General features: G+C 38.3%; 12 protein-coding genes and 1 long non-coding RNA gene across 22 annotated transcripts; 6 read left to right on the forward strand and 7 right to left on the reverse strand.

The window, feature by feature from the left end:
• Positions 1–1,537: 1,537 nt before the first annotated feature.
• Positions 1,538–34,205, reverse strand: poc1a (POC1 centriolar protein A). Its single transcript, XM_067505512.1, has 11 exons — positions 33,961–34,205; positions 30,065–30,149; positions 29,773–29,944; positions 29,378–29,557; positions 29,125–29,232; positions 28,719–28,834; positions 27,344–27,477; positions 24,126–24,194; positions 23,734–23,853; positions 10,626–10,904; positions 1,538–3,469 (listed from the first exon to the last, which is right to left on the reverse strand). Exons 1-11 carry the CDS (start codon positions 33,973–33,975, stop codon positions 3,359–3,361), a joined length of 1,389 nt encoding a protein of 462 aa, XP_067361613.1. The 5' UTR covers positions 33,976–34,205; the 3' UTR covers positions 1,538–3,358.
• On the forward strand, positions 30,993–32,125 carry b9d2 (B9 domain containing 2). Its single transcript, XM_067505514.1, has one exon. The coding sequence runs from the start codon at positions 31,440–31,442 to the stop codon at positions 31,965–31,967; it is 528 nt and encodes a 175-aa protein (XP_067361615.1). The 5' UTR covers positions 30,993–31,439; the 3' UTR covers positions 31,968–32,125.
• Positions 34,206–44,373: 10,168 nt separating the features above from the next.
• On the reverse strand, positions 44,374–50,133 carry alas1 (aminolevulinate, delta-, synthase 1). 2 transcript variants are annotated; one of them, XM_067505269.1, is made up of 11 exons: positions 49,957–50,133; positions 48,479–48,716; positions 48,146–48,313; positions 47,892–48,038; positions 47,365–47,584; positions 46,660–46,844; positions 46,360–46,539; positions 45,938–46,102; positions 45,131–45,399; positions 44,836–44,998; positions 44,374–44,676 (listed from the first exon to the last, which is right to left on the reverse strand). In XM_067505269.1, exons 2-11 carry the CDS (start codon positions 48,684–48,686, stop codon positions 44,516–44,518), a joined length of 1,866 nt encoding a protein of 621 aa, XP_067361370.1. In that variant the 5' UTR covers positions 48,687–48,716; positions 49,957–50,133; the 3' UTR covers positions 44,374–44,515. The 2 variants fall into 2 exon arrangements, with proteins under 2 accessions (XP_067361370.1, XP_067361369.1); XM_067505268.1 differs by having other exon boundaries at positions 48,146–48,316; positions 49,957–50,132.
• Positions 50,134–53,426: 3,293 nt separating this feature from the next.
• On the reverse strand, positions 53,427–64,013 carry LOC137127617 (protein shisa-5-like). Its single transcript, XM_067504837.1, has 5 exons — positions 63,702–64,013; positions 62,228–62,378; positions 61,412–61,551; positions 56,610–56,855; positions 53,427–55,677 (listed from the first exon to the last, which is right to left on the reverse strand). The coding sequence occupies exons 1-5, from the start codon at positions 63,766–63,768 to the stop codon at positions 55,514–55,516; spliced, it is 768 nt and encodes a 255-aa protein (XP_067360938.1). The 5' UTR covers positions 63,769–64,013; the 3' UTR covers positions 53,427–55,513.
• LOC137127618 (protein shisa-4-like) lies at positions 63,793–67,415 on the forward strand. Of its 2 annotated transcripts, none has more exons than XM_067504840.1 (5): positions 63,793–63,906; positions 65,330–65,492; positions 65,661–65,809; positions 66,277–66,426; positions 67,086–67,415. In XM_067504840.1, the coding sequence occupies exons 1-5, from the start codon at positions 63,861–63,863 to the stop codon at positions 67,250–67,252; spliced, it is 675 nt and encodes a 224-aa protein (XP_067360941.1). In that variant the 5' UTR covers positions 63,793–63,860; the 3' UTR covers positions 67,253–67,415. The 2 variants fall into 2 exon arrangements, with proteins under 2 accessions (XP_067360941.1, XP_067360940.1); XM_067504839.1 differs by lacking the exon at positions 63,793–63,906 and adding an exon at positions 64,759–64,898.
• A 3,113-nt stretch (positions 67,416–70,528) lies between these two features.
• On the forward strand, positions 70,529–99,587 carry itga7 (integrin, alpha 7). 4 transcript variants are annotated; one of them, XR_010914475.1, is made up of 26 exons: positions 70,529–71,047; positions 82,713–82,840; positions 83,127–83,206; positions 83,317–83,572; positions 84,525–84,656; positions 88,201–88,408; positions 88,820–89,016; positions 89,217–89,305; positions 89,426–89,553; positions 89,764–89,859; positions 89,988–90,049; positions 90,329–90,498; positions 90,676–90,825; positions 91,399–91,514; positions 92,141–92,327; positions 92,468–92,542; positions 92,734–92,813; positions 92,949–93,026; positions 93,202–93,304; positions 93,504–93,707; positions 94,327–94,443; positions 94,642–94,755; positions 95,618–95,716; positions 95,910–96,035; positions 96,456–96,620; positions 98,034–98,173. XR_010914475.1 is itself a non-coding variant. In XM_067505317.1 (25 exons), the coding sequence occupies exons 1-25, from the start codon at positions 70,839–70,841 to the stop codon at positions 98,187–98,189; spliced, it is 3,360 nt and encodes a 1,119-aa protein (XP_067361418.1). In that variant the 5' UTR covers positions 70,530–70,838; the 3' UTR covers positions 98,190–99,587. The 4 variants fall into 4 exon arrangements, 3 of the variants coding, with proteins under 3 accessions (XP_067361418.1, XP_067361420.1, XP_067361421.1); XM_067505317.1 differs by lacking the exon at positions 96,456–96,620 and having other exon boundaries at positions 70,530–71,047; positions 98,034–99,587; XM_067505319.1 differs by lacking the exons at positions 84,525–84,656; positions 96,456–96,620 and adding an exon at positions 85,303–85,410 and having other exon boundaries at positions 70,530–71,047; positions 98,034–99,587.
• A 2,117-nt stretch (positions 99,588–101,704) lies between these two features.
• Positions 101,705–103,933, forward strand: npffl (neuropeptide FF-amide peptide precursor like). Its single transcript, XM_067504997.1, has 3 exons — positions 101,705–102,020; positions 102,791–102,906; positions 103,470–103,933. Exons 1-3 carry the CDS (start codon positions 101,712–101,714, stop codon positions 103,588–103,590), a joined length of 546 nt encoding a protein of 181 aa, XP_067361098.1. The 5' UTR covers positions 101,705–101,711; the 3' UTR covers positions 103,591–103,933.
• A 5,858-nt stretch (positions 103,934–109,791) lies between these two features.
• Positions 109,792–119,015, reverse strand: LOC137127324 (uncharacterized). The gene is made up of 3 exons (XR_010914411.1): positions 117,454–119,015; positions 112,585–112,714; positions 109,792–109,928 (listed from the first exon to the last, which is right to left on the reverse strand). It is a non-coding gene; the product is annotated as an uncharacterized lncRNA (long non-coding RNA).
• Positions 109,801–130,751, forward strand: LOC137127323 (protein phosphatase 1 regulatory subunit 1A-like). Its single transcript, XM_067504170.1, has 7 exons — positions 109,801–109,936; positions 119,027–119,087; positions 123,907–123,944; positions 124,112–124,175; positions 125,454–125,636; positions 128,860–128,985; positions 129,659–130,751. The coding sequence occupies exons 1-7, from the start codon at positions 109,856–109,858 to the stop codon at positions 129,736–129,738; spliced, it is 633 nt and encodes a 210-aa protein (XP_067360271.1). The 5' UTR covers positions 109,801–109,855; the 3' UTR covers positions 129,739–130,751.
• A 3,236-nt stretch (positions 130,752–133,987) lies between these two features.
• On the reverse strand, positions 133,988–149,951 carry LOC137127322 (dual specificity calcium/calmodulin-dependent 3',5'-cyclic nucleotide phosphodiesterase 1B-like). 4 transcript variants are annotated; one of them, XM_067504168.1, is made up of 14 exons: positions 149,746–149,950; positions 147,614–147,727; positions 145,735–145,917; positions 145,280–145,346; positions 145,026–145,142; positions 144,515–144,655; positions 142,993–143,093; positions 141,702–141,827; positions 140,281–140,382; positions 139,985–140,105; positions 136,704–136,785; positions 136,180–136,297; positions 135,084–135,217; positions 133,988–134,589 (listed from the first exon to the last, which is right to left on the reverse strand). In XM_067504168.1, exons 1-14 carry the CDS (start codon positions 149,796–149,798, stop codon positions 134,492–134,494), a joined length of 1,557 nt encoding a protein of 518 aa, XP_067360269.1. In that variant the 5' UTR covers positions 149,799–149,950; the 3' UTR covers positions 133,988–134,491. The 4 variants fall into 4 exon arrangements, 2 of the variants coding, with proteins under 2 accessions (XP_067360269.1, XP_067360268.1); XM_067504167.1 differs by having other exon boundaries at positions 135,084–135,220; positions 149,746–149,949; XR_010914409.1 differs by lacking the exon at positions 133,988–134,589 and having other exon boundaries at positions 135,084–135,220; positions 136,704–136,777; positions 149,746–149,951.
• A 5,963-nt stretch (positions 149,952–155,914) lies between these two features.
• nckap1l (NCK associated protein 1 like) lies at positions 155,915–176,645 on the reverse strand. Its single transcript, XM_067504166.1, has 31 exons — positions 176,460–176,645; positions 175,286–175,396; positions 174,587–174,679; positions 174,009–174,065; positions 171,955–172,097; positions 171,217–171,307; positions 170,395–170,532; positions 170,026–170,074; positions 169,569–169,725; positions 168,886–168,942; positions 168,655–168,751; positions 168,289–168,398; positions 168,039–168,171; positions 167,743–167,824; positions 167,609–167,667; positions 167,356–167,501; positions 167,116–167,248; positions 166,791–166,910; positions 166,288–166,427; positions 165,517–165,648; positions 164,304–164,522; positions 163,911–164,041; positions 162,658–162,755; positions 161,827–161,920; positions 160,532–160,614; positions 159,864–159,944; positions 158,822–158,915; positions 158,607–158,723; positions 157,861–157,970; positions 157,327–157,416; positions 155,915–156,573 (listed from the first exon to the last, which is right to left on the reverse strand). The coding sequence occupies exons 1-31, from the start codon at positions 176,547–176,549 to the stop codon at positions 156,457–156,459; spliced, it is 3,372 nt and encodes a 1,123-aa protein (XP_067360267.1). The 5' UTR covers positions 176,550–176,645; the 3' UTR covers positions 155,915–156,456.
• Positions 176,646–215,069: 38,424 nt separating this feature from the next.
• On the forward strand, positions 215,070–255,524 carry col2a1b (collagen, type II, alpha 1b). Of its 2 annotated transcripts, XM_067503523.1 has the most exons (54): positions 215,070–215,394; positions 218,464–218,673; positions 219,999–220,015; positions 220,416–220,448; positions 221,394–221,426; positions 221,578–221,631; positions 222,899–223,000; positions 223,812–223,889; positions 225,857–225,901; positions 227,049–227,102; positions 228,599–228,652; positions 229,486–229,539; positions 229,863–229,916; positions 230,293–230,346; positions 230,645–230,689; positions 230,773–230,826; positions 231,075–231,119; positions 231,246–231,299; positions 234,209–234,307; positions 234,443–234,487; positions 235,232–235,330; positions 235,507–235,560; positions 235,826–235,933; positions 236,227–236,280; positions 238,075–238,173; positions 239,283–239,336; positions 240,048–240,146; positions 240,221–240,274; positions 240,722–240,775; positions 241,345–241,398; positions 241,647–241,700; positions 241,915–241,959; positions 242,048–242,146; positions 243,859–243,966; positions 244,084–244,137; positions 244,377–244,430; positions 244,602–244,655; positions 244,965–245,018; positions 245,858–245,965; positions 246,093–246,146; positions 246,227–246,280; positions 246,927–247,088; positions 248,166–248,273; positions 250,049–250,156; positions 250,452–250,505; positions 251,270–251,377; positions 252,067–252,120; positions 252,275–252,382; positions 252,532–252,585; positions 252,702–252,809; positions 253,261–253,549; positions 253,837–254,024; positions 254,227–254,469; positions 254,671–255,524. In XM_067503523.1, the coding sequence occupies exons 1-54, from the start codon at positions 215,301–215,303 to the stop codon at positions 254,815–254,817; spliced, it is 4,476 nt and encodes a 1,491-aa protein (XP_067359624.1). In that variant the 5' UTR covers positions 215,070–215,300; the 3' UTR covers positions 254,818–255,524. The 2 variants fall into 2 exon arrangements, with proteins under 2 accessions (XP_067359624.1, XP_067359626.1); XM_067503525.1 differs by lacking the exon at positions 218,464–218,673.
• Positions 255,525–256,230: 706 nt separating this feature from the next.
• LOC137127089 (leucine-rich repeat-containing protein 3-like) lies at positions 256,231–262,900 on the reverse strand. Its single transcript, XM_067503528.1, has 2 exons — positions 262,646–262,900; positions 256,231–260,712 (listed from the first exon to the last, which is right to left on the reverse strand). Exon 2 carries the CDS (start codon positions 260,645–260,647, stop codon positions 259,790–259,792), a length of 858 nt encoding a protein of 285 aa, XP_067359629.1. The 5' UTR covers positions 260,648–260,712; positions 262,646–262,900; the 3' UTR covers positions 256,231–259,789.
• Between the last annotated feature and the right edge of the window lie 2,570 nt (positions 262,901–265,470).

Here is a 265,470-nt window from a genome sequence, read left to right on the forward strand (position 1 = left end):
TGATCCCGCTTGAGTAGCATATCCAGAAGTTTGAAGGCTTAAACCAAGATAAACTTAGTTACCTAAGTTTAACCTGGCTGCATCGGTGGACTATTCCCATTAAAATGTGGAGCATTCTTATGCAAAATCATTTTTGATGAATTAATTATTAACAGTTAATCTGCCAGTTATTTCCTCAGATAAAAATCAAGGTGACTTCTTAAAATGTTTGAGCGGTCAAAGGACTGAATGAGGCAAGAAAAGATGAAACAAAAACTATTTTATGGTTTTAAACTTATACAATGGCATATATTATCTGAACATTTTATATTACTGGACTTAAATGAGTCATGCGTTAAAGCTTGAGTCAATTGTAACTGTACTGGTTGATCGTGTTTCGTATTAATAATGCGGATCTGCAATGTAACACAAATGAAGAAAAACAAAACAGAATACGAAACCAAAAAGTACATTTCACAACTAACTAATGGTTTCAGCTTTAAACTAAGTCCAATTTACGTTTACCTTTAACCCTTAAAACAAGTTTTAAACTAAAAAAGACCTTTAAAGGTACAGTTGTAAGTGAGGACCTACCAAAACTAACTAAGGTCCTCTCAAAAATATATATAAAAGGGGTGTGTGCACACATACACACAAAACACAGAGTCAAGCTTAGCAGTTATTGAACTCGCTCTTTTAGCCCCTCCTCTCCTCCTTTAGAGCTCCTGGCAGGCCGTCTGGTTGAGGCCCATAGTAAAGGGAGCCGTTTTCTCTTGCATGAGTGTGTGTGTGCGTGTAAATGCGTGTGTGTCCGGGCCCCAGACAGGAAGGAAGAGAGTGGGCCCGGCAGCACAGCTCCAGAATTCCGGTTTTGTTTTTCTTCTTTTTCCATCGGTCCAGAGCCTGAGCTGTGTCTTAAAGAAACAGTCATTCATATTTTTTCCCCTCTTAATGACACCATACTGTTCTGACTGAGAGCTCCAAAAAAGGACCCTGTATGACTCAATACTTTAGTATGTCAACGTTTTACCAGTTTGTTAAATTTAAAAAAACTAAAATGAATGAATAGATCTTTTATGTCTCAAATGAGTCTGTTTCTTGAGAAATCACAGCGTGTGTCTAAACGCAGCCACAGGCTCATTTTCACTAAACTGTTTGAAAAGAAAAGTACTGATCCAGCATCAGTGCTCAGGTTACATAAATTACTTCAGGGGTGAAACATAAGGACTTTGGAAACAAACAGGGCAGGCGTAACAAGCTACCGCCCCCCATACTTTTGTAATAAATCCTCTCTCAAAATCTGGCGAAGAAAGTTGCAAACTATTCGCCAAGAGCGTTGGATGACACAGCTCACAGCTCATGATCTTAACATCTCTTCTGAGGACAATAAAGACAGGAAAGTCATGATTTCTCGGCTAACTGATCAGGGTCTATGAAAAAAATCAGAGCAGGAAACAGTCTCTTAGAAGTAACTTGTAATGAAATTGTTTTGGCAATGATGATGAGGACACATTTTCACTAAATACCTAAGCAAGAGGAGCTGGAATCAAGTCAGAGATAAGAGTGAAAAACATTTAATTAGGAAGGTACATAATAACTTAAATCAGTATATAAACATTTCAGACACAGGGTAGAAAGAACAAGATGCTCATCTTTCAAAATGCAAAAATTACACCCGGACATTGTTTTCTCGAACCAAATCAAAAGCTCAGTTATTCTAACGCTATGTTAGAATAACATAGTTTGACCACTGGCCACTCCAACACTGTGTTAGTCCATCTTTCAATGCTTTGTGACTTAGCCCTAAGCTCACTGTAAGTACATTTATTTTTATTGCACCTTTGTTAGAGACAGACAATGTTGTACATTAAAATGCAACAAAAGTTTAAGGAAATGGCCAAAGACATAGAATAGAGTAAAATCTTAAAATAAGATACTAAAACAGAACATATGCCTTAGAGTTAAAAACACGAATCTTTCCAAATAGATCAAACGTATGATTTTAATTTTAGAAGGGTTGTAAATATGCTGCACTAGTCAGTAATAATGAAATATTTCTACATTTTATCTTCTAATAGCAATTGTGATTCCTCAACTGAAGGTACAGTATCTATCAGTACCAAGCACAGATCTGAGACCAGTGACACAGACACAGGAAAAATGAAGCCAGAGGTGGCTGTCACAGTGACAATGACAAACTGTATTTAGTGCAGATAAATTACATCTGGATACTGGTTTATGGCAGTACGAAGATGTATATGGTATTGACCCAAAACCAATTTCATAAATTCCATGTTTATGTAATGAAGGAGCATGTGGCTCAGTGCAACAGCGTGGCTCTTTCATGTGTTTTAAGAGGTTTTGGAGACAATAATGGAGCTCTGTGGCACAGATGATTCAGCTAAATCACGGCAAAAAGATGTTACTTGTTGGGAGCAGAAATTGATATTAATTCCGGTCTTTTTATAGGATCTGTTGACAGTTTAAAAAAAAAGTTAAAAATATCACCTGCCTCAGCCCTTAAACACTGGTGTTTCAAAAAGGTTTGTTGAAAAGGTCAGAATTAAGAACACAGTGTCAGATAAGGCAAAATAAAAGTACTGTATAAATACTGTACTGCGAAAAACCTTCTTACTACTAATGGTAGAAGGAGAAAAAAAATCTAATAATTTTGTGAACAATAAACCCCTTTTGTAACAACAATAGTAGGCTGGCAAAAAAGCATTTTTCTTTCTCCAGTTAAAAAATGATTAAATTTATGTCTTGAGTGCAACTACAATAGTGATTACGCCCTATGGATATTTTGGTTGGGTTTACTGCAAACAGTTTCTCAGTCAAAAAACAACATTTTATCGATGTCATTTCATGCAGGTCTACACACACAAAAATGGAGATATAAATAAATGCATGCCGTGCATAGACAGCACGAAAGTGTCTCGCATGTGTCTACATTTGTATGTGCAGACACTGTGCACATGTGCAAGCACGCACGCACACACGCACGCACGCACACACACACACACACACACACACACAATGTCTTGAAGCAGTGTGTCCTTTGTCAGCAAAAACGGGGACTGCTGTCTCAGCACTGCTGCAGAGGAACAACTCTAAAATTCAACACCTTCACCTCTGATATCTTTTTACAATAACTACACAGTACATCAGCATTAAGGCTCAGGGTGCAGCCCAGAAATTGTTCTGGTTCAACTCCTTGCTATATACACGAGGATGCATGACTGTCTGTGTAAGAACTCACATTGCTCATACGTCATTTGTGTGATCTAACAACAACAATGTGGGTTTCTGTTTATGGTGTTGATGCGACCCCATTTCCCACACATCAAATCCTCAACCACTCCTTCGTCTGACGCCACCTTTAGGCCTCCTCTCGTCTCTGGAGATGTAGACCAATCTCCATCTGGTTCTCCAAACACTCCTTGAGTTTGTCCTCTGTCAGCGTCAGCCTCTGCTCCAAGATCGAAACCGTCTGGTTGAGGAAAGGAGAGAGGAGGGAGGATTAAGGAGAGCAAGAAGACAAAGGAAGAAGGGGGGAAGGAAGGAGATGGATAAGTGAGACAGAGCATGTTAGTGAGGGCTGTACAGCATCAGCTTGACAGTAATGACTATATAATGGCTGTGCTTGTGTGTGTGAAAGAGGCAGTTTGTGTGTGTCTGAGACAGATGTTGTGCGTGCAAGACAATCCAGCTGATTATCGTAGAGATCTGCTGCCTGAGCCGAAAACAGCAGAGTCTCTGTGTCTGGCTTGCACTCGCTCTTGTCCTCCCTCTCACACAGTTGCATAAACAAACTTACGCACAAAGAATACAAGAAAGTCACTTTCTGATACAGGACGGGCATGTGTGGGTAGTGAGATTGCACTGCGACGTACTTTTCCTCTCAGCAATCTCCATCACTGCCAGTGTCTGTGTATTTGTGATTGTAAATTTGAGCACTGTGTCATCTGAGCCCGTTTACCAGAGGTGCCTCCAGGTGTTATTTTGTTATTTTAGTCTGAATGAACACATCAGTGGGGACAGAACCGACTTTTAGACATTTTGTGTAAGTGCAGCTGCACCAGCAATGTCAGAAAAATAACTTAAGTCTTTTAGCAGGAATTGGAGTATTCAAGTGCAGACAGTCATTCATTGCTTCAACAATCAGAAGGACTGAACGGTTTGTTACACTTTTAAAATCTCACCTTCAAATTTCACCGGGAGCATAGTTTTCCTCTGTTCTCAGCAGGGCCTCATACTGTCCCCAATGGGAGCTTTTCAGAAGAGTACTGGCTTGTGGTGCTGACTTTTTCTTTTTTCTTTTGTTTTCAGAGGTTCTACAATGACTGAGTAGACTAGGATGTACTTTGAATGTACTGTCTCTTAGTTGTTTTAATTGTGTTTACTGTTATTTCCTTCACTGTAGCCTATAGACAAAGTCTACAGTTGACCTGTGTGGATTAAATTTGTGACTTTGTTTTACCTATTTAAAATTTCACTCATTTATTACGATAATGATTTCGTACATTGTTCATTAGTAATCCCAATTGAATTTCAGGCTAACACTTGTAGTAATAAAATCTAGTTATAAAATAATTTTTTTTAAATGTTGCTGCTAGTTTATAAATTACCTACTGGCCTTCAGAAAAAATACTGTACATATAAAGCTTTAAGAATATAAAACCAGTTTATTACTACAAGCAGTAGTACCTGAAATCAAAACTATGGTTGGATACTAGAAATTGTATTGAATCAACATTTTGCGCTTCATGGTAAAATGGCAGCTTATACTTAAATACTACTACTACTTAAATCCCAGTAAATACATAGTAATACTACGTATTAGTAATACGTAGTAAAACAGTAAATTGCACTTTTTCCCAGTTGGTAGTATGCTAAATCTAAATATAGCATATAGTTGGTTGATTGCGTTATAGATACGTGGTGATGTGACACAGACCAATAAAGCATGGTTGAAGGCCAAGCTCACATCTTGGAAGAGTCTGAGAAAGATATAATAGCAGATTCTTCTGGCATATGAAAATGCTGATATCTGATGTGAATCAAACATCTGTTATCTGAAACCTGACGTAACAAAAGGTAGGAAAGGACCAAATTTGTCCCACCAGTAAAAAAAAAAAAAAAACGTTCGTTTTGAATAGTGTCTCTGCACCTTTAAGTAAAGAATAATGACTTCATTTATTCTGTGATAATTTGTTTTTCCAGCCCACCTCTTACCAACTTCCTGGTGATACAGTTCTTGTATCTTTAATAAATTCATTTCCTCTATTGAGGAAGAGACTTGTCTTGACTTGTAATTATACTGTAAATATGTAGTCAACTTAATACACATGGATCTAAAGTGATGATTCACTCGGATCTCCACGACCACATAAAATACGTTTTCTACTTTAAATCTATTATTTAGTGACCAAAAAATGTGAAAATATGGTGCGGAGGTCAAAATAAATTCAATACGACTTTTTCTTGGTGATGATGACAAACAGTTCTGGGAAACTTGACAGTTCTTCCAAAGGTTGTCCATTGTTCTGGAAAGACTGAAGTGGTGACAGTTGCCTCTGCATCTCTGACACTATTGTTTACTGAGCTTATGTTGCCAGGTGACAAACGCAATCTCAGCTAGTGAGCGGCTTTGGATATTTGTTCTTGGCAACACAAATTTGCTTGAGGCAGGAACAGTCAAACTGTAAACATGTCATCCCTGAAAGATGAAGCTCTTTAGATTTGTGCCAGTGAGAAAGAGATGCTGCATGTCAGTATGTCTTGACCTGTAATTTCATGTCTCTTTTTGTGCCAGCAAGTTTAATTGTGAAATTTCTCGAAAGCAGAGAGGCGATGAGTAACTTACAAAATATTCATCAAATTTAACCAAGGTTTAGAACCAGGTTTAAAAAACCTCTTCAGTTTAACTGTGGTCATGTCTTACAACCTTTCAAGTATAAATCATTTCATACATATAACTTGATGCTTTGGTAAAATCAGTAAAGCTATTCAGTGAGTAACTCTGAATCATTATATACACAAATTATATAATAGACATCCTATTATATAATTTGTGTGAGGCTATACATTCTTGTTCTCTCTTAATGGATCTCTTTCTTTATCCCTTTCTTTAATGATCATTTGATACAATCAGGGCAGGGCTAACAATGACATACTTTACTGAAAAAAAATCTTCAACATTCATTGGGTTTATTTAGCCTATATTGTTAATTTTAAAAAAAATTATTTTCTTTCTAAAAAAAGCAACCCTGTCCTGCAAAATGTCCTGAAGTCTATTGCTTGTAGAGGATGTCACACTATGCCAAAGAAAAAAAAAAGAATTTTCCTTGGCCAAACAGATAACTCATTGAGTATAGATGGATGGAGAGCTAAAGTTATGACATCATAATCTCTCATTGTGAAATTGTGCTTTTCTTTCCTAGGGTTGGGTGGCTTGAATACACCAGCCACCTGTTTGATGTTCTCCTTGTGCCTATTATGAAAGTAAAGGAGGAACAGTTGTACCACGGACTATATATATCGGTTACCACGAAAGTAAGAGTTACAAAACTTGTGTGAAATAATGATGCCATGGTCGTTTACATTCCTTGAAAAAAAATCAGCACGGAATTCAGGTAAAACATTACATGGTTGTGACTTCCCCTTTGTTTTTGATAATCAGCCCTAAGCTCAATTTAAGTATATTTATTTTATATAGAACCTTTGTTAGAGACAGACTATGTACAATTTCAATTCTTACAGACACTACACAGCGAGGAGTAAACAATTCGCCCTCACACAATGACAATGAATGTAGAAAGTACTTTCAATATGGAACTCCCCCAAGTTTCTTAAATTTGCTGTAGGTGTGAATGAGCCCTGAAATAATCTGGTAACTCATACAGGGTGTAAATCCCCCTGTGACCCTTAACAAGATAAGAAGTTAGGGATTTACACAACAAACCAACTATGGGCTGTCAACCAGCGTTAAGCTGTCGGGGAGCATTTGTCAGCCTCGTCTTTGCGGTGTATACCGCACACTTGGTGCCAGTTGGACTCCCCATTAGTGACTTTTCAGCTGATTCAACAAGTTGAATCTAGCACAGCTCATTGGCCAGATTTGACCAAATGCAAGAGGTGGTTTTCATCTGCAGTATTTATATATATGTTGGGCTGTGTGTCACCGCCCTCTAAGATGATGAATGGGTTCATTTAAATTCTAAGACTATAAAGTTCTAACTATAAAAACTATAAAGTTTGAACTATAAACTTTAAACTTGAATGATATACCTATACTGCAAATTCTCACATTTGACTGCTTTCTGAACACATACACAGATGACATACTTAGTTGGTGTCTTTGTTACAACTAAACTATGTGTTTTTTTAAGATCCTTACTTATTGCTGGAACTAGGGGTATATGGATTAACCGCTACAGATTAGAAAATACACGCTTTACACGCTTCAAAACTACAGCTGTATTAGTTAAAAACAACAAATTCAAATTGCATTTTGTAGAAAATTGGTCTAAAAATTACATGGCTGTCAAAAACCACTGTATTTGTGTGTGTGGAGAGAGGGGACGAAAGAGAGAGAGAGAGAAAGAGAGAGAGAGAGACAGAGAGAGATACTGACTGAAAACTTCATATTTTGGTCTTTGACTGATTTGTTAGTTGTCAAAAGTATTACAAACTTAAAACGGTGTAGAAACATTTTACTAGCATTAACTTATACTTAAAGTAGCCGACTAAAACTAAAAATATTTTTGGCTTTTATTAAATGGAGTTATTTAAACTCCATTTCTAAAAGAAATTATCCACACACCATCTTTAGTGTGCATGCCAACATAATCATTTTAAATCCCAAGACACCTTGCGTCAGTAGAATGTTCTGCAAGCTGCACAGCTCCGGTAATCCACAATCTAGCTGTGTTTGGTAATAGACTACTGATGTCTGCATTGACCTCATGTTGCCACACAAACCAACACAGAGTCAGGCATGAATAATAAAAGAGATTATGAAGGAATTCAGAAAGAAAGTTCAATCCCTAATATAGTCTCATACCCCAACAGGTTTGCTACATGTCATTGAGTTGAACACCGTGTGGGAGAATGGTGTTTTCTTCTGGGTCATCCAACTAGATAACATTGCCTGTTATTTCATGCATCATGGGAGAGAAAGGGCTTGTATTTCCTCTTTCTCTCCCTCTCTCCACCTGCCTCCATTTTCTAGATCAATACTGCCCTGTTTATCTTACCAACCTGATATGGCTACTCGGTCTTCAGCTCAGCCTGCTATTGGTGTTTGTGAGTGTGGTTTCGCATGTGTCCCCAGGCAGCAGGAACATTATACTGGCCTATAGTTTTCATCTGGAGTAGAAACCAAATCTTTATCCTCCTAAAAATAGAGCAAGCTGTTATTCTTTTCTCCCCAGAACACATTATATTCTCCATTGCCTTGAGCATTACTAGCCTCTGTTACAAATCATGGCTTTGGAATGACCCACGCTACAATGGTCTAAAAGTCAAAAGGAAGACAAACTGGTGCTGATGATAGTGGCAAAGTCAATTCCATTCTGAGTTATTAAGCATGCAGTGTAATAAAGTGAATAAAGAAGGATAACAAATTACATGAGTATAGTATCTTAATTTAACCATTGGCGAAGTGATGAAAAACTAAAAACAAGAACCCCCAAAAACTGATAGACATACTAACAATGTGCAGGTGTGGAGAAACAGCAGTGCTGTGGTTGTAGACCAACAGTGTTAACATCATGTTAAAAACAACAACTAACTACATTAACCTTCATTGTATCCATCATCAGCACACATTTAGCATGACTTGAAGTATGATTTTTAAGATTTCGATTTATCTTGTCATTAATGTAACTGCTGGACAAGTAGAAATTATGTTGCAATGCTGGTATTTACAGTATAATGAAAGTGTCAAGTTGGTATATTGAGTCAATATATTTCATGGTATTATTGTAACTTAACTTACAAATCTGCTTTTCTTTTTCAATACAGCTCTGGGAAAAAGTAAATCGTAAGGCTCGGCGACTATTTTTAGAGAAATATGTCCCTTTCCCAGAGGGCTTCTTTAAAAAATACTAATAAACCACTATATCCAGTTCCTTAAAATCTGAAACACAGTGGTGAAAAGGTTGTGATTCTTCAAAGAGTGATTGGTTAGTGAGTTTCTAAAAAAACAGAACCTACACTTTAATCACAGAAGCTGGTAAAGATTTTCTGAGAAGCTGCGAGGGAACGTACGGGAACATGTTTCTTTTATTTTCTCCTAATGTTTGTTTTAGTTCCATCTATATCTCAAATACAAATATGAAATTAAGATGTTAGTTCATATCAATGTTGGACACACATACGCTACAGGGCGACCAGTAACAACTGGTTGGCTATTCTGTCCATATACTCTGGTAGTTTAGGGGATGTACAAATTAGAGCAAAACAAGTTTCAAAGGAGCAAGGTTTCTAGATTTTTTTTCTTTCCATGAACAACATTAGTGAGAAAGTTCACAGTCTTCTCCAGTAAACCACACCAGTAGTTTATTGAGGAACAGAGCTACAGCACTCACATTAGTGAAACAAACAGAGCATATCTTTATTCAAAATGTCTCAGAAATAAAAGGGAGACCGTGAAGTAAGAGTGTAAGAGCCTCTCTTAGTGTGAGAGGACATGTAAGAGCATAAGACTGTGAGACCAAAAAAAAAGGGGGTATTGGTGATGAGAACCAAGGGGAAAGACAAATGAAAAGCAGCTAACACAGCAAACTGTGGCTTTGGAAGCTTCAATCTAATGTTGAATAATTCATCATCTTCCCTCTCACTCTCCTCAACTATTAAAGTTACAAAGAGCTGCAATAGTGAAAAATAATGCTGGAAAAAAGAAAGGGAGGGGGATATAGTGCGGGGCATCTTAGCTCTTTCTAGGATCTGCCTTTGGCAGGTGCAGGTTTCACAATTACTGCAATACCTGTATCCACCGCTGATCCCACATAACATAAAAAAAAGACATAAATTAATAAAAATCAGACGTTCAGGTCTTGACTGGATATTGTTGTTTTCTGTTTTTGTTCACAGACCTATTTTTACTCCTGCAGGCTCTGGTTTGGTCTGGCTTCAAACCGTGGCTTTCACTGGCCACAAAAGCCCTCACACTGAGAGCAGAGCCGAAATAAACCCAGCCAAAATAAGCCCAGCCGCAATGTTGACGGACATGATTAATAAATTAAACAACTGTTTTTCTATCAAGATTTGATTATCAAATCCGAAGTATAGTGTTTCCGCTCCAAAACATGTTTGATCTTATAGGTTAAATATAGCTTAATAGCAGAAATATAACAGCCTCAATGTAAACGATTAAAAGAAAAAATAAATGAATGAATGCATATGAGAAGGATTAAAAATCTGAGAAATAAATTTACTATAATGCCAGTCTAATGCAGTACCAAACAGCTTGAGAGATGTTATTTCTTTCAGTTCTTTTGTTTTTTTGTGCTGCTGAAACCATCTCTGGCCCACAGGATGAAAAGTAAAGGAAGCTTTTGTTCTGAACAGTGTGAGTGGGAGGCACTGCCAAAGTACAGTGCATGGTATTAGTCATGAAAGATAACCCATCTTATACTCACCTGAGTGAGAATATCCAGTTGACCTATGATGTGTTCCAAAGTGCTGGCTAGACCAGGGGGTACATCTTCATCTGAGGCCTGGGACTGTGGCTGAACATGGTGTGATTGCTGCGGCAAACCCTGGGTCTGTGTCGGCTGGTGGGAGAAGGAACTGGTGCTAGGGTTCCTGAAGGTCTGGGAATGAGTTGCTCTACTGTGGCTGCAACTGCGACTGCTGCTCTGAGTGTGGGCAGCAGTTTGGGATTCCTGTCTGTTCGAGGGTTCTAATGGTTCAGAGGTCTGAAAACAAAAATAGCAGAGTGTGAAAACCTGTTAAAAATTCAGAAATCGTTTAATGTATTTGCAACACTGGACATGTTAGGGCATTGTCATGTTTTTATTGAATAAAAAAGAACAAAAAAACCCACCAAAAACTGCTGGGTATAGTGTAGAACATTGAACTCCAGTAAAAATCTGCAAATTCTCAGTAAAAAAAAGAAAGGTAAACTTCAAGGAGAGTGGTGTCGAGAACAGGAAAATTAAACTAAGTAAACCTTAAAATTTGCTATAAACTAATTCAAGAAACACACGCTGAGACTTTTAGAACAATCTTCAAAGTCCCCTGTAGATCTTAAAATATACAGCTATAACAGCCAAAACCTCTGAGCACTTTAAGTGAAAAACTCTAAATCAAAAATAGAAAGACTCTTAGCTGCTTACAAAAAGGGCTTCCAAAGTGTGATCTCTGCCAAAGGGGTGTTGGCAACTTCTGACTTATTTAGTAGTGAGCCTAAGGTTTTGCATACAACTGAAAAATATCTTTTAGGTTATATACTGGAATGTGTTTGACGCTACAAACTCCTGTGTGTTTTGTTTAGTAACTATAATAGTTAAAACAATGATCTAGGGGTGCTATTTGTGAATTCTTTAGAACAGATGAAGACTTTTCAAAATCTGTGGCAAATAAATATCCTTAATACTGAAAACAATTATTATTGTTCAGGTATTGTTGGACAAATGCTGAATTTAATCATCTGAATGCTGAATTTAATCATCAATGAATCACAAACTGGTCATTAAATCAAAAAAAACTGTTGATGGATGATGCAGGAACAGCTGTAATTACCCCTCCAGAAAACAGAGCTGAGACTTGTGTAGCTAACAATATTTTTTATCATTGGTTAAAAAAAAAAAAAAAAAAAAATTAAAAGCAGCAACATTGCTCAGAATGTCATCATGCTTATTGTTAAAAGCTGAGTGGGGGTAATACCACAGACATGTGTGACTCAAATGTTTTTCTGACTTTAGTGATCACATTCCAGTTTTCATCTTGACATGAACTTGACATGTTGTACCCTTCAAGTAGTTTAAACCTATTGAGAATGACTTGGAATGAATTAATTTACTTTCGGTAAAAGAACTGCTGATCTTAACTCAAAAAGGATATGTGTGTTTATTTCTTTCACACATGCTCATACAGACACATGCAAAAGCACACAAATCGCCAGTCAGTCTGCCTGTATTATGATTAATTCAATGAGACATAAACACATGCAGGTCAGTGACAACATCTCTCCATCATCATGTCTGTATGACTAAAAGCTCTGTGCGCACACATATAAGTTTCTCCTTTTTCGGTCTGCCTCTGCGGACCTGTTTGGTTGTGAAGCTTGGTGTGCGTCTGTGCACATGTGCATCTGATCCAAGACAACATCTTTTCTGCATCCCAGTAATGGACACAACTGCGTTTACTCATTATGTAGTGTCAAACTGTGTCTTGTTACTAACTGAAGACAGATAATCCGAACGGTCATCTGTAATATATACTGCCAAAATAAAATGGGAAGTCGTACACTGCATTTAAGTATTGGGCGCTAACTTTTTCTATGTATAGACTTTTGACAAAATGAAACAATGAACAAAAATAGGAAAATTGGATAAAATTTGAGACTGCATGAAAGTGAAACAAGCAAATACATACAAGAGGTTGGTTGAAGCAAGCCCAGGTCTGCAACGAGTGTATTTGAGATCCCACAGCCAGAAACAATTGTATGCTTGGGAAGGAAATGGAAAATGATGAACCTGGTGCCCGTAAACGTGCCACCAACTTGGCAGTTGGTTTAGCTTTCAATGTGATCTCTGCCTAGACCAAGCAACACGTGGGTTCTTTCTAAAACAGGGAAATTAAACTGTCCGGCCCTTCTACAAGTTTCTGGTCAAAATATGATATCATGCTGTTTACACATTTGTGTCTGTATACTGAAGGATATTGCATGTACAGTACTTGACGATAGGTATAAACTTATCACCAAATAAAACCTGTTGTGAGAGAGAAACAGAGACAGAGAGAGGGAGAGAGAGAGAATAGTAAGCTCCCCCAGGACTGGATTAAGTCTTGTTGAAAGCACAACTTATAGCTTTGTATTAGGACAGCTTATTAAGCACATGCATGCTCACGCATGCACACACTCTTGCCATTTTTTGTGTCCCCACAAGTAACTGTGTAAACATAACATGAGTAATACAAGCCCTCACTCACATACACAGGTTTTTGCCTGTAGCCCGGTGTGTCTAAGTTAATGGCCCAAAATGTTGAGTGAAAGAAACAAATAATGAGGAAAATACAAAGAAAAACAAAAAACAAAAAAACATTTAAAACAAATTATACTTTCTTTGACGTATAATGATAATTGAATTATTTTTATTATGATTAAATGTTTTGTCTTTGACAAAAAAAAAAAAAAAAAAAATGTCATTAGCTTTGAGCCAGTAAAAGTAGAGTACCACAGTGGGTCTTATTTACCATGTGTACATATCACTTTTAATGATGAAATATTATATTGCTCTGCAAACTCAGCACATCCTGGGGTGCCAACGCCTTACGTGGGGCCAGGGAAAACCCTGAAACGCAAAGCATGTATCATACAACACACAGTAACCAACCCTCCTAATTAATCACCTGAAGTGGAAAAGCCAACAGTGGAAAATTTTATGAGGCATAAATTAAAACTCTTAGTGTGACACAGACAGCCAGCAATACACACTACACATGCACACACACAGAAAGGTCCCAGAACGAAAATGAAATATTCTGAGAATAGTGTAGGGGTGAGAGGAAGTGTAAATTTAAAATGTCTCTTTCGTTTCTGTTCATTCTTGTATCAATTTCCATCTAAATAGGATGAGAAAAACTTAACAAGGACAACACAAACCCAAGTTTGAAAATAATGAGTACAACTGTATTAGAATAAAAGATTACCTAAGATGAGGACACATAAACTTTCTGATACTCCCATGATGCAGGGGCAGTGATATACTGGTGGTTATTATCCCAACTTTTTCAACAGCAAGCATCTGCCAGATGTTAAACTCCCTGATTCTATCCTCCAAAGATAACCCACACTCTGACCTATGCCTCTGTGGGCTAAAGTAGGCTATATAGGCCTAAAAGTTGGAGTTCAGTATTAATTATACCAATGGTATAATTCATGGTCATGTTGGCATCTCCCAGCAAGTGCAGCAGGCCAGACATGAGTGTTTTCATATCAGTGATGGAATTTGGTGTCTTCTCATTTGACAATATTCTGTCTCTGGGGTGGGAATTGGGTGTACCATAATATAATGAAAGGAGGCAGACACATTATTTCACTATCTGCTGACAAAAAAGATGCAAAGACTGACCCAGGTCTTAAATTAAAATAGCAAAGACCAAAAAAACAAAAAAAAACAAATCAAAACTAAACAAAACAAAACAGGGAGAAAAAGTGAGATTTCTGCTTTTATTTTAAAAAACACAAAGCAAAGAAGCCTGTGTAACTTGAGGCCTGTCTAACTTGAGGCCTGTCTAACTTGCAAAGACAGTGCACCCCACAAATTTGGGCCTGTAACAGCAGATGCCCCATCTCCCCTGAGCTTCCGCCATGTCCTCAGCACACCCAGGAGCAGCTGGTCAGCTGACCTGAGCAACCTGGAAGCGGAGTGAACATACAGCAGTTCAGAGAGGCAGCGGGAGGCAAGAGTATTTAAGGATTTAAAAACAAATAAAAGATGTTTGCAGTTTCTTGGGAAGACAACGAACACAAGACTGCTGTTAATAACACCAAGAACAGAAGGCCTCAGAGTAATGATAACCTCTTTAAAAAATTGGGGTGGAACAGCATCAGTGGGGGAACCTGAGGGCTTCAACTGTCTAACAGTCTCATATAAAAAGACAAAGTCACTGACTTAACCGGTAAAAAGTTACAGGCCACAACACAGACACTGATGGGTCAGAAGCAGGTGGTGATATGAGACCCCGAACATTATTCACCTTATTTACAAAAAACTGGTTCCTCAGGGCATTAACAACACCCATAGTGTTAAATAGAACATGAGGCTTGTGACAGCAGGAGTTAATTACAGTAAAGTAAATATCCTCTGACAAAGTGCTAGTGATGATTTTTGATGAATGAAGCCTGTCATACAAGTAAACAGTGACTTAGGCTTCTGGACTCTGCTACAGAATACAGAATTGACAAGGGAAGGTGTCTGTCACTTAACCGTTTAAAGAACGCCTTCCACTCTAGCTACTTTTTCATTAACCCTGTTATCCAACCTCACCTTGCTACTCTTTTGTCTGCCTTTTGTCTACCAGTTTATGCTTACCTTCTCTTTTAATGTCTCTTTGTCTTTAGTGTAACAAGGGTGAACAGGTGTGTGTTAATAGTCTTCAGATTTCCTATTTTCATTACTCTCTTGCTTCGGTTTCCCATCATAATCTTGTCTTGCTGGTGGCCTCTCGCTCCACTAGAGCATTAGGCTGTCTTTAACTCCACTGCTGTGTTTTCTTCAGCACTCCCTTGTCACACCTTGCACCCTTTCTTGCTTGCTATGTATCCCCTGCTGTCAAATGCATTTACATCCCACTTTCAGAACAATAGCACTTGCATTTTCATACCAGCACCTTAAAGAAGCACACACAAAACTGCAGTCTACAGTGCAATGCTCTGATATAAAATACACCCATACTTGGTGGATTGTTTCACTGCCTCCATAAGTCTTTAATCAAAGTTAAAGTTTAGTATAGTTACAGCAGCCTATTATCTCTAGTACATGAATAAAATAGTGCTGAAGGAGATAGAAGTTCACACAGCTACTGCAGTCTCTGAACCCCCTCTCTGACTCTCCAAACCACATCCTAAAGCTGAGCGGTGCAGTGGTGTGGGAGTGAGTGAGTGTGTGAATGTGTATGTGTGTGTGTGTGTTGAGCTGTGAAGAGAAGCCTGCTGCGAGTGTGCAGCTCGTCTGTCTGCACACGTGAGCAGGAGAAAGACCCAGATGTGAAGCTAGAGGAGGAAGGGGGAGGGTGTAGGATGGGAGGATGGATGGAGGGATTAGGGTGGATATGATCAGAGAGCGCTGATCTGCCTGTCAGCAGTGGCTGGCACTCATGCACATGTACACACTGACAGACACATTGATGCATCAATTTTCACACATCGAAACAGCGGCAAATTAAGATTTGCTCAGCTGTGCTGAGTAGAGAGACGACCTGACTTAAGTACACACAGTCTCAGTCATTAGCTGGAGAAACCTGATTTTAAAGCTGACCTTTTCTCAGTCTGTCACTAGCAAATATTCATAAGGCTACACCTCTAAGTACATTAAGGGATCATATCATATCAAATTACCTAATAGAAGGAAGGGAAGGTTTAAACACCAAGATCACATTACAAAAATTAAACACAGAATAGAGGCTCCTGATTCTGATGCGCTGGCATTAGTTGGCAGTTATCTCATACAAGAGATGCTTTCATGGTCTGAGATTCGCTGATCACCAAGCTAAAGTTCTACCTACAATGAAAATAAAAATGATTATTTTACAAGCATACAACATGACTAACAGTGCAGAAGTATTGACTGTGTCTTGACAAAAAAAATGCTAAAAGGCAACATTTCACAGGAGCTATAATTGCTGTTTGACTAAGTTTAAGTCCTTTAATTATCCATACTGTTATTTGTTTTTCCCTGAACGTGTTTTGTCTCATATGTAATAACATGTAATAACTTTATCCTCCATCTACTCCTGCCCACAGCCCCTTGAGTAATTTAAGAGGCTGCTTTAAAACTGCATTAGTCTGAACAAACTCTAAAAGAAAGATCATGTGATTAAATCACAATCTGATGTGATGATGATATGAAGACCTGTTGTATTTGCAATTAAATAATTTTACATTTTAGCTAAAATTGAAACTAGTCCATTATGAGATGATTAGCTTCCTAGATACAGTAGCTAGTAGTGATCTCAAGGACAACAGGTTGATTATATTGACATGTTGATCTTAGCTTAATCAGGCTGTATTGTGGTATTTAGACATAAATATGAATAGATGTTTACACAATTTGGATAATTTTGCCTCCATGCGCACTAACAATAGATTTGGAATGAAACAATCAAGAGTCATTAAGCCTAGACTGTCAGCTTCAGTTTATTGTTAAAAATATTGTATGAACTGTGTAGAAATTACACTCATTTTCTATACAAGGCCCCCCCTTTTGTGTCATTGCTCAAATAAACTGATCTGTCTTTATGATTAATGGTGTCCCACAGCTCCTTTCATGGTAGTTTGAAGAAAACAAAAGCATCATATTTATTATATAGTGTGTACTCTAATCTAAGTCAATTGTATATTTAATTTTTTGCCAGCACATTAGAGCCACTTTTCCAGTGTAGTGTATCTATTTATCTTTCTGTTTTTGCGTGGCATTTATGCTCATAAAGTCTTTCAATACTCTTTCCAAGAGAGAAGAAAATGAACACATTTAGGTGAGCTGGTAACATTTTTCTTCCCTCTGCTTCCTCTCAGGCGACTCGAGCGTGATACTTGCAGCAGTTTATGAAAGATGAAAGGCTCTGTATTAATAATAAATTATAAATGTCTAAATTATACATGAAAAGGAAAACCTAGGAAGCTGCCACTTCCAGGTGCACAATTACTTTAACTGTAACAACTGGCAGATGACAATTCATAAAAGATGATGAAAGAAATATTAATGCCAGAAACTTGAGGTCAAAGTGTTAGAGTTAGTTTCTGTACATGTTTAAACAGCTATTCCTATGGCCCCTTTTGACTTATTGTATAAATACTCAATGCGCTTTAAACATATCTATGATATTTTCTTCCCACAAACGTGTTAACATTTCTCTCAATCTGTACAAAACAGCCCAGATTTCCTTCTTTTCACCATCAGGCCATTCGTAAGCTACTCTGATTGGCTGGTGTAGCCTCCACGTTCAACCTCAGCCAATGGGAACATGGCCTAATGACTAATGTATAATTTCTTAACCGCGTAGGCAGATATGTTATGGCCATTGTTGTATAAGAAAATAGAGTATAGCAGTAGTTATACAGTGATCTGTAAAGTAGATTCTGATATTAAATGCGAAGGGGAAGAACCCTCTGTTACTCGTTGGAGAGTTTAACAGCATGTTTTAGAATGGTGGGATAATGTTTAAGGTTCCCTACAACGTAAAAGTCCATTCAAAGGCAGCTAGTTTAGCTCTAGCAAACATATTGCATTTGTTCAGCAAAGAAATAAAGAAACAGTGTTCCAAGCTGTGCTTGTTTTAAAATTCATCAGGTACTTGCTTAAAGTGTTTAAAGTGCCTGATGAATGAAAAGGTTCAATATGCTCTGTACTGCTTCATGCATGGCTGATGCGTAGCAGTGAGCTCCTTGTTGCATATCTGAATTTGGGTTTGGTGCTATGTCACAGTCGCATCGGTTTAAGAGTGATCCCGAATTTATATGACATAAAAACACAGCAGAGGTGCAGTTCACTAATTTGACAGCACAGCAGGAACTGTAATGAAAGGAAAAGATGTGGTATTACATCCTGGATATTATGGTTATAATTTCGCCCATTTTATTAACATTTGTTTTGTTTTGTTTTTAATCTAAAAAGTGTGTTTGTCTGCACTGATAAATGCTGCTTTAATCTTATTAAACTGTATACTGTTTTTGGCAGTTTCCAAAATTGCCACAAATATGAGAGCAAAACCCAGGTTTTGCTTGGCTTTTTTAATTAAAATGTATGTACCTGTTAATATACAGTAAGAAAATTCAAGTGGCTTGTATGGATCTTTAAGCACAACGTTTAACAATGTGGGCATGAATTTGATACTTTTGACTTTGACATCTCCTTTTTACCAGAAATGTTAGCTAATCTACTAAAGATTTCTGGGTGGGTTTCACCATTTTGAATTCAAAATTTGCAGCTGCCAAAAAAGAGACTACAATTATTTGGCTCATTATAGTATAAATACTACTATGAAAAAAGTTTCATCACTTAGGCATGTATCTTGTCAATACATGTTTTTTAGAAGGCTGAAAGCCAACACAAAGCAACAGTTTGCACATTTTTTTTTAAATCAAGCAGATATGAAATATTACTTTTCCATTCTATTCCACAGCTATAATTGAAAAACATATTTCCCAATGAAATGTTTCAGTGGAGTTAAAGAACAGTGGTTCTCGTAAGAAGAGAGTGCACTAATAGTCTCACTCTACATCATCCAGATGCCCATTGTTTTAAAATACCCTTTGAGGCACATCTGTAATGATCACTGTTTAGTGGTAGAGCTATTAAAATCCATTTACAATCTGTCTCCCACAGCAGAAAAAAGAGAACGAGTCAGACAGATAATCTATGGTTATATTAACAAAACTTCCTGACTCCAGTTTCCATCCACAATCCAAAGACATGCATGTTAGGTTAATTGGTGACCTAAATTGCCTGTAGGTGAGAATGGTTGTCTGTCTGTGTTTGTCTCTCTCTGTTGGCCCTGAGGTGAATTGACGACCTGTCCGCAGTATGCCCTGCCCCTCTCCCAATGACAGCCAAAATAGGCTCCAGCCTACCGCGATTCTTAACAGGATAAGTGGTTAAGATAATGAATGACTTGATGAGTATCTAAAATGTGGAGAAGTGTTGTAAAAGACTTGGTTAATCCAGACTCTGAACAGCCTGCTAGCTAGCTAGAGATATTCCCTTGCAATGGTTTTTCAGTGAGCCTCACTGTTTTAACCAATCAGAGAAGATACATTATTTATGCTTGACTGCTATGTTTTATGGCATTAATATCTTATTAATATATATATCATATTAATGGCATTAATGTTTTATGGCATTAATATCTTTTCTAATGACATAACGACTAATAACCTGAAGGTCTGGCCAGAGTGTTGCAGCTGGACAGAGAGTGGATTTTAGAGTCTCATCCAACCACTAGCTTGATACTCAAAAGTTAAACATTGCATCTTACAAAGTTTTCATGTAGCAGTGTCATTGTTGGCACATAGCTTCAACAAAAAAGAACTACAACTAAAAATATGCTTGCGATCAAGGCAGACAAAAAAAACATGACAAAACAAAGAGATAAAGTTATTATCACAATTACTGATTTATTAGTTACCTAAACTACCTTTGCTACTGGTATTTCCAATAAGTTGTGAAATCAAGACAGGATCATTTTGTGAGTCTTAACGTCTGATTTCAAAAAAATAAAGTACAGACAAGAAGTGTGTGTGTATGTGTGTGTGTTTGTGTATTTCACTTTTTCTGTGATCAAATCATAGCTCAGAACCATTGGAAATATTGGCCAATCCGGATATCTTCAAAGTAGTGTTTAAGAGCTTTAAGGTAATAATGACAGTGAGAATGTATTAGTATGCCCTTGTAGATGTAAGTAACATTGTAGCAGTCGATAAGGTTAAGAATCAAAACCTTTCCCTAAGGTTCCCTAGCCCTCCTGTGACACCTCATATGTGTGTGTTTGTGTTTGACATCTGACAAAATGTTTTAATATTTAAACATCAGGACTAACTGCACTCCTCTCCCATTTCTTTGTTCTTCTTTTAGTCAAAATGTTTCTTTGAGAATGATCATTTCTGTTGTTCTATGTGTTTTCTTTGTTCTTAGCCTAACTTAACTTAAGCTAAAACAAGGAAAGAAGGCGACAATGAATAATAATATGGGGCACTTCATCATATTAATCACAGCCTTGATTCATTTATCACAGTAGTATGATTAAATATTGAAACAATTAGTCAGTGCATTAGTCAGCACTGCAGTGATTGAGTAAATGATAAGGCATTCAAACTAATATTTGCTGGCTCCAATGTTGGTCATGTGTACATTTGCTGATTTTTTCTGTTTTATTATCCTTGTTAACTAAATTAAAAAAAAGTTTTTTTTCTTCAACTGTTAATTATGTAATTGGGTAATTTGGTTATGACACTCTTTTCACAATGTTCTTTAATCTTTTTTTCCCAACGGGATATAATATTAAGGCTTTATGTGCTACAACAGCAATTACATACAGATGCTTGTTAATAAAATCCTTCTTTCCTTCTTTTTCTGTGACTAGGTGACATATAAAAGCATAAACCACATCAGTAGGTTTTTATCTTTTCCTACATCTTCATGTAAAAGAAAAAAAAATACAACTTATAATTTTAAGGTTAATGAAACTGTTTTGTTAATTAAAAACTTGGCTCTCCTTGCAACAGGCTGTTCCATGGGGCTAAAGTGAGTCACAATCAGACACTATGTTAATAAGGTACAGTGCTTTATAGAGGGATATCTCCAGCAGACTGTGTCCTTTTCCGTAGTGAAATAACCAAAATTTAGAAAGAAATAGTATGAAATGTTATGTTTTAATACAAAAAAAAGAGCCAGTGTGTGATTTTATTTCTAATATATATTTATGTAAAATATGTGTGTAGAAAATGTCTTGCTGAAGTTTTGTTTTTGGTTTCTCCTGGCGCAGAAACTATGTGAGGATCAGTGCACTTTGAATTTCTGTAAGACTCGACATATCATTGACATGTGGCTGTCAAAGATATGCCGCAATATGACGAACAGCAATATTTTCAAGGAGGAAAATGGGTAATGCTGAATGAGGGTGATATGGTTCACTTCCATACCTGCACATTTGTACAGTTTATTTTATTTTTTTTGTCCTTCAGCTTATCCTGTGAGTTCAGGGTCACCACAGCGGATCACTGTCTGCATGTTGATTTGGCACAGTTTTTACGCTGGATGCCCTTCGTGACGCAACCCTCCCCAATTTCTACCGGGCGTGGAAAGGCACTGCACAGATGGGAAGGAGAAAGGGTTTTTGGGGCTTCCGGGGATTGAACCCCTGACCTTGTGGTCTGTGGACGACTGCCTTACCAACTGAGCCCCGGCCTCTTTGTAGAATGTCATGTTTAAATCTCTTCTATTTATTGATAATACACCAACCTGAATTCTACCAAAAGCTTGCAGGATTTGGATACATTCTGAAGGTGGCTGCAGCAAACCCGTATGCTGCATGTTTTCAGCCTTAACACATAGGTAAAGCATTTTTCTTCGACCTATACTTCTAATATATATAAATATATGATGACTCAAATACTATTATTTCTAATGGCACAATTAAAAAATTGATCAATAGTTAATATATAGCAATAACATTTTTTAAATTTTGTATAGACACAGCTGTCAGAAAGGGTGTGGTACAATCAGTGGAAGACTTTCACTACAGGAAAACAGAGATTAAACCACTTTCATGAAACAAGAGGAGATGCTGCCACAAAATGAATGTCTGGAAGGCTTCATTTCCATCTGAATACTTTAATAATAGTATAATTGACTTTGGCATTTATTGACGCACATAATATTGTCCAAAACTCTTAGTTGTCAAACTAAATAAAAACGCTATTGACCAGCACACTAGTCTAACTGTAACGACATTACATTAATGGGTTATTAAGTTGCCTTGTACTATTAAATAGACTATAACAGGACAAAAAAAACAAAACTAAATTAATAAAAAACTGCCATTTTGGAAATGCAAGAGGATGAGTAACTTAGCATAATGTGTATGCACAAGTGTAACTTAGTTACAGAAAGTTTTAGAGTTGTTTTTAATACAATTATGTACTTATGTCTACTACATAAAACTCACCCACAATACAGTAAAATGTCTTTATATTTTTAAACTCGAGGGTGTAGTCAGAAGTTAGGAACATATTAATATTATACTATAATATTATAATATAATATCTACTTCATGTGAGTGGACAGATAGGGACAGGTTCCTCCATATGAATGTTTAGATAAATAAAATGAATAAAAATGTATTTCTTGCCCGGCATGTGTGATATGCAGCTTAGGGCCATACCGAATACTTCAAAGAAAGGGTATGCATAAAGAAAATAAGCCTACTGCAATAGCATTACAAAATACTAAGCTGCGTGTGTGTGTGTGTGTGTGTGTGTGTGTCTCTTTTAGTTTGTATTTTTTAGCTGAACACATACATCAGATGTGTATACACACTTGTTTCATTTAGCTATTGGTACAACTCTAACAATATCATCATCGGTTCATTGTTACCTTGCAATCATTTTGACTATAGACATTAAGCCTCTGGCCTCAATATGGAACTCTTTGTGCTTGAGGTCAAAGTTCAACCTAGGTCATTTAAAAAACAAAACAAAAAAACACCAGAATATGGAGTGTATTGATGGCTTAGTGGTTTAGAGGTATACCTTACACCAGTCTGTGGTGTACCTTCAGTGCAGACTGGAGTACCCAGTTAAGCAGAAAATTCCAAAAGCAAACATAGCTTAAGCAGCTTCTTCATAGAGTAGCAGCAGTTCAGGTGTTCCATCTGTGTCTACATTCTCAAAGAGTTTGACTTGTAAGTCAGCTGTTTTTTAGAACCACATGCTATTACTGTAGTTCCACTTGTGGAAAACAAGAAAAAAAAAGACTTGAAGCTCATTGGTACTTCAGGTTACATTATGGGAATAAGTAAGACAGACAAAACTAATTTTGACATCAATGTAACAATGCAAACAATAAGTTTGGTAATATTGTTTCTGATGCTTTCTGTATAGTCAGAAAAAGTCTAAATACTGCATATGGACACATTTATTAACTAAGGGTAATGGTAATGTACATATTATATATAATATAAGGTTTAGGTATGTATGAAAAAACATGTTATGTCACTGGTATGTGTCGTGCATGATAAAAAAAATATCTGTGCAAAGGAAAAAGGGTGATGCATAAAATGAAGGATCAGTGGGACAGAACTTACCTGGCTGTGGTTAGCTGTAAACCTGGGTGGTGGTGCCTGTACACTGGAGGTACTTTTATGTTGTAGCCTGAGCGTGTCATCACACCCAGTGAAATCAAAGTTGCTTTTCCACACCATTACCTGCAAAGGGAATATAAATTGCTGATGGTCATAATACACACAAGCACACAAATCAAAATTCAATCATATACAAAAAAAAATTTAATTCTCTTTTACAAGCTATTAATTCATTTTAATCTTGTTTCATAATTTGTCAATATACCCTTCAGTTACTACCAATAGGAAGAAGATATTATGGGCCTCTGGCCACCAAGACACAAACAAGTTAATTATAGATGTTGTACTATATCTGGGTCACTGTCTTGGTGTAATTTAGCAAAAACTGTCATTACCTGTTCATCAGAACCTCCAGACGCAAAGTACTCTCCTGTTTCGGAAAAGGCCACAGAGGTCACTGGACCCTATAATGAGGGAAAAAGTGTGGCCTGAAAGGCTTGGCTAAAAACTCTTTGTTCATGTCAAGGTTTATGAAATGTGACCAATTTCCAATAAGCAAAATTATGCATGGTCAGTCTACACACTGAGTTACTTTTGTTTCTGCCAAGCATTATACTGTAGCCACACAACATAATTAAACAAAATACAGAGGACAAAAATACAATTGTTTCAAAATTAATATACAATGACAAGACAAGATGCAGACAGTGTGATTGACATCTATCACTCATTTTACCTAGGACACAATGTTAAATCAACAAAGGAAACAAAATTCTTCTAAAAAAGAAGCTCCTGTGTATGTGTGGCTGTGTATATGTATAGGTGTACGGGAGGTGGTGGGCGTGTGGGGCACAATCAGCAACAGAAAGCAGAAACTCAGGTGGAGTGAGGTCACACATGGTCAGAGCCAAAAAGGATGTGTTCAGAGAGAGGATGAAGGAAAGAACAGACAAAAGGAAAAAGACAGAGCCAGGCTGCTCAAAAGAAAAAGGGAGCTGTGTCCTGTGGCTGGCACCCAGACAGGCTGGTTTGGGTGAGGAATGGTTTCCCACAAGCACCTGAGAGAAGCAGACATTGTCGCTATGGCAACGCGACAGCCTGACAGACAGCATGTTCTGTGTCTGCTCTGACTAATGCCTGCTGCCAGGCTGGCACTTGCCATGGCCAGACACACACACACACACACACACACACACACACACACACACAGTGTCTGACAGGGCAATGAACCTAACTGGCACACTTTATGTACTTATGATCAGGGGTGTCAAAAGCCAGACGGGCCCCACATGGTGCTCTCCATAAAATTATGATAAAAAGAAGAAAAAAAGATTATACGCTTGTTCTGGTTTTGTACACTGTTAGTTCTATGTCATGTATTACTCAGAGCACCTATAAATACAAATGAAATACCTTTTCTCAATCTGTGCTAGGAAAATTCAATGATGTGCTCTTGTAATACCTCTAAAGTCATTTAAATAAAGTATAATAATTTTTAGACATTACAATTACATTTTAGGAGAAGAAGAAAAAGTACTAGCATCAGGTTGGTACACTATTAGCCAAAATTCACTTTATACTAACTGAGGGGATTAGAACTGAAACAATAATTTAAACAATTTGAAAGTTGATAGAAAACACAATTTTAATAATCAATCCATCATTTTTATAATGCGGCAAGCGAAATAGTGAAAACTCAAGGAACAGATAAAGGTCTGGCCAGACAGGGACTTAACCTTGCAGGACTGTTTGAAAACCCTGACTGGAACATGTTCAAACAAGTCGGTTCCTATAAAGACACTGATCTGAAGAACATACAGAGACTAAATTAGTGAATTGCTGATGCCACAAACCTCCTCTGTACATACCTCTGGATGCAATAAGGCACATACAAATTCGAGGCCACTCTTTAAATTATTGTTCTATAGCCCTTCTAATGGTCAAAACCTCTACAAATTACTTTTTATACGTGCACAGTAAAATAAAGGTTGTCCATCTCCATTATGTTGTTTTCATGCCAACTTCCTAGTTTTTAAAATCAAATAAAAACCTGACATTTTATCCCAGTATAATCAGTTTCAAAGAGTAGCACATCTAAATGTGAACACTAGCATCTAACATCTTTCTCTGACTCTTATAAAACAAAAGTATATTTATGTACTTAGCTAAATCTTGCTTAATAAAAGGTTTTGGATGACACAATAAGAGCCATTTGCCAGACAGAGGAGCAGAGAGAAAAATTAACCTAAATTAAAATGATTTTAGCCAGTAAGGTAAAGTCCTCCTGAGGCTAGGTAAACAAAACATTTGTCAGATCCAACAAAACACTTCCTCAGAGGCCCTGTGGGTTTTCACACACATTACATGAACACAAGCCACACATACACAGCAAAACATGGTATCAGACAACTAAACACATATGAACCTGCACACCCACATCAAACAGATGTGGGTCTCTCCATTCTCTAGGTGTGTGACTGGAGAGAAAATTTACACCCTGAGAGCTCCAAGCACCAGCAGATTGGTGAAGTCATCGCTGAGCCAAAAAAACAGAAAACAGAAAAAGAGATACAGATACTGTCCAGAATACAACAAATTGGAGGTGTAAGAAGGGAAGAGGGGAAAGTGTTTTTTTTCCATGGAGAAGAGTGCTGGCAAGCATCTGGAGATGTACAGATAACAGGCATATGAAATGAAAGACAGGCAACTCATACAGTGAGCTGGACCACATGTGGTACTGCAAACAAGCGTTTTCCACAACTAAGCAGGAAGCAAGTTCATTAGATTCAAACAAAACGATAAAGTCAGCGAGGCATCAGGTCAACTAGTCCAGCATAACACCAGTACATCAGACTACATCAGACAGAGGTAGAGAAGGTCAAGAAGCTAAATGAGAATGATAATTTTTTTTTTTTTGGCCTTTCGGCTTATCCCCTGAGTTCAGGGTCACCACAGCGGATCATTGTCCGCATGTTGATTTGGCACAGTTTTTACAGCGGATTCTCTTCTTGACGCAACCCTCCCCAATTTTACTGGGCTTGGACCGGCACTGCACAGCTGGGGAGGAAAGTGGGCTGTTAGGGGTTCAGTGTCTTGCCCAGAGACACTTCTCCATATAGCCAGGGCCGGGGATTGAACCACTGAATCTTAACCAACTGAGCTACAGCCGTCCCCATGTAAATGAGAATGAAAATGGCAGTGGCAAAACTAAAACATTTCAATATCGTGCAGGAATAAAGAAAAAGACTGCTAAATTTGGAGGAAAAGGATGGGACAGAAGCAGAGAGGAGGAGGAAGAGTAGTAGAGGATCTTGAGCAACAGATTCCAACAACTCTGAGATGAGTCATCATGAGTGGGCTGCCTGCTCGCCTGGCAAGTACTAAAATACATCATGTACAAAAAAAGGCAATATATGCACACACTCACATACACACTTCAGAAAATCAAACATGCACAAAAGAAAAGTCAAACACACTGTCCATACCAAACCCTCCACACACAAACTTCGAAACAGCAGAGGAGACCATAGACATGACCTATCATGATCAACATTGAGTAAACTGCACAGTTAGAGCTGTAGGATGTCTAAACAGTATTCCTGTTTGTGTGTACCTGGTGTCCATGCAGTGTGTAGAGTAGCTTGCCCTCTACAAGGTCCAGTATCTTGACTGTGGAATCACCAGATGCCGTGATGAGGAAATTACCATTCGGATGGAAAGACAAGCTGTTCACAACACCACTGTGGACTGAAAAACATCCACACACAAGCAAACACACACACACACACACACACACACACACACACACACACACACACACAATGTATTTCAAACTTCAAAATGTCAAAAATGTTCAAAAGTGGTAAGCCTTTATAAGGCTTACTGTATATACTGTAGAGTCACTAGATATTAATATGCTAAAAGCAATGGTTATGACAGTAACAATGATTAAAACAAGTGCAACAATTATGATCAAAGAATCTGCAAATTATTTTCTTCATTAATCCTTCAGCCTATAATCACACCGCATCACTGAGAAAAATGTCCATCAGGATTACAATAGCACAGTTGATTACATACAGTGTAGCAACCTACAGCAAGGTATCATAACTTCATCAGACTTAAAATTATCCTACAGAGTGGGGAATGGCGTTCTTGATGGAGACAAAATGAGGACAACGGTATTCGACAAGCAGTGAGGTCCCTCTGCTGGCTGCATCATGCTATGACACATACAGATGACTATATAGTGCCAACTGACAACAAGAGGGACATTGGCTTAAGGAAGAACAATTTAAATGTTTTTCTAATTACAAGGCTTTATTAAACACATTTACATTTGATACTTAATAAGATGACATCACTAAGTTTTAACCACAATTTATTATATCTTAAGGTGGCTAAATTGATAATTAACCATAGTATGTAATGTGAAGTACTGTAGAGAAAAGAGAGGAAGTGAGAAGACAGGAAAAGCTTTTATCCTCACTCCTCAGACAGATCCAATTATCCATTATTAGATCTCATAACTCAAATCCATTTAAGAGAGCTGATTAGATCTCAGACTGAGTGGCAGATTGCCATAAACACATGAACAGTTGCTTTATTGAATACTCTAGAAATCTTGAATTACTACTTTAATTGTGAGTTTTAAAGTGAGAAAAGAAACTCCTTGAGATACGGGAAGTTTACGGGAACTTTTGTGGCGATGCTGCATATTCAGTATTGTAATAAAAGTCTGTAGTTTAAATATAAAACTTACAGTACTTAACAGGCCTCATGATAAGCTAAACTGAGAGCCTGGAAGCATAAAAAAAAAACTCTAGACATGATTGTCAATTATCAAAGCACATATTTTACAATTAAGTTACTAATGTTAGTAATTGTAATGTAAATTGTGGTTTTGTTTAAGCAAATGTGATCATGATCTTCAAAAGAAATTCTATAAATGAAATATTTTATCAATACTGTTTTGGGTGTGTTTTTACCCTGATAGTGTTGTAACATCTTATGAGATCGGATGTCCCACACCTTGACCGAGTTGTCAGTACTAGCTGCAGCGATGCACGTTCCACTAGGATGAAAGTCCACATGATTTGCATATCTTGGGAGAAAACAAATATAACATTTAATTAATTGAGGAAATTGTTCAAGCCATTTCAGAGAATTTATTCAATTTACACAAAATTTTTTTGATTTGGAAAAGGTTTCACACAGTTTATTTGGCAATCACAAACATTTAAGATTTTATGCGTTTAGCTAAAACTTTCAGAGGATGGGGTCCTGGTCAATTGCCTTTAGTAGGCGATTCTGTTTTATGTGCCTTAGATATGTTTATTTTTCCTACTCTGACGCACATGGACAAGCAATATTTCTTATCATTCTGATGCTTACCCAGCATGTTCATAGAAAGAATGAATACACTCTCTGCTGTTTTTATCCCACAGCTTTAGAGTCTTATCATCACTGGTCGACACAATCAAACGATCATCTGGAGAAAACCTGTAAGAATTTCATTGGAAATAGTGAATAGTGGCCAAATGCAAAGGTAAAACAAATGCATTTCCTTACAGCAAATCATATCAGACTACGGCAATTTTATGGTGTACTGTATTATATGTTGACAATGTGTATGTGTGTCTCATACTTGGCACACCGGACCCAGTTGATGTGTTGGTTTAGAGAGAACAGGAACTTTTGTCTGTGGACGGTCCACAGTTTAATGGTCTTGTCGTCAGAAGCTGTGACCAGAGTCTGTCCATCGCCAGAAAAGTTAACACTCCGCACAGTAGCAGTGTGAGCCCTGAATACTGTTGACTCAGCCTTCCTGTACACACACACACACACACCAAGACAACACTATAAGATGGCAATCATGAATAATCAGTGGGTGTTCCACAATGTGTGCCTCCGACTAGTTATACTGCTTTTATGAGTCGAACTTGTTGTCCTTTCTTATAGCGTTCTAGTAGAACACCATAATATAAGGGTATATAAGAGGATGTTATAAAAACATAAATGGGGGAACACTTCAAAACTTACATGCTGGGCACCCAGAGACGAACAGTCTTGTCTCTGGAGGCGGAGGACACCAGGTGGCCAGAGGGAGAAAACTGAACAGAAATGACAGCATCTTTGTGTCCATCAAAGCGATATGCTCGCATCTGCGGTTTCATGTTCCAGATCATCACACAGGAGTCCATGGAGCCTGTGGCTGGGGAAGAAGGGAAGACAACTGAACTAAGCACACAAATCATGCAAAACACAAAATAAAAAGGGCTATAGCAAAGACATGAAGGACATGGTGACTACAAAGAAAATAAGCAGAACTTACCAATCTGTTTCATGTTGCAGCTGAAGTCCACACTTGTCACAGTGTCCCTGTGACCCTTGAAATGTCTCTCTAAGGTTGGATCTGACTGTATGCAAAAAGAGAAGGACACCAGTGAAAACTTGGTATAAATCAATAACATTAACTCGCCTATAAGACTAATCCTAATGCTGTACATGATGACTCACAGCCGACAGGGACACTTACACAAAAGTCATTATTGATGTTACCACTGTCAACTGTGATTTGCCTAATATTCAGCTGTTAGCTTTGATTTTTAAACATCTTGTTCCAAAACTGGAGAGCATGGTGGTGGAGTGGTTAGTGCTTCCACCCCACAGTTAAAATTCAAGATTCAAGATATAAACAACTTTATTGATGCCACAGGGAAATTCTGTAGAAGGTTGCTGGTTTGTGTCCCTGCCCGGCCTTTCATGTTCTCCCCATGCTTGCGTGGGTTTCTCGGGTTTCCTCCCACAGTCCAAAGACATGCATGTTATGTTAATACGTGTGAATGATTGTCTGTCTTTGTATGTCTCTCTGTGTTGGCCCTGAGATAGACTGGTGACCTGTCCAAGGTGTAACCACCCTCTCAGCCATGAGGGCTACAATAGGCTCCACCCCCCGCGAGCTTAAACAGGATATGTGGTTACAGATAATGGATGGAAGGGTTTTCCTAAACCATGTTCATCACTATGCTACTATAACCAGTTCAATACTGTTAGAAATGACTCCAGGATTTTAAACAAATTCATGAAAAACAGCCTGCGCCTAAAATATATTTGTATCTGTTGTCCTCAAAAAATTATATTCATATTTTCTATCTCCCCAAACTTTCTAACTTTCACAATCAATGCTGTTTATTTATTTATTATTTATTTTTTTGTGAATTTAATTGTAAGCTTCAATCACTTTTCGTGAAAAAAAAGAAAAGAAGAATGGTTCTGAGGCTTGAATGAATTGGTCCTCCCTCATCATCTGTAACTGACTATGATTATTTAACATGTAGCAATGTCTACAGTATGCGACGCAGAACGAGATGACGCATAAATACAGAGCACATGTTTTCCCGGCGTTTAGCCTGTCAGGCAGAAGGTTCCACTATAAGTGACCAAAAATAATCTTCAAAAGTCGTGTTTGGTGTTATTCGAGTAGTGTCCTCATAAAAGAAAATCTAACGCTAAATTGGCAAAGGCAGAAATTCTGGTCCTATAAATGCGGGATCCTTAAGCAGCCGGACAGGAAGTTCTGCCTGCGATACCGAAGTCAGGCTACATTTTTCCAGCATACAACCCCCGTTACCAAGGAGACGTGGGGCTGTGTTGTTAGCCGTTAAAGACGGAGTGAGAGGACGGTCGGTGCCGCATGTGTTTGTGACATGGCGGAGCTGCATATTATAGGTCAGATCGTCGGGGCCAGTGGTTTCCCGCGAAACAGTTTGTTTTGCAAATGGGGAGTTCATACGGGTGGAGCATGGCGTCTTCTGTCTGGGCTGAAGGAGGGCCAGACCCAGGTGGATATCCCTCAAACCGGAGATATGGCGTACTGGAGTCACCCGATTGATCTGCACTACGCGACCAAGGGACTTCAGGGCTGGCCAAAGCTTCACCTCCAGGTGTGGCACCAGGATTCTTTTGGACGATGCCAGCTGTACGGATACGGATACTGCCATATCCCGTCTAGCCCCGGCCGTCACCGGATAAGCTGCGTAACCTGGAGGCCGATCGGTTCCTGGCAAGAGCAGTTGGCGCAAATGTTTGTCGGCGGAGGACCACAACTTCGCAGCCCCGATCTGATATACAGCGGGGCAGACAGATACAGGCTGCACACCCAAGCCATGGGGACTGTGGAGCTGGAGCTAGGCGTTATCACGAGACACTTCGACAAATATGGCGTTGAAAATTAACGCGGAAAAATGTAAAGGACTTCAGCAAATCCTTGTGAATTATACTGTGGACTGTAATGTACAGGCAAAGATACAACTTTTTGTATGTGCTTTTTTTCTAAATTGCGTCTGTTTTTATATTCAAGATATGTTAATAAACAAACAATCGTCTCCATGAAGTTGGCTCCATGTTGGTTTGAGTTTTTCCAACAGCCAGATTGATAAAATGTCAGACCCCAAAATTAAACCATCGTTCCGAAGATTAGACCATTAATCGCGTGTCGGTCTATTATTGAATACAATTAATTTAAATGTAATCGAGTTCCAGCCATTATGAAACAAAAGTGTTACATTTGTGCTGTTTCCTGAGGCAAGCATTTGTGTGAAACAGATTGCTAGAAAATGTTTGACATTTGTTGTCACATTTCTCAAATTGTTGCTTTTAATAGAACACGTGACAGTACTCTTTTTTTCTTTTGGATTTTAAACTGGGAAAAAAAAAGATATTGGAAGATGTCGCTGTAGTCTGTAAGGGGAAAAAAGCATTTTCACGATATTTCCCAGCATTTTAAAAACAAATAATTTACACGACCGATAACTTTTTCTGTATTCGGCTGTGTTTACAATGTAACATTGTTTTCACCACAACTAAAAAGACTCAATTAACAACACAATAAACGCAAAGAACTCCTGTTTAGTTTAACCTTTACTCTCCCCCCAGTACATTGTCTTTTGTGTCTTGGAGTATATAACCACTGACTTGACTGACAACCGTAAGCAAACTTTATTGTTATAAAAGCATGCAAAATGTTTTTCAGTTGCAGCTCACTATGCAAACTTGATAACATCACGGCTTAAGCTTCTGTTTTTGAAACTTTGTCAAGGTTCACAGTGCCGATTTCAAGGTGATGCACTCAGTCTTAACTTATATGATCAATATTTTTACTGGCAGCAAAATAGAAAAAACCAGCAGGTTGATGTGTATCCAGGAATTGGAAATGTTGTCCAGGGCAATTAAAAATATTCCAAGTGATGTTTATATTATAACAAATCTCACTCAGAAATACTCCTTTCAACACCATACTTGTTTTCACATGTTTTTCTTTTTGTTTCTTACACCCCCAACGTTAAGCATCAGACCTTAGGGTACCCATGAGAAAAATACAACAGCACTTAGACAATGGTTCACAGCCAACATCTGTAAGTAAGTAAAATGTATTTATATAGCACCTTTCACAAATAAAATCACAAAGTGCTTTACAAAATGTAAAAAAGAAAAATTATTACAGATAATAAAATTTAAAATATAAATTCAAACACAACTACACCAAAGATGCAACCATAAGAGCCCAGTCAGCTAAATGCTTGTCTGAAGAAGAGTGTCATCAGTTGCTTTTTAAGAATCAGCAGAATCAGCCAGACACAGAGTCAGGGGCAGTGCGGTTCACATTCTGGTAGCCACAGATTGAAAAGAAAGATCCCCCCGAGTTTCAAAATGGGTTTTAGGGACCACGAGCAGATTTTGACCTGATGACCTCAATGCTCTCGAGGAGCCATAAGGGGTCAACAGGTCAGAAATGTACTCGAGAGCGTTGGCATGAAGGGCTCTATAAGTGAGCACATATTTTTTTAAATCAATTCTAAATTTGATTGGTAACCAATGAAGAGAATATAAAACCGGTGTGATGTGTGAATTGCATGACTACATATGGTGTGTTTATTATATGAGTTGAAATAAGTTATATAGATTGCAGTCAAGACGACGTGGAAAGGTAAGTAATTCGCTGACATGACACAATGTATACAGATGCTCTTTATGAACACTTGAGTGAAGCTAAATGAGTGAAGCCACAAACAGAGTTAGGGTCATTTATGCTCAACGATAGCAACAGCAAATTTAAAAAGTAATCATCTGTTGCTACATATAGTACCATTAGCTAAGCAGTCTCTCAGATCAGTAAGACACCGACTTCAGTGCTTAAGCTCAACTAGCATGTAGCTACTCATCACTCACCGATGCAGAAGTCATCTTTCCCGATATCGCAAACAATCATCCGGTAAGAACGACGTCTTGCCTATTCTGATCGGCACAGCGGAAATATGTCTGTGCTTTTCTTCGCACTACAACGGCCGGGACAAACGACGTTTTCCTATTAGCTTACCGACCGGCTGAGCTTACAACTAGTTTAGCGTTAGCTGCTAGTTGCTAACAACAACAGAGTTCAGTTTACCCGCCACGATTGGGCGGGGAGCAACTGGTCATACGTCTTAAAGGGAAAGTTTCCTCTTAATAACGTTTCTGCCGACTCAAACCTAACTTGTAGGTTGCTAAGAAATGCAGTGCAGCAGAACAATCAAGAGTAAATCATTGATATAAAAATAATATATCCAAACAATATAGGGATTATTTCCAAAGGCCAATTTAGAGCGTAGATACGCGCCAATACCACCAGAGGTCCGCAGTGTACCACTGATTGAAAACCTATTGCCATCAGTGTGCAGTACTGTTCAAATAAATGTAGTACGAATAAGAGAGAGTAGAATTCCCTATAAAGTATTTGGGTTTTGACAGTTTTAGAACGTGGCATTTTCCGTATTTTAGTGCACCTATTAATTAAGTCTTACATGCAAAAAAGGGGTAATTGTCTTGCAGGATGAACAAGGAAGAAGGAAACAAAGTAAGTAAACTTACACCAGTTAAAAAAATAAAAAATAAAAAGTACAGCACATATGACATTTACCTTATTCGACTTTGTGATGCTGATTCATACGTTTGCACTGAATTTTAAGATGCCAGTTGCATGTTTGCTTTGATACATTGATAACTGTTAACTGTGATAACTGTTACTAGTTGCAGCTGCATATCAGACATTATTATAGATTAAACTACCATTACAAAACAATTACAACTGCCTCTACCTGAGACACATGCAATAAAATGCTGAAATGTACATATGATGCATCAATAACAGCCATTCAGTAATCAAGTGGCTACACGTTAAGCTTGAAATGTTCTAGGACACTGGGACACTTGTTTTGTTTGATTTGTAATCTGACCAAGAATAATAAAGTGGTCAAGTTTACATGACCCTCAGACTGGTCATGCAGTCTTGTGTATCATTTGCACCAGTGTACACCATGTTGTGGTCATAATAAGCTCAGTGGTTACCTGACTGAACATGAGTCGAATCAAGACATTTTAACTTTACTGTTAATTTCTTCATTTTAGAAGACATATTCTTGCATACTCCCAATAAAGATAATACAATAAGCACAGCATGTACAGGGCTATCACAATATAAATCATGTGAAACATGTAAACAAAAAGCTGCATATACAAATTATGATTAATTAATGTTAACACAAACCCTTTCGTTAACTAAATCCCCTGCTGACATTTGAATCCATATGGCTGCTTTATCATAGACGGTGATAGTACCACAAACACTGAAGTAAGTCACTTTCCCAAGCCTATTTGACCACCTGTAATTATTTTGTTTTCATTGCATGTTTCAAAACAATGTAGTTGCATTTCCACAAAAACATGTTACACGTCATCTGGTAAAATATCTACTTACAGTTTTAGGAAACTGCAGTGTTAAGGAAAATATTTGTTTTTTGTCTTGCGGGACATGTAAAGGCTTAAACATATTTACAAAACCCGCTAAACCTGTTCTAATCTGATGTCAGAAGAGGCTTTTTGTTAGACTGACACACCACATAGCTGTTTTTTACTTCCTTTTACTATGCTTACCAATTATAGTGCATGTGGAACTAACATTGTTGCACCATGAAGTTGTGTTTTTTATTGATTTAAATTCCTTCCTGAAAGACATAAAAAAAAAAGTGGTAGTTTATTTCCTCATCTGCATACCTCACACTTAGTCTAGTCTGATTATTGTGACTGACACACACCTACAGGTTTATGTTGCCTTGTCAATAACTTACATATACTAAAACACTACACACAGCACTTGCTGTAAACTACAAAATCATGTTATGGGAATAACCACTTCACTGTCACATTTCTTGATAATTGTTAAGCAATTCCAGCAGCTGATAAATAGAACGAGAAGGAAGGAGGAAGAAAGTCAAATGAATAAACCGGAATCTTTAAGCCACAAGTTATGACTCATATTTATTAGTAGAAGAAGTGCTGTAATTAACTAACAGATCCTGGCCTTTCACAGATATACACAGCATCTGTTCAATACAAAGCAGAGGCACTTTATCCAAGGCTACAGGGTTTGAAGTAGACATTCATACCTTCAGAAATATCTGAAAAATGTGTGATGTATGAAGGCTTATCAAGGAAAGTGTAGTCCCAAAAAACTAAGCCTGGTCTTGGTCCACAAACACACCCTTTCCTTCGCGGTAAGGGAAGTTGTTTGATTTTATTTGTTTTATCTGGAGCCATTTACAGTATGACTGCTGTTTAAACCAAAGGGCTCTAATCCAGCCCTCCTATACTTTGGATTTTTATTTAGTATCTAAGAACTATATTTACTGGTTATTTTTGTTAGCCATAATCTTTAAGGAATAGTAAGACTTACTATCAGACTTTACTAATGTTTTTTTGCTTTTTTAACCTATTTATGTGATAACATTTTTATATACCCAGAGTAAAAACTGTAGTATTAGTGGAAGCAGTCCATCTCTGGTTGTTTCAAGAATTCCAATGCATTTCATTAGCAGAGCAGAAAATCAGACAAAGTTAGGGTTTAATGAGCAGTTTGACAGTACATCAGACGTATTTTATTGTGAGTGTATTGTCTCAACAATTACATTTTTAAGCTTTGGCCAGCTGTGAATCCAACAAGTTCAGTTACACACAATCCGATTGACTATCCAATTAGAAAGAGCATACAAACAATTTTGCAATTGTGTGCAGACATTCCTTATCTTGGATATTGTCCCTGGACTGCTATGTACTAACACTCTATCTGAGGTGTTAAAAAAACACAAGTGAGTTTTGTATTTGACCAGTGGAGCAAGTAAAGCCTTTAGCAGTGATTGTTCTTTAGGCATTTGCAAGTTGTGGCAACTCAATAGAGGGTGTGGTGCATCACCAACTAGAAAGCCTAGTTGAGACTCAGCAAGCTTTATACAGTTTATATATTTTATGTATTTTTAAAGATTTCAATGTTTTTAATATTATGGGGGGCTGGTGGATCAGTTGTAGATCATTGAGTTAGGATGCAGAAGTGTGTGGGTTCGATCCCACCCCACCAATTGTGGCCCCTGGCCAGCAACCAAAGGCAACACTCTCAATATTTTTAATATTTCTATGAATTACAAAACTTGCAGACATGCAACACACCACTTTAATCGTGAATTCTACTCAAGATTCCTGCTGATCCCACAAGTAAATGTTGATTTCACAACAACAACTCATCCCATTCAGAAATAATTAATATTTGTTCGTCATGTGAGTTTCTCACATACTTGTCAGGGCTGAAGTATGTGATCTAAACCCTCGCACCACAGGGTCATGAGTCTGTTGGCATATAACAGAAGCAAAGAGATTGCTTTTTGAGTAAAGTAAAAGATCCACAATGTTTTATATTTTTTATGTTAACTTACAATAAACAGTTGTACATACAGCAGTTGACATGATTAGACTTCATGAACTGAGAGAACTGTATTTTGGTTTTTTGGCTTATCCCTTGAGTTCAGGTTCACCACAGATCATTTGTCTGCATCCTGATTTGGGACAATTTTTAAGCCGGATGGCCTTCCTGACGCAACCCTCTCCAATTTCTACCGTGTTTGGGACTAGCACTGCGTGACTGGGGGTGGGGATGGGCTGTTGGGGGTTCAGCGCCTTGCCCACGGACACCTCCACATGTGGTCGGGAAGACTGCCACCCAAATCTGAACTGTAAAATATGCTTCAGGTTCTCCTTTTGTCACCGCCTGAAGATCTGGTGGTGGATGTTATTCCCACACCATGGACCACTTTGTGGAGTGGTGTGGGAGCAATCACCCAGTCCTAAATGTTGCCCAGACTACCATTTATGATCTGGTGCTTGTAGACTTTAGGAGGAATAAGACCAGTTTATTAGTGGATGGATATATGTCTAATGAGTTTAATTCCAAAGAACAAAGTATTAATTTAAATCAGTAATTTTTGTAACTGGATTTTTTAGGAGGTAGAAAAATAAGGCATGTGGCAATAAAAAGCATTTAGATTCCAAGATTCTGTTCAAAAACAAACACTTTCTTAAGGTTTAAACAATGCTTATGTAATCCTCACGCAAATATTAACAAGGCCAGTTAAATAAATTTACATAACAAATTATGAAACACTGGCCAGTGACGGCAGAACCCATGGTGCAAAAGTGCTGTGTCATCCTGTTAAGGACTGCATACAGCCACAAAAAAGTACAAAACAAATTCCCAACAATTTATTTTTCTGCAAAACGTATTTGCACAATTTCACAGCCATGACAAATTATAGAAGAACTAGTCTTTCTTTAGCAGTATAATATAATTATGTTAAATTTGTTCAAACTAGTTTTTCTACAGCTGAACCTGAAAATGGCAGAGATGCTCGAAAAAGGCTGTGAAACAGCTGTGAAATAACAACGTACAGGGCATTCAGTAAGTTTTCAGAATCCCTTCGCGTTTTTATTTTGTTATTTTGCTGCCCGTGTGCGTGTTTCCTGTTTTCTTTACTAAGTAATTGTCATCTGTTTGTGTATACACACTCCTGTGCTCTGTGTGTAATATCATTAAGTGTCCTTTAGGAAAAAGATGATTCTCTCATGAGCTTTTGGTCAGTCAAGCTAGTGAGAGGGCTGTTCACTTCTTCTCTTCACAAATCCACTTTCAGTTAACATTGGCTATATAGTGATGCATATACTTTTGATATTATGTCACATATTTCCCCGTGGTGCTGAATGTTCTGGGCCATGACTGGGCACTGCCACCAATTTTTTTTTAATTATTCATTAATATAACTCTGTCTCAAATTGCCATTTGAGGAATGAATCTAGTGTTTTGCATTTACATACATTGAACTGATTTCTTTTAAATGTATTGTCCTGCTGTCATACACACACATCTGTTCATCATTCTTACAGACTATTCTATTGTCTGTAAATCTTACAGATGTCAGAGCAGCCTTGCTGCAAGCTATGGGGCTGCAACCAGCAGGCAAACATTAAGTTAGCTTCCAGGATTTGGTTACCAGTTACCACCAGCTAGTTTGAAATTAGTGATTTAATACATCAGGTTGCGCGATGAAAACACAAGAAACGATGCATTAGTAAGTAAAGGTAGATGATTAATAGACATTTAAACATTAAATGGTTAAGCAAAGAATGACGTGTAACTGCAGTTTTACCCCACCCCCCCCTTTTTTTTTTTTTGAGGGTAAAGGGTGAATGTCTTGTCCGTGTATTTGCCTAATACCCTTTTACCTGTAGGTAGGAACAAGTTGACAACACTGTGAAGAACATACTGTCAAAGGTTGTAATGCTTTCTTGCACACAATGTTATCAAGGACAGACAGAGCTTTCATTGACATCCATGTTTTCCACACACAGGAGCGGGGCCAGAGCAGTGGCACTAGCCACCCCTAAAATCTAACTGGCCATCCGAGGTACCACCCCCCTGTCAAAGTGAGAAGGTGGCAGATAATTGACCAATTCTGAGGCTAAAACAAAACATGATCATTATAAATTATTATTTAATTTGACATTTTTTTATATATTTTGTAGCATTAGAATTCTGTAGCTTTTGGGTTTTTACCTCCCCCTACTATTACATAGTAATAGTGTGTAAGCTACATATTTGGCATTTCGTATACTGAACAAACAGTTTATAAACACATTATTATTGATATATGATTCATTATATTCAAAAATATTTTTTAATTTGAGTTTAAAAGCTTTTAAATAATTTTCCTAATGCACCACTCTATGTTCATGATAGAGCTTGTTTCTTGTCTTGCTGGGATACGATGGTAGTTGTGTGACAGATTTGTTTTTATCAGTAGACCTCCAAAGAAAAAGGAAGACGGGTGTGTTGCTTAGCCTGCAGGGAGGAAAAGGAATGACTGGTCTTAATGACTGTGGCTGTTATGCTTTAATCAGCCTGTGGCGTCACACACATGCCTACTGTGTAAACACTTTACTACTTGTGTGTGCAACAGATGAAAACATACATTTCTGCATAAATACTCGGGGCACTAAAGCAAAAAGTCCAGCTGCTGTTAGTTTGCTTTCAAAATTGTCATTCTTTTCCGATTTCTTTCTAGACCTAGGACTTGTAAAGTGTCTTCTGTTCATCAAGTGAAAAGTTTGGGAAGAAAACTACAAAGATAAAGTTACCCGAAACTGATACACGCTCATTGACAAAGCCAGTGCTATTTTCTGAAGCCATGTTATCTTTGCACATCCTTGTTCCTGGTGTGTGAGAGTCTGTCTCAGGGTTTAGACTGAAGGCTGTACCACGCAGCACAGCTTCAAATAAATACAGAATATATTAGCAACCTTCACAAGAAAACTACCACATAATTTACCCTAGAGATTTCTTCTCATATAAAATAGATCACATTCCACAAAAGGACAAGAAATAAAAGTTTTCATTTTCAGTTTTGTGACTTTCAGACCACTATCTGTAACACCGTTGTCTGTGAAGGTGTTTCTAGCCACAACTATATAAAAAAACTCAAGAGGAAGAGGAATGTCCAGCTGGTAACAAGGCCGTCCTTATCATAAACCTTCACCTGCCTAATGCTCTGGAACCCATTTCTCCCAATCGTCCATGTTTCATCATATTCTTAGTGGAACTGTCAAACTAACTGGTAACACTTCTTTTATATGTCCATGATTTTTGAACAGAATCCTAATACTTGTCAGTATAGAAAGATTGAATGAGCTATAAACCCTTTTCAGGTTGTACACATCCACTTATTAAATTACAGCTGCCACTGAGTGCACAGCGGATCACCTGACATGGAAAGATGTGAAATTCTTCTACATGCAAACATATCATCCGTCTAATATGGGTGTACAATTTTCCAATTACAAATTTACTATGGATGAATGTTTACCTTTTAATTCAAGCAAATTTCTGATAAAGAAATTTTTAATTTCCATACAATTCACATATATTTCATTTCTTATCAGAAATAAGTACTTCCACTAAGTATTCAAAGAAGAACTCTGACCATAAACTGTCCATAAACCAAACCAACACAACAAAGATGTAGAGAGAATATGAAGTGAGAATAGAGATTATCACTATCAAGAAATTATCATACTCATTCAAAAGACAAAACAAATATCTGTAGGCCAGTGATAAAAGTTTTGAAATCCAGAAGTCCCCACATCACCTTAAATAAACAGAATAGTCAAAAGCATTTAATTCCCACAGCATGTGCTGCATCAGCATCAAACTTGTGGAATTTCCACCGAACTCCAGTTGAGTTTTTATTTTTGATGACTTTTAAAGATGCATGAAACCACGATGTGTTTGTCATTAACAGCTGATGTGTTGCAAGAACAGACATGTCTCTTTTGGCCTAACAGAAGTAATTGTGCAATAGCCAGGCAACACCACCTAGCTTCGGTAGACAGTGTAAATACAGAGAGAAATTATGGAGTCTTTCAGGTTTATTCAGGGCTGCATGTGTGCAACGTGAAACCAGTTACATAAAGTTACCAACTTCCATTAACTTTATTGGTGTATAATTACTGCTGCACAACAAACTCATACTTTCATCGTTTTTGTTAAAGTAATAACATAACACACTGCTTATTTTGGTAAGGTTGCACGCAATTCAAGCAGACACATGCAGCCTGTACCTTTCAGACTAGCTGGAACATTGAAACAGTCACATGGTCACATTCCTGGAGGCCTGAGGAACCTGCAGTTACCTGGTTCCTGATGGAAGCAGTAAGGCAAATAATCATCATGAGAGTCAGTCTCAAATCATGAGACTGGCTAGAATGAACACTTCTATTTAAATAACTGTAAATTTAAATGACATCTTGGGAATTCTTTGAATCATAAAAAAACAGAAATGACACTCTCAGAATGTGTATCACTTCAACTCCAGTAAAGTAGGAGCTCCATCTATTTGAAATTGTTGAAAGATGGTAGAAGACAGAGGCAATGAAAAGATCGTATTTCATTTCAGAGAATATTAATTTATAAAGATGACATTGCAATTCTAATAAGGAGTGTATTGTTTTAAAAATCCAGCTGCAATGGGCAGCTTCCTCAAAAGTTTGAAATCAACATGAATTCTGTTTTAATCCATTTTATTATTTAATATTTCACATTTAGAAAATATTTCACAATTAGCAAATATTTAGTATTGTTTTCCTCTGTGTGTGTGTGCGTGCTCATACAGTTTTTTACCAGTTAATTGCCATCTAATGTGTCTATGTGTCCTTGTGCTCTCTGTGATATGAGGAAATGACCTTTAGGAAAAAGACGATGTTCTCATGAGCTTTTAATCAGTCATGCTAGTGAGAGGGCTATTCACTTCTGCTATTTAGAAATCCACTTTCAGTTAACCATGGCTATATACTGATGCATTTCTTATTTTGATATTTTTTAATATTTATGTTTTATATAAGTCCCTGTGATGCAAAGTGCACTTCAGTGTTGTTACCAAGCTGAACCATTCAACCATTTGAGACTTTTAACCTCTGCAGCCTGTTGTAGCTTTCAGTGATCCTGCTTTTGTGTAGAGCCTGAGGGTTTGGCAGTCGTGCAGGAAGCAGTTCACAGAAGTGGTGGATAGCAATAAGAACCGGAATCTAGATTGTACATAAAAGTCAACAAATATCACAAAAGCCAGTAGAGAAAAGCATACACGGCACTTTCGGCTTCAGTGATACCAAGCGATGGAAACTGATTAACACGATTGCGTATTAGCTTTTTAACATTTCTTTGCATAACATTATGACAGCAACACAAAATACTAGACTTCTTATTACCCTTTTTAATAATCATAGATATACAGACAACACAATCATGTATAATATTTTTCAGCACATCACATGTAGTATATATTATCTAGTAAGAATGTATAAACACCCACTGTTCAACAGACTAAATCAGTTTTACTACTATTAGCTACATTTTTCAAATGGGTTGGAAAGAAAACTCCTGTAAATGTGTCTTTCCACTTATTTATTTTAGCATTTATAAAATGTGTGGGTATTTAAGACTTATGAAAAAAAAAACTATTTATTGTGCCGTTACCATAAGCAAAGATTATTTCAAACATGGTTGTGTGTGATTATTGCTTAATATGTAGATTCAGGTCACAGGCGGAAGTATGCCTTCTTACACAGAGCAGTGGCAACATCAAGTCTTGATGCAAATATTTCTCAGTTCCATTTTCAGACTGGTTCTGAGGCAACTGTAGCTTTTACAACACCTAACACCACCACTTGGGAAACAATTATTTTAATAACCTCTCTATTTGACACTCTTGCATCTTCACATGTATTCATTAGGTTTGTATTTTAAAAGAAACTTTTAATTCACATATTAAAAAAACGCATCCAAATGATGCCTTATCTGTGTGGATTGGTTTCATACACCTGCAGACCCATTCAACTGTCACTTGAACCATTTCTAAAGCACTCTGAGGCTTATTTTAAGGATGTGTTGTGACCATTGTGACCTCTTTTTTTGTAGATCTGGGTCATCTCATGTCTCATAGACATTTATGTCACCTCCATCTAAACTTACAGGACAGTGGGTTAGTAGGTCCCTGCAGGCACAAACAAGATTTTAAAATTGATAAAATTGCACAATATGCAATCTGTTCAATTTTATAGAGTAACATTATTCTAGTTGTGTGTAAGGTAATTGTATAACTCCATAACCTCCCATATGACCTAGATTAATAATATTACTGTAAATTGTGGTATTGTATAGGTCCGTCATTAAATTATAATCCCAATTTTAAAAGGATTCACAGCTGATTTGTTAAACAGTGTAGCGACATTGTAACATGTCCTACAGACACAAGTAGGTCAGTGGATCACAATAATTAGGGTTACTACCAACACAATAGATAAAGCACAAACGCCTTATCTTTAGCAGAGGCTAAAGTTAGCCTCTGTTGTTGTGACCTATTTATATAACCATCAAAAACTATTCTTTATTATTAAACTTCTCTTATTAAACGTTTTTTTCCATGTGAAGGTTTAAAATAAGGTGGTTCACAAGGTGGTCATCATTAACCCATTTTAGAAAATGTTATTATCTCATTGTGTAAGCTGAACACATTTTCTAATCTACTTTGTCAGCCTATAACTGATGTACAAAAAAAAAAAGATTTGAGTAAAAAGTTGCCCAAGTCACACATGTTCCTCTTTCTAATCACGGTTCCTTTGAAAAAATGCATAGAACTTAGAAATAAATACCAAAAAAATAAACAAACTTCAGCAGACTTCAGTCCCTTCTCATACTTTATTGGGAGTATATATAGAACATAGAACACTTTAAATATGTGTTTAAAGACTTTTCAAAGATAATTAATACATCCTATGACAGTGATAGAGGAATTGGTTAAAACAGCATAGGAGAGTAGTGTTATGCACAGGCTGAGATGAGGTGGCTAAGGCCACTGAAGTATGACTTTTCCCGCTCGCTCATCAGCTCAAAGTGCAGTGGCTGCTGGCAGAAGGTACACTCTGCTGATGAGTGGGGCCTCAGATCGAGTCCCACCTCCTTCCATGTCTGCACCAGCCTCTCTAAAGTGGGAAAACAAATAATGGTGGGGGTCAATTTAATGTATTAGAGGCAACCAGTTCAACCAATTGGAGCGATTTCATTCAAACAAAGTCAGACATTTAAGACCATGACAAGGAACAGGAATAACAAATCACATTAACAAGGCTACATCATCTTACCAACAAAGTATTTCATCATCTCAGGGGTGTGATGAGGGGTTGGAGCAATACGCAGGAGCTCTTCTCCCCTGGCAACTGTCGGGTAGTTTATGGCCTGCACGTAGATGTTGTGGCGACTCATCATGATGTCACACACTTCTGTGTTTTTCTCTGCATTTGACACCTAACATAATACAGATGGACACAAAGATTAGACTGGATTCATTAGAAGTGTGTGCTGACATTATGTAGCCGATATGCTTTATCAAAGTGTGAAATTCAGTGCCATTAGGCCAACTTTAAAAGTATGAATTACCCGGACTGGGATGATGTGGCTGGGGCAGTGCACCACAGGCAGCCCTGAGTCCATCAGCATTTGTCTGAGTAGCTTGACATTGCGCTGGTGCTTACGTCTCAGGGTGCGCCCCTCTTCCTCTTTAAGAACCTGGATCGACTGCCTGGCTCCTGCTAATAGCATTGGTGGCAGAGAGGTGGTGAAGATGAACCCAGCAGCGTATGAACGCACTGTGTCCACCAGGGCAGCCGTGCTCGCAATGTAACCGCCCACACAACCAAAGGCCTTTCCTGGAAAAAGACATGACATATAGGTAATTATAAATTATTCTTTAATTCACATTGCTGTTACAGCTGTAGGGACCTAAGTCTGTATCCCTTAAACTAAGATTTTGGTTTTAAAAAATAAAATCAGCAGTCAATGATAAAGCCTCCAATTATAATCTCATGATCTATATCTTTTTGAAATGGCAGCTTTGTGAATACAGGAGCTGTAGAGCTCTAAGAAGTAATTGTCCCCTCAGCTTGACAGCGACACACAGACACAGAGAGTAATTCAATAAGAGCGCAACAGGAGCCCATGGTCTCCTAGCAACAGGAGAGCTGCTGGAGCTTCTTTAAGCTCTCAGGCATATTGGGTGACACAGCTGAGGTCTGTTGTGAGTGTAACAAAACTGAGAACTAGGAGATTCCAACTAGCTGGGAGTTTTTTGTTTTGATGCAACAAAATACATAAATGAAGGATGCAGAAAAATATATTTATGCTGAATGAACTGACTTGCCTTTATATAATATTAATAATTTGTTTTAGCAGAGATTACATGCGAACCTAGTGTCCCTGAGATGATATCCATCTTGTGCATGACGCCATCCCGGTCACCAATGCCCCCTCCTCTAGCGCCATACAAGCCCACAGCATGGACCTCGTCCACAAAAGTAATGGCACCAAATTCATGGGCCACATCACACATCTCCTCCAGTGGACACACAGCACCTGTATTACAGGTGAAAGGCAGAAGATTAGAAAAATATAGGCCATTTGCTAGTGTAAGAAAAACAAAAACAAAATAGGTCATTATAGTGTGATCCAAAATCTACGCAGCCTAAAGTTGTTTTCTGTTACCAGCAATTCTTGCAATATATAAATACAATAAAACACACTCTAAACACGTATAAAAATCAATGTACATTCCGTTAATAAGCAGGTGTTACTGAAATAAATAAATAAAATGGTGAGCATTGAAAACTAACCATCCATGGAATGGACAGTCTCAAAGGCCACAATCTTCGGTTTGGTGGGGTCACTCTTCTGCAGCAGTTCTCGCAGATGGCCCACATCATTGTGGCGAAAAATGAATTTCTTAGCACCACTGTTCCTGATACCCTGGATCATTGAAGCATGGTTGCCCGCATCAGAGTAGATCTCACAACCTACATTAGTTTAGAAGGCAGACCAAGTGAGTGTCAATCATCAATGACAGCCACTGATTAATGACAAATTATAAATATGCATTTTAGTTGGATGTGTTGTACAGTAAATATATTGTTTACCAGGCAGCATCTTAGCCAGGGTGAAGAGGGTAGAGTCATTGGCCACAAAGCAGGAGGTAAAGAGCAGAGCAGCATCCTTCTTGTGAAGGTCAGCCAGTTCCTGTTCCAGTTCTACGTGGAATTTGCTGGTCCCAGAGATGTTCCTGGTGCCTCCTGCTCCGGACCCATGCTTTCGTAAAGTATCCCTAAAAACAGAAGACATCAAATACAAGGTTATGTTGTGTTTTTCTGAAACACCATGTCAAATATGACACACACTTTTAGGGGATTTAAAGGTTTAAGTAGAACTAAGACTATAATTTTAAACGACTAAGCCCAAGGGTTTTTAAGTATTAAATAAAAACCTGTTTGAAGGTATTACTGCTGCACAGTGAATATTAAAAATCTGGGCAAGCTCAAGCAAGCTTTAAAATAAAGGAAAACATAACACCTTCAATACATTCACATGAGATTTAGGTGTAAACTTGCCAATCAACACTCTACACAGACAAACAATAAACTGAATCACCTGTGGGTGATGACTGGGCGTGTATTAAATAATTAAATGCCTCCACCTAAATGTTCCCACAATTGGACAAAAAGTGCAGCAGAAGGACTGAAAAATAGCTCATTATATGCAAGCACATCTGAACTGAAAAGACTAAATAGAGTCTCAATGCCCCCACCCCAGCACAGTACACACAAAACAACCACTCCAATACTCACATGATGGTCTGCACAACTCTAGGGTGTCGACTCATGCCCAAGTAGTCATTGCTGCACCACACGGACACATCCCTCTTTTCCTCTAGAGAGCCTGTGAAGTCGTTGGCCATGGGGAACTCATTGGCAAGACGATTCACTGTCTTAAACACACGGTATGTGTGGTCGCTCTTCTTCTCCTCTATCTTCTTCTCAAAAAAGTCATCATAGTGGAAGCGGGACACTGGTAAGGAGAAAGAGAAGGCTTGCTTAATGTGGCTCAACACTGCTTGTACTGTGATGGATGAAGCAATTTCTAAAATGTTGAAAGTCTCAGTTTATCTTATGTTAGCAAGAAAATACACTGACAAACAAAGAAAAGGTAATAATCAAACTATGAGGGTGAAGGTTTTGCTAATATATTTCTGTCCTGGAGCAGAGGGCAGTAGTGTAATACCCCTACTATTCAAGCTTGTTTGTCAGGTTGCATCAGTACTGGTCCGTTATAGGACTGAGTCAAAGCAAAGGGGGAAAAAAAAAAAAAAACTTACTTCTTCCAGGTAAGCTGTCCTGCAGCAAGTGGGAGACCCTTTTAGGTCGCTGTTTCATGAGGGTCTTCATTAGATTAGTCTCCTCCCTTTCATTTCCCATAGTGGTAGTGGCTAAAGTTGGCTTCTTCAGCTGAGCAGGTGACACTTCTGAAAAGGGTCAAGAGAGAAAAATAATTTAATAAAATATTATCAAATTAAATGCAAAAACATGGTCTAGTCAATTGATTTAAAAACAAACAAACAAAAAAAAAAACCTTTTTGGACAGTGCGGACTTCCTCAACATCCTCTTGGTACTCATTGCCAACTTGACGAACCACACTGCTGTTTTTCTGGCCCATCTGAGCAGCCAGGAAAGGGCATTTGGAGGCCACTGCCTGGCCTGCGGGGGGCACAGGGTGACCAGCAGGCAGCTTAGGTTTCCCTTCTTGCAAGTGAAAAAAAGAAGTATTAAACTTCTGAAATATCAATATTTAAAAGCCATAAAAAATATTAGATGCAGCAATTAATTAGTCATTACATTAACTCAGATGTTTCCAACATAATAATGTAGTTACGATGCTAATTAGGATATTAAGGTCACCCTCACCTTCAGTGGCAGACAAGGTGTCCTCAGGCTTCTGGTGAGAGGAGGAGGAACAGAGGGCACGTGCCATAGATGGGGCCATAGGCTTTGAGGCCAGCTCCATCATAATGGGGCACTTCTGGGCATACACTACCAGAAGTTTTTTGGACTGCTGGAAGAAGGCCTGAGGCACACGTGCCAGAAATGGACAGCGACGCACAATTACATCCATAGTCAGCAGTGGTGATGCCTGTCCAGAGCTCTAAAGGAGACAAGTTGAACTTTGTTAGGAAGCTGTACTGTAAACAGTACAGTGTGCACAAAAGCTTCTAAACACAGAGTGCACTTAGTGGAGGTTTTTGTTTTTTGTTTTTTCATATACAATTTACTCAGTTTTATCCACTGACATGAAGCTCACTTATTTTCAATGATGTGAAAATCTAACTACTGCATTCTAGGGCGGTATTAGGTTTTTAAAGCTTAAGATTTACACAGTTCCATCACAATACCTTGCTATATTATGATAAAATGTTTTCCAGTACACGAAACTGAAAAAAGCCTTTGTAAGACTACAACTAATGATTACTGTAATTTTTGAAGTGTTACCTCCTAAATGTTTTTCCTAAGCTTGTTTGTCGGACGAAGAGCCTCAATCACAAGGTACTGTAAGGTGAAAAGCAAAGCAGCCCACGAATGAACAGCTGGGACTATGAACATGCTTTTGCTTTATGCTAGTTGAAAATAATTAAAGGTTGTCAAAACCTCGGTGGATCATTTTAAATCGATTTGAAGTAAGACTCTATCAGCCGAGTCGCGCAGCTCTACGGGTCTGTGAATATTCGTTTTTCAAAGTTTGTGTCAAACTCTTTTCGATGGAATTTACGCTCTCACTTTTTTTTAGACTGGGTAAACTGGCAATGTTTACTACACCGTCACAACATGACGGTGTAATAAACAGGTAGAGTGTATTTTTCATTGCGTAAACCCAAAACTCCCACGGATTACTTCACTTTCTGTCATACCCTTTACCCAGACAGGTCTACACATTCCTCGACAAAGCCATCATCCTTAGTAAAAAAATGGGAACAGGGTTAAGGAACATAACAATAAAGATATAAAAAAAATTATAAAGTTTATTTTCAAGATATCTGTAAAAGAGTTTTGGGCAAACCAGGCACACAGATGTCTCCACCGGTGTTTTATTGTAAATTGTATCATATCCTACAGGAAATGTATCATAATGATAAAGATACAGTATACAGCGCAACACCAGTTGTTAAATATGAAGACAGCAAGGGTCATGACTGGTCTATCGACATCGTTAACGAAAATACAATTAACACTTAAATAATCCAAAACAGTAGTTGCTTTTTGCAAATCCCCGTGTACACCAGGCAGAGTCTAAGCCCGACAGGTCATGATCTTTGCCGGTTCACCGGGTTTAATGTTAGCTTGACTGCTAAAATTAGCTAACGACTTGCAAACTTAAATAAAACACGTACCTGTTATAACCTTTAGAGGTAATAGCTTAGTCCACTTTATCGGTCTTGTAATCGCCGCTATAGCCGAAGCAAAGCTAACCTAAAGTATCACACAAACAAAACAAAAAAAAAAATCGTTTGTGAAGAAGGTGAAGGAGACGCGTTGTCGTTATCCTGCACTGAGGACGAACGAAAAGGACGTGGATGTGGCTGCGCTTTTAAGAGCATCCACCATGGCCGACCCCGAATAGAAATCTCGCGATGTTTTACATATCGCGTCACAGGCAATCTCAGTGAACCATCCTTTGAGTCGTGTGTGATTCAGTCTCTACGTGACTGGCGTATTTTTTTTGTAGGGGCAGAACAAATATGAAAAACGTACTTTAAAAATAGGTATTAGTAGTACCACAGTATAGAAATACTCAATAGTAATAGTTACTGGTAAAATTACATTTATTATGTGATCAGTAGCATGTTGCTTACTAGATAGTTTAAAATAGAGTATAAACGGTTTTACACTAACATAGTGAACTACATAGTAAATGTGTGCATTACAACATAGTTGTAATGTAATGTAATTAATAATATAAATGTGTCTTTGCTATAATCTTACAAAGGAAAATTTTAGCAAAAAAAATGTCAAAGATCTCTGTTATCTAGAGATTTGGCATGGAATAAAAATATCAACTGATTTTAAACACTTTATGTCCTGCCATGTATTTAATTCATAAAACTACTCTACAGTTAATTAGTGCATTATATTTTAATTCACATCTGCAAACAGTGACTATAACAGTATAAAATACCTCAGTCAAATACAGGTCCATCAGAATTGTTATTTAGTACAATGCTTGAATAAATATACTTAGTTACTGTCCCCACATATGCAATAATTTAAAATATTAAAATCACCTGTTTACAACTGGTCTATTATAAACAATGAATTATATGTTTGATATATCGTTGAACAGTTAACTGTATTTTAGTTGCAGTGGGTAAGGTGGGAGCTCACACATAAATGCTTAAAATATTTTGTATTTTATATTTATGATACAATATGACATTGTGATTTGTAGTGAGAACGGGAAGCAGGTCGAGGAAAATCTAGAGAGGTGGAGTTCTGCTTTGGAAAACAGAGGAATGAAGGTTAGCCGCAGAAAGACAGAATGCATGTGTGTGAATGAAAGGGACCCAGGTGGAACGGTGAGGTTACAGGGAGCAGAGGTGAAGAAGGTGCAGGACTTTAAGTACTTAGGGTCAACAGTTCAGAGCAATGGAGAGTGTGGAAAAGAGGTGAAGAGGTGAGTGCAAGCAGGTTGGAACGGGTGGATCCAAGTCTCAGGTGTGTTGTGTGATAAAAAAGATTATCACCAAGAATGAAAGGAAAGAAGGTGGTGAGACTAGCGATGTTGTTTGGCTTAGAGAGAGTGTCACTGAAGAAAAGACAGGAGGCAGAGCTGGAGGTAGCAGAGATTAAGATGTTGAGGTTCTCTCTGGGAATGATGAGGATGGATAGAGAGTACATCAGAGATACAGCTCATGTTAGATGTTTAGGAGATAAAGTCAGAGAGGCCAGATTGAGGTGGTTTGGACATATTCAGAGGACAGACTGTAAATATATTGGTGAAAGGATGTTGAGGTTGGATCTGCCAGGCAAGAAGTCTAGAGGAAGACCAAAGAGGAGATTTATGGATGTAGTGAGAGAGGACATGAAGTTAGTTGGTGTGAGAGAAGAGGATGCAGAGGACAGGGTTAGATGGAGGCACATGATTCGTTGTGGCGACCCCAGGAAGGGAACAAAGAAAAAGAAGATTTATGATACAATATAATGTGTAATTTCTAATTAATAGGCAGATCTAAATCTTCGCTATCAATGCATAGTAGCATAAAAAGGAAGTAGTCTGGTATAGTACAAATACTGTGTACTTATATACAGCATGGGAGTAAATGTAATTTCCATTACTATTTCTTTGTAGCAAGACTGTTAAAAATATACCTCATAAAGTTTTGCCAATTTGGTGAACATGCTTAATGTATGTTTACTGACATTTTAGAAGTATTGCTTTTTACATGGCATTGAAGTATTAGACCTTAAACTGATCTTAAAAGTGTTAATTGTGATACAAGGTAGTGTCTTTAAACAGAAAACAGACATGAATTACAACTTCAGCTGCGTATTTAAAAAAATAGTTTTTTTCCTGCTCACTTGTGCCCTCTTGTGTTAAAACAGAGACATTGACTCTGGAGTGATTATTGAGACTAAACTGAATATAAGTGTGTGTTCTTGAAGATAAGATGATGAAAAAACTCATTTCTAAATGTATATTTTTTTATGCGACAGCGGAAGAGCTATTGAAAACGGCAATGGAGGAATACAACGTAAATTACCGTACCTACCTATAATATGTCTCAAACATTTGAAATAAGTAAGATTAAGCATTAAGACGGAAACACATACAGTAGCTACATTACTTGATCTTTAAAATCAACTTTTGTATTATCTGAATCTATGATTCTTAATGACTTCAGATGCTGTCTTTCAGTTTCAGTCTGGGCATGCACTCAAACGATACTCTGCTGCCCCCCACTGATGTCTTTATGCTTTACCACTGTTTGGACTAAACTTTTACCAGCAAGACCTGTGGCATGTTGTCCTTTATTCTAATTTACCAGGATAGCTCACTCAGACTAAAAACTGTGAAATTCAGTGATAAAGCTGAATGAATGAATGAACAGTGATCCGAATACAGATTCATTTATTATACAATACATAGTCTGCTGTATCTGCTTAATGGTATTTTTGTTTTTTTGCCGGACAATTTTTATTTTAATCCGTTTTAGATGTGGGTATCTTTCAATTACGTCCTAAGGGAAATCTAGTAAACTGCTATTGATTATAATTGGGTGCTTTACTTTAGTATTTACATTTTGATTGGATATTTGTTATGTAGATTTGCAAACGAAACAACAACACATTGTAAACTCACAATATTTAAAGCTAGGAACAATAGAGCTAAGTCATAATGTGACTTTCAACATTATTTTGCTATTTTGCTTATTGTTGCTGATGGTAGATCATGAAAAATATTAGCTCCACAGAAAACCTCCTTGGATCAAACACCCTGTCATGCTTATTAGATATGTGCACCTAAACAGTTAAACACAGAGCAGCCCTCATCAGTCACACCTTTACCCCCCTTTCAGAACACATACATGTAAAAAGCTTGAGTGAAGCAGTGCACATTTGCTCTTTACAGCCTAAGCATTCTTAAAATAGGAGATAGTATTTTCAGCTGCTTAAAGATAGGGCTATTTGTGAAAGAAACATTACTTTTACTCTTTCAACTAATATTCAGTTTTTAATTTCCACAAATGTCCCAAATTTCAGTGATTTATTTTTCTTTAGACTTGTCGAGGATATGCAGTATATGATACCTTAAGACACAACAGCACTTTGAGTTATATCTATGATACAAATTAATTAACTAAAATTGGAGAACAGAAAATATTTTATTGAGCTATGTGTGATTTATAAACAAAATGAAAGTTATATGCACGTTAAAATAGCATCACTGACAATTATTCTTGGACGAGAGAAACAGATGGAACCAGAATAAATCTGTTTTCACGTTTTACACAATAAGTGTAAATGGCTATGATACACAAACACAAATTCTCCAATTCAAGTCATATTTCAAAATCAACACAAGTCAAAGGACGGAAATCATAGACAAAAAACAACCATACTAACAGATTTGAGACAGAAGGCAAGCCTACACTGTCACTCAAAAAATATGAAGGTGCATCTGATCTACAACTAATGCTGCAAGTCAACATAATTTGTTCTGAACATGTTAGAGTAATACAATGAATGAGAATAAATCGTCTTTACATATGTGAAAGGATTTATTCTGTACCTTGATATTTTTCAGTACACGCACAGACAAATTACTTGGTCAATGTAAGAACCTAGCACAAAGTCATATGATAACATTATTCCACTTTCATTGGCTTGCATGTTATCTTAACCAAGGAAATTCAAAAGGCAGAGACTTGAAACAGGATGGCTCAAAAGATCAAAGTGTGGTCTGTCCCATGAGCGGTGACTGTACCTCACCGAGTTCTGCTCAGTTGGAGGAAAAAGGTCACTTAATACTATTTTCAAGTAATTTCATTTAGCAGAAAGCAGAAGCAATGGCTTTATTACAAGAAAACACAAGCCTTCTTCACTCTACTCACTTATTGGTAAGACAAACAAAGTTACATTTCCCAAAACCTCTGATTTATACTGGTGCTTATAATGGCAATGCTGATAATGACAAGTAAACAAAAACAATATGATGAAAGACAATGTTGTATATGAAAATGATGCTAAAGATTCACAACACGACAGTTTGAGTAGCAACTAAAGGATCTAAAGCTGAAAGGCTTAATACAATTTTGGACGAGTTCCACTGCCAACAATAATGTCAAAAATTAAACTGAATAAAAGCAGTTTAGTAGCTACAAGTAGCAACAACACATGTACAAATACCAACAAATAAATAGAAAATGAGAATGACATGCACATTTTGGTTTAATAGAAGCAATATGGTCAAGAAGGCACAACTGTTTTTTGCATTTTGTTTGTCGTGTCATTTTAGTTGACTATGTGAATGTAAAGCAATAAATGTCCTTTGGTTAATTCAATCAGCTTCCCTTTGCATTGCAGATTAGTTGACATACACAGCTAAAAGATGTAAACCTGAGCTGAAAAAAACAAAACAAAAAAACATCACATGTAGATAAACATCTGAAAATCTAAATGTAAAGTCTATGTACAAAGTTTATTTTGTTGAATTGGCATTATGGGAGTTCCCTTTTGCTGAGTTTTAAAGAAGACCCTATTACACACTGAATAGTGGTAGTCAACTGACCTTGACATGTAGCATTTTGGACATGGTGTATTAATGAGTAACATTTCACACACTGAGCATTATGAACCTTGCTAAACACCACAAAAAAACAGTGCATAAAAAAAAGGTTAAAAGGACTTGATCGGTCTGAAGTACTGGAAGAATGCAATGAGATTATGGCCAAAAACACAAAACTCCCAAGTCCCACCCGAGTCTGACTGTGGTCACTGTAGATAAAAAAATTAAAGAAATCAGTCAGGTTGTGCCAGTGTGTAGTAGGAACAAATAGTAGGAGGGAGATACTAAAACATGTTCAGAAGGCTGAAATATGCCAAGGCAATTAGTCTACTCTGTAATCAGGCTCAGCACTTTCATGTTTTATTCACCAGGATGACTATGATGGACTCATTTAAAAATATATAAAACTATTTCACCACTATATCCATGCAATACAACCCAAGAGGTATCACCATTTTCACTTGGCAAAAGAAAAGATGCACTTCAACAGATACAAATGTGTCTTAACATTCTGATATTTAATGAACAAATATATATCAAAACACTCAGGAACAACTCTGTTCTTGATTTGGGTTGCACATTTCCATTCTACCAAGTCCCAAAGTGTTGAAGCATGTTTAAAGTGGCTATGAGTGCAACACTGTGGTCCATTATCCATACTTGGGTTACGATCCAACATAATCCGGGTTGTATGCAGGCTGGGCTAGGTAATCTGTGTGTGGGGTTGGAGCGTTGGGATGAACAACAGGCTGAATAGGGTACGGTGTCTGGCCAGGAGCGAATGCAGCCTTGCTGTAAGGCATCGGGTTGGGGGGGTAGGCAGGACCGGCTAGACACAGAAGAAAAACATGACATTATGAAAGGGCTCAAAAAGGCTCAGACTGTAACCACACTTAAGTTTTGTGTAACAAAGCAGATATAAATGAGTAGTTCCCAAAAATCCAGCAATGACTCAACTGTATACAGACAGCAGTTATCCCACCTCCACTTCCCACTGCAGCTATTCTGAAGCACCAAAATTGCATAATGTCTCCACTATAATGTGTCATTACATTTCGCGAAAGGCTGCCTTTATGAAAAAAAAAAAAACACTATGTAATTTTCAACTTTGTGTAATGACAACATTAATCCTAAAAAAACAACAACAAACAAACCTTCCCTTCTGCTCATTCCCAAGACATATGGTTTGAAAATGCAACCCTCTCACACTCTTAACAAGTAGTGTAGTTGAGTTTATAAACCTTTTTATTTAGGGCACTTAGCCAACTCTCAGAATCAGAAAAACCATGATGTTAATTACTTTGAATAATGTTTCTTTTTCAATCTGACCATAATAACCATGGACTCGAATCTAGTTTGCCATTACAAACAACTGTTCCTGTTCTTGCTCACAATGACTTACATGAGATACCTCTAGGTGCCACTGCACTGTCCGAATCTCAAAAAGATTCTAGGTGAATTTAGTAGATAATCCTGTTGTTTTTTTCTTTGAAAAAAGTGATTGTGTTATATAAGCTTACAGGCAGAAACATGTTGTTATTGGATGCAAGATGCTGCCTATTAGTGCAGCAGTTCAAGCAGCTACATGCCATTTTGATACGGTCTAATAATACTGGTAGAGTAGTGAAAAAGGAAAACTGTCCTTTGTTAGACAGCAAGCTGCTGTAGCAATCACCTTTTCTACTTATCTCTTCAAATTCACAGTAAACCAAAAAAAAAAAAAAAAAAAAACAAAAACAAAAAAACCCCCAAAACACTCACTGGCTTCCTGATACGTTGGAAGTGGACCTGGTACATATGGTTGTCCTTGGTAGGGCACTGGTGGCATGGGCTGAGCTACAGAGCTATGGGGCATGGGCTGGGTTCCATAACCTGGCTGCATAGGTGTGGCCTGGTAGGGCGGGTACTGATAGCCCAGAGGATGCACAGGTGTTGCAGTTGGTTGTCGGGGGTAATGCTGAGTAGTGCTGGTGACCACTGTGGTGTGGGTGGTGGGAGCCATCACAGCTGTAAGCAAGAAACAGGTAAACAGATGAGTAATACATTTCACATGGACTAGGCAGAAGTGTAATAATAGATTAGGGGAAAAGAGCTATGGGAAAAATTGTCCATTACTAATAAAAAAAAATGACAGCACCAAACTCCTAGTAAACAGGTTAACAAGCATTTGCACTTGATTCACACTGGGAAGTACAAAGTATTACTACGTTAAACAAAAGAGAAGTTCTGATTTCATGCAGTTAGCACAGCCTGACTGAAACCACAACTTCTGCATTAATCCTGAGAGAAAAAAATGATGAAATGTTTTCAAATAAATGGTTTTGTATCCTGAACCTTTACAATTTTAGTTTCATTAATGCCATAAAATCTTTTTAGAGAGGGTTTAGGTAATGACAAAAATATATTTAATGTTTTAAAGCCGCTACATTTAGATGTCTATTGGGGGGCCTGGTGGCTCAGTGGCAGAGCACTGGGTTGGAATACAGAAGGCTGCGGGTTTGAATGGTGGTGTGGCCCCACACAGCCATCAAAGGTGACCTTGGTTCCGGACCCAAGGCCAGACAAGATGGGAGGTTTGTGGCAGGAAGCATGTCATGCCAAATCAACATGCGGAACATCTTCCACTGTGGCAGCCCCAGATGAAACAAACTGCAAGCTGTTGATGTTATTTAGATGTCAAAGAAAAAAAAAGGGCTTTGGGTCTGTATGCATCATGTGCTAAGCTTGGTTTGGGTGCTCGGTTTTATCTTAATAGTGGAGGTTGTTCACTCAAAGCTACAATTGTGCATGCTGTTTATGTCCAAATGTTCATATGTAATAGTAAAGTACTCCGGTCTTTTTAGTAAAGAAGATATAACATTATCTATTATTAAGTATCAGGTCTGTAAGAACAATAGCATAATATCTGACTTTATGACAGACAGACTATTTTTCAGCTAAAATCTTTGTAGATTTTGGCAAAATTATAATCAACGTGTTTTAAAATGATGTTGTATTTGTGATGGATATCAGAAAAACCTCTGAAAGTCTACATTAAAGCAGGCAACTGCATATGTACCAGGATCTTTCGAGTGGTGGTAGTAGCCCAGCATTTTACACTAAAAAGTAGGTGTTTACCAATACTGACCTCTGTTTGTTCTGCAACAAAGCCAAAATTCCAAATTTGTTGTCTGCTCGAAATAAGAATGTGCAAAGCAGAACCAGTTCTAGTCTATTTTTTCCACTTTGCTTAGAAACTAAGAGTTTGGCTTAGTTGTCAGCCCTCCACACATGCTCAGTAAAAAAAGAATCACCCTGGGTGTCTATGTAACAGAGAGTTAGTCGAAGTCAAACTGAATCTAAAAATGTCATCTCTGCATATTTAAATTTGACTCAAATATGACTCAAAAGGAAAAAGTAGACACTTTTGTTTAAGAGAGTACTGTCTCTCCCTACATGCCCACTCCCACCTCTGCAACCGAGCATTAACTACACAACATTGTACACAGGTGTATGGTAGCATTGTAGTAAAGCAAATGTTAAGTGCTGTAACATTTTGAGGCAAACCCTAAAAATTTGTGCGGACTTGTAACATTTCCACTTAAGGTGTAAACCTGTAAATGCAAAAAGATAAAATAGTTACAAGATTTATCTGTGTGTTTGTGTCAATGATTCATTCTCTCACCATGTGTTTTTTCCCCTATCAGTGAGAGTCATCATGACCACTTCCTGTAAATGCTGTGGGATGGTCTTTTTCTTTTCATGTGGTAGCTGGGAAAACTATGAGTCACCCGAGGTGGAGCACTAACATTCCGGGATCTAATCCAGACATGCTACACTTCGAGTCGGGCAATCCATATTCGTACTTGTGTTTTAGTCTACCACTGCTTTATGCCAGAATTCCTTCAGGGTATGGTCAAAGCTGAAAAAGCTGGACCAAACTGACAGGAAGATTGCCACTCGATTGCCAGTTCAAATACACATACAACTCTGCTGCTTTGTTCAACAATAGGAACTTTCGTTATCAAAGGGTGAATAAAAGTGATACCTGGATTAATGACTATAGAGAAGAGAACAAGAGAAGAAATAATGAATTAACGTAATATGAAAACTAAGTAGACATAAACTGGAATTAAATCCACACGGCTGTAATGACTAGAACTGCAGATAGAGGCGATCTATCACTGACTGCACAAAGATCATTAAAAAGTTAGATGTGAAAAAATGACATCCTGTGGTTTAATTATTCTATGTGCAAACTGTTAGAATGTCTTTCCTCACCAAACTGAAAGTTTACAGCTGCAAACAGATAAAAAATACATTTCACATGGACTAGGCAATGTTTACTGACAGATTAGGGGAGGACAACTATGGGAGAAATTGTTAATTACTAATTTAAAAAAAGACAGCATCAAACTCCCTTTCACCAGGTTAACAAGCATTTGCACTACATTAAACAAAAGAGAAGTTCTGATTTCACACAGAGAAGTAATTTCCTAATTCCACAAATATACAAAAATGACATCAGAGTGCCTTAATCTGATGGAATTTAATATTTACATATAATACTCAAAGAAACGGGGAATAAAATTAATGTGTAACAAGGATATGTTTTTAGTCCAGGCATTAATAAACTTACTCTTTGGCAGATAAAAGTAACATAAACAGCCACTTGAGCACATTTACTACAACACATGGATGATTACTAGCAGATTTAAAACAGTAGTTTTACAAGAAAGACCATTTTGAGTGGTGGCTTAACTTAAAGTATAGAAATGCTCCATACATAGCAAAAGAAGATACAAAATGTTAAACACATATTTACCATTCACTGATATTGCACACTGTATTTTGCAATAACAATTTGCTCCAAACATGGTCAAGACTCAAAACTACAAGTCAACCTGCCTGATGTGATATATAAAATAAGTGTGAAGAGTTAGTTAATTACACTAGCATGGGAGATCTTTTGCTTTGTTGAGCAAGGGCAACTTAAATGCTTTTCCTCTGGTTCATCCTAGCAGAGTCTTGCATGTGCAGAAAACATTTTTATCATGTCTATGGTTCTAACTCGCAGAAAAGAAAAGGGTCCTGAAAAAAGCAGAATAAAGGAATACATGGCATGGTAGAACTACAGCAGCATTCAAGTTTGGCATAAAACAGCAAACATCTCAGTGTCACACATCCTTTGCATGTGATTGTAATTTTGGGGAACATTAGACCAAATTCTACTCGGTGTCCCAGTGATTGTTATTAGTCAGACCAAGTTATTGCAGCAATGAGGGTCATGTGGTGGGTGGACCAACACTCCCCAAATGATTCCCCTGATCTTCTGCTTTCAAAACTAGAAGGGCAAAAACTCCAACACACCGGAAACCAAGAGTTTGACAGATACTGCATGTCTACACAGGGTTTAGCTACTCTCGACAGCCAGTGAGCGTCTCAAACTGTCTAAGATGTTGGTTGCATGCATGTTGGAGCAACATGTTGTGGAGGCTGCAGAAAATGTCACAACATACCTCTCACCGTTTTTTCTATTTACCAACTGTCTGTTTAACTGCTTTACATTATCAATTGTTTTCGAACTCGGCTCTGTATACTGTATTTGTAAATTTAAAGTTTGGCCATTCTGACAATCCTAAAGAAGAATACAACAGCTATTATTACTCCTGAACGTGGGTTTATCTTAGGTTTACTACTAATGATGTGAAAATAATTAGTCAGGGTTTAGTGCACAGTTTAGTTTTAGGTAATTAAACCATATTAGGTTCACGTGAGTTTACAGGGCAGATGATAAGAAACTGGGCAGTGTCCAACACTCTGGGATAGTTCCTTATGTGCAAAAGTGGTTACTTTTGTAACTCTAGAGAAATGTTGTCACTGGTGTTTTAGTAACAGCAGAGGAAGAACTGATCTTTCAAAAACAAAAACTCAAATTCATATTTGATACATCACCCACCCCTAATTGCAATTTATAAAGAAAGTAAAACTGAGCATAAGAAATATAAATTAAATGTATTTTATGCTATTGTGGGTGATTAATCTGGCTTTGGTCAATAATTGTTGTAGATTCTATCTCTACCAGTTGTTATGTGAGTAAAAACCTTTTGCATCTTTCATCTTATATTATGTATCTTTCTGTAAAATTTAAAACTAGGTAAAACTGAAGAGCATTAAAGAGCATTAGATACTTTACAGGTTACAAAACATCATCTCAATGCTATTACCATGCCTTTTGCTTTTTTCCTAAGTGTCTGTTTATCTAAAACACCTGCCTGACCACTTTTGCGTAAACCTGCTATTGGGCAGATCCAGGATTTGATCAGTTCCCCATTTGGCTTGTAAAGTAGTAAACCACACAACCAGAGATACTGAAGAAAGAAAATATATGAGAGTAGTCAAATTTTTAGTGCCAAACTTTTCAAGAGTACCAAATCATAAAACTGGATGAAGTTCTGAACTGCGGAAACGTTAGCTGTTGCAAATATTGAGGTTGTCAACCTCTTGGCCAAAAACTGCTGCTTGTTCTGTGGGCAAAATCATCACCACAACCATTATTAAGCGATTAGTGGACGGCTACTTACGTCGTGGCTTGCGACACATCTTGTACAGACAGCAGCAGGGACAGACACAGCAGCAGATGAAGACGAGCAATGCAATTATACAGGTGACAATGCCAAAGATCAAGGGCACTGATGGGTAACGAGTGAACTCAAAAGACTCACTGAAAAAGAAACAAACAAAAAATAAAATTAGTGCTCGCCAGGAATAAATAAACAATATTGTAATTCATATAGATATAAGAAAATGTATAATATATACCCAGATAAATAGCTGAAAATGGTTGGTTTTATCAGTCAATTTAAAATGATTAATAGATCACTAGTGATATTTTTTCTAAAAAGTGTGATAGTGTTGAATACATTTTTTTAACAATTTCCTTTGTCTACATGCACCATACTAGCATTTCTGATTTAGTTGCATTACATCCCACAACATCCTGCAATTACCCACAAACACATAAAAAGCCAATGAGTTTAATGTAAAGAAGACCTGCAGATTAGCTGTTAATGCTTCATTATATGAAGCATTAACTAAAGTATATACTAAACATGTTCTATAAATCTATATTAATCTGTTGGTGGTAATGTGAAATAAGACTTCTTGTGCAAGTTGCAGCTGGTTTACTCATTGGTTCTAAGCTGGGGGTCGTGCACAGGAAGAAATTGCTTCCTGTTTTGTGACTGCATAATGGGGTGTGAGAAAGTGTCTACTGTGGTTATCCAACGACAAACTTGACAAAAAAGATTTAGAAGGGACATTTAAATCTCACACAAATGAAGTTAGAGGCAATTCACTTTATATTTTATTCTATCTAGAGAATAAAGTAAGTAGTATACCAGTTGTCTTGTTCATCCTCAGTGAGGCGCAAGACACCTGAAGTACAGCAGTATCTGTTAGTGCAAGAACCACAGCAAAACCTTCCATAGGAGCATTTCTGGGCATGGTGGTATGTGTTATATGTGTAGGCCTTACAGTCATCGTCCCAGGCTGAAACAAAGCAGAGAGAGAAAGCGGAGAAGAGCGAGACAGTTTAGCCTTGTTAACACTGGAGACAAAGCTGTAGGTGGGATTTACTTGTCAGAGATGGGTAAATAAACATGAAAGATTACTGAAACACACATATAGTTAAACCCACCTAAAAAGCCAATGCTGCTAATTTTACAAGTATATTATATAATAAATCCAACCAAGCAGAAACATTTATTTAATTTCTCACTATTTATGACATTTTATAGAAAACAAAGCCTAATTATAATCATTAATTCTAAGAATAGTTGCAGCAAATTTTTTAAATACTTTTTTCTTTTTTGTCCTTTTGGCTTATCCTGTGACTTCAGAGTTACCACAGCGGTCTAAATCCGCATGTTGATTTGGCACAGTTTTCTGACAGTTTCTTAGCCCCCCCCCCCCCCCCAGTTTCTAACAATGGAAAAATACTGATATTAGAAAACTAGACTCCACTGCTACGGAAATATATACACATTAGCCACTTTACTAGCTGAAAGTAATTCAATTTAATAACTGTTACAACAGCCCTGCAATAAATCTTCCCCTTTGTGAAGGTTATATGAGGTTCAGTTCAGTTGAAAATGTTAATTAGAGATATTGATTTAATGTAATTGTCAATTTCAAGTTGGTGTAAAATTAGGGGTGTAATACTTGTGTCTCAAATGTTGTGCCCACCATAAGAAGTCAAGTTGAATCAAGGGTACACTTCAATTGCACAATGAGCCACTGTCCAGCAGTTGTACCAAACCTCTCTGAAATGGTTTAATCAAAAACTACATTTTTTGGGGGGGGTTGCATTAATTAGTGCTTCCACTAATACGGGGGGGTTCAGAGTACGTTTTCCCGGCTGTGAATGTGAAGGAAGCACAGGTAATAATCCTGTAATAGATAAAAGGACTCTGAAGGGAAACGCTAACGTTCCATTATTTATGACGACGTTATAGCACAAACAACGTTACCGATAACGTTACCGTTCAACACACTGACAATGATTAGCTTCCTGCTAATAGAAATGTGTGGTGTGTATTGTTTGCTCGGGTACCTAATAGTGACCCAACGCAGATACTGACATTAAATTGATTCAACATTCACGAAACAAACTAATGCTAAAACTTTTTTTTTAATTAACGACAAAAACCAACAAGCTTAACGTTAGCTACTTTTGTTTGAGCCCAGTTTGTAACGCCAGCTCACGTTAACGTTACAAGTCGATGTGCGCTATATGTGAAAACACGCAGTTTATAAAACGACGACAGAGAAACGAAAGCGAGAAACTTTGGCATTCAAAGCAAGCGGACTTACCAAATACATGAGAAGACAAGACCACGAAAAAAACCAACAGCACAACACTAGGCAGGCCTGACGCCATGGTCACTTAAACAATACCGGATACAGACAGAAAAGTGGGGATCTCCTCCAGCACAGCTGGGAGGGGAAGGCGGTCTGGACTGATCTGGATGGATGTGCTGCTTGCAAAGATCGTCTATGGCTACAGCGGGCTCACACGGTTAGGGTTCCGCCCATGTTCAGCCGACTTTTCCTAAACGCTATTTTCTCACAGCTGTTTTCGCTTCGCCTTGCTCTCAGTAAAAACTTAACTTACTAATCATATTGTCCAAAGAATAACTTGCAGTAAATACATGTGTCACCGCAGCTCTTTAAAGAAAGGAAAGAAATGTACGGTCTAAGGCTACGGAAAAGCAGGGGTGCAAGGGGCGGGGTTAGAAAGTCGAATGGTAGAGAGAAACTGTTTTTGAGTAAACAATAATAAAATCATTTTTAGTAATTAGTTATCTGTTATGAATGGCTAAATTGTATATTCAATAGAGTCAAACATGCCCAAATTAATTAAATTAAATAACTCAACTTGTAAATGTATTTAACCTATATTAGTGAGAGTAACTTATATAATAGTATATATTGTTATTATATTCTGAATAGCCTACCTATGGAAAGATTTTGAGAAGATGAATAGAATAGAAGAAGAAGCTTTAGTATCATCATTGAGTACACATGCATGTTACACATACATGTTACTATATGTTCGGTCTGTTTAACTCATCCTCCCCGCAGAGCCGCCACGGGCAGGTCCCAGGGAGCTGGCTGGGATTTGATCAGGGAGACCTCTGCATCCCAGGCTGATGCTCTACATATGAGCCAATGGACACAGACATGTAAAAACTGTAAAAACTGTAAAACCTGGCAACTAGGAATATAGATACTATAAATACAATAAGGTAATGAGACATCCATGGACTTTATGTTGTTTGGATTAAGCAACAAATGCTATAATATTATTTCACAAATTATCCAGTGATACTTTGAGTCTCACATGAAATGAGGAATGTGGTTGGGTTACCTGCTGTAGGGTGGGACAGACTGGTTGAAACTATTTTCTAGTCCGAGTCACTTCCTTATCACACTGCATTATGGCAGTTATGGTTCTGAGTGTTCTGTCCACTCTTGTCTTGTGTATGGTTCTTCTCCCGGCTGTATGGGGTGAGTTTTGGTTTGGTTTTCAATAGACTATGCGGACAGGCCCGAGTGAACTTGAGAGGAACCTATAATTATATGTGTCGGCTGGATAAGTACATGTGATTTTACCTCTTAGAAGGACCATTAGCAGTGATACTTGTTCTGAGCTAGTACTCGGCAATCAGACAAAATATTAAATCCACCTGGTTATTTTAATGTTATTTTGGACAGGGGTTAAACATCAGTGCTCTGACTGGTCTGTGACTCTGCAGCCCTGAAGCAGACTGTGCTTCACCATATACACCAGAACAATAAAAAAACAGGTTGTATTTAGGTTGTGGCCGATTGGTGTAAATGTGGATATTTAACATGCACCCCCCCCAAAAAGTGCCCTAGTTAAGCTTGTTAACCATCAAATTATAATATCTTTTATTACTCTTCTCCCTGCATTTTAGGTGTTACTTATTCCTGTACTAGCTACTGGGACCACGATGATTTCTACCACGACACTAAGCAATGTGGCTCTCAGTACTGCTGTGGAAACTGCAACAAGAAATACTGCTGCAGAGAAAAAAAGTACCAACTAACTCAACAAAAACAAGAACAATGTCCTGCAAGGTGTGTTCCATTTTGGAACCTGTGTTTCTTTTACCACATTACAAAGAGTAAAAAAAACAAATGAGCATTACAGAATATATATTTTGTAACAGTGAGATCAGTAAAGGAGCAAATCAGCAATGAATGTTTGAAAATAACCTGCAACTAATTTCTCTTTCTATTCCACAGGCGTAAAGTCAGCATTGCCATAATTCTTGGAGCCATTTTCGGGTCTATTTTTGCCCTTATTCCCTGTGTGGCTCTGGTCATCTGCTGCGTAACTCCTTGCTGTTTGATCCACAGGAAGTTTCAAGAAAGACATAACCAAAGGGAACAAAGTAGGACAATTTGTTGGTTACAATTTAATTTATGCAGGGAATTATAATTCAAATTGTGTATTTTTTTTACATGTACAGTAAGAGGAAAACTCAGCATTCTAGAAAGTACACTTTTCATTGTCTTATCAACAACCACTCTCTTATCTGCTATATGAAGTTAGTGCCAGCAAATTTAGCCACATTCAATTCAGTTTGTTTAAACTGTCAGAATAAGAAGCCAAGTGGGAAAAATGTTTTGTAAATGTATAATGTTTACATTTTAAAGCAGATTAAATAAATTCGATAGAAATTGAACAGCTGGTAGGCAATTTCTTTACCTTTGGATTGTCTCAATTAAATTTTGTCCCTTGTTTCCCAAAAAATCAGACCTTTTTCTCAAAACAAAAATCTGATCTTTTGTTTCAAGTAGATGGAACTTTCCCACAGTAAACCCTATTAAACTAAACTAAGTGTCTTCATTTATCTAGATCTGATAACCATTGTGAACGTACCCCAGCGGCCACTTCCCACCTCTGGAGTTCAGGTCTCCTTCCCTGAATACCAGTGGGTACCTGTGGAGCCTGGATTTGGAGAGCCACCCCTGCCAACAGCACCACCACTTTCTTACCTGGAAGCTAGTGAGTTCCTTTATTACACCTTTAAGTTTGCTAATCAAGTCAACCTATGACTGTCTTTTAAAGCCATTAAACCTGAGGAATATAAAGACCACCTGTAAGAAGTTTGTACTGCTAAAGTTAGATTAAGGAATTAGTTATTCCTAAATATGTAGTGTGAGCTGCAAGGTTTTGAAGGATAACTAGTGCATATTTTTTTAACTCCCAACAAATCCAAAAAAATCCAATCCAATTGCTCTTACTAACTAGTTTAATGTTTAAGTCAAATAAATCAAACGTTTAGTGTTGACACCTACTAATGACCAAATGTGTTTTATTGTGTATTAAAGATTAAACTTGAACTTTAATACTCACAGTTAATATTTTCTACAACCTAAAGTGCCCTGATAATTTAGGAAATTAGTTTGTACTAAAAAGTAAAATTATCCATTTATAATGTGCCTTTAAAGGATTATTCTCCTATAATGAAAAACTTTACTAGGAAGGTACAAACACTGGACTGAGCCGAAAAAAAAGAAATTAGACAGGATAGGGACATCTTGTCAGTGGGCATGCTAACAGTAACAAAGAAAATCAAATATCCTTTACAATTATTGTTAGAGTCTAAGTTAGCAAAGCAGTTTTTGGGAACAATAAACCAAATATTTGTTTTGTCTTTTCAGCTGATCCAGCTCACTTCCCAGCTCCATTCAGTCAGGGGCATCCGATGTACCCCCTCCAACCTCCAGGACAGCCTATTGCATCATCTCCACATCTGGCCGAATATTCACAGCTACCCTGTAACCCGTCTTATGGCACACAGGCCTTTACTGGTAGTTTAGAAAATTAAAACACTTCACTGCATTTCTTATGAGAACACGTGAATAGATTGTGTTGCTATAGTGGAATGTGGTGGATGTTAAATATATATACTGTATATATATGTGTGTGTGTGGGTTTACGTGTTTACTTTTTTACTACTCTTTTTTAAATAAACTTGAGCTGCCACCAGAGGTCCTCTTTGACTTGCTTTTATTCTCTCTTTAAAAAGTTGACAGTGCTGCATGCTACACATACGCAATGAACCTATATATGTGATTTAAAGACAGTCTCATGATTAAGCACATGTATCGTTCTTGCATATAATTACGATTGAAACTGAACTTAGCTTAACCACTTAATATACAAGACATGTACAGAAGCTTACAGTCTTGTGTTATTTTTAAATGGTAAATAATTACTTATGCAGTACAATGCAAACAGACTCCACCTTCAAACTGGTTTGATGTAAACTGTGTTGTCACTCAGTTACAGTTTACCTACCACACAATTGCCATATAGATCATGCCTTGCAGAACATTTACTGGAAGTGCAGAAAGACTGCACATTTACATATGACTCTTCTGTTCTTGTTCTTAATAAAGAGGAAGGTCTCTCTTGTGTTGACTTGTTGCTGAGAGAAAATATGCAGAGGTATAAAACATTTACAGTCAGGCTGAAATCACACATAAAGGACACAGATTGACTGCACATCTGAAAAAATACCAGGTCCAGATTGAACCATTCTTTTTCATTTATTCTAATTTTTTGTAGATATTCTTCAAAACAACAGAAACTGTAACTGACCAGCTTGCTTTACAAACTCTCTTACTGCAAAAGATAAATCATAAAACAGTAACTATGCCTTATAAACCACAAGGCTCAGTTTAGCCTCCTACTTTGGTATCATACAGTTAAATAGCCAGAGAGGGCGCACTTGAATTTAATCCCATAATAAACATCACCACTCCCTCCTATAACACCACACACCACCCATGAATCAATACAGTAATACTGCTGACTTCAGCAGTCTCGGTCGCTGAGATGACAGGGGGCTAAAATGGGAAAAATGACCCTGGCTGTGCACCGGTTGCACACACTGCTTCTGCCTACAGTACATCTAAAACAAGCTCTCTCCTTGAAGTGTGGCTCAGACTGCTAATGAGCACTTGTGGGATGGCAGAGTCATGGACATTGTGACAGATAATCTTTATAGCTACCAATTACTACTGCTTTCTTCCTTACTGTATGTGCCTTTCTTCTTTTTTTTATCCTGTGCTCTATTTCTCCTTCCCACTTTGGAGTCTGGCCCAAGCTCCCATTAAGATGTTTTCAGCATTTTCTGAACACCCCATACCATTTCTATGTTCTGTCTGCTCTGTGGAATCCTCTATGGTGTGTGTTGGTATTTATATCTTACAGCAGAGCTGCCTGGCACATAGATAAAGGACAAGAGATACAGCGATACTGGATATCTGTTTGGATCAAGTTTTAGTTAATAATATCTTGGACTCAAGCCCATGAGCTGTGTGCTGCTGACAAAAACAAACTCCCCAATGTGTGGTCTCATTTTGGCCAAGATGCTCTAAAGAGATACAGACGTCCGTGCATGGAAAGACAAACATTCTTTATTTATGTGTTAATCTGTTCTGCTACATTTAATATCAGAGATAAGTGATAACAAGTTTCCAGCATTATCTATATTTTCATATTTTTACAACTTTCCATTCCTAAGTGTAAATCGGCCCACCATAAAGACATAGCAGAGTGGGCATATCTTAGATTCACTGTGCATCAGTGAATAGAGTAAATAATTACTTTTAAATGTCTTGTTGCAATCCTGCGATTTTCCTTAGTTTTAAGTGTAAAATTGCACAAAAAGTGCAACATTCTACTTGTATATGGCCTAGAGGATTTATCAGACTTGGATGATTGTCTGACTCTTTTAGTGTCATTAGCAGGTTGACTTTTTTTGGTTTCCAGTGGCGTTTCTTGACATTTGTTAGATGGATTGTCATACAGTAAAATGTAGTATGTCCTCCTGAAGATTAAATGTAATAACTTTGGTATCTTCTAACTTCTCATTGAGTGCCAGAAGGTTAAAAGTTGAAATTACTAAATGTCTGCAACATTAAAAGCATTTCAATTGGCTTCAGCTAAATTTTGTGCTTAGTGGCAATTAGCAAATGAACCCATGCTAACATGCTGTAAACATAATACCTGCTAAAAATACAACTCCAATTAAAAGAGTTGGGACAATTTGTAAAATCAATTACTAATTAGTGTATGTCTGATGCCATCATGATACTTTCACATATTTTGTCCTATCAACAGTAAGAAGACTCAGATGTCCATTGCTATTACATAAAAAAAAAGAAAAGCAGAATATGTTTATACTGGAGAACCTTGAACTTCAAATTGGTTGGGATTTCAGATGAATAATAATTGGCTCACTGGAATCTCTCAAAGCCTCCCTCTGAACTACCCGTAGCCTATTAACCCATCCAAGTAAGTTTCAAAACTAAAAAAAAAGGCTGTGTACTAAGTATTTCACCTGTTTCTGTCTCTGGTCTGCAACTGTGTGAGGTTTATTGTACAGAACAGTGGAAGTGACACACTGACAGCTGCACACAAAATGACTTAGAAATGGTTAAAACAGCACCTGTGGGTGCTGTTGCCCACCATGAAGACATAGCAGAGTGGGCATATCAGAGATGCACTATGCTTCAGTGAATAGAGTAAATAATTACTTTTAAATGTTTTGTTGGAATCCTGAGATTTTCCTAATTATGTATCTGTTACCTTTCTCTGTCTGCCTTTTACAGACGAGTTAATGGTCTGTAATAAAGTTTCCTGGGTCACTGTGCACATTTCAACCCCTTTTGTCCCCCAGATTCATTCCAGATCGCTGGCACCAGAAGTCAGATGTCACAGCTTTCAAGCTCAGCCTTTGTGTCTTTATGTTTTCTTGTACCCACAAGCTTTTTAATTTTTAAGGCTGTGCCCCTAATTTTTTCCTTTTTACACTCTTCAAATCTGCAAACACTTGCAGCAAAGCAAGGCCACAGATGGAGGCAGCCCAGACCGTGTGAACTACACAGCAGAGAGAATGGACTGTCTTTTCACCCTCTCTGTGTCTCTCTATTCAATAGCCTCCAAGTATCTTGACAACCTTGCCTGGTATTTTGGCAGCAGTCCCTTGAGTGTTGATGTCAGCTGAGAGAGGGGAGGGAGGGGGGGAGGTGGAGGGGCTGAAAGGGAGAGGGGAGGGGGAGGAGTGAGCGGGCTATTCAAGGCACTTGTCCTCTGTCTCCCTCTGAGCATAGAGGAGGGGGAGGCGCGCATACATTGAGAGAAACACACTCACACATCCGAGTAGCCGCCACATTTTCACAGTCTGCTCTTCAGACTGACAGCAGCTAACAGAGTTGAGAGCCTGCACGACTAAGCCAGGGAAGAAGAGAAAGAGGGCTGGAAACAAGGGAAGCATCCACAGAGGAGACCTCCACAGAATTTGCTCTTTTTTCTGTCTTTTAGCTCACTGGGAGCCATAAAAGGAATCTCCTGTGTACGCGTCTTGAACTGAACTTGCTCTGCCAAAGAACCTGCTCACTGCTATGGCAGCCCTGATGGGACAGAGGAACACTTTTTCCTTCTCACCTTGTTACTGGACCACCCTACTCTGGGTTTTGTCGACCCTTTTAAGCCAAGTGTGGGGCTTTAACCTGGATACTACTCACACTCTGCATAAGTTGGGGGACCGTGGCACCTTTTTTGGTTTCTCTTTAGCACTTCACCAACAGCTCACCCCTGAGCCTCAGAGCTGGTGAGTAGGTGAATGCAGCACTGAGCCTGTCCTATGTGTCCCTGTGTGATTTCTGACTTCAAATGTGTGACATGTTTTATGTGCACCTGCTTTTCAAACCAAGGTTCTCTAGAACACATATGTTCAGTTTAGGGCAGTTTGAATTTTAGCTCTATTTCTATGCTGCACCTGCTCTCAGATCTGCTAAATCACTGCAACACTGATAACTCTGAACTGGGTGTGCTGGAGTTTTAGCATGTGAGTCATGAACAGTAAGAGCTCTGAGTTAATAGAGGGTGATTTATAGTAAGTGGAGAGTGGATGTGCGTAGGCCTGCTGAATCAGCTGCCAGGCAGTGATTTCTTTAAAAGGAAGAAAAGGGTTTTTAAGTGATTTTTCAGGTCTGGTACTGAAGATCTTTTGGCTTTTACATCTTTTGGAGTTTCACATGCTTACAACCAAGATGACATGAGAGTGTCCTACAGTGTGTAGGAGCTGTGTGTCCCGCAAGTGTTCATGGAAGGGTGGTACATGGGTGTTTGCTTGTGTACAGTATGTAACTGTGTTTGCTCTCTGATCAGCTGCTTGCCAAAAACAGCTGTTTTGCTGTGTCTTCCATAAGCCCTGTTCATGTCCTGCAGAAATCATGAATAAATAATAACAACAGGTCTGGACCTAAATGTTGGAAGTGCTTACAGCATTATTATAAATAAGGGGCCATTCACCTCTCCCAAAGAGTAAAGAAAAAAAGAAAGAAATCCATTGACAGAGGTATTCAGTTTTTACATAAGTTAAAGTAGCAGTACATAAAGAAATTATATATAAAAATCCTGTATGTATGACTATTTCTGTACAATTTCACTAACATTTTGTAAACAGTAATAGCATTTTGCTGCTTGTTGTGACATTAATGGTTGGTTTAACCTCATTGTTGCTGTAGACATGCAAAAATCTATGATTCTGAATCTTCCTATCTTAAATAAAGACTTAAAAAGTAGTATTAAGTAGCATTAAATAAAAACCCACTAATACATCTACATAGCTCAAAACTGAGCTTAATTTCCACCTTTAATTATAAATCAAAATTAATAGATGGAAGTGTTATTTACTACAGGTTCCTGTTTTGGAGCTCCATATTTAACCGTTGGCTCCTCAGTTTACCCGATCTGGAGTCCTTCTGTCGCCTGTTAAGACCGGACGGGGGGTTGACATTATCATTAACACAGACAAAGACACATGGTCAGTCAGAGAAGCAGGAGAGGTATGCCACCCCTGTGAAAGTTGCTCACTGTCTAGCAGAATTCCTGGAACTTATTTTAAAACCTGACCATGAGCAAAGTGTTGTGTCAGTCTCTGCTTTGGTGTGGGGGAGCACTCAGAACCAAGGCCTGTACCATTGGGGAATAATTTGAGTTGTAGCAGTTGCAGTAAAGACATTGTCTGATGCGATGCTTCTGCTGTAAATCAGTGGAACAAATAGCAAAGCTGCCAGTACACTGTAACATAATATGTTCTTTATTGAAAGATGACTTTATGATGACTTTATCACTGTCCCATCCCCTTTTAGAAATGAAGCCAGAACCTGATGGACTATATTGTAAGATTTCCCACCATGAAGGATTTATTTCTTTAAAACTGTACTGTGACAGTGCATTTTATAGAGCGAAATGGTGGTTTTTCATTAGAAAATAAATAAAAGGTAAAAATATATTCATTTAAAGATTTATTAATTAAAATAATGAATGTCCAATCGCAACAATCTGTCTTTGGTCTTCCATCCAATGTCGAGGTTAATAATTGGCTCTGTTCAACAGCAACAGGTTATTTCCACCGTGTCTGTTGGTCGTTTGCAGCTGCTACAACAGTAAAGCTGTAGCTGAATAATGAGCTAAAATTGGACTGAAACTCACTATAAACCTCAATGCATTTGAAAATGAACTGTGGGTGTATGACTACATATGACCACCTTCACATCGTCATTACACACAGGCAGGTAAAAATCATTTATTTTTTTTAAATTCAACTTCAATATCTAACTTACTGACTTACCAGACACCAACATTCAATTTACTGTAACCTTTAATAATAATCCCTTCTTGTAAAATACCTACTAATGTTGGCAAGAAAAGAAATTAAATAAGACAACACAGAAATCATTATCTCACCCGATGACTCAATGATGATTTCATCAGCAAAGGGATGAACATTTTTTGTATGATGCTACAGCACTTTCAGTTAGATACATGTATTAAGAGTATTAATGCATTATCTAGATTGCCATACACTTCTGAACTTTCCATTAAGCTTTACAGAAGAGTATCTCTGTGTGTTACTGCAGATCAGGGAGGTTCTGATCCCTCCAGTTGTTACGTGTGCTTTTTATCTCCTGATATCTTGTTTTGAAACTAATTGTGTGAAAACTATTGAAATCAGATGCTATTGACTAATTTTCCCCCTTCAATCATCAAGTTATGGGTTACTGTCGCCTGTAGCCACAGCATGTTTTGCTCACTGTGTTTTGCCTCCTGATTCAATGGTGACCGTGATATCATCACTTTGATGTGCCAGCCTGTGCTTACTCGTGATTGTATGACACAGCCATAAAATGAAGGCGCTTAGTCATCCTGTTTTTTTTCAAAGGCAGAACTGCACAATGCCAGGGCAAAAACATAAATCTTAAATACACGTGTTTATAATGAATGTATTTGGTTCAGTTTTACAGAGTGTGAAAAACCCGACAGCTCCTTTTCAGCATGCCACCAAAGGTCAACCCATGTGACACAATGATCGTCTACTTACTGGGCTGAGGGCATGTAAGGCACATTTAGATCTGGCATCCCAGACATCTGTAAACCTTCAGTATTATCTGTCCTGATTGTTAGTTGCCCTTAACCAGAGGCCCCAAGCTGAACTTTGTCTTCCTTTGCTGTTGTTGCTGATGCCAGACAGGGGATGAGAGAAGAGGGTATTTGAGTCTGATTTACTGTATGTGCGTGTCTGCTATTTATATGACTGTGAGAAGTGTTTCCTCTAATAGTTCTAACAGGAACCCCCCCCCGTGAACTTAGTGTCTTCACCGCATGAGAAAATCAAATGTCATTTATATTGTAGTAAATCTGCCTAAACATGTGACACTTAAATACAAGGCAGCCTACCCCACAAAACCAAAATAACCTAATGATTATAATACAATAATCTATTTTGAAAAGGAATAGGTTGCAATAAAAAAAAATAAAAAATTCTAAATAACATGTCAAAGGGGATGCAGGCCCTAAACCTAACCCTTTGCAACAGTATAATTTTTATTGTTTTACTGTAAGTTTTGATACACTCCTTGACCACTTTTGTTACTTTTATCGATGAAAGAAGCGGAGGCAAAATTAACCCTAAACATACCAAAATAACAAAGCTCATTCAGCTAGAACAAATGTAATTTCATCAGCATAAGTAACAATAAGGAGTGTATAAAAAAGTTGAATTAAAATATGAATGAAAATTATATTATAATATTAAAAACAGAAAAGTTGCCAGTGTGGAAGAAATATGTCATACAGTGGAGTGATCAGTCTAGCTGATGTGTTAAATCATTTTTGGACAACTGTGGAGGATCTATGGCTTCAAACAATGACTCCACAACTACCCAAACTTGAGTAGAAATGTCTGGACCCTATTATACATGCTGCAAGTCTTTATGTCAAACATCCAGATGCTATTGACATGTCAAACACATCTTGTCCAAGATTCTCATGTCCAGCTTTCTCATACAGGCTGGACAGCTTCTGATCTTAGTCTCATGTCTTGTCATTGATTGCCGGCTCATGATTTAATGCAAACGACTTTTCTGTAATATGTTGCTTTGACAAATGTGGGGGTAGGTAATTCTGCTTCCCTGCTGTGAGGTGGGTCACAAATCCGCTGTTATTGTTTGCTGCTAAATCATTTTACCTCTAGAGACTCCTTATCTCTGTTCTCGCCCAATCCTTCTTTGGTGTTACATTTCAATTCCTGGAAATAATTTCCTTTCTGTGAACTTTTTGATTTGCAAAAGAATACATTTTATATGAGGCCATTTGCTTTCTTGCTGAGACTTAGTTAAGAAGATTTATTCCGCTCAAATGTCTGCATGCTAAAAACCACCTGCTGCCAGCATCCAGTTAGCTTGTCATAGCAGCAAAGAATGGAAACATTGAGAGTAGGCGAGTTGGTCTAGTTCCAAATGTAATAAAATCAATCTTTATCTTTAATTCTTTAAAATCGTTTTAGAACTAAAAACTTTGATCTTGTATTGGGACAAAAAAACTATGACTAAACTGAAAACTACTACTTTTGTTTTTGCTTTCATGGGCCACGCAACGTTCTCCGTACACTCCAGTCCAGAATTTTTATAATGTACATGTAGGCGTGTGTTTTAATGAGGCCCAACATCACATTCATATCACAGAGAAGAATTTCTGGGTGCTCATTTGCATTAAAATAGCCAAATAAAAGCTGCTTTTTCAACCTCAGCTTAACAGTTGAGAATGAACCTTCCCCCCTCATCCCCTGTATTCAATTCATGACTTTCCTTTTGCTGCCTCTCTCTCCTTTCAAGTTTGTCCCACAGTAACTCTTCTTGTTAAACCTCTCAGAAGCCATTCATGTGTGCCTCGTAAATTTGGCAATTTCAACCTGTTGCAGCTTATTTATATTAGATATCACAATGACCAATGGGCTCTACAGTTTCACATGCACAGTCAAACACACACACACGATTAATGCTATTTACTGCCTCCCCCTCACTCTCTGTCTATTTAGCATTCTGTCATTCCTCTATTGGACTGCCTGGGGTTTAAGGGGTTGGACAAAAGCTCGGTGGGAAGCAGCGCAGCCTGGCTGAGAGCTTTCAGAAATATTACTGTGTGGACCACGTGCTCATTAGAGGGAGAGGGATGATCTGCAGAGTCAGGAGGAAACACACAACTTAGATCTGATGGAGGTGCAGAAAAAATGCTTAGTTTGGCGGGATAGGAGGAGCGGGAACTAATTCCACATCTGCACTTCAGAGATGTTTGACTGATAAAGTCTAGAGAACCCATGGGAATATGGAACATGGTAATATTTATGTTATGTTCTTGTGTTATTAAAATGAGTTAATGGCTCCTGTGTCATAAAGGAGGTATAATTTCTGTGTTATGTGACATAAACTTCAGCTGTGTCAAAGCATTACTTTGAGTTGACTATGAATATCATATGATCTCTATGCGGGGGAGGTGCACAGGGTCTGATGGAGATGGGAGCTGTGGGGATGAATAAATCATGGCAGGCTTCCTCTTTGATTAAATGTGTGTGTGTCCATGCACAAGTGTGTGTTTGGAGGCAGTTAGGCTGACCAACGACGCAGTTTAATCAATCAGCTGATGGCAGCCCTACTGGGAGCTGATGCTGAATTGAGATCAACCATAAAAAGGGAATGGTGACAGGAAATTACAAGGGATCTGCTTTGTTTGTGTTTATTAAAAGATATTTTATTGATTGGTTGATTGTGAAGGAAAGTCTTTGGGTTCCAAATCATCAAATTACTTCATTCAAAAACACTGGATGCTTTTTGGATAATTGCTTGCTTTTTTGCCTCAGATAGTTTTTAATCTCACAGTATGTTTCTGAACTAAACTGTGGACCAGGGCATTTTGAGAAGGAGCCATAATTATAAGTACCATTATGTTTTATTTGAGGTTGAGGTTTGAACTGAAAATGCTTAAGGATTGATTTACTTTAATCAGTTGTTTAAACACACAATGAACATGATGGGACTATGTTTATGACATGATATGATATGTTTCCTCCAGGACAACACATGAAGGTCAGGTGACCTGAAATATTTGTGAGTCAGTAAATGTGTTTGTCTTTTTGTGTGATACCAAAACATATAGAGTATTGCATTTATCAAATTCAACTAAGACAGTAAAAAAAAGTCAGCCTAAATAAATTAGAGATGGAATATGAGAACAAAAATAGATACGTGTGCGATAGATCAATAGATTGATAAGTAGATAAGGGAGCGATAAAAGGAGGAGATAAAAAAGAACAGAGGAGGAACGGTGTAGGGGCTTTGTCCTCTTTACACTTTGGACCGGGGGGTGTATGCCTGGAAATGGCCGTTCAGTTTTTGATCAATAGTGAGGCAGGTGGTGAGCTTAGGGGTTGTTAAAGATGCATGTGCTGTGAGGCTGGCTCACTTTTGTCCTTTGATACAGAAAGAAACAGTGTTTGATCCGTTCTCTTTCTATTTCCAGTGCCATGTTGAAATTTTTAAATGAATATCAACCTGCCCTCATGATGTACTTGAACAAATCATTTAAGCAGGAAGTTGAGTCACATCCAGGGGCGGTGAACCACAGTATTCCAGAGGGATTTTTGCCCCAACTGGCAGCTGTTCCCGTCCTGTTCTCCTTTTCTTTATTCTTCTTAAACCAACCCATTTCTCAACTGCCTGTGTGGGAGATAATTTAGATGTGAAAAAATGTGGTGATTCTCAGCTTGTTCACCTCATTCTCAGCTGTTGTTTTTTGAAGGAACTTGGGTCAGGTGTGAAGGCAGCATTTTCTCTAGTTCTGTTTTAGTAGACTTTTCCAGTCAATGTTGATCTGTAGTTTATGCAGTTGTCATGCATTCTTCCTTTGTGTACAGTGTGTCCGTAAATGTGTGTACGTGTGTGTGTTTGTGAAAAATTATTCATGCTACTCTATTCCATCTATTACTGTCTGCATGCTTACACATGTTTTCTTTTGCAATCATGTAAGTGTGTTTGCATGTCCAGGTCAGAGGTCACTGTCTTGCCTTAGGCTACAGTGATCCTACAGAGCTCTTGTTTGTCGAGCAACAGCTTCACACTGCCGAGCTCGCCGATTGACAGATGGTAAAGGAACAGAGGAAGTCATCAAACTGAATATTGGAAATGTTTAGGGTGTATTTTTATTCAACATTTCACAAACTTTATTATCCTTGAAAAGCCCACGCCTGGAAAATTCCAAGGATGGGTTGGGTCTTAAAACGCTTGTGTCGACTGTTTCTGACTGTGACTGCTCTTTAGGGCAATTTGTGCTAAAATTAAGTGTGAAAGGGCTTCGGCCCCCTTGGGCGAACTATTTGGATTATGTGCAGTCACATTGAAGCCCTTTACAAGCTTGTGTGGCCTCTTTGTTACTTTCTGATCTGCTGCTCAATATATTGCCATTTTCTTCTTCCACATTATTATTATTATTATATTATTTTTGTCCATTTATAGTTTGCATTTTAGCCTACACTTTCAACAACATAACAGGACTAAATTCTTATAGAATTATGAATAAAATAACTTTCTGCAGATCATCTTCGTGTGTCTTGTTTGACTCTGTTGTTGCCGCTCTTTCAAAGTTTCCATCTCCCGTTTTCAGTGACACACAGGACAAAGGCAGCCTTGGGTTTCACTTAATACCAGGTGACTTTTGTGTGATTTTTTATGTGTATGAATTTTTTAGCCGAGAGAATTTACTTAGCCGCGTGCAGAGGACTGTACGAGCCTGCTGAGCCAAAAAAATAAATAGTCAAAATAGGATTAACAAGCTGACTAAGCGCAACTGACTAAAGCTCTTAACATTTAAACATCAGTCACTGAGATAAAATCGACCACAACTTGTACACAGACCAATTTTTTTCCTCCTTGTTTCGTTGATAATAGGAATAATGGTCACACTGTTTCCCAGTCCATCCCTCTCTACTGAGCCTCAATGCAGGGCAATGCCTTCTGATAGAGAGAGTGAAGGAGGTTGGGTAGGGGAGTGGTGGACAGAACTGTGGAGAGAGTGGTGGGGCCACTGCACGTGCTCCCCTCAATGAACATGTGGTGCTCCCCTCATTAGTGTGTTGCAGTGAGGGACCTTTGTGTCTGTGTTTTATTTGTGATGACTAGCTGGAAAAACAAGGAGGATTTGAGCGGAGCTGATGTAAATTACTTTTGGGGGGTTTGCAGTGGGTTGTAATAAAGTGTTATAAGCTGCCATATTTACAATTCATTATAGATGCAGACAAACCAAACACATCCCATGCTTTGTTGAATTCAGATAAATCAGGTTCAACTGTAACACCAGAATTAATTATCAGTACATAATGCTTACATTCTTTGTTTTATTATGATCCAAATTTTTGGTAATGCTAAAATTACAGTATGTTGGCAATGTCTTTGGGTCTGCTTACTGGTCAGTCCCAAACGATGGTTAAAATCTCAAACTCTACTTGATGAATTAGAAACGTTCATGCCAACACTCAGGCTACTCAGGCTTACTTCAAATGTCTAGGAAGATTATGGTGACGGAATAAATCAAATGGATTTCACAGGATTTATTAATCATATACCCCAATGCCGTAAGTCATAAAATTGCAATAACTTTAGTGATCTCTAAAGATATGCTCTAGCAGGTTTATCAAGTCACATTTTTACAATCCCCTAAGTTCTTATGTTTTAAATTTTAAATGATGAACATGGTTTCAACATTATACCTGCATAATATAAGCATATTAACATTTTTAGTGTGACTTTTTTAGAGGGGCGGCTGTAGCTTAGTTGATAAAGGCAGTTGCTTACGGACCACAGGGTGAGTGGTTCCTGGCTATATCTCGAAGTGTCCCTGGGCAAGACACTGAACCCCTAACAGCCCATTCCCCTCACCAGCTGTGCAGAGCCCAGCAGAAAATTGTGGAGGGTTGCGTCAGGAAGGGCATCTGGTGTAAAAACTGTGCCAAATCAACATGCGGACAACGATCCGCTGTGGCGACCCTGAACTCAGGGGATAAGCCGCAAGGAGAGCAGTAGTGTGACTGTTTTAGCAGAGTGATGTCAGTGCTCTTAGTACAACTTCCCAGGCCAGACTCAGTATCTTGTTTAAATCAGTTTATCAGGTTTAGAGCACCCTGATGCAGGCAGGCACTCCAGCCTGCAGCCTTATCCCCATGCAGGTGCAAAATCTAATCCTCAGCATGGTAGTGTAAATCACACACACTTCAGTCATGCTAGTGTCAGCTCTGTGGTGTCTGGTGTATTCAATCATACACCATCCCACTCAACACTCTGATATGTCCTCCAGGGTTAGTGTGCAGCAGCAACAACATACTGTACCCACATTACATGCACACACACACACACACACACAATGTGAAATGTGGGTTTCCTGAAAGATGAGCTTATATGGAGATCATGATGATATTATCTGACTCAACTCTGAACAATGAAGTAAGCTATGAAGCAGATAAAGGGCAAAAAAATCAAAGCATTACTCACTGACATTTTATCCGTGTCAAATCTGGGACATGTGTTCCTGTCTGTATCTTTGCTGTGGTCCAATATTACAGAATCAACCACTCAGTATTTTTCCTTGTAAATTAGATTTTTCCTTGATGTAGAGAATAATGTAGTAGAGTCTTTTTAGAAATGCAGCTTGACAGACCTCCCGCCATCACAAGCTGACACCTGCCCATTTATCTGCATGTGGGGTAGAGGGAGTTCGCACATTAACTCCAAACAGAAACCAGAGCCTCCTGGAATGTTGAACTGTAAGAGAAATGATATCTTATCAGTTTTCTTGTGAGATCTTTTCTCCTTTAACCTAACGCATCTTCTGTTTAACACATTTCTATTAACCTATGTTTTGGCCTGGATTTACATGTAGACCACCAGTTGTGTGTGCAATATCTCACATGATGTTTGGGGTTCTTGCCCATTAACCTGAGGAAAGTCATTCCTGAGATATGCATGGCTGCCTCTTAACAGAGGTATATGTCAGAAAAGAGAAGAGAGAAAATGAAAAGGAGTGCTATGTGGCAGTCTGGGTGATATCAATGGTAGTTTTAGGGCTTTGACAATTGTACTCGATCTCTATTTAAGCAGTGGCGTGACTTCCCAAACCAACTGGCTGCACCAGTGTTGATATAGGTGAGCCTTAATGGCGGCTTTTTTAAAAATTTCATTTTGAAAGAAGTCTTTGCTTTGATCACTCTCACAGTAGCCAAATTGAATTAAGCGTTGTTGAAGCATTGTTGAAGTCTATCTTGCAGATGTTGGTTTGCTGTAAAATTTATAAGATCTTTTAATTTTCCCTTCCTCATTCAAAATGCCATCTTTACTTCAATAATCGATTTTTCAGAACACAGTGGCGTCATGAGACTAATGGCCATTACCCTCACAGGATGAGAAAACAGATAGTGTAGTAGAGCTTTGATATTTTATTTTAGGCGTTACTGTAAATGCGTCATTAGTGCTCTGTTAGTACCAAAAAAAGTTTACAAGTTTACCTTGTGTTGAGCCAACTAAGGTATCAGGATGATGTTAGGATTATTCTTTGGGGATTTTCCCTGGGGGATTGTGTTTTAGGTGCTAAATAAATAAAATAAAGAAACAAGGGAAGTCAATCTTGTAAATGTATTGTGTACATAAGAATCATACATAAGAATGTAAGTTGTACTGACTGGCAAAAGAGTAAAGAGTCCTTACTAATACACCCAACACTCTATGTTATGACGGCTTCTCTGTGGCCACTTAGACATTCTCTGTTTTTCTCTGCACAGTCCGTGCTGTGATATCAGCTTGCTTCTCTGTATTTATAGGCAAATACGTTACTGCCACACAGATACAGTAGCTCTAATTTTAGTGTGTTCACAACAAGGTAGATATGTGGGAACTGGTGGTTACAGCTTGTTAGTAGTCACACAGCTGAGCCACGCAAACATCATTGTTATAGGTAAATCTAGTCACAGAGTAACTGGTATTGTTGTTGCACCTGATGCTAAGATTAATCTCTGACGATCCGTATGATATAATGCACTCATTTGCTCTCTCACAGGTATTCTTTCCATCATATGTCCTGCTCCTTCCTCTCGGATCTGTCTCCTCTCCCTCTTTCTCTCCATGTCTCGCCTCCATGCATTTAGTTTGCCATGGCTGACAGGGTTTGGTGGAATGTGGCCCAACGTTCGGTTTTTAAATAGCCTCCTTGCCTGAAACAGCCACTCCTAATAAGGCAGAGGGAAGTTACACTGGCCCCAAAATATCATCAACCACCTCACTGAGATTTCCCCCCCCTCCTTCGATAGTAAAGATGCAGCACACCCAGACCAAACTCATCTGTTCTGGCTCAATGTCAAGTCAAGATATCATCAAGACATGCTCAGCTGCACGTGGTTTTGGCAGGATTTGAACAGTCATTTCAAACACAACATGATTGTTAACCATAAGAAAACCATAATCTTTCTCAAACTTTAACCAAAGAGATTTGATGCCTAAACCAATCCACACACAGGACTTTGGAGCTAAACTTGGGCAGGTCACTGTACAGCTGCCGGCCACCACAAACTGTTCCTGTAGATAAATGTTGTGCTACATTCATTCAAACAATTCCCTGCATAGGAAATAACTGCATCCAGTCATTAGATCCCCCACAAACATTGCAGTTGAGTTGCATAATAATCTCCTGTCTTTTAGTAGGCAGGGCTGGGTTGTTATCACAGCAGAAATTGTTTCATCTCCAAAAATGTTTTAACTATTGTTACTACAGTGTACAGTACTGATTTACATTTTATTATTGTGCACTGACATAAACTTCCCTCTTAGCAGCTAGCAGTGCAGAATTTAAATGTTGATACGATGTTTTACATTTATATGTCAATGATGTTCTGTCAGGATCCTAGTGGGGGCTCCGCAGGCTGCAGGGAGGGGCGCACTGAGGGGCAGTCGACCAGGAGCCCTGTTCAGGTGTCCAATCACACCAGAGGAGTACGACTGTGAGAGGGTGGACATTGATGGGGAAGGTGAGCTTGTGAAAAAACTGAAAAGATTAGCTGAAAGTTAATTGCTCAGATTGGTCAGACCAGCTCAGATGTTCACATGAGCTGTAAGACTTAAATAAGACTGAGACTTACTTAATTCATAATTGACGCAACACCTTCATGAATCTGAGCAATGTCTTATAGTAGTCAATCAATTTATACCAGTTGGTATCAAACTAAAATTATAGTTTATGAAACAAAAAAAAGGCCCTGATGGTAATGAGTTTGTAATTTGGAGACCATTATGATGGCATCTTCTTCTTATCAGTGAGTCTGGAAAGAGAGAGCAAAGACAACCAGTGGCTGGGAGTTACTGTAAAGAGTCAGGGGATTGGAGGGAAGGTGGTGGTAAGTACAGACCAAATCCTGTAAGGTCATCTGGTCTTTTGCATTAAAATATTCTTTGTGAATTCCTCATGAAATCTATATTGTAACTGAAACTTGAACTCTTTCATCAGACCTGTGCTCACCTGTATGAGCTGAGACAACGTGTTAGTCAAAGTTCGGAGACTCGTGACCCCATTGGTCGCTGCTACGTCCTGAGTGAGGACCTGACAGAACGAGACGACCTGGATGGAGGGGAGTGGAAGTTCTGTGAGGGTCGGCCACAGGGACACGAGCAGTTTGGTTTCTGTCAGCAGGGAATGTCTGTCAGTTTCACCCCAGACAACAACTTCATTCTGTTTGGAGCTCCAGGAACCTACAACTGGAAAGGTGAGGTGTTTGAATGACCTCATGAAGGCTGGATCACAAAAACGAATACATAAGTGCAGCTTTGTGGGGAGAATTTTTCTTACAGTGGGTTCACAGTTTTCCAGTTTTTAGCTAATGTTTATGTACACACCCAGCGGACAGAATGCAGCTGGAGGATCTTGTACTGAAGCTATGATGTTATTTTGAAAAATATTGATTGAGATTTACATCTTATTGAATTTTCTTTGATCTATTGGAATTACATAATAATATATTATTATATTATTTCTAAGTGAAAACAGTATCAATATCTGTCTGAAAATACCTTATTAATCTGTTATTTGTATGTTTATTTAATCTGTTCATGATATAAAAAAGGCATTTCACAGTTTCAGACAATCTTTTTCAGGTAATCAGTAAGTGTTTCTGCTGATTCCTGGGAAGAAAACAAATACATGTTTGACCTAAAATGTAAAACTGTGTTTTTTGGGTACAGCAGTGAATTTTTTATATTGAATGTAAAAATGTAATTTAGAGTCCATGTAAATAGACTAATTAAACTAATACTAACAACACAATGATCATGAAGAAAAAAATTAAATTAATTTATAAAGTAACCTAGTGATTGGACACTGGACGTATGCAGAAGCAGAAGCCGAAACATGCAGTTAATCAAAGAAAGCACAGAGATAAATCTGTTACTTGATCGATTTATACTGTCACAGCCGGCAAGAGATCAATGCCTTACTGTTACTACTTATGCATTTCTCATTGTGCATCAGGGAGAGATATGGTTCTGACCCTTACTGAGTGGAAAATATCAGCACTGGGTCCTCAGTATGTATCGTACATGCTTGTAATAATTATGAATTCTGTAGCTGTTTGTGTGTGTGTAGTAACTGTGGTCCTGCTGTATGCTCGGCAACAGTGTTCTGTTGTTGCTTTGCTGTGCCTTCACCTATGTCCATTCCAGGTGAGATGCGTGTCCAGCTCCTAAACCAGACTCTACTTGACCTCGGTTTATATGATGACGGACCCTACGAGGTGGCAGATCAGAAACAACTTAATGCCCAGCTCATCCCTGTGCCCTACCACAGTTACCTGGGTAGGATTTGCCCTCTCTGCTCACCGCTGCCTGTGCACAGAAGGGAAAGAGAGGACCAGAGAAGGAGCGACACCAGGGCTCACACTGTACCCCAACATGGCTGATCAAACTGTAGGAGCTAGTAGCCACCAAACTGCCTGTACTAGGTTGAGAGAACTTGTTTTAGTGTCCCTGTATTTCCCTGCAGACTATTTCTCTGCCCAGTCTGTGTATGACTCATAAAAGACTCCACACTTTCCCATGTGAAAGTGGGTGGACAAGGCAAAACTGCATTAAGTCTTCTGCCAATATTTGGTCACTTTCCTTTTTCTCCCTGCAATAATCAACTCAACAACAGTGGCATCATCCTCAAATCATCCACCACCCTTTCTTTGGAAATGAAGCAGTAGGAAAAACTTTGAAAGGTGGTGCACATGGTCAGGGTACAGTCTCAGCCTAGGATGTTGTCTCTTTACCAGTTGTTTTGCAGGAAAAAAAGCGCTGCGGCACCACAAAGACAAAACACCACTCAGTCACAGCTTTTCTCACCTGCACCTCCCTTTTTTTCTCTCTTTTGTTCTCCTCACCATTTCACCACCCCATCACTCCCCTCCTACACTCCTCTCCCTTTCTCTGTCTATCTTTCTGTTCCTGTCTTGGGCCACAGGGCTCTTGTTTATGGGTAGCCCTGTTGAAGATGCACTGCTGTACAAAACTCTGGAGCCCTCCAGGCGGCCCACACCATTTGAGGACGTAGCTCATAATAGCTACTTAGGTTTGTAGGCGTGAGGTGTTTGTTTGGACTGGGCTGGGCTTGTAGTGGAAGTAGTCCCATTCTCTTGTCCGTCTCTGCTAATTCCACTTTGTGTCTATGAATGTAGCTTTTAGTATGTAACCTATGTATCACTATCACCTTCACTGTTATAAAGAGACAACCACCCTAACCTGACACTGTATTCTAAAAAATGTTTAATTTATATTAATTTCTTTTGTTTTTATTTTTAACTTAGTTTCTTGTTATTGTTTTTCTCTTTTTGTCCATTGTTGATTTGGAAAGATGTTGTCTCTTTCAATAGCAGCAGGGTGTTTGTTCTGTCTGTCATCTGTAGTGTGTTGACTCAGTCTGTCAGTTGCATGTGTGTCATAGGATGAAGCTTTCCAGGTGGCGGCGATTTTACTTTAAGTTTAATCGCTTTATTGGTGTTTACGGCTATGTTAATACGTATATAAGGCTACATGTGTGGTAGCATCGTGGTGTTTGCTATGTTTACTTTGTTTAGCATGTTAATATTCACTTACTGGACTAAACACAAAGACTAGCTGAGGCTGATGGGAGTTTCCTAGATATGTGGTCGACAACCAGTATCTTTGATTAAAAAAAGCAGCTAGATCACCAAAGATAATAGAATTCATCCACTGGAGAATTTGAATGTCTATACAAACCTTTATACTGTTGTTTCCAGTAGTTGTCCCCATAAAATATTTCAGTCTGGGCTGGTTGCTTTTCTGTTATTTTGAGAGGCGTCTTTATTTATCTCCTAGGATTTAGTGTCCTGGTGTAATGACCCATCATCTGCTCACCAGGACCAGTTTATTGCTATTGTAGGGTCGGAGTTATTATCTTTCACTAAGTGTGTGAATCTGCTATAAACCTCTGTATTCACATACCTCCAGCCCTGCTTACCCTCCTACTCACCATATTTAGCTGTTTCCTTAACAACACTAATTCCCATATGACCTATTAGCCTTCATCTATAACTCACATGCTTCCATTGATGCTAACCAGATGAAATACCACCCCTACGCATGCTTCCTGAAAGGACAAATGTAAATATGCATTCATTTTCCCCTCTAAACTGTAATTAAATCTCACACATGATTCCTTTATATACATGTTTGGTAACAAACATAAATTAAAAACCAAAGAGCAATGCAGATTGAAGTTTACATCTGTCAAAGCCAAATTAAAATCTATAAATTCTCTTTATTGCATGGCGTTTGGCTAAACTGAACATGATAACAAAGCCAGGGTTTATGGAAATTTATTCCTACTATCTTATTGGTAATAATCCCTGAAAAGCTTGTTGCTTGTAAAATAAATAAATAAATAGATAGATAAATGAGATGAAAAACTCATCTACTTCTACATTTTTTTTTCATATACTATAATTTATATCTCAGGTCACAACAATAATTAGCCTTCACATGACTTAATTGAACAGTTTAATTAAAGAAAACACAAATACATAATTACACTTCAAAATTTAATTTAACTCTTGCTTATACTTAAGTAGGATGAAACAGAAAAAAGTGGAAAGTGTCAAAAGAATAGCAAATCTGAAGTAAATAAATTTTTTAAAAAGTATTGGATTGAAAATAGCTCAAACATTAAAACATTAATTCTTCAGGTTCACTTAACTGCAGTTCAATTAGTCTATTTGCCTGTAATGTGAGGCAATGAGACACTTAAAACTGTTTGTTTTAACGTAGATATATGACACAAAATAAGTTGGAACATAAAGTAACACATGTATTTATACTATAACTCAAATAATTACTTGAATATGAATAAACATTGTCAATTCTAAAAAAATTGTACTGTGAGCATGCAGTATTAAAGAACTGCACATTGATTCGAACACCTTTGCCCCACTCCCCATTTAGATTTACAGTGTTGACCTTGCAGCAAGTCTGTGTGTTAAAAACTGCCCTGCTTCAAAAACAGTGGTGCGCTTGTTTTTACAGGAGCTGAAATCCAGGCTGTTCCATTCCACACCTGCCACTCTGGAGCTGCTGCTCTCTGTTTATCTCTACTGTTTCGTCTTCCTCTGCATGTTTACTCAGGAGTAGCATATGTCCTGACAGATTATTCCTCCGTTTTCAAACTCTGCATGCGTCATTTTAGATGAGTCGAGCAATTGCATGTGGTTGCGTCTTCTCAGCTAAAATGTTTGATATGATGTGATATTTTTCACAGCTTGCAAAGAAAATTTCACCACAAACACCCTCCCCCCTTCCACTTGTTCCCTCATTTGCATTTGCTTTACCGGATTTATATTCAGGCATATGCTCACATTCCTTTACACACACACACACACACACACACACACACACACACACACACACACACACACACACACACACACACACACACACACACACACACACACACACACACACACACAAAGGAGGAGATGCTTGAGGCTGATTAATGTTCACCCACTGTGGTTACAGGCTACATTCACCAAAGGTAACTGATTCAGAGAAGCAGCATCATGAATCTCACGGGACACTAGAAGAAGCCCAATACATCTCCTTCTAACCTTTTTTGCTCTTACTAGTGGACACACAACCATGCCTCCAATAGTCTTCTAATAGCAACCACAGAACACAGGACATTTACACACATCTTGAGTTTGTCATATAATCAATATTCACTTAAAGCACACATTTCATTAGTAAGATGATGAGCAGAACATGCTACACTGAGAGGAGATGAGCTTCTGCGTCAATACTAACCCTTTCCTCCTCTTCCTGGTCCCTGCCCTCCTCCTTCTCCTTCCAGGGTTTTCTGTGGACTCGGCCATGGGAATAATGAGCCTTGGGGAGCTGACCTTTGTGGCGGGTGCCCCCAGGGCCAATCACACAGGAGCTGTGGTGCTGCTGAAGAAAGACAATGGATACCGTCTGGTGCCGCAGCACATTTTCTGGGGGGAGGAACTGGCGTCTTCATTTGGGTACTCGGTAGCTACAACTGACCTTAACAAGGATGGGTGAGGAAATACTGAATGTGGAATCAGTTTAGGTTATCATCATGAAGATATATTCAGATTGTTGAAGTAGTGGACGCAGAGTTCAGAATACACTATTCTATTTAAGTAAAATCTAAAATATTACAGTAAAAGTCCTGCATTAACTATTTTGCTTAAGTAAAGCCTTAGTTTAACTACATTTCGCACAAAAGTTGAGAATTTTGAGTTGCTAAATCTGTCATAATACATCAGATTTTATAAGCTGATCATGTGTTTTATACATACAGCCTTAATCTGGGAAGGGTCTGGTAATGCAAGTTGTCAAAAATGCAATGGGGAAAACAGCATATTGTAGCAGACAAGTACAAAGCAGCATAGCATGCGCATGTGTGCATGAAAAATACAAATGCCAATTTGTGTGTCTATTTCTAGTTGGACAGACTTAATTGTAGGAGCGCCAAATTTTTTTGACCGTAAAGCCGAGATTGGCGGAGCTGTTTATGTGTACTTGAATCCTTTTGGACACTGGGATGATCAGGCTCGACCCATCCGTCTCAATGGGACCTCTGATTCCATGTTTGGGGTGACTGTCAGCAATGTAGGTGACCTGGATCAGGATGGATATGGAGGTGAGTAAATATATTTTATTACAGGTTTAATCACTGGCCAACAAAATCTGAGAGTGAATAAATGAAACTAATAAATACCTGAACACAGCGTTTAACACAGTTGTGTACTTGAGTCTATAATCAAATGTTTAAATTCTGATCAGATAAGGCTTCTCATGTTTGGACAAAGGAAACATGCTTAATTCATGTATCTGCAACAGATATTGCTGTGGGAGCACCTTTTGATGGAGATGGGAAAGTTTTCATCTACAGAGGCTCAGATGCTGGAATTGAGACAAAACCTGCTCAGGTGAGTTTTGAGGAAGGAGAAAAGAGAAAGACAAAAGATGCACACTAAAGCACTAAATGAGAGAAATTGAAGGATTATGGCACTCAGATGGTAACTTGCCATAGTTTCTCATCCCCTCAGGTGTTGGATGGTCGCGATTTTGATGTGAAGCGTTTTGGATATTCCATCTCAGGTGGTTTGGATATCGACAAAAACCATTATCCAGACATCGCAGTGGGTTCTCTCAATGATTCAGTGGTTCTCTTCAGGTGAAAAAGTCATTTCAAGACCCAAATGAGTCTATCAAAGGTCCTTTGACAGAAACACATTTCAACATTTTAGCCATGTGGCTCCAAATCAGGAATTAAATTCCATTTATAATCAGTCTTTAAAGAGACACCGAATGCAAGTGAAACCATCAAACTTTAATAAAACATTTTTTGCCATCATTTTTATATTTATGTGTTTTTGTTCTCCAGGTCTCGTCCAGTCATTCATGTGATCAGAGAAATATCTATTGACCCTCAATACATTGATCTGGAGCAATACAACTGCAAGGGCAGAGATGGAGTCTGGTAAGGAACTGAGAACATGACAAAACTACAAATCAGATATTATTTAAAATCATGTAATTTACCAAATGTTGCCATTTTTGTCTGTAAATTTCTGAATTACTGAGGTGTTTTTTCCTCACTTTTTTTAGTGTGGAGGTCAAAGCCTGCTTCACCTTCACGGCCCACCCAGAACACTACTCACCACATATTAGTAAGTCTTACCTTGGTTTTCTCTGCCATTTTCGTTCTGCTCTCTTGTGAGGCTCCATAGTGACAGGACTCATTTGAGGAATCAGTAGAAGGAAACCTTATCTGTGGGGTAACATTAGACTTTATTATTAGCTGTGTAATACTGTATTCCCTTGGATGGGGGCTTAACATATGTACCTCCCCCTGTGGCCCTTTAAGTGCTCTCTGTGTGTGTTCGGACATTTCTCTATTTCAATCCCTCTCTATATCTATGCATCATCCCTGTCTCACCCCTTTCTAGCCTTGATGGTACACTTTGAAGCTGACACGGAGCGCAGGAAGCTGGGCCTCCCGCACCGCATTAACTTCCTGGGCCGCAGTTCCCTTGAGCCGGAGTATACACAGACAGAGGAAGTGGAGCTGCATCACCAGCGGCATCCTGTGTGCACCACCGCTGTCTTCCAACTCCATGTCAGTAACGTGTGGTTGTCCACATCAGAAACATCAACTGTAGATTTTATTGTGTAGTTAAATTGTCGACTGTAGGTAGTTTTAAACAATAACAATTCTTTTATTTTACTCTGGATGGATGTAAATAACCACACCTTTTTTGACCAATAATAGTTCCTACAATCTCTTTCCATGCAGGAGAACATTCGTGACAAACTGCGCCCCATCTCACTGGTTATAACCCACACTATAAAACCTGTGCCACCACGCAGACACTTAGGTGCCAAAAAGCTGGAGAAGTTGGCGCCTGTATTGAGTATTTCTCCCTCCAACATGCTGCACTCTGAGGTCTGTAATAAAAAGGAAACATGGGTAATAATGTAGTGTGGAGATTAGTGTATAAATAAATAGTAAAGGTTTATCTAAAACTTTGGAACATTGCTATTCCTGTAACATTACAATTTTATTTGCAGGTAAAACTAAAAGCTAAATACATTATCAAATATTTTCAGCTGAATGGTCAACAATTCAGCTGAATTGTCACACTGCAGGAGTTTATACTGTTGTAAAATTAGATTTTACTGCAATAGTGTTAAATGTTTGCCTCACAATCCTCTGCTGCATACGGACACAGTGTCAGTACAAAGTAACAGGGATAAATTTGAGTCAGCATAATTTCCCAGATCCATCTGCTGATGCATTGTCCACTAGCTAGATGATTCTGTACTGAAGACTCTGTTATCTTCCTGTTAATAAACATCTTAACAGTTTTGCAAAAGCAGTAGCATGTGCATAAAGTATTAGCCAACAGTATGTGCCATTCTAACACACATACATACAATGTATATATGTACATAAGTGATGTGCTGTTACATTTACATACGCAACTTGATTTATTTCTTGTATCTCTACTCCTTTAAGGTGAACTTCCTGCGAGAAGGATGTGGCAGTGACAAAATCTGCCAGAGCAACCTGAAGCTGAGCTACCAGTTTGGCACACGACCCCTGAACTCCGACCTGTTCGCCCCTCTGCCAACGTGAGTATCTGCTGAGCACACTCCGTGTAAGCTGGTGGATTTGACACAGTTGCCTAGGAATCTAGTGTACATCCTCACACAAACAATAATGTGAGTGCAGAGGAAATAATGTGTTTTTACAGTTTATAAAAATCTATTAATCCATTATTAAAAATCATCACTTACGCAGACACGTGACTATAAATAGAGAAATGTACTTAAAGTTTAAACGTTTAAAATTACCAGTGTGACTGTTATTCTAATGATGTAGTGAAGTGAAAGCAGAATGTTACTTTTAAGTAAATATACTTAGTTACGTTCTAGTACGAGTAGTGGTTTGACAAATGGTTACTATATGATTTATTAATGGTTTTTAGCTGAGTTTTAGTTTGCCAGGTTTGTCAAACATCCAATTAGCTTTTACTTTTAATAAAGGTTACTGAGTTCCTTACTTTCTAAAATACACGAACAGGAAAGAAAAATCATACAGATTTTACAAGATCCAAACTCTTTTTTTTTACCCCTTTTTTCTACATATCTTCATGACTTACAGAACAACATTGCCTATATGGGCCTACTTCTTTGGTAAATGGTCAGCCTAAAACAATGTGAACCTTGTTTTATCCTTCTGCATTGCCCCTGTGCAGAGATGAGGATGGGGTGCAGGTGTTCTCTCTGTCAGATCAGCGGCTGGTGGTGCTGGAGATCACTGTCAGCAACATGCCCTCTGACCCCCTGAACCCTGAGGAGGATGGAGACGATGCTCATGCTGCTCAGCTGCTTATCTCGCTTCCAAGCACACTGTCCTACGCCGGCTCCAGGATCCCACCACAAGTACTAAAGAAAATCATTTGGTCTTTTAGTGAACTGACGTGAACTTGTGACCAGCAGGGTTACTTGTATCATTAATACAAACATTAAGGCTGATCTGACTTTTACTGATAGTATTTATTTTATGCCTCGACTGCCTGTAGATGAGATGTCAAGCGAACCAAAATGGTTCTCAAGTTGAATGTGAGCTGGGAAACCCTGTCAAAAGAGACTCTAAGGTAACAAAATCTTCTTTCTCATTGCTAATTTTGACTTACAGGCTTTCATGCAATATTGTTTTAAATAATATTTAAACCCATTATTAAAGTTCAAAACATTAAGAGACAGGTAAATAAAATGCCTTTTTGTTCCGTATGGTTATTCATTTTATCTCCTGTTGGAAGTAATATACAATTTTTTTATCTTTCAGTTGAAATTCTCAATCAACTTGAGCACATCAAACATCACTATTGAGACCACTGAGCTAAAAGCAGATCTCTTATTGACAACGTAAGCCCTTCACATCTTCTCTGAATAGTCCAAGCCAAAACACACTGGACTGATGTTTTATTTCATACACATCAGCTTTGATTATTTCATTTCAAATGCGTGACTTTGATCCTTTGTTCGTTGTTTTGTCTTCAGTATCAGTGAGCAGCCTGATCTGGCCCCGGTCAAGGCATTTGCTAAAGTTGTGATAGAGCTCCCTCTGTCTGTCATTGGGTGAGCGAAGTCTGTATAATCACGTCATCAATGTTTACAACCTTTGGAAAGCTGTTGTATTTTTGGGTAGTTTACAGAAATATAATAGCTAATTCATTGACTACATGAAGTTCATTTTAAACAATACTACTGCTTGTGGAAAACTGTCTGACTCACCGATCCTGGGTTTTTGCAGGTTTGCTCGCCCTCACCAGCTGTTCTTCAGTGGGACTGTGAGGGGAGAGAGTGCCATGACTAGTCTGGAGGATATCGGCAGCCCTGTGGATTTTGAGTTTGTGGTGAGGAACTAGCATGTGTGCTTTTCCCCTGTATGTGTGAACACCACAATGCTTAAATGTGTCTGACAAATTGTGACATGAGGAAATCACACATCTTGATATAGTCTGTAAATAAAGATAGGACATATTCATACTAATGCATACTAATGCTAAAAATGCAGTCCTTTCATACTGTATTTACTGTTTATTCTTCTGTTAGGTTGCTAATCCAGGCCAAGTTCTGAAGACGCTTGGCTCGGCCTTCCTGAACATCATATGGCCTTATGAGCTGGCCAATGAGAAATGGCTTTTGTACCCTGCTAGCTTGAAGTTTGAAGGTCACCCAGACACACACTGCACCCCCACAGGGGCTTTGAATCCTCTGAAGCTGCAGAGCTCCACACATGCAGAGAATCCACACAAGGTAAGCAAAACTATTTTTTCATTTACCTCAACAAATACTCTCCATGCTCTCAGTATGTTTTACTGCACTGTAAAGTTTCTAAACTGAAATAACTGACCTGGTAAGAGCTTGTTCAGGAAAACCACTGCTTTCGTAGTGAATGCTTCATTGCTTTGTTCATTGCGTGAAAATCAGGACTCTGTTCGCTGCAGCCCACCTTTAGAGGAAAATATAAGTAGGTTTAACACTAAAAATGTGAATTAACACATATTAAAATGAAAGTGGATTAATAATTAGAGTTACAGCAGAAATGACAAATAAATGCAAATTGTAGCAAATATCGCAAGACATGGTAAGTAGTATCATTAACCCTGCTACACTTTCTTTTGTCACTTAGCCCAGTTCCATAATTTATTAATTGTGAATTCTGCAAATATGATTATTAATTGTGTTTGTTATTAATGCAGGTTATTTGTGTGGACTAAATACAGTAATTCATGCTGACTCTTATTATCTATGAACAAATGCTTTTTAACCACCTGTTTACAGTTTGATGTCCACAGAGACCTTTATGCTTTTTCTTCAGTCGTCTCAAGTGACTGATTCATATGTGCCTGTATGTATGCACTGTTTCCACCAGGCTGGGAGAACACGCCGCTCCCACCCAGAGGAGAAAGGTCAGGTCATGACAAAAGGCAGCATGGGAGGAACCACTCCGGCTGTGTCAGCTTCAGAGAGACGCAAGTCGCTCAAACTGGTAAGAGGGGGAAAAAGTGAGAAGCAAAGAAGAGAGAAAGGTAGATAGGAGGACGGGTGAATCAAAGAAGAAGACTGAATATGCAGAAAATGCTGATGCACTGCTTTAGATTCTTGCTGCCTTTGCAGCTGTTTAATTTTGCTCTAGTTCAATGGAAAACAATTCCTTGAGTTATGAACTATGACTTTTTTTCCCCAGGATTGTCTCTTGGGTTCGGCACGCTGTGTTCTGTTTCAGTGTCCTCTGCAGAGCTTCTCTGGTCAGGCTGTCCTCAAGATCCACGCCAGATTGTGGAACAGCAGTTTCATAGAGGTAAACGAAAAAATGTCCTGTCTTTGTTACATCTGCACCTCACTCTTCATCACTCTTAATCTCAGCCTAAGTCCAGCTGTTACAGCTGCTGCTGCAGAATTTCTAATGCAAGTGAATTTACAGAATTATTAGGAACAGGTGTTAGGAGACTTTGATCAGAAAAGTGTAAATGTAGCTGTTGGCTCTAAGCAGTGAGGCCCCTGCAGCTGTGGATTTATTATTCAGTAGGAAATCAAAGAGTAACAACGAACATACACACAATATTGTGCTTGTTTTCCCATTTTCTTTAATCAAGATCAACTTATTGTATGGCCTTATTTCTTTAATATTCATGTTATATGTTATATGACTATTCATACCAACCTGAATGACTGCCAACTTATAAAATTATAAAATATAAACTTTAAATGTGTAGGTACAAATACAAAGTTACCTGTTCACCCTAAATCTGTGAAAACAGTTTATCCATCCATCCATTATCTTAACCACTTGTCCTGTTCGGGATCTCAGGGGGGTGCAGCCTATTCCAGCTTTGGCTGGGCAAGAGGCAGGGTACACTCTGGACACGTCGCCAGTCTATCTCAGCGCCAACACAGAGACACATACACAGACAGACAGACACACAGAAAGTATGCAGCTAACAGGGGGTAAATTCAATATGGGGACCTTCTAGCTCTGAGGTGGCATTTGGTGGTGGTGTCTTTGAAACACTTTGCAGGACCAGAAAAAGAATAAATTGTCGATATAAATATATGAAAATGCATGAACTGACATTTTGGCCTATAACAGTAAACAGAAAATGTTATCTTTAGTCACCAGATATGCAAGAACAAAACAAAACAATATGTCGCATCTCTTGCAGGAGTTTTCAGCTGTTAGTGCACTGGAGCTGCTGGTGAGAGCCAACATCACTGTGAAGTCCAGCATCAAGCATCTGGTCCTCAAGGATGCTGCTGCAGAGGTACTCAGCACACTGTCATCCATGCCATTCAAGTGTTTCTTTCAAATACTAAATTTGCTATCTTCCCTAACATAAAGTTTCACAATCTTCACACTGCCCAGTAAATGTATGTTAGTGTTGGATTTTTGGCTTTTGTTTAGTGCACATTGATGCTTATATGTTATTTAATTTTGCATCTTCACTTTCTCTCCAGGTTTCAGTGATGATTTACCCTGAACCTGGTCTTACTGACCAGTACTTGATTCCCTGGTGGATCATTCTCATTGCCGTCCTGGCAGGCATCCTGCTGCTGACTCTACTGGTCTGCATACTGTGGAAGGTAACATACAGAATACTCACACCTCTCATTAAACATGGTGGACCTACAGAACCTGTCCTGATCTTTATGGTATTTTGTCATTAATATAAATCCTCAAAGTAAATAAAACAGACTCATCTCTGTCACTCTATTTCCCACTACTGTGGCATTTTCTCATCTTTATGTGATGGTCAAATTATTTTTGTCGACTTTGCTCTGTTCTGTCATGTAACCATCTTATTCCCACTTGCTCTCATCTGTTTCTTTCCTCTACTGTACTTGTGTTTGTCCTCTGTCTCTCCTCTGTTTTGTTTCCTCTCAATTCCATCTGGGGGCTCCGTGTCATTAAATCCCCTTTTCTGTTCCATTTCTCTTTGTTGTTTCCCTTTCTTCCACCCCGTCCTACTTTTCCCCATTCCCTGTGGTGATCTGTTGCCCCAGTGCGGGTTCTTCAAACGCAGTGAGCGGCGCCAGCACTATGAGACGGAGTACTACCGCGCCCATTTGGGGGTCCAACCCTCGGAGGCGGAGAAGCAGGCATCAGAACTATAATACAAAAAATATTTAATTCTGGCCTGTTCTCCCCTCCTCCTCTCCCTCCATGCGGTAAACATCCTCACCCACAATTGCTTTGCTCTTTGACCCAGTGTGGTGTGACTGGTGGTGTTCATTGCAGCATGAAACTTCAGCACATTTTGGGAATTATTGTTTAATAAAATACACAGATCAGATATAATACAAGTAACCATGGGGGATGAATTATAATGCCCTGATTAACCTTTTGATATCACTCGACTGAGAGCTGAAATTGGAAAGTAAAAAACTCAAATCAAGGTACTTGATGAATATAATAACTTGGGCTTCAAGGTGACATTTACATTTTTTTATATTAATTATTAATCCAATGTAAATAATCAGCAAATAAACTCATAATGGACATAATAAGTTTGTCCCCTACAGTACATATACCCTATATAGGGACATTGCTGACCTGCTCCAAATACTGTATGTGTGAAATCATCAAAAAAAGAGTTCTCATTAGGTTTTTATTTAATAATTAATTTCAAACCAATTCTTTTACCGAGTGTTGTTTTCTCCATTTACTATGTGCCTAGTGAACACTATCCAGCTGTGTGTCTTTTGCCGGCGAGATGCCTGCTCTGCTGCTCACATCACTCTGCAACTACAGCTTGTTCAGTCTGGCACCAGTCTGTTGGGAATATATATTCATGATGTGCTTGTCATGCACTTTTTAATCTGCTAACAAGCCTACCTGAGATGCTTATCAACACCACCTGGCATCTATAAAACACAGAGTTACGCAGTATGCAATCTGTGCCTGGTACAGCTGTCATAATCATAACGACCAGACTCGTATGTGCTCGAGTTTTTCAAACTGCATGTACTAAAAGGATGTGATCTTTATACTTGAAGTATCAACTTTGTTGTCAAAACAAAAGATTTGGAGTTGCAATGGTTAGACAAGGCTGACGAAAGAAGTTTGGGTTTTTAGTAGCCCCTAACTTAGACTAAACACTGCAGTGAAAGTGAGTGATCACACTGATCTTTGTACTTGCTTGCTTTGTTGTTTCTGCATTTCTGTAATGTGTGTGAGACAGTGTTCACCTAGAGGCACCTACAAGACATTTCGGAAGAAGATTCCCGGTGCCAGAATGAACTTGAATGAACTAGGATCAATGTGTTTTGTTCATATCACCGCGTGCACATTTTCTTAAAAGCACTTTGGCAGAGTGTTAGTGTGTGAATCCAGACACTTTGAATTAGAGAAGCACAGTAGAGCATGTGGATATGCTTCTTGGTGGATTTCCCATTTTTTAAAAAAAAGTGACTTTGATTGAAAAAGGTCAAGATGCTTTTAAGCCTAAACATTCCTGTTAAATAAATGCAGGTTTCCAATCACATTCCTATGGCATCAGCTAATACTTGTTTTCACATTTGTTTCTCCCTTTGATCCACCTGATGTGCTCCAACCTGTCTTCCTCCTCCCTGTGCTGGCAGTGTGGCTTCTTCCAACGGGCCCACTACAAAGACAAACTGCCTCAGTACCACGCGGTGAAGATTCCTCGCGAGGACCGGCCCCAGTTCCAGACTGAGAAGTCAGGAGTTGTCCTCAAAAAGGAATGGGCCACGCACTGGAGCGACGGGACCTCATAACACTACTTGAAGCACTGATTGACTGAATTAACCCAAATCACCATGTGTGGCACTCATCCTGTCTTTGCGTTGGAACTAATGGACTAAAAACGTGGACATAGACTGAGATCATGACATCATGTGCACGATGCACAGCGTCACCCGTATATTGGTGGCCTGTTACACTGTGACCGGATCTGTACTTTCCCATAACGTTGACCACTGGCTGGCCTTGGATAATCTATTCATTCTGTACTCATGTATCTTGAAGGCCCACAACCATATTAGAACCAGTCTAGCTGCTCAATATTTTTTCACAGACTGCACAGATCTGTCATGAGTTAACACTGGCAAAGACTGGCACAGACTGGCACAACAAAGGTGGGGAGAAAATCACAACTCATGTCATGCATGAATACATAAACATACAGCATAATATTGGGTACAAACAGACACACTGGACATTGTTGATAATTAAACCACTGCCCATGACAAAAAATACTTTTTGATATACATGGGACTTTTTTTTTTTTTTTTTTGGTAGTTCGCACTAGAAACATAACATATGCATAAAGTAAAATGTTGAACATTGAATGTGTTTTATTTCCCTGTTTGCTACTTATTCTGGGTTGGTGGAAGAAAAATTGACCTGATGATTTCTGTATATCTTGACTCAGGTTGAATCAAGCAAAAGAACGCTTTCTAAATGAAGAATCTTTTCCATGTATGTCCATCTTTTGCATTTTATGTTAATATGTGAGTAAATGTACTGTACACCAATAATCGATTGACTGAGCAAACTTGAGTAAGAACAACAAAACTGCAATATGGCTTATAACAACAGTTATTAAAAGCATGACATCATGAAGTTTTCATGTGGCACCACCATTTTTTTTACCGAGATCTATAAATGTTCAACTAGAAGAAACCATAGATTTTGTTTAAATACTCCAAACTGTTTAGCTGTAGTGTATTAACCTGCTCGTCACACACTATCAGACGGTACATTAATTAATTCAGTGCTGACGTTTCTAATTACGTACAAGTGCCTTATGGTAAAAGTGGCAGATTCTGAGGTACGGGTTACGAACACAAGGTGACTAAAAATCAGATCACGCTGCCCCAATGCATCTGGTGAACACCTGTAGGCATAAAAAAAAAACATCCCTCAAACACTTACACATTATGAACAAAGATTAACTGAAGTGCAGAGATGACGAAGTAGCTATGAAGCATGAAAAGTCAGCTTGTTTTTAGCTATTGCTGGACAATCTTGTCTTAGATGCATGAGACTCCCGTTGCTGTGCTGACTTTTCTTTACTTTTGATGTTGTTCTTTTTATTTATTTTCTGTTTGGCTGCACTGTTTTAACACTGTAAATAAAATTAATGGAAACAAAATAAAACAATTAGACAACTTAAGTTATTAAAATTCTTGTGAGATTTTTTTCTCAGTTATACAGAAATGTTCAACTGCAAAACAGCAGATGGTGACAAATCTCTGAGAACAAATCCACCAAGTGTTTATGAGAGACAAAAAAGTAATAATTACATAGCATGTACATGTTTCTATTTCAGGGCAGTCATGTCACATCAGCAGTGTTGAATCAATCTAAATAGTTTAATCTTTAATTTTTATAAAAACCACAGGTCAACCATAGCTCCTGGTCAGGCTGACCTGAGTTTTAATTCCCAGGTAAAAAGATCAGTGACAAAACTGCTGCAGTAACACTATATGATCTTGAATGTTAAAACACACCAGTTTCACAATTTTTTAAATCTTCAAGAATCCCAGCATTTTTAAAACCATACTTAATTTAAATTATGAAAATGGCCTAACACTGGAAGGGGATTTTTTTAATTACTGGACCTTAATCACTGAAGTTATTTCTTTATACAGCACTAAACTGATCCACTGTCAACTTACAGACACATGACTGGTGTGGATCTTCTCATCTACCTGTCAGCAGGAAAACAAATTTCATAATTAAGTATTACTCAACATTTTGACACCAAATGTCAACATGTATTTTAACGTTGCTAATAATATAACATTTTGTCTAGTTTTATCTTAAAGCAATGTCACACAGAAATGTCTGTCTTTAAGGAAAGAGATGGTCTTTAGTGTTTGTAAAAGAGAAATTTTTAGACTAATCACAACAGATCACAATAAAACCACCTAAACATTTCTGTTCAAAAATGACTTAGGCAAATCAGGACAGGCTGAACATAAATGTTACATGTTATTATCGCGTCAGAGTGAGCGAATTGGATTTTTCTCTAATCCAAAAGCTTACAATCTTATTATAGTAATGAAAACTAATTCCCCCCAGAATCCTTCAGATGTCGTCCTGGTTGCCATGGCAGTTAAACAGGGACGTGTGTGTGTGTTGTTGAGTGAGTTGCAGTTTAAGTGGATTGTCACCCATTAGGCACTTTGATGAGCCAAATCTGTTGATGTCTCATCCAGTGCTCGGGAAGTGACTAATACACTAATTTCACCAAAGCGCACATAAAACTAATGTCACTTTCACAAACCAAGCCTGAAGTTGTCTATGTTTTAAATAAAACTGATTTGGGACAAGCTTTCCGGAAACAATTCAACAGCAGGTAAAAAGAAATGAACATAAAACCATCTCTTCAACTAACAAAGCTCCTGGTGACCCATAACTATTGACCCTGTAGTGTATTTTACAGCCCAGTCATTACATTAAAATGATATTTGAAATTACAGAGGGGGAGGAAAATACATGTGCCCCCACACCCATCACTCGATGCTAGCTAACTACTGATGGTATTTTTTCAGCACCTAAATGACTATTACACTCCTTTCAGACAGGGTTTGGTCATGAACATGCATTGCCACTGAACACAATGGAAAGACAATGCAATACACTACAATGTGTTGTATGTATCTAGTCAATATAATATAACTATATTTTTTCAAAACAAAAAGATGATTTAAAGGTAATGTTATTTAAAACTAGTTGCATTCGTTTTATTGTGTAAGTTTTACTCAGATTTTTTAAAATTAAATATTATTCACCCCAATCACAGTTTTTATCTGTTTACCTGTGTACGTAAAGTTTTTTTGTTTGTTTGTTTTTTTTTTGCAGTACATTATCTTCACAGAATCACAGTAAAAGAGTCAGTCTCTTACTGTTACAGTGCTGACTAAAGTTGTCTGGACTAATCTGATTCATACTGACTAATTAGGTAAAGAGTGCTGCTGTATCTTCTGCCTGTACATGCAGTGAAAACTAGTAACTACAGGAACTGGTGGAACAAGGCCCATTTGAAGGGATTTATCTGTTTAATAACTTCGAGAGTTTTGTTGCACTACCCTAAGGACCACATAATAGCACACTCTGGCACTCACTCATCACTAATACCCTGATCCTGCTAAATGGACTAGTTTAAGTCTCATATTAGGGGCTGTTCTTCCTCCCTTGTCCCTTGTTTCCCTTCCTACACTAACATCTTTCTCCAGCTCTCCTTGGGGTTTTGAGCCAGTGACCGTGAGGTGTATATAAGACCCACAAACATGTTACCACCACCAAAGTTAGGCAGCACATGCTACAAAGAGGACTGTAAGCCTGACAGGGACGACTTCTTATTCTGTTCTTCTTACTGGACGAGAATCATCTTGTTCTTTTTACCCAGTGTTTGTGATCAGCATTCATCTGACCTCCAGCCTGAGACTATGGACACAGCTGCATCAGTGACTCTTCTGGCTCTGCTTATGGCAATGGCTGGCATCAACCAGGCTCTTCGCATCCAAGGCAGTCTGGACAAAAGTGACATCCTGCCAGGCAGCTCAGAGGAGAACATGGCTGACCGCCTGCTGGAGCTGGTGAGGCAACAAAGTGCTCAAAAACTTGACTTGCAAATTAAATATTTAATTGCCTTACCATAGCTCTTTGATTTGTCTGTCACTGCAGCATGTAAACATTTATGTATGTTTACTTTGCCTTAATAATGTTGGCATCTGAAAATGAAAATCTAATTTTGAAACACATATTTTCTAATCAAATATAGTGCCTGTGTATAGGCAGGATTTACACGTGGAGGGCTGTGCCACATTAGACTAAATAATAAAGAACATTCTGTGCTCATCCAAAAATTATGCAAATGTTTTTTTGAGACATTCGTTGCTCCACGTGCCAGCGTTTGAATTAAATATGGACCTTTTCATCAAGTGAGAGAAGCTGCACAACCCTGGTAGATTTCAGATGCTGTTATTCTTCATGCAGCTGTGCAAAATATGTTGTAATATACTCAGGGGTCAACAGACAGTCTGGGCAAGATAGAGAGTCTGATAAAGTATGAGGATTCAGTATTATTTTGCATAAATATACAGATGGATGGATGGTGGGCATGAGGTAGATTTCTCTGTGTTTATTTGCCTATAGCTACATCTCAAAGTCCTTTTCCACAGCAGGACCAGCTGGCTGAAGATACAACCTCCAGGGTTTGTGTTACTAGTCAAACTGAATGCAGTTAGAGCTTTTGATGTCCTCACAGTGTGTTTGTGTTTTTTTAAAATTCAAAAGCAGAATATTTTTTATGCTAGGATTTGTATCTATGTGGGTGCGTGTTTGTTTGTGTACTGGTGCGCCGCAGGAAAGTGAAAACACAGATAACAACCTTGATGATCGCCTGCTGACCTCAGTGCTGAGAGCCTTGCTGCTCGGATCTCAGAGAGAAACCAGGAGCTCTGTCCTGCATCAGCCACAGAGGTCAGTAACTGACAGAGTCAGTATTTATTAACAGGAAGAATTAACAGGAAATCGAACCTGCACCTACTGTTACAGCCTCAGATTCACCAATACTAACACTTAAAACCACTGCAGCCCACTCAAGTGTGTTTGGGTTAAAACAACACTTACTGACAGTTGCTGCATAGCTAAATGCCATGGTAGGGTCACCAAAGGACTTAAGCTCCAACAAACGTGACCCTTTAGTAGCTCTTTAAAGGTCTCAGTTTTTTTAAGGAGTCATGCCGGTGAAATTAAAATCTAGTTACCTAATTGTTGTTTTTCTCTTTTATGGCAAAGATAGATGATGTTTTTGACCTGAAATTGAGGTCTCAGCCAAAAGTGGCCTGTGGTGTCCTGTGGCCTTTAACCTGGCCAGTCTACCATTCATTCCTGCTCTCATCAGTTGCATACTGTTTGCTTTCATGACGTGATTCTTTTGCATTTTCAAATTGTAATAGTTGTTTTCACAACCTGGATTGGCGAGCTACAAAGGTTTTTGAAAGGATTATAATTTAACTGCTCCTGCTTCTCCTCCCTCGCAGGTTTGGCCGTGGTTCCAGAGGCCAGGTAGTGCCAGAGGATCAACTACATACCCGTGACTGGGAGGCTGCCCCTGGTCAGATCTGGAGTATGGCTGTACCCCAGAGATTTGGGAAGAAATAAACAAGCTGGCAGATCCCAACATCACTGTCCTGGTACAAGGCCAAACAGCGAGCTACCATGGAGAGACTTAATTTGAATGAATAAATCTGAATTCTGTATAAACCCCCTCTGTTCCTTTCATCACCATCCCAGCCTGTTAGAGCTCACTTGACATCTGACATTTAGTTACAGATGATGTTAGGTTCAATAACACAGCAGAGCATGTTGAGCAGTGCCTACAATATTATGGTTTTCAGAGCAGAGTGGAATATTATCAATCACCAAAAATGTTTGCTGTAAAGCGATCGCCATACTTTTTGTTCTGCTTTAGTTCTGTAGGCAAATAAAAGAACATTAAAAATGGAAAAGCTAAACTCAAGCATTTGGACTCTATGTGTGACCCTCAGATCGACTGTTATAAGATAGATAATAATTCTGTTTTATTTATAAAGGACCAATTCACAACCAAATCATGCCAAGGCACTTTACATAATTAAACATAACTTAAATTATTAGATCAAAAGGACAAGATTTCTTTAAATGTATCTAAGCTTTAATTTAACATATGGCACATATAGGCCTAGACATGCAGGAAGATCGTCTCATTCGAGACTTAAATAAATATATTTCAATTTTATTAACTAAAGCATAAATAAAAACATATATAAATACAAATACATACAATAAATTCAAAGTTTAACCAATACTTTATTATCATTATTATTTTTTGGTGCAATCTTTCTGCAATTATCAAAAGCATTGCTTTGTCATTTTGTTCAGTTGCAGAACTGTTTTGTAACAGCTGCAACAGCTATATTTGTAATTCATTGCTCCCAACTAATTATCAGGATATTTAAGGCAGGACACTCTAGTTGTGTATGTATGAACATATGAAATAACCTCTTAAGAAGCTGTTTAATCGTTCCTCACCACCAGCACCCAGAGCCAAACATTTGCTAGCTGATATCTTACCCTGGCAAGTGCTCCCTATCTTGGTCAGACATCAGGGGAATGTTAATTGGTTAAGGGGTGAAAAAATACTATGCCCTATATTTAGTATGTGAAAAATGATATTTTGTTTGTAAATGGACGTCCTTTGCAGTGACAGCAGTGTGAAGCATTGAGTTTCATGGGACGTGGATGAGACAGTCAGTTGTCATCTATTTAAGGTAAGGTGATGCTTAGCTCTTCTCTACAGACTCACAGTGGCTGTTTGATTTTGTGGGTGGCGGATTTACAGGCCACCTGGGAAGGCAGCATGTAATAAGCGTCAGCACTAATTAAAACACAGAAACATACAATTACTATACTCACTCATGGTTTCCAAAGCCAATTACCGGAAGGAAAAGCACGTCAATTCCTCTTCGGAAGAGCATTTATTAACCTGACCTCCCTTTTCTCTCTATCAGTCCAGAACACAAAGTGAACACATCTGTTCTTTGATTATCAGCTCACATACATGTAAACATGCATTTAATCTTATTTTAACTGTCCTGCATAAGCACCATAGCATCAACTCATCGGTTCAGTTTTAGCCAGCTGTCACAACTTTGCTTAATTTATCTTATTTCCTGACTAAATTAAGAGTTAAGTTAAGAGTACATGTTAAATGCTTATAAAAAAAGTTATTGCCGAATCAGCTGAGCTTTAAAATTAAGTCAGACTATATTAAATGGCCTAAGCTTTATAGTTCACAGCTATGTGTGACAAAACCGGCTTATACTTGTTCAGTGGGTTACAACCTTGCACAGTAGATATTGTTCAAGCAAATCTATTTTAACTCATCTAAGCACTTCAGATATTACTCATTTTAATTTATTTAGCCATTCAGCTGTTCCTATGTTTTTAAAAAATTTTAGGCTTAATATGTCAGTGATGGAAACACAAATCAAGGTGAGCCTTGTCTTTGAACTTTTTAGATAACAAATCAAACTACTCAGCAATCATCCATAAAACACAATAATGAGATAAAAAAATAAATAAAAGCAAAATAACTAGCTGCAGTGGAGATGAGTGTTTCTTTTTAGAAACATGAATGACGGATGGATCACCTGATACCTCCCACGCAATATACAAACTCTCAAAACTAAATATTTTAAGCGCAGCAGCAAGAACAATGACAGTGAGAAATCCGAAACAACAGAGGTAACAAGAAGCATGTTGAGACAAAAAACAGCCAAAGGATGCTCCCATGCACGCAGCTGTAGACTCTGATCTGCACAGATGAATTCAAGAGAGACTCAACTCATCTGAATTTCATGAGTCTGCAGGGGGCTCAGGCAAAGGCCTGTGTGAGCAGCAATTAAAGCCAAAAGATGGAGAGAGGGAGAAGGATGGATGGGGACTGAAAACACAGACTGATAGATGTCCTCTTCACCTTCTGTGCACAGCAGCACTTATCCTCCCGATAAATACTTACCTGCCATGTCCAACTGTACCTCACTGACCTTTCCTCAACCCTCCACTCCCACTTTCCCTAATGTTCATCATCTTGGAAACCAGCCATCTTGAACAGCAGAGAAGAAGCTGTTATCTGTTACCAGCCCCGACGAGTGACACAGGACAATTTGTCACACACAACAGGCTGTAATAGATACAGGATGAGTGACTGATCTTGGCTTTTGTTTTTCTTTAAAAGCAAATGCCAAAGTCGACAGACAGATTTGCTCCCGTGCATGACCAGCTCAGACTTTATCTTCCCTTCACAAATCTGCACAACAACATCTCTCAGCAGACTCTTGAGCACTAAATAAATATTTTTTTCATACACTGGAACCATTATGTTCAGCTGTATTGTTGGAAGATAGAGAATATGAAGTTGACCTTACATGTTGGGGGCATGGGTGCCATCTTGTAAGATTTCCCTTGCCTTGCTGTTTGAGTTCGATGCAGTGTTTCCACTTTCTGTCATGTTTCGGAGAAACGTTGCTGCTGCCACTGTAGGTCAGTATATAAGTGCACGAGTACAATTGTACATAAGCAGTGCTTGCATGGATGAACTGGGAAACTGTTAATGTATAATTATTTGTTTTTCCAAATAATGTTGCTTGCTGGTGCGATTCAGTTTCTCAGGTGGTCTATTTTCTTTGTTTTCCTTCTATTTCCCTCAAATTTAAAGGATTTAACAGATTTTTTGGCAAATAGTAAATGTTCCAGGGCAGGAACTGGAAGATTGACCTCATGTATCACAAAATGGCACCTGTGTCCCCAAGCAATTAATACAGCCTGATGCAAAAACCTTATTTAAAGTCCTACTGACTTTGTAAAATCTCTCGTAATTAAAACACTGCCTTGGAAATGAGCAATGTACGCCACAACATACTACATACAGTATTTTGATAAGAATAGCAATGTTCTAAAAATATTATCTAATATTGTTTTTTATTAATTACTTTGTTGGTGCTTTTTCTATATTCACCATAAGAATAGGCATTGTATGAGCTGACGGTTTGTGGTTTAAATTGTTTAAATTGCGATACTTTTAGCGTTAAACCCCAGGAGCAACAATTATTTTCTGAAAAAACAGTAAATTAAATAGTGATTGAGACATTGTAGAGGTTAGTGGAACAGAGGCTTATATGGACATGCAGTCCTGACTTTGGCTTTGTAGTTTCTGGCCATCAGTAGCAGCTCTAATATAATAATATTAACTATAATAATAATAACTAATTGGCAGGTTTTTTTTGCATATTGAAATAAATAGAAACTGATGACAACCTTAAAGAGTAGGGGCATCAACAAAATAAAAATGTAAATGCTAATACATACTTTGTAGTTATAAAATGAAATAAAAGAGATAAAATGTGCATAATCATTTGTGTAGTACGTCAAAGGATTGACAGAGGGTTTTGCTTATAGAGAAGGATAACTGACCACAATCTCATTTTATGCAGCACACTGTCATTGATTGTAAAAAATAATTAGCTGGATAAATGAAGGCAGCTGTTACTGCAAGCGTGTGTGCGGTTTGGTTTGATGATTCCCAGTAGTACGTAGCTCTGTTTGTGGCTTTTTATTGTTGTCTCTCTGACTAACAGTAGAATATTGTACTGTAAATTTGTTCACACTGCAGCACCTCAATAAAACAACCAATAACGCAATATACTGCATTTGATGGTGCTAGGGCCCCCGATACAAACTGCAATAAATTAGCATTTCTAGCCGTTTGGCTGACATCAGGAAGTTATGCCAGAGGATAAAAAGCTGAGAATCAAAACCACACAAAACTGCAGCGACCTGTAAAATGATAAACTCGCCAGTTTAATTAGTAATAAACAGAACCTCTACCAGTATTCATGGCTGCAGGCCTTTTTTTTCTTTAAAGATTGCTCAACCAGAGACACAAACACCTTGCTTCTGAGAGATAAAAAAAGTATATATTACCAGTGTTTTCTTCTTATTCAGTAAAAACACCAGAGGTTGTCTAGTAGAATGTACAGCCAGCTGCTGTCAGCCTTCTCTCTGCCTTTCACACACACACACACACACACACACACACACACACACACACACACACACACACACACACACACACACACACACACACACACCTACACACACACACACACACAGCATATGGCCTCTTATTAACAGAGTTCTCTGCTTCAATGACAAAGACATAATTTGAGAAAAGCTCTTATTAAGGTTGCAGCTTTTTATTTATTATTTTTATCGCTCTCATACTTTGAATCTCTTCTGCAAAAAAAATATGTGCCCCTTGTGTGGGGATGGTTTGTGTGCAGTTCCAAAAAACAAATAATGTCTGAGTTTAAAAAAATGAAAAAATTGATTCATCAAGTTAAAGCTATTGTTTTCATTCAGCTTCTTCATTTAGTGTAAAACATTTACATTAAGGCGTGTGGCTTCATGGTCTAGCATGTGCCATGTGCTTGCCTCATCCATTGGTTCAGTTCATGCTGGGAGCCTTTGTTGCATGCCTCCTCCCCATATTTATTGTCTGCATCAACTATGAACTAGCACATGAACCAGCACATGAAAATGGTTTAAAAATTTGTTTAAAAAGTCTTAAAACTCACTGAACTTTACCAATGTTTTCATCATCAGCATGTTATTTATGATATTTACAATTCAAATTCACAAAAGGGGAACTATTATAGTTCTTGTGTGCATATTTTAAAAAAAGCAGAATTCAATAAACCCTTTTTGGACCTTTTAAAAAAAAACCTGATACAAACTTAAAATAGAAAAACCATAACACCTCTGAATCTCATCATATTTTTGCTTTCCAGTATTAATGAGAATGTTACACCCTGGATAAATGAACCACAATCTCCCCAAAATGTGTCATAAATCTTGAACACCAGCCATATGCTTTTTGTTTGGTGTCAGGTGTCAGGGCCCAGTAGACGTGTGACACTCAGGCTAGAGAAGATCAATAAAAATTGTGCAAGGCAGGCAGAGCAAAGACAAGCTTGGTCAGTTAGGCTCAGCTGTACATTAAGTGTCTGCTCAAAACTGTCTTTCTTTATGTGATGTAATCAGCCAGACTGCCACAACACCATATGGTATTTGACTTACAGATAAAAGCAGGCCATTGAAATAAATACTGTATTGTCAGAGGTTTCAGTTCTTACATAGTGTATAGTAAGAGAGAATTTGAGTGGTACTCTTTGCATTTGAAGCACTGTGTAGGTTATATTTAAGCATGTGTGTAGGTAGGTGATTTTAAAAATACTTTCTCTGCAAGCAAAAGCCAGATGATGCATCTTTCCTACCCATCCAAGACAGAGACAGAGAGAGAGAGTTATGTCTATGTCATCCTCACTTTCCCGGCCGTGCAGAGGCTGCTGCAGAACAGCCCTGATCTCAGACATCCAATAAAGACAGAAAGAAATGTGAAAAGGGAGGGACTTAGTATGGAAGGGAGTCAGGTACAGCGAATCAGGGAGAAGGAGAGGTGTTCCCAGTCCAGAATGCCCTTGCCTTAGTGCTGAGAGCCATGAGAGACTGAGAGGAAGGAGATTGAAGCCAGAACAGACACATCAGCAGGTGCTGAGGATAAAAAACAAAACAAAAGGGAATAGAAATAGGCTGCTAGGAAGCAAGATCATCAGGGAAAAGTGTTTTTAAAGAGAACAGAAGAGCAGACGATTATCAGGAAACTATTTATTTTCCTCAAGCTGAAAAACAGAGCACATTCATTTTCCTCTTCATCCACCTTCAGAGAGCTTTATTTTTCTTTGCTTGTGTGGATTTTCCTTCCTTGGATCCTTCCCTCCTGCTCCTCCTCCTCATTTTGTTCTCCTCTCAGACAGACAGCACCACCATGGAAACTGGGAGCCCCAGAAAGATACAGTTCACCGTTCCCCTGCTGGACACCCACCTGGACCCAGAGGCAGCTGAACAGGTAAAAAAAAGAGGAGGGAGAAGAGAACGAAAGCATGGGAATGAAGGAGGAGGTGGTGTGGGTTATTCAGGATTTTGAGGATTTCTTCATTAATCAGTGACGTGTTTGGGCTTTTACTCAGACAATTGTAGAGAAGGCTGTCAGGAAGTCATTTTTAATATTTTTTACTGTGTATAACTAATATTCAACCCAAAGCAACCACAGTTGAGCAACTCAGCTGTGCACTGCTGTTTTCAAAATGCTAAATCATCGGCTGGCGACAAATTAATCCTTTAAAGAAACCGTGATTCTACTGTTTTATTCTTCGCATGCACCTAATTATCAGGCTGTGACCTTAAAGGAAACATGAGGCAATAATTTTGTCAGGTTCTGACAAACTTCATGTATCATATCACAGTTTAAACAACATAAATCTTAATTAAAAAAACATAAATCAGCAATCTCATACTTTCTTCACATTAGTGTCAGTCCTTGTGTTGTAATTGCAAGACTCAGTTAAAATAAACACTAGAGACAGAGGCTAATTGTAATGTAATCTCTTATTTCAACACCCTATATACTCATAACTTTATGATGTAATGGCAAAAGATTCCCATTAGTAACTTAAACAATCCTGTAGAAGTAATCCATGTGTCAGTAGAGAATAGTGAAAAGATATGTTCCAGTTTCCCATTTTTATAAATATAATATGATTGTTTATTATGAACGAGCCTTGAGTAAAACCAGCTAAGATGTTTTGCTTGACTACAGCCCGTGTATCTGTCTCTCTCCCTCTCTCTCTCTTTTCCCCACCATGACTGTGAAGCTCACAGGGAAAGTAGATGTTAACATTTTATTTGACAGATGGGGAATATTGTCAAGGTTAGATTGGAATTAATTTAAAGCCATTGGTATGATGAAGTGTTATGGGTTTAGAGGGTTCAGATTTATGGACCTGACTGTGAATCTTCTCTGTTGGGTGGGTTTGACACACATCAGTCTATATCTACAGTTTTAAGGAATGATATATGATGTGTAATATATGTCCTTCAGGCTTTTCATGTTCATATATGTATGAAACAACATGAATCATGTTCACCTCTGCAGGAAGCTGTACAGACTGTAGTTGTACTTTACTGAAATACTTCCATCCTCGTTCTTTCTTTTTAAATAGTTTGTAATCTCCCTCTTTTTGTCCCTCATCCTCTCATAGTCTATCTACAATACTGTAAGTTAGTGGTTTTCAGCCAGTGGTCCACGGCCTCACTAGAGGCCCATGACAGGAGACTGTCCTCCTGTGAAATATGAGAGAGTATGTAATTGGTGCTGTTCGTGAAATACGTTACGTCTTACTGCGTGGGGAGACTTAGCAGAGGTACTGAACATCACAACATGATGTATATTTAAAGGAAGCCTTCACTGATTTTGAACTTGTGTCTTTTGGTTCTAGTTTGGGTGGTACATGTACATAAATGCCATTAAAGTTCCCAATGACCCTCCTTTATCAAATTATCCCTCTACTTCTAGCGGAAAAATGCCTCCAGATGACATCACTAGGAGGAGCCTTCAGTTCAGATTGAGCTCATATTATGGAGTTTGTAAGCATGGTAAACCTGCATTTCCAGAGCTCACCCAGATGACATCATCTGAACTCTAATGACGGAAAACTCCTCCAGGTAATGTCTGGAGGAGTTTTTCAGGTGAAAGCAGAGAAATATTTTAATACAGGGAAGTCAGATGTACATTTACACCTTAAACAAAAGGCATAGAGAGCAAGTTGAAAATTGATGACGTTGCCTTCAGAGTTTTTTAGGAAGCAGGTTCGTGTCACGGTTGTTTGGCCAAACAAGGAACTATCACACAGGTCGACTGCATGGTGACTTTTGTTGTTTTTGTTATTTTAATTATTTATTTAATTATTTTAGTTTCATTATAAATCCCATGTGTTCGAGTGTTCAGAGCCAAAAAGGAGTTTGAAACTGGTGCTATTTGGCTTGTAAGGAATGGCAGCTGCCATTTTGTCAGAGGTTGTGCAGTTTCAACGTACACGCCTGCCTCTGTTCGTGGTGGCGCTGTTCCAACAAACAATTAACTGATCTGTGTGAGGAGGGTAGGCTCAAGTTCACACAAATATATAAACTTTGGAAAAGCCAAAGTGACTTTCAGGATTAAAATAGTGCCCAATGAGTCTAACTTTGGTAGCACTTGCCCCACCCTGAACAAAAGTGGCCCTTTTGTTTCTAAGTATCCTCTAAGTCTTAGTTCACATTGAAATGCCCATAAAGACTATTCAATCCCCAGTCTGTATTTATTTATTTTTTGTAATGCATCTGAGCCTTCATCTCCAGCACTCAATTTTTATGGATTTCTTTACTGAAAGACATATCTACTTTTAGCTGCTTTAAGTACATTTCAGTTTATTGTCTTTGTAAAAAAAAATCAAGAGAGCTCTCAGCTCTCAGCTTAAATAAGCATGACCAGAGCACTGGTAGTTTTTCCTTTTAGGAAACATTTTATTCTGAAACCAATTCAAGTGGCTACTGAGCCTGCAAGGTATAATATTGAGTGAGGTCTTGTGTGTATCTGTGTAAGACAGATGACAAAGAAGGACAGGACTGGTGGAAAAAAGCAAAAGTGAAATGTGTGGATGTGATTGTGTTTGCAATCACCCTTTTGAATGTCACAGCAGGGGGCTTCACTCATGGTTCAGTAATCTCTGCAACCTGACACCTCCTAGCATGGTGAATCAGCCCCCGTGGAACTGCACATCAGTCAGAACAGACTCCCTGAGCCCTGACCCTGACAATAAAGCACACATTCATCCCATCATCAACACACAGATACATTGTGTGTCACTATTATTCATAACCTTACATTAGAGCTCAGTATGTACTTCCGAGCACAAACAGACTCCATCTGATAGAGGCCTAGTTGATGTGTTAGTTTTGAACATGATACATCATGTATTATATACAGTAAGAGCTTGATTAATGATAATCAATGGACTTTAGCAAGCAACCACACAAAAACATATCTGCATCAAATGTGTCTGTGTTGGTTTTTTAAGGTTCTGGTGAGAAATGAAATATTCAGATTACAGATTAAGTGAGAAATACATTTCTCCTGGCATCAAATGCCAGACCTTGTGAGATGCCAAACGCATACTCCATGCATGCTCAGCAATACTCATCAACAGGATTTAACAGCTTCAATTTAGATACCAATTACATTTTTCTTGACCACAGCAATAATAAAGTCATTTTTAGAAATACGTGGTTTATGTTACAAGGTAACATACCAGAGATGTGCATTAACATGTATTTGATTGGCCATTGCAATGCTTTGCCTGATGATATCACGTTGCGTAGCAGCAAGCTAGGGTTAACACAAAAACAGCTGTGCCACATCAGCATCATCCTAGAACCAGCATAGTCTTTTTTTGTTGCCTTTGGACAGAGCCAGACCTCCCAGTCTGTATGCTAAGCTAAGCTAACCAGATGAAGTACATTCAGACTGATGAAGATGCCATTGAAGTGCTTGCAGCAAGATCAGCAGGTTAGATAGAACAGACGTTACTAAGAGATAAATAAAATTTTCTTTACATTTGTCATTACTAAATGTCAGAGTAAAACTTAACATACATTCTGTAACTTATTAAATGTGCTTGGACTGGTGTTTGTACACAGACAAAGTTTTTGAGTGAAGATGCTGCACTAGGTAACACCAATGCACAACCTTAAGTGAACAGAGTGTTTCTGTAGTTCCATGTCAGTTTCAGTCACACTCTCCCAGTGATATTTTATTCATAACAAATGAATAATTTAAGTTGATAAACTTAATATGTTTGCACCAGGACCTCCAGTATTTGGATAATGTTAATCGTGAAAGTGGTGTGTCAGATTCATTTTAATTTTAAAATGTCAGCTATACATTGGCTGACAAAGTATTGGTTTGAAATGGGTATTGACCAATAACTAATATTAAGAAATCCTTACAAGAAAGTGAATCATGAATTACCCAAAATGTAAAACAATTGCTTCAACCGTGCATGATTGCTCCATACAATGCAAAAGTACAATAATAATCCATTCAAATCAAGCTGAGGAAAAATTTGTTCACTAATACACGTACACTCACTGGCCAAATTATTAGGTACACCTGTACAATCTAATACAATCCAATACAGCAGATCTGCCGTTAACTCAACTTATTATCACTTATCACGTTAGAATTACTCAGTTCTTAATTTGAAACTGTCATAAAGGTGATAATTCTCCTCTCTGTTTATTATTGAGGTCATGGTACTGGAGTGCATTATAAGAGGAGGTGGTTCTAATGCTTTTGCCACCCTATTTAAAATGAATGAGGTATCCAAAACATTAGAACCACCTCTTAAGTGAGGGTTTATACTGAAAAGCACAGCTACTTCAAACTTACAATACTGTCATTCATACATTAACTCCATCACTTAGAGATGAGAAGAACTTGTTTCAATTAGCTATTCATGGAAACACTGTATATTCCTTGTTTAGATGAAGAATTGTGCCATTTGGGCTAATGGTCTTTTATTATAGACATTTTAGGGCTGAGACATATCCTCCCATAATATCCCTGTTGACACATGAGTTAATCTCTATCCTTTTACTTAGACCATAACCATTAATCTGTGAGAGCCTCAGGAAGGCCATTTTCAACGTTTGAGTGCAGTTTTTTTATTATTATCATCACACTCTGCATATCTCTTGGCCGTTATGACATTCAAGACCCATTCAATTTTGAAAATGTGGTTTTAACCAGGACATATTGCAATGCAGAGGCTAATCATTACTGCATTAAACAGTTCATTATTAGTAGTAATCATTGCTGCGTTTTACCTGTTCTTTAAACTCTTCTTTTGTGGTCTTTCTGAAAAACTCAAGATTTATACAGTGTGTTTATCTGTTAACTTAAGCTGCACACCCTAGCCTGTCTAGCCTCTCTGTTCTCCTTTTTGATGTATTTGGGGAAGTTTAAACTAAAGTGAGCCCTGCTAATGTCAGCAAGTGACTGTGTTTGCTTAAGCACATCTGTTTGTCATCATCCTAAAAGCCTTTTGTGCCATAATATACTAAATCCCAACATTTTGGGAATGTATTATTTATGAATAAATCAATGCCTATAATGAAGTCAGACTGCATCACTTATGTTTTATGATAGACTGCTTGTATTTCACATCTATTTGAAAGAATACATTACATCTTGTGTTGGTCAAGCCCCCTGCTCCCCATCTGTAGTTGGCTGTATGAAGTGAACCGATGAGAAAGAGGGTGATTTATATAGAGGGAGATGGAGGCTGAGTGCTCAACAAAATGAGATTTAAAAAAAAAATAGAAAATGATCAGGGTTTTCAAAGTTATGTGAATAACTATTCCATTCAGAGCTTAATGAGGCCACAGTTAAAGAGAGTCTGTGAGGATTTATAATGGCTGAGTAGTGATTTTAGTTTGAACAATACAAGATCATATTTCAAATGACAGAAGAAGGAATCCCATGAATTCTCTCTGATTAATGACCTGAGAATTGTACTCAACCCTTGTGATTCCCTGACAGCTCTGTAGTACTGGACCCCACCTATGGGCTCAATGTTTGGGAGACGTTTTTTTAACCTTTATTTCTGCAGCAATTTACTGTGTGAGAATGGCTTTTTTCTGTTTCAAGGTGCTGTGTGTTGAAATGTTTTTATATTTCACAGTTATGTATATTTCTACACTTTTTGTTCAAAGTAATGGTTCCAGCTTTATTACACATTGGCTTTTATATTGTTATACAGTATTTACTTTTGTATGTAAAGTACTGGGGTCTGGTGTTTCTCGACCTGACCTACATTTTCCAGTCAGTGTATTCCTGCCCCCACCAAATCAGAATATCAGGCATGCACAGCTTTTGCTGCCCACTCCACACTTTTGAAGGCTGTTTTTGTTCGTTGTTGTGAGACATGACAGAACTGCATTTTAAATGGACCGTGGGTTGAAAGGCAGGCGTGGTGGTTTGAGGGGTGAGCTTGCCCAGTAAGTAGTGGTATTTGTGTGAGTGATGGGCCGGGGAGTTGGCTCTGTCGATGGGTGAGAAGAATAACAATGATTCTGGGTATAATCAGTTCTACACAGTCATGGCTTTTTGTGCTTTAATGTGGGCCAATGGGGTGGGTTTTTCTGGAGTGACAACAAGACACACACACAGTGATTGATTGCTAAAATTAAATACTTATTTAAATATTTCATTTTCAGTTTTTAGAACCTTGGCCCCAATGCACACATAGTTTAAGTCACTAAGTATAAAAGTAATGACGTTGGAATCAGGGTCTATCTGTGATTTTTATAAAAGGACGTTTTGAATCACTAAGTTAGCAATTTCAGTCAGATGCTTACGCAAGCTTGTAAACTCATTATTTCTCAGATACTTAATGAAAGTACTATCAGCAAAACAGTGGTCTTTTCGGATTCAAAACAGTGTTTGTATTTATGTTTACTGTGCCACTGTGCATCACGGTGTAAATGAAAAGCACTTGGCAGAAAAACACATATGTGAGCTCCAGTGTACAGAAAGAGAAGAGAGCAGTGCTGACATTAGTGTCAGTTTCAGACTTGATAAGCTTGATACATTTGCATTCACTACACCTCGTACTGTACATGCAAAAATGTAGAATCTCCTTAGATTTGTTTTAAGCGCATTTTATGCTTGCGTCATTGTCTAGTCACATTTTATTCTGGTATAGCTGGATACATATGAGGTTATGTACAATTTATATGCTATCAATTAACACAAAAAAACATTATTATGTGATTAAATCCACCTCTATTTTAAATTTACTGTGTTATTATCAACCTAAAGACTGATATTACAGATGAGATGACCATTATAGACATGGGATTCACAGGGGAAAAACTACATGCTCAAAGGAGCCATGTAATAGGAGGCTATGACTGAATAGTTGACATGTGTCTCTGCATAAAGTTCACAGTTATCTTTGACAAGTGTACACAGCACAAAGACATTTCTGCCTGACTGAGAAAGAAAAGGCTCTCAATGACTCTTCATATTCACAGCCTTCCTGCACTCTCTGGTTTGGATTTGAAAGGTAATGACATCTCCTCATATGTGAATACCCAATTAGACTATTCTACATTTTTCACTACGTCTGCAGTTACATTATTATGTCCTGTCATCATAGTGTGAGGTTTGTGTTGGAACTGTAGGCATGACACCATGCTGAGCTTAAACTGCAGATCTGTCAGTCAAGACTAAACAATAATGATTAATAATTCTAAATGTTCAAAAAGTTAAAAAGTCATGTTAAGTGATGTTTTGCGCTACATGCTGTTTTGTTCTTTTTTTAGCCACAGCAAAAGCCTCAATTCAAGTCTGCATCCTGAAATCATAATTCAGCGGCAGTCAGATTTAACTTTGAAAATAAAAACAGAAACATATATCTTTTTGCTTCTAATAAATAACAGTTTAACCAACTGCAAACCCATTTAAAATGTTCTATTATACTGTACCTTGTCCTTTTTCTCTGTGTCGGCTGAAGTGACATTGCTTTCTTACTGCAGGACTGGAGCTCACATGACTTCTAGCATTAGTCAGCAACTCTGTCAGCTATAGTATGTAAGATCTGTGTGTGTGTGTGTGTGTGTGTGTGTGTGTGTGTGAAAGGCAGAGAGAAGCCTTTGTTTGTGACTGTGAGTGATCTTTCTATGAAACTAAATCATTATATCTAAGCCTTTTAGGTTTATTTATTTTTTGTCCTTTCGGCTTATCCCGTGAGTTCAGGGTCACCACAGCGCATCATTGTCCGCATGTTGATTTGGTACAGTTTTTACGCTGGATGAGCTTCCTGATGCAGTGTCAGTGTCTTACCCAGAGACACTTCAATGTATAGACCGGACCAGGGCTACAACTGAGCTACAGCTGCCATTAAAGTTAAAAGTAATCAACTGATACTGAAGCCACATGAAAGTTAATGACTGTGCGACCAAAATGCTGTGTGGATTCTATTGGAGGGTTGCTTTCCTACACACTTCATCTTGGTGAACTTTTTCCGGCATCAAGATGTAATAATGTGGAATTTGGGTCATTTCAAATGGACATCTTTCTTTTTTAAGGTACTTCAGCGTTACTACTACTTCCCTCAGATTGAAGAAGTTTCTTAGTTTGGAACATTTCAAAGAAGCCCAGTGGGCATTAGTTAACCTTCAAACAGTCCATCTTTGACTCTAAAAAGTCTCTCAGCAGTGACATAAACAAAGGTGAGCAAGGCAAGTGAAAAGTGTATTTTATTAAGTTGGTAAAACTTTGCAAACAACCATATTTTAACCTTTGAAAGGGGCAACATTTAAAGTCATTTGAAGTGCACTCAGCTCAAGGGTTGTGCTTGAGCTCAATATTCTGGTGTAAAATTTTACCTGACGCACTGAAAAACTAGTAGTTGGACGTGGATGTTAATGCATGTCAAATGTCTAGTATAACTCTAGTTTTTAAACCCACAGGCACAGATTTCAAACAGCTATAAATCTGTTAGCAGCTTAGTGTAATGTATGTGTATTCTCCCACAATTGCTCCATAGCTTCCACACTCTACTAGCCAAGAAGCTCGTAGTTGGTGCCAGGCTGCCTTGCTGATTTTAAAGTGTATCACTTTGAGATCCAACACTGCTCTCACCCTGCTCAAGCCTCTTCAAAGCGTAGGACACCCAAACCCAAAATATGGCTCACACAGGCCGGGTATGGGCTTTGTGAGACAATGGATGCTGATCTGGGTGATAATTTCCATTCATCCAGTCCTGAGGGTAGAGAGCTAAACTCCCTCTGAAGAATATGCAGATTTCAGTGCACTGCGTTTTATAGCATTTTGTTACTGTTGGAGCCAATAAAATCCATTAGATGGAGAAAACTTGTGTGGACGTACTGGAGTCTGGCAGAGCTTCAGATGTATCACTTCATATTTAAAAAGACTTTTAAGATAGCTTAAGAATCTTTTGAACGTGTTTTTCTGGCCTGCCACCAAACATGTTTGATGTTTTTTCTTCATATGATTAAGGTCTCACGTCAGCATAAAACTCTTCTGCTCTTTCAGATCCGAAGACGTAGACCCACACCTGCAACTTTAGTGGCATCCAGTGATCAGTCATCACCTGGTAAGGCACCAAAATAAAACCATACACTATCTATATCCACTTGTGAAGATATTATATCACCTTACATTCATCTTAAGACCGACCTTAAGTGCCATTGATAATTCCGCTACATCAAATCCTAGGTCTTGCTATGAACGCTACTACTACCACTGATAATAATGATAATAAGAATAATAAGAATAAGAATAAGAATAATAACAGTAAAATCATAATAATCGATTACTACTGCTAATAATAATAATGATGGATATTAATAAGAGTGATGGTATTCATCCAATTAAAACAAGGATCATGATTATTCTAATTTTATATACCTAAAATCAGCCCACCCTAACCTTAACATAAAACAAGGTCTGAACACATAAAGTAAATGTTCTAACTTGTGGGGCCATCTATATATAGAACATAAGTCGCTCAAAAAGTGTTTCAGTAATGGTGCTTTTTATTACAATGTGTTTAATTCCATTTTGTTAATTACAATGTAATTAACAAAATTATTATTACACGCAATAGGACCACACACTAAAGAAAACAAGTTTTACAGCTTTCAAGATTGTAATGGTACAGCTTATGCACAGTATGGACCAAATATGAATATTCCTAAAGCATTAGAGCAACAAAAACATCCTTTTTTGTGTGTGTGTTTGTGTGCTGTCTTGAGATTTTATCGAACACAACAGTGCTCCTCCAGAGAGTTGCGTTGTTATGACTCATCCATCGGCGCCCAGCTTCTGCTGTACACTTGTGTGTGAGTGCGTAATGGGACCTACTGCAGAATAAAGAGATGATCACCTGGGAATATGGGATGGAGAGGGTAATTTTCTCCAGGTGAGAAAACAGAGAGTGGCATTCTCACTTTGGTATGAATAGACACGGTCACAGTTGATGCATCTCTGCCAGCATTATTTTTGTAATCACGGGATTTTGTCACAGAGTCGACCTAATTGGTGTTTCTCTTTATTCAGTTGGAAACCTACAGGTTTTGACCACCTTCATAACTAGGTTAGCTTTGGACCATAACATGAAGAGTATGTGAAGACTACAACATAAACATACCAGATCAGTAACATGACATGACAAGATTGGAGGTAGCAACTGAACATTGAGTGATAGGTTTAAAATGGCTTTGGATAACGGCAAGATATGGTCCATCATCATTACTACTACAGAATAAAAAGGAATTAGGTTGAAGATGTGTAATTTCACTGCATTGGCCTCTCTTTACTTAAAAAACTTTATTTATATTGTTTAGCTGAGTTAACTACATTTTGCTATGTTGATAACCATGAAATATTGCATGCAAACTATATTCAGGGTATTCATCTTTTTGTTTAGCATTTTTGGGTATATTGTCCTCATCAGGATGGTTAGACTGGCATAACCCTTAATAGGCATTGTGTGTTGGCTAAGAGATGTGTGGACGTCTTTTATTTGATGACTTCCTCACAGTGGTTGGCACATTGCTCGAGTGTGCAGGTCTTCAGAATTGGAAATACTGAAAAAGACAAACGAGCCTTGTAAAGACTTAAGAGAGATAGACTGAAAAAGTACAGTCTGAAAGAGAGGGATTGAGACAGACTGCTAAAGACAGACATGAAATCAGACACACAAAGACAAACTCAGAGACCAAGATGGTTGCATGCGTGTGTCAGAATGTGGATGTGCTAGAGAGGAGGGGGTTGGGGAGCAATAGATATGGTGATGAGGGAAAAGAGATGTACTGGTGCAGTAATGGTGTGACACACATCAGACAGGGCTCTGCATTATTTAATGCTCTGCAGATTGCTCTGCCCCGATCACTGAGAACCCCAGTACCACATCAGAGTAACCAACGCAGATAAACAGGCAAGTCAGATACAGCCTGCAGGCTAAATAATGGGAAGGCAGAAACTGTGTTAAGAGTGTGCCTGATTGGAATCTCATCTGAAGAGGAGGCTGGCTTTTTTGGGAGGGTTCATGTCTTTACAGATTCCTGGAGATTGAGACAAAGACAACTTGATTTAGATTAAACAAAGAAAAACAGATATTTTTAGAATTGTGGATAAAACTTGGTACTGACTTCTATTTTACATTTTGTATTTTCTGATTAAAAGCTGCTATGACTTTGTGTTAAATGATTGCTTTTTAACAACAGTACACTATACTGTACATGGTACAAAAGGGAGGATATAACAAAAAGCCCATGTACAATCATGTTATGTAATGGCCTTTAAATTAGACACTTTATGACTATGGCTGCCTTTGCACTATGGCAACTTAATGACCTGTAACCTGGAGCTTCCACTAACCTGAACATGTAGGACAAAGATGCTTGATTGTGCTTTGATTTTCCATCACACTTTACCGACAAGGACTGGGTATATGTAGCAAAACAGGTGACAGATTATTACTTTTATGTGTGTAAATGCAGCTTTTTTTGTCCTTGATGGTTAGTAGAAAAGGTAGGGTGAAGGACAGGAGAAATAAAAGCAGAACCAAGGATGGATAGAAGTTCAGTTACAGATCACTGAGCTTCAGTATATTGGGAAAGATCAACATGTTCTCGTCCTACTGCGACAGACAATAACACTTCCCAGGGAGTCAAGTTACGTCACTTTTTTTACACCCTTTGGCATATTGACCCCATATGTGCTCTTGGGCATCACCATTGGATACTCAATAAACACAAATAAAACTCTATACAGATAAAGACACATACACAAAAGTATGAAAACGACACACCTTGCTCAGCAAGAGTATAAAAAAGGCAAATTCTTTTTTACATTGATTTAAATAGTGTTTTTTTTTTCTTAATGCAATTTTGCCCTTTAAAATGCACATTATTTTGACACAAAATGACAGTAGGAAGAGAAAAGGGGAAGCAACAGGCCAACTGTTTCCCTCCCTCCACTCTTTGTGCTAAGCTAAGCAAACTGGCTGCTGACAAGAACACACATAAGCACATTTCTGAAAAAAATATCCTTTAAATGACAAGAGCTACTTTCATCATTGAGAAGATTTAATACTGTATCTGCATCAAATATGTGTTTGTTTAAACTCATATGTGGGAGGTAAGGAGGAGGAGCAATGTTTTATTTGAAATTAAAAGAAAGCAGCTGAATGATATTATTTGCGCAAAAACAAGAAACATTCCTCCCCTCGCCTCTTTCTTTACCCTCTGTCACTGTCGCCACTGAATTGAACTGTTTCGTTAGATAGAATTGTTTTTTTAAATGTATCCTAAATAACAAAAAACAATACTTTAGCTATTTGTAATTATTCTCGTGAAAAGAAAATTATAGCTATGATGGAAACTGGTAGACTCAAACTGGAGCTTATTATGTCACAAACATGAAACAAACATGAAGGGAACAGTATATGTACTTTATGTCCTTTGGAATCATTTTCCCTGCTGTGCTGAATGTTTCATTACTGATGACATTATTCACTGGAAAGATGACATGCTAATTTCAGACTGACATGGTTTGATAAAAGTCAAAAACATGTTTATAAATCTTAAGTTTTACCCTGTGACTTGAAGGACAATCCAAGACTATTTCCTGGGAAACAAAATGCATATTACTTGTGTAAAGCTTCTGAAACGCACATGGTATAACGCATGGATTCAATTTCAAGCATCACTGTAAACAAGCACACAGAGCAAAGCCAGATGCTTGTTTAAATAAAACTGAATGAATTAGGCGTCAGGTTTTTTATACACCACTGTGTTTGTGTACGGTGCAGAGAAAAAAAGGAAAAGGGACTGAATGATGAATAAAGAGCACACCACAAGTACTCTGAAGAGCCTAATGCATACTTTAAGTAAGAATAATACATGCACATACACACGTTTACACACACACACACACACACACACACACACAGTGCCATCCTTTTGCCTAGGGATGTGTAGGTTGCCAAGCAACAAGGTGGTGTCCTAGAAAAAAGTTGTAAAGAGTAAAATGTGGGGATTGCTGGAGGTTCAACACACTCACTGCTGATCCTAGTTTATGGTTTTACTGTACTCAAGTAATCTATTTTTATTTCTATTTCAGTCCTTTCATACAGTGACCTAAGACTCAGATTACAGATATTGACTGCAGACAGCAGAGCTTTTCTTTATGATGCACGAGCTATGGTAATGTTCTAATGCTACAGTACTATTGCTAATACAAATAATTTCCTTGAAATTTATTGGAGAAAATGTATAATATAAAATTACAATACTTATAGGGGTTCTTAAAGTTATTTAAAAACTGTGTGTTAATGTACTTTGTTACTTTCCGCATCTGGCTGCTTTTAATAATATAAATCAACTCAGTGGCAGAGTACACCTCTGTTTGCTTCACACTTACTTCCCTTCAGGGGTTTTGTGTAAACAGTGTTTTACTGTTTATCTGTCATCAGCAGTTGGCTGTTTATTTTATTAGGGGGATGATGAGAGTGGATTAGCATTCCCTTTGTTAGCACAAAATTATCCAGAGAGTCTGTTTTTAGTCATAGATGACAGTGGTAAGAATAAAATAAAATTATTCCACCCACAGCTTTTTGTAAATAGTGAGCACTTTCTGCATTATTTGTAGTGTGTTAGATAACAATTTGGCTGGAGGTCACTTTTTATTCACTCGGCTCTGCACTGTCTGGACCCAGCAGCACTCCAGAGGCAGTACTCTGGCATACTGAACAGATCAACTGTGTACTCTAACAAGTATCAACACCAAACACTATGTGACACATATTTCATAAGTGCATTTCTTCCTGTTTAATCTGTATGTGCTTTAAACCCTTCATTGCTGTTTGATTGGGCACAAAACTTCACTGATTATTTTCTTTCTTGCAGAAATAGATGAAGATCGTCTGCCAAACCAGTTGTACAAGGTAATCAAATTCATGCTGTGTTACAGACTGCTTCACTGAGAAAAAAATTACAGAAACAGAATTATGGGAATGATGTTTTTCTTCCTTTTTTTAATGAGCTCAATCTCCATTAAAACAATCTCTTTCATCTTGGTGCCCAGCTGTTATACAATGTTGATGTTTTACAGGCAGCCTTGTTGAACTCCCCCCGACAACGACGAAAAGGGCAAAAGGGAACGCCTACAATGAAAGGTAGAGTCACCCAGCAGTGTCGTCATCATCCTTAATGCGATGCTGGGATGTCACTGCTGGTACACATTAAACCACAGTCTTATTGATCAAGTGCTTGGGCAGGGAAATGGTCCTTACAGGGGCTAGAATGTGTAAGGGAGTCAAACCAAACTGAGGTGGCATGTAGCCATAAAAATTAGTCCTTATACACAGGCCCTCAGCTATTGTTCCCAAAACAGCCCAGCCTCTCTAAGATAACAAGGAAACATCCTAACATTAAAATAAGCAGCAAGGATTAAAATTCTGAAACCTCATGAGATGTAAGAAATAGCTGTATAGATGTAAGGACAGCACAATAACTTAAAAAAAAAAACGTACAAAATGTCAACTTCTCCGTTCAAAGGTTTAGGTATTAACAAATCCAAAATGTCAGTTTCGATTTCCTTGGCGAACTGTAGCTATAAAGTGTGCTGAACCTCTGGTGTCTTCTCTTCAACCTGTAGGAGCCAATTAGTTCTGTGCTTGTCACAGTGTTGAATCATTATTTCGCATTTTCTGGCCAGAATTTCTCCCACTTTACACTTTTTGACCTGTAAATTGATGCATGTGAAGCTGGGGCACCTCAACATTCTGCGCCACCTACTGAAAGCCCGACAAACCATCATAAAAATATACACACACCAAGAATTAGTCATCACCGGGGACTTCTAATCAAGTGTCAAATTCCAAATGAATAGAGAATCCACCCAAAACTTATAACTCAAAACAGTAAGATCGAAAGTGCAAAAAAATGCACGCAGGTCTTAGTGTGCGACGGGTATTAAAAGTAAGAAAACCCTGGATGAAGGCTGCAGAAGGTGATTAAGTTAATCATCTCTAAGCTCTGATGAATCTTGATCCGTCCCCTCACTCCAAACAGTGCAGGGTTTTAATTAGCTCTTGTTACAGTAGCTTATTAAATTTGTTTAACCTACCAAATTCTTTTGAAGTGTTGGATTTCTTGTTGAATCTCCACCTACACTGACTCTACTTCCTTGCATCTGTTTTTCTGTTTTTCTTCTCTGAAACTGGTTTCCTTCATCTCGCACCACTTGCTTTTTCTTGCTTGTCCTCTTTCTCACTCCATCTCCCCAATGATTTTCTGCTTTTTACTTTCCATCTTCCGGCCCTCTTCTTTGGCCTCCTCATCTTACTTCCCCCTGTTAACTTTACTCTTAAGCAACTTTCTTTCTCCTTCCTTTTCATCTTATCTCCCCTGCCTCTCTTTCACCTCTCTGGCCTCCACCTCCGTGCTCCCAGAGCTGCAGTTCATGGTAGAGCATCACCTGTACAGGCAGCAGCAGGGAGCTGGGGATGAGTGTTCCTCAGAGAGCTGCCTGTCGGACCGGCCAAGCCCTGACTCCTTTCCTACTGGGGAGGAGCTCCCACATGATGACGATGCCACTGCTGAGGCCTTTGAGAAATTGCGCTGCCAAATGGAAGGTTTGTTTGGATACTTTAAATATGAAAATGACTCTGCATGCCTGCAGTGTTGCTGCTGAGCAACATAAAACTACTGACTTATACTCAGAGGAAATCAAGTTCAAGATTTTTGTCTAGGTAGTATTAACCCACCGTAGACTTACCCCGTTTGTATGAACATATGAAATTACATTTTAGCTGCGCTGGAAGAAGCACTCAGGCTGTCTCCTTATTAAAACTACTAATACAATTTAAAAGTACTACAATATTAGTAAAGGTCATGCATTCAGATTACTACTTAATTAAAGGAACCGAAGTATTAACAGGAAAGAGGTAGAGCTACAGCTGTTTTAGGTACGATGTGTACAATTAGCTAATTAATCCAGTGGTTTCCCGGCCTAAGGGTCAGAGCCACTCAAAGGGTCACAAGAAAAAAATAAGTAGTTGGTCAAGTAGAAACACAGAAGCCAGTGGATCAACATTATTAAGTCGAGTCAAATTAACATCAGCTGTAAAAGATGAGGCTTTGCAGTCAGCTCAACAATTACTCCTACTGTGATTTGCCCCTTTCAATAGAATACGACATACATAGACATATACACAAATTAGTGAAACACCTGAGAAACAGAGGTGACTGCTCTCAGGTCGTCTTATTAAAAAGGGGGAAAAATAGATAAATCAGTGGCTGAATCCACAATATCCAGAGATATTCTCGAAGTCAAGGAGCAATGCTTTCACCTCCTAAAGCTGAATCCTGTTATTGCCCGACGTATGGAAATTCTGTAGTTGTTTACTTTGCGAAATCCTTTAGAAACATTGGTCTCAAAGTAATTATTCAAAATAATGAAAATAAATAATAATGACAAATAAAGTATATAAATATAAATAGCATCATTAAAAGGAAATCTTAAAGTGCAGTGCATAAATATCCAAATTGTACTACAGCTGATAATACGAACCTTATAAAGAGCATAAATAAATGTATGGAGAAGTGCAAAAGTGAGTCTGCCAAAACCAAGGATGTGGAAATAAGAAGTCAATGGCTGTGGCTGCTGAAAAATGGATGGTGTGGTACCAAGAGGGCAGAGCAGATAGTTGCCTAAAAAGCGAGGAAGAAGATGCACAAGAATGTTAAGAGGACTAAAGTCTATTAATATGAGGGAGTGGTGTGGTACAAGGAGAGAGGGGGATACAAATTAATGCTTGGAGTTAAGCAGGAAGTATGAAAATGACTGGAGGGGATGTACTGTATGCAAATGCAGAGTAAGACAGAAAGAGTAGAAGATAAGTGAAGTAAAAGGATTTAAGAGGTGAATAGAAGGAAACATTTAAAGATATAGTTTAACATTTTGGCTTTCTTACTGAGAATTAGATAAGATACTGTTCCTATGCTCGCACAGAAAATATGAAGCTGGAGGCAGAACTGAGTGGTTGAGCTCTGCATAAAGACTGGAAACAGCAGCTTGTTCTGTCCAAAGGTGAAATGTCCACATGCTTGCTCACTAATTAACTTGTTTTCTCATTCGTTGAATCAGTACAAACACATAAGTGTAAAACAGTTTCCTTTGAAGAGGTTATGTGCAGCATGGACCTCTTATCCACGTCGTTTTTTTTCTTACGTGTTAAATTACAGCCAATGAAATGTAAGCAGGTGAGTTATTACAACACCAGGTATCATTCTGCACAGAACTGTGTCATACAGATTCAGGAAATGCACGTGCTTTAAATCTAACTGATACTTTCTGCCACACACACACAGACACACACACATGCGCACAGACTCCAGCTAACACTTGTGTTTAGCAATATGCACACACACAGGTATTAAACATATTATTTACAAACTGTTTGCCAAGTCCAAACAAATCATTGATCTTGACAAATTCACGAGCTGCAATTTCACCACACAGTCTAAGTGACTCAATTCACGGTGCATCTGAGTTGTCCATGCCAGATTGTCAAAGTCAATGATCCTGTCGTCCCTGGATCGGACCATTAAGACAGTGCCAGTAGACATTTCATTTTGGCTGATTTCCACATTTCTCCACATTTTCTCTCTGTGCACTACTGTAGTTTTATGGTTGGCTTGTTTAGATTTTAGATTTTTTTTATTTTAAATTGCTGCTGTTGTGATGTTTTAGTAAAGTACTTACTGTTTACTATAAACTCCTCTCTCCTTGACTGCACTTGCTGAAGTTTCTAACAGTTGTATAAACATAAAAAGTCTAACTGTGACAATTTAAACATAAGTTAAATCTCAGGTAACTGGTTTCCTTTGGCATAATCCTAAGTAATCACAGTTTGCCAGTGGGATAATGGGAAACTTAATCTGATTGATCAATTGATTTTTCACCAAGGGATCCCAGCTTCAGTCTGGCTTTCTCATGGACTTGACTGACTTGACTTAAACAAATTATGAATAATTTCGCACTTTGGTATTTACACAGACTAAACAAATTAAAAGGGGTTAATCAGTGAACTTTGAGGTGTTGGTAGATGCATTTTATTGCTGCAGGAAAGAGCTAAACCAGTCAATTCATCATTTTTGCTAAAGTAAGCAAACTTGCTGCTTGCTGCAGTTCTAAAATTACGTTCTGTACTAATAAGGGCAATAAAGTGAATAAGAGCATTTTCCAACATATCAAACTTTGCCTTTATGAAAAACATAGATATGAAGCACCACCTTGGCAGACACAGTCTTCTTTCTGTGCCAAGAGTTAATCTTTTCATCTAATTCAGTGTAATGGCAGGTGAATAGGTGTTCTCATAGCAAAGCAATTACTGAACACAAATTAAGTAATTGCCCAGGACTAATGCAACATAAGTGGACAGGGCTGTCTTTCTGAAGCAATATAGCACCAGAGTGCCAAATGAAAATTTTTTGTAAATGTTGGGACGCAGATGTTCTTTGTAGCTTAAAAGCTTGATTAAAGGTTTTTAAAATTACTATGTTTTTATGGATTGCTCATACACAGTAGAGGAGCTGCAGGTCAGTCCAAATAAAAGGAGCAAAGAACAAATGTATGACCAGTAACAGGATTCACTAACAGTGGGGCTTCATTTTAAGATCATCCTTGAAATGTGTCAGTGATTGTTAGATGAGGCTGACTAGTCCTGTACTCCAAACAATGAATACCTACGGAAATGTGTGACGATGATGGTGGTTTGCTTCATCTGTGTTTGGTTAGTTATAGTATATAAGTCATTCTTCACCTCCATCTGGTTCTCTGTTTGTCTCCTGCAGAGTTCTCAAGGGAGAGTCTATTAGAGGCTTCAGGTGGACTTGAGTGCCCCCTCTCCAAGGAGGAGGATAGTTCCAGTGATGCCAACATAGCAGATCAGTCCTTGCAACAAAACAACGCACAAGCAGGTACATTGGGGTAAAAAGAGCTGCAGGCATGTTGGAATCGTGTCCCTCACTCATCTCCTTCATTGCAGTTCCCCGAGGAGACTCTTCATCATCCAGGCGGCCATTTTTCTAGACCTGTTAAACAGTTTAACATACATGTGAATTGGCATCATGCAATCATTGCTTGTCTATAAAAATCTGCAAAGTGTCTTTGATCTGCATTTCACAGTGAGTCACTATGGCAGAAATACACTGTGAGGCAGCTCGATGCAAACGTGAAATATCTGTCTGAGTGATGAGTCTTTACATTTCTGTTTGTTTGGTAGATATTTTGTACATTTGTACATTTCTTACATTTCCTACACTTCTCATCAGGATTGCAAGAATAACTCTTTTACTATGGTGCTGTGCTGATATAACACATGCATAGACTAGTTTTCATTAGTTTTCAGATGTGTTTTCATTTACATTTTACATAACATTTTTTTTTTTTTTACCTGGCTTCCTGTCTCTCTGGAAATTGTCCTGGAAATCCAAAGGACCTTGTGTATTCAAATATATCAGACGTGTTTTGTCTTTATTTGAATAAAAAACTACATGACAAAAATGGTTACTAAACATTTAGGTATTGCATGAGACAATTAAAATGCCTCAAGTCAATCAGTCTTTTTTTGTCTATTTTTGTATTTTACAGATACAAAAGATGCAGCATCCAGTGCAAGTCAGCCAGCAGAAGAGAAGACAAAGAAATGCATCCTGGGGAAAGACAAATAGAGCAGTCTTTTGTACAACACAATGCTGTTCATACTGTTCAGTCAGCCAAACACAATGACAGAAGATTGTGTCTGCAGATCCACTTTTTAGAAACATCAGGACATCTATATTTCTCTCCAGTCAGGCCTTAGTTATCACCTTCAGAACAAACACAAAGGTTTCTACACTTGTTTTGTGTCAAAAATCATCTGTAAAGGGACAATTATTTAAATGTAAAATATTTGTTTTTTATTGCTTCCCCTGCACTAAACTAAAAGTAGCCAGTATACAGTACACACAACCAGACTGGGAGTTACAGAACTAATGGAACAGCCTTTTCCTGTCTCAGTCACAATCATTATCCTAAACTATGACAACTCACATGCGTAACATCTCCTGCTCTATATTTTTATTTTATTTTATTATTATTATATTATTTCTTTAATTGTAGAGTTCTCATTTTCAAGAAAGACATGTTCAAAATCCCCTTAGACAGTTTATTATTAAATATGTGCCAAGTTCCATCTCAAAGCAATAAAAATGAATTTGTACCTCATAAATAATTGGGACTGAAACCATCAATTTAGTTTCACATCATTATTTGGTCTTAGTGATGCTCAACTGTTGCTTAGTAAATAGCACATTTGAGTGGTTTGACAGTGCATATAGTACTTTCTTAAACTGTTGCCTGGTCGAGTTCACGATTGCAGACAGGAAGTGTTAATCTCTGAGGATAAACACATCAAATGCTACATGGTAGTGCTGGGAAGACTTTTTCCCTTTTTTCACTTGGTACTTACCTCAAGCTGATTTCTACAGTGTATCAGTATTTCCAGTATTTCGAGTTTTCTAGTAGACTGGCTGCAAGACACAGTAACATGTCTGTATCGAATGGAAATTTAAAATGAGTCATTATTCTACTTTAATATGAATCTGCTGGCATCAAAAAGCAGATCATTTATCATATCAATTAAGTGTGACAACTATGTTGATACTCCTTCTGTTTCTTTATTGTACATAAAATATACCAACTTCATCTTTAATTTAAGTTTCTCAACTTCTTCATCTTTATCAAACTTCAGCAACCACAGCAAGTCTCTTGCTGCAAGTCTACAGTCAGCAGATTCAGGTGTAATACCTAAAGGCATCCGATGCCTGGCTCTCCTGTAAAAAAATCAGCCACTGAGGGTATCAGCTGGTACCAGAATAAGCTGAACAAGTCTACTTTCTACACTTGTGTCCGAAGTAAGCACATAACAGTAAGTGAGGGGAAAACATAAAGTTATACTTTGTCAGACAGCACTCAAGTACATTTTAGCATGGTTTAAAGTTTATACATGTTAGTTTGGTTTCTGTTATATATAAATGGGGAAGTGAGTATGTGGCAGGAAGTAGAAGCTTTAGTCAGTTTTGGACTTACAATTTTAACATATTGTACAGCTATTTCCTGGAAGCAGTACCCATCAGTGCAAACTTGATTAGAATCAAATTTGCCAAAATAACAATAATTTATTCATTTTGGAGCAGCACTGAACGCAGAGACATGCAAATGAGTAGTTAAAAGCAAGTTTTGTATATCAGCCCTGTTAAACTAACAGCCAGACAGCTGTCTGCTTCAAAACAAGGCTGGCAGACTTGAAACAATAACCCACATGTCAAAGTCTTCTTCTTATGTAACTCAAAAACACGAACACACCTTGTCCTGCACCTTAGCTTGCGTGACCAAACATTCACCACTGCTAGCACCACTTTGCAGGATAGTTTAGTAATCCCCTGTTCATCTGCAGAACATTAACCAGCATGTAGATGTACCTGCAAATGTCACTTTGGTCCATTTAAATGCTGGTCTGCACATTCCTTGCAAACTAGGTTGTTTATTTACTTTGTTTTTGGTTTTCTGCCAGAGCTCAATCTGCTATCAATCTGCTGTCAATCAAACACAGGCACTGACACAGACCAAAAAAAATTTTTTCTGGTTCCTGCAAAAGTCAACCAGATTTTTACCCACCAAACTTTTTGACACATGGATAAGTTTTCTTAATCTAAATGCTGCTCCTAAAAAACCTTCTTGCATGGCACTGAATGTACAGTGACCTTTTCTCTAAGACCAGTGTGTTTTCATCTTAAATGGTAAATCTTGGTAAATGAATGGAAACTAATATCAGAGACATACTGTAATTTTCACTTTTCATTCTAGTTTTCTATGTGACCACAACATCCTCAAAGCCATCATTACACTATTACAGTTTTAATTGTCATCGTATCTTATTTGTAACACTGAAGTGGCATTGTTGTGTATATTCTGTGACAATCCTTCTTCACCACTTCTTCTAGTCTTCACTTCATACATCTGAAAGAAAGAACACAAATGAACAAAACTGAAACAGAAATGTAAGCCCATCTGTAGTGTTGGTGTCACTTTTGCAGATGAATCAGCCACACTATGAGTTGTGTATCTACCAGCTGCCAACAAAGACCACAAGTTCACAACAAACAAGAGAGACGGTATAACGTTCCTGTGTAAGCTTCATTATTTTCTTCCGGACCATGTAATGTTTGTTTTGTTTTTGAATGGTAATACTGTACTTTACTTATTTTAAAACAGTATAGTTTTGTTCCAATTTTACTTGAATTGGTTGACGATTACATCTGTAATCTAAATTTATTTGATACAATAAAATGTTTAAATTGGTGGTTGGGTGTTTTTCTTTTTTACGCTAATCCTCAGCTTAAAAGCATGTTTGATATTCAGTGACAGAACAACGTCTGCTCTCCAGTATTTTTAGAAAATTGTCATCTTTAGTGTCCACAACAAATTAATCCAAAATCTGCTAAAAGATACAGTACGTGACTGCTGGCCATGTGTTTGGGCTCAATTTGACTGCATATCTGTACTAAAAATAGTTACTTTGCCAATAAATAATTCAATGTACTCAGAGCTGGAAGTAAGAAAAAGCACATACATTTTTCATACTTCTCAAATTTCTGTGAGACTGCAGCAATTTATGCTACATGTAAAATATACACTGAGTTGTCCGTTAAAGTACAGTAGTCTGTGTGAGACTGTCTGTGTGAAAGCATGTTGTAGTCACCGTCCTGGTGGGATCCTTGGAGAATGCAAAGTTCCAGTTTTGATACGATTTGACAGCTAGAGACAGTGAAGGAATAAGCAAAGGTATGATACAGTATTTACACTGCATTTGTTTTAGTACAACAAATATCAGCATAGGGTCGATTCAGAGCACGATCATACTTAGCCAATACACTGATTCTGACCTGCCTTGTTTAATGTATAAAGCTCACTCTCCATTGTTACTTTGTTAGGTTCACCTACATAATTTCATTCAATGAAATGCGACAAAAGTGCCGAACATCTTACATTTAAAAAGACTGGACTGGTCAGTTTTGGTTGACAACGTCAGACAGCAGTTAGTTCAGAAACATATATCTGAGGTCATAGTTTCTTGCTGTGTACAGCTGGGAACCCATTCTCTCTTTTTCTAATGTGATCTGATCTGTGTGTAAAATGTCTCCTTACACAACTGTTGAAACTCCGATACGCTGAGCATTTTAGCTTTAAGATCAGAATTTGACTGGGTAGTTCCAAACAATGACATTTCATTCACTTTAACCTTTCTTTGTTAAAATTATTTGTATTTTTTGACTATTGACAACAGTTTGAAACAGAGTGCTCTGGGCATCCTGGAGCCAATTATGTCACTTTGCTCTACAGCTCCTCCTGTTGGGAGAGCAGAAATCTGTTATATTGGTTCAGCAGGCAGGCATAAGGCAGCTTTTGAAAGGCCTATTTTACTGAGCATCAGGTAAAATCAAATAAAGAGGTACCAAAACATTATTAAGTCTAATTATTGGAGGAGCAGCGTCAAGATTTTGATTGAATTTAGAACCTGGCCCATATGAGGAACTAAAATCTTTTTTTATGTTCTTAAAGAACTAACTGTAAGTAAAAAAAGTCACTTTCTTCTTTTATAAGTGTAATTCTGAATAGGTGGAGATTCCCTTTAAATGCTCAGTTACAAGTTCAGTTAATTTAATCTGGCTTAATAAACATAAATAAATTATAGAAACATAACCTTTTATACTACTGCAATGTATCACAATCTAAAGTAGAAGTAAAAAAGTAGATAAAAATAATACATTTACTTGTTTTTTTATAGTTTTTGGTTCACTGGTTGTAATATGACATGTTTTAGACACTTATAAGGGAAACAAAAAGAATTGCAAAAATGACACACAAGGCAGCGTTAAATCAATCAAACATTCTCATGTTTTAATGCTGAATTGTTTAAATTATGGAAAACTGTAAGGCACAAATTACAAACTACATAGCACAGTATCCCCCTTAAGCAGCCTCATTACCAAACAGACACCTTGACATTGATTTTCAATGTTTATTGTTTGCATAAATGATGTGTGTAAGTTTAATCTGAAAAAGGTAAAATGTTCCTTAGAAGTATTAAGGTGACAAATTAAATTAATAACACAGATTGTTCTGTATAACATGGCCAGCATGTACACTTTGCATTTAAATTAGCATAGTATACTACATTTATAATAAGACACAAGGACATTTACGTGATTACACTGCATCTTACCTTGGGAAGATGATCTTAACTTTAAAACTTCCTTCTCTATCTCTCACTCGTAACATAAGAAGGCATTGTGGTTTTGTTACAAACAGCGACTCAACGTTAACCTCAGTTAACTTTTATATATCCTATAAAAGCAGCACATATGACCAACAAATTGGTGTCTACTGGCTCATATCTGTAGTGGAGTCTTGCAGAGACTTTTCTGACAGCTCCTCTTGTCTGGATCTTTGTTCTTTTGTCACACTGGGCTCTGAAAATCCTGGAGGATAGAGAAGATTGGAAAGGACACTGGAAAATGTTGTTTAGCTGAAAGGGAAACCAGTTAATCTCCTCGTGAGATCACTGTTAAAATTAATGTAGATAACAAATCAAATCAAGGAGACTGAGCACATTTCTGGAGCAAAGTGGCTTTGTCTTTGCCAAATCAGTCAGATATCTTCAAAAAGATCTTTTATTCTGTGTTAGCATAGATTGTCAACCTTTTCAAATGTGATAATGTAACAAATGTTACGGCAGTGCAAAAAGTGTTAGTAGAAAAACAGCCGCAATGTTGTTTATAGAAAATTTGTAATAGGAGTTTGAAAAATCACGATACTGAACACTGAACACAGAATAAAAACTAAATTAGTGAGGGGCTTAAACTTTATTCACTTTTCTTTTGTACCCTACATGAAAAAGCTAAATTCTGTGGTAAGGTATAAAGATTCATTTCATAAAGGGCAATCTGTGCATGTAAATGATTTTAATACAAACCATTGGAGCCATTTTCCTTCCATTTCAGCTTGTTATCTTCAGTATGTCGTGTCCATGTGGATCGGAAGCTCACAAGCTCAGCTGTAATGTGAGGAAGACTCCACTGCAGACCCCTGGAGCTCTCCTTCCAAAGACTACTATTGAAAAATAACAGATGGCTGTAACAACTTATAATTTTTTTTCTCTCTCTCGCTCTTTCTTTCTTTATTATTGCACAGTAAAGTTTAGATAATTACAGGTTTCTCTTTAATACTCTTATTCTTACAGTTGCATGAAAATAAGAATTATTATAGGATTATCGAAATAAATCATTATATTTTATTTCCACAATTGAAAGACTTTTGTTCAACAGGTATTTAAAAGTTCAAATGCAGTTTGTTGCAAAAGTTTTAATCCCCTTTATTTTGAAATAGCAAAAAAGAAACAATTATGTTTTGTTCTTATTCTTATTTTCTTTTCAACATCAATATTTAGTTAGTACAAATGCTGTTAAATCAGAAATGATTTATTTTTTAATTATTTTATTTTTAACTTATAAAGGGGGATGCAAATGTGTTTTGCATTTTTGCAACTTTTATTATTTTATCTTATAAATATGCATTCCTGGATTAATTTTCTTCTTTCTAATGATAAAATAATATTTGTAGTAGCTAAATGTGCATTATTATGATTAGGTTAAGGGCTAAGTTAGCATCCCCTTAATATGGCAATTCAATGCAATAGTAAAAGTGCAAAGGTTTGCTAAATTTAAATTCATTAAATTTTTACTTTAATTATTTTTTATAAAACATTTGCAAGAAATGTGCATTTCTTTGGTTTATTCTTTTTGCCATTTTAAAACTTTTACCCCCAGCTGTACTTGACTTAAACAGACATGTTCCCCATGTTTCCAGTCTTTATTCAAAGCTAAGCCAACCAAATAGTGGCTGCAGCTTTCTCTTTAACACTGATATGGGAGACCAGGCAAAAAAAAAAAGTAAACTGGTGTAGTTCCCAAACAACAAGTCTTTCAACAATAATGCCCATATCAACTGCACCCAAATACAAATACAGTATGCAATTCCCCATTAAGCACCAGCACACGGCTGTGTGTTACCTGTGTCTGTTACAGGGATCTGGTGGACCTGGATTCTCCTCCACCAATGGAATAACAATCTTTTCAGCCATGTCCGTCAACAGGGAAAAAGTTGGATACACAATAAAGTCTATAAAACCTGCAAAAGCAAGTGCCATCTTATTAGCATGTGAAAATACAGATGTTTCTGAAGTGTAACGTCAGCACTTATACACTGTTGCCAATAAAGATGGAATAAATTAGTTTTCAGACACATTCCTCTTTTTTGCAAACGTTAACAGTCATTTTCACAGTGTTATGTTTGGAAGAGATTGATCAATAAGGCTTTGAGAAGATTTACACTTTATCTATCAAGAATAAATCACATTGTCACAATCATTTCTTGTCCAATTTTATGAACTACAGTGTAGATGTCAATAACATTTTGATATTTCAGTTATGTAGTTAATACGGTATTAAAGCTTAAAAAAGGTTTTAAAAGATACCCGTGACAAGAAAACAAGAAAGAAAGGAGGAAGCACAGTTTGTTGTCGTGTGAGACATACCGATCTGGGACTCGGCCACCAGAGTGCTTTTTCGATCGCAGAGAGGAGAGAAGGGCAGGCCAAGCTCCGCCTCTCTATCACCCTCACAAAGATAGAAAGAGAAAGAAAAGATATCTTAAAGGGCATCCTGAGAATGCTTTTTGAAGGTTGTTCAACCTCACACTCACCAGTGTGAGGATGGACTCAGTTGTCAGACATCAGACAAAAAAAACCAAACAGATTTTATAAGTTCAGGTATAGGTTTGTTTTTCACATTGATTTGGTCTTGGTGGCTGGGCAGAACCACACCTGGTGGGGTGGGATTTGAACCCGTGGCCCTCTGCATCCCAACCCAATGCTCCACCACTAAGTCACCAGGCCCCCTACTTAGTTAATGCAGTAAATATAGAGGACAGCATAAAACTGCATCTACAGGAAAGGCACAAGCCTCACAATCACTGCTGACTTTTTCGTTGCCTCTTTGCACTTCTGATTTAAACTTCTCCTTAACATGAAAAAAAATGTGACAGGTAGTTTCAGAATCTGTTACATTCTATAATGGTTTTCCAAAATAATTAGTTTCACTGCAGTTAGCAGGCTGAGTCTGAGCCTCAACACCATGAAGTGATGGACTTCCAGTTAGAGTTTATTATTATTATGGTCCATAAAAATGTATCCGTAAAAATTATCTCTGTGTTTCCTTGTTTTCTTTTCCTGCAGATGTGTAACAGAAATGGTATTGACAAAAACAGACATGTCATAATTAACATGAGGATAATTGATCATTTAAAACTGGTGGTGTTGATCTGGATGAATGCTTCATATTTAGCAGCTTGCAATGAATGTTACCAGTGTGAATGTTTGAGTATAAAATGTTACATAAATGAGTTAGCTACATTTAATCAACAATCTCCCCATGAGTTGATTTAACTCATGACATTATGCACGACAGGTAAAAAAAGAATGAGCTGAGTCACAATTTTGTACGCCGACTCCACACGTCATCCTTATAGTAGCGCACTGTTTTTGAAAGATTGAAGGATGTGCAGAGTCGGCTTGTCGGATTGATTTTCTGTGACACGTTTAATTATCTGTAAAGTGTTGAACTTTAGGTTAAGTAGTTAATTTGTTGAAGTTGTTTGTGTCCCAATGCAGAGTTTGATGTGAACATAAGTTGTTTCAACTAACATGAAATGGTTGTAGCTTTCTCTACCTGCAATTTACTAAATAAACTGTGCAAATATTGTCTCCCTCCCTCTGTTTATCTGTTTCTGATTCCTCCCATATAATAAACACTCTTTCAAAACCACTATTGTTTCTTTGCATGGTCTTTTAGGTTGAATTATGATCTGCATTCAATGAGTTATTCATTTGGTAATGTATTTATTCATATCAGTATTTGCACTATGCCTCTCTTACTGTACATTTGACTCTTGTTTTATAGCACTTGGTGGTAAAGACAATTTGTTTCAAATTTTTTTGGTATAAGTTTTAACCCAGAATTAGCTACTGAGTTCATTTTTTAGATTCAGTATTTGTTAAAAAAATGTGTGTGTTTTTTGTTTTTTTTTACTAAGTTATTCTGTTATTCTTTTACTTTTCCTCATGTTTTTGCTTTATGCTTTTGTATTATTTCATTATCAGTGTCAAGATATTTTGGCAGGTATCAGTATGGAATCACATACCTGTGGAATTTATACCTTTAAAACATTTGTGCATTGAACATAAACTCTACTTCGCTCAAACCTTCATCATTCCATAGTAAACTCCACTTGCTGATGAACATAAGGGAAATAAAAATGATCAAATCACAGAGGTTTTCATGATGTTTGTCTTTAGAGGTCTTTAGAGGCAATATCATATGTTTAGCATTATCAGATGGTTTATTCGTCTGACTTTTCTGACATTTGAAATTGTTTTAAAATATTGATGTTGTTTAGCTCTGATGTAATAAAGCTCGCTTAGGTTTCCCAGACCCTGTTTCAGTCTGATGAGTCATTTACAAAATTATTGAGCGGATGTTGGACATCTATGGTTTTGACTCATCAGTGATGCTAAAATAACAAGAATACCAGAAGTAAGTAGGAGGTGAAAGAACACAGACTCAGAGTGTGAGTAGAAACAAACAGAAAAAAATATCTGACAATACTTTACCGAAAACGTAGCACAAGATTTGACATTTATACTCACAAGACTGACAAAACAAATTATCAGTGTGTGTAGCTCTGCATACACTAATATTATTCCCCCTTCTCTGTTATTGTTGTATTTATTTAGTTACACTCCCATTCTATACTGAGTTATGTGCCTTCATGGTGACAAAGAACATTTTTTGTTTGATTTCTAAAACGTTCATTATGTTCTTTGACAATAACAACACCTCTCTTTTTCATTTAAATATCAAACCAAATGCATCGCAATTACAAACACAGCCTATTGCTGACAACTAAGGAATAGCAAACTGGATTATTCCCTCATTGTAAAAACAACTTTACCAAGACAAATGATTAAAAATTATGAATAATGGTGTCAAAACACAATATTATTTAGTTACTCCACTTTTAGTAAGTTGTAAAAAAAGTCTTTACATTTTGTCTGAAAATGCATGTTAAATTGCATAAACTGTTTTTAAAAAATGTTATACTGCAATGATGTCATTTGGAGAGAGGAATGCAGTACAATCTAAGCCACAGAGGATAAACTACTTTAACACCCAGCTCCACCTTTCACAAGGTTGCAGTTACGTGGAACAATAAATAAATGCCTTTTGCCCAGATTAAGGTGCAAAACTTTTTGGTTTAAGGTGCATAGAAAAAGATTTAGCACTTCCAGGACCAATAAATACCACGTTAAGGAAGTAATTGCCCTCAGAAGAGATTAATAAGTGATCGTTAACATTGGAAATAGATTAAATAACTTGTTTTAAAAACCGCAGTGAGCACATTTACACTTTGTCTTTTGTATAGCCTTCAAATTTAGGTAACCAGATACAGCATAATGTTGTAAAGTTAATCACTGAGCTGTCAGTATGCTGTCAGGTGGACTAAGTTATTGTTAGTTACATTTGCATATTTTTACCATACTCAGGCCACTATCACTCTTCTCAGCTACAGTAACTCTTAACAAGAAAGTAAAAAAAGCACATTTTGAACTATTCTGTTAACAAAGACAAGTTGAGTGGACCATGTAATTAAGCAATAACCTGCTGTAACATGAATGCTTGAACATAGCATAGAGAAAAGAACAGTAGACAGAAGAAAAGACAGTCACTTTTGAAAGTTTGGGTCTATTAGAGCTCCTACCTGTCTAAAAAACTCTTCCATCAGGGCTTTAGTCCAGCGAGAGTGCAGTGCCCAGGGCTTGGATGGATGGCTTATGTCAGCCGTGTGCAGCAACAGAGACAGTGCTTTGGATTTTTCAATCCTGTTGGAGAAAATATAAATCAGCTCTTGTTTTGTCAGAGATGTCTAAAAAGCAGACTTGACACCAGCATGACGATAATTTGCCCATCTTCCTCTTTGTGCAGGATATTCATTTATTTTTTGACCTCTTGATTGTCAATAACATTTTGCACAGCAGCACGGTCCATTAGCATTACCGTTCCTGTTGTTCTAGGCAGGATTTCATCGCTTTGACTTGCAGTAGGTGGGAGGACATGTCTGTGGACAACACCATCTCTATAACCAGTGATCGTAGCTCCCTGTCAACAGACACACACACAAGGTAGTAGTTGACCTTACGTGATGGGAAGAGATTGTATAGAGCAAAAACTGTAAGGCAGGAAAACTCAATGGGGTTTTGACCTTTTACAGATTTCATAATGGGTTTTGCTGTTCCCATGGTAACAATGGCTAATAGAAAAGGCCATTACAGCATGCTTCTAGTGTTTATATTAGGTGATATCTGGAGAGCTCATCCCTGGATAACATAGTCCCATACTGCATCTGTGATTTATGAAGCAATATCTTCGATGAATATATAAACTACATAAGGAGTAAAAATATTTTCTCACATCCCAAACTGTACTGCAGTGCAACCAGGGACTGTTTACATTTACAAGCATTTTAGAGTTTGTGAATATTTTGTCACTGTACAGTGAGTAGCCATTTATTTATTAGCAATCGCCAACCTCGCCAACAGTAATAGTAACACAATCCTATTGATTAACAAATGAGACATTTTAACTCAGGAGGTCAAGGTTAAGAGACAGGCTAAGAAAGGACAATTATTGCCGTTCATTTGTTTCATTTGTTCTCACTGTTGTGACTATCGCATCCCAGCTCTCTTAATTTCTATAAAGCAATGCTAAAATAAATCTACAGTACCATTTTCATGTGCACTGATACAATTAGAATATTCAACTGTTTTAACTTGAAAGAATAAGGCTGGTGTTACGATACATTTCAGTTTTTATCAGTGTATCCCATGAAAAGAACAAACCAGCAGTTAAGTTATACTACTAATAAGTAAAGTACTGTATTTATACCAAGAACTGGTCTTTCACCTTTTCCATCTCCTGCAATTTCTACTTTGTGCCTCCTCATGCGACATTGCTGAGCACTGAATTTTTTAAATAGATTTCTGTATTTCATTATCAGTAAAAGGGGTAGTGTCTGCTGGTGTCCTTTGTCTCTTATTCTCAGCATGTCTCTGTTGCACCTCTGAATAATCTAAGTCATGCAAGTTTGTTTCCAGTCTATGAATCCATCAGATCTAATATTTTTTGTGTGCATCAGACATACTTTATATGTCCCTGCTCTTCAAATTGGTCTGCACCACACACTGCACAAACAGTCCTCAAAAAACATTATATAATGTGCAGTGGGTTCTGCCATACAGAAACTTCTCTGCAAAGACTGCAAATCATCATCCCAGTTACCATCCTATGGAACAGTTTATAGATGCAGCAATATTCTTTGTAGCAAAGAAATATATTCCCTAGTCTGACTTATGTGTTTTTTGCTAATGCAATTTACAATTTAATTTTAATATTATGTAGAAGAAATATTGTGTTCTTACATCCATTCCTCTCGTGTCAAGTTAATGAAGATGTTCATTTGCTCATCCTGCAGAAGCTGAAACGCAGCACTCAGGTGATGGCTTTCCTGTACTGATCGGTCATTGTAGATCAGTGCAATCTCTGACCTGGAAAACAGACAGAGGGTGAGGAAACAAGAGAGGTAGGAACAGAGAGAAGATAGAGAGGCGTGCAGGCTGTAGGAGTGTAATAAAAGCAGTTGGACAACACTGTAGTGGTACTGGGTGATACAGGTGGAAAAAAGATAAAAGTAGAATCCTTAGTGAGTAATTTAGGCACCGTGATGGCAAGTGTACAAAGATAACTTTAAAAGAGCAGAGGAGAGAACGGGATAAAATAAAAAGGGACACTGAGCATAAAAAGTTAATTTCGTACGGTCTGGATTTAAAATACAGCTCAACCATGAATTAAACAAAGAAATGTGGGTAGTTTTTTTTTTCAATCGTGTATACTTATACTGTACATGCAGAGACAATTTCCAGAAAAAATACTTGGAAAATTATTTTATTATATTATAGGTATTTTATTCGAAATAAAACATACTGATTTGTTATTAGACACTATTCTATTCTTTGCAAATTTAACTGCTGAGATGATTTAAATAATAAAGGTTTAATTTTTCAAATTATTGAGTTAGTTGGAAATCTTCCATTTGGGTGCTCTAATCCCGAATCTGACTTTTTGGGGGAATTTATTTGTTTTTTGAGGATACTACAAATGTAATGCAGTCAAGTTCTGCAGCATTATCCACAGCCTCAAGCCGAGCTTCAAAGGGTTGAGGATCAACATGAAGCTGTTTATTTCATCATATTCTGGCAAAATGTCATACAGGTGGTTTCTGCTGCTTCAGATGTAACCAACATAATTTTACTTGACCACAGTCAGTTTTCTTAATAAAGTAACAAACAACACTGTAACATTTTAAACATTATAGGAGACTGACAGTGTTTAGACATAAATGCTGTTTAGATATCTTCTCCTGTTGTGGACAGACATCTGTGCTTTATTCCCAAAATAAAGCATGTTGATGATGATGGGTGCCAAGAGACTGCGTTCTTCAGCTCTCCTATGTGGAAAATCAACATCTAAAAATACAGTGTTTCCACCATGAGGGTGTGTTTGCTTTACAGTGCTCACTTTCTAAAAAAGCACACAGGCCTTTAAGAAACACTACCTTACTATTTCTGCATTCCTGGACATGACACTTTTATAGTTTCTCAGCAGTATGTGGCATATATATAGCTGGCGGTTAATAAAAAAAACCCAACTTACTTTGTGTGGACGTGAAAGTTGTTTGTGGTTCCCGTGTGCTCATAGTCATGAATGGCTGCAGCAAAGAGCGACGCCATCACCTCAAGCTCTGTCAGCCAGTGCTTTACAGAAACAAGAGACATAACAAATAAATGTAAAACATACTGTACATGTGCTATAACATGTCACTTTTTATATTAATTAGTGTTAGTATGGAAAAATAAAAATAGAGATTTTAATAATATAAAGTCACAATATCTGAGATGTTAGAACCTGTTTCGCGTGAATCAAATATCATTAAAGGATAACACTGCTAACATCCTGTATTTCTCCTATCATTAATAACCGAGCTGTATTTTCTGCATAGCCAAAGTAGCTTATTCTTCTGCTATATAAACAGAAGAATAAGCTACTCATTGTTGTCCAGAAACTTGTCTAAGAGTGCACAGTCACAGTAGCAGCTCTGTGTGACACAACGGTGCTTTGAGTTAAATGCCAACATGCTCTCACTAAAAAAACTAGAACACTGTTTTTTATCAATTATAATGTTAGCTCTGCTCAGCATCTCCGTTTTATTCACATGCTAACATTTGCTCATTGCAATAAACACACATTTTAGCTGAGGCTGATGGGAATGTTGTTCGCTCTGCAGGTAGCATAACGGGGTCATGAAATAAGATCTAATTTTCACCAATACCACAAATATCTACAAAGACAATATTTCTAAGCTGATAAAACAGTTAAGATCTTTGGTGGGATATTGCTTTCTTGGGACCATAATAATGCATTTAATTTTAATTGAAGATGCACCACATTTAATAGCAGCCCATATAATAATGGTCAAGGCATTTCACTGAAAAACCGAAATGTCAAGCTTATTGTGGTCAGTAGTACTCATTACTACTGACAAATTATCTGCATACATTTCCATGGTACTGAAGCATATGTTAAATGAGCTGCATCACTGCACTGGATTCTTTTACAACAACGAAATTATGCACTGTAATTTAAACACAAAAATGTGTTGCAACCCATTGTTGAGTTTTTTTTTTTTTTTTTGTCCTTTCAGCTTATCCTGTGAGTTCAGGGTCTCCACAGCAGATCATTGTCTTTGGCACAGTTTTTTTTTTTTTCTGATGCAACCCTCCTCAATTTCTACTGGGCTTGTAGTGGCACTGCACAACTGGGCAGGGGTATTGGCTGTTGGGGGTTCATTGTTTTGCCCAGAGACATTTTGACACATATCCCTGGGACTGGGGATTGAACCACTGACCCTGTGGTCCGTGGACAACTGCCTTACTGACTGAGCTACAGCCACCCCAGCTCCCAAATACTGAGTAATGGTATTTAAAATTGACTTTTTTAAATATTGCACAGTCTCTTGCAAGAAGTAAACACTAATCCTAGAGATTTAATTCTTCAGTTGGAAAAATAGACTTAGGGTTTAGAAACATAAAAAAATTGAAATAATCTAGGCTTATCTTATTCTTTAAAAATGGGATCAAAAATAAAACTAATAAATATTTAGGTCAGGCTGCTGTACCACAAGTCCAGAGCGCAGCAGCAGGCAGTGCAGTGTCTGTGTCACATCAGCAGCATGGACTTGGTTGTGGTAGGGATTATTGTATTTGCAGTATCCTCTCTCCAGTGCAGAAAGGAACGCTGTCAGGCATGAGATGGGGATCTGCAAAAAGCATTACGCAATCTACAGCACTTTGTTTCAAAATCCAAGGTTCAAGAGTTTGTGTCAACAATAAAAGCTAAAAACCAACTAAAATGTTGTAATAAAGTTGTGGTAGAAATTCACGATCATGGTATGATGCACATTATGTGCACACAGAATTTTCAGCCTACCTTTGCTTCAAATACCACAACTTGATAATAAAACGAATATGGCTGATTATATCTGTAAACTCCAACACAAGATTATCACAAATATCGACTCTACAACTATATTTTTCATTAAAAGCATTCATGTTTGCATTTCTATAATACATTATTGCGTGGAAAAGTATGCTTTGCATAGTGTATAATGAAATCTAAAGTTAAACTACCTTGAAACGGCTGTTGAGCTCATATCTGATGATCAGCTCAAAGAACAGAGTTTGTAGTGCATGATCAGAGCTGGCTGAGTTCACAGAAAACACATCAAAGTTCCACCGGTCAATGTCCTGAAGAATAAGAAAGAGGAAGGTGAAGAAAGAAAGAAAAGTGAGTGCATTATTGGTGCACAATACTTTTTTGTGATGTCCGATTTATTGCACAAACACAAAACACACAGTGCTGTTTACGATTAGTGGAGGTTTACCCTGAGGCAGTTTACGACCGCTGCAGGTTGGTCTGGCATGGCTGCTGTGTAGGCCCTCTTGAACATCCTGGAATAATGCAATGTTTATGTTGAGTTCAGTTAAAGTTCAAATGTTGACAATGTGCAGTGAGGTTGACTCAGGAGGTGTTTATATAAATTCTCTGCAGCCCCTGTCCCCTTTGGAAGGATGTTTTAAAGTGAAAAAAGGCTAGTGTTTCAGAGCGCAGTGTAGCTGTCTGAGCTTGCTGTGGCTGAAACAATTAAAAAGCTGTATGAGCTTACATCAAAGTTATAGGACAGACCTGGAAATCAATCATGTACAATGGGAGTTTTATAGTATACAATGATTGTTTTCTTGTTTTATTGTATTCAGTTGCCAAAAAAATATACTTGAATGTTGTGAGTTGTTACTTCAAAGTATTAAGCATCCTGACAGTCATCATGACAAAAGTCACCTCTCGACAAATATCCCAGCCTGCACTGCGTGGACGATGCTGCGGAACTTGGGCTTCTCATCGGACCGTCGTACAGGCCGTCGAATCCTCTGGGTAAAGGTGGACGCCAGCCAGTCCGTGACCTCTGAAGGCACGCCGTCTGACTGCAGCTGCTGCAGATCGTCCTCAGACTCCAGACACTGCCTGTGAGTGACAACAGACACAAACAGACACAGCGCTGAATGTTTGACACATAGAGCCTGTAGGAAAACATAGGCACACAAAGCGATAAAGGATCATTACGTTTATTAGATTCCTTCAGTGAAACCTGTTTTTGAACAGTGTAAGGACAGTTTATATTATTATAACTTTGCCATTCTGGTGTTATTGCTGGAGACCAAAAGGTAAAACCTCTCGGCCAAGAAATATTCAAGAGCATAACACTCTGTAAAAAATGTTTCCTTTTTTTTATAAAAAGATTTAATGTAGTATAAACTTATAAGGGCACAGTCAGGCAGATTTTGTTATTTTTGGAGAAAGCCAAGTTTGATGTCTTTATGCTGCTGGCTGTGACTTCAAAAAGTACCTACACTATGCGGTATCAACCCTATCATCAGAATTTCTGACACAAATGAAAATGCATATATCAAATAAATGTCACATGACTTGTGACATTTGTGAACAGAGAGGGGATTTCCAAAAAAATGCATGCTGTAAAAAAATTCAAAGATTTGAAAATTATTTCAAACCCATATTTATTTATATCCTTGCTTGATATACGATTTCAGCTGTGAAAGTATTTCTTTGTTGGAATTTATTAATCATAATGCTCCAAATGTAGTCACTGGGTGACAGGTCTGTAGTGCAGACATTTTAGTTTAGTACCCAAACTATTTTACTACGATGTGATGCTGTTGCATGTACATGCAGAATTTGGTTAAGAGTTGTTTGGCATATATCAATGCTAAAATTTCAATAATTTAATTTCAATGGTAGCATAAGTTGCTCCAAAACATGTATATATATGTACTGTAGTACAGTATTGTTCATCAGTAAATGTGCCTTCACAGTTGTGCAAGTTACGCATTCCATGTGCACTAATGCAGCCCCACACCATCACAGATGCTGGCTTTTAAACTGTGTTCTGATAACTAGTCAGATGGGCCTTCTCCTCTTTAGCCTGGAGCTTCTTTAGCATTCGTGATTCCCAAAAAGAATTGCAAATTTAGACTTGGACAGCTTTCCAATTCCCCTGAATCAACCTCAGATGATTATGTTGGTATGTTTTTTATTTTCTTAACTTTTCTGAACTTTCCTAAATTTTATGTTTTTAACTTTGTGGATGTTGTGAAAAACAACGTTCACTGTCAATTGTTGTCAAAGTTGTTCCTCAGCCCCTGAAGTGATTTCCACTACAGAATTATATCTATTTTTAATGGCTTGGTTCCTGATGGTTTTGTTTTAGTCTAATATTTTCTTAAGTGATTTTATAGTGATTTTATTTTATTTATACTCCAGATGATGAAATCCACAAATTACTTGCAACATTGCGTCGGGAGATGCCATTCTAAAGGTGTTGATCTGTATTTGCCCATGTAGTTGTTTGTAAATTGGTAAATCTCATCCCATCCTTGGCTCGAAAAGACTCTCTGGGATGCTCATTTTAAACTCAATAATAATACTGACCTGTTGTCTTAGTACAACATTAAATCCAATACCTCTTCAATGATTAGCAAACCATAACAAACATTTTTCTTTACAGTTTCCATCAGTAATATTTTTCCTGCTAACCCAATAAACTTCACTGTTGTTTTTTTGGTATTAAATGTTAAAAGCATGAAGCAAGAACGTGAAAAAAATGTGGCAACAGGCATAAAAATTGCTCTATGTTGTTTCCTACCTTGTTCCATCGAGGTAAACTGCCTCCAGTAACGATGCTGTTAAGTCCAAATTCTTTTTGATTTCTTCAAAGTCGACATGTTTCTCCTCAAGCTGCTTCAGAATGCTTCTAAGCCTGATGGGGGAAAAAATCTTTTATCTGACTGGGATAAGTGACAGATATCCTTTTGCTTCTTAATGTACGGGAATTTGTTTCACCTCTCAAACAGCCATCACTGAAAATAACTAGTAGTGTGGAAAGGTTGGAGGTCAGCTGTTTGGCATAAAATTTCTCAAATTAAATCACATTGAGTCCAGCAGTAAAAGTTATACCAACAGAAGAAAGGTCGATATGAATAAAAGGTTTGCTTTTCATGTCATTGAAGATTTCTGTACACAGCTCTGTCAGTTGACAGCATTTGATGTTGTCTTAAGTGATTCAAACCAGGTCAGAAAAGTGTTCTACTAACAGGTTGAGAAATCCCTGTAAAATGGAAAGAGTTCATTTGAAAGCGAGCTGCTTGCAAGCTGTCCAAAGAAAGCCGTTGGCAAAAGGGCATCATTAGAGCCAAATTTTCCATGAGAGAAAAAACATCCCATGGTTAGAGTCTTATATAACTCACATTTTGTCAAAGTGGCTTCATGAAAAATTATGTTTTTGAGTTTTTAAGCATTCGATGTGGTCTGATCTCATCATGAGAACATGCTCATTTGTGTTTTTGAAACTTTTAATGAAATTACAAAAGAAAACTGGTGCAAATGCATTCAACCCCCGTAGTTAAATAAAAAGCAAATGCTTAGACACATCATTTGCAGTGTAAAGTGCCTGCAGTGTGTTAACGTAATAATTTTAAATGCTTGCATAATTTCATACAGCTTTGATGACAAATCTCGTTTTTGTTTGACAAGATTTCATTTCTCCCTGGATGTTGGAAAGTAAGGTTTATTTGATATGAAAACACACTTGTGACACAGATTATTCTTCTCAAATGTTTTGGTGAGCTGCCTGTGTGGTGCCGTGACCCGACGATTGTCTTTAAACTATGCCAGGCCTTGCTGTGGAGCCAGCTCCAGGGACGAGACCCTCACAACTTTTCAAGTGTTTATCACGTTGGCAGGAGCTTTCAAAAGCTATTCAGTCATAAAAATAGCATGCATCTGAATGCCACCACTCACTTTCAATCTGAAGTAATGTTTAATGATAACGGTCTTTTTGTTTCAGCTGTTCGCGCAGTAGAAGAGCCTCTGACAGGACGTTTACAGGAAATTACTCCTCAAGTGCACTCGAGAAACTTTGTTTATAGAGACAAATGATAAATCATCTTTTGGCTCAGACTTTGTTGAATCTACACACTGCCTAGTGTCATCCTTACAACAACAGCATCAGCTTTGTCAGCACAAATGTTTTGATATGTATTCAGATTTTATTGTAAGAAAATTAAGGAAATAATAGATTCAGATCTCAATTTACCATAACGTTCTGTGACCTGTTGTTTATATATATATATATATATATATATATATATATATATATATATATATATATATATATATATATATATATATATATATATATATATATATATGTATGTATGTATATATGTATATGTATATATTAGAGTAATATACACATTTGCAAATTTCAGGCTAAAAGCAACCCAAAACTATCTAACAAAGTTCAGAGCTCACGACCTCTGCAAACACTAAAAGATTAGAGTGTTAACCAAAACAAAACCACATGACCTGTTACCTCAGCAATACATTTTCACTCCACCACCAAAAGCATTCACACAGCCACATGGGGTGATAAGTATTTGCTCAAAGAATCTTTATGACTGCATTTGTTGCTTTTAGAAGCAAAAAGTGCTGACACTTTAAATACGTGTCACAAAAACCCCTCTGAGGGCTGGTTTGTTATCACTCATCAGTGTTTATTGCAGGATGTATTTTGAGTCACACATTTCCATTGCTGCAAAACAAGAAAAGAACTCAACGAAATTAAACAACCTGACTGCACCCAACATTAAGCATTCATTTTAAAAATGTAGCATTTTGGTAAAGACATTCAGCCTTGTTTCTGCTGCCACACAGAAGATGAACTTGTAGGTAAGTAACTATGACATAATATTTATTCATTTTTATGCCCGGTCTTACCTAGAGATGGGGATCTGCAGCCGTTTCTTACGGATTCGAACCAGTTCAGCCATTCCACACTCAAGCTGTGCACTAATGGAACCCAGAGTTTAATAAAAATAATAGGATAAAAAAAGAAAAACTTTTGCAGTCAAGTAGTAAGCAGAAAAGTTCAGCAAACCACCAACGCAGACTTTGTGTGTCCTGAGACAGACTTTGGTTTCAACAGATCTCCCACCCACTTCTGGGGGGACCTACTCTACTTCATTCTGATTGGTTAAGCAGTCCCAAACTGTGTCAGTGTGTGTGTATGCGTGTGTGTGTTTGTCACTGAGTGAGTGTTTGTGTATATGTGTACACACGTTGCGTGTGACCTCACTCACTGATGAAGTGTTGACTGCGAGGCTTTCAAGCCGTGTGTGCTCAAATCCCAAATGAGAATTTTCCATTGCAGCCGCAAATCAGGAAACTACACAGAGAGTCTTTCACTGAAACCCACCAGAGTCTCCAGAACCAAAATTCATAAACAAGACTTGTCCTCGAAAGCCACCCACAACAGCCTGATATGTTCGCTGCTGCTCTTGATTCTGCCTTGCACAGAAATGTAAGGAGGGGCGAACAAGGCAAGTTTACATTTAAAATTAATTTTCAACGTCTAATTTAACAGTTTGATTTTTCGCCTGATTGAGCTGAAGCTGAAGATTGTTCTCAGTCTTTGTGCATGCAAAATATTTAACACGTTCCTGAAGCATCTGTGAAAGGACCAACTGCTGCAGCTTCAATCAGCACAGAAGATGAAATCATTGTTAGGATCATATCAAAAATCGACTTTAATATCAGGTAAAGAATTTTTTACTGAAATGCAACATCAGTAATGTAATGTCAGCAGAGTGTTCTGTGAGTAATAAAGAGATTATAAGTGGCAAAAAAAAAGTATTACAGTGAGAGGCCATAAAGGGACAGCACACAAACCTACAAGCCAGTATAAGTCTTCCCTAAACACTTTTACACTTGTTGGTCCTCTCTATTACTAGACTTGAGAGTATTGTGAGAGCTGTGCTACAACGTGGCTTGGGAAACCCCCTGCCTGCTGTCTGCCCGTCTCCCCTCCTTCCTTGTCCTGCTATGGCTACTGGGTCAGACTGACTCTCATGCTCCCATGCTCTTTGACATGGCACGGAATATTGCAAAAATGAGAGAAAAAAAGGGACATTATGACATATGATTCTTCATTTCATGTGTCACTCTAAGTTGAGCCTCTGCTACCAAAAGCAGTGTTTAGTGTCAAAGAGGCAGGGAGTCACCAAAAAAAAACTCCAGAGAATAGACTCACACTCATATTTGTATTGTGATGTCAATTAAAAATGATAATTAAACACAACTGAAGAGTGATTAGGGTCCCTCACTATAAGTTGGAAGACCAATATGCTTTGTTTACCTCCCAGCCTCTTTCTTTCTTTGAACCAATGCTTTTCTCCCCTCCACTGGTCCCTCATCCCTTCAGAGCCCTCTTATAATGACGCACATACACTTTCTGACTTTCTCTCTGTCCACTCAGTGACCCGACTCAATTATTACTCACAGACGCTACACTTCAGACAAGGAAATCTGACTTTGTGGCACCATAAATCACATTGAAATGATGCACGTCTCTACATGGGAACTAGATATTCAATAGACTGAGGGTGCTGAAGGGCGTTATTACATTACATTTTTACACAATAAATACTTTTCCTGGTAAAAACCTTTAATAGAAATTAAAGCAGACATATTTTTAAGCTTGCTTTGCCATGGTTATAAAAAAATTAACATCCTTAAGATGCCGCTCAACAGTTAGTTTCATTCAGTTAGTAATACCATTGTATTGTCCATATACATCAATACCATAAGTTGGCGACAACTAACAATCATAGTAACACTAAAATGAATAGATTGACAACCATTTTGTGGCAAATGTTTTTCTAGACCATTAATAAATAAAGCAAATAACAAGGATATATTTTTTCCCAGTAACTCCTGCTAATATAACAACAAGAACATGTATTATTTTTGTACATGTTTATTATTACCTTCAGGAATTTACCTACTTTTAGTTGTTTATGCCTCAGTGCATCTAGTCTGACTGTATCAAATGTTTTACTGTAAACAATAAAGTCTTTTTAAGGCATTACAGGTCAGTGATGTTTTAACACATAAAGATGATCAATAGTACAATATATGTTTCTAAATCCTGCTTGATTTTCCATTAGAATGAGAAAAGTATCACAAACTTTGCATAACCTTGCATTTAGTAATTTTTTTTAGCAATTTAAAAAAGGGAATCAAAACATTAATATCTCTAAATATTTTATAGTCCCAATATTTCCTTTCTATAAATATTAATAAATCAACAATAATAAAAATGCCTATAAATACACACAATAAATCCAGGGACCCAGTTTTCCAGGATAACGCCAGAATCTAAGATCGCATCTCGTTAAACAAAGCGAGCCAAAGAGCCATAAAAAACATGTTGTACTTTTAATATGCTAGGAGTTAAATAACCCTCACACTCAGTTGGTCATCTGGGTTTGATTATTGGCTGGAGTGTGGAAATCATAGGAGTCATATTTTGTCAATGTGCCTTCTGTAAAGTTTCATCATCCCTGTTCTGAATAATTATCTGTAAATATAATTTTTTATAATTACTTTGTTTAGTGTCTTTTGTGGACCATTTAGAGGAAGAAGAATGTAACATGGTACAGTATGGTATGGAATGGTATGGTATGCAACTGTATGGTATGGCATGGCATGAAGGGTAATCCCGGTTTGTCTGGAATATTTGTATAATAATGTTCAAACAACTGCATTGTATACACATCAAGGTCTCCTATGATCACAGTTGATCCCTTCATTGACTATCACGTCAACTTTACCACTGTAAATACTTTGGTTTAAGACCAAATGTTTGCAAATAAATTTCCTGTCAATTTTCCAAACGCAATTTTTTAATGGCGTGAGCATCATCGTGCTTTTTTAAAATACAAAAACATGAGTCACTAAAGAGTTTTATGCACAAACAACACAAGCTGGAAGTCTGCTAGTGTTGTTTATTTAAAACTTAATTTAATGAGTTAAGTGAACTTTCATTCAACTCTGCATTTCCATCTGAAAGAACTGGAGTCAGAACAACTAATGGATATGAGTTATGGCCTGAAAAGTAAAACTGGACATTCTATGTTGAATAAAATTGAAATGAACAAAACCTACATGTTTACATTAAGATTAAAAAATAATCTCTCATCTTCGGTTACTGCAAATCAACTCTTCGTAACTTAGGTGTTTACTTGGACCAGGCTTTGTTACTAGCATTTCCTTAATTTGCACTTGTTTTTATCAATCAAGCAACTCTGCTCAGCTCAGACCCACTGTGTCCCATACTAAATTGGAGATGATTGTCCATGTGTTTATTTATTCCGTCTTGACTATTGTAATTCTCTTCTTACCCACCTAAATAAGACCTCATTGCTTACAGGTGGTTCAAAATGCTGCAGCCAAGCTCTAGACAAAGGCATCCAAATAGTTGTGCTTTGCTCTAGGCTCAAGACAGTAGAAGACAGTGCTTTTGAAATTGTAGTCCCTCACTTTGAAACTCTCCCATTGTAGCTAAGATCTGTGGGCATCGTAGCTGCATTGTTTAAATGTACATTGTACAGTACATAGCTTTTGCAATATTTTTTTTATCTTATTATTCCTGTTTGATGTTAGTTTATGACTTTTATTTTATTGCTGTTATTGTGAAGCACTTTGTGAAGTTCTGCTCTTAAAAGGTGCTTATAAATCAAATTCACTTACTTAACATTTTATTGACAATCCCACCATCCCCTCAATGTGGATAATTATCAAATCTTACTGTATTGAGTTAACAAAAATTTAAAAAGTAGCTGCCAAATGCCAGCATGCTGAAACGGCCCATTAGCAAGTTAGGACTTCGCTCAAGTCTCTTCTGTGCCGGAGTACAGGCTCACAGAACCATCGTGGACATTTAAAAAAGTGTTGAAATGTAACTTTGGAATTCCATTAATCTTCATTGTATTAAGTAGACGCAGAGGTATCATAATCAGAGACATCAAAAAATCTGTATTTGTTTTACAGGTTTATCATCCTATTGTTTTCAAATATACATGTGTAGCATGTCTGATGCTGTTAAAGAGAATAATGTGACACCTCCCTGCACACGTTCACTGAACAGTTGTTTCACTGTACAGTTCTTAACCCTTCTGCATCCTTAAGGCTCAAAACAGCCCAATAATGTCACTGTTCAATTTGCAGCACAAAAGACAAGATTAACATTCTATGAAAGAAAATGTCTGGTAGACATCTAAAGTAACAAAGAAGTCCTCTTACCTTTCTAGGTTGGTTTTCCATGTCATGATACTGAGAAGTTTATCAGCTTCTCTGTGTATCTTACAAGTTGGTGTCATGGCCTCTGGATCCAAATGCTGTAGCAAACCATTTGTGTGTTTGTAAGTGTTAGAGTAAGACACAGAAGGAGCTTTTGCTTCTGTGTGTTACAGTAAATCCAACATGCGCAATTGTCTTCTGTTTGAATGTGTGTATAAAGCAGCTGAGCTTCACATTAATCTACCCTGCTCTAAATGTTTACATTCACAGATATATCTAGTCTATTCCTCTGTGTATGTACTGTATTCTCAGTGTGTGTACAGTATGTGTATGCGCGCGTGTATCTGTGTGTGTGTGTGGGTGTGTGTGCGTGTGTCTGTGCGTGCTTGTAATTGTCAGTGTTCTACAAGTCAGCAGGAGAGGCCATGCGTCACTAGCACAATCAGCTGAGAGTCCTTATATCAGGACCAGAGTTTCCACCATTAACTATCCTCAGGGTCTCAGTACAGGATTCATTGTGGGACCGCAAGAGAAGAGTTCTTCTGCATGCAAACCAGCAAAAACAAACAGAAAAAACTGTTTATGAAAACAAGATGACTATTGCTAATCACTACATCATTAAAAATACAATTTTATATAAAAATATTACAGAAATGGCAAATAATAAAAATAGCCCTTATTTAAGTGCAATTGTCGGCAGAAACAGTACTTTCCTTGAATATTTCTATTTCTGTCACTCATCTACATTTCTGATAGTTATTGTAAATTTTACACCAGTAGTTATATTTTGATTAGGAAAAAATAGTAGGCTTTTGAAATACAATATATTAAACCAGTGGTTTCAGACATTTATAATTGTGTTAGCAGGCTTGCCAAAGAGGACTTAATTTCACTGCTCGTGTGGTTTCACTTATATAAATGAATAGGGCCTCAATAGGGGCCTAAAATAAGAACCTACCTCGACGACAAACCCTTATGGATAAAGATGAACAAGATAAAGATTGACAACTTCTCAATAAATAAAATATTTACTAGGAAAATAAGGAAGAAACATTAACGATCTCAAATTAGGCACCAGTCTTGGTGAGAGGTCCCTAATGGGAAGCATGATGAAATACGAATGACCAAATCCTCCCAACTGATATCTGGCTGTTCCCATGACACATAAAAGCTATCAATGAGAGAAAGACATTTTTATTTTTTTATTTCAAACTGGGTCTTGTTTTTGTGATATGTGTATTTACTGATAGCAACTTCATTTTTCCCACAATGGCATGTCATAATTTCAAATCCTAACACTCTAGTGAGACCTAAGTTCTTTATACACATATGCAACAAATACTGCAATTTATTTATTCATGAATGATCATCTGTACAATCACATAAGTGTTGCCTGTAGTGGGAATTGTTGTTCTCTTGTGAGGAGGCTAGCCCTTAGTTGTTGAAACCCCCTAAGCGCAACGTCCTCACAAGCACAGGATGTTACAAGCATCTCCAGTGTGGCAACCAGACAGATATAGCTGCACAAAAGGTTAAGAGAGGGGAGACAAAATAGAGGGGAAAAGGGAAGAACAGAGGGGCAGAGCTGGGTCCAAAATAAAAAAACACAGAAGGGTCGTCTAAAATTAGAAGTAACCACTTTCAGTTCTGTAAAACTAGAGTGCATCATTTAAATTGTACATGAAGTATGAGGAGGACAAAACTCTCATCCACTGAGGAAGGATGGGCGGGTAGCGAGGGTGGAGAATAGACTGAAAATAGATGAGGAACACATGTTAATTATGGACCAAAAAGAAAACAAACAGCATAGTATTATCATCTTTATTTGTGGAAAATATGCAGGAAATATAGTTACACAACAACTATTAATACAAACATCTATTTAAAATCTGATTAAATGTGGGTTCATTTTAAAATTATTTAAAACCATGTTTTCTCTAAGTCACAGAACTCATGTTGTCTGGAGCTGATGTGCAAACTATAGAAGGATGTAACATAATTGATTTGCATGTAAATTAATCCAGAATAATTGATACTAGAATAGTCATAAACCTAAGAATGACAGATGAGCACCATAAATGCAAGTCTAGACTTCCACGTCTAGACTTGCATTTATTGTAAAATGAGGGGAAATCTTTTTAATGTGGAAAAATAAGAGCACTGACTCACAGGAAACATTATCAAAATTATCCAAGGTTGTGATCAACATAGTGTGGAAGTGCATAACTGTATGAAGTCTATATATGTATGAAGTTATATGACTGATATTGAAAACAAAACATGTATGCACATTAACACATTCTCATGGCTAATTAAAGTTTAAGTTAATTAAAAGTATTTAACAAAGTTTCAGCCCAGAGTGACAATGAAGGACCTGTACACCTCTCTGTAGGCGTTTCGGAGCAGAACATACGGGAAGCAGCTCTCCAGCATGTCTTGGCTCAGGAATGAAGACTCCTCCACAATCTAAACAAATCAGTAACAAAAATTTTAAATCTATTTTAGATTTTTCAATAAATCCCATTAACAGCTCAAAAACTGTCCGACCCAAGCCCCACTGAAGACTATATAATAAAAGGTTTCTGAAAAAAGTACACATAAGTATCAGTACAAATTTGGTGCTCTGTGTATGGAGCATGTATGTGTTGCTGATATGATATTATTTACTCTAATCAGGAACATTTTATCCAGTGAGTGGTTGGATTCCTCCATGAGTTTTTATTAGGTTTTAAACAACAGCAGAGCTCCATGCTAGACACACTAAAGCTGTGTCAGACAGAAATTCATGATCATAAGATCATTGATTGCTGGCTCTGATGATGCCATATGACAAGAATAACAACAAGCTTATGTTTAAACATCATTATGACATTTGGACCATTATAACTGATAACAGCACAGAATTACTATATGTTAATTAATATTTTATAGATTATAACATTTGTACATTCCTTGCTGTAATTTAGTTTGTCTTGACATTTACCATAATGCCTTAATAAGTTGTCAACAATTAAATTATTGTTATTAGTTCAATTATTGTGCTTTAACGATAAAGAATAAGCCATAATGGTAGACAGCAAAGTATTAATTTTGTACATTATTGTAAATAAACAAACCTCATTGAAAAACAGTCCAAAGATTTTTTTTTTAGTCAAAGTGTAAATTAACTGTATGTCTTTTTGTAATTTTAACAGTAATGATTTGTACGGGGAAGCCTACCATGTGCAGTAGCAGGTAGATGGATTCACGGTTTTTGACCTCCACTCTCTCTATGTTTTGTCCCAGTTGGAGCAGAGTGGACGAGGCCATCTGTGGAATGACACCAAAGTTAAAAAGAGAGAGATCAAACAGCTGGAACATTTTTACACCGCTGGACCTGACCTTCACTGGGGCAAAAGGTTTGCAGTGTCTTGAGAAAGTTATTTTTTTACTTAAATACTGTCAGAGAAATGTGCCCAACAAACCATTTATCATTTATACATCTTTTTTGGTTAATGGCACTACAGAAATGTTTTGTCTCGTGCCAGGATCCAGAAAATCCTCTGTTAATCTAAAATACTAATTGACTAAAAAAATAACACTTTTCATACAGATTGTGTATGAGCCTTATTATTCTATTATCACTGGAGTTTTTTAAAGGCCAGAAGTGGTTAGAGAGTCTTAAATATAAATCAAACTGTTTCAAAATACTGATTTATGAATCCAATTTTTTTTAAACTAGTAAAAAACCTTTAGGAAATGTTTGTCACTCACCAAAAGAAACTCTTTGAGTTCATGCTCTATGTTCTTTTTCTGAACAGTGAACATGGCAGCAGCCAGCTGGTTGATAGCTGTAGCTATACAATGGATGTTGTTGTTGTGGCCTGAGAAAATAAAAATACAAAAATCATCACTGTAACATAGAGAGAACTCAATACCATGTGCTGTAACTTTAGCCACAGAGAGGATGTTTTCCTGGCCTCACTATTAGAGAAATTTACTTAATGATCCGTGACCCTTAGGAGGAAGCATGCTGAGCATATTTCCTCAGGCTCACATGGCAAATGTATTTCAAACATGCCAATGGAAAATAGAGACAAAGAAAATAATCTGAGACAAACGCCACCCTATGCTTTGATAGAGATCTTGGCTATTTGCTGCTTATAATGTTGCAGTCCAGGCTCAGGGCCAAACAGTTAGGGTCACCAGGGCCACATGCCAAGAGTAACTGTATCGATGCACGTCAGCTGAAGTTATCTGCAAACAAAAGTCTCTCAACATAAACATGTTTCTCATTAACCGACATACTTTGCTTCAGACCACGTCAGTCAGACTGGAAAGTATGATACACAGAGACTCTAATAAGCCCCGTGATTCAGGGTGGAGTACTTTTTTATCCACTATCAGCAGCTGGTGCGTAATAGCTGGAAGAAGTGATTAGTATTTGATTGAGGACTGTTTGGAGACTAATTACTGTCAAGTAGTTTGTAGCAGATGAAAATGAATGAATGAACATGCACCTCCATGTTCTCTTGTGTAGGTCGAGTTGTTGTCCAGGGCCAAGGTGGGCAGGGAGACAGCAATGTAGACCAGCAGCAAACAGGACAGCCTGTGCTCCTCATCCATGGACATGTTATCTGCAGGATTTTTCAACAGAGACATAAAAATGGAAACAGTGTTTAGTCCAGATAATTAAATCATTGGATCATGATGGGTTTGGGGGGTTTTTTGCTACCTGTTTGCATACTGCTAATTGCTGTGACCAGGGCAGGGTCAATGTTACATACGAGCCCTGCAGCAGAAGCCAGCTCATAAACACTCAGAGTCACCTGTGAAAACATTAAGCATACGGAGTTACGGACATGCAGTTAAAGGAAGCACTTTAAAGCTTAAACCTGCAGCAGTATCCCAGTCATTTGCATGTTGAGCATACTTTTCACTTTTTGATCAGAACTTAGGTGGGTTCAAACAATTATAATGACTGACTCACTGTCTCATCATTTTACTGCCCCTTTGCCACATCATGTTTACACCCAAACTATGTTAATTTGTGCTTTGCCTTTTAGCAGTCAAAACAGACATATAGTATTTGCTAAGACTGACACTAAATCATTGGTTGATCCTTTCTTCTGACACGCAGGTTTCGATCTAGACCTATTCTTGGTTGCATGCATTGTTGGCATGTCTGGGCAAAATGTTTCCACTGATGTGGTTTTGAGTGCAGAGCTGCAGCAACGATCAGTCTCTCTCACGGAGGCATGAGGAGGCTGCTGACGTCTTTGGGGTTATCCTGGCCCAGGCTGTGGCATGGCTGTCATGCTTCACTCAGAGGCCAGAGCAGGAGTTCATGAGGCACAGTCTCACAGAATGCTCCACAGGGAGATAAAGAATTCATTTGGTGGGTACTAAAGAATAGGAAAAAACTTTTCTTTGCATATCTTCAACTCAGATCTACTGTTGCTTACTGTGTATTATTTAAATAATAGCACCATCTTCAGCCTCACACTTTGCCATATTGTAGAGTCTTAATCTCTGATGACGTCAGTAAATCCCCCCAAGACTCAAACGTAAAATACACATTTGGATAAACGTCACTACAATGAGTCTACTACACTACAGTCTCCCACATTAAGCTGACCCTGTGGAAATAAACTGTGATGGGATGATTCATGCACACTGAAAACCTGATTATTGCACTTTATTTCTCTGTGGGAGCTCAACATATGGAGGCATTTTTGCAATGCATCACCCTCCTGAAGTGATATAAAAGCTTTTACCTTGATGTCAGATTCAGAAGTGATAAAGTCTCTCAGGCTCGTAATGGGCCCCATCAGGTAGGGGCAGTGCTTGCGCAGGATCTAGATTATAGGTTGAAATGACAAAATATTACTGACATAATAAATAATAAAGGAAAGATCTGTATGCACAAAGCTGTCAAGGACAGTTTTCTTCTAGCTTTACACAACAAGGACAGCTTATTTCAAAAAAGAAAGATTACACTTTTACAAAATACAATTTTATAAGGGAGTCCCACGAGTTTTACACATTAAAGTATGTATACAGGTGTTGGAGAGTCCAACTGCAAATGTAAGAAAGTATGAAACATTTAGTAAGTAAGCTTTAAAAGCTGTATATTGTGAGTTAGACTATCTTTTAGCTACACAAGGCTAAATGGCTTTTGATTTACTTTATTAGAACAGTTTTACCAAACAGTTCAGTTGTTACAGTTTTTAGATCTTTTAAGCTGCATCCAACAATCTTCAACAGGTCTTATGTTTGCTTCCTAACACTTTGTTTACTTTATATACAGTAATTAAAATAGCTAGATTACTCTCCTTTAAAATATGTTTTCCTTGTTATCATCACATTCCCTAAACAGATTTACCTACAGTTATGTAAGCCATCCATAAAAAATAAGTTATCATAAAATATTTTTGGACATTACATCTTTTAGACAGTCCTGTGCCATTGATCTGAAGGACAGTATCACTCCGATGATAGTCATCCTCTTCAGCACGTTCTCTCCACCTAGAAGTGCATATAAAATGAGGCTAATAGAGCTTTTCTTCAGGTGTTTATTAATCATAGCACTAGAACTCGAGTAGTGCTCTCTACAGTGTGTGTGTGTGTGTGTGTGTGTGTGTGTGTGTTTGTGTTATTACAATATGTAGATGTTCATAAGTGTGTGATAGTTCTTAGCAATTCAATTAACTCCTAATACAGTTGGAGGCTATATGAGAGAAAAAGAAAGTTATCAAGTAATAGGATCCTAAAGCATCATTAGATGTTTTTAGTATTATAAACTACTGGACTGAAGTAAGAAACAGGCATAAATGTACTGGTGAATTTTATGATTATGGGCTTAAAAGTCAGATGTAGCTGGATCCATTTAGGTACTTTTAAGTTTCCTTCTTACTGTATATCATTCTTTCATTAAGTCATTAGCAACACTTCACTTCACACGAAAGCGTGTCAGGCTCTGGCTTCCTCACCTCCTGCAGTGTTGTGAATGATTTAATAAAAGTAAAATGTAAGAAGAAAATTTGTGAATGCTGACTCTACTTGGGAATTCAGTGCACTTTTGCTTTTGTCTGGTAGCGTCGTGATGAATTCGAAGCAACTTTATTGTAACAGAACCTGTTCCTTTCTTTGTGGTGCTCATTCTCCTTGTTTGTTTATACTGCACCTTGCCACACTGCCTGGAAGTGGTCTCCTGTGCAAAAAATTGTCTTGGCAACATCTTGAATATTCCCGCTAAGACAATTGCTTGTCTCTACACTGAAAACCTTGAGTTGTTATTCCAGGCCCAGTTCCTAAGAGATGCATGTTTGCAGTATAAACTGTGAATGAATCATTTTTGTTTGAAAAAAAAAAAAGCTTGTTAGATGGATGAGAATGATTAAGATTGTTTTGTTTTGTTAAATTAAATTAATTTATATTAAATAACTAGACAGTGGAAAGCAGTGTTCTGCTGCTTGTAGGCAAAAGGTTTGTTTGTGTGTCTCATTAACTATATTAATGATAACAGTATCTGCTTTGATCCATCTTCGCCTCTTGTTATTGTTCCTCTTCTCTCTGTCATCACATTTCTTCTCTTTCACTTTGTACTCAGTCACCCCACCCCCCACCCCACCCCTGTACCACTTTCTACCTTTCAGTTCTTTTCAACTCCCTACTCCTTTCTTCACATCTTCTCAGCTTTATCTGCCCACGCATGTCTCTCTCAAGTCAAGTTCTCACCTGTCAACCTCTTTTTAAGATTGGCCATTTCCTCTGGCTTATCAAAGCTGCTCCTCATTTGAACCAGGACATCCATGTTTTCAATCACCATTTTCTATCGGATGAAAAAGAAGTGAGATGGGTGATAAAACCACTGTCCAGTGGGAGTTTTAATGGGGAGACATAATAGATGTGACATATCTGTCAGTGAGTTCAGGGTTGCAGGGCTGAACCTCATCTTTCAATCATAGGTGGCAAAGTGGGGATTCTGAGACAGTACTAACTAGTTTCCTGTACGTGAGCATTGTTGTCAAAGACATACACAGGTTTGACAAGACAAGTGGTGGCTTTGAGGCACAAAACTACTCCAAATGCAGATTTCCCTTCTCCTGCTACATGCTTTACTGCTGTTCCTATTGAAATGAGTATAGCTTTGAATATAGACATGGCAGTAATTCCACTCTCCGCATTACAAAGCAGGGCTAAACACCAACAACAAACCACATCAACTGTACTCTGCTTTGATCATTTGTGGGCACTGCACTGTACCACAGAGAGGTGGCCAACCAGGAAGCTACTATAATGCAAGAGAGCTTATTTTATCACGTAAAGGCTGGTGTGTGAGACAGCCGGGGCTAGCTTTAGCTAAAACAAAACTAGTCCCAGTCTCCCCACTACAGATAAGTAATGGTTTTCATTATGATTTTCTAAACTTTTAAGTTAACTGAGTAATTTTGCTGAATAAAACCTGGAGTAGATGTTTTCATGGTTGTTCCTGTTTCACATTTAAAGAGGTTTGCAGTTTTACTTCAAAAATCATAACCACATTACTCAGCATTTATCATACTTTACCTTCAGCTCACTGACTTGAGAAGTGATGTGCCACATTAGGTTCTCGCTCAGAAACTTTACGCCATATGGACCAATCAGCTCCGCCAGAGCCCGTAACTCTGTTCAGAGGATGATGTGATCAATTGGGAGATGAGACATCCACAGAAACTCAATTTGATTTTGCTGTCCTGCAGCCAACCAGAATGAGGCTCAGCTGGACAAGTATTGTGTCTTTTTAGCATGGTGCTTTTACAACAGTCTAAAGCTTGAATCTCTAGCAGTGACATAAATCAGGAAGACCCCAACTGTATTAAATTAGAATTACTGGTGTAGCTCAATCAATGAGAGAGAGAGACAAGTGCAGCTATTACAGCTCTCACTCAGCTTGACATCTCTGCCTGAAAATGGATGGATAAGGACGTGTGTGGTTAAAATTGGAGCTGGTTAATGGACAGGCGAGTGAGTCACCATGAGACAGGCAGATACCTCGCTGAGGAGTAAATATAGACAATGATGATGACATTGTGGGTGGGGGTGTCAATTGAAATGCAGTCATATCCAAGGTACTGTGTGGGTGAAATGGTTTTAGGTGTGTAAATGTCTTCGCAAGTGCTTGTGTGTGCATACACCAAGGTTTGGTATAGTAAATGGAGGCTTAATACACTCCTAAGGAGGGTCACTGCTCCTATGTGGTAACATAGTGGCATAACAGGAGCCTGTGTGCAGGACAAACAAGTAACGGTGGAAGAGCTACATTATCAGGCAGTGATGGGAGAGCAAGGGAGATGCCAAGCAATACTAATGTTTACATTAGCCAGCTAGAGTCAGAATGCACTGCATGACATGAAGCACAAAGAAAAACACTGCTCCCGATGACAAGCTCGGTATTGTTTTGAGCAATGATGCGCCCTCTCTGTGTGGTGTCATAGTAAATGAAAACTGCAAGTTGTGCGTGCTGTAAAGAGTGAGTCATCTCTTGGATATGTGGGCCCATGAACATTAAATGTCTGAGTGCAGGGGATTTAACATGTTTAATAACATGTCAAGTGTAAAAACTAGCCTGCAAAAAAAAAAAATGTTGCGAGGGGGCTATCTTTCTTATTAATGCACGTTTAAACTTGTGGTGTAAACATCCTCATAAAAATATACCCTCACCTAAATTGTTCATAATTTGCACTAACTATGGCAGGTTAAATACATGAATTTAGTAGTTTACAGGTTTATATCAACTTATGCTGCAGATTAAATGACTGTGATTAATTTTAGGTTTCAACCTGCTACATCGGAGAACTCCTCTGCTCGGAAACTTGGCTCGTTGTCAGTAGTCTGGTTGACAAAGCAATGCATTGTAGGACAGTGCACAATAAGGGAGTTGCTGGCCTGACGCAAAAGACTCTCCAGGAACCTGAGGAGCACAACAAGCAAACAAGATAAATTTGCTCAGCTTTATACAACAGATGTTTGAATTAAAGACACTTAAAGTGAGAAGACCCAAGAAACAAGAAAGGGAGGAAATAATACAAAGTGGTAACCTAAAAGGATGTACTTGCGTGGGCTTATGCTTCCTGTAAATTTTATGTGTGATGGTAATGTTGTAAGCATCAGTGAATTAATAAATATTTAGATATGTGTTGTTTAAATGGAAATTTGAATGCTGTATAACACACCAGTTTGTATAGAGGGTTGTAATGGTCTGTCCTCCACGTGAATCCAGTGGCTGTGTTTGCTGCAGCAGGACACTCTTCACCAGTCGTGTGACATCTACATTGATGTAGCTGGAGAGGCTGTGCAGGCCAGCAACATAAGCTCTTATACCCGCCAGGAGGTCAGAGGGCCGTGCTATCTCCTGGGTGCTCTGGTTGTAATTGGCCATTCTCACGATGATCCTGGGGAAACACGTTTAACGAACATCACTTATCACCCAGCAGAAGTTGACTCAGGTCTAGACATTGAAACTGATTAAATGAGCCATGGTGGCGTGGCCATGCTTTTATTAGTTCTGCACATTCAGGACTTCACTGCAGTGATATTTATTTTTTGTTAGGGCCTGTCATTCTCTGTCTTTCTCCACCAGTGTGCTGATACTCAAGGGCGCTAATTTTAGGGCAATAGGGTAGATAATCATCAGCTAAGACAAGGAGACTAAGCAGAGCATAAACACAAAAACATCAGGTTGCCCTGGTACCCAGCCCTAATCTAAATAACAGTGAGTACTGCACTGACACAGAGAAAGAGTGTGACATAATGGATCTCTCAGATATTTTGAAGTGGGTGCAACACAGCCGGACATGGGGGATCAGTAAAGTAAAGTAGTGTAAAGTAGGGTTATTATGGTGATAGCGGAGACATTACACAGGAGACAAGCTCCAATAATTCCCTGACTGTCAGGCAGACAAAAGAAAGAGTGTGTAGATTTGTGAATGACTGACAACTCCAAGAATGTGCAGCTTGAGTTGCTATTGAGTTTTTTCTTGTTTGCTGTCACATCATCTTCCTTGGGATTTAACATTTTCTGTTTAATATTTCGGCAGTCTTTGTTTAGCATGAAGGTCAGGTTACTGGAAAGGGTGTGCGTGACTTTTTCCACACGGCAAAGTGATGGAATTAGTGCACCTAGTACAATGTTACAGCACATTTACGCAAGGGCAGAAAAAGCAACATTGCGCAGACAATACATTCCTTTCACAGTGAGAGAAGGCAGCCATGTCAGTAATTAGCATATTTGTGACAGTAACTGTTTATGCAGACATTTCTAGCAAGTAAACGGACCCTGGATTATGAAAAATAATCAAAATGTTACACATGGGCTTTTTATTCCTATCTTTATTCACCCTATATCATTGACATTTGTTAATTCAACAACATTCCCACTTAGCGTACTCAGAGAGGCGTGTCTCCAGATGAGAAAGTAGAAACTCTGTGGGAACGACGTTGTGATCGAAGACAATAAAGTCACTTGAGAGACTGTAGGAGGAGCAGAGCTCTGTCAGCATCAGATGCAGCTTGTCAACACTAAGAGATGGAGAGCAAGAAAGAGACAGAGGGGAGAGGATGCAAGTCTTAAGGAAAAATCTTTTGACAATGACTTTAGTATGGATGTCCTTTTCTCAGACAAATAAGGTAATAAACATTAGAGAATTGTAAAACACTCAGGACTGAGACAGAGGGGAGGTAACTGAGAGGCGGCAGAGGCACAGTTACATCACTTTAAATTTAATTAAGGAGATTTTGACTTGTAGCTATACAAAGAATATTACTAAAGCAATGACTATGCCAACACATAAAGTGTGTGCTCAAGTTTTATTTCTGCCCCAACGGAGTCCACATGAAGGCTAATAAAGTTCAAAACTAATGACAGTACTGTAGGTCTTGCAGGCCAGAGCATTTTTATTCTCTCTTACTTATCATTTAAGGCAAGAAATGAGTCATGGGGAGAAGGAAATAATTTACAAAATGTTAGCAAAAAAATTATTTTCACTTGGAAAATGTTTAAAGAACCAGAATCCTAATCTCTTTAATTGCTGATAATGCTGCATGTTTCCAGAAATCCTGGAAGTGTTAATTAAAAACCTATTTTCTGCCAATTCACTAAAGCTATGGAAGAATGAGGAAGAGATGGAGAGAGTCACTGAAACAAGGATAAAAGCTGACTTGGTGTAGACAGTCCGGTCTTTCCTCAGGCTTTCAGCCCCTGGTTTCTCTTTCTGGACCTCTCCTTTCTTTGGCACCGGCTTCTTTTGCTTTCTGTGACGAGCAGCACTGATGGTCTCGGCACAGTGCTTGGGCAGCAACTAAGGAGTTGGAGTAGAAAGGAAAAAAATCATGCTAAGCAAAGATATGGTAACATGCTCAAAGATAACCACGGGGAGTTTAGCGTTCACATTGCAAGAATTTAGTCCAAATGTAAACACTTTTGTCATATTTTCCTCAAGGGATTGGAGAAACAACACCACAATAATCAACTCCAGAGTTTTGGACCTGTCTTATCATTTCAAATTCTCAAGTGTGCTCACTGCCTCCAGCTCAATGTACTGGTGCCAAGCTGTGACTAGTGTGATTATATTCGGATGTGGAGTTTGGCCGAATCAATCTCCGCTAGATAATGTTTTTTTTTTTTTTAAATGAAATAAACCTGAAGTAGACTCATACGTTACCTGGTCATTGAGGTTGCACTGCTCAGCACATATCTCTAACACAACATTGCTGGTCTGCTTGGCTATCTGCTCCAGGAAGGTTACACACAGACGCAGACCCTTCTTCTCCAGCGCATCCATCTAGACATAGACAATTTGCAGCACATACCATACTGTATGTGAGTGTGCATTCATACTGTTGCAATGTGTCACATACTGTTTGCTATCTTCATACAGTTGATGATGTGAAAGTGCTAGAAATTCAACTTCACCTAGGGTGTACACAGTCTTCTCTGCTGCTTGGCTAAGGATTCATAGCTAAGTAAGCTTTAAACTGAACACTGACCTCTTCTGGACAGAGAGCATGTCCACACTGGCTGAAGTGGGAACAGACAGACGGGAAGGACATGAGATAAGGCTTCATGGTCACCTCCTCACTGCTCTGGGTAAACATCTTCTCAAAGACACGTGGGTAGAAGCTGGAGAACCAAAAGGGAATGAACAGAGAGATTTTAAAGATATTAAAGTTAAAAAAAAGAAAACAAAACAAGACTAGAGATAACAAGAAAGAATGGAAGAGACTGACCAAAGGATAGACACATCAGATGTCTCCTGCAGCAGTTCTTCCACACTGTCTACCATCCTGGTGTGAAACTGAATTAAGTTCATCACCTTCGCCAAATCAGGGTAGTCCTTTAAAGGAAGAGGAGCCTTGTTCACACTTGTGTAGGCCTAAAATGAAAAAGGAGCGACACATTTTAAGTTGCTATCTTTCACAATCAGGGCGAATACAGCAAAACTATTTGTGGACTTAGATGCTATACAGTGAACCTACATACCTGTAATCTCAGCCAGTCCAGTCTAAGTGGCCTTAAATCAAAATCCTCTTTGTTGTCCACTGCAGATTAAAATACCAACCTGTTATTTTTTTTGTTTTAAGTGCATGTCGGTAATTTGTCAGTATTTTGTTTACCTTGTTTGACTGAGAGAGCAGACAGGGTTGAGACAAATGAACTCATCAGGACAGACTCCTCTTCTGGACACACATACATGTTCTGTAGAGGCGAGGGAAAATTTGGTGCTGTTAGCTATTAAAGGTCATACTGATTTAAAAGAGCTGATAATTGTCAGTGCACTCGGAAAACATTAAATACTGAAGCCTTTTTTCTTTCTTACAGTGTCTGCCTACCTATGATGTAAAGAATATTACATATGTAAATATGCAATGCATTCTCTGCATGTATACATGCAAATATTATCTGCCAGTACCTGTATGGTGTCATTCAGAACCAGGGCATCAAACTGTGACAGGTACTGAACATGGTAGCGCTGCACTATGTGGTTGTACTTTCTCATCAGACCCCTTAACTTCTCCATGTAGAAGAGCAACTCTGCCATCTGACTGAAGAAGAGCATTGAGAACAGACTTATAAAACTTTGACTTGTGCACATTGACATGACGAGTTCTTCTTTTAGCTGCAGTGACCCATGCTTTACTTCCTCTTTATTTATGACCTACTTGTCAATGTAGTCCTCCGGCGTCTTTATCTTTGGCATATTCTCAGAGTGTCTGACGAGCCACAGAACCTCGTCACGGGCAAACGTCAGGGCCATGAAGACAAACAGAGCCTTGAAGATTTGATGAGAGATTATAAATGCTTACAAAGTCTATCAGCTAATGATAATGTAAAAGTCACAATTACTATAAAATAAAGGATCTCAAAAATACTCAGACTTTAAAATGTCTGCACAATAAAAGCTCAATCAAAGACACAGTTTGTCATCACTAACGTGACGAGAATTTCATTTTGGAGTTGTAACTCCCAGTAATAAAATGATTTAAGCTCCTCAAGCACCACTGTTACAGTCATTACTGGTCTTATACCTTTGGTCCCAAAAGTCCAGGTTCATCATCCAGAACTTTAAATAATTCCTTCATTGCTCCTCTCAGATAATGCCTCCTCTCTCTGTGCATAGCACCACTGTTAGAAACACAGGAAATGGAAATGGACATTGGGTTGTCACAGCTTATTTCAAAGTAAATGTACTGTATGTCACTGAAAATATATAATTTTATATAATTATAAGATATTGCATTGTTTCCACCGAGTCTTACCTGTTGACTATAACATGCTCACGGCATTCCTTGATGTCTGCAATCCGCTTGCTGTATCTGAATTGAATAAAAGAAAAAATACAAACAAATGTATTTAAAACCTACGTAACAATCTATTATCTATCCAAATATAAGGAAATGGTACCAACACAACCCTACCTCTTGTTATATCTTCATTAAAGGATAACTTCGATTACTTTGTATTAATTTTAAAGTAGGCACAGCAGTAATTTTACATGTACTGCATCTTAGACTTCTGTGTAACATAACTACATAACGGATGTATTGTCCGCAAGATTTACTAGAATTTGCAAAAACAATGCTGTGCAAAGAACGAAAGATCACAATGTTCCCAAATTATTGATATAAAACAATACTTGCTATTTACAGTTATCAATACTATCTGTTATCTAAAGATACATACATAGATAATAGTCCTGATATTTGGGTTGATATTTTTGGCTGTTCTTACTGCTGAAATAAGCTCCTTAATAGTCGAGGACTTTAATACAGGGAAGTGGTATGAGAATAGCGCTTAAGACAATTTTGAGTCAATCCTCAAAATAAAGTGGTACATTTTGTGACACGTGGTCACTACCATGTTACATTTTTAATTTTTATTCATCAACTAAACTTGAGATATTTCTCAAAGTCCACAGGGTGGAGAAAATATAAATACATACCCTTTGATGCTGTCAAAGAGGTCCTCAGAGACCTTGTGTATGTTGAGGACTTCATCTCTAGTGAGGGTGAGGTAGAGGCCGCTCCGCAGAGCCATTTTCCACAGGTCCTGCGAGTCCTGGTTAGTATTCAAGCTGCTGTGGCACAACAGGAAGCCAACTAGGAGGACGACAGACAGCACCAACACACAGAACCTGAAGGTCTTTTTCTAAAGGTTTCTGTGATGGCATCATTAAGACCATTTTCTGACTACATTAGTTGTTTTTGGACAAAAAAGAGGCCAAAATTGGGCTCAAAACCATCTGAGATGAGATGCTTTTTATATGTTTAAGTGAGAGCACAAATGAAAAGTATTCAAATGTACAGTCACTTTACCTTTTATCCTAAAACTGTCACTAAACACTCATCTGAAAAGTGTAGTGATCTCAAAAAGTAATAATTAAGACGGATAACACTTACTAATGATCCATCGCTCCATCACCTCCATTGACAGGTATTCACATGCCATCTGTGGTGAACATGAAGCTAATTAACTGTGCAGCGCAAACCATTAACAACACTCTTAGCAGTACTAAAGTAAAACATTGTCTCTCAGTTAAACGTTTGACTGCACTGAGGAGAAGATGGGGAAAATGTTATCTGAGGAGCAAAAGTGGTTATGATATATTGACTCTATTTGATCTTAGACACAAAACATGCACTGCTACTACATTCATGACTATTTTCTCATTTCCAAGCCTGGAAAAACATTGTCATACCCTGTGCTCTTTGCTTCTCCCTGTGTCAGAAACAAATACAGAACAAAAGGTGACAAGAGGGCAGACTAACTGTGTCAGAGCACGCTGGGTCCAGCATGGTAGCTGGAGCACTGAGCAGGCTGAGAAGCTGGGCGCCCCGCCACTTCTCTGCTGGAAGGTTCCTGCGTGGGTAGACCAACTTCAGAGACAGCACTGCAGTGGTCACAGACTAGGAGAGGGACAGAGACGGAAAGGACAACGGTGAAGGTGAGAAAGACACAGGGAGGCAGAGATTAAGGAAGTGCCGAAATGGATTAAGATATATAGACAATGCATCTGTCTTAATCCGGAATTCAACACAAGAGGCAAAGTTAAAGCAAATAACAAAATGTACTTTGAATTGGTTTGGTTTTATTTTTTGCACATAAAGGCTTTTTTCATGATCTTTCACAGAGACCATTGTAGTAAGATTACTAGTACTAATACTGTATCCTCTTGTATTATTGTGTTAGTCTTGTGTAAAATACAGTCCAGCTTTAGCCTTTAACAATTGTATGCCTGCATATAATACATTGCTATATTCTTTATTTTTTTGTTTCTTTCAAAGCTAAAGTATATAAAAATATGCTTCCAAATTGGTTGCCACAGTTTGGTGAGGGCTTTTTAAAAAATAACAACCACCTTGCGCACAAATCTACATCACCAACTGTGTGTGTCCTGAATTTTCCCCCAAGGAATCGAAATTATATCGTTTTTGGAGTTCAATTTGCTGTGGAGAGTTTTGCTCTGTGGCACTGACTCTAGGCCATGTCTAAATGCCACATATTAATTGCTGACCTTATTATCGCTGTCATAGCTGAATGGGAGCAAATTCATTATCACCTGAAAATACACAATGCAACACTGAGCTCACCCTTGTGTGAGGGCCAAACTCCTCAGTGAGCTTCTTCCAAGTATGCTCATACTCCACAAACATCTGGCTGAGCCGTGGGTAGGATGGGTCACTGCAGGATTCATTACAACATGCAATTAATCAATGTACTGTAGCAACAAGAGGAAACAAAAGAGGGAGGGCATTGTAACAGGACAGTTTACAGCACCCTGTCAATCTAGCATTACCTTTGAAAAATGATATATGACACAGCTATGTTTTGGGGGAGGCTGGAATAACGAAGCGCTGAGACAGTTTCCCCTCGAGGGGACTAGCTGTGTGTGGTGTGCAAGTCAAACGTGATATTAAAATGTATGTGATTGTGGTCCCTGCTCACATTTTAAACTCGGATGTGCACCCTGCCTTTGACAAATAAATATAATGCAAAGTGGGTAGAGTCAAAATGTTAGAACACCACTTGGCATTCTGAAAGGGTTAGTGGCAAGCTGTCGATATCTATGCCAAGTAAACTTCTGTGTAACTATGAGGAGCAGAAGAAAAGTCATTTTTGATGGACGTGAAAACCTGTAATGGCATTAATTGTGAGACTGAATGAAGTGTTTGTCGTAGCTATAAAAGCAGCAAATACAGTCCTTTTACTGAAAACTGAAGATGAGTAAATGGTAAATAAATCTATCCATTCATTAAAAAAAAAAACACTTTTTACTTTGTATGTCATGCCACATGTGGACTCGTTAAGCATCTTCAGTGTTTCCTCACCTGCTACCGTTGGTCATCTCGTGGGCACAGTTGAACATGCCCACCAGTGCCTTCTTGTCATCAATGCGAGAGAGCGTTATGATAACAGAGGTGTAGATACTGATTAGATCCAAGTAGTTCTTAGTGAAGTCAAAGTTGACCACCTGAAATCAAAATGTCAGTGGAGTCAGTGGCTCTGAAACAGCAAAATGTGAAAAAAGTAAATCAAACACCCTCTCACCCTCTCACCCCACATTTGTCACCACTGTATGACATTAACTTTGTGTGTTCTTTCTCCGTTTCTCTGTCCTTTTCTGCAGGTGTCCCTGTCTTTTCCAGTGGGCAGCTACTGGTCCTACCAACCTGCCCAGTGTTTTGTTGTTGCTTTGTTGCTTTGTTGCTTTTTGAGTTTCTCTCTCCACTTTCCACTCACCCCAACTGGTCAAGGCAGATGGCCGCCCACCCTGAGCCTTGTTCTGCTGGAGGTTTCTTCCTTTAAAGGGAGTTTTTCCTCTCCACTGTTGCCTAGGGCTTGCTCAAGGGGAATTGTTGGGTTTTCTCCATACATCTTGACTTTTATTCTGTAAAGTGCCTTGAGATGACTTTGTTGTGAATTGGTGCTATTTAAATAAAGCTGAATTGATCTGGGTTGTTTGACATCAAATGTTTAAACATTCATGTAGACCTAATGAGTTACACTTGAGAACACGTGAGTATTTGTAGCAAATTATTAAAGTGCATTGACACCAGTTACACTCAAGGAGTGGCTTTCAAAAAGATTTAGATCTAAGTTAAAAGGAATTAAATTACAAAATGACACCATGTACTGGTGTCAAATGTAAATAAAAAATTTGACATAAGTCCAATAATATAAATTTACTTGTGTTTGAGTCACTATTTGTTACTGCAAATGAATCTGGAGTTGTTTGTTACATAAAAGGCTAAGTGCTTTAATGCCCCCTTTAACAGATGCAGATTGCATCACAGGAGGCACAGATGACTAAATAATTCAGGAGGTCCGGGACTCCTGTCAATCCTCTCTCCATACAGGGAAACTGGGTGGAAGTACTTTCAGAGTACAAATACCTGGGTGTCCTGGACAATAAACTGGGCTGGTCAGTTAATGCAGCACCAATGTACAGGAAAACACAGAGCAGGCTGCATTTTCCAAGGAGACTAAAGTCCTTCAACATCTGCAGCACCATCCTGCGTATATTTTATGTGTTTGTGGTAGCCAGATCCATCTTCTATGCTGTGTTTTTCTGGGGCAGCAATATGAAGGTGGCAGACAGCAACAGACTGGACAAATTAATAAGGAGGCCTGGTTCTGTTCTGAGGGACAAGCTGGACCCTCTGCATGTTGTGGCAGGAGGAGAATGTTGTCCAAACTCCGCTCAGTCCTGGACAATCTCTCCCAGCCAGTACACTGTGTGCTGGCTGCACATTCAGCCAGAAACTGATCAGAGTCAAGTGCTCCACAGAAGGCCACAGGAGATCCTTTCTCCCAGTGGCCATTAAACTGTTGAACTCACCCCCTCTCTTTAAAAAGAAGGGGGACTAATTGTTCAAAATGGACTTGTATTGGCACAAGTAATACTTCATTGGTATTGTATTTATTTCATTCATTATTTTTATTTCATTTCTGTTTACTCCTCTAGCTAGTTTTGTTTTTACTTATTGATCAACAGTTTGGATTGTACTTGTTTATTGGAGGTTTTGTCCTTTCTTTTCTTTTTACTTGGAGTGCAGCTGTAACAAGGCAACACAATTTCCCTATGGGATCAATAAAGTTGTTTGAATCTTGAATCTGAATCTAAAATAAACAGCAGGAAATACATAATGCACAAACAATTTAATTATGATGATAACAAAAAACCTGACAGACTGAACAGAAGGAGGCTACAGTATGACAGCACTACAGTATGTAGCATTTAGGAGTAAACAGCATAGTACCAGTAGCAGCAGCAACAGAATGATTGGAAAGAGGACAGAGTGGGGAGAGCTTGTCAAATTACTAGCAGATGTTATGTGTGACTTCAGCGCTCTCTCTTAAAACAAACACAGTAAATACTCACGATATTGAAGAAGCACTGACAGGCATCTATGGTGTTCAGCAACTCATAAACATGGTCCTGTATTTTTTTTTTTTTTTTAAAAAGAGGGGGGTGAGTTAGAAGACACAGTAATGAAGCAACATTTATTTTTTCCACAACATAATATCAATTTCATAGAATACTGTGACTTAACGATCTTTAAATATTTGCATATTCCTATGGGAAGATTATCTTTTTATTCTCAGTATTACAAATACTGATGAGTCCTTGGCTTGACTGCGACCTCCATCACAGAATTATGCAAATGTGAAGGAGGGTGTAACAAATGGCACCAAACCAAACGAAGCTGTCCTGGATATTTGGATTCAAATCAATTATTTGTGTATATCAGAATAAACCACTCTATATGTAAATGTAACCTGAGAATAAAACAGTAGCTGTGCAAAGCTCTCAGTCAACTGCAACAACCACCACTGTCCTGTATTTTCCCATTTTCTCATTGTGTTACTTTAGACAGTTGGCATGTTAGGATTTAGCAACATCCTATAGGATCACTGTGTTATATTGGTTAACAAATTTAATATTTAAAAGAAATTTACCCTGAACTCTATGACATCCAGGAAAGAGTCATAGTAGCTGGATGTGGCTGCCAACACCTCAGATTTCTGTCGTTGGATGTTTGTCAAATGTTGCTGTAGAAAACAAAAATGACAACATTTCATTAGTTGCTCAGCTACGAGGAGATACTTGAAAGTGAAGTATTCAAAAATATCCTGTGGGTGAGATTATTGGCTTCACTTAACCCCATTAGTACGGTGTCACATTAGGAAAACATGCAAAAAGACAAAACTCAAACAAATAACTTATCTTCACCAATTTGACAATACAGAAGTTGTTTTCCTATTTCCCATGGTCACCTTAAATTAGTTCCTTGCAACTACCATAAATTAACTAAAGTTCACATTTCTCAAAACAGTTTCGAGACAGAATAAGAGATCCGATCAATACACACAATCCAGAAGAAAAGTCCAACAACAGGGATATCAAACATTTCTTCTTTTGAATCAATCAGAGACTGCATGCACTGATAAGACATTAACAGTTTGTGTTATTGCTAAAGATAACTGCTCGAGATAAAACAAAGCATTTATTTTATAAATGTAACATCAAGCATGTTTACATGTCTCCTGTTCTGTGTTTTTTTTCTTCAAAATTTTGATTTCATTTCTTAATCACTTTCTGTAGTAGTCAATTATTGGCTAAGAATTAAAAATGAAATGTGACAACTTCATAATTACAATGCTTCCTCTGAAGTCAATGTTGGGGAACTTCTTGTTGATGTACTTAATGGCAGGCTCCATGGCTTTTTCTGTCAGGAAAGAGGGGCGCAGCTTTGGGTCGCCACATGTCTGTAACAGAGATTAAGAAATGTTCAGAATGTGAGGACGTGATCAGTTTGCACATCATCCACATCACATTGGAGTTTCTTTGGCAGGATCATTTTAATTTTTTTATTTTTGTATTTATTTAACTTATTATTAATTTAATTTTAGAGCAGCAGCCAGCTTCTGGTTTAGAAGATTGCTTTGTTAAAGACAAGGCAGTCTGAGTTACAATGTTCTCCCCAGATCCCTTCATCATCCACCCTCAAGGGGACCTTCAGCAAAATAGTTAACTAAGGTGCTCCAGAGGCTTTTTAGAGGCTGACAGAAGAAGACTGTGTGGCAGCTCCCAAGTGGGAAGTGCAAAAGTAAAAAATGTATGCATGCTCAGCAAATCTTGATTGAGTAAAATGTGAAAATACTTAAACACAAAATTGTTTTTACAATTCTCCTCTGGAGAATTTTCCTAAAATCAGTCGCTCTGTATCTGCAGCCACTTCACAACAATCTTTACACTAATGAGCTATTAATAGGTGCAAATGTTGAAATACTGTGTGTCTGATTTCTTCATTGTATATTTCCGGGTGTGTGAGTTTCACAGCGTTACGTTCAGAATAACTGAACTCTGGGGTGAATGACAGCTCAGACTAACTTCCTGATTGCACTTCCTTTTTGGAGAAACGAGTTTAGTTGCAGTTGGAAGACTAAGTTGCCCATTACACAAAGCCAGAATATGGAGAAACCAATTTTAAACAGCATGTACTTCATGCATGTAAATATCTCAGCATGTAAATATCTCAAAAAATTCATTAATGCAGTTTGAGTTAAAGTTTCCAGATGTTGACAAACAGTAAATTACCAGGTTATTACTGGTGGTTCGCATCTTAGTAGGACTAAGTTAATATTGTACATAGTGTTCTATATTAGTTTATTTCAAAGCAACTATAACTGTGTATTAGTAAGTACATAGATCTATCTTTGTAGTATGTAATATAATTATGCAGGCACAAATTTGCTAAAAGCGTATGAGACAAAAATCAAGTTCCTATTTCTCCTCTCGGTTGCATACGCCACTCCTATTCGCCCTCACCTTCTTAATGTAGTTCATACGGATTAGCACCCCAGTCCCTCTTTCAATGAGGATGGTGAGTTTTTCAGCCAGTTTCTGTTGGTAATCCATGGGTCTGCTCGCTTTGTTCGAGCTTTGGCCTCCTGATCCTGTGTAGCAGTTGAACCCTCAGAATCAAGTGCACCCAGAGCCTCACCCTGACATGAGGTCACATGGGAAATTAAAATAGAGGTGGAGCCATGAGTTAAACTCAGTGTTAAAAGCAGCCACTTACTTTAATTGTAGAAAGATTTCTTACAATTATAAGTTACAAAAATAATAAGACAAATTTAGAATAATGAATACTTAAAATGGCAAAAATTAAAAAAAGTACTTTGGATTCTTAGGGTTAGGGTGGTAATATTTTAAGAATTTTCAGTCATCACAAATGTACCTAGAACTCTTTGATATGATGCTGAAGAAAAAACACATAATATTTATACTATAAAAATAATGTGTGGGAATGTCCTATTTCCTCTCTGTTGGCTCTTTTGCTTTGCACAGTTTGAGCTACTTCCTCTTCCTTTGTGAAAACAAAAAAGAGTGTTCTGAACACAGATGGCAGAAAGTGCACTTTATAACCATTGTAGTTAAGGCAGGTGCTTTAGATACAATAATGTTATGACCACATGATAAAGTGCCAGGAAAGCAAAAACAAGAATGAAGTCTTGAAGAAAAAAAATGCTGTTCTCTTTTTAGCCAGAAGGTGGCAGCGGTTATCCACTGAAACACTGGTACAGAGTCTGAATGAAATAGCAGTTACGGAACATGGTGTGACACATTAATACATCATTGACACAATTATATGCAATATGTAATTAAACATGCACAGGTTTTTATAACTCACTGACAATAGTCAAATTTCACAAGCTTAGGTATACTTCAAATATATGCAATCTTAAAACTTGAAACTGTTTAGAAGCAAACACAGACAATTTGTACCCATCTCCAGGTTAGGTTCACTATTAAACATGCAAAAGGTTTATTTGTTCACTCAGCTTTGACAAGAAGCCTAAGTTTATATTTGTGAGATGCATTAAAGATGCATTGTTTGTTCCTTTGCCCCTTATCCTTCCCCCACAGAGAGAGCAACAGGGCAATAGTAAATACTGAAGGGTTTTTACTTGTTGGCGAGAGCTAAAAGAGGACACAAGACACATCCTGAGCTGGGGTTTTGCTGTCATGCTGCTTGTGTTGCTGACTTACTTTATGAGCGTGTCTTCAGTAAGCGTTCCCTAGCATTCCTATATATCATAAGCAGTACATTTTGTCAGGGTCAGATTAGTTTTGGATGTTGTCACATTGAGTTGTATGGAATGAATGTGGCATACAGTACTTTGCATTGTCGACCACTTCTTGTCCACCCATTCAACATTTTCTGCGAACACCGTTGCTTACAAGAATTATTAGGAAAGAATTATAATGTCAGGGTTGCTTGCCTTAAATACGATATAGCACCAAACTGATGGACATGGCTGGGACATGCTTGTTATTGCCATTGTGATACTGTAATTGTATGGGCATTTGCTGGATTTTGTTTTCTATGATAAATGTGCACTGATGTTAAATTAGTCAAATTGTTTCTTCATTTGCATTTGTTTTGTTTCTTCATGTGCATGCACTTAATAGGTAGGGCCTCAAGCTGTCAGGGCTACGGTAACTTCAAGCTATTCTCTGGGTCACCATAATTACAGCAGCTGAAGACTTTGTCATGTAAACTAGAAAAGTCTAAAGTTATTCAGCAACCAAGTGTTGTTTTGTGCAGCTTTCAGAATCTTGTGACAGGTTCAGCAAAGAGTAAAGTGAAGTGTGCCCGGTAATTTTCTTAATGAGAGTCACTAAAGTCAACCACAGCCAATAGCGCTAAGCAAAGTGATAACTGATGTTAAGTGGACTCAAAAAAGTAATGAGTTTATTATTTCCCTACTGGCAGAAGCAGAGAGAATGGTAGATATGTTAACAAGGCTGTCTGGGAAAGCAGACAGGAGGATGTGGGTGTGAAAGGAGGAAGAGAGGAGGGGGGCAAAAAGCTATTGAACATTTTACAACCTTGTAAATAATATGTGTTCTTACCTGGATGATATGAGAAAGAGGGGACCAGGAAGTGGGTTTTGTTTACACTGCATGACTTATGAAAACAAAAGCACAAGCTGCAGATGATAAAAGAAAACACACTTATGGCCACAAATACTAATTGTAAAAAATAGTCTGTGCAGCATGTAGAGTAGTATTGGAGTAGTCTGTAGGACTGTTATGTGTATATTTATCAACAAATATATAGAAAAATATATATTAAAGCTGTACATAATCAAGAAGCAAATAAGATGACTGAGTATTTGTCCAGTGTATAACTGAGCACTGGATGAAGAATAAGGGAAAATGTGCAGTAAGAGCAGTGCTGCAGGAGGAGGTGATGATAAAGGAAGTCTGAAGAAGTGCTCCCAGCTCCGGCTGCAGCCCAGATGTTGGACTGATAGCATCACACGTGGGCTTAAATACAATATAGGGCAGTATAATATAGACTGCTGTGATATGACCATTACCCTCCTCAATATCTTTTGTCAGCATCAACCACTCAATCTATCACAGAACATATTTTATTTTCATAAACTTTAGGTTTACTTTTATTTATTCTGTTTGTGCTGTCACTCTGTTGTATTCAAGTAGCTATAATAAGTATTTTTCCACTCATATGGTTCTGCTCAGCAGGCTTTCAATGTATTTCAATCAGGTCTTAGTTTACTGTTTGTATTCATTTTCAGTGCTCTCATGGTGACATTTATGTGTGTGAAGGTGGGATAGAATCATTGGAGGATTTGAGAAGTATTTGGGGAATAAATAAAATACAATTATCAATATTTCTTAGTAAACAGAAGCATTTTTCAGTAGAAAAACATCTATACCAGGGCTGTGACTATCTCTTTTGTCTTCAGTTGTGTTGCCCCTTAAACAAATCAACATTTCTTTTTCAAGAAAGTCAAAGTCGATTTGCGCCTGATTCCCACACAGTGGGTAATTACACATCCAAACACATACAAAGAAGTGCAGACAGCATTCTTCATCGGCATGTTAGGACATGGTACAACGACAGAAAGGAAAATAGGACACTGAGCATAATATACAGCCCTGAAGAATAGGGGTAAACATAACTGACAGACCGCAACAACATAGACAATAAACCTTTACACTTTTACTGCTTAAAGGCAGTGTGGAATGTACAGTGACAAACACGCGCACACACAAAGTTCAAGAAACTGGGAGTGATGTTATCTCAACGTTATTAAGGTGTATCACCTAGAAAGCATTTTTGAAAACCACTCTTTGCTACATGGATTTCTGCTGCTACAGCCCCATGAGGACTGAAAACTCTTTTCAGCTCTGTTAAATGGTTTTGCCTAAAACCTGCTTTGTAAAAACACAATAGTGTTCCACTTTGCACAACTTACGAAATTATTGCCTGGAATATTGATGCAGAGAAAAAAGAGACCTACAATATTTTTTACAGCAAATCTTGTGCCACATAACTGATTTCTCATTTGTGATTGTATCTGAATGTTCTAACTTCATTTTTGGTGAAAAAAGCAACTTCTATTGATTGGTTCTGTGCAGTAACTAGCAAGGCTTCCCAAAATAACCAGCCTTGGGGCAAATAAATTAAGAAGCAGTGTTGAGACTGGCAGAGACCTCCAGTAATCTTGGCAGTGGTATGATTTGTTAACAGCAAACACTATAATGTCTCTGGTACAAAGTGATAATGAGTTGACGTTTCAGGTCACAAGCAACATAAAACATGAAACATAAAATTAATGTAACAGCAGACAAGTGATTCTGGAAACAGATGACTGTGGATAAGCATAGCAATAGTCCAAACTTTATTCATTTTCTATAATTCCCGTTTAAAAAGTATAAGCAACAATTAAATATTCCCTCTAACCTGTATTGTCTGTGCAGCCAAAGAAGATTTAGACATAAATAAGTGGTTGTTGCACTATGTGACAAGTTCATGCTGTGGGTAAAGGTTACTCACCATTGGTTAATTATACCACCCCTGGAATCAAGTCTCAGTAAAAATGTTCTGTGTAATTTAAGCCAACTTCAAGGGGCTAGAGGGAATTTGTTGTTTGTTTGCTACTCCATGTCATCACTGTTCAAGCTGTTGAAACTGAATCAGTGGTTTTCTCTCCTCAGGTTTTTGTGTCAATGGAACAGTTGAAGGCACGACAAACACCAAAGAGGCTGGATGGCAGCAGGATGGGAGGGACTCGAACTGAGAAACATGGATGGGAGAGACAAGTGTAAATAAACAAAAACCAGTTAAAGAGGGATTTAGAGACAGTGAGTGAGCAAATGATGTGAATGTGGTTTCCTCAAACTAACACCAGTGGTGTATAATTGCAGGATGACAGGATTGCCCTCCTACTTTATCTGATAATTACACATTAAAATGAAGTAGAGTGGAGGACGTCCACAGTCATTTAGTGTAAGTTAAGTGACTTATGGACACATGCACTTGCACATACAAACACATGCACTCACTGGATACTGCAGGGCACAACCACATGCAGCTTCAGTCAATGTGTGGCAGAGTGACCTTCACTTGTTAAATCCAATAACTCCACTCACCTTTACACAGCTAAGAGAGACATTTATAGAATCAGGCTCTCTGACAGACCTTAGAAACAGAAGTGGAAGTGGGGGACAAGGAAAGATGTGGGGAGGTAGTGCCTTTTGAAGAATAGAAGGAGACATTAATCCTCTAACTTGGCTGAGGGTTCATCTACCAACTATGTTTAGGAATCTGACTCAGAGCATGAACTGTAAAGTCTGGTCAAAACTCACAGCAAAGTAAAGTTATTAGAGATGTCAGCGAAAGGATGAGCTTTCACACAGCACAGCAAAATACTGGTAAATTAGGACATGAAACAAATAATAAAACTGATAGTTGGAGCATATTTGTCTCAGAAGCTGTTAGATGTCTAGAGTTTCCTAATGGCAGCTGCTACTGCTACTGCTGCCACAGTTACACAGGTGGGAACGCTTTCAGCTTTTCCAAGTACAACACAACTGTCACCCAATAGCTACAGCTTATGTGAGCTTTCTGAACTTTCAAGAACAACAGAGTACAACACAGTTCCTGCTTGTTATTGATAAAAAAGAGAAAGTCTTAACATTTACCCATAATATCCATTTTAACACCAGAAAAAGAACAGCACACAAAATGTGAATACATTTCTTCACCGCTCTGGTGAAGATTTTCTCAAGAGTTGTTTTTTCCATTTCCCCTAATGAGTCTTTTTTTTTCGTCCCATACCCCGCTTTGCTTGGGCGTCTCTGAGAGCCTGTCAGGGCTCATTTAGCTGAGGTGTGTCCCTTCACTGCACATTTTTTTAAAAAAAAATTAAAGTTAGTTTATTTGTGGGTCAGTATCTCCACTCAGAATAACCCAGTTTTTAACAGTCATAAGTGGAGTGTTCCGTAAATCCAGCTCAGAGAAAAAACCAACAGCACTGGGCTTTAAAAAGTGTAAGCTTTTTGCAGGACTGGTATTGGTTTTGGACCACCGGAAGTAGTCAAATCCTCAGTGAAAACAATGCATTGCTCACAGACAGCCTGGCCCTGCATCAGAAAAAGGTAATCTGTCTGCCAGCTACTCAGCTGGTAGCACAGATTATATAACAGGTTGCTTCATTTGCAAATTCTTTCTTTTTGCTTTCACTGCTACAGTGACCAGTGTACCTTCCTAATTGCTTTTTTGAAGTACAAGCTATAAAAACTATTTATTTGTTATGTATTTATGTATTTACTCAGCATCAGACATGAAAGGTGATGATTAGAATAGGAGGAGCTGCTGAAATGTTTAAAGGATTTTTCTAGAAGAGTGACAAAGAAGAAAATAGAATCCAAAGAGTGAGAAGGTGAGAGAATGGGGTGAGAAGGGGGAGGCAAATATTAAAGAGAGGAGGTGAAGAGAGCGGGCAAGAAATTCCTTCACTGGTCTAAAAAATGGTCTAAACATGAAGTGTAGCAATTGACTGGTGGACTTACAATCCTACGTGCATGTGTGGGCCTTCTTATACTGTATCTGTTGCGACACCTGGCATCTGTTCATGTCGAAAAGATCTAAATGTTCCATTCTGCCCCCATCTCTCATCTCATCTTCCCTCTCGCAGCCAGAATGTCCCGTCATGAGAAAAAAGGAAAGGTATGCCAAAAGGAAATAGCTCTAGCAGCCATGCATCCAAACGTACTAAAAGCTGCTTCAGTAAGTCTCCAGTTTTTCATAAAAAAAGCTCAAATTGCCTGTGCGGATGATGGTGTTGTGTAAATGACAGTGAGCTGGTCTATGAAAGGATTACACTGTGCCATTCATCAGTGTTTTCATTTTATAGAAAGATGATTATATATGACTTTTTCTCTCTTATCCTGTGTTTTGCGAATGTTTTGCCTAATTTTTATTACTTGCTGTGTCAGGACCCAGACCTTTGTCTGCCTTCATACTGTAATTCTGTCTGACCGCAGTATATATTAAAAATACAGCAGCATATACATGTTGCTTTGAAAACAGACACTGTTTTAATTGTGACTCAACCTCACACACCTTGTTCACTACAACAAATTGCTCCAAGCAAATGCTCCTACTAAACTAATGTTCGCTAAAAGCAAGACACAAGCCCTCTTGAAACTAGTTTTTGTTAAATTTGTTTTTCTTCTGTGTGCTAGGCATGGGGACAAGAGCTATAGATTAAATAATAAACATTTACACCCTTGTGAGTGAAAAATAATATTAATGGAAAGTCTGAGAAAATTACCGACTCCTCAGGTTAGGAGCCACTCTTCCACCAATGGCTGACAAGCACAATCACTGGATGTTGTAGCCGCCCACAACATTTTCATGTACCTCTTCATATTCTCACTTTCTGTCAGCACCTGCAGGTGGTGCACTTTTCCTCGTAGAGCACCACAGTGTGGAGATCTGTGGCTTTGGCCCACTGTCTGCTTTCTATGAGGCCATTGTATCAATGAGGTAAAGATAGCATCTCTCGGTAGACATCACCTCCACAGACACAGAGTGCCCAGTGTTCACATCCAACCGCCCATGAATGAGAGCAGTGCGGCCGGCTGAAAACTCGGCTTCCTGACAAGTCTCTCTCCTCTATTTCAGTTTTTATACTTCCCTCCAGTTACCTCGAAACCCTTCTCTCCTTTTCTGTCTCTGTCTCTCTATTTTACACCAAACCCATTACTCCCCCTGTGATTTGCTGCCACTCATTTGCATATAATGTATGCAAGTAGCATTTAGTGTTGAGAAAAACAGCAGCAGGTTGTCACAGGCCAAATAATGAAAATGCAAGAGATATGAATGTGTAATCCTAGAAAAAGATTAAGTAGATGATTTCATATTATACAAATTCCTTAAAAAAGGTGCAGCCTAATCTCACATTGAAAGTATTTGGTTTTGTGCCAGTGTATTATGAACAGCAGACATGGGCTGAGCTGTTTTCATGGCAGCATGGTCCCCTAGCAGTCGACGGGGCAGCTAGAGAGCTGAAGGTCAGGCCAGCTTTGTGTTAAACTGTCATCACAAGTGGATGGCAGCTAATGAGGCTGCTGCGGGAGGGAGGTGACGACCGACAAGGTAATTTGTGTCTGTCACACAGAGAGATCTACAGACTTCTATGCCTTCTCAGGCTTGGGCTGTAACACCCAGTGAAGTGCGGTACAATAAGCAGGTAGTTACACATATGAGCATTGTCATTTAATGTGAATCTATTTTGATGTCACACACTGCTTAATTTGGTCCTTAACATCACAAAAGTTTGTGGACCTGAGGTAAATGAAAACTGTCAACACGGACTAAAGCATGGGGCATAGATGAGGATGTCTATACTGTATGTGAGGCTTAGAACACAAGTCTTTTTGTTTGGCCAGTCCCAGGCAGCAAATATGGTTCCTACAAAATGTATCAGCATCACTAAGCTAAACCTGTATGTAAATGTTCCATGTCATAGAAACTTAGCAAGGTCAATTAATTAAAAGGTGATTTTGCTTTTTTAAACATACTCTGCAGTGTCTGCAGTGTGAAGACTAACCTCTATTAGCACAAGGGTGTTCTGTCATTCCTCAGGTAATTTCTGGGTCTCAGCCCAGCTGCACCCTCCCTCTCCATCCCCACCGCCATTAACTCAAATTACATACATTCCTTTCTCCCTACCCTGCTCTTTAGCAGGCTTTTCCTTATCTTTAACGATAAGGAAAAGGATGCCCGAGGAGATGTCTTTGACGAGGTGTATAGAGGAAAGAGACGCGGAACACACTGTTTTAGAGAAAGTTCAATAAAGTTTACAGTTGGAACAGGTGAATTGTACTCAAATCAAAATAATATTCTTGTCTGGCAAGATAAAACAGTCTGGTTGACTTGTATACAACTTGAGTTTACAGTGCATTTTTGGATTTTTGTTTGTTTGATTTTTGTTTGATAATAATAATATACTCACCAGTATATGTATATACAATGCAGAAACACTGCTAAATGTTGTATGGGGCCAGGAGCTGTCTTTTTGTCCCATTGAAAGTAAGTTCAATGGGCCACGTGTGTGTAACTACCCTCTCATACCAATCAGTGAACAGTTTGTCCCCAAGCAGTAAGTCAGTCAGTCAATCTTTATTATTTTTGTGAACAGTTCAAATTACTTGCTCCTCACTTAAAGGCATATTTCACAGGAGGACACTTTCTTTTAAGTTATTTAGAGCATAGTGCTCTCCTCTTTATTTATCCTGAGACGCGCCGGACTTGTGGCTCACACAGTCGTGTATTTGGCCTGGGCTTGTTGATGCGAAGGACCTTATTTGAGGACCACACACTATGAATTAATATATGGAGAGACAAGGTTATTAAATGATAATCATATGTACCTGTACCTGTATGAGGTAGATGATGGGATACAAATCAGATGACTTGGCCAAAATCACATGAGACTCTACGATGCTGCACCCTGACAGCAACTCTCTGATATATTAACCTAATTATTTTCTCTGTGTGAGGCACTTTTATCTCACATCCAGTTATAACACACAAATGTTTTAATAAAAACATCAACAGATGTAGCCTTCAAGTTTCTCCAGCTCTGTGGGCAGCACCCCGGGTGAGAGAAGGAAGAGAGAAACATCTTCCCCTCAGGAAACAGGATGTCCTGACTTGGACTTGTGTCCTCAGAAGATCTGCATCCCCAAAACAAAATAAAGTTTTTCATGAGACAATAACAGGGCAATTGGACCCATTTGATCATTCTGTATCTTTTCAGAACCAAGGCTGATTCAACGGTCACTAGGACTTGTGGTTTGCTTTTATTTTTTTTTAAAAATTGACATTTTAACATTTCCCAGGTAACAATTGGTATTGCTCCTGTCCGCTGTGTCTTATATAATTTCGTTTGATTTATCCTGTGCTATAATCATCATGCATGTAAAGCAATTCTGGGTACATATTATTAAAACTTTTGCATAATCAATTAATTAATTTTGCATAAAATTAATAATCTCTTGAGACTCAATAAAATCTAATCTTTGATTTAGAATAACTCAGGATGTATATGTTGCGCATTCATTAATTAACGAGATCAATGTGAAGTTATACCCAGCAAAATCACAAGGAGCCATCTAAGCAGGACCAGGATTCACAGCAGGTCCTTCTGGCCTCCATGGCCATGCAATCCCTCTGCCCATGGAGGACTAAAATCTGTCCTTTCATTTCCTCTGCACTCTGCGGTGCAGATTCCTGGTTCCTTTCACCCATATGGAGATCTGAATGTGCCTCACACAGCAATCAGATCCTAAACCACAGCAGCAGGGACCTCACCCTGACTGTTGTCTTTGCAGATTTGCCCCTTGCTCTGTTTTCAGTGTCAGGGGAAAACGTTTTACATTACTGGGAAAAGAACATGAATGGTAGCTTTGTTGCTTGGTCTTCATGTTGATTTGAGCCGTCACACAACCACCACCACTGTGGTGTAAACACCCCCAAAACCCACCACCATTAGACTATAACCTCTCCTACTAATATTTCTTCATTCGTTCTTTTTGTTTTACAAAGTCTGTCACAATTTGTATCTATCTCTGTCCTTCCACCCATCCCTTTCTCTTTCTTTTTTGATCACAGGAAGTAAGAAGTACAGGGCAGGACTGCTGGAGCTTTGATCCTGATGGGGCCCTCTCAGAGTACGAGTAAGACCCAAGAGCCAAGGCTCAACAAAGGATGTTCAGTCCTCCGGGCTTGACAAACTTTATTTGATGAAGAAAAAGAAAGCGTCTGAGTCTGTGTTTTCATCTTTCATAGGTCAACTTCAGCACATTCTTTGCAAAGAAACCCACATAAGATGTAGTAAAGTTCATTCCTTTCTGTAGTAACAATATTATAGGGATTAAACATAAATCCAGATACACACAATCTGCTAAATGATTCCAATCAGGTCAGTTGTCAGAGTTTTTGGATATTGCTCAATGGTGTCTTTTAAACTTTGCCTGAATAATTAATATACAGGGGATTGTCACTGCAGTTTGCAGACTATCAAAACTAAATATTTTTAAATTGCAAGTCTTCATAAAACTCTACAAATACTTTAAGACATGAATAAGTGAGGGTCCCCTTTCAGGTTATATATTCAAAAGTGAAGAAATGTAAATTGTATTTTGCAAAATCTAAATGAAATTTTTATACATGGAACAAACTAAAAAAAACATAACACACAAAATTCAGGTCCTATTTTTATCATACTGTAAAAGGGATAATCATCACTAATATTATAGTGTTGTCGGTCTGAGCAATCAAAACGTATGACCACAGATTGTCAGGACTAAAACTCAGGCTAAACTTGTTAGAAGGATAACTAAACAATTTGATATTTGTCTTTGACAATAATAAAAACCTATATTATAACCAGCCTCTTCCTATTTTTCTTTGTTTTTATGCTACGACACAAAAAAAAGAAGTCTCACAAATCATTCAACAATATATACACCCAAGTGGCTTCTGTTGTCATAAAGGTCATTAAGGTCCACCCCTGTTTGTGGGCCGTGGGTGTCCAAGGTTTTTGCTTACACAAGCACACAGAATGTGGAGAAAGGTTAGAGGGAGACAAACAGAACGGAGGGTCAGTTTGTTTGGGATTCTTGAGAAGAGATAGCAGTTCACAAAGCCTTTCTAATGGAAAACAGCTGACCAGTAATAAAGCTATAGCAGTCCAAGGTTATTTGCTTTTGTTGTGGACTTTTAGGTAGGAGGGTTTGTGTTTATTGTGCTTTATTCACCCCAACCCCCGAAAAGGAGGCAATAGAAATTTGTTTCTGGCTTGAGTTTCATTTAAATCTTCTGGATTTTTATCAGGCTACTCTTTGGGTTTTCCCAGACTGAAAGATTTGCCGATAAACCAAAAAGTAAAAGCAGAAAAATCCTCATTGTGGACTTTGGTCCTCAAGAAGTAATGTTCAATTTTTGCAGTCCACTGGTCCATTTGGTTTGGAAACAGCTAAAAAAAAGCACAGTGCTCAATGACTATTCAAATAGACAATATTTTTTTGCATACTTTATTCCTCCCCTTTGGGTTTGTGGTTGGACAGCTGCACATACAGTAAAGGATGGTGCCAATATCTGGATTTTTGTGTCTTGTCCAAGGACACTGGGGCCAGGAGGAAGCAAAGGATCAAACTCTGACTTCATGGACATCAACCTACTCTGGCAGAATGGTTCAATGGGTACCACTGGCACCTCCCATTGTGAAGAATCTGGGTTCAAATCTGCTGGCAGGTCTGCAAGCGTCTTGCATGGGTTTCCTTCTGTGATTAGGGCTTGTGTGCCTCTCACCAGTGTCTCCTAAGTCTGGCTATACCTATGATACGTTAATGATACAAGTGCTGGCAAATGCCAGGGGATCACCACAGTCAGTAAAGGCCCTACACTTAGAGACCATGAATTGTACGAACCTGCTTTGAAAAAACATCGAATGGTTTTTAAAGTATTTTAGCCTGGTCCGAAGTGGTGAACCAACAGACTGGCTTTGCCATCCATCCTGGGGACTTGTGGACTGACTGATATTGTAATGTGCATGTGAGAATCGTGATTAGATTTAATCCCTGCAGGCTTTGCAAGCCGTTCTAAATAATGGGAAATGTCTGGTTTCCTGGGTACAAACTTTTTCTGCTGTTCCTCCAAGAAAAACACAGAGATCATGTTCATTTTATGCAAAGATGAAACGGATAAAAGAGATTTTATTTCCTCTCTCAAGCTTGATGTCTTCTATTTTTTCTCCAAAGTGAAACACGGGTGTTTTGTCTTGTTTGAAATTCTGCTGTGCTACAAAAATGATCCAAAATGGCATAGGTGTTACACTGCAATGGGTGAAACTTTTCTTTGAGCAAAATTGTTATACATTATGTAGGATGCAATGGAATGTGTGCCTTGCTGGCACACAGTCCATTGCAGGGGGACTGGGCAATGAGGAGTTTAGAAGAGATTGTTAAGGCAATAAAATTTGCTCAAAATCTATTTTCTGTGCTGTGAACATTACTGACTGCATTAGTGTTGGACCAGGGTTGGGTTGGGTTTAGCTACTCATATACTGTAGGCATGAACCTACCCATATAGGTATTTTTTATTTTTTTTTTTTTTGATTTAACAATACATTTGTGAAATGTAGAAGATCAACAGACACTCTTCTCTCAACAATACTGAGATACATTCTTCTCCATAATGATGAGACTATGACTTATGCTACTTGTTATTCCCAGGTGATGCCCTTGTGATACTTTTGTATTCCCTCTGCTACATCCCAATTCCACATTATTGCCTACTTTGCAAAAAGACCAGAAAACCAAAAGTTTATATTACAAATGCAATTTGCCAAATCAGTGTATTTAAATTAGAAATTGATTAATTGATTTATGAAAGAAAATATAGATTACAGATGATGAAACCAATAAGAAATCTAAAGGCTCAGGTTTTCATTCACAGTATTAGACAAGATCACAGATAAAACCAAGCAATGAAGAATTTAACTTAAACATGTCTTCAAAATTCTCAGATAACTGGAAGGTGTGGTCTTGCTTCTGCATTATCAAACATTTTCTTTGACATTTTCACTAAATCCTAACTAAGAACTTTACCATTGCAGCTGTAATGAACAATTGAACCTTCACACTGAAGTATTTACTAGAACAAAATACATGCTGGGAAAACTGATTGTGTCCATGCTACTCTTAAACAATGTACAGATGGGCCACAAAACACTGGCCTCCAATCAGTCAATACTGTAGTTTGGAGGGACACAATAAAGGATAAACATACTTATAATTGAATTTTTCAGCATTTCAGTGGTTTTACAGTACAGCCAAACTATAGTTACTTTTATAACTGATGAGCTCAATTAACTCTGAAATAAAATTTAAAAACACAATGGCTGGAATTAATCAAAAACATTCATCTAATTATTTGTGCAAATGTGTGAAGAGATTTGTAGATGAATGTATTGTTGTTCTCACTTAGCACACTACACTACCCGGACAGAGGTCTCTGCTTCCCCATTTTCTTTGGGATCCTTTCAAAGCTACTCTCCCCAATGCTGGAAAATAAAATCATTGCTTCTTAATGATGTAGCTGAATAATGATGCAGCTATCATAACAGGAGCCCGTTAAGAAACATAGACCATTACTATTTAATATACCTGAGCTCTAAGCTTTAACCCTCTCTCCTCTTTCATTCCTGTGCACAAATTACACTAATGGAAATTTGTGCTGTAACTAGCTTCTCTTTCATTTCACTGTAAGTCATTCTTGGAAACGTAGGAATGTCAGATATATCTGAAAACTGTTAATTCAGCTAATTCTAGTGCATCCGACTCGGATAAAACAGGACCTTGTCCTGCACAGTATTGACACAGACCTGTTCTCTGCAGCATGAAAGGCTTTCACAGTCTGTATGAGGTGAGTACTTTACAGTCCAGACTTTTACCTACCTGGGTACGGCGTATTTCCACCTCCACGACCAAAGGATTCCACAGGCAGAATGTATAGAGGGCTCTCTGTACAGTGTGGCAAAGAAAGGTGCATGAGGCTGAATTATGTTTTCATTGCAAAGGGTGTATATTAAACCTTGGATAAACCAAATCATTTGGTGGAGGAACAGGAAGGCATAAGCTCATCATGATGATAAAACTTCTATCATAAAAACATAAACCAAATTCAGCATAAAAAATTAAATCTGAATTTGATGTGAATGCCATGTGTGCAGACAGTGTTTGTTAGTCCTTCTAAAACCCTAACCCTCTAAAAAATGAAATAAAGGTGTGATTTGATATCAAATTATTTAATGTAGCAGTTACAAATGCAGTGATTCTATTGTCAGACTTTTTATTCACACAGGTTCCGATTATATGCGTCATTACAAAATCCCCGAAACTAGGCTGCAGACAGTAATTGTTTAGACACCAAGAGGTCAGTAGGACAGAGACAGCCAAAGTGTAATTGGTAAGACAACCCTCCACCAGTCTGGTATTTAGTCAAAAAAATATGCTGTTTTCATTCTGAGCAGACCACAGAAGTACTTGATGTGCTTTTGTCATTGTTTGGCAGTCATTTTGCTTATGTAATTAAAATGTTATGTGCCGGACAGTGGCTCGGAAACTTAATCTGCAAACTGTAAAATTCTTTTGCAGACTCTCACCACACCTCAAACAACTGGACACAGAGAAAACTGTGAAGTCAGGGACTTTACAGTCATGCATTTGACACCTGTGACAGAAACAACACATTGTGAGATGAGATCATGCGAGAGACAAGAAAAGAAAAGTGCATAAAATAATTTGTAATTTAATTAACTTATTTACTAAACATTTCTCCAAACAAGTGATTGTCAAATCATTAATATCCTGCTGTAACAGACCATTAAAATGGAAACAGCCATGCTCACATTTAACCTCTTGCATGGTATGTTTGAATGAAATAACTCTCTGCTGTTACATTTTTCTTATCATAGTTATAAAACAATAGCTGACTATACTGCATATTAAGTAATGTTTGTTTTCCCATTGTGAAGAAAGGCAGCCCATCTGTTCATGGCTCATTGGACTGCAAAATTTCTGGACCATACTTGAATTTGGTTCATACCCAAGACAAAATTTTAAAAAGGAAAAATGCCAAATTCTAGAAATTCTTTTAACTCAGTTGTACATGCGTGTTAAGAACAAAGTTGTACATTCAACTGGTAATTAAACTACTAAGTGACGTGCTCTGGGCCAGTCTTAGCAAACAAAGTAAGGATATAGTCTTATAATCACAATGACATCAGAAACTGTACACCTTTCTACTAGAAAATGGGTAGAAAGGTGCACAGCTGCTTCTGTTTCTGCAAACTTTGCATTGACAAAATTACTTTCAGTGTACAACCTCTTTAAATGTAAATTAAAGTAATGGACTTTCTAATGGAGCAAATCTCCAAAAAAAACTGACATTTATGGGCTATAAAGCAGTATTACACTTGAAGTAAAGGATGGTTTATTTCCGTGCCTGGCAGTGAGGCTCTCATTAAACATTTGCTGTACTGAACTCATCTGTTTGGTTGGAGCAGGGCAAACTGCAATTCATCCTTTCATCATTGAGAAAATACCTCTGCTCCAGAAATGAGTTTACCTATGGAAACAGCACAAACAGAGGGACTTTTTAAATCCTGGCTTGCTCTAAGAAAATATGTATAAATTTCACTTACTGCTCCCACAGTAAACAATAAACCTGCAGTTGGATAAAGTTTCCAGAATGGGGGGTAGAGTCAACACAACTGGCAACATGACAGACTTCATCAGTTCTTTTCCTTTTCCCTACTGTTTGGAACTAAAACATGAGGACGATATGTATGCAGCACTGGCAAGCTCTTTAATGAGATGACAATGACATGTGTTAGAAACGCATTAAAAAATGTCTACAAAATGCAAATGTCAGATCTGGGGTGGACTTGAACACACTTGTCTGTAAACATTAGATAGTGTGAAAGACAAAATGTGTCTACTAATCAGGCATTCAAATGAGCATTTAAAGTGGTTAAGTTAAGTTAAACTGTTAAGTAGCTAATTGTTCTAAATGTCAAACTCCAGCTGCTTATTTTACTATTTGTTGTTCAAGAAAGAAACATCTCAGATGGGGTGATTATCTGAGTGAAACTGTGAACAAGTAGACACCAAGGTATAAACAATGCCAGTACAATTTGTAACTTACCAGACATTAGAAGTGATTAGAAACCATCTGTAGCGAGCCACAGTGGGTTGAAAATTGTAAAGCTGCTTTAAATACAGTTGTAAATACGCAGTCCAAGGTCTTCACCTTTCTCTTTCTTTAATGCAAGAGCAGAACATGCAGCCCTACATGGTCATCAGGTCAAGTCGTTGTGGTTTGTCCTAGTGCAACTTGTCAGCCCAGACAAAGGCAACGTCAGGTGGTGCAGCAGTTGGCTTTGTCTGCATTCAATTTGCTTGAATCCAATGTTTCACACTGGACTCCAGTCACCACCCCAACCTCCTCCTGGCAAGGTTTTGTGCCTAAATACTAGATGAATGTGTTAGGTTCTCTACAGCTGCTACATGTTGCACCACAGCAATATGCCTATGTTGGTTGTACTTATCTGCTAGTACAAAAAAAACCCTACGTAATCATGTTTTTATTGCTCTTTTCTTAGATCTGCCTGTTTTCTAGTAAATTAATGTAAAAACCTCCATCTGACTCACTCACGCAGCCATTAAAACAAATTTTTGGAGTTATTTATTGGACATCTGCCATATGGCAATTAAAGGACACTGATCTACCAAACCAATCCATTAAGGTGGATCCATGCTGGAGTTGGGAGACATACTGTGTCTGGTGCTAAACAGATTTATGTGGACTTGATGAGGAATGGCATACAGTAGCTTTGACAAGTGACTAGTATGCTGTGGCTGCATTATGTCCTTTCTGGACACTTGGTATTCTGTGTTTTGACCACAGCTGCACTCTCAGACCATAGTCCAATATCAGAGAAATTTCAACAGCAGATCTCTTAAGACTTAAATCCCCCTGTTGTATGTGTAACTCAGTTATTGTGGAATAAACCCCTTAAGATGATACCTCTGAGTTGTTTGGCACGAACGTTTAAATCCTGATTAAATTTGTTTAATTGTGCACTTTAACCAGCTTAAAGCGTTGCTGCTCTTTTGCTGATAAAGTTTTTGTTAATTTCTTCCACAAGGGGGCATTTTAATCTGAAAGTTTGTGACTGTACATTAGATGTCCTGTTTATAAAGGTGTTTTGTCTGATTAAACACACTCACACACAGTGTTCACCTTAACGCACACATGCTCCACAGATGGCACAGTCATTCCCTTTGGTGTATGAAAATGTACCACTGTGTTCCACTGCTTTCTCAGCTCACACATGCCTCACTGTGTAACAGATTCATATTCATGGAAACATATCATGAATAACTCCAACCATAGGACAAATATGCTATGGCACATTTTGTTAAATCTGTTTTAGAGTTACCACCATCATTTGCACAGCATATTAATTGTGGCATGTCTAGAAGACCTTTTTTCTGTCTGTAGCCGTCTCTGTTGACCCAGCAACCTGCTTCCTAGGCTGCATCAATCATGGCCTATGTTTCTCCTTAACTGAAGCTACTAGAGGCAAAAATACACATACCTGCACATATACTTTGAAGTGGCTTCGATGATATTTATTTATTTACGATTCATAAAATATGATAATACTTAATGCGCCATTAAAGATTTTGAACCACAGCGGGGCAAAAAGACTCCAGAACAAATTATGAGAAAAAGTAGGATACATTTAAACATCTTAACAACCTCTTATGATTTATGTGCAGCAAGAAGTTTACCTTGATACTCACCTAACAGCTCTTGTTTGGTCCACCACCACTTCTGAAAGCTTGCTAGATGCTTGATGCTTTACAGGGAGTGTCCAATTTGCCATCTCTGGACATTGAGAATTGGTGTCAAATTTTTTATCTGAATTAACACAGCGTGTGGGGTCACTATGATGCACATGAGAATGTGTAGTTAAAAGCAAGTATATCGCCATCTGGGACTTTCCTCAAATAAACCATAGTTAAGTTTCTTTAACATTTCACGCTTAACTAATCTAGTGGCCTCTAGTGGCTATAGTACTCTTAATAGGAGCAAACGTGTAGTCGGCCAATGTTCGAGTTCACGTAGGTGGGCGGTTGGGGGAGATGGATGGGTCGACAAGACACTGGACTTTACCTTGGCAGGGTATTTGTTGTATCAAGCCGTCAGCTGTTTTTTTTTTTGTTTGTTTTACCACAAACAATCATCATTTAACACAATCATATATTAATTACTATAACGAAATATTGATTTTATCTCAAACCAGGATCTGACCTGGAAGAATTTCATTGTACAGGGAAACATGTTTCCTCACTGTACACAGGACAATAAATGCTTTGACTGCTAAACCTAACTAAGGTTATTAAGCTGTTTTGAGCAAAAACTGAACCAAGCCTTAACTATGGCGTGGTCACGACATATGGTAAGTTTCATAAAAAAAATTTCCGTTTAATTGTAGAATAACGTGGTGGGAGGGGGTCTGGTGGCTCAATGGGTAGAGCATCAGGTTAGGATACAGAAGGCTGTGGGATTGAATCCCACCCCACCAGCCACCAAGGGCCACCCTGGTGCCGGTCCCAATCCCGAATAAAAATGGGAGGTCTGCAGCGGGAAGGACATCCAGCATAAAAAAAAAGTGGAAAGCCATTTGTCTTTTTTTGATCTGTATAATACATCTGGCTGCTGTAGGGATGCTACTTCAGGAAATAACCAGTGACAATCTTTTAAAGTCACTTGTGGCACAAATGACCTACTGTAAGTTGTGATTAATTTATCTGTCTATTTATCGAACCTAAAGTTACACAAGTTAAGATAAGAGGAAGTACTTAAGGGATGCATGGTTAATAATATTTTGGTTATGGCACATTCCTGGTTGTCTTTCTATTCAAACGCAGCAAATAATATTTACTTGACAATATCCAAATGTGATAAAACACCCTTACTGAAATCAAATTCACTCCTACTTTGGTTTTAATTTCGTTTTTTCCCTCCCCCAATCACTGTGCATTTGATCAGTAAATGAAACCATCAGTCCACTTACACATATTACTTGCCAGAATACCCCCATGCAGTTCTCACAGCAGTGCAGTGATGTTGTCTGGTGAACATGTGGCGAGGTTTCAGCAGACTGAAGTCTCTAATTTTAACTGTTGTCATATGTAAAATCGACTGTACTGTCAATTCAGTCTCTGCGTTAAAACAAGGCAGTGAACTTGTTAGAATAAAGAAAAGGAAATCAACAGAAATAACGTGTCATCACCTCCGAGACCAGTATAGACTGTAACCTATTTTTACAAGAGACCGGCCAGTGGTTTTAAAGACATGTGCATTTGATTATAATTCACTTCTTACTCTCTTCACCAGTTGGTTTTAAATCCAATATAAACTCAAAACCTGCAGAGTTATTTTCTGCATAATTCAGCTACTTATTCTACAGATGGATATTTAGAAACAGTGTGTATTAAAACAAAAAACAATTCAAACTACTACTGTTACCAGTAGTGACTTTGTCTATCAAGCCCCCAATTAATCCAGAAAAATGTACAAAGAGCAATTTATGACTTTGATATTTTTTCATATAGTATTGTTATTGTTGGGTGTGAGCTGCATGTCAGTAAAACCAAAACATATTTCTGAAATCTCAGGATGATATGTATGTATCTTCAGCCTACCACTGGTTCTTGCTCTCCTTAATTTTTTGCTGCCGTCCGCCCCAAATCCAGAATGGGCAGCTCCTGCACAGTACCCCCATCTAAGCCATCAGAAAACACATTTAAGCAGCCTATTGCAGAGTCCTCATCTCCCTTTAGACCCGTGGATCCTGCTCAGTGTGGGGGACTCTGTAAACAAATCTACCATCACCACTCTCTCTTCTCTCTGCCCCTCCTCTCTCCACCATCACCTACCCAACTTACCTTCTTCCTTCTTATTTATCCTTCCTTTACTTGCCTCAGTCTGCCTCATCTATTTTTAATCCTCAATCCTCTTATGCCTCTCTTCCCATCTATAAACTTAACCCATACTCTCAACATCCCTGCTTAAATCACCCCATTCACTTGTCGCTTCAACCCCCACTTCCTCTCAAGTCTGCCCCTCCTCTAAAGATTTCAAACAACTTTCTAGACCAATTTCACTTTGCTTTAGGTTGCACGCTTATTTCCTGACTAATTGTGCCTCCTGTTTTAACAAACACCTTATATGAATTCTAATTGAAGAACTATTTTTAGAGGTGAAAAAACATATTGTGGTACAAATGTTCCAAAAGGTAAGAAAAGATGGTTTATTTACATGTTCATGCTAGTGAAGAGTGGATTAAAGGGCACCTATTAATTATAAAATCAGACAGATTATCAGTTTTATTGGCCAAATAAAGCTCAGGTTAAATAAATAGGTACATGTAAATATGTAAACAACAATGCAGATCAACCTACAGAATCTTTTAGCCAAACTACACCCTTAATCTGAGTCACAATAGTGTGTAGTCCCATGGGAGTGCATAAGGACTGAATCGGCAACATACTGTTTTTGTATACAGTACATTATTTTTGGGGTTACTATATGTGATGTATATTTGTCTTTGTCCAATAGCTATAACCTGATTTGATTTATATCCACAGTGTCCAACACCACAATTTAATGTTAGGTCCATGTTTCTCATTTTCTCTATTCCCTGTCCTTTGCCACACACATCCTCCCCCCCCGAATATTCCTTCTTTCCTCAGCCCTGCCATATCTGAGCATTCCTAAGGTCTACCACACAGAGTCCCATTGTGTCACTGGGTTAGGGGGGAACACACAGTCCAAACTCTTACCATGTGTTGACGCTGGACTCACCTTTGGATACCACAATACTGTACAGTCTTTTCACACACACACACACACACACCTTGCCTCTTTCTCTCTCTACATGTCCTCCCTCTTCTCATTCCATCACTCTCCTCCATCCTCTGTGCTTTCATTCCACACTTTGTTCCTTTTGCTTCCGCGTGCACTGCTTTTGGAAATAAGCCACTATCAACAGGCTTTACCCCTGTATTTGTTGTTTATAACCAAACAGCCCAGCTGAAAAAGGCCATTGATGAGAGGTTTCATGCAAGGGGAGCAAGGGGGAATGGAGTGCAGGAGGGATGGAGGGGTTGACAGTTCTTTAAACAGCTCAGTAGCAAAAATATTCAAAAGAGAGAGGTTGATCCAGCTAAAGGCTGTATTATGGAGAACAACAGAGACTTTGTCTGCTGGTAATCAACTACCTCTGCAATCAGTAACTTTGATGTGCATCTTATGAAAATAGCAGAGGTTTTATTGTCAGTTTTATTCAATCAAAATGCTGAACCTGGACTCAAAGATGTTTGATTACCATGTCCATTCTGGTCTATTATCAGAAAATTACAATGAAAAGGAGCTTTACAGTAAATTTCGTAAATACTCACTGCTCTTTTTGGCCACTTGGGGGCAGAATAAATATCCTTTATCGACAGCACTGATATATTACCTCTTTAAATTAGGTGAACAAATTACTAATTTAAACATCGAGCAGACACAGAGTAGAATCACTATTTATTTGTAATCATATCTGTACTCACTCACCTGATGAATATGAGTCTATTTCTCGCTCAGCGTTGAGCTCAATTTTGGTCTCCACCAACTCCTGAGGAAATTCCCAGCTGCAGCCAAACAGTGCAGCTGAAGACTAGTACACTACAACAGTGCCTTTGACAGTATTGCTGTGTAGTGCTGTGGGGAAATCCAGACACAATTAAATCTTCAAGCTTGAGGTGTATAATCCCCAAAATAAAAAGCTAGAACAAAGTTGTTGTTTACAAAATCATATGGATTTGACTTTATGCTTTAAAATCTTTTATAATGTTATTCATAGAATATAAAGGATTTTCAAACTGCTTTGATTGACTAATAGCAGAAGTTTGTGCAAACTTTTGTGGTGCAAGAATGGACCCATTTCCCCAGCCACAAGGTTAATGAGTTCACCCGGACCCATTTAAGAGATTAGCACGTGTGACTCAGAAGCATAATTCTGTAAGACTCTGAAGGTCCAGAAGGGCCAGTAATCTGAACAACAATGTTGTTTTCCTGTTAGCTTTACATGATATAAAGCCACAGCCACTTGTTTTAATGAATATTAAAAGAATAGTATCAAACCCCTCATTGTCATGTTGTTTCAGTCCTCAATTTGAAAAAAATGTGCTTTAATGTAACCATACTAAATCTATTGCTCAAGATCAGGTAACATCATATACATACAGATAAATGCCACTGGAACACACCAGGCTGAAGCCCTCCACAGTCCAACTTCACAGACATACACACTTTGCACACTTAGTCTGACTTTGAGAGTTCAGCATTCCTGAGAGGCTTAGATGCCGGTTGAAAAGAATGAGCAGCCACACAGAGGGATCTCCTCATGAGACAGAGCCATGTGGCCTGCTTTCAGACAGATTACAGAGTTGGCCAGAGCACTCAGCATGACCTGAGGACTGGAGGGATACAACAGAGAGAAAAACACACTAGTATCACTTTTCAAAACAGGCTGATTAAATGGTGTGTTGTTCCATTAATTTACTTGTAAGCTATTGCTTACTGTGTGTTGAGGCTTTATTGTTAGTGACTAAAAAGATGAAGGTATTTAGATGAAGGTAAATGCACTTGCATATTCTTTGGCTTTAGAATCATGTCCCCATCAATACCAAGTCCACGATTAAACAGAGTAGTTGCAAAATTTGTCTTTAAGATTTTTGTTAGTGCCAACATTTAAAAAGCCTACATTAGAACTGCAGACTGCTGTAATGTGCCTCTGCATTGGCTTCAGCACTCAACCATGCTGCTAAATTGTTGGACCACACATGGGAGCTTTTAACCTCATTATTTGTCCCTAACGTGGATCTTGGAAGCTGAAACCCATGGATGAAATGAATTGTTCCTTTGTAATTCAATTTTTTTGCTGCAGTCTTTTAACTTAAGCATGTCCGTGGAACAATGTACACGTCAGTAGAATAAACTATGTCCATTAAAAAATGGTAGATAGACGACTTTTTTCTGTTTTTGCATTATCTGAGTTATTTTTCACTTCTTTGTAATTGCACATAAGGAAAACGTATTTCAATAACTCTGATATGGTTTCATTGTTACGGTCAAAAGTAAAAGCTTTTTGAATGATAACATATTGCAAATTGCAAATTCAGGTTTAAGATCTTTTAGCTACTTTACATTACTCTACTTGACCTACAAAAAGATGTTTAGATACAGTATTCTACCAGCAGAATATTTGCCTCATTGCATAAATGTGAGAATCTATGTCTTTAGTTTTGCATTTTATATTTACAAAACTGTCAGTGTCATTGGGGGAAGTTTGACCTTAGACCACATGGTATTATTTACTATTATAGGTATTATTTCTGAAGATTCAATAAATATTTTCTTCACATATATTAAAAAGTATCATTTATTAAATATTTAAAGAAATAGAAAATCTCTCTGGGTAAAAGTACACACAAATATAAAGAAGAGTACAGACTGCTAATGACACAGCAGCTGAACATTTCTTTTGACAGTCACACAGAAGTGAACAGCTAGACTCACGTAACAAGACTTCTTGTACAAAAGGGCAAAGAGCCGAGGAAAGAGCTGAGGATCTCATTGAAGTGTGAGGAATGTGTGTATTTGGTAAGGGTCTGGTGTCTTGGAAGTGTGAGTGTCTGTCTATATGCCAATGTCTTCCTTTATGACTAGGCGCATGTTTGTATGTGTGTATGTGTGACGTGTGTGGGAGCATGCACATGGATGTGTGTGAGTGGGTGGGGGTCAGGAGTGCACCATTGTGACAGTGCAGGCTTTTATTGATTCAGCTGGTGTGAGAGAGCCCTGCAAATGTCAGAACTGGACCAGTGTCCAAAGGATTTCCACCACAGAATTGAGTGCAAGATGCCATCCTGCGCAAACACCCCTCTAGCTGGGCATGACGTTCTCCTGAATTTCAGCAACATCGTGCTCAATTGTGAATCACAACGATGAAGAGACGAGCTAAGAAATATCTGATTTCCATTTCCAAAAGATTGCCACTTAGTAAAACTAAGATTTTTATATGCCACATCAGTTTGAGGGGATGCAAACTTTTGTACCCAACTTTGTATATTTGTATTTATGAACAGACATTAACATTAGACACATCCTTTGACTTTTGAAGTTTTATTTTGGCTGGAGATTGTTTGAGGTCAAACCTGAGCTAATCAAATGAAGCTTTTTTTCATTCACTGGTCCATTTTCTCCTTTGTCTTTTCTCGACAGACCTGCAGGGCCACAGCAGCTGTGCTGTCAGCAGTCGGCTGTGGAGTGCTTTGAGTTTTGAGCGATTCCAGATGGAAGTCAAGATGAGCTGAAGTGGGGAAATCCTTCACAGCTTTTCAAGGGACATGACAGTTCAGACTTGGGGAGTTGTGAAGCACTGCTGCCCACTCTGTTTTTTTTGTTTTGTTTTTTTTTGTGTGTGTGTGTGTGTGTGTGTGTGTGTGTGTGTGTGTGTGTGTGTGTGTGTGTGTGTGTGTGTGTGTGTGTGTGTGTGTGTGTGTGTGTGTGTGTGTGTGTGTGTGCAGAAAGGAAGATATGGAAAGACATGCAGAGACAAAGACAGAAAGAAAAAAGCCCCAGGGGAATAAACTAGAGTTTCTTAGACTCATTACAAATCAACCAATCCAGTGCAGTGCAACGACACTGACAAGTTCCCACAAAAAGACAAAGTGAACCCACAACTCTCTCTTTTCTCATACTTGAAGTTACCTTTTTTCTGTCTTTCTTACACAGTCCAGCTTGAGGCACCGGGAATCCGTTCATCTTTCCAGTGCACAGGCACAGTGCTCAATGTGCCTTTGTTTTCCACAAGAGAACTTTTCCCATTTTTCTAGATTTTTTTCTGACTCTCTATGAAATTCAGCTCAAATTTGAAGCTGTTTGGGATGTAAGATTGCAAGATCATCTTTTTTCCACAACACCTTAGATATTACTACTATTTCCTCTCCTCTTTTTCCTTCTCTCCTACACATTCTTTTCCCACTTCTTCTTTCTCTTGCTCTCATTCCTCCTGGATGTATATCGATCCTATGATTCATGGTTTTTGGACAGGAGCTTCAGCAGAGCTGTTATATTTGAAACATTCCTTTTACAGGACCAGACACTATTTGCTGTGTGATTATGCAACTCTATTGTAGTCCACAACAAAGCTGATGGTTTAAATAAGCAATGCATTTAATATTTATCAGCAGTTCTGCAAAAATATGGTGAATTATGCAATCAAGATTAATGTCACCATGTGAAAACTTTGTGTAAAACCTTTGTGGCTCCAGAGGGAGTTGCACAAAGTCTATCTAAAATCTGAGTTAAATACAGCTACTTCAGAGTATCAGCCTGTATCCAGGCTTAATGCTAAGCTACATAACTGGATGCAAGTGTGTAGACTCATACTTTCCATAAAACATGGCACAAAATCTGCTTGTTAACTGTGATGTAATGTGTAGCTTCCATGTCCATCTTGGTCCGAGTGCTCACTCCCTGTTATGAAAGATGTCCTTTATGAATCGATGCCCTGTACGAGATGATGTCCCTTTTTAGTGAAAGACCAGTAAGATTAAATAAAGTACACTTTTTTTTTTACTTGAGTAGTGTTGCGGTTTCTCCCGATCAAGAAATTAGGAACATTCATGAAGAAGACATGAGTGTGAGGTGTTTTGAGAAGCTGTTATGAATTAGTTAGCCATAAATAAGTAAAGATAATATTCACATTCAGGATTTCTATTAAGTTGCTCTAAATTTCAATTTAGACTAAAGGCAGCCAACTATATTGTATTGTACAACTATATTGTATCAGAATCAGAATCAGAAAACTGTTTATTGCCAGGTACAGATAAAAACACTTTACAGTAGGAATTTGTCTAAAATATAAAGTTACAATACAAACATGTGGCACACAATGAATATGAAATGTGTACATAATAGAAAAGAATAAAACATAATAAAATAGAAATTGCCCTGAAAGCTCACGGAACGGCAAATCGAGAAAACACATGCTAAGAGACAAAACAACAAGCAAATTTTAAAAAACAAATGTCATCAATTTGACAACACAGGCGCAACATTGAGACATGCAAAAAGCAACAACAACAAAAGGCCAATCAATTTTCATTAGGGAGGTGGACAGGGTGATGTTTTTTCTTAAAGTAACATTGCCCTGAAGTATTTTCCCAAGTTGTTTTGTGCAAATAAAGTCATTCCAATATTCCAATATGAAACGCCAAAGGACGTACAAAGCGGCACAATTTGACACTAGGAAGCGTCAATATCTGTCGCTTGAGAATGGGTTGGGAAGGCACTGCAAAAGCCACAACACAGTCAAATGAAGAAACGCACAGCAAAAAGCTACAACATAATGGAAATGTCTACAGGAGCAACTAAAAATACATTTACAGATCTAAATGTCCGTCACTTTTTAGTGTCCCCTGGAAACTTTGCTATGACAGTTGTTGTGGCTTTTGCAGGATGTTTCTGTCAAATTGATGAAGCTTTTTTATGTTTTGGTTTTTGTTTTTGTTTTTTGCTTGTGTTTTCCTTATTCGCAGTGCCTTGAACTCTCATGGCCATCAAAGTAATTTCATGAAGATACAATATGTCGGTAATGAAAAGTGCTATGCCAACTGGACAACTATATTATTAAGTAGCAAAAGTAAGTATATAATCATTTAAGAAAATCTACTATAGCCATCTTTTTCTCAATGCAAGAAAAGCAGCAAAATGATATGTGAGGCCACACAACACTGTGGTATATTAAACTGTAGAATAAACCAAAGTTTGGTCCTGGAAACAGAATTATCACCAGGGCAACAACTCTCAGCAAGAACACAAAAATATTTTATAAAATGGCAAACTATTAAGGGTTTCTTTACTTGAGGTAACTGTTTTGAATCCATTTACTGCCAAAAGTGTTTTTCATGCACTGTAAAACTGACCTACTGTATATGATTGCACTGTGAGCCAGAATTAGACTGAATGACTGGCATTAACCGAATACTCCCCCCCCATAATATAACAGGCACTCTTTGACTTAATGCCATGTTTTCAGTCAAACATCTGCCATCTCAAGTGGTGGCGTGCTTTAAACCGACTATTACCCCACTAAAAAGGAGACTGTGATTGGTGGATTACTGTGGGCTCTGCTGCATGAACCTATTATCAAAATATACAAGAATACTTCATTGAAAGGCTGGTGTACCAGTGGAGGTGGAGATTCTTATAGTTCCCTCAGTTTAAATAAAGTATGGTTCACTTGGCTTGCGAACACTAAAAAGAAATTGGCTATTTACATGTACTGTATATGTTTACATCACATTGAGAATGTATGTTTATGGGTGTGAGGATGCATCTACTATGTAAGTGTGTAAGGCAGAGAGACAGATAAAGACAGGGTGGGGGACTGGCTCAATCTATGTAGGTATGTTCCCTGCAACTTGACACCAATAAATCTGACTATAATCATTACTAAAATAGGTGTGGTAAGCTAAAGCCATCACTGTGAGATCCTGTCATTTCACGGGTAAATTTCTGGTTGAAGAGATCTCACTTTAATATTCATCTTTTTTATCACCACAATTTATAGTTGTGGACACATCCACAGCTGTGAGGTTCATGTAGAGTGTGGGATAAAAATGTGACACAGAAGAAGGATACATGTAAAAGATGTTTCTAAAATAATCCTCCCAAAAACAATAAAAAGCATCTAGTGACTGTAGTTAACGTTAGACCACCACAAATTATTTAAATTCTGCAGTGTTTGTAAGAAGGCAGAATACATTAGTCAGTGTGTCACAAAACACAGGACTTTCACACAGGAGACTGGACCTCAGCTCAAGACAACTGTTATTAATGTTGGTGACAACAGTCACATGATGCACATCATGTGACTAACCCTTGGATGCATAAGTGGGTCAAAAATGACCTGGTGAGCTTGTTTGCTTGGAATATCTTTGTAATTAAAAGTTGTTATTATTGTTATCACCTCATAGTCCAGCAATTTCTCAAAAAACATGCTATTGATATCATCCCAATTAAAATTTTAAACTACCATTTATTCATTTTACAAAATTGTAGATTGTTTTTGTATTACTGACCAATATTCATCTCCTATGGAATTTAATGGGAACCTCCAATTCTTTGTCAGGAATATATATGTTCTCTGGGCCATGATCACAGCCAGAACATAGCATTTCAACAGAAGGTTCACTGGGTGGTATATAGGGAGAAATGACCTCTGTGGGCATTAGTGGGATGACTTTTTGGAGTCCAGTTGGCTCAGGTCTGCTTATGCAGCTGGTAATTTAAAAAGGAAAGAAGAGACCAGACCAGTCCAGGCCAGGCCAGGGGGTTACTGAGGGCACGAATGTAACCTGGAGAAAGGGGCCACAGCTGTTGTGCTCAGATTGTGCTCAGGTAAAGGACAAGAGCTTCTGTCTTGTCCGATTCTACCTGAGCACATCAAACATCAATAATACCTAAAACGGGGGTTGGGTACCCATGCCTTTTGAGGGCTGCAGCTCTGCTTGTTATCCAATTATCCCTGCACTACTCGTGGCTCATTACTTGGATCAGGTGTGTTCAGAAGCTTGAACAGTGGTTTATAAGGCAGGGGTAGATGGAAAACAAGCAGGGATGTGACACTTGAGGAGCATGGGTTCCTCACACCTGGCTTAAAATGACATGCCAAAAAGCATCTTTCGGATAAGTGTGTCTACAAACGACAATCAGTGCCCACATGAACACTTAAAAGGGATCTTGTAATGATTCCTCATGTTCATACTGGTCATCCAGAGTTAAAGCATTTTCAAGGGGAGTGCAGGGGCTCAAATATATAGGACGGGTTATTTTGTCAGCGCAAGAGAGATGTCACCCAGTTCATGGTTTTCCCAAAAGTCCTATTTAGTTTCAACAAGACACTTTACGTGGTTTTCTACTTGACTCATGGGGGGGTCCTTGGTCTATAGGATCTGTGGGGTAATTCACACCTTGAGGGTCCATTGGGGTTTCACAGGGCCATCGTGTGTTAACATCTGTTGTCAAGGTTTTTTTTTTAACCACTAGAAGCCACTAAAGATTTTTACCAAATCTCTTTATACGCTGTAATAACCACAATCAACTTGCAGAATGCCACAATATCCTTCACTGTGTGCTCTTGCTTGAAACAACACAGTCTGATTCTACTCCAGTCAAATCTCCCTTTTCACCACCATCAGCATTTCATCACCTGGTTTAATCTACAGGACCACTCAGCTCCCATAAATAGACCTATTCATTCGCCTACCCTACACCGATGTACTGCAGGAAATGAGCTCCATACGTACAGGGAATGGAAGCTCCACAATACAGTACCCCCTCACAAATATGGCCTTCAGTGTTTTTACTGTGTCACAACCATCAAGTCTGAGATGCTTATCAACCACTGCATATTTCTGATGTGTTCAACTGTGTTTTGTTTTTAAACCGCAATAGTGAAATGTCAACTGAACAATTATTGGACTAGAAGACTGGATTGACTTATGATATATATTTGTATAGAGAATTGCATAATCTAATTTTAGCTGTGGAATTCATTAATTCAGTTGATGTGTTTCTCTAAGAACATATATGAATGTGTTTGATTCTTGTTTGAACAAGACTTGGTACTTTAGATTAAAAGAGTCCAAACCTACAGTCTGATGATGATACACTAAGTGTTTTTAATGGCTGAAGACAAGGTTTTCCAAGTAAGGGGTGAAAAGTGTTTGTTCCTTCAAACAGATATCCACGAGGACAATAAAGACACAGCCAGAATCTCTTTAAATCAGGCCGAGTGAATCACTACCAGATGGATCTGTGTATATATCACAATGAAGCAGTTTGTCACTCGCTCCTCCTCATGTTCCTCAGTGTTTAAGATTGTTTGTTTGGCCAATTACACATCTTGGCACATCTGTCATTGATTAGCCTCTAAACATATGTGTTCAGTGAGTCTGTCTTCAGTTCTGAGGAACATTAGACAAAGATTTCTGCAATTTGCATTGTTTATATAGCAAAAATGCAAAATGTCTTTTTCTCGTCTTTTTTATTATAGTTCAATTATCATCATTGATGTGGGCATTGTTCTACAGGGGGTGAAACAGTATGTAAGTGTTGATAGTCAGCTTTCTTTTCATTGATAAAAAATAATTGAACCAAGCTTTATTGTGAATTTAACTGTGTTATTTTTGTTTCTAATTGGCATCCTTGTGCCCGAGGTGTTTAGGTTCAAAGTTTTTGCAAGTCTTGACTTAACTCTCTGTGAAAACACAAAGACAAAATAGAGTGTCACCACCTGCCTCTGTCTTTTGTTGGAGTAACCTTGCAGGTGTAATCGATCTCATGCAATGAAGACATAATTTTATATTAAAAATAAACTTGAATCAAGTTTCCATAGCTCAAAGTTTATCCCAATTCTTGAAAAGAAAATTTAGAATCCTGTAGGTTTCTATCAATAACTGCTCTGCAAATATTCGGAGCTGTGCACATTGTGATAAACAGCTGGTGAACCTAATACATGGGTGTCGTTAGCCATTAGTACAATGGCTAACGACACTCACCTATTAGTAGCAGAAGAGGCCACAACAAGATCAAAAAACAGCACTCAAGAGTCAAACCTCAAACAAACAAAGCAATGTGGACATTATGATGTGAATGTTTCCATCCATCCATCCAAAGCAATTATCCTATAAAGAGTCACAAGGCAGCTGGAGCCTACGTCACCCACCATTATCTGTGAATATCTATCTCGGGACCACACATAGAGAAAGACAGCAATTCAGCAGTTCATGTAGTTACCTGTTAACCTAATTGATTGTTTTTAGACTGTGGGAGGAAACGGGAATATCCAAGGGAAATCCACAGAAGCACGTGGAGAACATGCAAACTCCACAAAGAAAGGATCATGTATTAGAGGAACGCAATTTTCATTTTTCCACAATATAACCCTTTCATATTAACACTCAATCTCAGAAATACATAAAGTGAATTTTCATTACATCTGGTGCAAACGTTCACTTGGGCTCCTGGATGAACTTATTAAAAACTGAGTCTCGACAGAAATCCAAGTAAACTGCCGCTGGATGGTTCACAGAGACATAGATACATACATTTATTTTGATTGCATTTTTTATTAAATTCCAACTCAGTATCAGTTTTTGATATAGTTCACCATGGACAACCAGGAATAATGTGGCATTGGGCAGAGGCCAGTTTACAGCTCAGCTAAATGCCAGGTTTTTGGATGGACTCTGTTAGAAATCATGGAGACCATGGTGAATAGATGGTGCAGGTATAGGACCCTGGGTCTTCATGGAAAATTGGAATGTCAATTTGTTCTTCAGCATTTGTAATACCATTCACAGTATCAAAACATAACATCACATAATTGCTGTGATAACATGAACACGCATACCTTCACTTTATTTTCAACACAATAAGAAATTCTTTATGATAAACTAATCTCTTAAGTTTTTTATTGTTTTTTTAAAGCCTCTGAGATGTCTTTTGCCCACACATTGTTGATACAGGATGCCATCGTCACAGAACGTGCAGATGAAAAAACGTGGATTTTCTGGATGTGATTGATTTATTGAAAACAGTTAGCAGGAAACTCCAAAGCTCTGCTGAAAGAAAAACCCATTAGAGAGGAGGGAACACTGATCACTTTGATAGACAAAGCAGACACGTTCAGAGAAAAGGAAAACAGCAAAAACTGGTTGTGTTAAAAAGAAATACATCCAGTGTTCAAAGCTGAATATGAATCTACCTGTTAAAACTGTATTTTTCTTGTACCTGAAGTATTTCCAGTGGCTGCTGGCCAGTGCCTTCTCAAGAGATACATTCCTGTAACACTGTAACTGCTTTTGTTTGCATAAAATATATATAAGTTTTATTGAGGATATTTTTAACAGGATTTCCTACGTTTAAATACTTCAAAAATACTTACTTTTTTAAAAAATATGTGAAGCAGTTCACTAATGTGTACGTCAGCATTCACAAATGCTCATGAAGTTTCTGCTTATTCTCACCCACCCTTTTCCCTCTCCTCTCTCTTTCGGACTCCCTCACACTAGACGAGTCTCAAAAACACATGCCCGTCCTTCTGAAACCCAGCTCTTCCAGAGATTTGGACCATTTTAAGCACTCCCCACCCCCGACTCCTTGAAGAGATTTCCACAGATGCTGCCACATTCTACTGCTTTCCTCTATTTTCCTTTTCTTTTCTGCCTCTGGCTCTCTAAGCCATCCCCTCTGTTAATGTGGTCGGTACCAAATATATTCTTTCTCAACAGTGTTGCTAGATTTCATAAAATCTTTAAAATGTATAATAATACATGTTATGTAACTGAAGGTTTCTCTTTTTTTGGTTCTAGTCTTAAGTGTAAGTCTTCATTTTTTAACTTGGGCTCACACTTTAGCGTCAACTACTGCTAATTCAAATAGTGAGGACTTTGTGCGAGACAGTCATTGACTTATGTAAACATAATTGGGCTGTGTTGTTGACAGATGTGCTCCAACCCAGACAGAGGGGTGTCTGAGCCTGAATCATCAGATGCACAGAGGGGGCCATTCCAAAACACACACAAACATGCACACTCAAACCTACAAAATGTACATATAACATAATGAAACAGCAATGGAAGTTAACTTTTTGTCTATTTTCTCAATTGGCAGAATCTTTATTCGTCTTTATTGCAAGGTGCAACGCTGAGCAGACTTTTGCAACAAAGCCCCTTTGCCTCATCTCCACGCTTCGCTTGGTTTTAATATTTTTCTTTTAGTTTATGCTAAAAAATTAAGGCAACATCTTAAAAGCACTAGTTTTCTTCTGGGTCATTAGTAATTTGCTCCTATACTGAACCCAATGTGTGATTTTTTAATAGTCACATCTGTGGAAAACATGGTAGTCCTGTTAGTTGTGATCTGTATAAAATACTGGACTTTAATCAAGTGATCAATACCTGCAGAGAACGGATTTTGAGCAACACAGCAACACACTAAGAACACGCAGCAAACATATCTACTTAGAAGCATAATCACATGGTGATGTTTTAATATCAATACACCACAAATTGTTTGGTGGCTACAGTTTATTTAGCCAAGCTGGAAACATATAGAACTGCTAGTTTCCTGCCTTTATTTCATGCTTCTTTAAAAAACATGCCAGTGCAATAGAACAACAGACTTTAGATTTATTGTTGCCAATTAAGGGCTGCTGGGGGCTTTAGGTTTTGTGTATTTAGTGGTGTAAAATCCAAAGGATCATCAGTTGTCATTTTAAATGTGCAATGAGTAAAAGAATAATCTACGTGACCAGAGATCATTAGGCCCTGTATCTCACATTGAGTATCATAAATCATTCAGCTGCTGTAAACATTGATGAATATAGTGATGATGATCTAGTGGAGTATTTACAAGCTAAATGTCACAAATGTTCCCCAGGTCTTCGTGGCATCAAACATGAGAGATTTTTTTTACTTACATTTGCCAAGTAGCCAGAAACACTGCTCCAAAAAGCATGTTACTCTAGAAGTGCTGGATGTGTGAATTAGCAACTACTTTCTCAAAAGCTTGCCACATCGAGTGAAATGCTATGTGTCAGTGTTGTGTTTCCAACGTGTTTCTGCTCTACCCAAAGTTGCCAGAAACATCACTAATTTTATGATTAACAAGAATAATATTTTGGAAATTCTAAAACTGGATAATGATTACGAGAAATTTTAATGTAGGTAGTAAATTCTGGCTTTTCCCATATGACCCGGTAATTGAAGCCAGGCTATCGGCAGTAATGTCATTATGGCCATAGGTAGCCTGACAATGCACTCTTTCACAGCCGAACCTGGTGATGTCATGGCTTTTGTCATTCCAGTTAAAATCTCTCGTGGCTTCAGTTTAAGCTCCTCCTGCTGTGTGCACCTATGTCCTCTCTCTGCATCATTCGTCTCTTTCTTGTTCTCAGCGTCCCACAACCCCCTCCTCTTCCATCTGCCCCCTCATTTCTCTCTCTGTCTCATTTACTATTTTTTCTGCAAATATCTTTTCTGTCTGTCCCCATCTTGCCCCCATACCGTCAGACATGCTTTTCAAAAAGATTTCATTCCTAAACAGTTACTGACCTACTGTATACAGGCCAACTGTTCCCATCACTGTCTGGCTCTTTAAAGTGCAGGTTTGCAGTGTGTGCCATAAGATTCTCAACATCCTGGTGCTGTAATTTGTAACCACACTTGAAGACAAATGACCAAGAGCTAATGGCTGGGTGACGATCAATTGCCATTAAAAGCAAAGCTTCTAAATGTGTGCTGTGTTTCTACTAAAAATCCTAAGCTTTGATACACAATAGGAAAATAAAAAGAGAATTTTTCCCGTCTTCATGTTGGCCGGAATAGTTCATAATCTCTGGGGTTCAAGTTGTTCTCATAACACACATTTGTCTCCTCAAGTGTCAGTGTTTATTTTCTCCGTCTTTCTGCAGCACTGGAGACTTTCTGTCACCCAAACCCATCACCCCAGTTGTCAGTTCAACACAGCAAAGTTTTGAGACATAAGACATAATCACAATCCAGCAACAGGACACAGCAGCCAGTGCAATGCCTTGTCTGGACTGATGGCATCAATTCTTAAATACATAAACCATGCATTCCCCCTCACAGTGAGATGAGAACCTGAATAAATCACACAGGGTGTTAGTTTTACTGAGGGGTTATAATAGAGTTGTCATATACACATGTAGATGCAGTGTATATATCCATGACGCAGTGAGCACTTGTTAGGCAGCAATGTGATGTTGGCCGTACAACTGCCGACACTTTTTCACTCCACAAAGCACTGACTGATGTAGCCAGACTGCCACTTTCTACTACTGTGGCAATAAGAACAGCTAATTTTATGTCTCCAGCCTATAAATAGATGATTGGTGGTTTAGAGTTTCTGATCCCTGGGTTGTGCAGAGTTTATGGGGAAGCCACAAGATTTCAAAATAAAAACAATTATAATTTCCCTTAGGAGTTAGCTATACATAGCTTGATATAAGGTTGTTGGGCATTGTGAAGCACACACAACGTCTGAAACTATGCAAAATTACAAGTAGTGCAACTTAATGTCAGATGAGTGAACTGGGGATTGAATGAAATAGCTAAACACAGAGGGGCAGCTGTTTAAAAACACATTTCTGTTGTTTAGAAATGAATTCAAACTGCAAGAGCAACATTAAATATAACTCTACTTCAATTCTGACCATAGTTCAACCATGTAGCTGAATTAGTAGTGCATAGGACAATTTGTTATGGCCCCAAAACAAAACTCTATTTCTATGCCTATGTTGTTACCTTGACACATACAGGTTTCTACTTTGAGGGTTTCAGTGATAAATATGTTTGCTCGTGTTTAACCAGATATTTCACTAGTTAGTGATCACTTCTGTACTTACTTTGAACCTTGGCTCAATAAATGCTTTACTTGCAGTTTGATACTCTAACTCAGCGAACAGCCAAAACCCTCCATAGACAGCAGGGCCGAGGAGAATAGCACCAGTGCTGCACGCTCGGGGTGCACCAGCTGTTCCTGATTCCAACTAAGAGTGAAAAGGTCGATGGTCACAGCTCACAGGTCATAACCTGGAGGCAGGCTTGGATCCTGAATATATGCAACCAAACTGCCCCTCACCATATACAGTACATATAGCTAGAGCTGAAGCTACAGTGTATGAGCCATACAGAGTACAAGCTACTCATGGCATCTCCGTGAGCATGTGGTTACCTGCTGTGATTTATAACTTCAACTACATGTGACAGGGTTAGACTGAGGAAAGAGTGTCAATCCAGAGGTCTAATGAGAAGATCGGCATCTTTTTTAACTTCAGTTTACTTCACTGTTAAAAGTGTTTTTTTAATTCGATCGGCTAAATATGAGTAGAGCTTGACAATTTGAGTTATGGTTTGGGGTAGCACTGCTTAGAGTTAGAGTATTACCATTAGATAGTCTGTAAAGTAATATCACAACCCTAAAGTATAGCTTTAGGTGTCTAAGATGAATTTTGTGGAGACATCAATCCACTGTAACAATAACATGCCTAACCACCACATATCAATTGTTCTCTAAGCACATCATGTTTTATAGTGAGTATATTGTAGGACTGGTTTTATTTCATATTTTTGCTTTAAGAACATGCTTAAGTGCATACTACTGCCATGCACTACTACTGCAAATATACATTTGTTAAAAATGCTTTAATATGTCATATATTTAAATTTAATGAGGTTATCAGAGTGAGTTCATACTCTCATACATAATATCCTGCTTGATTACAGCTGCACTCCTTCCTTAACACAGTACGAACAAAACTTTGTGCTCATTGTCTCGTATTACAAAGCATGAATCACATAACAAAAAATATAAAAATGTGTAACTGACAGTTGTCATTGGTGACTGGGTTGTATTGTGCGGTGGGCAAGTCTGTTTGAACTAAAAGCAGAAAGCAGTAAAATGCCAAAGACAGTTTTTTAGGAAAATGTTAGTTCTCATGCTTTCACCCAATGACACAAACAAATACTGGGTAGCTGCTACTAAGAGCAGATTTAACATCAGTCTGAATCATTTGTTTAGTAGGAAATCAGAGTGTGAGTATGTAAACTAGTGCCAAATTGTTTGCCTGAAATCAGAACCATAACAGAATTAAGTTGGCTCGGTAAAGGTGGAGATACAGGAATAAGTTATACAGACAACATCTCTTAAAGCATTCATGCCTTGATACATATAGAACAGTTGTGAGTGTAACTAGATGTACTACTACTACTACGCATCTTAACTGTTCTATTAAACATTTCTTCCATCTTACTGGCAAATTGTAAGGGTCAGTTTTGTGTGACATTTTCAAGCTACACGTAGTCCACTCCATCCACCACCTATCCTGCTTAGGATTTGGGAGGTGTGGGAGCCAGCTGTTATCGGTGTAAGGAGATGCTGGTTACACCTTAGAAAGGTTACCGGTCTATCACAGAACCACAGAGATGGCAACATTTGCACTCTAATTCATACCTACTAGCAATTTAGAGTTACCTACTAATCTAACGCCATGTCTTTAGACTGTGGGATGAAACTGGAGTAGAGGAAACCCACGCAACCATGGGGGGAACATGCAAACTCTACAGAGGTTTATTTGATGCCATTTGTACTGGGCTCTATTTGTATAGTTTTTGTAATGTATATGTAATATGTATATAGATATGTAAATTTCAAACACTGTGATTAAATCTGAACAAGACCACTGTTAGCAGGTCTCAGAACACACCAGAGAGCTCTTTGATGGGAGGTGCCAACCAAATACAAGGTAATGACAGTCACTATATCATCAGATCTTCTTCTTTCTATTCACTATTATAGCTTTATATAAATGCTGGTTATTACTGATAGAACAAACGTCCATAAAACAATAACAGGTGGGACACAAGTTCTGAACCCCAAGTTGCTCCCAAGTTGGGTCAGGTGAGCATCGCGCAGGGCAGCCACCACCATCGGTTTGTGAGTGTGTGTGTGAATAGGAATAAACATCGTAAAGTGCTTTGGATAAGTGACCATTTACCATTTAAAACAGCCTAAAATGCAGAGGTGCGAAATTGGAAATGATGACCAGCCTGAATAAACACAGGATATTGTGAACTTAATATTAAAAGCTTGATAAAATATTAACTGTTTATTTACAGTATTGGGATTTGCCCATATTTAGCCTCTCCATGAATCATAAGCAGTTATGCAGTTATATGTTATAGGTTTTATGGGATTTAAACATTTTTTGCAGGGGTTTATAGTGCAATCACTGCAAAAGTTTGTGAAAATGTTTCCCACATACATCTGAAGCATCCTCTGGCCTTTTCCCTCTGTGTGGCCACCTGTCTCTTTTCTTGTTTTCTCTTGATTCATATTTAAATATTATGGTGACTATAAAGTTGCTGTGTTGCAGTGTACATCCCAGATTTCAGTTTATCAATATCAATGTTCTTTTTTTTATTGTATTTTACAATGTAGATCATTATAGCCAAATGACTGCCCCCCCCCCCCCCCCCCCCCCCCCCCCCCAAAAAAAAAAAAATCAAAACTAATAGACTGCACATGTCAGACTAGAGAAGAAATCTCTTCAGTAGACATCTCTATGAACAAGTGGGGAAGGGGGATGGAACCAAAATTAAGGGGAAAAGTTTCAGTTTTCTGGGTTCAGTAGCAGCACGTGGAGAGAGGAGTGGTTTGGGACTAGAATAATTAGAGACAGAATGGGAGGGAAACGGAGCTCAGATTTCAGCCTGACAGGGGGCAAGGGGCCGGGCTGATATTTGGGGATATACGAAGATTCATTGAAGGCAACGGGGACATAAAACTCTAGCGTCAGGCCTGAAGCGGTTGGTGCTGAGTTGCTGCTGCAGGTCCGGGTCCTGCCGCTGGATTCCTCCATCGGTTTTGGGAAGGGTGAATGTCGAATGGTTCGGCTTTTGTAACTGGGGACATACACACTAAACACTGAGAGAAGCACCCGCTCCCCTCGCACCCTTCTTTCTCCCTCAAGGGCCCTGCATGTCTAATATTTAGACATGTTGAGCTTTTTGGATTCCAGGACTCTACTGCTACTTGTAGCAACCCAAGTCTGTCTATTAGCCGTTGTGAGATGTCAAGAGGAGGACGACCGTAAGTGACAGATTTATTTTTCTGAGAACTATAATGAAGAAAAGTTAAGTTGTCATACAGTTCACACGGAGAGCAAAAGTTCATCTACGTGACAGATCACTGTGGAAATACATTTATCTTTAAGCGTATGAACAGTAATGATGCTTTGATGTTGCTCCGGTGTCAGGGGTGGTTTGCTTATCTCCTCGGCAATTTTACGCACAGAAAGTTCACAACTGTTTAAACGCTATTAGATGCAAGCAAATACACACCATTAATGACAGTCGATAAGCTTATTTGCAATAAAATCTTCTGCAAAGTGTAATAAAAACCCAAATGATCTGAGTTGTGGACGTGCGTAAAAGCCATGGAACTGATGGAGCGATGGCAAAATCACGCGCACAAAGCTGGAATAGTTAGTTGGTAGTGCAAAGTTATTTCTAACACAGGCGATTTTATTCAACCTTGTCAATGTTTACAACTTCATAATTTGGAAAGGAATAATCACAAGAATTAGAGTTTGGTCTTCTACGGAGGAGCTCAATGCCTTACCCTACCTCCCCCTGCTCACTGTAGCTGACACCTGTGGGCCCTTTAGGGGCCTTAACGGGCTCTCATTTTAGCTGCAGATTCACTTAATATAGAGGGGGAAGGGGAAAGGGATGGGCGAAAAGTGAAAGGTGGTCAGGCTCAAGGGCCTTTGGTGATGTGGTGTTCACATTCCATTGCTGTCAGAGGGCATCCAGGCATATCCTGGCTTGTTGAGGCGGAAAGGTGAACCACAATTTCCATAAAAAAGAGCTTTTAACGTGTTTATTTGGGTATCTACTCCATTGGTAATCAAATTATCCCTGCAGCCTTTCTATCATCTCTGCACTGCACATTTTGCGGGACTGTGTGATCCCTTATCACTATTATTGATTTTAGTATCCTGAAATGACATTTGAGAGTGATGGTATGCCAACAGATTTGGGGCCAGAAATAATGTTCCATATGATTTCAGGGTTTCCATCTGTTTAAAAGATTACCCATAAGCTGTGACAGTCAGTCCAGAAAGAGACAGAGCCAGGGTGCAAGAGAGAAGGGATTGGAAAAATATAAGACAGGGACTTTATTGTTGTAATTGTGAATAGTCCAGTCTTTTCATTAATCCGTACGTTGCTTAACCAGGTTTTAAAGCATGGAAATGTTTTTTTTTTTTTTTTAAGACAAAGCTGAGAAAAGGGGGCAAACTGCTTGTGTCAGGTTATTCTTTCACAGGTAAAGGACCTCTGGATATAATGCAAGCCCTCCTTTCCTCAACATTAAAGATAGAGAAGTGGTAAAGATGTCTGTTTGTGACCTGCCCAGAGCCACTTGGGAGCAGTGGGCCGTTGCTTTAGCTCTCAAATTTGTGGCCACTAACTTCCTGGTAATGTAAGTAAGGAGCCCAAAAAGACTGGATTGATGACTAAAAGTTACTAAACACAGTCAAAATAGAGTTCACTCTGCTGTTGTACACCTGGGTCCACTTTACCATTTTCATTGTTCATTTTACTCCCCTGGAAAACAGTATGGCTGCCAACACATGGGAGAGGAGACATACAAATTATCCTCTGGGACAAAGAGCCAGCTTTCTATCAGTTTTCCAATATAGAAGAGCCCTTGTCCCAGAAACTCTTATATCAGGAAAATCTTTTATATCAGTCAGTGAAAGGACAGGTGCAGGACTTTGACAGACCATCCAGTCCTGTAAAACTAAATGTCAAAACCACAAGGAATGTGCGTGAAAGCTGAGCATTTTCTTTTCTGTGACATGTTTGAACTGGCATCCAACACAGCTATGGATTCCAGTTTAAAGTGTGCCACCGTGTTTATATAAGGCGATAGTTAGTGAATTGCCCACTCTGTCCCTTTTCGAGAAAGACCCTATTCATTGCTGCTGAGGTTGGTTAGGTTACCTGAACTTAAGCAGCACTCAAAGGTAAATACAGTATAGCTCCTGTACTTGCTCCTTCACCTCTCATCCACCTGGCACTCCTGAGGCCTCTCTTTAGATTCGTCCAATCTTTTCACTGATCGCTGCAGGTTCATTGGCCTCAATCAGAGCATTTCTTTGAGCAAGTGTTTGGCCTTGTGCTGACTACTGAGTAAACTGCCACACTGGAAAATGAACTAGAATACTGCTAATTACTTGTACCTATTGTTACATGTTCCTTACTGGTGTAATACAGACTGTGTACAGTACCTGTATTGAAACATACCCCACCTCCATCAGGTTCCACAATGTTCTTAGCAAGCTTTAGTCTGAAAAAACTTCTTTCATGGGCTGAATGCAAAGTCTGTCTCGTTTTCAGTAAATTAGGGTGCCTCCCACAATGTAAACTCGCCCTATATTTAACTTGTCAAGGAATTCGGGCACATAGTCTCCTGCTCTTGTGAAGTTGTTAAAGGTTTCCTGCAGGTCTTACCCAGCTTCACTGGGTCGCTGGTTTCTGTGGTGTTACACTGGCCCCCTGTGTTCAGAAAAGAGGTTGCATGCATGAGTTCAGTAACAGGACTGAGTGTTGTTATTTAGAAATTGCATATAAGTGTAAAATGTATTATTTTATTTTACTTGTTATTTTTTAAATAATAATGTATAGTTGATAATTAGGGAAAGTTGGGAATGACACAGACTCATCTTAGACCCTAGGCACAAGACTTTTATCCTGTTGAGATTGTGTTATCTGTTGTTAGACTCATCAGTAGATAGGTCAGGTTGGCCCTATAGTTGTGAATTACTCCTCACAAGGGTCACTGAAACATTAGAAGCATTAAATGAAAACAAATCCTTACTAGCATTGATAATTGGTTTGGGTTTTATTCTCTATTAACATTTATGCTTTCTAACAACTTTTTTTGTATTGACTTTTAGTTAAATTCTGTTATCTCACTGCATATGTGTTTCACTCCAGAACAAGTCAAACTCAAGTTATGACTTGCTGTACTTGTTTCTTTATCCTTTACACATTGCAGTGACTGCTTTTTCACACCTGATGCATAATCTATTTTTCCTCCTACCATCTTGCCTGGGCCTCTGTGTGTGGCTTACTATGACCTGACACACAGAAACAGAAGCTCTTAGTTGTACACAAGATGGACAGCGCTATAGCGACAAGGACGTATGGAAACCAGAGCCTTGTCGCATCTGTGTGTGTGACACTGGAGCCGTCCTGTGTGATGAAATTGTCTGCGAGGAGCTAAAAGACTGCCCCAAACCTGAGATCCCATTCGGAGAGTGTTGCCCCATCTGTGCAGCTGAAACATCTCCACCCATAGGTTGTAATTTATTTATCTCACATCTCTCATAAATAAATTACTATACATCATGTTGTTTATTTTGGGGAGAAAATTACACAGTGACAGTTCGTTTCAAAACAAAGGTTTGGCCACTTTCACTGAATCAGCATTCAGCAATCAGCATCAGCATACTGCATGTCATCCTTTGGTTTGAATACTGTTTTCTGTCCCCAGAGCAAACAAATGATAAGAAACAACAGTGACACATCTGAACACATTTTAGTGAAATGCTACCTCAATATAATTTTCCATAGCTGGCTCACCTTGGCCTCATCTTGTTTGAATACTTGCCTGAGTGTCATGAGAACATGTGGGAGTCATTATAGAAATACCTCCGTCAGGCAGACATGGCCTCACATTTCTACTCTTTATGCTCTCTGTGGATCTCTGCAGAGCTCATTGCAAGGAAAAACAGGGACACTCTACTAAGGTTGAGGCTTTTTGAAGGAGCCATTCACCACATTTAAAAATGGCCACTGCTTCTTGATAAAGAAGTGTTGTTTTGGAAATTTTAAAAAAAGTGGGGAGCATGCCTGTACTGTATTCAGAAGTGTCACTGCAATGCATGCTTATTATCAAAATGCTTTATAAAATGCTTATCTTCAATTTAAGGCAAAGTTACTTTTGAATTGATAGGAAAACGTTTCTAACATGTAAGGCATCATTCTAAAAATTTAAATTAGCAACAACATGTAAAAAGGGCTGCTTATCAAACTCCATTGTCTTTTTGTCAATGAATAAAACGTTTACAGAACAGATTAGTGAACATAATTGCCTTGCTGGTTCATTTTTAAACATTTACATCCTGATATAAATCTAAATTGAGTAAATTCTACATGGATGTTAATGCCTCATCCCTATTATTATCCAAACAACAGTTAATGTAAAAAAGCAGTGCCTAAATGTGTCCAGTAGTTTCTAATATTGCTACCTAACAATGCTTAGGATGCTTTCAAATAAAATCACATCCCCATCCACCCATACACGATGGGTGTATAACATCACAATTCTTTTGCTTTACACTGTTATCTCTTTTTTTTGCCACTTCATTACTTCTTCTTTAAACTCTTAAGATGGTAATTCCACCAACACTTTTTCAATCCAAATGGGCTGTTTGGGTGCCACAAGTATGATTCAATGGTGGCCTTTAGAATAGTATAACATAGGAAAAAGGTATTATCAACGTGTGTAGACCTTCTGCTTTTCTGAGAAAAAGCACTGCATAACTCTCAAGGGTTGTTTCTGTGCAAGTTTTTGTCTAACAGTTATGTTTTTCCCCTCTACCCTTCTCAACCACATAACAGGAACACCTGGAGCTAAGGTGAGACCAACTAAGATATTAAGTGTTTGTTAAATGAAGTTCTCCAACACCTGCAATTATATTGGTATCTGTCCCAGTCTCATATCAGAGTGTCAGGACAGCTTGTAGTTTATGGATTTAGATTAAGCTTTGATGTGAAAAAGCTTTGCCAGATGGATAATAGTTATTTCCTCCCCCACAGTGTTTATTATTTACTTAATATTTATAGATACATTTTCAACATTTTGCTATTGACCCTTTTCCTTATGAACCTGTAAGGTTTATCAGATATGCTTTTACAGTGTTGCATGTTAGAGGCCAAGTATGAAATTATTGATGACAAAAGACAGACATAAAGAAAATGCATAAAAACCATTTGTAATTCTAATCGCTGTTTTGTGCTTTACCCTTTCAACATCAGGGACAGAAAGGTGAACCTGGAGACATTACCGATGTAAGTTGACACCATGCACTAAGAGCTCTCTTTCTGTCCGTCAACATGAAAGACCAAAAAAGTATTTAGATCCCTAACTAAAGTAAAAAGCAAAGATACTGAAAACTATGGGCGAAAAGTGAAAGGTGGTCAGGCTCAAGAAAAGTGTTCACATTCCATTGCTGTCAGAGGGCATTACTATTAGTTTTGAGTATTCCATATACTATTTTACAATTTAGTCTCTTTTAGTGCCTTATATTTTATAGTTTTGTATACAGTAAGTACTAATGTAAGCTTTGTATTAATCAGAATCTACTAGAGCAGAAAGCACTTTTGCCTACTAGTGGCATAAAAGCACAAATTGCAAATACATCCTCAAGTCAAGTATAAATGCCTCATATTATTAATACTTCTCTGTGGGTATCACATCATCTCTCTCAATGAATGTGACTAGGAGCAGTTTGGAAAACAGTAAAACAACTTTAAAAGTATAGTAAAAAATAACTGAATAACTCCATGCTTCAATATAAAAGAAAGGAGGGAGAGAGAGAGAAAGACAGAGAGAAAGACAGAGAGACAGAACACTTCCAGCAGCTCAGCACCTGGAAATGCTTTACAACTCTAAGGGAATACAAGTTCATGGCAGGAAATAAGAAGGCATTGTTTATTGTATGTTGCTTATAATGCCTTGCCCAAACAGATTAGCAAGTCTATTAGCAAGTCTACTCTGATGGGAGAAAGACAATGTAACCCCACCCCCCCACCCCCACCTCACCCCCAGTGTGTGAGCGGATCTAAACCTCCCTTGTGCAGATACTGAATCTGACCTTTAATGTTGGTCAGTCAGTCTTATGTTCTTACATGCCTTTATATGGTACTTTATGATTTTAACACTTATCATATATCATATTATTTATTAAAGGTTATTTTTAATATAACATTTTCTCTGTTTTCTACTCTTTACAGGTTGTAGGACCAAGAGGACCACCTGGCCCCATGGTATGCATCTATTTCTGCATCTTTCCTTAGAGCTTTGAACATTTTGGTGTATGTATGCTTTAGTGTCAGTGTCATGCAATAACAAGACAACGTTTAGATTAACTATAGGTTTATGTTGATGACTATTGCACTACTCTCTCCTGTTCGATAGGGCCCACCTGGAGAGCAAGGACCCCGTGGATCAAGAGGAGAGAAGGGAGAGAAGGTTGGTTTGATGCATATTGTCTTTTTTTTCTTTTTTTTTTGGTGTCTCTTTGATCCTTAAGACCCTCATTTTTTTGGTGCCTTGACAAGTACAGTTCAACCTATTGAATATCGCTTTAGGTATTTTAGGGGGAAGGTGTGTGAGTGTATGTTTGGGGGCAGATTCCTGCTACAGCTTGCAGGTTTGCAGCTGAATGGTGGCCTTTCATTGAACAGTTCAGCCTAAATAGTCATGTGTCGTTTCCATTAGGCCGTGTAGTCTGAATTGTTTAACAGATGTGGGACTGTCGAATCCTCATAGTGTAAACCTCTTGCAGTCAGTCGCTGTGGGAAACGTTATCACAATCGCCTGGCTTTGATCACCACATTAATGCACACTTGTATGTGTTAATGGCTGCAAGCGAAGAGTTTATGTCATGTAATCATCTTGTTTATGCAAATTTAAACACAAATTGGATTACGTTTTGGCTAACAGAGGTTAATCAGCCTTCTAGGTGTTCAGCACATTCTTTGTCTAGTCTCCCCTTGCAGGGTAATTTGTCACTACATGCATTATGGTATGTAATATAGCCTAATTTGCTATGTTTAATGCTATGTTTAATGTATTTCTGAGGCTTTTCACCTTTAAGTTCCGGGTTGGTTCCTTGCAAAAAAGACCAAATTCTTGATGGATCACTGTTTGCCAACAGCTAGTGAACTGTAGTCAAGTTCCTCTAGTGCAGTTGGGAGAAAGTTTAACTGAACATTAGGCGTCTGTCAACACCTTCTGACAAATCAAGTGCAGCTCTATATCGTCTGCCAGCAACTTTGTAATGTTTTATCCAAAGCACTACTGTCTTTGAATATTTGCATTTCTGATATGAAATTAATCAGATTCGAATTGTAACAATACTTTAACCCCTTTTTGTACTCATATGCTTAGAAAGGGCAGGGGAGGAACTGATTATTTAACTAGTTGATTGGCGAGAAAAGAGTAGTTGTCTCTTTTGGTCACTGAATAATTTTAGATTTTTAAGTAAAGTCACCAAGCATTCTGCACTCGTAAGCATTTGCTGTTTTTTTAGTCCTCTAAATTATTAAAACTGACTATCTGCTTGTCAACAACAGTGTATCAACTCAGCCTTAAGGAGTTTTTACTATTTCCTCTTTTCTATGGACCAATCGATTAATAAGTTCATGGAGAATGTCTTACAAAAGAAAAGTGCCCATCATGTTTTTGTGTATTTGCAGATTTTATATTTATTTCTTTTTATATCAATCTCTGTTAGGGAAGCCCCGGTCCCCGCGGCAGAGATGGTGAACCAGGTACCCCTGGAAACCCCGGCCCCCCTGGACCTCCAGGGCCTAATGGACCCCCTGGACTTGGCGGAGTAAGTGTTCCATGACAAGTAGATTTGATGGACTGGCTTTCATTGCAAATGTCAGAGCTGACAGGTCGAACACTGAGGCAAGGCCAAGAATGGGTTCATTTAACTAAGCAGAGCGAATAGTGAAATGGTGAAGGAAAGAACTTAAAAGCACAAAAGAGGTGGGGAACTTCTGGCAATGGGAGGAGGCAGAAATACAACAAAGTGTACGCAGAGAGGGAGAATAGATCGAATGCCTCTTATTCTTTGCAGGAGAAAAGATGGGAGGAGGTGGATTGAGGGGAGAGGAGGCGGAAGGGCAGGAGGTAGTATGATAGACTTGGGGAGGGGTAAAGAAGGAGGTTTTCTGGGAGAAAAAAACAAGCAGAGTCTTTGTGAAAGAGAGCAAGATGAAAACTGTTCACATGCCCTCTGTCTCTCTACCGTCTGTATCAGGATTCACATAATAAGCTCTGCTGCTGACAGTCTATTACAAGCTGCTCCTCTCTCCTGCCAAAATGACACAGCATCCTCCAAACTCTGCAAATGTCTGACACCACAGTCGGCTTCCAAGATAAATGCTTCATTTTTGAATCACGGACAGTGAAAAAGCCAAAGCTCATTTTTAAAGTTGGGACAATTTAAAGTGTTTATTTTTATTTGATTCGTTGGCCAGTCAGTTTCATCTAGAAGCTTTGCCATCAATGTCATTCTATTTTAATGAAGCAGATTAAATTAAAAGATTTGCTGCAGCATGGTTTTATGTTTTTTTAAATGAAACAACCTTTGTCTATCACCATAAAAGTTAATTATGGCTTTTTCGGATGAATTTCAGAACTTTGCTGCTCAGATGGCCGGTGGCTTTGACGAGAAGGCTGGTGTCGCAAATATGGGCGTGCTGCAAGGACCAATGGTGAGCAATCGATGATGAGAGCTGCTGCTGCTTCCGTGTTCTTTTTTACAGCTGGCTGCTTTTGAATGTGCTACGATACTGCAGTTTGAGGGATCAGTCACAAGCCATTAGACACCTTCTTTTTCCCATAAAGCTGGGATAAAGATCTGCGCTTGCAACCATCTAGCCTCTTGAAGTATTGGAACAAAATTCTGGATTCCAACCATCCCGTATATTTTCTTTTTTTTCCCATGGTTTTTGGGTGTTTTCGTATTTTGACATTTGTGCAGGAACACAAAGAACTTCCATACATGAGCCAGAGAGACAGTGCATGGTCACCAGTTTAGGAGAGTAGATACCCATGGAGGATTTAAAATCATCAAGGATGATAGCATAATCTATTTTTCATGTCCTTTGTTATTGGTTTGGGGTGAAACCTGAGAAATATAATCAAGCACTTTCCCAAGTGTTGCAGAAAAGAACTATGAAGTTCTGTGTCCTGATGGAAAATAAACACCTCACATGGAGTACAGAGGGGTAAATTGAGGAAACAGCCATTGATCTTCAGTTCACGCCAAGCCCGTGAAACTACTCCTGCTGGTGGTTAGCTGGCTTGGCAACGTGCCTGAGATGGAGTGAGAAGCACACTGGGAGCTATTTTGGTTGAGGGAGTCGCAGAGCAGCTTGGCAGTGTCTCAGCCCAGCAGTGGTTTGAGATGCCGAGGAGGGGCGGCACCTGGAGTCGATCCCATCCCCACAGTAAGGAGCAGTATGTGTGGCTTCACTCGTACAGACTGTCCTGATAAACATGTGTCTGAGACCTCACCGCTGCACTGGGCCATTTTAAAGCTGGTCCTTGTTTATGTTGGGATTTGCCAGCCTGCTGGGGAGAGACAGCAGTGGAAGAACAGGCTGGACTGATGTTAAATCACAAGCTTATGACCCACTCATACACACCCAACAGGACCCCAGCTCACATCCGTGTATCCTAAACCTCAATGCTCTGAAATATATGCACACACACATGCATGTCCCTCAATCACACATTCAAATGCCCTGAAGATATAGAGCCCCATTGATATGTTTCTGCCTGCTGTGGTAATGGCTTCCCACACCCACTGAAAGGTAACTTTCATTCCCCTCTAAGGTCCACTGTGCCATGCTTTCTTTGGCTCCCATTGCCTGATTTTTTTTTTACATAAACATGATGCTGAAATGAGGATTTATAAAATCATACTTAATGAAAGGAATGTGTTTCTATTTGAGAGGAAAACACTGCCACAAGTAATAAGACTCTGACCTTGTTTCTCCTTAAGTTACTCAAGAACTTAGAAACTTTATTTACACCACAGAATGGGATTTTCTCGTGTTGAGCACTGACGCATGAAGATAAAAGGGAAATTACTTTGACAAATTATTAGACTCTCGCAGAGAAGATTAAGGTCCAGTCAGAGAAAATTATTTTCAAGAAATATTTCACCTTGTTTTGAGACCTTATTTCTAGGATTAAGGATTTCTCTAAAACCAAATAGTTAATTTTTATGATGTTTTTTCCATTCCTTGCCAAAAGTTATGTAAAGTTTAAGCACTTCCCTTAAGAGCACAGCAATAATGCTGGTGACCCCTGAACCACAGGGACACACAGCAGGTGGGTTGAAAAGAAGAGAAAAGAAAGAACTAGAAAGCAGGTGAAAGTCTGAATGGCACTGAGGAATTTCAGATGATTTATGGTTTTGACAAGTAGGGCCACTATGTTTCGTCTTGCTGTAAGGCAAAGCTGTTGATATGCTTTATAGCTTCTGACAGAATTCAGGTGGACAACAGGGCAAAGGTTTTCCTCAACACACACAAACAGAATTAAAAAATGTAAAACAACAAACCTGCACTTGTTATATGTGTTTGTGGTATTTAAGTGGTGTGTATTGATGAAGGCAGTGATTATATTGCTATGCTGATGTTGTATCTCTGGACTCCTTTCTTCCCTTCAGGGCCCCATGGGACCCAGAGGACCACCTGGCCCCACTGGATCACCTGTAAGCACCTCCTGTATTACACACAAGACAGACGCACCTGTAGACAAGATCCTGTGTTCAGGCATAGACAGGATACTCAACGCTAAATCTCTTAATTGTAATGTGCTTGATGCCCCGTACACATTAAATACCACATTGTCTACTTTTTCTGGGTGTATTTATAATAACAGTGACCCCAAAATGACCAGCAGAGAGCATACAACAGTCTGTGTGTGACAAATATTTACACACAGCCTAGAGTCTGGAGGAAGGTGGCACATGGAGAATACTTTTATCTCCCAGCTGCAGGCTCTGGGGCTTTTTCCTACACCACAACTAAGACATACTGTAGTGCACCTGACAATTTACCTTTAACACAACCTTCCTAGGCTTACACCCCCCATCCCCACCTCCACCTTTTTCTGTTCCTGCTCACAACCCGGCATCTGCGCGTAGCCCTTTTAGGCCTCCCAGCCTCTATAGTAAAGTGGTTAAGTTGGACACAGTGCCAGTTGACTTGTCTCAACTTGATGGTTTAATCAGCCTGAGCCCACGTTTGGAGAGACCGAGATCGCTGCTACAACTACTTTTAGACAGGATGCAGACATTTCTTGACATCTGCACTGAAGCCATGAAATTTTGACTTGCTGCATTAATGTAGACCAACAGACAAATATTATGAAGAAGTAGTTGTTTTTGACTTTTGGTCAAACCAAAGACACTTCCTAATATGCCCCTTTGGGTTTTTGTTAGTATTGATGACATTTCATTTCATTGACCAATAATGAAAATAATGATCAGCTGCAGCCCTACAAATGACAAAGACTCACTATTGACTACTCTGGGGATATTTCTTTTAATAATTTGATAAAATATCAAAAAAGTCAAGTTGATATTTTCTAATCTCTTGTTTGGATTATGGCAAATTGGATTTAATATCAGAAGGTAGACAAGACCAGCAGAAATTCACAATAAAGAAGCCTTGACACATTTTCTGTAATAAAATTAGATGATTAATTAATTTAATAGTTAAGTAATAATTAGTTAATTTTCTGTTCATTAGCTAATCAGATAATCAACAAATTCTTGCACCGGTAGTTAGACCCACATCAAAGGGATTTTTTATATATTCAAAAAAAAATTCTTCTGTCTTCTTTCTACATTTCAGGGTCCACAAGGTTTCCAAGGCAACCCAGGAGAGGCTGGAGAGCCTGGACAATCTGTAAGTATCCCACAGAGTACTACTCCTTCCCCCATTCACCCACCGTAGTCTGTAATAAGTTTGTAGCTTTATAGCCGTTTCATAACCTCTGTAAGTGTCTCAGCTCCCATCCAGGCTGCTGTAAGCCTCTCTTCATTTCGACACATTCACTACTTTGTGTCATGTCTGCTTGTGTCTCTAAAAAAAGGATCCCATTGTCCACAAAATTGGTATTGTCTTTGAAACGATTTCAACTGGCAACAGAAAGTAAAATGTTTAATCAATATGATGTATGCAAGTGAGACAGGAAGCTACTACAAAATATGAAAAAACTACAAAATCAACAGTAACACTTTAACTAAAAGTGGAGTCTGTTGAACTTTTCCCATTTCCCTCCCCAGCTACATCTCCCCCAGTACATAATTACTGCTGTACACTCTTTTAACATTCTCTTGTCTTTCAGTGCTGTTTATGCCACAAACCCAACTTTGTGTGGAGCATCTAATAATTAAAAACAAGGTAGCAAACTGGTCATCTGAAGTCGTAATGCACTATCGTGGGTTTTACATTGAGGAGAGCAGATTTGCAGTTTTTAGGGTCATTCATTCTTTGAGCATCTTTTCACTGATCTCTTCTTATGTTTGTTCCCTGCACCACTGTCTTTTCAGACAGAAAATCCTAAACCTTTCCATTAGTTTTCATTTTGCCTTCTTACAATTCCCTTCACTCTCTCTATGCTGTTGCTTCTCTGCCCTTACTTACCCTTCGTGCAGCTTGAAATCAGACTACATACCCTCCCTCAGCAGGTACATAGTGCAGTGTCTCCCCACTGCTGTGTTAATCTGTTCCTGCAGAGTTCAGATAAGCCTCTGAAACACCTCTTTTTCAATACATGCCAGTACATCATTATGTGTGATTAAAATCAAGCTTCCTACCAGACAGGGTCAAAGCATTGGGTCTTTGTTTGTGAAGTCCAGTGATTATTTTAGCCTTTGTAATCATAAGAAGTCAAAGAAGCTTTTACTAAGGGGGGATTATAATATATATATAATATATATTCACATGCTAACATCTCTGTTATCATTGCAAGCCAGTGTTTTACACAACATTTGGCAATTTAATATTTAATTTTGTTTTTGTTTAATTTTTGTTTTACCTGAAGACTGATAAATGGAGAAAACCAGAGGTCATCAAGATAAAAGAATATTGATAAGATCGTTAGACATATCAATACATTATAAGTGGGAAACCCAGGGAATATACTGCCAGACAGATAGAAAGAGAGAAAGTTGAAAACAGCCGAATGTCACAGTAAGTATATTGGATAAGGTAATGAAATATTTGTTTTGACTATGAATCGTTCCAATTCTGAGTCTAGAAGTGTATCATGTGTGTTTAGAGAGCAGGAGTTGTCATCTCTTTGTATGAATAATGCCCCATTCTTCAAACTGTGTCATGTTGCCCTCTGTTGGTTATGACTGGTGGGCATCTCACCTTTTCTTCTCTTTTACTCACAGGGACCCATGGGACCCCGTGGCCCCCCTGGCCCTCCCGGAAAACCTGGAGATGATGTAAGTGTGTCTATCAAAAATTTAAAAACTGTTAATACACTTTAAAAACTTGAAAAGGCAGATATCAAGTGAAGGTCAGCCACTATCCTTAGTTCTGAATAAACTGAGTTAATTCTGTAAAAAACTGTGTCAACATCTCTGCTTGATATACTTATTTTGTCGCCTTTTCAACATCCACTGTGTCACTGCCAGGATTATTATAGTTGCTAGTACTGTAGCTTACTACCAGCTACAGTGTATTTTATAGTTTTTATTCTTACTGCTATCTTACCTTCTTAACTGCAAATTCCCCTTCCCTCACCCGATTTTGTGTCTATCTCTACACTGTCTTCTATATATTAAATAAAGGTTAAAATATAAAGTATAGATTTTACAATGTACTCTCTATACAGTTGCCAGCAAATATGAACTTGTCTATAAACATTATTGTTCTTGACTAACATGAGACCGCTGTGCTAGTATTATTAGACATAATATCCTTTACTACCATAAATGCCTTTATTATATTTTTTTATTATAAGTTTTTACTTGATTATTGTGATCATAAACAGACCATACACTCAATGAATGGAGGTCAGAATTGAGCTCTGCTGCTGTTCACGTTAATTTCCCCTTATCTAAATATGGGCTTCTACGTCAATCAGCCTCATACATTCACTGAAATAAAATTAATGTGGCTATTTTTCCATCTACATGAAGATGTAATTCCTACTTTTAGCCACACGGTGGCAGCAGACATGATATATCACACTGTGTCCACTAGGAGTGCTCACTCACACTTCACTCTTTGATTAACTATAACTATATAAATACTTTAAATGCTCTTGTTTTAGGGTGAGGCTGGCAAACCAGGAAAATCAGGCGAGCGTGGACCTACTGGACCTCAGGTAAGATTTCTTAGACTGCTGATTCATTGTGTTTTTCAGAGCAGCTTGACACACTTTGTGGCTATGCTGGTCTACAACCACCCTGCTGGTAAGCTGTAAAACATCCTAAACAAGCAGGTTTCTCAAGTTGCATATGTATTTGTAACATTTCATTATATGGTGATTAGACATTAACAGCCCTCACAATAGGTGGTAGTAATGATGAATAAACATTTCGATCTCAAAAGATTATTCCTCTCTAAACTAACAGTATTAAAGTTTTTCCAAATAGATGTATTGTCAGTAACAATACCTTTTCCATCATCCCCCCTCTTCTATTACAGGGAGCTCGTGGATTCCCAGGAACTCCTGGCTTGCCAGGAATCAAAGGACACAGAGTAAGTGTTTTTGTTGTCTGTTAACAATTTTTGTTGCTCTGCTTTTCTCTCTTCACTTTCCACTCACCCCAGCTGGTCAAAGCAGATGGCCTCCCACCCTGAGCCTGGTTCTGCTGGAGCTTTCTCCCGTTAAAGGGAGTTTTTCCTCTCCACTGTTGCCTTGGCCTTGCTCAAGGGGGAATTGTTGGGTTCTCTCTACACATTTTTATAGTCTTGACTTTATTCTGTAAAGTGCCTTGAGATGACGTTGTTGTGAATTGGCGCTATATAAATAAAGTTGCATTCAATTGAAATGAAAAATTTCCAATAAAGTTATTGGGCTGTATGTTTATTTATGCTTGGTTTCCTAATCATGGGTCTCTGTTTTTTATTTCAGGGTTATCCAGGTCTTGATGGTGCAAAGGGAGAGACTGGGGCTGTTGGTGCTAAGGTAGTTTTTTCTCTGTGTACATCTGATTTCTGGATGATGATGATGATGATGATACAGTAATCCATTGTTGCTTTCTATCTGTTTTAATGATGGACACAAAAGGACACAACAAAACTTGGCATAAGATTTTTTCTTATTAATATTTATTTACCTGGAGTAACCTCATGTATTATTGTGTGTTTAGCCCAGAAATAGCAGTTATTGCCTTTATGACAAGTAATAGGGACTATAATGAATTACAGACTGTCTAGCTGGGGGTATCTTGTCATACTAAGAGCTAAATCTTCCCTCTCTTTAGGGTGAGTCTGGTGCTCCAGGAGAGAGTGGTGCACCTGGACCAATGGTGTGTATTTCAACTAAACATCACAAAATAAAAGATTATTTCTTAATTATCAGTGTAATCTTATTGTATTTTTTTTTACATAGGGGCCTCGTGGTTTGCCTGGTGAGAGAGGCCGTCCTGGACCCAGTGGAGTTGCTGTGAGTGAAAATTAATTATGTTTTTTAATCTAAAAACTATTAGTGGAGAGATTCATAGCAGATGGTTTATGCTTTTTTGTGTCTGTTGCACAGTTAGGAAATATATCCAAGTTAGTGCAGTGTATTGGTTTTACCTTTACCAGTGTGATGATTTGAACAGCTTGTGTAAATCTGTTTCCCATTATTTAAAAAAATGGCCCACAGGTTTTTCTGCCATAAGCTCATGATGCATTTCTTATTACATTCAGGGAGCACGTGGAAATGATGGCTTGCCTGGCCCCGCTGGTCCTCCAGTGAGTATCATTTTGATAATTGATTTGAAGTAACACTAATCTGCAGTATGCTTTGGGTAATCTCTACATCTCACATATCTCAAGTCTCAGGGATTGAGCTGACAAACTGTCTTTAACTCTTTGTAGGGCCCCGTCGGTCCCTCTGGAGCTCCAGGCTTCCCTGGCTCTCCTGGTGCAAAGGTAAGTTTAACGGTGCCTCTTTTTTCCATCCCCACTTTTGCATTTAGGAAAAAAAGTTTCTTTCTACTGCTGTTTATTACTTTCTATGAGAAAGTGAATTTGCTGCCGCTCATTTTCATCCTTTTTGACAAAAACAAAGCTATGTGTAAAACAGGTGCAAAACCTTTGAAAAGTTTGTCTCAGAAAATGGTGGCATGCAGTTCAGGGTAGATTTTGTGGAGACAAGTTGAAATACTTTATTGAAACTGGAGAAGGCTTTGGTGCATTGAAAAGTGCTTTAAGCCTCCATCTGTGTGGAAAATTACGCAGAAGGGGGCTTTTGAAGTGTTATTCTCCCTCTCACACTTCTTACTGTCTTTTTCTCATTTTCTTTTCCTTCGGCTTTGCATTTGATTTATTCCTCCTGCACGGCAGACAGACTCAGCTCTGTGCTCGAGGGCCTGGGCTGGTGGTTTGCTTTTTTGAGCCCCTTGGTAGTTTGGGAAGTCTTTTAGGAATTACAAATTGGAATATCCCTTTACAAAATCCAGGCATTTTCCATTTAGTAATCAAGGCAAAACTTGTGGTTGTTGTGTGCACTGTGTCAAGTAACAACATAAACACACAGAGTAAATCGTGCCTGCCTGTCTTGTCTGTCTGTCTGCCTCTGTGTTAATGTGTGTTGTTGTATGACTTTATGATATTCTAGCAATCGTCCCATGGTGAGGCACATTAAAAATCTCATTTTACATTATTGTGCTGTAACTTCAGGAGCCCATGAGCTGTCTATTCGGATCAGGCCTGACTGTCAACTCCCTGTGAGATCAGTAGATGCAGGCTCATTTTAGATCAATTCTCTGAGCCTTATGAGCAAGGCTTGGCATACTTGAACAAATTGTATTATTTAGCAGCTGTTCAGGTAACGCCTCTAAAATGTGCAGAATGTTTTCCATAACGCTCCTCTACTTTAGTCCTAGAGAGTTTTTGTCTCTTGTCTCAGAGCCAGTTAGATACTGGCCTTGAAAGTCGACATAAGGAATCAATTAACATCGCCGTTTTTGCAACAATAAAGTCTATTATGTCATACTATTGAGTCTTTGAACAAAGCTGCAGCACTAGCAAAGGAATTCCATTCACCAATATGACACTACATACCAGTAGCATAGTAAAATCTTTGGCTTGTATCCATAAGAAGTCCAAGTCATTTCTGTAGTGAACCATTGTTAAACATTGTGCACTTGGCTTTGGAGAACACTCTTATTATAACTATTTTCAGTGTGTTTCATTCTCTTACATTTTAGTTATTCTACTTCATATTTATTATGTCAGTCAATATAAAACTTAGTGACGTCACCATGGTATTCAGCAAATCAAGGAGTAAATTATTCATTTATATATAAAAGTCACAGGGAAATAGGCAGTATTGTCTTATAAAATGCAGCCAAGTGCAACAGCAGCATAAAACAGACATCACCAGTTCAATTTTTTTCGGCATCAATATAAAGAGGAGATTTTGGCAATTGTTCAAGCCGATCCAAAAGTTCAAAGAGTCCTACATAAATAAATAGACAGAAACATAAGATTAGAAATGAGCCTCACTTGGTTCCTTTTGGGACAAGGACACAGATATAAGGAAGCTACAGTAAGTAGATGTGCATTTGCCAAACCACTCAATTAGTCTTGTTCATGTAAAATTGGGAAAAGTCCTAAAGCATAAATCCCACCATACGAGCACGAAAAAGCTGTGAATCATACAGTATCTTATGGCCTTTGCAATCTTCAGATCTCCACCCACTTCAAAACCCAGTGGAGATTTTGGACAGATGTGTCCACCACCACCGTCATCAAAACACCAAAAGAGCAAAAAAAAGAGAAAAAATAGTGTTTCATCCTTCCAGCATATTTCCAAAGACTTGTAGAATCAGTGCCAGTATTTATTCTGCATCTGTTTAGCTTATGAAAGCACTATGTTGTTTATCGTTTACTCTACTCTTTGTTAATTATCTGTAAAGGCTATAAATAACATAATAACAGTCATAACAATCCATGTTCATTCCATGGATCTATTTTAATTCACCCAAACAGCCCTTATACGGGACCACACACCAACACTATTTAAAAATGTCACAAATACTGTTAAAAATTAAAAATTTGGGTTTTCATGTGTGCCTTGGTGAATGATAACACATCCATCGTCTGAACTTATCTCTTTGTATATAATTTGTTCTTGGTCTGTCTTGCAAAAGAGAGACTAGTTAATTAAAGGAGCCAAGGTTTCTCATGAGGAGTCTTTGATATACAGAACCCAGAGCAGAAGGACTGAGCTCAGATTTAGTTTGTCAGTATTTTATGTCGTTGTTTTAATATATCGTCACAGATTTTGTATTTTAACCTTATATTATAAAAAAACGTTCAGATTTTCTGCTATTAACACTCATTTGAGCGCTCACTCTCGTCTAATGTTACACTTAGTCTCCATATTTCAGTATGTAACAGTTTATCGACTCAAAACAAAACTACTGAGATCACACGATCATTTCATACTTTGAGAAAACTCTTATCTTAATTAACATTTCAGTTCATTGTAGCCAAAAGTAAAAAGTACTATTATGTTTTCTACTTTACATATAAAGAGTGTAGTCAGATGTAAAGCACAATAGTAGAACACAGTCCATAGCATCAAACACTGGTTTACATGATGCACGTATTTACATTAACATTTACATATTTTATCCTTATATGTTGGAAAAAGAAATTATAACATTGATTGCTGTCATATCAGCCTTAATGCTATTCAGTTATACAGCAGATAATTTATTGTATTATATTTGACAGCTTTTGTCTTACTGTAGAACGTTATGAATAGTACCTTTTGGGTTTCCTATTCAGTTAATACAATCTTCTTTTCTTTCCTCTGTGTGGCTAAACAGGGAGAAGCTGGTCCTACTGGTGCCCGTGGACCTGAGGGTGCTCAGGGACCTCGTGGAGAGTCTGGCACCCCTGGCTCTCCTGGACCTGCTGGCGCTTCTGTAAGTGATGCTATTTAAATGGCATTCTTTGTTGCACTAGGAAAATAAGCTGTGAAAAAGATGTTTTTAAATGTATATTTTAACATCTTTATATTCCAGAGTTTATTCACTTTGTTTGTTTTGTTTTCTTTGCAGGGTAACCCTGGTACTGATGGCATCCCTGGAGCCAAAGGATCAGCTGTAAGTTCTAAACCCATTTTCTTCTTCTGTATGTATTTACTGAATATTTTCTCATTTTGCTGTTTGTTGTTGTACAGTTGTACCAAGTTCTGGTAATGCTTTCTCACAGTGACTTTTAGACATACAGTATGTGCACCTAATCCACACGTCTAATGCATTTACATTACAAGTACAGAATGTCAGGCTCATAACGGCTCATTTAAGTTGCAACATGCTTCACTTAATCTTAGTCCACAGATTGTAAGGTATTAAAAAAACTGGGACGGCCCATGAAGTATGACTGGACAGCCAATATTAGGGCACTGTGATTGTATCTGACCCATGACCACAACAAACTCACATTGAGCTTATTATTGGTTCTTCTACGCCTAAACTAAAATGATGTTTACCTTTTTTCAAATTTTACTAGTAATATGCCCCAAAATCTTACTGTGGAGAGGTACTGTAAAAAGCTGTTGTAACCTGCTGGCAGGGGTACAGACATATTTATTTCTTTTTTTTGCAGTTTTGCAGCCGGGCTCATGCAGTTTTGTTTAGTGTAATTTGATGACAGCAACTGAGAATAAAGCACTGGGCAGAGCATAGCAGGTTATACTGTAGCAGGGCGGTGACAGCTGTGCCTCTGTGAAGCAGAGTAATTGGAATTTGGGTCTCATGTCAGCATTAGTTTAAGTTGCTTACTGTAGCTTTCATCGACCATTCAGCTAAATGACTTCAAGTCTCGCCCTCTCTTTCTCTCTGTAGGGTGCTCATGGTATCGCTGGTGCCCCTGGTTTTCCAGGACCTCGTGGGCCTCCTGGGCCTCAAGGAGCAACTGGACCTCTTGGGCCTAAAGGAACATCTGTATGGGCAGAATCATTCAATCTCAAATCATAATTGATATGTGCCATGTTATTTTCTTCTCCAAACAATAGCATGCCACAACAAAATAATAGCCTCTCTCTCTCTCTCTCTCTCTCTCTCTCTCTCTCTCTCTCTCTCTCTCTATTTTATTTTTCTGAATATCCCTTACTGTGCAGGGTGACCCAGGTATCCCAGGGTTCAAGGGAGAGGCTGGGCCCAAAGGAGAGATTGTGAGTTTTTGTTTTCTTGTTCTTCTATTCCCAGACTGTTCATTTATGTATTCCACAAATACAAACACCAAAATAACATGGAAAGACTAGATAATAAGCATAGCAACAACACTGACAAGAAGAAATAAATTCAGCAACTTCCAAATGACAATCTCTTAAAAAGAGATAGGTTTTCTGAATTGTTTTCACCTAGATTTATATCTGCAAAAACAATGCCTTTGTCTTTGACTGTATAACCACAGCGAGTTACGGATGTGTTTTCCAGGGACCAGTTGGTACTCAGGGAGCACCTGGCCCACAAGGAGAAGAGGGTAAGAGAGGACCCAGGGGTGAGCCTGGTGCAGCTGGACCACTTGGACCTCCTGGAGAGAGAGTGAGTAGCATCAAATTGGTCATTTTTTGATTAAAGCTATACTATCTTATAGCACCTCATTGAATAACATTAGGTTGTGTAGATTTGTAGATCAAAGGTCAAATGTTTTAATGCTGTAGAAAAAAAAGCACATTGCTGTGCCCATTTGTTGCTGTTGAATCAGTAACGCGTGTGTGTACAGTATATTGCACTTAATGTGTATTATTTCAATTAAATTCAATGTAAAAAAAAATTGACTCAGATATTATAATTGTCATGGTAACCCTTACTCCGGTTTTATGTTTTCTTTGTAGGGATCCCCAGGTAACCGTGGGTTCCCTGGCCAAGATGGTATGGCAGGCCCCAAGGTAAGCACCATCACAGTTTCACTCATTGAGAAGAAGATTTGTTATTGCTACAGTATAGGGACAGAAAAGTGAAAATGAACAGGGATTTGTTTAGAGGACTCAAGACTTGTAGAAGAAAGGAAGCGAAGCACAGATTTATTCAAGATCATGTGTCTGTAGTCATGGGTGTTAAGCTGTAAAACTGAAAATTAACTGATTCCTCATGCTTTAAATTGCTTTTGGAAATTGCTGTTGATGACTGATTTTGACATCAGATGACATCAGTTTTGGTTTTGTTGCACTTACGTATCTGAATCGTCATCATTACAATGTTGTCACATAGTGTATGAAGCATATCGATATATAGAAATAGCATCATGATTTCAAATTTTGACTTAAGAAATTTTGAATTAATCCATAAATAGATGTTACCCTGTTCTCCCTTGTCTAATGTCATTGTGTAGATTAGTTTTTTGTGCAGACATTTTTGCTAAATTTGCAAATAAAATTTGCTCTACATGCTCTACCATAAATTTCTGTAAATCAAAGTCATCGTTCTAAAGGCTTCAAACAGGCCTGTAGATGTTCTACCTCTTGCCAGAAAATGAATCAATTTTCACTCGAAATATCTGAATAATTACCCGTAGAACATTTGTTGTTCACCTGGCCTTTTCATTTTATTGCACGTGTCTGATCTCTCACATAAAAATTTTACCATGGTTACCTTCATTAGGGGTTTATCAAAGGATGTGTGTGTTTCTTATCTGAGTCTTTTTTTTGGGGGGGGGCATAAAATGTACTTAGGTTGTTAAAAGGTAATGACAATATGCTGCACCCATATTTTTTGAGATCCTTTAATTTAAATATATTACAAATTAGCCAAAGAATTTTTATTTAACATACAGGTTGTGACGGATTGAAATTTAACATAAAAAGAACTTGTCCTGTGCAGGGTTGTGAGAGGCTGGAGCTACTGTATTCCAGGCATCATTGGTACTGCACAGGTCACCAGCCCATCTCAGGGCAAACAAAGACAGACATACACAGACATATGACGCACTCACACCTACTGGCAAATTAAAACCTAACATGCATGTCTCTGGACTGTGGGAGGAAACTGGAGTAACCGTAGGAAACCTGCCCATAGGGAGAACATGCAAACTCCAAGCAAACTGGAAGGACCTAGCTGTGAGGCAGCAGCTCTAACCACTGCACCACTGTGCAGCCACATTCAATTCCCACACAGAGCAAGACCAAACTTTGTAACTTGATAATTAGCGGTCAACCGCACAATAACTGAATTTAATTTAACACTTCAGATTATTTGGGAAAGCTACAAAATTATCGTTTTTCAACTCTGACTGCATTGGGGTTGACTGCAATCACATCACATTGCACAAAGTAGCCCACAGTTTTGAAATGGTTTGTTCTATGAGGCACTGAATAAGTGAACTATCTCTTCAAGGTTCGCATGCACCTCTGAACAGCACCCTACATGTGCATTGATTCATGTAAGTCCACCATGTGGCCACAAGATGTCACCGGAGCTCATACACCCGTCATGTACCAGTGACCTCCATGTCATATATCACCAAAACCAACATCTAATTTTACATTATCTTCCCCAGGACAGTTTCATTTATGTCAAAATGAATGTGTCAGAATTTAATCTTTTCATGTCAAGTAGGACAATGAAACTCTTTCACACTATTAGAAGGGAAACTCATATCTTCCTGGGTGTAAGAATTGAAGTGTCCCTTCTTTAGTGACTGACTCAGGTCCAATTCTTTTTCTATTCTCTTCTTTTTAACACAGGGAGCCCCTGGTGAGCGTGGACCCTCTGGTGCCAGTGGACCCAAGGGTGCCAATGGTGACCCTGGTCGTCCTGGAGAGTCTGGACTGCCTGGTGCCAGGGTAAGTTTCTCCTCTGCCTCTGGATGCTGGTGATCTGCAGAAATATCACAAATGTGTGTTAAAGCATAGAGAAATTGTTCAAATTTAGTACAATGCACACATTTTTAACAAAGACTGCACACCGACTGAAGATAATGCATTTGTGATAATAATTAATAAATTATTATCTAGCTGCAGATCTGGGTCAGTCCTAATTTTTTGCTTTATTTAAATTGTGTAAAATGTTGTTTTTTTTTTGTCCACTAAGACCAAGTGCTCCATTTTCACTTTTCACGCTTAATTTAGTTTAAGGAGCAATAGATTTATCTCATCTTATTAAAAAAAAATCTTAAGCAGATGCTTCAGTGTTTCAGGATTGCACTAATATTAATTTAGGGGACTCACAAGAGAGACTAAAAATCACATGGTAAAAATTACATTTGTAAATACTGAGACATCATCAGTTTTAATTACACATATGGATAAATTGGAGAAAAAAATACTGAATATTACTGTACATTATATATCCTTCAGAGCAATTTTTTTATATTTTATAAATGTAATAAACTCTACCTGCTTTAAAAACACTTGCGGCACTAGTCTACAGCACAGTATTCTACTGATTAATATTTTCCTTTCTGTAATATCAGACTCACAATGAATAGTTTAAAAAAGGTTTAATATTTATGCAGCGCAACCATAAATATCATATTTTAATCTTTAATGTTTTCCTGGTCAAAATGTATCACCTACAGTATGTTACCCATAATGCAACTCAACCATCTACAGTTTGGTCTTAGATTCAGGTGTGTTAGTAGCCTCAAGCAGAGATGGGAAGTGGCCAACAGTGGTCTGGCAAGCTCAGTTCTTTCTAACTCTACCCTCCACAGATTTTCACTGCCCTTAAATTACACCTCTTAAGGCAATTTATCAGATTCCCTGCGGCTCCTTCCTGAGCCTAAAAAACAACATTTTCAGGTATGCAGTTGTCCTCCGCAAAGCCTGTAAACAAACTTTGATGTTTAAAGTATTTAAATCTCTAAACTCAATGTTTTCTCATCCAGGTTTCAGTTCTCAGTCTTTTTATCAGTAGTTGTTTAACCATAGACTGTGTTTCTGTTCTTTGGCAGGGCTTGACCGGACGCCCTGGAGACGCTGGTCCTCAAGGCAAAGTTGGACCTTCTGTAAGTCAGTTTTTTCATGGTGTATGAGTAATATGACACATAGCTGTTGAAGTGATTACCACACATTGTCATACATGATCATTGCTTTAACTTGGACAGGAATTCAGAGCTAAGTTTGAACAGCAGGCTTCTGTTTTTTTATGATAATGCTTAATCCTTAAGTGTAGGTACTTGTTTCTGGTCCTTTAAAACAGTGTTTACGTTCAGAGTCTACACTGTAAGCATCATAAGTGGAATTAATTTCAGTGAATTAGCTCCTCTTGTAGATTCATATGGTTGGCCTTTTAAACTAACTACTAATTAAGGTTGTTTTTTTTTTTTTTTTTTGACTGACAAACTGTGGCCCTGGCATTGCACAGATAAATTTTTGTTGGGGCATTTTTTGATCTGCTCCTTGCTTTCCTAGTTTATGCAATAAACTTTTCAACAATTTGATTGTTGCATATTCTCACGGCTTGCTGGACATTTTTCTGTTAGACCCCTGTCCAAACTTACGCTCCTGACCAAAGTTTCTAAGCAATTACTGTTCTCCTTTCCATATTCCCAGATTCTATTGCTTGTCCCTGGAAACCCTAAATTATTAGACATGTTTCTTTTACAGCTGCTTGGACTCACAATTGTTATCATGACATGTTAGCACTTACTGTATCTTGACCCGATTCTCTAATTGAAGAATACTGGTCAGTAATTATAATTTGTGAATGTAACTAGGGAGCTCCTGGTGAGGATGGACGTCCAGGACCTCCTGGACCACAGGGAGCCCGTGGGCAGCCTGGTGTCATGGGATTCCCTGGACCCAAGGGAGCAACTGTAAGTATTTGTATAAGCATTTTTGTGTGAGAGAATGTGAAGGCGTAACATAGTTAAATGTGTCTTCTCTCTAGGGTGAGCCTGGCAAGTCTGGTGAGAAAGGACTGGCTGGAGCCCCTGGTCTGAGGGTGAGTTAATTCACCTTTAGCATTTTGTTAAATGTTTTGTTTTGCCAGTAGCTCAATATTTCACTTCAAAATATAAATATTTATTAAAATATTAAGGTATTGAGTATGTAACATTGCAGATCCTTAATAAATAATAGAAAGCACTATACCCTAAGCACTGTGCTTTGTTTTTAAGGATCTGATTTATTAAACAGATTCAATTTTCCTTTTTGTTCAACTATGGAGGGAGTTGTGAGTTGTGTATTCTGTCTACTGTGACTCACAACATTGATCCACTGTTATTCCTGTAGTTCAGCTTCCACATCAGAAGCATTTTGAAAAGCTCCCTTAAAGCTTTCAGATGTCCATCGAGTTAATAGCATCACCTTCATCTTAACTGTTGATATTTATCTATTGGTTGCCCCACTCTCGTTCTTCCTTCCTCTCACTCTTCCTTCATATCCTCAGGGTCTGCCTGGCAAAGATGGAGAAACCGGCAGTGCTGGACCCCCTGGCCCTGCTGTACGTATAGCTATCTTCCTCATCCCACTCCATATAGCTTCAACACTGATTTTATCTTTCCCTTTTCTCAGCCTGAACTTGGATGCAACCTTTGGTATCTCCATTTTCCAGACTGCCTCAGTGATAGCTCTGTCTGGGGAAAAAGGTCCTTGGCATAAATGTCTGGACATTGTAAGATGACATCATGGACTCACAGACTTTCAGCTTATTTTGAAGTTTGTGTGTCTGTACACTAGAAAGAAAACATTTCATCTGATCTGAGAAACCCTTATCTGTTAAAACTTAATTCCAATAAAATTATTTCCCAGTTCCTCTTAACAATCTAAATCACTCAGTGATAAGAAATTGCTGACATTTAGTTAATGGTAGAAAATATGTTTTCTTTAAATGTATTACAATTATATTTAAAAAGGGACCATCTGCAATATTAAACATAAATATTTCAGTTTGATGCATTGCACTGGAGTTAGCTTAGAGCAAATTTTGACACGCAGTCTCCCTGGAAGGTCATATCAAAAACACAATCACAAAATTGACTGTAATTATTAACTTATTGATTATCTATGTAGGGCCCTGCTGGAGAGAGAGGAGAGCAAGGACAACCTGGTCCCTCAGGCTTCCAGGTGAGTCTTTCTGTTTTAACTTCATATTTGATTATAAAGTTTATGTATGAAGGACACTGTTTCACAAATGTTTATTATAACTGTAACACAACTTGTAATATAACTTTTTAGAATCAACTTTATTTCTTGCTGCATAAATATCATGATAACTAACATATTGTAAATATTGCTGTACATGAATTCCGATGCTTTTTGCTCATTTCTGTTTTAGCATTTTTATGAATCTTTATTTTTTCTCATCTTCAAAGGGTCTGCCTGGACCTCCTGGCCCTCCTGGTGAGGGAGGCAAGCCTGGAGACCAGGTTGGTGGACTCTTTTAATATCATATAATCAAAAAAAGATATAATGTCATTTTTATTTTGATATGTAATTCATCATGTGAAAATGTGGCTCTCAATAATAATTTTGTGTTGAGTTTTGGTTGTAAGCCAATCTACGTTAGTAGTTGTAGTAATCACTTGTTTTATACTGATCTTGCATGTCTTTTTTCTTATGTAAAACCTTTTCTCCTGTAAGGGTGTTCCTGGGGAGGCTGGTGCTGCTGGTGCTACTGGACCCCGGGTAAGATGACAAACATCATTCAACTTTACTTCTCTTTGGTCAGAGATTGTCAGACATGCACACTGATTTTTGCTGTGTTACTGTTCAGGGAGAGCGTGGTTTTCCTGGAGAGAGAGGACCAGCTGGCTCTCAGGGTCTGCAAGGACCTAGAGGTCTGCCTGGAACCCCTGGAACTGATGGACCAAAGGTAAATTCAACATTTGGTCTAAACCTGGAAAAAGGCAGATTATCTAAATATTACGCATATTACTTGAGGTGTACACACACCACTGGCAAATATTATGCTGCAGGATTTGTGCCAGATTACTGACTTATTCCTATCACATGCAGCAGAAGACACATGTCATTACAATCTGGGCATGTGCTTAAGCAATAATTATCTCAGGTGTTTGTGCCTTCAGCTGTGTACACTCAGTATTTCTGTCGACATCAGTTTTCAGTTCACATTGAGTGTTTTTCTAGGTTTCTGGATCCTTATACCTGATTGGCTTTAAAAAGCAAGAAATTCATTCTTCTTTTGGGCTTTTCTCTAATTTTTGCCTTTTGAATTAATGGATACTACTTGAGGACTTATTCACACTAAGGAACAATATCGCAAATTCTGTTCAAATCCTGAGATTGATGGACGACAGCATTACCTCCTTTAGCAACAGTCATCCCTTATTTACCACTGCAGGACACCCTGTATTTTCATATTTGAAAAGATCTGAATGAGTTATGATTCTTGCCTGCATATAAATACTTATAATAATAAAATAAATATTACAATACAACACTTTAAAAACATAAAAAATGTAAAAGCATTACACTAGTTACTGTGTATTTCTAAACATCTGGTACCTCAGTGTATTTCCAGTCAAACTACACAGTCACGGTTTATTAGCTACTGTCACAACTGCACGACTCACAACTGCACTGTAAGTAAAGGAGTTCAAAACGTCCTCAATCCCTCACTTTTGGTTTGTTATCTGGTCATATTTTAATCCTGCTTCATAGGTTTTTTTCTTTCCTTAAGGTCTGACAGGAGAGGATAGAGATGATGAGGATTATATGAGAAATAGAGCAGCAATGAACAGACAGGTTTTGGAGAGAATGATGCTGGATGATTGGTTGCACAGTACTTATTGTGCACCAGCCCCATTTAGGTATAATGTAGTTTTAACATTTTCCCAGCTAAAATGGAGGCTGTGTGAGCCCTGTGGTTAAAACGTGACGACAGGAGATAGACAGGTTGGAGTATGTGTGTCTGATCTCCAGTGTGTGGCTGTGACGGAAAGTCCTGCTGATAAGCCTGACAACATCTGGCCAGGAGAGATCCTGGTAGACTTAAAAAAGCTAAAGCTAATTGTTTTCTTTTCTTTGGCTTTTAGATGTTAAATACAGAATTTTGTGTGACTAAATGCTGTAATAAAGGTTGGTCCACCTTCAAAAGTGTCAGACTTTTTTTCTCCTCTAATTAGACTTGGTCAAAAAGTTGGCAAAAAGTTTTGTGTTTTTTTATCCAGGAAGTGAACAACTTGTGTTAGGTGAATATTACTGAATTGAGCTGTGTTTCTGAGCTTTAAGGTCTTTTGATTGTTCTTTTTTTCACTCAATTTGTGAACCTTGAATCTTAGCATGTTGAGACAAAGATGAGTGTGGGTCTGTTTTGTTGATTACTTCTTACTATGTAACAACAAGATTTTTTGTGTTTCTGACTCTTATATAAAGGAACAATTTTTTTACATGAGCAATTTGAAATGTCACAGCCAAGTCTACTCACAAAAGGTCTTGTTTTAAACCCAAAACATTGACTGCATCAGGAAACATACAGTATGACAGACGCTTACTATCTGTGTTTGTTTGTCAACCCACAGTCATTGCACTAACCCATCTCTTTTAACGTTGACTTTATAATAGGGAGCTATTGGACCTGCTGGTACTGCAGGAGCTCAGGGACCCCCTGGCCTGCAAGGTATGCCTGGAGAGAGAGGGGGTGCTGGCATTCCTGGACCCAAAGGAGACAGAGTAAGTTATGATGGGAATAGGCTAATAACACAATATGTTGAATATGTACAATTTCCTCTATTTGATTGTAGTTTTTTTGCCTACAGTATAAATGCCAGTCACTTTTTTTTTCAATAGGGTGACACTGGTGAGAAAGGACCTGAAGGTGCTCCTGGCAAAGATGGTGCCAGAGTGAGTGATTGACACCTATTTTATTTTTCATCAGCAAAAAAAATCAGAGTTGGATATCCACAGAACTGTTATTTATTGCCTCACAAATGTTTAAAGCTATAAATCCATAAGCTTCAATTTTATAAAGATGATTTTATTTTTCAGAGACGATTTTAAAACAAAATACTAATTCTCAATTAATTTGTGTCTAAAAAGTGTCTATGATCTATGATCTATGATTTCTTTTCTTCCTGTCACAGGGTCTTACTGGTCCTATTGGTCCTCCTGGTCCTGGTGGCCCTAATGGTGAGAAGGTCAGTTTGGCAGCTTTTTTATTTAATATGTCTATTGTAATATAAACAGTTTTTTGCATGTCTATTTTTTTTGATGTTCAAAGCACGAAGGCCACAACTGTCCCTGTATGACTGTATCTGCACCCACTCTTTATAGCTTGATGAGTGTTGCTGACACTGATGTTCTTGTAGGGTGAATCTGGTCCTGCCGGGCCTTCTGGAGCTCCTGGTGCCCGTGGTGCTCCTGTAAGTGTCACAGTTTAACCAGTATCACTAAATCATTCTAAATTTGGAATCCCATTATCTTATGAACTTCATGCATGTACAGTGTTTTGTGATACAAAAGACCCAGGAAGATAAGGGACTGACCTTGCCATCTTCCAACATCTTACTTTAAAATTGTTAGATTTTTTGAGATGTCCAAAAATTAGTAAAATTAGTCTTGCGACAGACTAGAGGTCACAGTATTAAAACAGGTGAACGGTTTGTTTAAACTATTGTTTAAAGGGCCTTTATTCTTGAATATATTAGCCAATTCTGTTCTTTGTCTTTCAGGGTGACAGGGGTGAGACTGGACCTCCTGGGCCTGCTGGATTTGCTGGACCCCCTGTAAGTAAAAGCAAAAAATAACACTTTCAAGTTCTTAGAGCTGCTAAAATCTGAAGAACATGACTACAGTTTTTGACATGAGTAGTTCAGACTGACGCTATCATGTGCCAAGCGGTAAGCACATTATGTAATTTCCTGACACAAATATTTATGTAAATATTTTTGATTCACAGACTGTAAGATCACAGCATCTCGCCACACATACTGAAAACAGATATAAATGTTATACAAAACTTCAGCAGCTCACATTTACACATTTCACATTTTTAGAATGAAGTAGAAAGAAACATTCATCAAAGGAAAACATATTCCTTCTGTACTTTCTGTAGCAATTTAAAAGGAGTCTTTGTAACAGCAGCCACTGTGGCCACGGGTGATGATTAAATAAAATGTAGTGCTGCAGTAGCACTTGTAGAGAACGGTTATAAAGTCAGTGAACTGGCAATATCCAAAGTTTGCAAACATAGTCAAGCATGTAGCACACCAATTATGGCTGCATCAGAGTGAAATCGTTAATGTAAATTTGTTAAGTTTAGTGCCTATGTGTCTTAGCTCCTTTGGGTCACTGATTTCACAGAAATTTAAAGCATACATTTGTATATACATTCCCCTAAGAATGGTCAAAAGCAAAGCAGCACAGGAAGAGATGTCCTGATTATTAATCTAATGGAACTCAATATCCAAAAGTGATGGATGAATGCACACAGTGTCTTTTCTCTAAACCCTTTCTGAATGGTCAAATTGTCTAATTTGTAAGGCAGACATTCTGCTATGCAGGCAGAGAAAGCATACAGTATGTACTGCACAGTACAACATACATCTGTTTATGTTTCTTCCAGGGCGCTGATGGTCAGCCTGGAATCAAGGGAGAGCAGGGAGAATCTGGACAGAAGGGAGATGCTGGTGCCCCTGGACCTCAAGGACCATCTGGTGCCCCTGGACCAGCAGTGGGTGTTAATCTGGGCCTTTTTACACTGTGGCCTTTTTTATTACATAATTTAACCAATCTACACTAAACCTTTGAAGCTTCTTGTTAATTGTCAGCCAGTAATTACAGTCTGTTTTCTGTTCTAGGGTCCCACAGGTGTTTTTGGACCTAAAGGTGCTCGTGGTGCTCAGGGACCTCCTGTAAGTCTTTTAAAATGTCAGGTTGCTTTAATTCTGTCTTTTAGTTAGACAACTTGTTTAAATTCTTATTTCTGTTTCAGGGTGCCACTGGTTTCCCTGGAGCTGCTGGGCGAGTTGGGCCCCCTGGTCCTAATGTATGTTCAGTGTCCTAAACCCAAGAGCATTGAGTTTACATGTATACTGTATGTCACATAAACTTGTGCAGCTGCTAAAACTTGATATATAAAGTTGATGTAGATTTATTTTACCCATATATAGTTTTAAATATAATTTCCCCAACTTGCACCATTAATATACACAATACTGACGCTAAAATACATACATTTTTAGATTTCATTTTTAAGATTCATTATGGGGATTGTAGAACCATTTATGGGAGTGAACAGCCAAAAAAGGGACAGATTTATATTTGCCAGAAGGAACCAGGTGCAGCAAAACAGATACAGGAATGTTGTCAATGCCACCAGATTTATTGTCACCCGGGAAGCCTTTTTAATTATCTCCAATAAAGCACTTACACTTGTTGTTTCTGCACCTACACACGACCAAAACAGCACGTCTGACACAGGAGGAGTTTTCAGGTTTTTGCTAAAAGGAAGTGCAGCATATTGTGAGAAAAGCTCCAGTCGCGCAAGAGATATGTGAAAGCTATTTAAAGATATAGAAAATAATGTTGAAATAATTGGAACATGTTCTATAGATATGATGTGTTCTTTTACACCATAGAATTGACATTTATTGTAAGGAATAAATTTAAGTTGGCTTTAATGCATTTCTCAGGGTAATCCTGGCCCTGCTGGTCCTGCCGGTCCTCCTGGTAAAGATGGACCCAAAGGTGTGAGGGGAGATGGTGGACCCCCGGGCAGACAGGGTGACGCTGGTCTCCGAGGCCCTGCTGGGGCTTCTGGAGAGAAGGGAGATCCTGGAGAGGATGGCCCCCCTGTAAGTTTGTCTTTTTTGAATAATATTTGTCAATACAAGCCTCAAAATGCCTAGCACCCATATGCACACATTGTTAGTCACACTCTGTATGACAGGTAACTGTGTTTGTTTAATACATTTCCGTTAACTTTTACGTGGCCATGTCAGCCCAGAGAAGCAATTACGTCAGTAACGGACAGGAGCCAAGCACACTCACCATTAATAAAAAGTGTCCATCACTGTAATAGCAGATCAAGACATTTGACAGCACAGGGGCAGACTGATGACAGGACCCCAGGCTTTTACCTTGCATGTATCCAGCATCACACAAACACATCCAACATCCAACGACAGTTCCTGTCAAAATAATGACATGTCACACATGATTGTACAGTCATGAACAGAACTGCTGGGCTAAAAGTCCTTCCCCACTTGCAGATTACATATACAGTATGGAACCATTAGGCTTTGATCTGAATGCCATGTCTCACATGTCAGTTTGAAGGAGATGTATACTATGAACACGGGTCTCACTGTTGAGCTAAAGGACATAAAAGTGTGGGCTTTGGTGGTGCTGATGAAGTAGATCAGAGAGGTTTGATGGTGAGGTTAATAAAATGACAGAAGCTATAAATCAAACGTACAGAAATGTGACAAAAACCAAAGAAATTGGGGGAAAGAACAGGACCCAATAACAAAATAAGATTAGTTACTTGGAGTCAGTGTTCCCAGCAAAGAAATAGTCCCAGACATAACTCCAACCAAAATTACATTTTAACAACAAATAAACATGGTTTGCACACACAAATTAGACCAACTACTGTAGATATAACTAAATAATGAGTTTTATAGGTGCTGGTGGTAACCACCTTTTTAGAAATCATTTTTTTTGTACTTTTGGACTATTTAAATATATACAGGGTTGTTGTTGATTTCCTACACCCTTTAATACCAATATCAGAATCAGCCTGTACTCTAGTATCACTAACTACATAGTTGTGTAACATTTCTGTAATTAAAAGCCTATAGTCCAAATGTTTAAATAACTACTATTTTTTGACTGTTGATAAACTTACCACACTTATTCTTTCCTCTTAGGGTCCCCCAGGTCCTTCAGGTCCTCAGGGTTTGGGTGGTCAGCGCGGTATTGTAGGTCTGCCTGGACAGCGGGGTGAGAGAGGTTTCCCTGGTCTGCCTGGACCCTCTGTAAGTAACACATTGTTAATCTTACCCAGTAGTCAGTCTACAAAGCAGTGCTACACCTAGAAATGATTTTTAAAATATATTAGTTATGTGATCTATAAATAAAAAACCTGTAAAAAAAATTCATCAAATTCAATTCAGAATAAAAGAGCTGAAATGAATAATGTCATTCAATCATCCAAACACCCTCCATCCATCCAACTGCTGCTATATTCTCAGGCAAGATGCAGAAAAAGAATAACTGGCAACTATTCTGAGAACCAATATTGGCTTAAATTATGTTTTTAGCAAACATGTCAGACAAGGTTTCAACTATACTTTGCCTAATGTGATTGTAAATTGATCATCTGAATTTTGTTGTCAGTCAGACAAGAAAAGCTTGAAAGCTTGAAGAACTTATGTTGTGATTTTTTTCCTACTAGCTTGCCTTACTGAGAAGTGATTTACATCAAAATAAATTTTACTCATACTATTAGTCTTAATGCAATTTAGGGATTTAGGGGTTAAATGGAGGATTAGTGCTGATTACTATTACTACCTTTAGCTGCCAGCCTGAGGTTTTTCCTTAATTGCTGCATGTGGCACAAAATGTGGCATGAAATAGGCTGTTACCAATTTTTTACCATTTTCGAAATTTGCCTCAGGAGCACAACACCTGCTTAGGTCAATCAGTACAAACCAATGGAGAAAACCCACAGACAGGCTCTGGACTGCCATTCTGCTGTGTCCTAATTGGATCACAGTCAAATCACATCTCACATGAGCCTTTCCTCCTGGTGAACTAATTCCATCTGATGTACAGTATCACATGTGACAAGATGGCTCCCACTGCCTACGTCCCACATTATTTAATATGTCCTATGTCCCCTACTTATAACATCTCAGTGGACATGTCCTTACTATAAATTATTGATTTGTGTGCAAGAACACTGCCAAAAAGCAGTGATGATGCCAAATATGCCCGGAAAAGAAAAAAATGCAGAAGTGAAATTGCTCAGAAACAGTGTCACAGAAATTGTAAATACAGTTTCTGTGACACTGTAGATTTCTGCATGGTCCTTTTGAAGTCAGCAGGTGATCAGTTTGGTATTTCTTATACCAATTGAGGTAATACATCGTGCCATGCCTTTCATCCTAAATTTAATTCTTTTCATTCAGACACAAGTAAAACTGAATTCATTTTTCAGAAAAGGTAAACTGGGCAGTGGTTTAATGGTCACTGAATGGGCATCTGGCTTGATCCTGGACTACTACTCTCCATTCGGCTTTATCCCGTGAGTTCGGGGTCGCCACAGCGGATCATTGTCCGCATGTTGATTTTGGCACAGTTTTTACGCCGGATGCCCTTCCTGACGCAACCCTCCCCAATTTCTACCGGGCTTGGACCGGCACTGTATCGCTGGGGAGGGGGGGGCTTGATCCTGGACAAATTAGCAATTTATATGCTCTGTGTCAAAAAAAAGATTAGTGAGTGCCTTATGGAAAATACCAGAAAGGCTCTATACAATTAGATTTTTAAACTGTTCTGTTTGTCAGACCATAGTAAACATCCTTATAGCCATGTGGGGTTTGTTATTACCTGGATATTGTATCTATTGGAGATCATTATCAGCCATATGGATTACCTAAAGTCTATATCAATAGGGATTTTTTTAACTGTGCTCACTTGAATGTCATTTCATAATATCTATATTCATGTTAATTCATGCTTTTTAAGTCTTATTATTGAATGCATTTAGTTACAAATGTAACAATAATACTTTGTCCCCCCCTCTCAGGGTGAGCCTGGAAAACAGGGAGGTTCTGGTGGGCCTGGAGATCGTGGACCCCCTGGACCTGTTGGACCTCCTGGTATGACTGGACCTGCAGGAGAGCCTGGCAGAGAGGTCAGAGAATGGCCAACATGAGTGTGTACATGGACTCACATGTGCCGTGCTGTATTTAACCCAATGGCTCTTAAATGACAGTGTCTCGTGATTTAAGCAGCAGAGTTTTGAAGGCCAAGCCCATTCAAATGCACTGGGGTTGCATCATGTATGCATTTGCATTGTGTTTACACCAGCTTTTGAATGGGTTTTGTTGGAGCAGGGTTCATTATGCAGCTGATGTGTATTCAATAGGACATCTGGCTTGGTGGAGGTGGAAGCTATTAACACTTAATATTGTTCCTCCATCCAACAGGGCAACCCTGGATCTGATGGACCTCCTGGTAGAGATGGTGCTGCTGGAATCAAGGTGAGAAATCTTGCTACATAAAATACACTAGGTTAAGTACTTTGTGTTGTAAAATGGTGCTGCAGTCACAAAGTAATGAACCAGAGGTTACTGTGGCACAGGAGTTAGAGCAGGTTTTCCACTAATCACATGGTTGATGGTTTGAGCCCCGTCTTCTCCGGTCCACTTGTCAAAGTGTCCAAGACACTGAGCACTAGGTTGCTCCTGATGTGTATATGTTCAGTTATAAGTGGCTTTGAATAAAAATATTAAATTGCAAAATTTAACAAATTGTCAGATTGTGAATTTTCTCATGTTGAAAGTTTAATTTCCTTTGTGATGTGAGCAAATTGGTTATTGCTATTGGTTCCTGACTGTCCAACATCCTGTGATTCAAAAAGTTTTCTACTTGATGTTTTACTTCAGCAATGGTGCCTTTAACTGGCACCATTGAATGGTATTTTATTGACTGGGGCACGATTGCTAGGACTGTTTGAAAACTGCCTGCTAAAATTAGTAAATTGCTTAAAACAAAATACCTTTTAGCACATCTTTGAATAATATTGTGCTTAGTCTGTTTCCATAAATAATTGACCAGGTATTTGTTATTCTTTATTTGTGGTATAAAACACATGTCAGCACATGTGCTGTGAATATAGGACATTCCTGTTTTTTCTTTCTGGACACCTTACATCTGGGTATTTTTACATGCAGCATAAATTAAAGGTAGATGATCCTGTGTTCATCACTTCCCTTTTGTGATTGTTGGGTTCTCTGTGCTGCAGGGTGATCGCGGTAACACCGGTCCTGCTGGTGCCCCTGGTGCCCCTGGTGCTCCAGGTGCTCCTGGCCCAGTTGGTCCCACTGGCAAACAAGGAGACAGAGGAGAGCATGTGAGTAGTAACACCATCACCACTGAAACTGTCTAAGAATGTGATGTACTTTTCTTAATATCATAGGATATACCTATACAACCTTTATGTGAGGAAAGAAGAGACAGGATTAGGACGAGGTTGATTATACACCTGCTGAAAATCAGTATGCTGTCTGGCACATAATTACAGTGGAGGATGTCTCAAGTGTCCCATCTTTGAGTAAATGTAATAAACTCTGTGATTTTGATCCTTTTTATGGCATTTATTCTAGTTAATCTTCAAATGCACCTTAGTGCACAGCTGTCTTTGGCGTGATAATATATTTGACCATATGGGTTATCAGAGTGCTTTAGTGATATTGCATTTTTATCTTTACAAGTTGTGATACTATAATTATCCTCCTGGGATTGTACTGTAACAAGCTCCTCACTATCTATTAAAAGGGCACAACACATAAAGTAGATGATAGGCATACAGTATGTATACACACTGATTTGTAGGTTACTGGGTGAGAGCAAAATGCTAGCAATCATTTTGTTAGCAATAATGTTGGCAATAACCTACACCTAAATAGAATAGTTGTATCACATTAAAGACAATATTAAAAAGTACCATGATAATTAGTCAATACAATTAGTTCAAAATACTGCACTGTATTAACAGTAATAATTAATTGTAACAGCACCACCTTCTTTTTTGTTTTTCAGGGTGCACAAGGACCCGCTGGACCTTCAGGACCTGCTGGTGCCAGAGGAATGCCCGTATGTACCCATATGAACATGAAAGCTTTGACTTACTTATGGCCTGCACAAGTCGATGCAATCACAGAATTGTAATCAGTTACTAGAGTGAAATTACAAAACCCTTTCCCAAGGAAAATAAAGAAAAAATAGAACGTTGTCCACTTGTTCTCAGGGACCCCAAGGACCCCGTGGTGACAAGGGTGAGGCTGGAGAGGCAGGTGAGAGAGGACAGAAGGGTCACAGAGGCTTCACTGGTCTGCAGGGTCTGCCTGGACCTCCGGTAAGCATTCAGACTTTTTATTATTATTGTAAATTTAAATGCATCAAAACCTTTGAGACAGTCATGTTATAGCTACAGTTTCTTTCTTATCCTCCTGACCGCTGCTAATATTTGAAAGTCTGTCTTAATGTAATTATCATGTGTTCCAGGGTCAAGCTGGAGACCAGGGTGCTACTGGACCTGCTGGACCTTCTGGACAAAGAGTGAGTGCATAAACTACTAAAAATAATTAATTGTAAGATAATTCACTTTGAATTTTCTTTGCATGTAGAATCTTTCGAGCTTAGCGTCACACATGTTTTGGCATCTATACACATAGGGACCACCTGGACCTGTTGGCCCTGCTGGAAAGGATGGTGCAAATGGTCTGCCAGGCCCCATTGGACCCCCTGGTCCTCGTGGTCGATCCGGAGAGACTGGTCCCGCTGTCAGTATCTACCATGAGTCATATGAATTTAATAATAAAAAGTGTGTGTATATGTGTATGTGTGCATTTACAAACATACATTGTGCAAGTAAACATAATGCATATGATGCATGGACATGGCCAGACATATCTCCAGAATTGGAAAAGATCAATTTTGATAAGTCCTGAAGTATAAAAACTCTGACTGTGCAAAACACCACATTATAACATTGTGAATTACAGGGCTACATTGCGCTGCTGGAGATTTAATGAACTCAGAATAACTCGAATATTTCTTTTGTCACATATTTAAAAAACTGTATAGCAGCTGATATTAGCAAGTAAAGCAGTAATCTTAAAATATTTAAATGTGACACTTGTTGCAAGCAATGAGAATAAACTGTAAATACTGCTTAAAATAATTCATCCATGTATATTTTTTCCATCTTTCTTTACATTCTTTTTCTCTCAGGGTCCCCCCGGAAACCCTGGACCCCCTGGTGCTCCTGGTCCACCTGGGCCTGGCATTGACATGTCTGCCTTCGCTGGTGTGGCTCAGACGGATAAGTCCTCAGATCCTCTCAGGTACATGAGGGCCGACCAAGCTTCTGGAAACCTCCGTCAGCACGATGCTGAGGTTGACGCTACACTCAAATCACTCAACAACCAGATTGAGAACATCCGCAGCCCTGAGGGATCCAAGAAGAACCCTGCTCGCACCTGCAGAGACCTAAAACTCTGCCATCCTGACTGGAAGAGCGGTGAGTGACACAGAGGAAAATTTGGTTAAATTGGGCTAAGATGATGAAGTAGACACACGTTAGGTATCTGACATTTTATGCTGACAGCAGGTTTGATTAGGTCAGCTTTTAGGGTAGATATAGATTGTGTTGTCTTTTCTTGAAGTTGCTGATTCAGCTTGTTTTTGTGATACCAATTTACAAATATGTTTTAACATAAAAAATTGAACAGTATTTTTGCAACCAAAGATGTGGTATAACTTAAGATAACGATCTCATCCTGGTGGCTGATCTCTGTCTTCCTGTAGGAGAGTACTGGATCGATCCCAATCAGGGATGCACCATTGATGCAATCAAGGTCTTCTGCAACATGGAGACAGGGGAGTCCTGTGTCTACCCCAAACCTTCCAGCATTCCACGCAAGAACTGGTGGTCCAGCAAGAGCAATGACCGCAAACACATCTGGTTCGGAGAGACAATGAGCGGAGGATTCCATGTGAGTTCCATCACAGTTTTCAGTTTTCTTTGCAATCATTTGAGCTGAAACATGCCCCCCCCTCCCTTGACATTAGCATTTTATGGTAATGGTTTAAGCCTAGGGCTCACTGTTTTCTTTAAAAAAAACATGCAAAAGCGATATGAACAGCTGTATAAACTGTTATCCTAACTTCCTCTTTTTTACTTGTGCCCTCATGCAGTTCAGCTATGGGGATGACAGCCTGGCACCCAACACCGCTGCCATTCAGATGACTTTCCTGAGACTACTGTCAACTGAGGCTTCTCAAAACCTCACTTACCACTGTAAGAACAGCGTGGCCTACATGGACGCCTCAATGGGCAACTTGAAGAAGGCCGTGCTGCTGCAGGGCTCCAACGACGTGGAGATCAGAGCAGAGGGCAACAGTCGCTTCACCTACACCGTGATGGAGGACGGCTGCACGGTAAGAGTGAACAGGTTTACGGTCTTATACATGTAAATTGTGTTTACAGTGCCATATGATATCATGACAGACAAAAGAAAGATGTTAAAATTGATACATGATTGCCTTTGCCTGTATCCCATGACTCCCCAAACCGTTCTCAGTCATTCAGTAAGTAATTTAAGTGCTTTCATGTTTTCTCCTTATTTCCCCTCTGCACAGAAACACACGGGACAGTGGGGCAAGACAGTAATCGAATACAAATCACAGAAGACCTCTCGTTTGCCCATTGTGGACATTGCCCCTATGGATATTGGTGGAGCAGACCAGGAGTTTGGAGTTGATATCGGGCCAGTCTGCTTCTTGTAAAGAACGTGGGATTCAGTAGAAGAGAAACAAGAAGTGAGAATTTGAAAAAAAAAATGAGATGAAAGAAGAGCACACTTCAGATAAAGGAGCAGAGAAAGAGAGAAAAAGAAAAATCAAGACACTTTTTTTAAATGGGACTTTTTTCTAAGTAAAAAGTGCTTTTTTCCAAGTTGAACTCCATAGGATATCTGCACTGAATGGCACCAGCAACTGTCATCTGTGATTCATCCAGCATTGCTTCTAGCCAACTCACCTCTGTTGTAGACAAAAAGCATTCCCTAAAAGCCCCCCCCTTCATCCTGGGTGAACGACTAGCCCCTCTGCCTACCCCTACCCCACATCCATGAACAAGAAGGAGGAAGTCTGAGGAGTCTACGGGAACATACCAGGGAACTAGAGGGAGAAAATGTGTTGGTGTTATTTATTTATTGTTTAGGTTTGGCTCCCAGGTATGATAGGACTGAGTTTGTTGCTAAATAATAAAAAGCCCACTTACACGTATTTAAAAAAAGAACCTTATCCACCAACTTTCTCTCTTACTTCCTCCCGTTTTCTTATCATGTCACATCCACTAAAGTACACACATCTCTTTAAAACCAAAAATCTAGATATCTAGAATGTGCAGGTGTTCTATTTCTTTCACCACAGTGTGTATCAAAACTTTACTGTGTATTATAATAAAAGTCAATGGTGCTATTGTTGTAAAACAGTCTGTATTTTTTAACAACCATATACTCATTTGTAGTGACCTGTATATATGTATATATATGTATATGTGTGTATACATATATATACAGTTTCTCAGAGAGATCATTTAACCCTGGGATTTTGGATTTCAGGATGATAAATGTCCCCTGCCATGCCTCTCCTGCTTCAACCTTTTAACATGAACAAACATGCCCCCAAGGGACCTTTACTATCAAGGAATGTCTTATTTGGAACAATTTTTTTAAAACCTTTATATTTGGTTTGAAAAAAAATGTTTTTAAAGCTACCTCACACAAAAACTTAAAAAAATAAAGCCAAGGCCTTTACCCCCCAGAATTGTTGTTTATAAATGCTATATGTTAGGCGAATAAGATGGCCAACATTTTTGAAATGTTTGGTTATAAAAGCCCATTCTGCTGCCCCCAGATTTGCTGTGACCTTTGACCCCCACCCCTCTCTACTTCCTCCCATCAGACCCCTCACACAGAGCATGCCCTCTGCCTCAGCGTACACATTCAGACAGTTGCAGAGATTTAAGGTGTGTTCAACCTTGTTGCTCCACTTCTATAGCCAGTGCAGAGGGTTCATTTGTGTGAGGTTGTGTATATTTTTATTAATAATAGCATAATTATATTATTATGATCATAACTTGTTTTGTTACATTTTAATTAATGTAAATTGGAAATAAACGACAAAACCAAGTAACAGGCTGAAGTTGCTTTTTATTTATATCTTCCACGAAATATCTGGGACAATGGTTGTGACTCTTCCCCAAGGAAATTTGTTTTTCAAAATATTTCCCTGTGGTGATGTCCAGATTTATTTCCACGGGGAGAAACTGTTCATATTTAAAGAAGAGGCAGTGGAGAGATGGATGAATGGGGCCATTTTGAACTGATTTGATGGTGATAGAAAATAAATGTTGAAGGAGGAGGTTTTGAAATTTCATATCATATTTTCCATTTTTGTAAAATAGTTTTTCGATCATTTCTTTTAGCTTCAGCGTATGGTAGATTAGAATCACTTACAAGCATGATCAGCTCCTTCTATGAACTGATGTCTTTCTGTACTTCAATTACTTCTCTTCATCTTCTTGCTATTTTCAACCTATAGTAGCAATAAATAATAGAATCATTTCTATGAACAAAGTAAAGCAACATTTCTTTAATTTTTTATATATGTGTTGTCGTTTTTCCTGAAATCACTTTTCGATTTTCATAGTTCATTTATTATTTAATGTACTGGTTCCTGATCTATGACTTTATCCTTGTTTGAATAATTATTGGCATACAAACAGGAGAGAAAACAAATCACTGGGACAGACAGACATCACAAATAAAGAAAATACCTACACAAAGTACAGTGTGAGGACATCCTTGGTTCTTGAGTTTTGCATTATCAGTATCAGACTGTACTATGAGCCAACAGGGTTTATCCATGGTAAAAACCTTGAGTAAGCTGAACTCTGGCAGCTTTCATATAAGATGATTTATAACATTTGAAACATTCATGAAATATTCAGATAACATTACATCAACGGTGCTTTAGCGTACCCATATTTGTTTAAGCCAGAGAACCCACCTTTTTATTCTTATTTTCTCAGCCCACAGCCCAGCTACCATCAATAATCAGGTTTTACATGTACACAATTGTTCAAACTGACTTACAATTAACTGACCTTCTTTATCCTGAACAACACAGACCTGATCAAGTTTTTGTCTGTTGATTACTGCACAATACACACCACATTAGCACACTACAGTATAGAGAAAGTTGACCTATTCTAGGTTTTAATTCCGCTTTCACCAGTCCAACTTTTAGATAAAATGGGAACAATTATAATTTATCATGAACACGTGAAAGTTTATACCTGTACACTTTAGTCCACCACAAAGACACATGCATTTACAGCCAAGTTAGCACCAAAACAATGCTCTGACCTGAATGCTATCATGAGTATGCTAACGTGCTAATGTTTAATGTTTACCATGACTGCTAACCATTTTACTTAAGCATCTTAACACAAACTGTACCTGAGCCTGATGGGTAAAAATGCTACATTGCTCGTCGTCTAGTTATTGATAGCTACTATGATCTACAGGTGAGCTAGTATGGCTAAAAATAACCTCTTACATGAGTGGTTCTCAACTTATTTAATTGAAAGTATATAATGGTCTGACTTCAAACAATCTGGCATGCAGCTAATGTCTGCAGGTTACAAGCAGGTGTATCTGGTCAGAAATAGCAAACTACCAAACTTGTTAGGGTCATTAGGGTTAAGCATTAAGATAGGCTTAAGGAATGGATGAAAGTCAGGATGGAACTTAACATTTAAAAAAGTTTGAAAAGTCAACAACTTCTAAGGGAGGTAAAAAGTCAGCCATCTTGTCGGCATTCTTGGAGCCAGGTGTCTCTCTCTTTTTTCTGTCTGAATATTCATTGAAAGGATCAAATTTTAACATCAGGAAGGTTTAGGAAAAATCTTTTTTGTTTCCAGTTAATAATTTCTGAAAATCCTTTTAATTTGAATTTGTGACCCTTTATGGAGTTTCCATGAAGAATGAAAAATACTCACCCCCTATAAAGAAGAATGTTTCTTGGTATGTTCACTCTAAATATGATTTAAAAGAACCGAAGTTGAATTTAAAAAGGGTGAGCTTAATCCAGTCTTTTGTTTATTTCTCACAAAACACTAAGTGCACTTATGTCAGTAAAAGGATCAGTTTTATCATGGTTTGCTAATGAAGTAAATTTTTCAACTGTATATTACTGGAGTGCCGGTCCAAGCCCGGTAGAAATTGGCGAGGGTTGCGTCAGGAAGGGCATCCGGTGTAAAATCTGTGCCAAATCATCATGCGGACAAAAAAATTAAGGACCAAAAAAAGGATTTAAAAAAATTATAAATATTGCTGTGTTTTACTTTCAGCAAACAGTGGCTTTAAAAATAAATTATTATATAACTTATAAAGACACTGCCAGATGGAACCATTTACAGTGATTTGGAAAAGTATTCATATTCATATCACATTTTGTCACATTACAACCACAAATGTACCACAAACCACCTTTTGCTGCAATTACAGCTGCAAGTCTTTTAGTCTCTACCCATTTTGGACATCATATAGGATGGAGTCTGTAGTTGTGCCACACGCTTTCCACTTTCAGATGATAGATTGTACATTGCAATGTGAGAAGTTTAACCCTGCTTTGAATTGCTCTACGCTTTATCCCTGACTTGTCTGGTGTGTTACTTGGACTTTGGGATGCTGTTTGTTGACTAATGTTCTCTAACAAATGTGAAAAATGTTGTAACGTGGCAAAATGTGGAAAGGTTCAAGGGGTATGAATACTTTTTCAAGGCACTGCATACACATCAGTCAGTGCAGAGAGGACATAAAAAGCAGATAAGGGAAGATTACTTGGTGGGCTGGATTCGAATCCGCAGCCTTCTGCATCCCAACTCAATGTTAAATGCTAATTATAATAATCTAATTTATAAAAACAATCCATTTCTTAACCTGGTTGTAATTCCACTGTACCAATCATTGACAGCTGTATGTGCACTAAGCTGTCCAAATATTTCAGAGGTGATGGCTGCAGCTTGGAGAATGAATAGCTCACCTTCAGCTCTACGGGCTTCCTGACAGTGAGTTTAGATCAGAGATTTCCCACTGGCACCGAAACAACTGTCTTAATGGCCATGTATTGGGAAAGGCTTAAATAGCATTTGTGCAGAATCAGTGTTATCAAAGTGAAAACAAAGGCTGTAACAATGCACACAAACACCACCTCAACACATACACAAAGAAATCAAACAAGCATTTAAACGAGGACTAACGTTTAGCTTTATACACTTGTTTTACACATGATAAACACACTCCAGCTCATGGCCACATGTTCATTAGGGTCAGCTGGTTGAAGACACCTAATTAGAACTTAATGTAAGATAAAAGTACAGTAAGAGGAAAATGTGAGTAGGAAAGAAAATAGACACTAAAAAGGAGAGGTTATGAAGTTCAAAGACTGTTTTTCTTTTTATAAATTCTTATTTAATCCCTTCATCTTTTCTCCTGCTGCACTTGAGGCTTTCAGCTTCTTCTCTTGCCTCTTAGTGCTCACGGTAAAATAAGTAAAAAATAGTTTTTCTTTAACATAAGAAGAAAAAAATTCTAAAAGGTTAATTTCTTCAGTATTTATCTTAGACAGTGAGCACAGAGAAATCACGCACAGCGTTTAGAAGTTTATCTTGCATTTAAATTAGAGTTTAGAAACCTGTGCTTAGAGTGTCTGTCTCTGTAGGGGTCTTCCGTGGACTGGGTAAACTCTTCAGGTACTCCAAATGCCGGCGGGCCTCAGCCTGATTTTGCCTCACATAGTACACCACATACACAATGACCATGAAGAACCACACAAACATGGTCACAAGCATGGCCACATCAGTGGTTTTCCTCTGCAAGCTGCAGAAGTTCACCCCAGAATCTAACAGTTTGACCAACGGTTGACCTGCATGTTCGCCCTGCGACCCCGGGTCCTCCCACCTGCTCACCTCGCCCAACCCCCGCACAGAGCTCTCACAAATGATCCCGTTCACCGTCTCTGGCTCCAGGTTCAGCGTCTCCATCAGCTCCTGCAGGGCACAGTCACAGTGCCAGGGGTTGTGGTAGAGGCGGGTTTTTGCACGAGTGGAACCAAACTCCTCTCTGCTGGCCTGTCTCAGCTGGTTATGTGAGAGGTCCAGCAGGCGCAGCTCTGGACCCAGATGGCGCAGGGCCCCTGAAGCGAGCGAGTCAATGCGATTGTGGGACAAATACAGGTCTCGCAGATAAACCAGGTTGCTGAAGGCCTTCTCTGGTATGTTCCGTATATAATTGCGTTCCAAGTGGAGGGAGACCGTTTCTGGTGGGATCCCCTCAGGGATTTCTTGTAGCCCGGCATCAGAGCACAGTACCGTGGCTGTGTCCGAAGCACAGTGGCAGCTGTCCGGGCACTGCGGGGCCACTTGGCCCCACAGAGCCGCACACAAGAGGGAGACACACAGCCACAAGTGAAAAACCACTCCTTTACCTCCCCATCTTCCTCCAAGGATGCTGTTACATCTCTCCTCACACCAGCCTGTGCACATCACCTCACCATAGCCCTCTGACACACGCCAGGTCCCAATCAGATACACGGTCACACCAGGAAAATCTGACAGATGAGGGAAAAATGGGTCAGTGTGGAAAAGATGAGTCTTTCTATGTCTGTCTCTCTTTTCAAACCCCTTAAATAACACATAAAATGAAATGGGCACTAACATGGGAGATTATATTGTTTAGGGGGAAAAGAAAAAAGGTCAGTGGGGAAAGAGACAGACAAAAAATGAGCTTAAGCTTTATCTGACATAAAATCTCCTACATAGAGAAAGTCACAGTTATGCAGAAGCACCAAAAATAGAGGACAAAAAGAGCTCAAAAAAAAAAAACTGAACTTATGATTTGCATTGCACTGTAACTAATTTACATTAATTGGGGACTGTTGTTAATAACTTTGAAAGGAAATTGGCTACTTCAGTGATTGCCTCATGAATCACATTTTAAGCAGCAGTAATGATTGCTGGTGATCTAATAAGGTTGTATGTCTGTATTAAAGGCACATAAATCATTGGACACAATTATCTGAACTCCCCCTTTACTGCTGTGTCCTTTCTGTGACTCGAATGAAAAGCACCACATCACCATCATCAATACATTTTCATCTTATCCATCCATCTATTTTCCACTTATGCAGTAGCTGCTTAATCATATTCCATGGTCGGAGGTGGGGGGACTGTGTATTGTTGGGATAGCGGTTAGAGAGCGGTGGGATCGATAGCCCCAATATTGCCTGTTACACTATTAACAGCAGAAACATCAATCCCGACTGAGTCCCTCTGTGTCAATAAGTGGCAGAGCTGAGGGAAAAATTAAAATAAAAAATATTATCCTGTGGTTGTTGGTGTGTTCGCGTCTGCTCACTACTCATCAAGTCAGCAGGGAAAAGTACAAAAAAAATAGCAATCTGACTATTTTCTGCATCATGTGGGGAACAGCATTAGAGAGTACATTATATTTGGTAAACTGTTTTTGAGCGGCTCAGTTTCATCTGCCTGACTTCTTTTTCTTCCTATGTGGGTCTTTAAATGGTGTCAGTTTGTTCAGACAATCCAATCATGTGTTTTTACAACATTTTTCTGTTGCTGAGACAAAGTACAGCTGTGTGATGTCCAAGAGGAAAATCACAACACACTCCTTCAATTTGATTACAAGACCATCCTCTTAAATGTCAAGCACTTTCTGGTTTCTCCTTGTATTCACATAGAATCAAAACTGTCTTGTCTCCATTCTCTTGCATAGAGGAAATACACTAGAGGTTTCACTCACTGTGACCTAGATATGGATGATATGCTTTAATGTGACTGACCTGTGAGGTCTATTAAGTGGTCATGTGCCTGTGTTGTGTGCGTGAGGTGAAGATTTAGTTCCCAATTCAAAAACAGTCTCATAATAAAACATTGAATGTGGATCCATGCAAATCCCCACTCTACGCAAATAATCATTAGGTACATGACTAAAAACGGGGAGTGATGAACACCGAGAGAAAAAGGAGGAGAAACCTCTCCCAGAGCAAATACAGCTGGCACTGGAGTAACAGCGGATGGTTGCCGTTTTGCTTTAGTCATTCCCATGTCTCCAAGTAAAGGACAGGCTACATAGAAAATGTCCCAGTGACACTACCTGCTTTCTGACTCAAGAGTTCACCTCTGGTGCAATGCCATTATTTTATAAGATTAACCTGCGCTGAAGTCAAAACATTCCCGAGGAAATGTCATTGTGTAAATCGCATTAACCTGGGTAAAACAGCTCAGCTGGACTAAGTGGAAGGAAGAAAACTCGGATAACAGCGTTTTACTTTCATGTAAGAAAACAATCGGCGTTGGTTTTATTTGTTTCCACAACTTTTGAATCGTGATTGTAAAGTTTAAACGCGTTTTTGTACGCCCTGTTAAGGTCTCGTATAGACAAGTCCAAAACATATTCCTCCATAACAAATACTTCAGAAACACCGAATCGACATTTAGAAACGGATCCATAAAATAACTCACCTGCAAACAGCTTCTTGTGGAGTTTGGGATCCAGAAGGCTGTTACAGATGTGTGTTTTGGGGTGTTTTTTTTTTAGACTCCGTTTGCGGTTTTTCTGCGAGGTTTTTCCAACAGTAAACTGAACACCATCATCTTCTTGTTTCAGCAGCTGCAGAGAATCAGTTGTGGATCCGTGGTTTGTCTGCAGACAGCTTCACCACTGGCTTTCGCACCAGAGGACAGACACAGCAAAAAAAATAAAATAAAAATGTGTGGTCGACTCTCTCTCTCTCTCTCTCTCTCTCTCTCTCTCTCTCTCTCTCTCTCTCTCTCTCTCTCTCTCAGAACAGTGGTCATCAGTGTTAAAACACTGCGCACCTATATGAGATATTACTTGCAATGCTCATAGGTATAATAGATTCAAAAGTATAATATAGATTCTAGATAATTAACTTTAAAAGTAGACGTTAACTCCCTGCAATCTGCGGATAGGAAAAAAAAAGAAATAAATATATGCTAGATATACTTAGCTTTAATTCCAAACAATGAAATTTCAGCAGCACTTGTAATATAAATCAGCCTGAAGTATATTGTAAATTTTCAGCTGTCACAGTAAGATAAACAGGGGTATAACTAATGGAGCAGAAAGAAAACAAGGTTAAAGGAAAGATGCACCTCTTCTAATCACTCATGTCTGTTTTCAGGCTTAGTGTTGGAAATTAGGTATAAAAGACATTATCACCGAAATCTCAGGCTACAGAGATCCACTGAATTTCAAGGTAAAAATTAGGCTAGTTCTGGCTTTGTTGAAGAGAGTGCTTCTACGTGCATTTACAAACCAAGGAGACACATGACATGAGGGAACCTTGAGACACACATTCAGCTGGGTCACATATTTCCATATAAATAGGTACACACACAGTGACACAAAATACACATACTGTGAATGTGTAATAATATCAGGTTAACTCCTAGGACATGTGCCCTGCTATTTCTTTTTCACCATGAGCATGAGCACCATTGGCATATCTGGTGATTTACAGCAGAAAGCCTCAGGTGGAATGGACAAGTCTGACAGCCATGATAGCACCCCCCCTACCCCCCACCCCCACCCATCCCGCTGCTAGTATGACATTTCCACTCATGACAAATGACACAGAATGTTGCAAGTATAATGCATTTTTCCTGCTTTGTAGCTGCATTTTTGTTCATCTTTCGGACTTGACAGGTGAATTTCTCTGTGTACGAGCTGAGTTTTGTGTTTTTTTCCACACACAAAACAAGTGGCGAAAAAATGCATAATGACACACAGATTAATTTCCAAAAAGAAGCAATTTTTTTTGTCCATGAACTGAGAGTAAAGGTGTGATCAGGGGTGAGTAGCTCACTATAAATCAAAATGGAAAACACAAGTTGAGCCAGGGAGGGAAGTGTATTTGCAATGTTCTCAGCGGACGCAGTTCTTGAAGATGTGCATGCCTATGTTTGGTTTGTTCATGACAACACTGACAATGTGAACTCTATTGGAAATATTCAGCGAAGCATTATCTGTTTGGTTTGGCTGCAGTCCTCTGAGGATAGACTGAATGAACTGTATACGCACTTGTATACATAGAGGCACTGGAAAAAAATTCAGTGATCAGGACTCTAGAAACTAGAGGTCATGATGTTGTGTATTATGTGGGTTGTAAAAAGTAAAGAGAAGAGCAAAAACTACAAAATACACGTCCTGGCTGCATGTCGAGGAAGCCTGGTATAGTGGAAGAGACAGATGATTTAACAACAAAAAAAGAGCATTTCTTGTAACTAGCCTGTCATTCTCTGGGGATTGAAACCACTAACAATGGGCCTAGGCTGGGGACAGGTGTTCTGCTGAGGCTCTCCGTAGCCATTTTTTCACAGTGGGGCTGAGTGGGACTTGGCGGAGCTCGAGTCATCTAAAAATGCTTACGATCGAGGACCAACATAAAGGTTTAGGCTGTTGCTGTGTCATTAAAATCCACAACGTAAATGGAAAATCACCCTGCTGACAAAGTATTAAAAAAAAAGTCGCTTCGTAGGTGATTCGGGTGACAGGAAAGGACTAGTACAGGCCAGTTCTGCCTGGTCATGTACGAGGAAAAAACAGAGCAGAGGCTAAGATAAAGGAAAAGCAAACAATGCTAAAAACAAAAAAACTTTTGGACAAAGTACTTTAAAGAATTTTAAAGTATTGTTTGAGCATCCTGCGATTTCCTGTGCACAGCAATCAGGTAAGTGCACTTAATCATGAATAAGCCTCAAATTGTTCATGCAATGGTGGAGTGGTAGCTGGAAACTCAAATCAATACATATTAGGCTACAAGTCATTTTTTTCCTCTCCTTTCATTTTGGTGTTTTTCCTCAAAGTGTCTGCAATTACTGTACACCATTGTGGTAAAATACACTTTTGCTGCTGTATAGTCAGGTGGGGTGGGAACAAAAAAAGATTATCTTCTCAATCTTCCAAAACAACACAGCCCTGGTTGGCAGATATTACAATTTGACCCACATGACTGGAAAAGGCTCTCACAAATGTGTATAGATTAGATTGAGACCTTGGCTCAGATCCAGCACAATAGAGAGCAGAGTAATAACATTAAAATGTGTGTATGTATGCATGATGCAGAGATGGCATGGAAAAGAAGATGCAATCAGAACAATAACTTTCCAAAGCTATTTTAAAAAGTGACGCACTCTCTTCTCAGAGACTCTTAATAACTCAGCAGAAACCTAAGATAAAATATAGATTATATACTGTACCAAGTGCTTTACTCTTATGTTTCGATTCATGTATTATCTGTATTAAATGTCATGACTTGGAAAAA

The sequence above is a fragment of the Channa argus genome, chromosome 5 (genome assembly GCF_033026475.1).
Source record: "Channa argus isolate prfri chromosome 5, Channa argus male v1.0, whole genome shotgun sequence".
NCBI classification, from domain to species: domain Eukaryota; kingdom Metazoa; phylum Chordata; class Actinopteri; order Anabantiformes; family Channidae; genus Channa; species Channa argus.

Bases quoted from the DNA above. Each gene is read 5' to 3' on its own strand.
- npffl (XM_067504997.1), top strand. From the start codon at position 101,712: ATGTTACCACCACCAAAGTTAGGCAGCACATGCTACAAAGAGGACTGT. The intron at 102,021-102,790 runs GTGAGGCAACAA...GGTGCGCCGCAG, and splicing joins CTGACCGCCTGCTGGAGCTG to GAAAGTGAAAACACAGATAA. The intron at 102,907-103,469 runs GTCAGTAACTGA...CCTCCCTCGCAG, and splicing joins GTCCTGCATCAGCCACAGAG to GTTTGGCCGTGGTTCCAGAG.
- LOC137127323 (XM_067504170.1), top strand. From the start codon at position 109,856: ATGGAAACTGGGAGCCCCAGAAAGATACAGTTCACCGTTCCCCTGCTG. The intron at 124,176-125,453 runs GTAGAGTCACCC...CCGTGCTCCCAG, and splicing joins GGGAACGCCTACAATGAAAG to AGCTGCAGTTCATGGTAGAG. The intron at 128,986-129,658 runs GTACATTGGGGT...TGTATTTTACAG, and splicing joins ACAAAACAACGCACAAGCAG to ATACAAAAGATGCAGCATCC.
- b9d2 (XM_067505514.1), top strand. From the start codon at position 31,440: ATGGCGGAGCTGCATATTATAGGTCAGATCGTCGGGGCCAGTGGTTTC.
- poc1a (XM_067505512.1), bottom strand. The intron at 23,854-24,125 runs GTAATGACAGTT...TTCCCTTTGCAG, and splicing joins CTGGAGGTTCTGATGAACAG to GTAATGGTGTGGAAAAGCAA. The intron at 10,905-23,733 runs GTAAGTTCTGTC...TTTTGTTTTCAG, and splicing joins TTACAGCTAACCACAGCCAG to ACCTCTGAACCATTAGAACC.
- LOC137127322 (XM_067504167.1), bottom strand. From the start codon at position 149,798: ATGGCTGAACTGGTTCGAATCCGTAAGAAACGGCTGCAGATCCCCATC. The intron at 140,106-140,280 runs GTAATGCTAATG...TTTCTCCAACAG, and splicing joins TGCCTAGAACAACAGGAACG to GATTGAAAAATCCAAAGCAC. The intron at 136,298-136,703 runs GTATGTCTCACA...TTGCTTTTGCAG, and splicing joins GGTGGCCGAGTCCCAGATCG to GTTTTATAGACTTTATTGTG.
- itga7 (XM_067505317.1), top strand. From the start codon at position 70,839: ATGGCAGCCCTGATGGGACAGAGGAACACTTTTTCCTTCTCACCTTGT. The intron at 92,543-92,733 runs GTAACAAAATCT...TTTATCTTTCAG, and splicing joins CTGTCAAAAGAGACTCTAAG to TTGAAATTCTCAATCAACTT. The intron at 93,708-94,326 runs GTAAGCAAAACT...TGTTTCCACCAG, and splicing joins ATGCAGAGAATCCACACAAG to GCTGGGAGAACACGCCGCTC.
- nckap1l (XM_067504166.1), bottom strand. From the start codon at position 176,549: ATGGATTACCAACAGAAACTGGCTGAAAAACTCACCATCCTCATTGAA. The intron at 167,249-167,355 runs GTCAGTCTCTTC...TTGGTTCTCCAG, and splicing joins TCTGATGTGTCTATCCTTTG to CTTCTACCCACGTGTCTTTG. The intron at 162,756-163,910 runs GTTGAAACCTAA...TCCTCTGAACAG, and splicing joins GGAGTTCTCCGATGTAGCAG to AGTTACGGGCTCTGGCGGAG.
- col2a1b (XM_067503523.1), top strand. From the start codon at position 215,301: ATGTTGAGCTTTTTGGATTCCAGGACTCTACTGCTACTTGTAGCAACC. The intron at 235,934-236,226 runs GTGAGTAGCATC...TTTTCTTTGTAG, and splicing joins TTGGACCTCCTGGAGAGAGA to GGATCCCCAGGTAACCGTGG. The intron at 252,586-252,701 runs GTGAGTGCATAA...CTATACACATAG, and splicing joins CTGGACCTTCTGGACAAAGA to GGACCACCTGGACCTGTTGG.
- LOC137127617 (XM_067504837.1), bottom strand. From the start codon at position 63,768: ATGGCGTCAGGCCTGCCTAGTGTTGTGCTGTTGGTTTTTTTCGTGGTC. The intron at 62,379-63,701 runs GTAAGTCCGCTT...GCTTTGTTTCAG, and splicing joins CTTGTCTTCTCATGTATTTG to CCTGGGACGATGACTGTAAG. The intron at 56,856-61,411 runs GTAAGTAGCCGT...TCTTGCTTACAG, and splicing joins GATGTGTCGCAAGCCACGAC to CTGTGATGGCTCCCACCACC.
- LOC137127089 (XM_067503528.1), bottom strand. From the start codon at position 260,647: ATGTGCACAGGCTGGTGTGAGGAGAGATGTAACAGCATCCTTGGAGGA.
- alas1 (XM_067505268.1), bottom strand. From the start codon at position 48,686: ATGGATGTAATTGTGCGTCGCTGTCCATTTCTGGCACGTGTGCCTCAG. The intron at 46,540-46,659 runs GTAAACAATATA...AAACTAATGTAG, and splicing joins CCTGGCTAAGATGCTGCCTG to GTTGTGAGATCTACTCTGAT. The intron at 44,999-45,130 runs GTAATTCATACT...GTATTATGTTAG, and splicing joins GCCACATCATCCCAGTCCGG to GTGTCAAATGCAGAGAAAAA.
- LOC137127618 (XM_067504839.1), top strand. From the start codon at position 64,829: ATGGCAGTTATGGTTCTGAGTGTTCTGTCCACTCTTGTCTTGTGTATG. The intron at 64,899-65,329 runs GTGAGTTTTGGT...CCTGCATTTTAG, and splicing joins TCTTCTCCCGGCTGTATGGG to GTGTTACTTATTCCTGTACT. The intron at 66,427-67,085 runs GTGAGTTCCTTT...TTGTCTTTTCAG, and splicing joins ACTTTCTTACCTGGAAGCTA to CTGATCCAGCTCACTTCCCA.